Raw genomic sequence first — 288358 nt, 5'->3', positions numbered from 1 at the left:
GGAACTCTGCATTCAGATGTTTATATCTTTCCTTTTCTCCTTTGCTTTTCCCTTCTCTTCTTTTCACAGCTATTTGTAAGGCCTCCCCAGACAGCCATTTTGCTTTTTGCTTTTCTTTTCCATGGGAATGGTCTTGATCCCTGTCTCCTGTATAATGCCACGAGCCTCATTCCATAGTTCATCAGGCACTCTATCTATCAGATCTAGTCCCTTAAATCTATTTCTCACTTCCACTGTATAATCATAAGGGATTTGATTTAGGTAATACCTGAATGATCTAGTGGTTTTCCCTACTTTCTTCAATTTCAGTCTGAATTTGGCAATAAGGAGTTCATGGTCTGAGCCACAGTCAGCTCCTGGTCTTGTTTTTGCTGACTGGATAGAGCTTCTCCATCTTTGGCTGCAAAGAATATAATCAATCTGATTTTGGTGTTGACCATCTGGTGATGTCCATGTATAGAGTCTTCTCTTGTGTTGTTGGAAAAGGGTGTTTGTTATGACCAGTGCATTTTCTTGGCAAAATATTAGTCTTTGCCCTGCTTCATTCCATATTCCAAGGCCAAATTTGCCTGTTACTCCAGGTGTTTCTTGACTTCCTACTTTTGCATTCCAGTCCCCTATAATGAAAAGGACATCTTTTTTGGGTGTTAGTTCTAAAAGGTCTTGTAGGTCTTCATAGAACCATTCAACTTCAGCTTCTTCAGCATTACTGGTTGGGGCATAGACTTGGATTACTGTGATATTGAATGGTGTGCCTTGGAAACGAATAGAGATCATTCTGTCGATTTTGAGATTGCATCCAAGTACTGCATTTCAGACTCTTTTGTTGACCATGATGGCCACTCCATTTCTTCTGAGGGATTCCTGCCTGCAGTAGTAGATATAATGGTCATCTGAGTTAAATTCACCCATTCCGGTCCATTTCAGTTCGCTGATTCCTAGAATGTCGACATTAACTCTTGCCATTGCCTGTTTGACTACTTCCAATTTGCCTTGATTCATGGACCTGACATTCTAGGTTCCTATGCAATATTGCTCTTTATAGCATCGGACCTTGCTTCTATCACCAGTCACATCCACAGCTGGGTATTCTTTTTGCTTTGGCTCCATCCCTTCATTCTTTTTGGAGTTATTTCTCCACTGATCTCCAGTAGCATATTGGGCACCTACTGACCTGGGGAGTTTCTCTTTCAGTATCCTATCATTTTGCCTTTTCATACTGTTCATGGGGTTCTCAAGGCAAGAATACTGAAGTGGTTTGCCATTCCCTTCTCCAGTGGACCACTTTCTGTCAGATCTCTCCACCATGACCCGCCCGTCTTGGGTTGCCCCACGGGCATGGGCTTAGTTTCATTGAGTTAGACAAGGCTGTGGTCCTAGTGTGATTAGATTGACTAGTTTTCTGTGAGTATGGTTTCAGTGTGTCTGCCCTGTGATGCCCTCTTGCAACACCTACCATCTTACTTGGGTTTCTCTTACCTTGGGCATGGGGTATCTCTTCATGGCTGCTCCAGCAAAGCGCAGCCATTGCTCCTTACCTTGGACGAGGGAAGGAACACATTTCAGTCAGTTCTAATGAGGTGAATGAACCTATTATACAGAGTGAAGTAAGTCAGAAAGAGAAAAACAAGTATCAGATATTAACATATATATGCAATCTAGAAAGATGGTACCAATGAACCTTTTGCGGGGCAGTAACAGGGATGCAGACATAGAGAACAGACCTGTAGACACAGCGGGGGAAGTGGAGGTGAGATGACCTGAGAAAGTAACACTGAAACATATCCATTACCATATAAAATAGATAGCCAATGGGAATTTGCTATCTGACACAGGGAGCTCAAACCCAGTAGTCTGTGACAACCTAGAGGGGTGGGATGAGGTGGGAAGTGGGAAGGAGGTTCAAGAGAGAGGGGACATATGTATGAGTGATTCATGTTGATGTATGGCAGAAACCAACACAATATTGTAAAGCAATTGTCAGTTTATAATCAACTCCATTAAACAAAAGTCACACCCACATTTCTTCCTAAGACAAGCCATTTTTATTTATTTCTATGAAAGCATTGTGGGGAAATGCACTTCAATATCCTTAAACATATTGTTGTCTAGTTAAAAAGATATAAGAAGCCACCTACATTCTGATTTAATCCTTGCCTTGAAGGAATTTCTTTGACTTTTGCTTAAAGGAACTGGAATGAAAAACATCCCCTTACTCAGAAAATCCTGCGTTCTTCATATTTTCTCTAAATTTTGCTTAAACTTACATACTTCTATGTAGCTTAGCCCATCTCTCTTTCCTATTTTAGCATAACCAGCTAAAGTACTCAAGTTGGTGTTTTTCAGATTCCACTTAAAAACTTTATCTGATACACCCGTTTATTTGATATCCTTTCTATTTTCCACATGAATGCAGGTAACAGTTTCACTTCCTGCCCCTACATAACAGAATCTTTAGCCTCTAGTAACATTCTTTTTCATGTCTTTCAGTCTGCCCCTTCAACAGTCTCCTAAAGGCCCTTCCAGCTTCAACTAATAGCTTCCTTGAGGCCCATGCAGCTTCTAGAGGCATGTGAGTGAGACAGGTACTACCTCCCCACATCTTGCAGGAAGCCTTAGCAAGGAGAGCTAGAATGCTGAGCTCATCCGGGCGCCTCTTCTTCTTGTATTCCGTGTCTTCCCACCTAGTCTGTCATGAAGTTGAAGCAGACTTCTTGTATGTTGGATGAGGGCTTCACATTCTGTGAAATTTCTGTTGAGAAAACTTGCAGTTTTCAACTTAACTTCAGGAGAGCTGTTATTCCCAAGAACCTGTTCAGTTTCAGTGAAGGAGCCGTTTTCTCTGGGGAAGTGACCGCATTCACAAACAGTTTCTTGATCATGCTAGGAACACCTCTGTGGGCTAGGACTTTACAAGACTACCAAGTGCTCTTTTTCTTGGTATTAATTTCAACTGTTTTTGAGGTGTTGCAAGGAAATCAACAAGGTCTCTACTTTGGCCAAAAAATGGATTTCTGGCTTGTCTCCAGGGAATTCCCAAAGTGAGTTTCCTATTTACAACTGGGGAGTCTAGACTTACAAATCTTTTAGATTTTTTCTGGAAGAGATAGGAACAGGCTCCTCTGGGCTCCATGTGGGCTGGTCAGCTACAAACTTCTTTATACAGGCTACACTTAAATATCCTTATCACTGCGCTCAGCTGGAGCTGCCTGGGTAGTGTTAGGACAGAAGTAGATAATTAAAAGGCTCGGGATTCACACAAAAAGGTGCCAAGGACTAAACCTGTGGAGCCAAGCTAATGCTGTAGCCCAAGGCTGGAGGTAAGAGGCCAGCTGTGACCTATGGGTGCAAAACATCTGCAGAGGAAGGACTCTGTGGTATTCTCTCTGTTCAGTCTTTCAAACCAGCTACTGGCACACAGACTTTCTAAACTACAAAGCATGACCACAGACATTTGTATAAAGCCAGAATCTTCAGAACTGGAGGCCCTCCTTAATACAGTAACCTTTATAAATTGCCTGTGACTAAACCCTTCCTTCCTTAGCAATAGGCTGGAAGGATTTTCTAAGCCTCTTGCCTTTATGTGAGTAAGTTCTTTCAATTCGGGGTTTGCACCTCTCCTGTGTTTAGAATTTCTTCGCTCTATTGTTTCCAGTGTGTCATGAATAAATACCGAGGTCAGTTTCAGGGGCTTGTGTCATGAAGTTAAATGCTGTCAACTTCACAATTTCCACTATACGTTAGTGAACAGTAAGCACTACATACATGTTTCTGAGTTGCTTATCCATCTAGGATTCTAAGCTACTTTGTAGATTGAGTTCTTCTTTTTGAAACTTACTAACTTCACACTGGGGCCCTGGTTAATACATTTCAAACCAGCTCAAACCTATGTAACCTCCCTGTATTCCTGATTTAGGAAAATGAGACACACAGCAATAACCCAAAGTATTATTAATATGTTGTTCATTTGTGTCAGAGCTTTTTTTACATCGAGAAGAATTCGGCTGAATCACTCATGTGGTCTACAAAAACAAACACAGGAAAACTATTGCTGATTTTAAAGTCGTTAGGAAGGGAGAGAAGTTTCTTTTTTCTTTCAACAATGAAAAAACCATTGGTTTCCTTTCATAAATGCTTAATCATGTTCCAAGCAATTCCAAGTATGAGTTTTATCACTGATGAATACAAACTACAATGGCTAATTTTCTTAGATTTGTTTGGGTCTTATAAACTAGTCATAGATTCATTGCATGAAAAGTGGAATGTTAACTTATTTCTACTTTTTTTGGGTAAAAGATCACATGAATTTTTTTAAGCCAAACCCCAATGAGGCATTTTCCAGAAAGTCACAAACTATAATTGCAATTTTATAACACATGGGAATTTTATCTGTGCCAATTGGAACTTGGAAAGAAACAGTATAGAATTACTTGTCTCTTTGTGTAGTTCACACTACAATGCTCCTCAAAGACTAAGCCAATGTGCAGTGTGTGTTGTACAGTAACATCTACAGTGAGAATGGGGGAAGAAAAGCTGAGCTGGTCAAATGCAATGTCCTCTTTCGTGAGGTCAGCCAATAGGAATTGTAACAGCTAATATCCTAGACAGTGGGAATGCAGTAAAGGATTTTTTCCCTTCTTTCCCAAGAGAAAAAGTAAATATCAAGGCAGTCATTTTGAAATCCAGAAAAGTCACAGCTGGAAACCCAAAATAAACCATCTTCAACTCTCAGTTTCTATCATTTGATCTATTATCTTCTTGAGAGTCCAGCTAAAGTAGGGATATTAACTTTAAAGGAGTTTCATCCTAATGTCTATTAGGGGATCTCAATTAGAGGTAACTTGCTATTTAGATTAAGGTTTCTGTACACCTTTAAAGTTTAATACCACTTACCACTATTTAATATAAATGATTCTTATCCTTTTACATTCTCTGTCAGCAACCTGCCTTTTATCATCTTCTTCATCAAGTCACATAAGCCTTTATGAAATCTAACCTGGATACTTTCCTGAATCACAGATAGCACTCCCTTACACATTTTTACATATCTGTCAGTTTCCGTCCTTCCGACTTTAAAAGGTTCCATGCCAACTCTCATCCTCTTGCCTTATGAAGTGGGGATGGGAAGTAGGATTCTTTAAAATCATTGCACAACCTACTTCTCTCCACACTGCATCTACTTCCCTTGATGCCTTATTTCTACTTGGAAGCAAAAGGACAGCAAAACAAAACAAAAATGAGGGACCAAAGGATGGCTATGTCCAGCCTTTTATATTACTACTGGCTTCAGAGTAACTGATTGTGCATTTTATCCATATAGATCTTGGCCATATACTGTATCCAGTCAGCCTGACCTCAATGTGAAATAGACAAACTAAAGAGCAAATGGCAAAACCAAACCTTGTCCACCGTCCATCTCACACCTGTTCCCAGCAACATCTGGAAATCCACTCTAGCATATTCTGTAAATTCTGTTAGGTTAACATTTGTTAAAAATCTTTCTCTTCCAAAGTATGGATGAAAGCTTATAAACTCATTTTAATAGAATATTCTCCCCCTAATAATTTGTACACAATTATATGGCACTTTCCATGTAACATGACACTGTACTAATATCTCAAACACATTTGAGCCTCAGCAGATCCCTGTGTGGCAGGTATGATTATCTCCTCATATTATTGTACAGATGGGGAAATGGAGAGACATACAGGCTAAGTAAATTCCCTGAGGTTACAAAAGCAGTCAACAGCAAGCAGGCCATGGGTCTGAACTCAGAAAGTTGATATCATGGTCTTAACTACTTTGTGCTCCCTATCTGGCCGCCAGAGGTCAGCTTCCTGAAGGAATCAAGATTGACTGAGGCGTGGTGCAGGGCCAAGGGAAGCAGGGAAGACTCCTGGAGATCCCCATCAGGTTTACAGCATGTGGCTTCTACATAAAACAACACTGGCAACAGAGGTGAGATCTCAAATACTCCTTGATTCAGAAATTTCCTGAAGCATAGTTCTTCTGAGGCTTGTTGAAAGAAACATAAAATATTTCTGGGGAAAAAAAAAAAAAGGATTTAAAGGCATTACAGGATACTCAGAGTTTAGAAGACTACAGCTGTACATATACTATTTCTCTGCTGCTCAAGATAATTCCCCAAACATTTATAAAGCATCTATGATTCATAAGACCCTAGACTAACAGAGCAATGCAAAGATGAATTCTGTTTGTTGGCTGGAATGAATGAACCTAACCCTAACTTAGCTTGTAAAGTAATGGTTCTTGAACTTGTCCACATATTAAAATCACTTGGGAAGTTCCAATTAAAAATCCAATAGGAAAAATTCCCAAGACTCCAGACCAGTAAATTCAGAATCTCTAGGGTGGGATAAAAGCATGAAGTTTTTTTAAAGCTCCTCAGTTATTCCAGTGTGAAGCCAAGGTGGACAATACTGAGGAACCACTGCTTTAGGGTATCCTCTTAGCCTACCTGCCCTTAGCCAAAGGATCTCTCTTGTCACTGCATTTCCTTAAAAGAGAGATAAAAGGCTATAGTTTCCTAATTGCATTTTCTTTAACCTATTTAGTGCCTTTATCTGGAGCACTTATTTGCTTCAAATTCAACAGTGGCATCAGGTGGAGTGGTATGCTGTAGCAGTGGCCACTGCTTCTTGCTTTTCCATTTTGGACTATGGAAGATTCTGTGGGCAGTTAGATGGGAGGCAATGCAATGTCATGAAAAAGACCTGAGCTCTAAAGATCCTGGCTTACATCTCAGTTCTTCTATTCTGTGTTATGACCTTCAGTGAGTCGCTTAACTCTTAAGTCTTGGTTTCCCTTGTAAAATAGTGACAGTAACATCTGCTTGTGAAAACTAAACCAAATAACTAATGTAAAGTGCCCGCTATAAAGTGTGTGCTCAATGAACAGCAACTTCTCCTCTGCTACAATTATCTTCCTAATTAAAATAAACTCTGTCCCTTTCTGATGCCTTCTTTGCTAGATTCTTTCAGAGCTTCCACGCTATGTGATGAAGCCAAGGGGCTATCCTCCCCCATCCAGACATTTCCTTTAGCAGCAATTTCCCACACTAGCCTGCTGAAGTCACATCTTGGCTTCATCCTAACAGTTTTCAATTCTTCAGATTCTTTGTCTCTTTCATTTTTTTTTCCCATATCCTCAGACTTCCACTTTAAAAGTGGTCTCTGCTCTCAAGATCTTCCCATATATCCTTCCTGTTAGCTTTCTCCTCCCTGTGATGAATCCCACTTTACCCTCTCCCCATGCTTTTAGATACATAAAATAGACACTAAAACTCTTTTTATTCCAGCTTTTTACCTTGGCTTTTACTTTTAAGATTAAAGCTATAAACCCAATGAATATTTCATGTGGTACATTTCTCAGCCTTCATTTGCTGAGGTAGATGTAATAACCAGCAAAAAAGCTGTAATAAAATAAACTCAATAAAGATCATCAGACAGACTATAGTACAAGACCCAAATTTATGGCTTTTTGATGAGTCAAATGTTCTAGGAGAAAATTTGCAAGTTCTCTTTTTATCTCACCTTCTTTTAATCTCTTTTCTCAGTGCTGTTTAGCATTATCCTTTGCAACTCACCTCTACCAATTTCCTTTTTAAATCCATGATGAGCACTTTTTATTCCCTGTTGTAAGTACCTTGCTTTCACTTTTATCAACTATGAAATGGACGGGAAAGCCATGATCTATTAATACTGTTTGCCTGTTGGATATCTCTGAATATCACAACCCTGGTCCCATTTTATGCTCCAGATCTGCTTTCTTCTCATTTCTCGTCTTTCCCACAAGTCTAGTCTAAAGATAGATGGCTCTGTTCTACGCCTGCTTTCAGTACATAGAGCAGAGTCTTCTGCGGAAGTCTGACTTAATCTGATGCCTTCCTCTTTCCACCAACCCACTCATTGACTAAGGAGATGCCAAACATGGATGTGTGAAGTGCCTTGAGTGACAGACAGCTACGAGCTCATATTGACTATTTTAAAGGAAGCAACATCATCAGCCTTCCTAATTCTAGTTGGTTCATGAATCTTCTCATTTCTAATCTAACCATTTTTTCCTACTTTCCGAACTTTTTCATGTAATTTGCCACCTTCCTCTGACCACATATATATGTCTGTACCTTTTATGTACTGTTGTTTCTGCTAAATTAGCTTTTCATCAAGGCTATGGGGTAACATCTTCAATTCTGTTTGTCATAAATAAAATCTTTAAGGGTTTTATTTGGAAATGATTATCTTTAAAGAATCTTTAAGGTCTTACTTATCCCTACTCTCAATAACTCAATATCTTCCGAATTTTGCTCGCTGCTTTATGGTCTTTTCCTCTTCCTTTGGAGATTATATATGACCTAAATACAGATTCTCTTCAAGGTAATGCCCATGGCCCACTGACAGCTGTGAGTCTTTCAAATAGGTACCATCTGTCAATATTTTTTAAGCTATTACAGACTATAAATCCTTAAGCTTTTAAAGACTGTAAAATCCAGAGATTGACTTACCCAAGGTTACTTGTTGTCTCCAAAAGATTTTTTTAAATGCACAGTTCCTAAAATACCTACGACTAAATATATTCCCTATATCTATATAACAAAATTATGGGTTACAGAGAAGAAAAATAAAAGGCCGCCAAATAAAAAATCTCAAAATAGTCAAGGAAAAAATTCCAGTTGGGAAATTATAGCATCAAGTAATTGAATGTAGAAAAAATGCCACCTTTTTAATTTATCCTAAATACTGTATTATCAGCACAGAGCATATACATAATAGAATCTACAAAAATAAGTAGTAACTTGTTGAATTTAGACAATGATATCTTAGCCTACATGGGTATTAGACAAAAAGGCCATAGTCTAATCAGTTAGTCTATGGTATTAATATAAATATAGAGTCATAGAATTGCTCACAAGTAATATTTTTTTTTAAAATACATTTGAAATCATCAAACTCAGTCACTAAAAAACTTAAATAAACAAGAGATCCCTTTCTCCTAAAGAAATTTTAGGAGATTAAAAAAAAAAAAATAGTTTCTGGCTTGAAAAATGTAGTCCCACTCTATAGTCCCACTCTAGAGCCCACCCCATCCTCCCCATCCCACAAAGCCTTGTTTGAAAATTTCTTATCTAGGTCAATATGGTTATCTATAATTGAGGACACTAAGACCTAGGCAGACTAAATATCTTACCAAAGAACACAGACCTCATTAGCAATACAGCATAAACAAGAACTGAAGGCTCCCAATTTTACATTTCAAGAAAACAAGCAGAGAAGGCCCATCATGTCCACATATGTCCCGTGTTTTCTGTACTCTTGCATTTATATTTTTTAATTCATCATTAACAAATGGGTTATACAACAGCTTATAATGATAACTCTGATTTTCACGTGGTATATGAGAACCTGTGACTACAGCTATGACAACAAGGACAGAATTATATAAATACTTGCTATGGTACCATTCAGCTGTGTTTAAATTTAGGCAAGCTTTAATGAGTTTGAGTAAGAAATATTTTCATATATATTCTATACTGATCACTGACCTACAGTTATGACTCAGCCAGGGACATAAATCAGCCAACAAATAAACGAAGTTCTACAAACTGGATTTTTCTTGGGAGTGAGATGTTAACACAAAACCTCAGGGAAGAATTAATTGACAAATCATGTTTATAAAAGACTATGAAAACTTTTGCATATTATTTATTCCTAATGATTAAAAGTGATCTAACTAATGAGGCCCACTGAATTCAGAACATATAATTCTTAGAATCAATATGCATTTTCTCAGTCAGCCTGAGCCATAATAAAACACCATAACAGGGTGGTTTAAACAACAGAAATGTGTTTTCTTACAGTTCTAGAGGCTTATTGTTGTTGTTCAGTCACTCAGTAATGTCTGACTCTTTGTGACCCCATGCACTGCAGCACACCAGGCTTCCCTGTTCATCACCATCTCCCAGAGCTTGCTCAGACTCATGTCCATTGAGTCAGTGATGCCACCCAACCATCTCGTCCACTGTCATTCCCTTCTCCTCCTGCCTTCTCTCTTTCCCAAAATCAGGGTCATTTTCAATGAGTTGGCTCTTCACATCAGGTGGCCAAAATATTGGAGCTTCAGCATCAGTTCTTCCAATGAATACTCAGGGTTGCTTTTCTTTAGGATTGACTGGTTTGATCTTCTTGCAATCCAAGGGACTCTCAAGAGTCTTCTCCATCAACACAGTTCAAAAGCATCAGTTCTTTGGCACTCAGCCTTCCTTATGGTCCAACTCTCACATCCATGATGACTACTGGAAAAACCATAGCTTTGACTATAAGAACCTTTGTTGGCAAAGTAATGTCTTGGCTTTTTAATATGCTGTCTAGGTTTGCAACAGCTTTTCTTCCAAGGAGCAAACATCTTTTAATTTCATGGCTGCAGTCACCATCAGCAGTGATTTTGAGCCCAGGAATATAAAGTCTCAATGTTTCCATTGTTTCCCCATCTGTTTGCCATGAAGTGACTGTGTGGATCACAATAAACTGTGGAAAATTCTGAAAGAGATGGGAATACCAGACCACCTGACCTGCCTCTTGAGAAACCTATATGCAGGTCAAGAAGCAACAGTTAGAACTGGACATGGAACAACAGACTGGTTCCAAATAGGAAAAGGGGTACATCAAGGCTGTATACTGTCACCCTGCTAATTTAACTTATATGCAGAGTACATCATGAGAAACTCTGGACTGGAAGAAGCACAAGCTGGAATCAAGATTGCCTGGAGAAATCTCAATAACCTCAGATATGCAGATGACACCACCCTTATGGCAGAAAGTGAAGAGGAACTAAAAAGCCTCTTGATGAAAGTGAAAGTGGAGAGTGAAAAAGCTGGCTTAAAGCTCAACATTCAGAAAACAAAGATAATGGCATCTGGTCCCATCACTTCATGGGAAATAGATGGGGAAACAGTGGAAACAGTGTCAGACTTTATTTTTTTGGGCTCCAAGGTCACTACAGATGGTGACTGCAGCCATGAAATTAAAAGACACTTGCTCCTTGGAAGGAAAGTTATGACCAACCTAGATAGCATATTCAAAAGCAGAGACATTACTTGCCAACAAAGGTCCATCTAGTCAAGGCTATGGTTTTTCCAGTAGTCATGTGTGGATGTGAGAGTTGGACTGTGAAGAAAACTGAGCACCAAAGAATTGATGCTTTTGAACTGTGGTGTTGGAGAAGACTCTTGAGAGTCCCTTGGACTGCAAGGAGATCCAACCAGTCCATTCTAAAGGAGATCAGTCCTGGGTGTTCTTTGGAAGGAATGATGCTAAAGCTGAAACTCCAGTACTTTGGCCACCTCATGCGAAGAGTTGACTCATTGGAAAAGACTCTGATGCTGGGAGGGATTGGGGGCAGGAGGAGAAGGGGACGACAGAGGATGAGATGGCTGGATGGCATCACCAACTCGATGGACATGAGTTTGAGTGAACTCCAGGAGTTGGTGATGGACAGGGAGGCCTGGCATGCTGCAATTCATGGGGTCGCAAAGAGTCGGACAGGACTGAGCAACTGAACTGAACTGAACTGAACTAATGGGACTGGATGCCATGATTTTAGTTTTTTGAATGTTGAGTTTTAAGCCAACTTTTTCACTTTCCTCTTTCATTTTCATAAAGAGGTTCTTCAGTTCCTCTTTACTTTCTGCCATAAAGGTGGTGTCATCTGCATATCTGAGGTTACTGATATTTCTCCCAGCAATCTTGATTCCAGTTTGTGCTTCATCCATCCCAGCATTTCTCATGATGTACTCTGCATAAGAGAAATAGACAGGGTGACAATATATAGCCTGCTGCTGCTGCTAAATCGCGTCAGTCGTGTCCAACTTTGTGCGACCCCATAGACGGCAGCCCACCAGGCTCCTCTGTCCCTGGGATTCTCCAGGCAAGAATACTGGAATAGGTTGCCATTTCCTTCTCCAATGCATGAAAGTGAAAAGTGAAAGTGAAGTCACTCAGTCGTGTCTGACTCTTCGCGACCCCATGGACTGTAGCCCACCAGGCTCCTCCATCCATGGGATTCTCCAGGCAAGAGTACTGAAGTGGGTTGCCATTGCCTTCTCCATATAGCCTTGACGTACTCCTTTCCAGTTTGGAACCAGTCTGTTGTTTTACATCCAGTTCTAACTGTTGCCTCTTAACCTGCATACAGGTTTCTTAGGAGGCCGGTAAGGTGATATGTTATTCCTATCTCTTTAAAAATTTTCCACAGTTTGTTGTGATCCACACAGTCAAAGGCTTTAGTGTAATCAATGAAGCAGAAGTAGATGTTTTTCTGGAATTCTTTTGCTTTATCTATGATCCTTCAGATGTTAGCAATTTGATCTCTGGTTCCTCTGCCTTTTGTAAATCCAGCTTGTACATGTGGAAGTTCTTAGTTCATATACTGTTGAAACCTAGCTTGGAGGATTTTGAGCATGACCTTGCTAACACGTGAAATGAGTGCAACTGTGCCGTAGTTTGAACATTCTTTGACATTGCTCTTCTTTGAGACTGAAATTAAAACTGGCCTTTTCCAGTCCTCTGGCCACTCCTAAGTTTTCCAAATTTGCTGGAATATTGAGTGAGGCACTTTAACATCATCATCTTTTAGGATCTGAAGTAACTCATCTGGGATTCCATCACCTCCACTAGCTTTGTTCTAGAGGCTGGAGCCTGGAGATCGAAAATTAGTATGCCAGCATAGTTGGGTTTAGGTGAAAATTTTCTCCCTGACTTTGCAGACACTGCTTTTCCACTGTGTCCTCACATGGCAGAGACAAAACTCTCTGGTGTCTCTTCTTAAAAGGATGCTCCACCCTTATGACCTCATTTATCCTTAATTCCTTTCACAAAGGAATTATCTCCAAATACAATCACATTGTGTATTATGGCCTCAACATATAAAGTTGAGGGAGACAAAATTCAGCTTCTAGTATGTGTAATTCTTATTTAATATAAAATTTAGAACACATATCATAACATGGGCCTTTGATATTTATAGCATATAAAATATTTTCTGTATTGCACAATTATATTGAAATCCATATTGCCTCTAGGTTTAGACTATGTATAATACAGAGGAAAAACCACTTTTCAAACATCATGTAGTAATAAAATATTTAGAACATATAAATTTACCAGATAAGTAAAAATTACCATTATAAGCAATGAATCTTTTATTTTACAATAATTTCATGGAATCATTTGCAGCATGTTCACAAGTCTCCCTCTAATAGACGGCTTATTTTAAAAACAATTCAAAAATATTCTCTTGACCATGCAAGGTCATCATTTAGAGGATCAAGCTTAATATTCTAAAAGTGAAGAATACAAGATGTGAAAAAATGTTTCCCTCTACCATGAGACCCCAGATTTAACATCTCCATACATGAAAATAAAACAAAGCCAGATAATCTCAAATATCTAAGATAACAGACCTTCTTTTAGACTGTTTTACACTTCTACTTATTGGATAAACTGGCATATTAAATTGCAAAGCTTCTTTTTGCGTTTAATTCTGAATTAATACGGGATGAATGGCACCCCACTCCAGTACTCTTGCCTGGAAAATCCCATGGATGGGGGAGCCTGGTAGGCTGCAGTCCATGGGGTTGCTAAGAGTCGGACACAACTAAGCGACTTCACTTTCACTTTCATGCATTGGAGAAGGAAATGGCAACCCACTCCAGTGTTCTTGCCTGGAGAATCCCAGGGACGGGGGAGCCTGGTGGGCTGCTGTCTCTGGGATCGCACAGAGTCGGACACGACTGAAGTGACTTAGCAGCAGCAGCAGCAAGGGCCTAAAATTTTATCCCTGGGTAAATATCAACTCTGTAACTTTTACATTTGTTGTTACAAGTCTCATTTACACATGTGTGCATGTGTGTGTTTGTTTGTCTTAAGGATCAAAGTTATCAAAAATCCAGTGATATGTGAAGACTCATTGTTTGAAAGAAAGTTACATTTAATTTAAGTATCCTATGGTTCAGGCTTTTCACTAAATGTAGTTATAAGCATAAGTTTGGATTAATTTAGTATTAAAGAAATGAATGGGAAATATTATACTGGCATGATGATTGCTCCTGAAATATAATCATGTAAATATTTCTCAGCTCCACTGGGAGTAGCCTAAGTACTATTTTTAATGTATGTACTTCCTTTTCTCATACACTCTCCACATTTAAATAATTTAAACTAAATAAAAACAAATGTTTTTGTATAGTCACAAGAATTTAACACAGATTTTTCATTATAATAATACCATTTTATATATTTTCAATCTTTATTTCATTTCCACTGAGCTGACTCATAATTTTGCTAACAATTTTTATAATTATTTTGATAGATTTTTATTAGTATTAGTGAAACTAAGCCCTAAATTGTATTTTGTACATACAATTTCATTTCTTTAAGCAGCATTCAAATATATGTTAAACATGTAGCATGTCTCTGCACATTTTAGTGTTTTAGAACATATCTGTTCTCTTTCAAAATTCAAAACATACAATTCCAGGGAGACATAAAAGTTATTGGTTATTAATATTAATGAAGAGATCACTTCTAGATGAGAATGCATATTTTTTAAGAGGAGTTTTGCAAGTATTCTACATTGAGATATGACTAAAATTTATGATTTATTTTACTTAAATTACACTAGTGATTCATTAAATATTACTCTTGTTGAATAGAATCTGGCCTTAGTTTTCTCTCTGCCAACCTAAACCTGGTAGATCAGGCATTTGCATTTCAAGAAAATCACAAAGTAAGCCATTACATAAACTTCATAGATAGTAATTTAAATAATAAGATAGTTCTTTTAAGAGCCCTTCATTGTCAAAAACAATGTGGTATAGTAGAAAGTTTAAACTTAGTCTCAGATGTTTTGTTGCAAAGGAATTTGGGAATAGGTATCAAGAAACTATTTGTATCTTTAGTACTAATAGTACTAAAAATACTATTAGTATTTTTCTCTTGGGGACCTATCATTAAACAGGAAAATGTTAATTGATATTGAAACTATGAACAAAGATAGGCATTGGGGCACTATTTGTTACAAACATCTGCAAAAATTCATTTATATGACAGAATATTATGTTGTCCTAAAGACATGGTATGGTGTCTAAAACTAAGACCCCATATTGTATACTGCACTGACAGCTAGTGAAATCTGGAGGGCCTTGAAAAGCCTAGTTCCCCTCCACATTCTGTTCCCATATAAGGTATTCTTAGCCAAGCAACCCTCTCTGTCAAGGGGGACAGGTATAGTTCTTGCTTATCGCTGAGTCATGGGTTTCAGTTCACTGACAGTCCACAGAATTATTCAAATAAGCCAGTCACATCCTCCTGCAGGAACTAGAGGGCACCCCACACTTTTGATACCACAAAGCCTGCCTCCCACAGTTCCTGGTTGCTCTTTCTGTTCTCCAGTGAAACCCTCACCTGGCCCTGCATGTTGCAGTGCCCCCCTCTCTGGGGTTGTGAGGCGTAATGACTAAGAGGAGCTTGTAATGAATAAACTGCTATCATCCTCACTGGTCTAGTGCTGGGTGTCCTGTGTTCAGCCATCCCCTTGGCTTAGGGTAGGAATCCCTTCCTTGCCAATAGCGTAAATAGGAAGTCATTAAAACATTACGTACATAAAGAATTTGTAATTACATGAGAAAAAGAACATATTATAATAATACATGGGAATGCAAACTACATATGCACACAAAAGACATACTTCATTTTAAAAAATATTTTTAAAGGACTGGAAGGAAACAACCAATATATTTATAGTGATTTCCTTTCCTTTCCATAGTGGAATTCTGTATTTTTCCTTCTTTCCTACTTGCTGTATTTATCAATTATTTAAAGTTTAATATACAAGAACATTGTAAAATAAGAAGCCCTATTTTTCCCTAGCTACAAAACTTGAACAAACTCTCTCCATTCCTCATTTATCCCCCCAAAGGGGTATAATAGTCCCTTCAGAGTCATTGCTAGACTTGATCCAGAGTATTTTGAGACTATCTTATAAATTCTAATAGGTTGTACAACGGAAGGCATTTTTGTTGTTAGTTATTACAGTAATAAGCCAAATTCCTTCCATTGACACAGTTAGAGTTAACTAACTGCACAGAGACAATTTCCTGTCTTCAGCCTCTGCTAGCTCCACAAAAATTCTCACAGTTAATCAGTAAGCTGACTTAAGCATTTCACTTTTCTCCCCACTCCTCAGTATTATACTTTGGAGATCCAGGGCTCCCAGATTGCTCTCAGAGGAACCACGAAGAACCTCATTCCATGATGTGGCTTTGCCGTTCTCCATTCCTCTTCCCATCTCTGGTCAAAATAGATTGAATTGTATTCAAAATTCTCTAGTTTCTCCTTTCTGCTTTTCATGATATTCAAAAAACCATCTAAAGCATCTCCATAATGAGTTAAAATCTGTCAATGACTTATCTATCTGGGTAAGGTGTATATATTTCAACAACAGCTTCTTATAGTCTTAACCCAAAGAAAGAAGTAACTCAAATGGAATTCATTTATTTTACTCTAAAATTATCATTATATCCCTGTTTACACAATGAATGATAGAGATTTATGCCACTAAAGTTGATCAAAGGGGCAAGTAATTAAAGTTGGAGGAACCTCCTAACTAGCCTCTGTCCAACATATTGCAAAGTCCCTTGAGAAAAAAATCAGGATGAAAGTGTGAAGAAAATGTTTCCAGAATTGGCTCCATAACCTGCCCGAGACACTATGAAGAAAGGAATTAAAGTGGCCAAACTTCTAAAATTATTACTTTAGTTTCCATTTTTCAAGTAAGTTTAGGAAAACATGCTGGGGAAGCAAGCTTATAAAAAAAGCACTATGTGAATTTAGTCACATACAGAAATGTATCCTTAGAAATGAATGTCATTTATATTCTCATTTCACTTTACTTGTTATTCCTTCATCCTGATGGATGTCAATGAAGCTGCAATTGCTTCAGAACTTGAGCATGCCCTGTGATTACATACTCCAGGCTCGACAGCCTAAGCCCTAAACAGCTCTTTCTCGTTCCATCAGCAACACTATTTCTCCCTTTGTGCCTGGAATCCAGGTGCTTGTATTCTCCTATAATTATTACTTGACATTTGGAATGGGCTGAGAGTTTGAGCTTTTTTTTTTTTTTTTTTTTAACTACTGATCATCAAAAGGCTGCATCAATGATAATTTCAAACATCTTAGGAGGCCGGTTCCCATCTAAACTGTTTGATCATATGTAATTATAGGTTAATACTCTTACGAAAGGCCCAAGCAACTACCATTCGAGGCACTCACAGATGTAGCTGATGCATCATACAGGACCGTCAGCATAGCCCTGGAAAAGCCAGCCTCATGATGATGGATGGTGGTCTGGAACACAGCTTGAGTGATAATAAAGTGCCAAGTGAAAGTAAATGAGCTGAGGAAAAAACAAACAGAAAACTTCTGAGACCTATTTTGAGGTAAGTTTTACCAACTGAGCTATCAGGGAAGCCCTGGTGATGGACTGGGAAGCCTGACATGCTGCAGTCCATGGGGTCGCAAAGCGCTGGATACGACTGAGTGACTGAAAAGAACTGAGTCATTAAATTCACTCTTCGTTCATTTGAAAATACAAAAATAAAAAGGCATATCAGAACTGAGGGAAATACACAAGGCCATCAGATGTGACCTCTTTCTGATTTTCTCTCATGAATGGATGTTTGCTTTCACCACAGGCTGCAAATTACTTTCCTTTCTGTCTGTCTGTCTGTATAGCTGTGCACTGGGGATAATCTCTTTCCCACAAGAATGCTACCAATTATAACTTACATAGGCAAAGAGGTCAGTGGCTATTTTTAAGGGTAATTTGACTGATTTTCTTTCGTAAAAGATTAAGGAATGTATCTTAAAATGCACAGAAGCAATTCTGGAAGACATGCAAATGTTTAACTCTTTGACTTAAGAAGTCTTCTCAGGGCCCACCTCAAGACGTCCTGCACAAACTGGTTAGCACGGGAGCAGGCAGTCCTCCAAACTCGTCACTGTTTGATTCAAAGCAGAAAACGTACCAGTTAACCTTCCATGAAAAAGGCTTTCTAGAGTCAAGCATCCCTAATATTAACAACATAAAGCTTCATTTGCAGATGCTTTGGGCAGAATTATAATAGGCACCCTTGAGTAGGACTTTCAATTAAAGATAGAAGCTTAGGATGAAGGAAAGAGTCCCTTGTAAGGAAAAGGACTGGGGGCCAAGAGGGTGAAAGAGATTTACTATATCATTTACTTTGCAGAAGTATCAATATCTTTTGCAAAATTCAGAAATATACATTAAACCACACATACAAAATATACAAAAACAACACATACAAAAATATTTTTGACATTAATTCAACAGATAGTTCCTCATCATTAAGATCATTCACTTCAACATTTAATTAGAGACACATGTTAGAATTCAGCTCTGGGCACAATTTTATTAAGGCAGAAGAACAATTACACTTTCCAAGTCTCGGGAACTGGGACTAATGTTAAAATTTTAACACAGCTAAAAAATCAGGCTACTGACTCATGCATTAAACAAACCAACCAACACATCTGAGCAATTCTTTCCTTGTAATTTTCTTAGACTTGCCACAGTAATGAGATTTGGTTTTGTTTCCTTAGCTATGTGTAGGTACATCTAGCTAAAGATTAAATATTCTTATAAAAATCATCAGTACTGCCATATATTTTTGAAACAGACAAGCCTCAGAGAAACTTTAGGTCTCCGTGTACATGAATTTACTAGTCTCCAATAAGTTGAAACCAAAGTCTAGAGGAGGAGTAGCTCTCAGTGGAACTACATGAAAATCTGAGTATTTATGTGTCTTTGTGGTGTTGGAGAAGACTCTTGAGAGTCCCTTGGACTGCAAGGAGATCCAACCAGCCAATCCTAAAGGAAATCAGTCCTGAATATTCATTGGAAGGACTGATATTGAAGCTGAAACTCCAATACTTTGGCCATCTGATGGGAAGAACTGACTCATTGGAAAAGACCCTGATGCTGGGAAAGATTGAGGGCGGGAAGAGAAGGGGACGACAGAGGATGAGATGGTTGGATGGCATCACTGACTCGATGGGAATGAGTCTGAACAAGCTCCAGGAGTTGGTGATGGACAGGGAAACCTGGCGTGCTGCAGTCCATGGGGTTGCAAAGAGTTGGACACAACTGAGCAACTGAACTGAACTGACTGAAAGTCTAGAAGAGAAGAAGCTCTCGGTAGAACTACATGAAAATTTGAGTATTAATAGAAAATCCCCAAGTCCACACAGATCTCAAATCATACGGAAATCCTACATTTTTCTCACACCTCTGTACTTCTGTTTGTCTTTCAGACTGAACGTGGAAGTGCTCAAATACCAAAGGCATTACTCTTTTATGCTGTTTATAGCCTGATCGGGGCAGGAAGTATCACAAATCTCATGAGGATTCCCTCCCTTGTGATATTTTCAGCATCATGTTTCATGTTTTTAGAGGTCTGCATAGTTTAGAGGGCTTTCTCAGAAGCAAAGAGCCTGAATCTTTTTCCAATGGAAGTCCGTAGTCATCACAGTTGTATTCTCTAATTTTTGTAAGAGCTAGGAAAAATGTTTCCCAGAAAGATATCTCTTGACCTATAAACTGCATACAAGTGTGCTTATTCACTCAGTTGCATCCGACTCTTTGTGACCCCATGGACTGCAGCCTGCTAGGCTCCTCACCACGGGATTCTCCAGGCAAGAACACTGGAGTGAGTTGCCACGCACTCTTCCAGGGAACCTTCCTGGGATGGAACCTGTATCTCTTTTGTCTCCTGCATTGGCAGGTAGGTTCTTTACCATTAGTGCCACCTAAACTAGAATCCATAAAAAGCAAGAGGTTCCTATATGCACACATATATGTGTGTGTGTGTGTGGTGTGTGTGGTTTAATCTAAATCTTCCTCAAAATAATCACATGAGCCCAAGCACCCAAGTTGGATATAGAACATACAATATACTGATCCCTATTGCTATGTGACTAGTAGCAAGTTTCTTTGATTCCATCAAAAACACCAAATCATAAAGCTCCACTAAAAGGAGCCTATGGAAGAGTCAGTCAGTTCAGTTCAGTCGCTCAGTCATGTCCGACTCTTTGTGACCCCATAGACTGCAGCACACCAGGCATCCCCTGTCCATCACCAACTCCCGGAGTTTACTCAAACTCATGTCCATTGAGTCAGTGATGCCATCCAACCATCTCATCCTCTGTGATGGATAAGGAAAAGTAGAACCATGTTTCACCATCAGAAATCACAATGGCACAACAACCACCCAGCAAAAGGATAATAAGTTACAGTAATTCTAACCAAGACCACTGCTACTGTCTATCCCCCTCTGGAGAGATGTAACTGAAAGGCACCTCTACCAGAGAAGACACATTAGAAAAAGGGTGCCTTTCCTACCAGTAGAGGCAATTGCATCCCTGGGCACATGACATGGGGGCTGCAGCACAGGCTGCAGAATTCTTCCCCCACCTCCCTCTCTGACACAACCTTTGCACCCAAATGCACAAACATGAAGCAGGCTCCATTTTGAATACACAGCCCTGAATACTGTCATGGTTCACAGGCTCAAAGCCTGAAACAAGTCAGCAGGTGCTGGATTTAAACACTGCTCTCATGTACGTCTTCCGTTTTATGTTCACTGGGAGAACAGGAACTCTAAAGGCATCTCCTATTAGTAAGATCTGCATTCTCATTCTTCTGAGGTAGGAAGCAATAGAAAGGAGAAAAGAGTAGGAAAGGAACAGAAGAACACTTGTGTTTGTGCAGGATGAGTTAAGACTACATGAATTCTGGGGAGCAAATGGTACTTCTTCAGGCAGGTTGAATTTCATAAACTATATACAAGGCTTGACAAGTGTTCAACACCAAAATCTCTTTCACAAAGTGGTCTAGTGCTTGTCAAAAAAAAGACAAAAATACGTTTGTTACATATATTATTGATGACGGAATCACACTGAATTATGGAAGAATTTCATATTGCTATAGCCCCGCAAGAGTTATCATGTTTGTTCTGTTCTCTGTTCTAATTCAGGTAGTTGACTGGTAGATAGACAACTACTGAACTGAAAGAAAAGTAAATAATTGTTTCAGTTCAGTTCAGTCAGTTAAGTCGCTCAGTCATGTCTGAATGTTTGCGACCCCACGGACTACGGCACACCAGGCCTCCCTGTCCATCAGCAACTCTGGAGTTTACTCACTCATGTCCATTGAGTGGGTGATGCCATCCAGCCATCTCAGCCTCTGTCATCCCCTTCTCCTCCCACCTTCAATCTTTCCCAGCATTAGGGTCTTTTCAAATGAGTCAGCTCTTCGCATCAGGTGGCCAAAGTATTGGAGTTTCAGCTTCAGCATCAGTTCTTCCAATGAATATTCAGGACTGATTTCCTTTAGGATGGACTGGTTGAATCTCCTTGCAGTCCAAGGGACTCTCCAGAGTCCTCTTCAACACCACAGTTCAAAAGCATCAATTTTTCAGCACTCAGCTTTCTTTATAGAAATAATTGTGCCAAACCTCTCCAAAACAGGTTGAAAGACAACGTGGTGCACTAGGTTGGAGAATACATTATTTTGTTACCAGATGCAAATTTAAAAGATTCAAGGTGACTCCTCTCATATGATGTTCTTAGTCTGCCCACAGGGTGGGCCACTGCCACTCATGTTTAGAGGGGAAGCACTGCCTAGCACACTCAAGCTACGAGGCTCACTTGGTTTCAAGAGCACCTAATTTATGAATTCAGTGAACAGAACTATGTTTGCACTTCTAGTTCCATTCTTTAGTCAATGTATATTTGTATTTGGCCTTGCTATATCCTAGGTACCAGAGTAAATGCTGCTGAGTAAAATGTAGAAGAAGATACATTCCCTATAGAGTTTACTAGTAACTCTGATAATGATGTAATAAATGTTACAGGATGCTTGAGTGGCCCAAGAAATGAATCCCAGTCTTGAGGCATTGGGGGAGGTTGCCCAGAGGATGTGACATCTAAAGAAAATCTGAAGAAAGCATGCAGATTGACCAGATAAGAGATGAGAAGAAGGCAAGGTAGGAGGGTTTCAGGAAACTGTAAATATTTCAAAGTGGTTGAAGTATAAAGAGATGAAGCTGACAGATAAGCACAGCCAGATCAAGACTAATACTACATATTTGATGTTTGGGCTTTATTCTAAGGATAATTGGAACAATTGACAGTATTAATTAAAGACAAAGAGATAATCTCCCTTTGCACTTTGGCAAGATTATTCTTAAAAAGATAGGAAAAAAATAACAGGGATGCTGGCAGATGAAGAGAAACTTTGTATATTCAAACAGGAAGCAGTGGCATGAAAGCTACTGAACAAAGTCTGTGATCTAGAGCGAAGTGGTGAAAGAGGGGGATGGAGATAAATAGGAGATTTGGGAGATAAATAGGAGATCTGGGAGAGTCACAAAGAGTCGGACACGACTAGGCGACAGAACTGAACCGAAGGAGATACTTAGGAGGTTAGGACATGAATTGATCATTGACTTTGATACAGTGTGTGGGGTCAGAATTCAAGATAATGATACTTTTTGGCTTAGGCAAGTGTGTGGAAAGTGGCACAAGGTAATGAGCACAATTTTGGACACATTTTGAAGTCACTGTGAGACAGCAGAGAGGGGCTGTTTGATGGCAGGTTAAATAGGGACTTCCCCTGCTCTTCTTTTCCCCTCAGCCCAAGTCCAAATTGATCACCCTCTGTTAGCGTTTGACTCTAACTATTTGGCATAAATGAAAAGTGAAAGAAGAGAATGAGCTAATATATGTAACTACAATGCAATGTATTCAGTTTTTCTCTCACCATCTTTCATGCCTCATCCAGGAAGAGGGCTTAGCTACACAGAACCAGGAGAAAAGAGAGTTAAACACTGGCTCAGAAAAAGCATCTGCTCTAACAGGAGCCCTTTTATTATGCAAGGTGAAAAACTGTGCAAAGAAACATCTTTATTATTTATATGTGAAAGTGATACTGAAATTGTAGGTGGCATATTATACAGCATTCTAGTGGCTGGTTATGGAGTGCTGTTTCACCGCATGTAATTTTCAAAAGTTCTGAGAATTATGTTTCTGGCCATTTCACCCCAGAAAGAGTTAATTCTGAGCCTTGTGGCTCACTACTTGAGAACTTCTTCTGAATGGGTTGACATTAGCCCACTAATGACTTTTTAAAGGGGAAAGAGGTTAAACAGTTATGAATTCCCTCACAATGAGACCAAGCAGGTCACACTTGTACACAAGGATTGCATGATGCATTTTTAAAATAATTCCTCCAAATCAAGAGAAGTAATGTCTTCCTCATCTTTGCCTGTCAATAGTGCCTTATCAAATAAAGGAAGTGACTTTTAATTTAGCATAACTTAGCTTCTTCTGAAACCATGGGCCTTATCATAATTAACATTTTGTTTTTACAGTGCATGCAAACCACTGGTTTACTAGTTCTGTCTAGAATTTCGTCTTGGACTATCTAGTTATTCCCTGACTTCCAGAAATCTCTGTTTTTCCCAATAGAAGATGCTGGTAATTCGGCATCCTTTTCTCTCTCAGGTACCCTCAACTGAGTCAGAAGGCTGGAAACCCCGGGAACTATTTCCCAGAACCACTACCAGCGGCTTCCACCCTAGACGTGGCAGGTGAAATTTACAAGGGAAAAAGGGCAAAAGCCTTATTTCTGGTCCTCTGGAGGCTAGCGTGGGAGGCCCTGGACTTCAGTAGACACGAAGTTACAGCAGCTGTTGCATATTCCCCTGAAAAGCACCTTTCTCAGTGCCTGAAGAAGCTCTGATTACTGTCAGGCATTCGATTTCCTAACTCCCCAAAAGCAGCAAACCCTAGTTCCCAGAGGTAAGCTTTCCTTCTGCTTTTCCAGGAGTCTTATAAGCACCTAATTTCTGTCTCGGGTTTTTTAATGTCTAAAAAACACAAAGTGGCTTCTGTTTTCCCAACTGATAAATTTCCCTTGAAGAAGAGAAAGTACTGCATGGTACCTAACAGCATTGGTTTCTCTTTTTTTGGGTTTTTTCCATCAGAAACTTTATTTTGCAGTGATTCAAGTAATCTTTATCTCCTGTATTCCTACATTAAGCCTAAGGCTAGAAATACATCTGACATGGAAAAGGCACTTAGTACTGGTCAAGAGTGGATGGGAATAGCTATTTATACAAGAAAGGGGAGGAAATGTCACAAACTAATTTTATTAGCAGTAATGGTGGTGATTCTTAGTCTTTCAAAGGCAAAAAGAAATGCGACATTTCATTTTTCTCAAAGCATGAACATTTTTGATGCAGACATAGATGAACTACTACCAGATTCTTCTTAAAATCCCAAATTCACCCAGAGAATTGTTAGCTGAACATTTCCGTGTCAGTCCAATGGAAGTAACATTCTTCTCTGGAGTGTTAGACTTATGTCTTCATTCAGTACATGAAAAAATAAAAATGAGAAGTTACCGAGGAAACAAGGCAGACAAAATGACGATCCTCTGCTCTTTAATTTTATTTTCCATTCTCATATTCCTATTTTAAAAAGCAAAACCTAAGGGAGATTTTGTGTTAAAGAGAAACTGCAAAATATGAAGACAAATGTCTAACTAAGATAACAGAGCAAAATCACTTATTAAAAAAAAGACCATGGTATGCTCTGTGGTTTGGGTTAACTGCTGTTAATTTCCTCCCTAACCATCATTTTCTACTGATTTTCTTGCACATTCTGTAAAGAAAATTTTTGTTAAGAAGAGAAAATGAATACTAAGAATCACAGACACTAAGAACTAAACTTTAATTCTTTCTTGAATTAAATGAAAAATAATCTAGTGTTTAGATTTGCTTACTTATTTTAAAATAAAAGTTGCAGTTGTTGAATTTTATGTTTGTTGGGCTAAGAAGCTTGATATCTTTGTGAGTCCATTATTCCTAAAATAGGCATGTGGAAGAATCTCATGTATTCAACTTAGAACAGATATTTATTGCCTACCTACAAGATTTAAGTTATGGTGATAGTTTCTGGGTTGGATATAATTATGAATAAGCCATGGTTTTTGCCCTCAAAGAGCTCAGAGTTCATCAATCTACACAATAGATCTTACTATCCCATGGCTCCTATGCCTTTTCTTCAGCAGCAAGGAAGGAAAATAAAGCTTAAGGGTGAGAAATTTTCTGGCCTAAAGTCACATATATGTAAAGAAAGGGAATAAAAAAAGCACTTATCTCTTCAAAGCTTTAGTTTTCTGTGGGAAACCTTCCAGCAGCAAAAATAACTGATGGAGGTAGTTAGCAAAACACTGGACATCCTGTCAGATCTTCCTTGTTGGCAAAGTTCACTACAAACCTCACAAGAATGCATGTTATTTATTCAAGAGATGTCTGGAGTTTCCCCAGGAGTCACTGATGGACTGGTCTGAAATGTCCACTTCCTCCTGCCACACTAGCCAGAAGCAGATGGCCTATTCTTCCCACACTTAGTTCAGCTGCAAGGACACAGAAGCCAAGGACTTTGGCCTTAGGATGGATGAGTAATTCCAGGACGGAACGCTGCATTTATTTCTATTTTCACATTCTAGTCTACTACTGTCATGTCCATTTAAGCTCTGGGAACTGTGGGGTTAACGTAGCAACTTGTACTGCTCTTAGGGGTTTCTCCAAGGTTCCCAAGCACCTCCATGAAAAGCTGATGGAAAATCCAAATTTATCTAGGTCAAAGGAGGACCCCAACTCCACCTTGCAAATATTGCCTTTCAATGGGAGTTCACCTATGTGTCAATTTAAAGCTGCTTGCCCAACATTTCCTACCCCCTTTCCTGCTATGTTTGTAGTATTTACTGTTATGTAACTGACTATAAAATGTCCTTCTTCTTTATTAACTGCTTCTCTCCACTGGCATGTAAGTGGCAATTCTGTGTCTATTTTGCTCATTGCTATATCCCCAACCCTAGACTACTGCCTGGACTATGAGAGTGCTCTATCAATATTTGTTCAATGACTTATAAATAATCTCTACCGCACATCACTGTGGACATATAACGTATGGTCCATGAACCTTGCTTTGTTCTGTCCATACTCAGTCGTGTCTTAATCTTTGCAACACTTTGGACTGTAGCCCACCAGGCTCCTCTGTCCATGGGACTTTTTCGACAAGAACACTGGAGTGGGTTGCTATTTCCTCCTCCAGGGGATCTTCCCAATCTAGGGATCAAACCCACATCTCTGCATCTCCTGCAATGCAATACGCATTGTATGCATATTTTTTACCACTGAGCCATCACAGGAGCCCCATGAACCTGGTAAAGACTAAATAACACTGTGGACCCGTTTCAGGAACAAATCTGTTTGAGGTAGTGGTCTGATATAAATAATCACATGACCTATAGACTCCGACTATTGAGTTCAAGTTCCAGCTCTACTACTACTTCCTATGTTATCTTCTACACCTGTATTTTCTTTCTGTGAATGAGGATGATGATGTCATCAGTGACTCTGCTGTAGGGCTGTCATGAAGATTAAATGAAATATACATTGTGTGGGGGGCAGTATTGCTACGATTTCTGCTTATTTCCACTTAATGCAGTCTGAGTGTCTTGCCAGGCTATATTTAGGATAGCTCCTTTCATTCCGTAGGGCAACTATTTTACTAGGGAATCTGTCAGTTGTCACGGTGAGTGACAACTGCCATACTGACACTCACAGTGACCAAGCAGGAGGTTTCTTTCATGATGTCTTTATAACTCCAGAAAAGACTATACTCTCTTTCTACTAATCACCTCTCCTAAGCCATCTCCCCCAGCCCATATGTCCAGAGTTATAGAATCTCATAGACAAAAGAAATTTATTTTAGATTTCATCAAGGCCTCTGTCTCACCTATCACTGTTCTCACTCCCACCTTCAAACTGGATCCCTTCCAGAATCTTCCTGGCAAAGTGGTCATGCAGTCTCTTCGTCCTCTCTTGCTTTACACTGCTCTACAAAGGAGTGCATCTCATATTTTCACACTCTGTGTTATTAGAAAGCCCTTACTCACTCTGAAATTAAATCTAGCTGCTGGCTTAGTTCCAACTTCCAAAGTTACCCGGAGTAAGATAGTCCAGAAGCGTCTCTTGCCTGACGACACAGCGATGAAATAGTTCTGGTCTTTGTGATCATTCCTCATATGGCAAAGTTTCTAGATCCTTCTTCATCCTGCCCCCTCCCCTTTAATTTTTTTTTTTACATCAACAATGATCCATTAAATTATGATCCCCATGACTTGCCTCTAAATTTTAAATATAACATGTCTTATACTGGGCCCTGGGATTTGATCATTCAAATCAAAAATCAGAATTTGGAAATTCAACTTCTTTAAAGGCTACAGGGGCTTATACAGACAATTTTAGAAATTATGTCATACTGTTGGCTCGAAGTGAGGTTGTGGTCAAGTAAAATCCCTAAGTCTGTTCCATGTGAGTTGCTATCAGGTCAGATTTTCTGGCTTTTTGAAGAAACTTGGGTCAGTGCTCTGTTTTCTACAGATGCTCCAGAGATGTGTAGACTCACAAATGATTTTTTCTCTTAGCAGACTGGGCACTAAGCTCCAGCTGCAAGATCCTTCTTAAGAAGCCCAGCCACAGGTTTGATGTCAGGAAGAGACAAAGAACTCCTTAATAAGTTCTCATGACCAAAAGGTGATTTGAGGAACCCTTGTCACCCTGTTTATTTAACTTCTATGCAGAGTACATCATGAGAAACGCTGGACTGGAAGAAACACAAGCTGGAATCAAGATTGCCGGGAGAAATATCAATAACCTCAGATGTGCAGATGACACCACCCTTAGGGCAGAAAGTGAAGAGGAACTCAAAAGCCTCTTGATGAAAGTGAAAGTGGAGAGTGAAAAAGTTGACTTAAAGCTCAACATTCAGAAAATGAAGATCATGGCATCCGGTCCCATCACTTCATGGGAAATAGATGGGGAAACAGTGGAAACAGTGTCAGACTTTATTTTTATGGGCTCCAAAATCACTGCAGATGGTGACTGCAGCCATGAAATTAAAAGACACTTACTCCTTGGCAGGAAAGTTATGACCAACCTAAACAGCCTATTGAAAAGCAGAGACATTACTTTGCCAACAAAGGTTCGTCTAGTCAAGGCTATGGTTTTTCCTGTGGTCATGTATGGATGTGAGAGTTGGACTGTGAAGAAGGCTGAGCGCTGAAGAATTGATGCTTTTGAACTGTGGTGTTGGAGAAGACTCTTGAGAGTCCCTTGGACTGCAAGGGGATCCAACCAGTCCATTCTGAAGGAGATCAGTCCTGGGATTTCTTTGGAAGGAATGATGCTAAAGCTGAAACTCCAGTATTTTGGCCACCTCATGCGAAGAGTTGATTCATTGGAAAAGACCCTGATGCTGGGAGGGATTGGGGGCTAGAGGAGAAGGGGACGACAGAGGATGAGATGGCTGGATGGCATCACTGACTCGATGGACGTGAGTCTGAGTGAACTCCGGGAGTGATAGACAGGGAGGCCTGGCGTGCTGCAATTCATGGGGTCGCAAAGAGTCGGACATGATTGAGCGACTGACCTGATCTGATCTGATCTGATCATATAGAAATCGGAGAAAGCAATGACACCCCACTCCAGTACTCTTGCCTAGAAAATTCCATGGACTGAGGAGCCTGGTAGGCTGCAGTCCATGGGGTCGCTGAAGGTCGGACACGACTGAGCGACTTCACTTTCACTTTTCACTTTCATGAATTGGAGAGGGGGAGCCTGGTGGGCTGCCGTCTATGGGGTCACATAGAGTCGGACATGACTGAAGCGACTTAGCAGCAGCAGCAGCAGCAGCATATAGAAATATGAAGTTCAAAACTGGTTCTGTCTAGCTATGCTTATCCTCAAATCCATGTATGTACTTTAGGAAATCAAGGACCTTCCTCAAAGGCATACAAAATTTAGTGCTAATATGCATTCATGAATTTTTCTAGGGAGAGTATCTATAGGTTTTATGAGTCATATATAGGAGCTCATAACCAAAAAAGAGATTAAGAACCTCTATTAGCCCCATTATTTTAGAAAGGGCATTTTTGAGCCCTGGAGGTATTTACAAAATTACTCAGGGTCACAGAGCTAATTGTTAGTAGAGACTGAACTATATTCAAGATCCTTCAAATCCCAGCCCAAGCAATTTACTACCTTAACAACTGTTGCTCTACAAGAGGGCAAATTTTGTGTGTCTTAGTTTTATTCTCATCCTGGTTTGAGTTTTTAGGTAATATATTAAGTTCTATTGTAAACCTCATGTTTCTAGTATCCACTACTGATTTCAACAGTCGTCTATCTGCTTAATATGAGAAAAGTACTAAATATAGTTATTCTGATGCCAGCAAAGTCAATATAAGGCTCTTTCATATTATGATTTATCTACATTGAATCTAAAATCTGGAATTTTATGATCACGCATATAATAGGAGGTTCCTCATAGTACAGTTTTCTCAGTGGTCAGATAGATGTATCTTCAACACACTGCTGACCACTCCTAGTTGACAAAATGAGGGCAGTGGAGGAGCCTCTGCATCAGAGATGAGGTGTTATTGGGAGAGAAGCAGCAAGGGCATGAGGACCTGTGGATGAAGCAAATAACCCTCATCAGGCTTAAATCATCCCCCTTTAAATGATGCAAATTTGATTGAAACTGACAAAGTTAAAGGATCTACTCCTAAATAAATCGATCTAAAAATCTTCAGGTAAAGTGCTTAATTTCCTAATGAATATGTTTATTCCAATGTTCAATTAAAATACACATACGCCAAAATGTCTTGAGCATATATTGGTAGTACTACTTTCACTTATTCTGGACAAAAACGTGTCTTAATCTAACAACAAAGGACGAGATGGTTGGATGGCATCACCAACTCAACGGACATGAGTTTGAGCAAGCTCTGTGAGATGGTGAAGGAAAGTGCTGCAGTCTGCTGGGTCCAAACAGTTGGACACGCCTGAGCGACTGAACAAGAACAATCTAACACAGGAATCAAAATATCTGAGATTTTAGAGAGTCATCTTTTTAAAGCATTTCCTCTGATAAAGTTTCTATGGCTAATATGTGAAAGCATGTTACATTTGACGCTTAGCTGAACAGGACTCTTCAAGAGTTTTAATAATAATATGGTGACTACTTTTAATAAATTGTTGACCTTGTTTTACTTCTCTTTGTGAGACTTAAGAACAAGGTGTTTTTTTTTAAATAAAGAATAATAACTTTAGCCTTCCTGGATACTTATCAACAACTCTCCACGCCTCTATATAATATTTTTTTGTTCTCAATGGCAAGGCCCTGGACCCACTAGGCCTTTAATAAATATTTGAAAACATATTTAGAAATGATCAATGTTTCTTCTTTTCCCATATTTTCTCTAGCAAACAGATCCATTAGGTTTTGGCAGATGAACTGGGTGAAATCCAGAGATCAATGTAAAGAACAACTAAGATTATGACTTCTTTTTCACTTAAGATAGAAAAGTAAAACACAGAATTGAAATATTTTCTCTTTCATTCATGGAATGAGTCAGGATTCTGAGGGTCCCAGACACAGCAGTACACTGATGGAGACAAGATGTAGCTGACTGAAAACACCAAAGATTTCAGTCCTACCCAATATCAGTCCATACAGACACATGCATCTTCTGTGTGGGAAAGTCTCTTGTCCCTAAGAAAAATCACTGTAAATCAAAGCCTTAAACTAGGAGGAGAGAGGCTGATACTATAGTATGCAGCAGTGAGAAAGAAAGGAACAGAATAAAGGTGGGGTGTGTATAACAAATAAATACACAGTCTGAAACATTTTTAGACTTTAATGTAAGTCAGTGTAGCCCATCATCAACCTGCATAATATGAATAGCCAAATATTACAAAAGGGTAAGTAGAAAGTTTTAAAAATTAGTGCTTCTTCAGGGTAGAAGCATGAACAAAATGTCTTATGGACATGTATGTTTGGGACAGAGGGGTAGATTATCAGAAGGAAATGGAATGGAAAGGCTAGAGAAAAAAGTATGGGTAGGCAACAGCCATTTTTTAAAAAATATTTCCTTATGCTGTGCTGAGTCTTCACTTCCACAAGGGCTTCTGTCTAGTTGCAGAGAGCAGAGGTCACTCTGTAGCTGTGCTGCGCGGGTTTCTCATTGCAGTGGCTTTTGTTGCAGAGCATGGGCTCTAGGGCTCAGGGGCTTCATCAGATGCAGCACGTGGGCTCAGTAGTTGCAGCTCCCAGGTTCTAAAGAGCAGGCTCAGTAACTGTGGCTCACGGGCTTAGTTAGTTGCTCCACAACATGCGGGATCTTCCCTGATCAAAGACTGAACCCATGTCTCTTTCATTGGCAGGTGGATTCTTTACCATTGAGCCACCAGGGCAGCCCGGCAACTGCCATTTAAAGAACTGGCTTAGTGTGATGGTTAATTTTATTTGTCCACTTGTCCACACCGTGTCCAAATATTTGGTTAAGCATTATTCTAGGTGTGTCTGAAGGTGTTTCTGAATGAGATTAGCATCTGAATTGGTAGACTGAGTAAAGAGGTTGCCCTCTCCAAGGTGGACGGGCCGCATCTTATCCATTTTAGACCTCAATGCAACAAAAAAGGAGTAAGGAAGAATTCACTCTCTCTCTGCTTCACTGTCTTTCAGCTGAGACCTCAGTCTTCTCCTGCCCCTGGACTGGAAATTATACCATCAGCTCTTCTGCTTCTCAGCCCTTTGGACTGGGACTGGAATGGCACCATTGGCTCTCCTGGGTCTGGTCTGCTCTTCTCAGCCTCCATAATGGTGTGAACCACCAACCCCGCAATAAATCTATACATCTGTATCTGTATCCATATATACAAATAGAAATGCTTGTATACATATATATACTTACTATAGTTACATAATATACATAAATACATGTATAATTATAATACACTAAAATTTATTTATTAATATATATTATGTGTTTGGATATGCATGTGTGTGAATATATGTGTGTGTGTGTGTGTATGTGTGTGTGTGTTCAGTTCAGTTCAGTTCAGTCCCTCAGTCGTGTCCAATTCTTTGCGACCCCATGAATCGCAGCATGCCAGGCCTCCCTGTCCATCACCAACTCCCGGAGTTCACTCAAATTCATGTCCATCGAGTCAGTGATGCCATCCAGCCATCTCATCCTCTGTCATCCCCTTCTCCTCCTGCCCCCAATCCCTCCCAGCATCAGGGTCTTTTCCAATGAGTCAACTCTTCACATGAGGTGGCCAAAGTATTGGAGCTTCAGCTTCAACATCAGTCCTTCCAATGAACACCCAGGACTGATCTCCTTTAGAATGCACTGGTTGGATCTCCTTGAAGTCCAAGGGACTCTCAAGAGTCTTCTCCAACACCACAGTTCAAAAGCACCAATTCTTTGGCCCTCAGCTTTCTTCACAGTCCAACTCTCACATCCATACATGACCACTGGAAAACCATAGCCTTGACTAGACAGACTTTTATTTGCAAAGTAACGTCTCTGCTTTTGAATATGCTATCTAGGTTGGTCATAACTTTCCTTCCAAGGAGTAAGCATATTTTAATATATGTGTGTATGTGTATCTATATATGAATATACTACTTTTCTGGAGAATCCTAAAGTGCAAAGGGAGTAAATGGAGAGATAAAGAGATGATCCAGGATAGATAATCTGAAATATATGAGATAGGGAACCTGTTAGCATAGAAGCTAGTACCCAAGAACTGGATCACAGGCACCTCATCAAACCAATGAGCTGGTACACCTGAACTCACAGGAGTGTAACCCTGCTGCTGCTGCTAAGTTGATTCAGTCATGTCCAACTCTGTGCGACCCCATAGACAGCAACCCACCAGGCTCCCCGTCCCTGGGATTCTCCAGGCAAGAACACTGGAGTGGGTTGCCATTGTCTTCTCCAATGCATGAAAGTGAAAAGTGAAGGTGAAGTCGCTCAGTTGTGTCCAACTCTTCCTGACCCCATGGACTGCAGCCTACCAGGCTCCTCTGCCCATGGGACTTTCCAGGCAAGAGTACTGGAGTGGGGTGCCATTGCCTTCTCTGGGAGTGTAACCCTATTCAAACCAAAATCCATGTGTTCCAGGCCAAGAGAAATGTCTTTAAAATAATGAGTAAAATGGGAAGTCCAATCTTTATTTTCAGCTCTCAAAATCATTTAAAGAGATGCTAGTTCACTGCACATTCACAACAGATATTATTAAATGCCTGGTCCTCAACTTTCTTTAGTCCCCAGAGACTCCTAGCTGCTTCACATCCTTTCCAGACAAAATTCAATACATCTTACTATCTGATTACCAATCACCTCTGAACAGCATCTTCACTCGTAAAATAGTCACCCAGTTTGTTCAACACTAGAGGTTATTTTTCTTATAAGAATATACTGATTTTTATTTGTTCTTTCTCTCCTCAAGGCCAGTTGTGTATGGAGGAGGGAGGGTGTTATGAATCTCCTAATCCTTATGAATGGCTCCTAGTAGTAGTTTTGACAAAGGTTGTAGCAGGGGCTTGAAGAAGATAGGACCTATTCCTTCTGAGAAACCCAAGAAACCCTCATCAATAAGGGTCCATTTAGCTCTAATATTTAAAGTGTGCATAGCAGGTGATGAATTAACTCATCTCCAGTGCATCTGGAATGGTACCAACTACACTCATCCTTCAGACAATTGAGAAACTGTCACTCAAATCATTTTCTGTACAGCTTAATTCTCTTATGGAACTGGTAGAGAAAGACCACTTCAGAAAGTAGATTAAGGTTAAAAGCAGGAGCTTTCCTACAATATCCATATCATCAGGAGCTATGATTCTCAGGGTACTGAGTGCCCAGCACAGTGCACAGGACTCAGTAAAGATTTGCTAAACAGGAATGAATGAGTCAGCACCGGTGGATCTATCCAGATAAACCGAAGCCCCGAAAGCCAGGGTTCTGAAATAAAATAGAACAGCAGAGAGCACCTGAAAAGGATTCATTTGTACTTTGAGCCTTGAAGTTTATTAGTGACACTTTGCTTGCATTAAACTGTAGTTATGTTGTACTCCATCATTTCCTCTCCCTGTAGAAAAGTTTAACTGTGCCCCTGGAAAGTCTGAGCTGGAACACCATGTATCATATCAGACAAGGGACACTTCCCAGAGAACAAAAGAAAACCCCCAAGCCAGTGGTTTGCTTTTCACATACACTTGCCTTATTTTTGACCTGGACCCCAACATATTGCAGGGGAGCAAGGCTGAGGCTTGGTCTTACGATACTTCTAAACCACTCACTGCTTGCTATATAAACCCCAGCCACCAACTTCTTCTAGCAAAACTTCCTGTTGATTCATTCATCAGATAAATTTTGGTAAGAGCAAGGTGGGGAGTCAGGGTGGGCCTTGTTCTGCTTATCACATCTAATAGATAGGAGTCATTTTCATACAGCAAACAGCATTGTGTAAAACAAACCACAATAGAACTATCAAAGAAGTGGCTGTATGTAAGAACCTTTGTATGTTACAAAATTCTCTCGCCATATTTTTGAGTCAAGGCAACTAATATATCCTTCCTTCTCCCTTTACTACTCTTTTCCAACTAGACTGTGGATTCCTGAACCTTCAAGACAACACGGATCTGCAAGAGGTGGCACACCTGGGTTCTTGATCAGATTCAGCGTCAGTAATTACGGAAACAGAACATTAAATACAAGGAAGGGCATAAACAATAGGATTCTGGAAGGCAGCCAGCCCCTCAACCTTGAACTGGTACTTATCACAGCATCACTGTAATAGCTGGACACGGAGGGAGGACCAAAGGCCCCAGCGGTCCAGCAGGATCTGCAGGCAGCTGCTATTCTATCCGCTCAAGGAGGGCAATGTGTTCAGACTTTCTGGAAAGTTCCAATTCTGTGTGGGGGAAAAAAATATATATATATATATATATATATATATATATATATATATGCTGCTAAGTCACTTCAGTCGTGTCCAGCTCTGTGCGACCTCACAGACGGCAGCCCACCAGGATCCCCCGTCCCTGGGATTCTCCAGGCAAGAACACTGGGGTGGGTTGCCATTTCCTTCTCCAATGCATGAAAGTGAAAAGTGAAAGTGAAGTCGCTCAGTCGTGTCCAACCCTCAGCGACCCCATGGACTGCAGCCTATTAGGCTCCTCTGCCCATGGGACTTTCCAGGCAAGAGTACTGGAGTGGGGTGCCATTGCCTTCTCTGATACAGATATATAGATATAGATATAGATATATAGGTCTTTTCAAGAAGTAGAATAGACTACAGCAACAAATGAGTCCCAGCTGTTTAAAATTAGACTGCTACAGGGAATTCCATATAAAAATGCTCCATAGGACTGTAGTATTTTCACCAAATTAGGACTTGAACGATTCATTCGCTGAAGCTCCTGGCCTCTGCATATAGACGCCTAAGATAGTTTTAAAAAATGTTCATACATATGTTGGTTGTAACCATGATATTTCCACCATCTAAAATGCTTACATTACTTACTTAAAAAAAAAAAAATGGGGGTATAGTTGCTCTACAGTGTTGTGCTAGTCTCTGTTATGCAATGAAGTGAATCGGCCATATATATATATAAATATATCCCCTCCCTCTTGAACTTCCTTCCCCCCATCCCAGCCCTAGGTCACCACCGAGCACCAAGCTGAGCTCCCTGTGCTCTATAGCAGCTTTCCACTGTTTCACACATGGTAGTGTACAGATGTCAATCCTAATCTCCCAATTCATCCCCCCCATCCTCTTCACTCTGTGTCTACATGCCCATTCTCTACATCTGCGTCTCTGCTCCTGCCCTAGAAATAGTTTCATCTGTACCATTTTCTAGCTCCCACATATATATTTGCTAATATATGATATTTGTTTTTCTCTTTCTGACTTAACTTCACTCTATATACGACAGACTCTAGGTCCATCCACATCTCCACAAATGTTTTTTAAAAACAAAATGCTTCACCACCCACAAGACACGGACCACACACCCTGACTTACAGGAAAGCAGAAGAGTTCAAGCTGAAAGAATTCTGTAGCTGCCACAGGAAACCGGGGTGATGATCTCGGTTTTACCACTTGTCAACCACATGAACCTGGGCCACTCTCTTCATGTCGCTTGTCCAACTGTCAAACTGAGATGATGTGTACATTGATGGAACATCATGGCTGCTAGAAGTCCAGCCTAGCTCTCAAATGGATAATTCCATGACTTTTCTGGTATGGATTATATTTTTAATATACATCTTTAAATCAAACATGGGCCTGTAAATCAGTAGGAGTTTTCTCCAGGATGTGCCTTTTACTTCTTCTCAGACCTTCTCCATGCCTCCTTAACATGATAAAGATCCTAACGTGACCAGATCCTTTCTGGTTTCTCTTTCCCTGATCTTAAGAGTCTCCTCTCATGGCAATACTGGTCCCTTCATTTCATTTCATTATATGAGACAGCAGTTCAGCTTATGATAATTCAAATTAACTCAGAGGATAATTCAAGCAAATTGAGTATTTTTTTCGGTTCTAATTATTTGTCAGATATTATACGAAATTATGCAAATTATTTATTAAATACTTGTACTTAGATACTCAGTTCATAAAATCTCCATAAAAAATTTATAATGCATTTGGTCCCTCCTAAGCAGAGAGCGAAAGTGAAAGTGAAGGTCACTCAGTCGTGTCTGACTCTTTGTGACCCCATGGACTTTATAGTCCGTGGAATTCTCCAGGTCAGAATACTGGAATGGGTAGGTAGCCTTTCCCTTCTCCAGGGGATCTTCCCAACCCAGGGACTGAATCCAGGTCTCCTGCATTGCAGGCGGATTCTTTATCAGCTAAGCAACAAGGGAAGCCCAAGAATAGTGGAATGGGTAGCCTATTCCTTCTCCAGCGGATCTTCCAGACCCAGGAATCGAACCGGGGTCTCCTGAATTGTAAGCGGATTCTTTACCAACTGAGCTATTAGGGAAGCCTGAGGGACTAAAACATATTTCTTCTTCAAAAGATTCCATGTCAAATGACTTGGGACTGCACAACTTTGACACCCAGGATGAATCTAGAAACCACAAATATGTTCTTATAATTCTTTTCACCCTGTTTATCCTTTAAAAAAAAAAAAAAAAAGCCCTCCATCATCTAAGCATCTTTCTCAAGGAGAAACAAACAGAAAGCATATAGGAACACACTGGTCAAAAAGGGTGCTGGGGGTTTCAGGCCAAATGACAAGGCTGATACATCTTCCTAGAACATCGATTTTAAGATTTTTTAAGTATATATGTTATTTAAAAATAAAACAGGAGACATAAAATAATTTTCAAATTTCCTATTTACCACTGGAGAATATGCTCCCCAAATCCAACTTCCCTACAGACTGAAGATATTCATCTTACTCCTCTGCCATTTAGGGATACAGCAATGGACACTTCAGATGAATAGTCTTAAGATGATATGAAAGGGTTTCTTCTTTGAAATACAAAAAGAACCTATGGAATAGAAAATATACATATCTATTTTCCTCAACTATATAAATAACTTACATTCAAGTTTCTGTCTGAGTATATACTTTGAGGTCCTTTGAGATTTCTTTGCCATAAATCTTTTTGCTGCCTACTCACTTGGGCTGTTTCTCAGCATTTGACACCCTCCCCAGTGCGCCATCTCAGCGTTTCATATATAAGGGTATCCTGATCCTGGACAGAGGTTAAAAGTTCCTCATCCACTCTTTTCCATCTTTCCCAAATCAGTCATCTTTATCCTGTGGAAAATGTTACCAAAGTTTTGCTCTGCATGATCAGCAACATCAATTAACCCTATTTATAAAATATACCTTTTACTTTAGGTTTAACTTTGTGAAAATGAAATAGGAGGAAATTTCAAAACTTTTTCTAGTTGTAACAATAGAAAAGACAATATATCTCTCGCTCTCACACACACACACCCACACACTTTCTCATACGAGATAGATAATTCTTAGAACAAACAAAAATAATCCTGAGGTAGATAGTTTCTGAATGTACTGGAGGAAGAAGATAAACATCACACTAGGAATTTGGCCCCTACCTCACTGGCTGAAAGTGAAAAGTGAAAGCATTAGTTGTTCAGTCCTGTCCAACTCTTTGCAACCCCATGGACGGTAGCCCGCCAGGCTCCTCTGTCCATGAGATTCTCCAGGCAAGAACTCTGGACTGGGTTGCCATTTCCTTCTTCAGGGGATCTTCCCAACCCAGGGATTGAACCCAGGTCTCCCACATTGCAGACAGATTCTTTACCATCTGAGCCAGCAGGAAATCCCCACCTCACTGGCTATGTTTCATTATAAAAGAACTAGGTTTCTATAAAAAATGTTTTGATCACAGAATGCAGGAAAAGTTCTGGTTTCCTTTTCACTCATCTGTCTTCCATATCAATAAAGCGTGGGTCATAGACTTTACATGGCCTGTTTTCTGGAAAACAACTCTGGCACACGAAGCTTGGAGAAGAAAAGAGGAGACCAGAGAACAGAGCCAGCTTCACTGAGTCAGAGGCTGAAGAAGGGACTGTGGGAAAAAGAGCTGGCCCCCAGGGCCTTCGAATGCAGCCACTCTTCCAAGCCTCTCATTTATCCTGCAGGAAGGAAGGGGCTGAGCCCTGCTGCCACCAGAGAAGATGAATCAGGATCCCTTTGGGCAGGAACAGCCACATCCCCCGCCTCCGCTTGCCAAAGACAAAGGATGGATTTCAAAGGGTTAGATATGGCAAGTCACCAACCAATCAATCCACACGTTGCTTTTTACAGGGAAAATAATTTAATTTTTTAATAAAAAATAGCACATTTACCATACAAAACTCTGCCACTACATAAAAACACAAGGAAGAAAGAATGAGAAAAATCATCTTGAAATAGGCATAAAATTTCTTAAGAATCTACTGCGTGCCCAGCATTTTGTACAATCCTGCTAAAGGTAGTGAATACACATAAAATGCTTTCAAGGAGTTTATAATCTGGTGGAACCCTGGTGTTTGAGGCAGTCTCAAACTGGATGACAAAGGAGACCACTAGATTTCCATACTTAAGCCCTCAGAGTATTTGTCCAGTCAACAGAGGGTTGGCAGAATGCCGCTGCGGAGAGGGCCCTTGGGGCAGCTCCTCTTACTCCTCTCAAGGAGGACAAAGACTTGTAAAGACCACCTTGGGGATAGAGGGCACACGAGGCCCTCTCCCACCCACCTATTTTAAAGACATTAAGACACACTGAGGAAGTACTGACACTGAGTTCAAATAATGACTCTGCCATGCATGGTGGTGGTGGTTTAATCACTCAGTTGTGTCCAACTCTTACGACCCCATGGACTGTAGCCCGCCCAGGCTCCTCTGTCCATGGGATTTCCCAGGCAAGCATACTGGAGTGGGTTGCCATTTCCTTCTCCAGGATTGCCATGCATAGGAGGTGACTTTAAACGAATCTGTGAAAGTGTCTGATTACTTAAAACAAGCCTAATGATGTCCACTTCACAAGATTGTTATATACTAACTCATCCAATCCTCACAAAAACTCTATGAGGTTTATTATCATCATTCTACGTATGAGGAAACCAAGGCACAGAAAAATCTGTGTAACTGACCCAAGGCTACGTACATAGTAAGTGGTGGACCCAGGATCTGAACCCAGGCAGCCAAGCTACAGAGCGCATGCTCTGTGCTCTGTAGCAGGAGTTAGTCTCTACTGCCTCTGCCTTTTACTGAATTTAGTAAAAAAGTCCAATCACTGCCATTTTAATTAGAGTGTGGTGAAGACAGAAGGAATGAATTTTTACAGCCTAGGGCCATAGCATCAAAGAACAGACTTAAAAAAATTTTAAACAGAGTAATGATAACATTGGGCTTCTCAGGTGGACCTATTGGTAAAGCACCCACCTGCCAATGCAAGAAACGTTAACAGACTCGTGTTCAATCCCTGGGTCAGAAAGATTCCCTGGAGAAGGGCATGGCAACCCACTCCAGTATTCTTTCCTGGAGAATTGCATGGACAGATGAGCCCCATGGGCGAGCTACAGTCCATACGGTCACAAAGAGTCAGACACGACTTAAGTGACTTAACACATACACAATAATAACAATAGCACATGTGCTTATCAAGTAAAAGGCAATATAACCAAGGAATTGGGAGGAAGGCACGTGTGTGTGTGTGTGTATAAATGATCTCATTTAATCCTCACCATTTGTCAGTTATGGCATCACTCTACAAATGTGACAACTGGGGCCATGAGGGTTTCAGCAAGTTTCTGAAGTCACAAAGCTAAAATGCCACAACACTCAAGTTAGCACTGAGGTCTATGTGACCAGGCTCTCAGCTCTTGGCATGAATTTGTTGAGTCAAAATGGTGTCAGGTCCTGTGAAAATGAGAATAAATACAGAGAAGAGATGAAAAATCACAGATCATCTCCCCTACAGTGGGCAATAATGACTGATAGTGACATGGGATGCCTGGGTGCTGATCCTAAGTCAGCCATTAACGAACCATGTGGTGATGAGCGAATCACTCTGCATCTGTCCTTTGGGTTTTACATCTAGCAAATGACTAGGGTGTAATAGGTTTCTGGTCCTTAATCTCTTGGTGATCATAAACCACCCTCATGAATTCAACAAACTCTCCCTCCGGAAAAAATGCATACATGAACTTAATACACCAATCTCTACATTCAATTGAGCAGTGACATCATGTATTACGTACTAGTTGCCAGGCTTTCCCACTGAAATATAATATCCATGAGGGCAAGGGACTTATTAGTCTCTTTCACATATATATCCCGTTATCATAACAGTACTGGGCATATCATAAGCTCCCCAAAACTATCAATTAAATGAATAACTAGATTAGGGCTACTGATCTCCTTAATGTCAATTCACATTAACTCCAGCTTAAGAAAACATGAGTCAAATTATATCCAACGTCCTCTTTCCTTCTGAAAGATCTAAGATTGAATCATATGAAACTGCTTATTCTCTACTACTTCTGATCCAAAAATGGCAATTTCATGTGCTTCAAGCTAATACATTAATTTACAGTTTCCCTGACTTGCCTGATGGTGATGCTGTCCATGTGCCCTTTGATACCTGGTGCTAATCTTCTACTACTAATTATGTTTATCTGTGACAGCTGTTACTTGCACAGCTGTTACTCACCTTGCACTGACCACATGATGAAACCCAGGCAAGGAGATCAACGTATGTTTCCCACTTCTTGTAAATTGCCCATGAACGCAAACAGAGCATATTTCTGCTCAAAGTACAATTCAGTTGTAGTTTCTCCTTAAATTACATAATTTGAAATTTATCAGCACTTACATAATTCCAAATGCATCTTTAGTGAGGTAACAACTAAGTAGGTTAAAACTGGATTTAATATAAATAAGGCAGACTTCTGGAATAATTAAAACAAGAAAATTGTGTTCAACCATAAGCTAAGTTTTTAAAACACATGCCAAGTATAAACTCTGGGTTGGTTAAAATGTAATGTAGCTGTTCCATTGTGTGACTTCTGTATTTGATCATAAAATACTGTGCTTTGCATTTATTCAGCATTCCAGGTATCCTATAACATCCAGTATCCACTACTGAAGATGGGGCACTATGAAATTTTAAAGGTCTCTAGTGACACTTACTTGTAGAAGGCTTTTGATATGAAAAATTTAAAAGAAGATTGCTTAAACAAATAGAATACACTTTTATGAGTTAATGTAGTTTACTCTGACAATGTTTAGGCTGCAGAATATGTTGCCTAATTAAGTCTTACCAACTATTTACACCAATGGCAATCGCATTTTATTTTGATTTGTGAAAAAAACAAAATGACAATATATGGTAGTTCTGTGTGTGTTAAGACCACTCATGCCTCTTCTTGACCATAAAGATTTAATGAGCAGTGTTTCAATGAGACCTCAACCAGCTTCTAGCTAAACTGCCTTTTCTCTTCTTTAAAGAATGTTTCCATTCAAATGGGTTCAGGTCAGGTCAGGTAAAATTCAGATTAAAAGAATAAACCAAAGAAATTTCCTGCCAAAAGGGTGAAAGCTAAGAGAAGCTGAGTGTGTGGCAATGCCTGCCAAGTAACAGAAGAGAAACGTGGTAGGGTTACTATAACGTTTAGCATAAATTCCCCTAAAGAATGCCTACTGTCTGTTATATTCATTAAGAAATCCAAAGTCGGGGGGAGTAAAAGGTGTTTTTGTTTTACTTTATTGGCTACATTTTTAAAATATTTGACTTGCCCATTGCTGATTGGAGGTGTCCCAAAAAAAACGATAGAAATGAATAAAAAAAATAAGTATCTGAATCTTAATGTAATCCAAATTCCAGAATGGGGTGTGTGTGTGTGTGTGTGTGTGTGTGTGTGTGGTGTATGTGTGTGTGTGTGTGTGTGTGTGGAGGGGGTACTAAACTAAAAGCAACAAACACTGTAGGCAGAAAAATAAAAATTAAATATATTTATTCTTCAACTGAAGTAGTAAGTAGCACACTTATCACTATTATGAAGAGGTACTAATAAAAGGCAACAGAAAAACAGAAAGATTAGATTATCTAAGCCAGAATTACCAAACTTTGTATTCTCCCCTATCATTCAGTCATAGGGAAGCAAATAAAGTTATTTTCTAGAAAACACATCTTATCATCATACCACATATCTCTTCAGGTTACTTCTTTCAGAAAGCAAAATTGTCACCCAATAGACTGAAGCACTCATGTTCCAGAACTTTTAGAGGGAATTACATGTTTGTGGGGGAGATGTAAATCAGATCTACTTATAAACTACACTTGTAAAAAAAAAAAAAATAGTAGAGAAAACTATTGGATAGAATGAAGTTTGAGAATTCTCTGTTAATTTTAATTTATTAATTCTATATTTACCCCCTTTTGTCACTAATAAGGTAATTACTAAACCCGATAAGAGGAAATGTAAACATTATGTTCAGAGTTTAAAGCTATATTTCCCCCAAAGAAATGCTTTTCCTAGAAGTAAGTAGAGTTCATATTGTAAAATTATTAACCTACTTTTATGGGTATGTGTTACCAAGTGTTTTGAAAACCAGTGGCCCAGAACTACTTTTTAACCTCTTCTCCTACTTTTCTCTGAACTCCTTAAAGTCATTAAAAAGTCTGGGAAAATACAATGAAATTATTTTCTTTCTGAGCATACTGATATTAAAATCAGTTTAAAAGTAAAAAGAAGAAATAAGACGAAAAAGAGAAAGCTAAGAGAGAAAAATGTTTGTTTTCCCTTCACGGACAGGGCCGCCAGCGCCACGCAAGTTCTGCTTTTGTGAGGTCTTGTGTGAGAAAGGAAAGTGTGAGAGAATCCAGCATTTGCAAAGTCAGAAGCCAGAGCCAGAGCCCATTTGGGACAGTGATGTCCCTTCTCATTATCTTATCTTTCAGTCTGAAAGGAAGCAGAAACAAGGCCAGGGTCCCTGCCGAATCAGTAGCCAGAAAACCAGATGTAAAGGAAAAAGACACAATTACCCTGAAGGAAGATTTTTTTTTTTTAAGATATTACATTGAGAAAAAGGTTATTGATCAGAGCACTTACTTACATGTTTTTTGAAAAAGGTCTCAAAAATATCAAAGAAAACAAGAGAGAGAAAAGAGGATACTAAAACATAAAAAATAATCATCATAAGCAAAAAATTAAAAATTAGGTATGCTTATCTCTCAGTTGAGCAAATGTATAGTGAAATTACAAATAGGTCCTGAATAAAATGGGAAAGAAAACACAGAAATTTTTTTTAAAGTACATTAAGTCTTTTCCTCACAGTCAGATAGGAAAAGCAGGAAACTGTAAAGTCTGAAAACAGCACAATAGCAACGCAATCTCCCACTTGAAATTGCAAAACTCCATCAGAACTTACACTAGAAGGAGGCCCTCGATAGCTGCCTGCAATTGTTCCAGGCTCAGGTTGCCAGGACTCATGGGATAAGGTTGCTTCTTACCCCCAGATCCTGATAGTCAAGGTAAGCAATACCATACTTTTGCATTTGCCCAAAGAGTGAGCAAAAGAACCACTAATGGGAGCTCTCTGATCTAGAATCTCTTATGGAGCTTGTTAGGAATTCTGATTCCCATAATTTCTCACCAGGGTTTGCTTTCTCATTATCTGAGATATTCTGAATGAGGAAAAGGGATCCACACTTTATTAATAACTAGTGTCTACAGTGATTCCAAAGCACATGGCCCTTGAATCTCACCTTAAGAAGCACTACATTAGAAACTGCTATTAAAAATCCCTCTGCTCACTTGCTATGTAAGTAAGTTGTGTTGGTGAACACAAGACATCTTGGTGGCTCCCTCAAAAAACGCCATCGGAACAAATCTAGTTGCTCTCATATTTGGGTATAAGATGAAATCCAAAGTGTTTTCCAGCAACTTGTACAATTATGAGTAGGCCTACTATTAAACCCAGAAATTTTGCTAAATTCGTCAGATTACTGTCTTCTTAGATACAAAGGCAGCTGTGCTTTGTAAGCCATTTCTTAAGATTCTTTAAAAAGAATCTATTTACATATTAAAGTACATTTTAGAGGGGAAATATATGCTGCTTGTCCAGGTCAACAGATAGGGTTTTAAGTACAATTACTGACTTAATTTGAACAGAAATTTTTACAAATAGGACTCTTTGAAGTTATCACCAAATATTTAAGATCACAAAGAAAAAATTGAACACACCTATATTTCATTTCTAGTAATGTTCACCTTTCTAAAATTTCTTACTGCTCTATGACCCCAGACTTGACAAGTAAAACTCCCCTGCAGCACACAATATTGCCAACATGTATTTATATTTACAAAATTATTAGTACATTATCGACTGCAGATCAAATGGAAAATCATCTTGCTTTACTGACTTAAAAGTGGTTTGGAATAGAATATCCCTTTCCAAAAGGGACTTCAGGAGTTACTTTGCTTCTCCAGCAGCATTAGGGTATATTATTTTGCCTCAGACTAATCTACCTTTTGAGGCTTCCCTGGTGGCTCAGACAGTAAAGAATCCACCTGCAATGTGGGAGACCTGGGTTCAAACCCTGGGTTGGGAAGATCCCCTGGAGGAGGGCATGGCAACCCACTCCAGTGTTCTTTCCTGGAGAATCCCTATGGACAGAGGAGCCTGGCAGGTTACAGTCCATGGGGTCACAAAGAGTGGGACACGACTGAGTAACTAAGCACAATCTTCCTTTTTAAGCATCAAAATTACTCTATCATCACGCTTCTATGTTTTCTTCAATTGTGGAATCTTACAGGGTTTTGTTGTTGTTATTGTTGTTGTTGTTATAGTTGAGGAACAGTATTATGTTGTTTTTGGGTGTATAACATCATGCTTTAACATTTAAATGCATTAGGAAATGGTCACCCCAGTAATTCTATTCACCACCTGTCCTCATACAAAGTTATTACAGTATTATTGACCATATTCCTTTTTTCCATTGTTTTTTAGTACTCTATGATTCATTGAGAAATCAATGATATATATTTTCTTTAAAATAAGATAGAAAGCATTAACAGCCTTAAAGTCTTTGCTTTTTATGACCACAATGACCTAGTCAAGCATTTCAGTCTTAGTCTAATAGAAGATGTGCTACATTTTTTTTTTTGTGTTGTTGTTAGAGCCATGAACTGAGTTAATCCCTTTTGTGGGAGACTGAGGCTTATATTTTTAAGTTATTCTTTATGCTCCATAAAATCATTTTTCCTGTCTTCTTTTTCCAGTCCAGAGTAACTACAGCAACTGTTTGGCCTAAATACTTTGAGACAGTCCTAATATTAAATCTTTTTCCTGTTGTCAGACTCTGTACCATAATGTCAAGCCACCCACAATAAATTTTTCTTTGGAAAATATGATTACAAAATCAACACATACCTTAAAATACTTGAGCATCTCAGAAGGACCCTCTGCACCCCTTAGCCCCTCTCCTACTCTTGATATCTATTAGGATGGTGGCTAGCTGAGGACGGCATTGATCTTAACCCTCAAGGCCTTGGGATGCTTTTGGTCTGTAAATTATATCATCTGTTTCCTGCTCCAGCAGGAAATAGACTGTGTTTTAGTTTCAAAGATCTCTTATCTCTTGGATATGTGTCTACTGCCAGTCTCCTGGTAATTTTTCTAACTGCAACCTTATCTTGACCTTTAGTTTTCATTTATTCTCTGGCCCTTCTTACTCAGCAACAATCTCCTGCTTTTGATCATCAGTTTCATCTATCCCTAGTACACTGGCTCTGCTGGTCCAACCTTTTAAGTCTTAAATACCATACAGCATCCTTATCTATGACAGTCCAACTCTACCATCTGCTTTCAAATTCTGCTCCCAAACCTTCTCATGCCTCTCTTCTCAGCTCCACAATATCCATTCCCTTCCTCGTGGCTCTTGTTCTAAACTTTAGTTTTCTTTTCTCAGCAATTTCCTAGAATTTGCCTGATAAATTTCTGACCACTGAAGCTAGTAACAGAAGCAGAGATCCACTGTACCAAGAAAGATACATGTAACCCTGGGAAGAATACTGAGATCAAATTTTGAGAGAAGTTAAGAGTTAAGCTTCCAAAAAAATTAAAGCTATACATATAAACAATTAAATTGAGCTTTTTTGTACACAAACCAGTTTAATTATTCTGATACATTCTTTGGTAAAAGTAAATACCAAGTTAGTAAAAAAAAAAAACTAAAAATACAATTAGTAAATAACTAAAAGTAAAATTAGTTATTCACCAACTTGAGGGATTTTTAAACCCATGTTTTACAGTTTATTTGATCAGAACAGACACACACGTTTGTACATTTGTCCTAGTCTCAAAAGTACGTAGACAGCATAACCACAAGTCTAATACAAGGGTATTTTTAAACTATTAAATGTTAGACAATGAATTACTCAGTCAGTAATAATAAACCAGGTACTTTCCAACTTTTCTAGTTATAAATACATTCCTATATACATATCCTGTTTATTTTACTACTGTTTCATTCCCTAACAATATCTAGCCTGACTTTTAATTCATGCTAAAAACACTAATTTCAACACCCATTACTTTGCATACCAGCGTGGTTTTCTATAAGCTGTCTGCCCAAACACAGAGTGACTGTGGAAGTGAAGATGCCATTTTCAATGAGATAAACACTCATAACAATGAGGAAGCAAATGCACTCAGAAAAAAATGAGGAGATGGAATCAATCACCTTGCCTTACTAGCAGTCTGCTGAATACACTGATCTCATATGAAATACATGTTTCTGGACTTTACCTTTCTCTGGAGAGCTAGAAATATTTTAGGGGGAGTTACCAGGCAATGGCACCCCACTCCAGTACTTTTGCCTGGAAAATCCCATGGATGGAGGAGCCTGGTAGGCTGCAGTCCATGGGGTTTCGAAGAGTCGGACACAACTGAGCGACTTCATTTTCACTTTTTACTTTGATGCATTGGAGAAGGAAATGGCAACCCACTCCAGTGTTCTTGCCTGGAGAATCCCAGGGACAGGGGAGCCTGGTGGGCTGCCGTCTATGGGGTCGCACAGAGTCGAACATGACTGAAGTTACTTAGCAGCACCATATAAATGGTGGTTGAAGGCACGGGGTTTGATAATATTTTAAAAGACACACACATTATGGGGCATTAAAAGACAAATCCATGTTGGATTAGTAGACCATATATATGTGTGGAACAGGCAGGGTCTTTAAAGTTTTTCACAAAATCACAGCTAACTCTTGAAATCGAAAAACCTGTCTCTAGTGCGCACACACACACACAAATTGCACTATCCTCCTAAATTACTTATACACATAAAAAAAAAAGTATGGCAGACTTCCTAAAGACTACAAGACTATTGAAGAAAGGGGCAAAGTGAAGCCATCATAAATATGGGTGGAGTTAGGAGTAAGCACTTAAAACCACTGCGATGAAATTTTTGAACAACATAAGAACCAAAAATAAATATTCTCAAATTTTATGGATTTTTTTTATATGCTGTGTGGGTACCACATATACATACACAAGACTATACAACTGTGTTCTTAGCTCTACCCAGAATTTAATGGCCTTAGCCTAAGGTAAAATTGCAATGTGGTTAAAACATGACCCTGGTACTTTAGAAAAATGGAATTTAAACTATTTGGAAGTCATTTAATGACTCAATGAACATGAATTTGAGCAAACTCCGGGAGATAGTGAAGGGCAGGGAAGCCTGGTGTGCTACAGTCCATGGCATGGGTCACAAAGACTCAGACGTGACTTGGCAACTGAACAACACAATTAATTTTACAGATGAGGATACTAAGAATCAGTAAGAGGAAAAAATAGCACATCAACTATGCCTCAGTTTAAAACAAAAAACCCACACAATACCTCAAGTCTCTCACACAGACAACTGCTTCCTCAATCCCTGTGACACTTTCTTTCTGATGACAGAAAGCAGCAGGTTTTGAGACTCTCACCAGCGTGAAGGCCACATCTGCATGTGATTTGCATATGCTCCTCCAGCCTGGCGTGCTGGCTAATTTTAAAGTCCACACTTGGTTTTCTAACAACAGAATGCCAAAGACTGACATATTTCTCATGAATGTAGCATCATCTGCCATTTATTGAGGGTTCAATGTGCCAGGCATAGTGCTAGGCACGCCATTCGCATCAGCTCATGTCATCCTTACAGCAGTCCTGCATTGGACAGTGTTACCCCATTTTACAAGTGAGGACAATGAAGCTGAGAAAGTAAATATTATGCCACAGATATTGTACTGAGTGATAATAAAATCAAGACTGAAACCCAGGCCCACCTGATTACCACACCTTTTCTGTGCTTCTTCCATCACTGGGTTCTATTAGGGAGCCCAGGTAAAACAGAGGGGAGACAGAAGGCAAAGAAAGTCAGAGTCAGTCACAACCACTGCTCTAAGAGCAAAGCTGTAGGAGTCAGCCTGGCACTGCTACAAGGCTTGTTTTCAGTCAGGAGAATGACAGGCAATGATGTTCCAGCACTAATAAATGCTCACTTGATGGGAAACAGAGGGAGACATTACCACAAGACATTACAATAATCACCTAGTTCCACCTTATCAGAGTAGACTTCAGGGGCCGTATCCTTCAACTTGATGGGTAGAACAAGATAGCCTGCTGAAAATTCTAGTGATCTTGAAAAAGAATAAATATCAACTTGGGATATTGCCTTAGAAAAATGATATATCCTAATTTGAGTATTAAATCCAGTCCAACATGGGTTTTTGTAACAAATTCTCAAACCCCACAAGATTAGGAAATGTTATCCGCAAGCCAATGGGGACAGCTGGAAAGAAATACTTTGGGCCTGAGCAACTTCTTTGATATGCCCAGATTTCCAGGAGCCTTGAGAAATGGATTCTACCTTAATAAATACCAGGTGTCAATTTAACACGCATTCTGGAAAGTAATTAAGGCTAGGCAGAATCAGATCCAAGGAGTTATTTTAGTTTCAGTAGGAGTTATAAATTTTAGTTTGCCAATATTCAAAAATATACCCTGGAATATGGTCAAGGAAAGAGATGATGTTTGCCCTTCAGCCTTTCCACTAGAGTTCAAGCATGCAAATCCTTATGAAAGCGTCGTGCCAGCTGACATGCTAGGTTCTGTCACTCCCTGACTTAAAACCCTTCAATAGTCACCCATGGCATTTAGAGTCAAATCCAAACTCTGAATGCAGATTTTACAACTCTCCCTTAGTGCCTCCTCATTATTTTTAGACATCCACTCATTCTACTGTCCAGTTATAGTCAATTTCTTTTCAAATTCTGTCTCTTCTCCAAGCCTTGGCTCATGCTACCTCTCCTGCTGGAACATTCCTGGCTGCAATAGTCCCCTCTTGCCATTAGCTATTACCCATACAGCCAGTGATGGCTGGCTGAGTCCCACTCGTCCTTCACTCCAACATCGCTTCCTCCAGGAGCTCTTACTGACTCCCTACTTTCCTCTATACTTATCATAGTTCATCATAATTTCTTGTTATATGGTTTCTTTGCCAGCTGGACTGTAAGTTCCATGATGGAAAAGACATGCTGCCAGCTAGCAAATATTTATCAAGTGTCCACTCTCTGCGAGACATTGGAGATAGTGTGGTCCTCTAGACACATAAGATCCTATGTCTGTCTCACCCACTGTTACATCCTAACATGAAGCAGAAGCTTTTCCTCTCAGGTAAGATGTATTTATGATATAGGTTGCTTGTAGGTGTATCATGGATCTTTTCATTGCCTGAATATATATGAGGCAGGGCAATTTCTAGATGATAGAATCTTGCTCTCCTAGAGAATGGAATCAGAGTGATCCAGAGGGGAGCCATTAGAGACAGCTCCTGCCTGGACTAAATAAGACAGTGTCAATGGTTGAATACTTTAGGGGATCTTTGGAACACTATTTGACAAGCCTTATTCCACAATCAAGAAAGACACTGTCTGTACTCCTAGAGCCAACGTGTCTTGAAATACTCTGAGCATGAATACTGGTCATCTTGATAGTATTTATTTTCCATTAATACTGAAATTATTAGCTAGCAGTGTCACAAAGCTACTTTGCTGTTGGAGAGCTAATTTACTTATAGAACTCCTGGTATGTGATATATATGGCAAAAGATCCATAAAATTACAAAAATAAAGCAATCTGGGTATATCATTATTGAAGGCTGCTGCCACTTCTACCCAGAAAGTTTAAATTTTGCTGGAGTCCCAATTTAGATTCCACTTCTCAGTTCTTATAGCACCTGGACTGAGGGCAGCATCTCATTTAATTATTCAAATGTATTGCTATGTAAACTCAGGCCATCAGTGAGAATGAACTCAGATAATAAATTAATCCCTCAGCATTCTGGACTCTGAAAGTTCTTTTTTTTGCTAGTATAATCTGTTCTGCTTTATCAATTCAGAAACTATTTCATTTGTCATAGATGTACTGAGGTGAGGGAAGTTATTAGCATGTAGACTGCTGATTCTCTAATTTCCTGTTACAGTAAATGCAATTCATGCTTGTAAGAATCTTCACTCATTGAACAGATTATACCATTTTACATTTGCCCCTGAATCTTAGAACCACTTGTAAAATGGAAGAGGTTGGAAGAGAGGGAGAGAAGCTGAAGAAAGAAAATTGTAAAGTATTATATCACATGCTTAAAATGAGAATGCATGAGCCTACACTGCAGGGTGGGGTGGAGTTCTTGGAGAGACTGCCTCTTGGTCTTGAGTCCACCAGAGAGAAATGAATGATTTATTATGAGAGGAATTGTGGACTTCTGAATATGCATGTTAAGTTTATCTTCTTTTCCAAATCTTTTTTAAAATTACAGCATAAGAAAAAAGTATTGATGCTTCTAAGTAGATTCAGGCCTGGTTACTGACTGAATAAAGTAGAGGAAAGGACAATTTTAGTATCTGCGTGTGAAAACCCCTCCCCCATCCAAATGAGTCATTTCACTCAGCGGAACCTTGAGAGACTCAAGGTTAGGGCCACTGACATCAGGGCAGGCAAAGCTTTGGGGAGATACCACATTGAAAACAGGGGGATTCTTCAAAGTCTATACACTAAACAGAGGGATCTTTCAAAAAGGCAATTATTAATCATAGGTAAAGACAAAAGTTGTCTGAGAAAGGAACTCAGAATAGCAAAGATTATGATTTACATAAACATAATGTTGACATGCCTAAATAACAAAGATGTACCTTAGAACTCTAAGGGGAGGCTGATGAGATGGCATGCTGGAATGTTGGTGATGACAGGGGGTGTGCTGGGAAGGACAGAATTTTAACTATGATATGACAACAGGAACTCAGTAAATCACATCTAAAATGGATATCAAGAAATATCAGAAATATCATTTGTAAATATGGAGGAAGCAGCAGGAGAAAAATTTCTAAGAGTTGAAAGTTGTTGCCTCTGGGGCGTAGATTAGAGAAGAGACAGTTTTTCAACAAGAAAGCTTCTACGATTTCACTTATTATATGCATGTATTACTTGGATAAATTTTTTTTAACAAGGAAGGGCCTTTGGGTTGCTGGGATAATAGGAATATTAGCCTGAAAGAAACCTTGATTCTATCATTTTACATACACAGGGTATCAGGACCTCCTTGGTATGTGTATAGTAGATATATAATCATGACTGAATTGGTGCATCATTAACCACTATAATCATTTTACAGTAAAAAGGAGATGGCACAAAAATTTAGGCCACAAAATGTTATACTTTGATTCTTTTGTAAACCTCAATATAGTACCGAAGTTTCCTTCCAAGGATCGTTTGTGTCTCGTGGACTTCTATATTTCCAGTACCTAGCTGCAGTCCATGGAATTGCAAAGAGTTGGACACATCTGAGCAACTGAACTGAACTGAGCACAGTGTCTGGTTAACATAGACCCCTTAGAAGTAGCTGTTGAAGAAAATGTACAGAGGTTGCAGGAGAGGTAGTTAATAATAAACCACTGCTGAATTAACTGAAGGGGGTGGGAGAGAAGATAGGAAGGACGTTCTAAGGAAGACAACTTGGAAAAGGCCACATACAACTGGGAGCCATGCCAAATTTTCTCCCATTTAAGGAATCAAAATCAGAGTGAGATCAAGGTCAAACCACTAATAAAGGGAGATAAGTAAAATAAGTTTAAGGTGGTATACTTGTGAATTTCATTTGCTCGGTAAGCACTTTGTGTATGAAGCAGGTGGAGCTTATGAACAAAGAGGGCCATTCCATATCCCATACATGCCATACTGGTTGATATTTTTAAATGTAGAAAAACAGTATTCAACATTCAACTTGGATGGTTAAGAAAATGTTAAAAAGCCTATGTCATTTACATGACACAGTCAATCACATTCAAAATATGATTTTGAAAAAAGAGAGGTTATATAAATAGAAAAACAACTTTTATGTTTTATGTTTAAGATCATGTATTAGTTTGCTGCTGCTGCTGCTACTTCTGCTAAGTCGATTCAGTCATGTCCAATTCTGTGGGGCCCCATAGATAGCAGCCCACCAGGCTCCCCCGTCCCTGGGATTCTCCAGGCAAGAACACTGGAGTGGGTTGTCATTTCCTTCTCTAATGCATGAAAGTGAAGTCACTCAGTCGTGTCTGACTCTTTGCGACCCCATGGACTGCAGCCCACCAGGCTCCTCCATCCATGGGATTTTCCAGGCAAGAGTACTGGAGTGGGGTGCCATTGCCTAGCATTAGTTTGCTAGGGTTGCTATAACAAACTGAAAAACTTGTGGTTTAAAAAACAAAATTTATTGTCCCTGTTTGGAGGCTAGAAGCCTGAGATCAGGGTCTTGGCAGGGCTTGGTTCTTTCTGAGGACAGGAAGGAAGCCTCTTCCAGGCCTCTCCTCTGGCTGTTGGGTGTTCCTTGGTTTGTAGATGCATCATCCTAATCTCTGCATTCACATTTGCATGACATTCTTTCTGTGTGAGTGTGTGTCCAAATTTACCCTTTTTATAAGGATACCAATCATACTCAGTTCCCTGGTGGCTCAGATGGTAAAGAATCTGACGGCAATGCAGGAGAGCCGGGTTCAATCCCTGGGTCAGGAAGATGCCCTGGAGAAGGGAATGGCAACCCACTCCAGTATTATTGCCTGGAGAAGCCCATAGACAGAGGAGCCTGGTGGGCTACAGTCCATGGGGTTGCAAAGAGTTGGACATGACTAAACAACAGACACTTTCACTTTCATACTCCAGGATGACTTCATATTAATTATATCTGCAACAGCCCTATCTCCAAATAAGGTCACTTTCTGAGGTACTGGAGTTAGGACTTCAACATATGATTTGAGGGGACACAATCAATAGGCTTCTCTAGTCTAGGTTTTCTAGAATAATAATCTTTTTTCTCCCAAGTACTTTGATTCTAAGTACAGCTTTTGTACATTTCACTATGCCTCCCAAAATCTACCTAACAAACAAGCAGACTATACAGAAGGGTGGGTGGCTGGATAAATGGATGTACCTGATTGTGACTCTTAGGCCGGGGTGAGCCCAGAAGATGATCTGGGTCCTTGAGGACCAAAACTATTAATAATAGACCAAGTGTCTCTTCTTGATGAAAGCACTAAAAACTAGGGGGGAAAGGAGAAATTTAGAATTGTGGATTGGGAACCAACAGCAGAAGATCCAGCTTACACAATCAAAGATCACAAAGCCAAAAAGGAGGGCCAACAACTGGCAGGTGGGACAAAATTAAAAACCCTAAGCACTTAAGAGCCAAAGAGAAGAGAACAGAGCACGACAGAATGAGCAGTCTCGTTGAAGAAACATCTTAGAGTCAAGCCATTAACTGTGATTGTCCTTTATGTGCCCTTTGTGACATGAGGAATGGGAACTTAGGTAGATTTGCAAGGCCAGGACCAAAGTTCAAAATACTAATAATAATTTTTCTAACAATGAAATTTATTATTTTCATATCAATTTTATATTTATAAAGCTTAATGTAAAACTGTATCTGAACTTCGCCTTCAGTGATTAAAAATAAGGAAGAGAGAACCACAATTTGTATATTCTGTGCCCCAGAAAACTCTTGTATGGCTTCAAGTAGCGGGAATCACTTAAGATCAGAGAAGCCAGAGTTAAAGCAATCATGACCATTACTACCAACATCTCTCAAATCACACCACAATCTAAACTACATGTAATCCTGGCCCACATGAACACCAGGGTATTACAGAATTATGAAGCAGAGATGAAAAGTTATATCCATATGAAGGTTGCACTTCAAAGTCACCCCCTGAAGAAACTGTTTTATTTCACAATAGTTTAATATAATTGCAGAGGTCCTAGTTTGGAACTTACATCAGAACCAGTATTCCAGGGGTGAATCTTATTCTATGAAGTACTCAGGCTATGCCAGAAATGTCACTTACTTTATTTTCTTAAATTTAATTAAAGATCACTCACCTAGAGCCAGACATCCTGGAATGAGAAGTCATGCGGGCCTTAGGAAGCATCACTACGAACAAAGCTAGTGGAGGTGATGGAATTCCAATGGAGCTATTTCAAATCCTGAAAGATGATGCTGTGAAAGTGCTGCACTCAATATGCCAGCAAATTTGGAAAACTCAACAGTAGCCACAGGACTGGAAAAGGTCAGTTTTCATTCCAATCCCAAAAAAAGGCAATGCCAAAGAATGCTCAAACTATGCACAATTGCACTCATCTCACACGCTAGTGAAGTCATGCTCAAAATTCTCCAAGCCAGGCTTCAGCAATACATGAACCGTGAACTTCCAGATGGTCAAGCTGGTTTTAGAAAAGGCAGAGGAACCAGAGATCAAATTGCCAACATCCAATGGATCATGGAAAAAGCAAGAGAGTTCCAGAAAAACATCTATTTCTGCTTTATTGACTATGCGAAAGCCTTTGACTGTGTGGATCACAATAAACTGTGGAAAATTCTGAAAGAGATGGGAATACCAGACCACCTGACCTGCCTCTTGAGAAATCTGTATCCAGGTAAGGAAGCAACAGTTAGAACTGGACATGGAACAACAGACTGGTTCCAGATAGGAAAAGGAGGACATCAAGGCTATATATTGTCACCCTGCTTATTTAACTTATATGCAGAGTACATCATGAGAAATGCTGGGCTGGATGAAGCACAAGCTGGAATCAAGATTGCTGGGAGAAATATCAATAACCTCAGATATTCAGATGACACCACCCTTATGGCAGAAAGTGAAGAAGAACTAAAGAGCCTCTTGATTAAAGTGAATGAGGACAGTGAAAAAGTCGGCTTAAAGTTCAACGTTCAGAAAACTAAGATCATGGCATCAGGTCCCATCACTTCATGGCATACAGATGGGGAAACAGTGGAAACAGTGTCAGACTTTATTTTGGGGGGCTCCAAAATCACTGCAGATGGTGACTGCAGCCATGAAATTAAAAAACGCTTACTCCTTGGAAGGAAAGTTATGACCAACCTAGACAGCCTATTGAAAAGCAGAGACATTACTTTGCCAACAAAGGTCCCTCTAGTCAAGGCTATGGTTTTCCCAGTAGTCATGTATGGATGTGAGAGTTGGCCTATAAAGAAATCTGAGCACAGAAGAATTGATGCTTTTGAACTGTGGTGTTGGAGAAGACTCTTGAGAGTCCCTTGGACTTCAAGGACATCCAACCAGTCCATCCTAAAGGAGATCAGTCCTGGGTGTTCATTGGAAGGACTGATGTTGAAGCCGAAACTCCAGTACTTTGGCCACCTGATGCGGAGAGCTGACTCATTTGAACAGACCCTGATGCTGGGAAAGATTGAGGGCAGGAGGAGAAGGGGACGACAGAGGATGAGATGGTTGGATGGCATCACCAACTCAATGGACATGGGTTTGGGTGGAGTCCGGGAGTTAGTAATGGACAGGGAGGAGTGGTGTGCTGCAGTTCATGGGGTCACAAAAAGTCGGACATGACTGAGCGACTGAACTGAACTGAACTCAGAATACCTCAAAAGAGGTTTATTCCTATACCATTCCCTTCTACCCACCACAGTCATATGCAGAACTTACAAATGCTACGTAGTACAAATATTTGTAGGCTTTCTCAGATTTGGGGGACACACTGGTATTGTCTCTGTCCAAGTCCTCATTCATGGTTAAACCTCTGTGCTTTCACTGGGCATAGGATCTTGACCAAGGCTGGAACTGTCAATACCCAAGACCCAGTCTCCATATGAAACTATGCCTCCTGTTATCAAGAAGGACTTGGCCAACCATCTGCATCACTTTTAGAAGAATAAATCATGGGTCCCAACCTCCAGAAAAATCTGAAGATTTTCATCCATTCTGCAGCCTGGCTTTACTTCTTGCCTTGAGTCTCTCTAGTTCCTCCATGTGCCTTTCCATTACCAGTGAAAGTGAAAGTCGCTCAGTTGTGTCCAGCTCTTTGTGACCCCATGGACTACACAGTCCATGGAATTCTCCATGCCAGAATACTGGAGTGGGCAGCCTTTCCCTTCTCCAGGGGATCTTCCAGGGACTGAACCCAGGTCTCCCGCATTGCAGGCAGATTCTTTACCAGCTGAGCCACAAGAGAAACCCATTACATTCCATTACTGCTGCTAAGTCGCTTCAGTCGTGTCCGACTCTGTGTGACCCCAGAGACGGTAGCCCACCCATCCCTGGGATTCTGCAGGCAAGAACACTGGAGTGGGTTGCCATTTCCTTCTCCAAAGCATGAAAGTGAAAAGTGAAAGTGAAGTCGCTCAGTCGTGTCTGACTCTTAGCGACCCCATGGACTGCAGCCTACCAGGCTCCTCTGTCCATGTGATTTTCCAGGCAGGAGTACTGGAATGGGGTGCCATTGCCTTCTCCAACATTCCATTACTAGTACTCTTCATTAAGTAGCCCATTCTTCAAAAAGACAAATATGACAAAGTTAGAAAGAGAGTTTCTGTACAGGAAACCCTGTTCAGTGAAAAAACAAAAAGCCTCCCTAAGACAAAAGAACAAAAAGAGCCTATCTACTCTCTAGGAACTGGGAAGGAAAAAATATCCCTAGAATTAAGCACAAGTTAATATCTCAATATATTATCACTATAATTTCCAAATTCCATTTAAAAAGTAACATTTTTATATTATAATTACATTCAATTCTTTTAATAAAGTAGTAAGGATCATCAGTATGCCACCATGAGAGCATTCCTTGAGTGCAAATCCAAAACAAGATATTCAATAAGTTATCTGAACAATAGCAATATTTCTCAAGAATGACTTATCATTGAATATTATCACTGAATTTAATTCTTGAGTTATTTATCATGGATTATCACTGAATTTAATTCTCAGGAGTGATATTTTAAGAGATGCCTGCTGGTTCAATAAAAAGTCAGTTTCAAGTAGCTGACATTGTCATTAATTTATTTATTCATTAATTACTTAAGTCATTTCAATCAAAATCACAAGTAGAATTCCTTTCCCTATCTCTTGGTTTTATCTGAAATTTCCTTTTCCTTTCAGCATTTCACTGCTCAGTCCCTCAATGCCTGTACTTCTTCTATCACTACTTCTAGATGCCAAGACTGATTACTACAAGGAATGAATAATTACTACATTCCCAGAACAAGCAATAGCAGATTCCAAAGCTGGTCATATGAGGATATGATAGAGGAATTATAGAAAAAGAAACTATGAAACATTGCTGAAAGTGTTCAATAGCCTATACTGAAGACTTTATATTGTTAAGATGGGAATCCTTCCCAAATTTATCTATAAATTCAATACAATCTGTATCAAAATTCCAACTTTTTTTTTGCATAAGTGAGCAAACTGATCCTACAATTTATATGAAAATACAAGGGATCCTAAATAGCCAAATCAATCTAGAAAAAAACATAGAGGATTTTTGAGAAATTTTCTGATTTCTAAATTATAGTAATCAAGAGGCAGTACAAAGCTACAGTAATCAAGATAGCATGGTACTGGCATAATGGGGGGTGGGTGGCATATAGACCATGGAACAGAATTAAGTGTTCAAAATAAATCCATATATGTATGTTCAATTGACTTTCTATAGGAATGCCAGGGCCATTCAAAGGGAGAAAAATCATCTTTCCAAAAATACAGCTAGGAAATCTGGATATTCACATTCAAACAAATGAAGTTGGAACCCTATTCACATCATATACAAAAATTAATTCAAAATCAATCATAGGCCTAATCATGAGTTAAAACTATAGAACTCTTAGAATAAAACATAGATATAAATCTACATGAACTCAGATTAGCAGTTTCTTAAATATAACACCAAAAATGCAACAACCAAATGAAAATAGAAAAATCAGCCTTCAACAAAATTATAAATTTTTGTGCTTCAAAAAACACTATCAAGAAAGTAAGAAGACAACTCATAGACTGGGGAAAATAATTGAAAATTATATATAAATGATATGGGTCTAGTACCCAGAATATATAAAGAATTCTTAGAATTCAATAGTAAAATAACAGCCTAATATAAAAAAGGGCAAAAGATTTAAATAGACATTTCTCAGAAGAAGATATTCAAGTGACCAATAAGCACAAGTTGTTCACTATCATTAGTCATTCAGAAAATGCAAATTAAAACCACAGTGAGACACTATTTACATCCACTCAGTTCAGTTCAGTCGCTCAGTCATGTCTGACTCTTTGCAACCCCATGGATCAGCATGCCAGGCTTCCCTGTCCATCAGCAACTCCCAGAGCTTGTTCAAATTCATGTCCATCAAGTCAGTGATGCCATCCAACCATCTTATCCTCTGTTGGCCCCTTCTCCTCCTGCCTTCTGCCTCCTCACACCCACTAGGATGGTTATAATCAAAACAGAAAATAAGAGTAATTAACCTCTTCAGAAGTTTATCGAGATCTTAAGGTATCCAAGTTAACACAGAGTCAGAGAATAACAAATGGTTGCAGGATCCCTGGATCACCCTTAGTCATGAAGAAAATGCTGGGACATCTTGAGGTCAGGACTTTATGCCCAGACATGTAAATGCAGATCATGCATTCTGTTAGCCTGTCTGTGGTTGCTACAGGTCCCAGAAGTGGGTTCTAAAAAAACATTCAATACCAGATCACTAGGATGGAAGCATGAGTCAAAACCCAAAGTACAACTTTATTTTTCTTAATTTATTGGAGTATAGCTGCTTTACAACTTTGTTAGTTTCTGCTGTACAGTAAAGTGAATCAGCTACAACTTCTATCTTTAACCGAGTTTAGAAAAGGGGGAGGGGAGTGGATTTGGACTGTATAGAAACAGTCTTGGCTCTGTATGGACCGGGCTCAATGTACTTAATATCTGGACTGTGCTCAATGTACTTAATGTCAGTGTGAAGAAGTGGATTAATATCAATGTAGAATCCATTCTAGAATTAGTTTTATGTGCTACAATATTTTAAAATATATAGGATCAGAAAATCATAGAAGGCTTATTTAACATTTCCTTATCATTCTCATGTTTATCCCAGAAATGTCTGATATAGTTGCTTGGCTATTTTTGCTCTCATTACAATATTTATTTCATCAAATAGATGTTCATTACTTTCCATTCTCTGAAAGGCACTAGTGTAGCATGTGCTCTTATGCTCTGACCTTTGAAATAATTCATAATTAGACTACTGAATGCTGTTCCCTCATTCTCCAACCTCAAAGCTAGCAAGTAGCTGCGAGAATAGTCTGTGACCTATAAGAAAGAATGCTAAAAAGCTTATAATTATTAGAGAACGGTACTGTTTTCTGCAGAGCAACTAAACACTGGATGTCTTGTTCTTGAGAAAGTAAATAATTGGAATAAAAAATGATTTCTCTATAATTTTCACTACAACTCATATTAAAGTTATTCTTTAATTCAATCAGAAAAATAGTTCATCATTTTTCTTATTTAATATATCCCTACTATCTGCCAGACAATCTGACTAAGAGAGATTCAGAAATGAGTAAGCATTTCACATCTTAGGGCTGAAGACAGTTGTTGCTGTTCAGTAGCTCAGTCATGTCCTACTCTTCGCGACCCCATGGACTGCAGCATGCCATGCTTCCCTGTCATTCACTCCCTCCCAGAGTTTGCTCAAACTCATGTCCACTGAGTCAGTGATGTCATGCAACCATCTCATCTTCTGTTGCCCTCTTCTCCTCTTGCCCTCAATCTTCCCCAGCATCTGGGTTTTTTTCCAAAGAAGACAGACATATGAACAAATTGAAATCCACTTTGATGATTGTAACAACAGAACCATGCATACAATACCAGAGAAAGGGGTGTTTAATTCTGTAGAAATGTCAAGAAAATCTCTTCCTCAACATCAATTTTCCTTAATTACAGGCTTGAATAGTACCATGATTTTTGACAGAAATTCTATCACAAAAGCAATTTTCCATTTATCCCATGAGCATCTGATTAATGCCTATCTCCTCCATTAATATTTGGGCATGGAGCATGTCTTTTCTTGCCCACTTTAAAGTCTCAACATACAGAATAACATCTATAAAAAGCTATCAATTAGTATCTCTTAAATACTGTTGAATATACATAGGGAAAATATTCATAAAGAAATACATTAGGATACATTACTTAGCTCTTGAGAGTAGGTTAGGAGTTTGCCAGGGGAACTAGGCAAAAACAGGAGGGTACAGCAGACAAAGGACATAGCCCAGTGTGCAAAGAGATGAAGGCACTTGTGCTTGATACTGGGGTATAAAATCTGAGATGGGGTTTGGAAGAGCATGTGAGAGAGGGCAAAAAAATAAGGAGTGTGCAGAACATGAACATGTCAGGCTAAACAATTTTAGCTTTTATCTCACAGGTATGAGACCTGGTCATCAAAGCATTTAGGCAAGTGAGAAAGTGAGAAACATGACTGGATTTTCCATTACATCTTAAAAGGCCGATTTATACAATTCTATGTTTATTAGGATTTTTAGGTTGCAAAGTTCCCTTGGGTTACACTGAGTTTATTATAAGAATAAGCAGGAAAGCAGAGGAACTTTCTGCCAACAACTAAACAGATAATATGGAAAAATACTGGATGTCTTCTTTGACTTTGGGAAGAGCAATTTCATCCGTGCTGTGTATGCAGATACCTGATTCCAAGTGGAGGACTTAATTGGTGAGGAAGAAATAGAGAAGCTAAAAATGGACTAGTTTTTCAAGAAGTTTGAAAAGAGAAGGAGGCTTCCAGGCTAACATGATGCTGAGAATTTATGCTTCAAAAAAACCTTCTCTCCAACAAATAGCAATGAAGGATAAAACATTAAACACAAAACACAACTGGGCTCCTATGTAAGATAACTATCTATGTGGATGAGAAGTAGAACAGAAACATACAGTGGTGAGTGGAAGCTGAAGTCAATTTTCTGTGTTTTGTAGTTGTGACAAATAATGTAGCAATGCTGGGCCAGAGCTCGTTAAAAGTAGTCCTCTGATCATGGAGGAGGACTTCAGTTTCACTTTCTACTTAGAACCATGGATTTGGTGAACCTCCTCCACTTGCAAAAAGAAGTAAGAGGAAATCTAAGATCTCACTTTGCTGGTGAAAGCTAAGAATATGTAGATATTGTGGGTTCAAGAAGGCATTATGGGGAAAAAAAAAACAGTTTCATTTTCTAGAGGCTGTAACTTCAAAGCGTGTTTGTAAAATCTAGCCCTATATTGAAGATACAAAAGGAACAGAGGGAACTACAAAACCTAGAACAAGAGGGATAACCATGTGTGTGTGCATGGGCCAGGGTGGGAGAGCACATGTATGTGTATGAGAGGGATGAGTGTGTGTGTGTGCATGTGTGTGTGTGTGACAAAGATGGGATGGGAGAGACAAGAGACAGAGAGAGAAATACACTAGTATGCAAAAATTTCAAAATATATAAAGAAAATCTGATACTAAAAATGATCAGTAATTAAAACATGAACTTATACTAAAAAACAAAATCAATAATTCATTTGTAGAGCTCTTCTACATGGTATTTATAAAACAGCCTGATAAAGACACTCTTAAAGTATCAAGGATGTCAAAGAAATAACTGAAGAAATAATTTCAATTTAAATAGAACAGAAAAATAATTGAACAAAAACAAACATAACACAGAAAAATCAGAGGTAGATAGGTAGATAGAAATACCAACTATAAATCTTGGAAATGTAAAATATAGTAATAAATTTGAAAATGCTATAGATGAGATAATTTCTAGACAAACCAACACAAAAATGAACTAATGGACTAAAACATACAATTGATGAATTCTAGCATGAACAAAGATAAGCACAGTTAAAATCTAGAATGAAAGGCTCCAACATTTACAAAACAGAAGTTCTTAAGAATAAAAGTGAGAATTATAGAGATGCAAAATTTAAAGAAATTTTTAATGGGAAGTTTCCAGACTTATAGAAAAGGATCTAAGTTGTCATGTTTAAGGTTTTCCAAGAAGCAAGAGGATTAAATAAAAATAAATCTACACTTGGAAACATTATAATTGAGAGAAGGAGATGACCTTAAAAGCCAGCAGTGGAAAAAGAGGGATTACTTACAGGTAATGACAATAAATCTAAGGGTAGATTATTTATCAGCATAATAGAGGTCAGAAGAAACTAGGGGAAGTAGGCAAGGGAAAATAAGTATCAATCTATAATTTTATACCCAGTCATGCAAGGCTGAGAGCAAAATAAAGATATTTTCACATATACAAAGTCTACCCACACACCCACACATGCACACACTTACACACACATAACCCACTGAGTCACACACATACACACTTGAAAACATACTTGTGCTCACACTTATACATTACACATATAGTTCTTATTCAAGACATATTTTAGCTGGTAGACAAGTGAATCTGGAAGAAGGGCAAAAAATATTTAAAAACTGATATAAAATGTGTTAATCAAATTAATTCACTATTGTCTAAGAAAAAAATGTTTAATATTTTTTAAAAAGCATAAAATTCCAAGCAAAAATAATGAGGTGGAGGAATGTTTAATGAATCATTAAAACTTGTGAGAGAGCTTATCATGATTGAGAGGATGTAAATATCACACAGCAATAAAGTTTATAGGTGTTTTTTTATATTTAAATAAGCATCCTTAAATTGTAAGTGTAAGTATTAAAAGAAAAAAAAATGGATATTCAATCTTGAACCAGAAGAGATTAGCTAAGATGGACCATTACCACCCATCAGCAAGGTTTCTCAAGGTCAAAGTGGTGGTTGGATCATCTTAAACAAAACACTGGGCTTCCCAGGTGGCACTAGTGATAAAGAACCCACCTGCCAATGCAGGAGACGTAAGAGATGCAGGTTCAGCCCCTGGGTCAGGAAGATCCCCTGGAGGAGGGCATGGCAACCCACTCCAGTATTCTTGCCTGCAGAATCCCATGGACAGAGGAGCCTGGCAAGCTACAGTCTTTAGGGTCAAAAAAGTTGGACACGACTGAAGCAACTTAGCACACATGGGTTACCCAAAAGGTGATTTGAGTAAATGCTTTTGTCCAAATATAACCAAGTTTCAAGGCAGTGAATTTCCATCTTCACCAGTGAATATATCCCTGGAACTTGGCCCTGGTGTGCTGTGATTGATAGTGGATTGTTTGCAAAGACTGTTACTGTAAGTGCTAGAGTAGAATCTTTTTACAGAGCTTTTTGAAGGAGATAGGGATTCCCCTCCAGCCCCAAACTTCACAGCTCCTTGGGATGAGCTCTTCGGTTTTCCTTTAAAGCCGTCTATCGGTGTCCATGACAGCCCTTAGAACACTAGATCAGATGGGACATCTGCCACTGCACTAAGAACAACTGTTCCCTCCTATTCACCTGAAAGTCCACTTTCTCAGTGGAGTCAGGTCAAAACGGGTCTTTCCACAACTTTCCTATCCCCAGACCCTCACATACACTTTCGCTTTTTCCCCTTACTGAAGTCAACCCGATGATTCCAGAGTGACTTTCTGTCCCTGCCTGTGCTGTGGAGGAGGGTCATTCTGAGTGCTGCAGAGAAGAGAAGAGCATAGGAGGCCCATAGCCAGGCTCAGGGAACATCTCCCTGATGGCACTGCTGGGCGCCACTGGTCCCAGGCACTGTCAGGAGACTTAGAACATGGTGACAAAGGCATGGGCTCCCTAAGGCACAGGGCCCTGTTTTCCCAGGTCTAAGGCATGCAGTGAAGACCCTGCTACAAGAATCATATTTAGGAATGAATTTGATCCAAGTTCTGGATTCCAGTTGGATTGAGGCCTCAGGTTGCCAGGGCAATAGTAGATCTGTTCTTCCCTGAGCCTCAGAAGATTAGAGATGATAAACAAAGCTGAGGGTTGGTTATCAAAAAAGAAAGAAGACATTTCTCCATCAAATTCATTGTTCTTATTTTGCATCATCAAAGATGCTGAGCATTTCAGTATTCAAGTCCAAGACTCTACTCCACATAAAATAAGTATTACCACCTCAATTGCTGCTATTTGGCTAATTTGCCTTCAAGAATTTACAGGAAGATTTAATTAAGAAGGCTTGACAAGGCAATGTATTTCTGAGAAGTTGTAGCATTCTACAAATGCTGACATGAGGTCAAATGCCAATGGTTTTATCCTCAAATGAACTGTAATAACTTCCCTGAAATGTACTCTTTGGAATTTGCAATTGTTATAAAATGGAATTTATAATTAAAGGAAGAAACTAACACAGTGTACTAGACTAGAATGGAAGTCTGGAAACCCCAACTTATTTTTAAGTATAAATAAACACAAAGAAGGGAATAAAAAAAGAACTAACATTATCCTAAAGTCTGCCGAGAACTTTTATAGATCAGATAGTGTATTAGACAATTATACTTTCAGGATTTAAGTTAGAACTCACAATGGCATAATGAATATTCATTAAGCAGGTAGGAGATTTCAGTATTAAAGGTATAGCAGCACTGTTCACCAGTGAATGGATTTATTAAAAGGGGATATAGGGATAAGTAACAGCTGCCCAGGTGGCTCAGTGGTAAAGAATCCGCCTGCAATGCAGGTGACTTGGGTTCGATCCCTGGGTCAGGAAGATCCCTTGGAGAAGGAAATGGCAACCCATTTCAGTATTCTTGCCTGGGAAATCCCATGGGCAGAGGAATCTAGTGGCCTACAGTCCACTGGGTCACAAAGAGTCAGACACAACTTAGTGACTAAACAACACAACAACAACAGCAACAAGTTCTTTCAACAGCCTATGGCCAGACATTGGAAGACATATCCAGCAATTTATTTATAATCACACCCCAGAGACAACTACAGCAAGTCCTGTATATACAAACCTTCAGGTTGAGAAATTTCAAAACTGGGAACATGCATTCACATATCCAGTCATGTACGTTAGTTCATGTGTTTGGCATACATTGCATATGCATGCACCCTCTTCAAGTGGTTGCGGTTTTGTGTACTCTACTGTATAAGTGCTGTATAGAGTACAGTAATACAGTATCTTTATTTTAAGCCCAGGATGTCTGGAAGCAAGCTTAAAAGCAGTGGTACAGAACTGATTGTGTTAATTGGGAGCGTAGGCTAACTTTGTTGGACTTACAAACAAATCGGACTTACAAACACCCTCTCAGAACAGAACTCATTCATACGTAGGGGACTTGTTGTATAACTCTTCCAGATACCCTGTCAGATTGTCCACTTTTGCAGTAGCTTCTATTTGCTCTTCTACTATGATGATTCAAATACACACTGCCCATTTCTATGCCTCCTTTATTATAATCTAAATAACATTTTTATATGGGTTTTAAATTTAAAATCGAGGGAAAAAATTAGAGAAATTATAGTGTATTAAAAAAGAAATGGCATCAAAATACAGAAAATTCCATGTGATTCTGCTTCTAGGCATTATTTCCGATAAATCAAGCTTCAGTTTGGGCTTCCCCGGAGGTGCAGTGGTAAAGAATCCATCTGCTAATGCAGGAGATGCAAGAGACATGGGTTCAATCCCTGGGTCAGGAAGATCCCCTGAAGTAGGAAATGGCAACCCACTCTAGTATTCCTGCCTGGAATATTCCAAGGACACAGGAGCCTGGTGGGCTACAGTCCATGGGGTGGCAAAGAGTCAGACATGACTGAGCCACTGAGCACGCACACACGCTTCATTTTACAAAACTAAAAAATGAGTATATTACTATTTACCATGAAGAGCTGTTATATATGTTAGGCACAACTTTGTTTAATTTTTGCAGTGTACTTGGTATAAGGCAAGATCACAGTGTACGCTATCACTTATTTTGGGGGGATCTCGTATTCTTGACCAAACATCATCTAATACAAGGGCTGAAAGTACATACTTCTATTACTTGCCAACTTTTGGGCCTATGTCGGCCCATCAATGGTAGCCAGAACAGTACAGTCCTGAGATACACTGCAATAACAATGACTATCTAGCTGCACTACTCAACAAAGTTCCAGAAGGTTTCAGATGTTATCCTAAAGTGAGTTGGCACGAGCTTATAGTCTTGCCAGTTCACTGCAGCATCTTCAAAAGGACAACTGGTGGCAGGCTTGGCAGGCTACAGTCATTCCTTTGTAAAGAGTCTCGAAAGTATATATGGCCCATAGTTAGCATAATATAATTCACAATTAAATGTTTTACTGTAAATCTTCCAACACTGTCCTTTCTCTTTTGAAAAGAATTCATTAGTGGACTAAGTCCCATGAATGAAGAATACCCCTTGCCAAGTTTGACGCCCACTCCAAACTGGCAAATCTGAGCTTTGAAGGCTAACTACATGTGGGATTTTGTTATCATACCCGTGACCAAATCTAACTTCCTATTTTGAAGGGGAAATTAATATTAACCCTCATTTGAAAGTCCCCAAAGGTTTTTCAGACACAAGTCATCCTCAAATCAAAAGTTGGAAGAACAAGTATAAATAAACCAAAACATGTGGGATTAATTTCCTTTAAAGTGTGCATTAATTTTTTTAAGTTCAGGCAAAAGTCATTTGGAAAATTCTAACAGTAGTTGTACCAAGCCAAAGGCTTGTGTCCTCATGGGACTGTGGTGAGAGGGTCTTGATTTCTAGTATGCACAAACGTACACAATATTTTAATTGTACTTATTGCCTTTAAAAGATGCATTAAGGAATGAAGGTAATTGGAAAGCCCTTAGAAATCTAGTGTATACAGTCATCAATACAAGAAAAAATATTTCCAAGTCGGTTAGGAAGGGGGATTCGCCTAGGGTGAAACCTAGGTTATCTGAATGGGACAGTGACTTCCAACTTCTCACTTCCTTTCCTCTGTAATCAGTAATAAGATAAGAGATATTTTCTAGAGCTGTAGCCTGTAATAGAGCCACCTGCAATAATGTACATGTTCCCCATTCTGTGATCTTCAATATAGTAGTCACATGTCAGTCAGTTCAGTCACTCAGTCATGTCCGACGCTTTGCGACCTCAAGGTAGCACGCCAGCCTTCCCTGTCCATCATCAACTTCCAGAGCTTACTCAAACTCATATCCATCAAGTCGGTGATATCATCCAACCATCTCATCCTCTGTCATCCCCTTCTCCTCCTACCTTCAATCTTTCCCAGCATCAGGGTCTTTTCAAATGAGTCAGTTCTTCCCATCAGGTGGCCAAAGTATTGGAGCTTCAGCTTCGGCATCAGTCCTTCCAATGAATAGGCAAGACTGATTTCCTTTAGGATGGACTGGTTGGATCTCCTTGCAGTCCAAGGGACCCTCAAGAGTCTTCTCCAACACCAAAGTTCAAAAGCATCAATTCTTCAGTGCTCAGCTTTCTTTATAGTCCAACTCTCACATCCATATGTCACTACTGGAAAAACCATAGCTTTGACTAGACAGACCTTTGTTGACAAAGTAATGTCTCTGCTTTTTAATATGCTGTCTAGGTTGGTCCTAGCTTTTCTTCCAAGGAGCAAGTGTCTTTTAATTTCATGGCTGCAATCACCATCTGCAGTGATTTTGGAGCCCAAGAAAATAAAGTCTGCCACTGTTTCCATTGTTTCCCCATCTATTTGCCATGAAGGGATGGGACCAGATGCCATGGTCTTCGTTTTCTGAATGTTGAGTTCTAAGCCAACTTTTTCATTCTCCTCTTTCACTTTCATTAAGAGGCTCTTTAGTTCTTCACTTTCTGCCATCCAAGGGTGGTGTCATCTGCATATCTGAGGTTACTGATATTTCTCCCGGCAATCTTGATTCCAGCTTGTGCTTCTTCCAGCCCAGCATTTCTCATGAGGTACTCTGCATATAAGTTAAATAAGCAGGGTGACAATATACAGCCTTGACGTACTCCTTTTCCTATTTGGAACCAGTTTGTTGTTCCATGTCCAGTTCTAACTGTTGCTTCCTGACCTACATATAGGTTTCTGAATAGGCTGGTCAGGTGGTCTGGTGTTCCCATCTTTTTCAGAATTTTCCACAGTTTATTGTGATCCACACAGTCAAAGGCTTTGACATAGTCAATAAAGCAGAAATAGATGTTTTTCTGGAACTCTCTTCCTTTTTCAATGATCCAGCAGATGTTGCTCATTAATGTAACTTTATTATGATGAGAATTTTCTTCTGTTTTGTTCATTTTGTTCATTGTATCCCTGGAACACAGAGATTTCCTAACAGAGTAGCCACTGGAATAAATTAATATAATGAATTAATGAAGTTTTCCAGATGAAGATATGATTAAACAGAGATTTGATAAACCATTAAAGTTTACTGCTGAGGAAAAAACATGTTCATGCATTTAAACTGTTTCACTTGTCCTCAAAAGTCTGTTTTTCCCATTTCAATTAACAGAAAGTGGCCCACAGCTATATTTCATTTTTAAGAGAATTTCTCTCCAACTGAATGTGCATGGATCTTGCTTGGCCACACTTGAAAAGTAGTGATGCATGGAATGTTATAGCTGGAAGAAGCCTTAGGGAACCTATTCCAGTGGTCCTAAACTATGTTCCCATAATGGGTAGGCCAAGCTTTCCCACCATAAAGATGAATAATACAGTATTTTTTTCCAATTTGCAGAAGTATTAGTCACTTAGTTGTTTCCGAGTCTTTGCAACCCCATGGGCTGTAACCCATCAGGCTCTTCCATCTGTGGAATTCTCCAGGCAAGAATACTGGAGTAGGTAGTCATTCCCTTCTCCAGGATATCTTCCCAAGCCAAGGATGGAACCTGGGTCTCCTTCATTGCATGCAGATTCTTTACCATCTGAACCACCAAAGAAGGCCTTGGGGAACCTAAGCTATGTCCTAAACTATGTTCCCATAATGGGTAGGCCAAGCTTTCCCACCATAAAATTGAATAATGAAGTATTTTTTTCCAACTTGCAGAAACAAAAAATTAATAGAAATATTTTCTCAATTAATTTTTATCTCATAAATTTATTTTTAAGATACTGGCACTGCAGTCACTTATCAACTAACAAGTACTAAGAGACATTAAAAATCAATAATCTAGAAGCAGATGAACACAGAAAAACTCAGATATACTTATTGCAACAACTTGATTTATCATGTACACATGGAAATGGCTTTGATTATATTTGGCCTCTATTTAATCATATTTTCTACAATTTTTCCTAGTTTGTCTGAAAATTAAAGATCACATATACATGGTACTCAACTAAAAATGTATATCTGGAAAATGGAATTCCAACTGCAAGTTTTAATGTCAAACAAGTTTGAAAACTTCTGACCTGATCAGCCCCTTAATTCCACAGATTCAGTAACTTACATCCAAGATAAATGACTTGTCCAAAGTCACATAAAAGGACTCCCTTAATTGTGTCTGACTCTTTGCGACCCCATGAACTATACAGTCCATGGAATTCTCCAGGCCAGAATAGTGGAGTACTCTGAGTATACTGGGTAGCCTTTTCCTTCTCCAGGGGATCATCCCAACTCAGGGATCAAACCCAGGTCTCCCACAGTAGGTAGATTTTTTACCAACTGAGCCACAAAGGAAGCCCAAAGTCACATAGTTACTAGCAAAAATAGATACGTGAAAATCTTTTCTATTTTCCTCCTTTTCCCTTATTTCCCTTATTTCAATTCTGAAAGATTCAGTCCATTCCAAAAGTTCTCAACATTTATTTCATTATGTGGGAAACATTTACTCAAAAACCTGTCTGTTGAGTAGGGTGGAACTTCCCTTGCATTCAACTCCCTTTCCAAACAATCCCATTTTTCTAATCATTATATAATAAAAAATTTCTTTAAAAGATAGAAAGCTATAAAACTACTCAAAAAGTATTTTTTGTTTAGTCACTAAGTTGTACCTGACTTTTTTGACCCCATAGACTGTAGCCCCCTAGGCTCCTTTGTCCATGGGATTTTCCAAGTAAGAGTACAGGAGAGGGTCAACATTTCCTTCTCCAGGGGATCTTCTGACCCAGGGATCGAACCTTCATCTTCACTGCAGGCAGAGTCTTTACTGCTGAGCCACCAGGTATTCCTGATGGTTCAAATAGGTATTCCTTGAAGCCCCCCAAAAGCCGCCAAATAGGTATTCCTTGAAGCCCCCAAAAAGCCGCCAAATAAGTATTCCTTGAAGAATTTCCACTGAAGAATTGAAAGAGAGGGGGGAAAATGCCAATGTATAAGAATGAGATTATTTCTAATTTTTAAACTTCCTAAATTTCTGCCCTCATTTGAAGCTCTAGAAGGTATCACTTCATTAAGCCAATATTTTTGAGTGACAATTATCAGGATCTAAGAATTGATGCTTTTGAACTGTGGTGTTGGAGAAGACTCTTGAGAGTCTCTTGGACTACAAGATCCAACCAGTCCATTCTGAAGGAGATCAGCTCTGGGATTTCTTTGGAGGGAATGATGCTGAAGCTGAAACTCCAGTACTTTGGCCACCTCATGTGAAGAGCTGACTCATTGGAAAAGACTCTGATGCTGGGAGGGATTGGGGGCAGGAGGAGAAGGGGACAACAGAGGATGAGATGGCTGGATGGCATCACTGACTCGATGGACGTGAGTCTGAGTGAACTCCGGGAGTTGGTGATGGACAGGGAGGCCTGGCGTGCTGCGATTCATGGGGTCGCAAAGAGTCGGACACAACTGAGCGACTGAACTGAACTGAAGTAGTTACTAATCACTTTATACAAGGCCTAGAGCTCCCTGTTCACCCCAATTCCCTCCTTTTTCACCAAGTGTCAGTTCTGTATTATTCAATTTGATCTGCATTTTTATTATTTCTCTGTCCTCATGTCACCATCAAAATTGAGGGGAAAAAATAAACTGAGATGGTAATGAAACCAAGAAAAAAATAACACTCACGTTTATTTTGTGGAAATGAAGAACACTCCTATCTGTTTCAATATGCATATGATGTGTCTCTCTATGAAAACAACTTAAGATGGATTTTTTTTCATACTCTGTGGCATGGCCTTATTTGAGTTTGTGATTTCTGTCTTACAGTCATGGTTACTAACTCACTTGACAGATAGTAATTAAAAGCCATTAGCTTCCTGTTTGCTTTTTCTTCTGAAGAATATTTATTATTGTGACTGCTACCCCATAGTAGACATGTGTGTCATGCCTAATGTCTCAAAAACTTCCTTGTTCACCATCTACTCACCTCACAAACACACAAACACCCATAAACTACATGCTCTGTGAAATAGCTCCAAGCTGTCCACTGCAGAAGAGTAATCATTCTTCATGACATTCCTGGGTACTTAACCCAAGGCACTGCAGCTTAGAGTAGCCTGTGAGCCATAAAGTGGCCTGGTTTTCACTAAAGCAACCAGACTTTAGTCTGGTTGGAATTTTTGGTTTTATAAGATTTTCATTTATAAAATTTTAATTTTTAGTTTTATGAGATTGGCTGGATAATAAGAACAAAAGAGACAGTCCAGAGAGAAGCCGAGAAGCAGGATGAGACTGTGTCAGCTGTAAAAAAAAAAAAGGGGATTAGTGATCCTTAATGCTGCCTCTGTGGCCAAGTGATTGTTCCCTTTCAGAAGATATTCGATTACATTGCTATAATTTTAAAAAAAGGCTTTTTTTACTTATTTTCCATTTTAGGAATATATAAGGGAACTGTCTTATGCTTAGAAGCTCCTTGGGTCAATGGCCCCTAATTCCATGTTTTTCTATTGTAGGTTTTTGTTGTTGTTTAGTGCTAAGTCGTGTCCAACTCTTTGCAACCACATGGACTATAGCCTGTCAGAGCCCTCTGTCCATGGGATTTCCCAGGGAAGAATGTGCCCAGAAATCCCCAAGTGTGCACTGCATGAATCTTTTATTGATAACATTGGTAAAATATAACCCAATAAATAGGCAAAGATGCCAAACTAATCCAAACATAGTTTAACCAAGAGGAGCCTGGTGGGCTGCAGTCCATGGGGTCACTAAGAGTCGGACACGACTGGGCGACTTCACTTTCACTTTTCACTTTCATGCATTGGAGACGGAAATGGCAACCCACTCCAGTGTTCTTGCCTGGAGAATCCCAGGGACAGGGGAGCCTGGTGGGCTGCCGTCTGTGGAGTCGCACAGAGTCGGACACGACTGAAGCAACTTAGCAGCAGCAGCAGCATATATATTTTTAAAATTGACCAACTTCTACTAACTGATCAATTTTGGTCAAGTAACAAGAATGAAGTGTTGGCATTTAAGAAAAGCCCAAAGAACATTTTTCAGGGTCATCCTAATTCTTAATCTGGGTTAAAAACATCAGTGGTGACTTCCAGATATATTTTGGTAGTTTCTGTTAGATGTTAGACCAGTTTGGTCACAGAGCTGAAGATTTCATTAGTTTTAAGATTTATATACACATCTCCAGAATTCTAGTGTTCATGGGTTAACTTGCTGAGAAAATTTGACTTACAATTTCATTGGTTTATTTGTATACTGAGGAATGCAGGTATATCAGATTTGTGATTATCTAGAAAAATCTTGAGGTTTATCTTCCAAGGATTTCTGCCAAATCTTAAAGTCTGTTTCATATTTCTTGTAACTTGAGAATTTCCTCTGAAGTTGGGCCTTCATTTATACCAACATGTTTGTAAATATGGGCAATCTGACTCTTACAAGCTCAGGGCAGATCAGAAAAAGGAAATGAATCTCCAGTTACTCAATTCACAAGTCTGGTTTGAATCAGAATATTTCACTTCTTTAAAGAAAGAAGAGCTGTCCAAATCTAGTTTGGCTTTTCCTTAAGTCATATTCAGTCTGTGGTATTATCTCCTAACACCAGTAAGGAAACACCATACCATGATCCCTCTGACAAAGTTGATTCTTGTAGATCTCCTTAACTCCAAACATTCCTTGATAGCGACATGCAGTTTTCATTCTCTCCAACATGCTTTCACCTTCCATTCAGCTGACAGCACAAAAATTAGCAAATTTACCATATTTTGCTGGCAATTTCTGCATACATTAGAAAGGTCTGGTCATGAATATAAAAACAGTTTAAAGTGTTGATAACTTTGTCATCTCATGAAATGAACCCAACTTGGAATACTTGCCTGATGAATTTGGATAGTGGGCAGGCACTCTTCACATTCCTTTGGAACATGAATAAACTGTTGAAAGCTTTTCTGGTCCTTTTCATCACAGTGCTCCATCCAAAGGAAGTACAAATAATTTTCCAAAGTTTGATCAAACCTCTCACCCATTTTTTTCTGGCAAAAATTTATTTCATTATCATGTTCTTAAAATATTATGAAAAATTTCAAGGCAGTCTGCACTGGGAGTCGGGTGGTCACAGCTGATCTGCCCAGGACTATTTCTTTCCAGCTTATTATCTCTCCTCAGCTCCTGTGGAATAGCTTCTTGCAGGCTGCCATTCTTATGTACCACAATATAATGTCACCCACCTATCTCACCCAAAATAGAAGCAACAGACAAAAGTGATACCTGATATGCAAATAATTTCCTATAATCTGCACAAAGCCAGTTCCTAAAATTCTAGACAACATAAAATAAACAAATATTTATTAGTACTTGTCCCACAATCTCTATTTGGCTTATGACTGAAGTGAGAGTTGGCAGAAATATTATTTTAAAATCAGCTCAGCTGGTTTGTTGCTTTTTGTATTTTCTCTGGATTGTTGATAGGACATGGGTCCTATCCAAAACTATATTATAATGTGGAAATTTATTTCCTATGTTGGAGCCTAACAATCTCTCTTTTTTCTGTCTCTAGCTTAAGTCATAATATTTAATTCTCATTTTGTGAGTTTCTTTACTATTTTATCTCATGGTCCTCACTGTTCTTGGGTTCTAACAACCAGGCTCAAGTCAAGGTGGTATAGTTTTTAATTCCTAGAACTCATGGTCATTTCTAGAGACTCTATTGAGATGACAGTGCTGGAAATGGATCCTAAGGATGGTTAAGATTCTAATGGCCTAAGATGGAGTGAATGTTGGTTGAATTTTCTGTTTTTTCAAGATCTCCCAAGTCTGAAGTGTTCCTGGGTTGCCAGGAAATGACCTTATCACCTGTAAGGTGTACTTTGTAAACTATAGAACAGACATCTGACCAGTTTCCTGGTAGGGATTTGTAGGCATTAATTCTACATATGAAGTGTAATCTTTATTCATTAATGATAGGCTTATTATACCTGATTAAATGAGACTATGCAGTCATTTCAGTTCAGTTCAGTCCCTCAGTCGTGTCCAATTCTTTGCGACCCCATGAATCACAGCACGCCAGACCTCCCTGTCCATCACCAACTCCCAGAGTTCACGCACACTGATGTGCATTGAGTCGGTGATGCCATCCAGCCATCTCATTCTCTGTCGTCCCCTTCTCCTCCTACCCCCAGTCCCTCCCAGCATCAGGGTCTTTTCCAATGAGTCAGCTCTTCGCATGAGGTGGCCAAAGTACTGGAGTTTCAGCTTCAGTATCAGTCCTTCCAGTGAACACCCAGGACTGGTCTCCTTTATGATGGACTGGTTGGATCTCCTTGCAGTCCAAGGGACTCTCAAGAGTCTTATCCAACACCACAGTTCAAAAGCATCAATTCTTCAGTGCTCAGCTTTCTTCACAGTCCAACTCTCACATCCATACATGACCACTGGAAAAACCATAGCCTTGACTAGACGGACCTTTGTTGGCAAAGTAATGTCTCTTTTGAATATGCTATCTAGGTTGGTCATAACTTTCCTTCCAAGGAGTAAGCATCTTTTAATCTCATGGCTGCAATTACCATCTGCAGTGATTTTGGAGCCCCCCAAAGTAAAGTCTGAAACTGTTTCCACTGTTTCCCCATCTATTTCCCATGAAGTGATGGGACCAGATGCCATGATCTTCGTTTTCTGAATGTTGAGCATTAAGCCAACGTTTTCACTCTCCTCTTTCACTTTCATCAAGAGGCTTTTGAGTTCCTCTTCACTTTCTGCCATAAGGGTGGTGTCATCTGCATATCTGAGGTTATTGATATTTCTCCCGGCAATCTTGATTCCAGCTTGTGCTTCTTCAAGCCCAGCATTTCTCATGATGTACTCTGCATATAAGTTAAATAAACAGGGTGACAGTATACAGCCTTGATGTACTCCTTTTCCTATTTGGAACCAGTTTGTTGTTCCATGTCCAGTTCTAACTGTTGCTTCCTGACCTGCATACAGATTTCTCAAGAGGCAGATCAGGTGGTCTGGTATTCCCATCTCTTGAAGAATTTTCCACAGTTTATTGTGATCCACACAGTCAAAGGCTTTAGCATACAAGCTAATACAAAAATAGCAATACAAACAATTTGGTTGTATAATATTTATTCAATTATATCCTGAAAGAAAGGAGAATTATTATACCTATACATTGTTACTAACGTAACAAACTTCCCTGGTGGCTCAGATGGTAAAGAATTTGCCTGCAATGTGGGAGACCCAAGTGTGATTCCTGAGTCAGGAAGATTCCCTAGAGAAGGAAATGGCAACTCGCTCCAATATTCTTACCTGGGAAATACAATGGAAAGAAGAGCCTGGTGGGCTACAGTCCATAGGTCAAAATGGACATGACTAAGTGACTAACACTTTCACACATTGTTACTAACATGGCAGAAAAAGAGAGAAAAGAGTAGAAGTCTTTATTTCTGATTCTGAAGGTCAGAGAGAAGAAGAAAGCATTGAAAGAATGTTCTACTAAGTTAATGATTAAAGAAAGATTAAGTATAAAGAAAAAGGGTGTTAAACTCTGGTCTTATCTTTCCTCAACGTTTACAGATCGGCTTCTCAGGTCTCAGCTTTTATGTGTCAGCTTAGAGTTATAAGCTTCTGAGAAACTTTCACCCACCTGGACTGGATAAACGTCCACCACATGTGCTTTTATTGCAGTTTACCTCTGATTAGGTCTATTAAAATATTGTTTTTAACAACAAAAATTGGCAGTTATTTAAGTGACCAACAGAAGCCGACATAGTAAATCTATAATGTGTAATAAAATACAATAAAAATGATGATGTCAATGTATAATCAATGGCATAAAATATATTCATAATAAATATATTCACCATATATTTACATGGTGAAATTACATAATGCAAAAATTGATTATAAAAACATAGCATGCATAGAGTAATCACATTTAATAAATATCCTTGTATTCATATATGTTACAAATTAAGTTCTAAAAGCCCTAAATGTTACTAATGAGTTATCACTTGATAGCAAGACTATGTATTTTTTACTTATTATCTAATTTGTATTTGTATAGACTTCTTTTTCATGAGGGGAGTAATGAAGATCATTAAAGTATACATTAAAGTACAATTAGCAAAGAATTGGTAATTTAAAAAACAAAACATTACTTACTCAACAAAAGCACACAAACATGCTTTACTATCCATCACTCTAGATGTAGCACAGAGTTCTAGAATGGAATATTACAAGATTTTTTTTTTCTGCTTAAGATAACAAAAAGTCTTTCCCTTTCCTTTCTTCTGGAGTAAGCTACATTAAAGACAATTCTCATAAACAGACATTTTAAATTGAACCCAGGAGACCTGGTTTTTATTCCTGAATCGGGAAGATCCCATGCAGAAGGGAATGGCTACCCACTCCAGTATTCTTGCCTGGAGAATTCCATGAACAGAGGAACCTGCAGGGTTACAGTCCATGGATTGGCAAAGAATCAGACACGACTGAGCAACTAACACTTTCATAAACTGAACCCACAAGTTTCCAAAATATTAATAACTCTGAACTCCATTTCTAAAGGCCAGACTTATTTTTCTGAATACTTCACATTAGTGTTCTGGATTCTGTCTGGAGGTGCTAAATTCAACTTTACTTGCTTGATTTTTCTGTAACCTCAGTTTATGTATCTCAAACAAGAAATCAGAAACCAGTTGACTCATAGATTTTCTTGTGTATGTGTATGCTCACTACATCACAGACTGTAGCCTGCCAAGCTCTTGCACCATCTTATGCATTGGCAGGCAGATTCTTTACCACTGTGCCACCTGGGAAGCCCCATAGATTTTCTTACTTGAGTCTTATGCATTCCATTCAATGACCAAGTTTGTTTATGTGATTTTATTTTGTCTAATTATAAGGATCCAGTTAGACACAACTCTGAGATGGAAAATATATCCTAATAAACCTTGGGGCTCACACTGAGATTTATCCAAAAGATAAAGAAATCACAAGATGGAAGAGAAACTGGTATTTTTACAACTGTAAGCTAACATTCTTCCAAAATAATCAATTGTGAAAGGAAGGACTCAGAATGTATACAACTAGATTGTCACCCATTCCTGTGGTTTAAATATTTAATTTTTAGACGCACATACCTATTTTGATTTTTTTAAAGTTACTTTCTATAATGTAGAATATAGTGCTAAATTCTGAATAAAATGATGCTACTACACCAACAAATAGCCCACGCTACTTGTCCAAACTGGGATTTCCAGGGGGCTCAATGGTAGAGAATCCACCTGTCAATGCAGGATATCCCTGGGTCAGGAAGATCCCTGGAGGAGGAAGTGGCAACCCATTCCAGCATTCTTGCCTAGGACATCCCAGTGACAGAGGCACCCAGTGGGTTACAGTCCCATGGGGTCAAAAAGAGTCAGATGCAACTGAGCATACACGCACTTGGCCAAAATAACCTTTTGTTAATCATCTGCATCTTCATGCCCAGTGAGTGGAGACATGAGAAATAAGGGGAATTGCTGTTTAATTTCCTATTCTAGTTCTTCTTCTTTCTACAACTTCAATGTATGCATGTCATCGTTCACTCTTACTTTACATTGATCTCGGCAACAGCTCACCTGCAATGCAGCTTACTCCTGAATTTCTTTTTCCAATGTCACTTTCATTCCATATTTACACACATTCATCAGTCTTCTTGGCCAAAGGTGAACATATTGAATTTAAAGTTTACTTTTGTTTCTTCATACAAATCTAGGTTTGCTGCTGCTGCTGCTGCTAAGTCGCTTCAGTCGTGTCCGACTCTGTGGGACCCCACAGATGGCAGCCCACCAGGCCCCGCTGTCCCTGGGATTCTCCAGGCAAGAACACTGGAGTGGGTTGCCATTTCCTCCTCCAATGCATGAAAGTGAAAAGTGAAAGTGAAGTTGCTCAGTCATGTCTGACTCCTAGCGACCCCATGGACTGCAGCCCACCAGGCTCCTCCATCCATAGGATTTTCCAGGCAAGAGTACTGGAGTGGGGTGCCATTGCATCACGTGAATTTCACATAGCTGGCTTCTTGTCATTCAAAAGACAGATCAAATGTCATTGCCTCAGATAGGTCTTTTCTGACTATCCAAATGAAGTAGTCATCAGTCATTCTAATTATCTGTGTAATATTTACTCCTATGTGACACACACTTGTTCATTTATTCACTTACTGTTTATTGTTTATCTCCTCCCAACAAATGATATGCTTCATGAGGGCAGGGGCCATGTCTACCCTATTTTCTACCTAAGAATGGCTTGGGGTTTCGTAGGTGTTCAATGAGTTCTAAAGATAAAATGAATAAGCAAATGAATGAATATGTGTACAAACCCTCTTACCTAAGAGCAACAGTCACTTAACTAAAGAAAAATAGTCCTCAATGAATATAGCACATAAAATTGAATAATCTTAAATTTGTATCCAATCTTGTCCCTCAGTTACTGACTCAGTCAAGGTCAATAAAAAAACAGATATAATTAATCACTCTTATTAACTCACGGTTCAAAAAACAAAACTCCATTGTAACACACATATAATGTATAACACATGTAATACAGAAGATAAAATTATGAATAGCATTTTTATTTATCCAAAAATAAAATTCAATAAATTATTGATAACAATATAAAGTGACTTGAGGAAGCTATTATATTAAAATCTATCATTGCACTCCCACAAAGTCATCAACATTCTAAAGAAGTTCCTCTATTAAATGACAACTCATTCTAGCAAAAATTATGTTAGGAGGCAAGGATTAAGTGAGGCATCATGGATCTTAATTGTGAATTATAGAAAGTGATTAAATATGCACCTAAACTATGAATACAGACTTTTAAGAATAAAGCTATTCTTGGCATGTATGAAATATTAATCTTTATGATTGAATAGTTTCACAACAAAACCTTACATTGCTCTTCTTATTTGACATCAATACATTCTATCTAGTGAAGGTCATTTGATTTCCTGTAAATGGAGCTCTGTAGAGTAATCCAAATAATAAGCTGCGCATTCAGTGACTGCCAGTTAGTCAGTGTCACACTGCATTTCAACAAAAGCCATTACATCCTGTGTGACAGGAAAATGGGTGGAGGACCTTGTATATCCAACTTCCAGAAACCCTTGTTTACAAGGCTGATTTTTTTTCTGTTGGCTGTCCAAAACTTTTTCAGCAGGTCATGGCTTTTTTTCTAGGAAAGTTATCTTTATAAAACACATTGATGATTCTTTCCTTTTGTATATAACAAAATACCTAAAACATACCACACATACAGGCATGAAGACTCATTCAATTAAAAGTTATGAACTAGAGAAAAAACTGATACTAAGTAATACATATAGTGGCTTATAATATTTGGCATATAGTAGACATTACTTTGCCAACAAAGGTCCGTCTAGTCAAGGCTATGGTTTTTCCAGTGGTCATGTATGGATATGAGAGTTGAACCGTGAAGAAGGCTGAGTGCCAAAGAATTGATGCTTTTGAACTGTGGTGTTGAAGACTCTTGAGAGTCCCTTGGACTGCAAGGAGATCCAACCAGTCCATTCTAAAGGAGATCAGTCCTGGGTGTTCTTTGGAAGGAATGATGCTAAAGCTGAAACTACAGTACTTTGTCTACCTCATACGAAGAGTTGACTCACTGGAAAAGACTCTGATGCTGGGAGGGATTGGGAGCAGGAGAAGGGGACGACAGAGGATGAGATGGCTGGATGGCATCACCGACTCGATGGACATTCGTTTAGGTGAACTCCGGGAGTTGGTGATGGACAGGGAGGCCTGGCGTGCTGCAATTCATGGGGTCTCAAAGAGTCGGACACGACTGAGCAACTGAACTGAACTGAACTGAAGGCACTTCGTGGAGTATTATTAAACCACTGAATCAAGAAATAAAAACACAGACTTCCCATATACTCTCTGCTGTTTAAATTCTAAAGACTTCTTGTACGTTCTTGAATAACAAGTATCTTTTTAACAGAAGTGCTTACTGATAGCCATATTTAAAGAATAGATATATGTGTGGGTATGTATGTGTGTGAGTATAAATATATGAGTAAATTATATATATATATATATATATATATAAACAAAGAAGCCCTTCTACCCCCAGCTGTTCTCTGACCCTCTGACCTATTCTGTGTTCCTCCCCTAGTAGTTCAGCTCCTTATCAACTTCATCCAAATGAAATGACAACACTAATTTGTCTTCTCAATGCCCTCTAGATTTTTCAAAATTAAAACAAAAGCTCCAGATTCCTACTCTTGCATGGGAACATTTCATAACCCACCTTGTTCGATTACTTAGAAAACATACTTATTGTTCCTTACTTGTGCTCTCACAGTGAGCTGTGGGACATTTAGGCAGCACTGATCTCCATCGACCTCCTTGGTCTGTCTTCTCACCAACCAGACCTCCCCTTGCTGCTGCTGCTGCTGCATTGCTTCAGTCGTGTCCGACTCTGTGCAACCCCATAGACGGCAGCCCACCAGGCTCCCCCGTCCCTGGGATTCTCCAGGCAAGAACACTGGAGTGGGTTGCCATTTCCTTCTCCAATGCATGAAAGTGAAAAGTGAAAGTGAAGTCACCCAGTCGTGTCCGACTCTTAGCAACCCCATGGACTGCAGCCTACCAGGCTCCTCCATCCATGGGATTTTCCAGGCAAGAGTACTGGAGTGGGGTGCCACCCCTTACTGCAAATGTCCCCATTCCTACCCCTACTCCAGCACTTAAAAGAGGGCCTCATAGTATGTGATGATAAATGAACCAATAACAATTTGGATTTAAACAAGAGGGTTTCAGGTGATATTTTCTGATCCTCTCCTATACAAATCTTGACAGACAAGATAATTAGGGGTACACTGAGCCATCAAGTGTACCAAAATCTCAAGGGAAGATCATTAAACAGCAGAACAATCCACTATCCTTATTTTATTTGTAGGTTTCAATTTTTCTCTTTAAGCATTCTCTTACTGTATTTTTTCAACTTTAACACTATATTTTTTTGACATAAGAGGAAAACCATGGAGGGACACACTATAGTATTAATAATAGCAATCACAGTACCAGTCATAATCTTCTCTATATTTTGAAAGTATTTAAGTCCTAGAAAAACTGAATCTCACTGGACTAATAGTGTCACTCAGTCAGATGTAGCAGTTAATTCCCATGCATTGGCCATAATTTTCTCCCTGACCTCCTAGAGACATGAATTTAAGTAAACTTTAAACATGAGCAAATAAGATTAATTAATAATGTTCAATAATATTTAATTATCTTCATATTGGGCTTCCCTTGTAGCTCAGTTGGTAAGGAATCTGCCTGCAGTGCAGGAGACCCGGGTTCGATTACTGGGTCGGAAAGATCCCCTGGTCTGGAGCGCGGAACCCGCCATGCTTACTTATTATGCCTGGGCTTCTAAGATCCGACCGGGGAGGCCTCAGTGTCTCCTCTCCTTCAGGAGAACGGAAGGACGCCTGCGGCCTACGTAAGTGGTGCAAACTTCTTGTCTTGAAGTTTTATTGGTCTCCCGCGTAAACCAAGCTACTCAGCCTCTTTTCTCCACTGAATTTTCCTACTGAGCTATCCTCATTCTATTACTCTTATATCTTGCCCCGGCTGATCCAGGGTATTCGAAGGGGAGACGGCTTCGGCGACTGTTTAAATATTCATCAAAGATATAAAGAGTAATAGAATGAGGATAGCTCAGTAGGAAAATTCAGTGGAGAAAAGAGGCTGAGTAGCTTGGTTTACTCGGGAGACCAATAAAACTTCAAGACAAGAAGTTTGCATCACTTACGTAGGCCGAAGGCGTCCTTCTGTTCTCCCGAAGGAGAGGAGACACTGAGGCCTCCCGGTCGGATCTTAGAAGCCCAGGCATAATTAGTAAGCAGGGTGGGTTCCGCGCTCCAGATGGAGACTCAGCCAGAGTGAGAGAGAGAGCGACATGGGGAGACCAGTCTTTCGAGGAACTGATCCCAATTCTTTATTTTCCAGAGTCTGTTTTTATACACTGAGATGTTATACAAAAGTCACGTGGGGACAGCAGTCCTGACTTTTATTAAAGTCAGATGCTTCATACAAATGTATACAGAGGTCTTAGGGGTGTTACATCATCTTCTGGCCAGGGGGGCCTGCTGACAATTTATGACCCTCTCCTTGTGACAGTGGTCAGTCAACCAGAACACTTTTTTCTCCAAGGGTGATTATTCTTAAAACAGATGCCACCCAAATAAAGTTACATTCCTATAGGGTGAGGGTGTAGTGGGTTTTAGTTAAGGAAAGAATTTACTTAGCCTAAGGTCTAGTGTGATTTATATCAAAGGTTAATACTTATTTCTTCTATATATTCATTAATGTGTGTAAGGGCAGGGGATGTGGAGTCTTAGCAACAAACATTGGCTCAACAAATGAAAAACCCTTCACCAATACAATTTCTAATCAGCCCACTATACTTATACTAATGGTTTTCTAAGTTTTCTAAGGAACCTGTTTTTAGAAGGTTTAAAGCATCTCGTGCCTCTCACGGTTGGGAGGCTGTGAGCAATCACGTGGCCAGACAAGCCTGTCAGGCAGGCTAGAGAACCTTCAGAGGAGTTTGTAGGTTGAAACACTCCTATCATGCCCAGGAATTATTATTAACTGGAGCTCTAAGTTAACTCCATCTCCGAAAGAGGTGGTGGGGCACAGCCCCCCGTAAAGTCAGAGGTGTAGGGGAGAGCACAAAGTAGTAAAGTAGGCAGGATTTCCAGGGGGACTCCTGAGGCTCGATCCTGCCTTTGCGTATGTCGAGCCTCCTTCCTCATGACCTTTGTCATGGGCGGAGTGCCTCACGCCAGCCCCCAACACCCTGGAGAAGGAAATGGCAACCCACTCCAGTGTTCTTGCCTGGAGAATCCCATGGATAGAGGAACCTGGCAGGCTACGGTCCATGGTGTTGCAAAGAGTCAGACATGACTGAGTAACTAAACCACCACCAGCACCATCTTCATATTAGTCCATGTTTACATGATACCAAACAGATGCATTTTAAGGGCCATTCCAGTGGTTTTTGGCAAGAGTTTTCTTTCCTAAAATGAGAACCAGTTGTTGTCGTTGTTGTTGTTTAGTCACTAAGTCGTGTCCAACTCTTGTGACCGCATGGACTGCAACCAGCCAGGCTCCTCAGGCAGATTCTTTATCACTGAGCTACCAGGGAAGCCCAAAAATGAGAACCAGAGCTATATGCAGAGGTAACACAGGACACTTATTTCAAACATACTTTTTCACCATACAGGAGATTGTATATGCTCTGAACCTCTAGTGTTAATTAAGGTTGAACAAGAAATTTGGTTTCAAAAGATTTACACTTTCTATAAAACATAACATTTCAGAGTTTTAGACAAGGGCCCTCCTGGGCTGGTGAACTTCTATCTGACTGGAATATGCATGCCAGCACTTTGAGCACAGCCAGAGTCCCTGGGGACTGCTATCAGCCTCAAGGTTTGAGCCAATATGATCATCAAAGTCCTGATCTAATTAAGGTCAGCTGACAGAGATGTAGCCAGCCAGAGCACATCAATATCCAGCTCCATACAAGAACCCTCAGGAACTCTCCTCCAAGATTATGACCCAAGTTTGATTCATCCTCATAAATTAACTCAGGACATGGAGAGCCTAAAATCAGAAAGACTTGTTAGAAAACTCTCATCACCCCAATTACCATCACCAATGATATGGAGTCTAGGGGTTGAGAGCAGGGACAGAGGGAGGTCTTGCTTGCTCAAGTCGGGTGGTCCCACTGGGAGAGCAGCATCCTTGCCTTTGGGGAAGCAGTGTTCAGTTATGTGAGTACTCTCAAAGCACTGAGAGTTCAATTCACCCGGCAGTTTGGGCAGTCAGACCAAGAAAATGAAACACTGGAGATGAAGACTGGTTATTTACCATTTGCTCCCATCATTTCCCAGATACATTCTCTGCTGTTTCCTTCTCTGCTCTGTTTTCCAGGGACACTGACCCCTATAGATGGCATCTCCAAGGTCCCCTTGCCCTCTGAGGATTAGACAATAGGAGCCTTTGGCAGGATACTGGAGGGGAGAAAAATGGAGAAGGAAGATGCTTCTTTGTGCCCATCCTGGCTCCTTCTCACCCTGTTTTATCTCCATCTCCACCCCACTCCAGGCTGCCTCCTTCTATTGGACACCAACCCCTTTCCAAGACCCCAATTCTCACTGGTAATGCCATCTCCTTCATTTATACCTAGGAGTGGGAATAATTTGTAATCAGACATGCTTTGCTGGTTTTCCTCAGCCCTAACTACATATTTCTGCAAACGTTATTGAATTCTGCCTATTTATTGAATTCTATTTGAACTCCTAGCCGGTTGTAGCTTCCGTTATCTGATATATACACACATATGTTTATTTCTGTGACCAGAAAGACCTCATTCCCAGTGAAGGATCTTTGATTTCTACAGAAAAGAACCACAAATTGCAGAAAACTTTCCTTTAAGGAAATGAGAAAGGGAAGGAAGGGATAGAAAAGGAAAGAAAGGAAATTTATTCTTTGTCTTAGTAACTTTTTTTTTTACTTCTTAATGTTCGATAAGTAATAAATAGATTTGGTAAGTAACAAATAAGGCAGACATGCTTTCGCATCAAAGGAATTCTAATTATCAAATTCTTCCTTTAGATTTTTTAAGATAAAAAAACTATCTTTCTTAATTTAGCAAATTAATATCAAAGGACAAACTTCAATAGATTTTCTTCCAAATCAAAAGTTAGGAACCTGCCCAAATATAAGGTTATTTAAAAGCTGTGCACCTGTTTAGGTGAAACATGTGTTAAGGTACTTCAACCACCTGGATTACCCAAAAGATGGAGTAATATATTTTGCACACATGCAGGCATCAGTTTTTAACAATATCATAAAATTAAAAAACAACCCAGACAAGTACTTAGGAAATGTTAATATTAAAAAAAAAAATCACCAAGGTCTTTGTTGAAACTCTTCTTTATTGCTATTGGAAACCATACAATGTCAAGATTTATTTCCTAACTGAATATATTCTAAGATTTGCTTTATTTTATAAAAGCTTTTGAAAAAAAATAATCACTTCCCACATTACCAGTGAGAGCTGAAAAACATCATCACTGCTGCTATTGTCATTTCTTGAGGCTTTCAAATGCCACTTTTCATTCCAAAAGCTTATAATCTGATGTGCACAATGAACAGGAAACAGATGTGTCCTAGAGATTTACTCTAAATTTTGTGTGTATTTACTACAGACAAAGATTAAAATACCAATTTAACATAAAATAAATTTTATAAAAAATTCTCTTTAAAATGTTCCCAAATTGTGAGTACACAGAATTAAAAAAAAAAAAAAAAAACACATCAGAGTTAGTGGTGTTAGTTCAGTCTTCGCATGTCCACTTATTTCATGGCTCCAAATTTCTGAAAACTAAATTAGATACCCAGCCAGTCTTCCTAATGGGGACATTGTGAAACTCAAGTATAAGGCTAAAAGGGAAAAAAATATAACAATAAATGGAACAATTCTCACTAATTATAAAACCGTACAAATAATAATAATTAAGATTTCCTTCTGTGAATGTTTATGAAGTGTCATAACTCCTCTTAAATTTCAAAGGAAACTAAATCTTTGCAAACAGTGATGAAAGACAGTATCACTTAGAAGTCTGTGAAGCTGAAATGTAAAGGCAATAAAGAAGCAAAAGCACAAAACATAGTGAAGAGCCGCATATATGTTTAAGTAAGTGAGCATTCTTAACCTTAGCTTGGGTTTCCGCAGTATCATATTTTGGATGATGTACTGGGATGTGTGTTTGTGTCTGTGTGTGTGTTTACACACATGTGCATGGTTATATGTGTGTTTTATATGTCAGGACACAATCATTCTTACTTAATTTACTGATTATTAGTTTTTGACTGGAGAATAGTCAAGCATTCTTTTAAATGGTAAGAAAATCTTGAGATCTTCCCCTAGATACAGTCATTTCAAGTCTATTTCATTTTATCAACTTTGAATTCTATTTAATTGCTTTTAAATAAGGGTTGAAAATTTCTTAAAATAAGCAACTGGAGTCATTTATAGACCACTAGAAGTGAAAGCTGAGTGCCAAAGAATTGATGCTTTTGAACTGTGGTGTTGGAGAAGACTCTTGAGGGTCCCTTGGACTGCAAGGAGATCCAACCAGTCCATCCTAAAGGAAATCAGTCTTGCCTATTCATTGGAAGGACTGATGCCGAAGCTGAAGCTCCAATACTTTGTCCACCTCATGCAAAGAACTGACTCATTTGAAAGGACCCTGATACTGGGAAAGATTGAAGCCAGGATGAGAAGGGGATGACAGAGGATGAGATGGTTGGATAGCATCACCGACTTGATGGACATGAGTTTGAGCAAGGTCTGGGTGTTGGTGATGGACAGGGAAGCCTGGCATGCTGCAGCTCATGGGGTCGCAAAGAGTCGGACACAACTGAGCAACTCAACTGAGAAGTTGCTTATGTGTTGGAATTTTATTTCCAGTATTTCTTCCTATTTTCAAGTTTAGGACAACTTACTTCACTGAGTTAGTTATAACCACAGATTCAGTGGCAGGGCTGAGAGTAAATGGGCAGCATTTGCCTGTTAATGTCCACTTTGCCCATGGTTTCATTTGATATCTAGAGCATTTTTCACTGAATACACTTTATACATTTTGTTTTCTGATTCATGCAAGTACCTTAATATTCTGTGGTCAACAGAGATGTTCTGGATGAGTTTTATATTGCCTCTCACTTTGTTCTAATTATTACTATTGAATCAGTGACTCACCCAAATAAGAAACCAATCACTGTCATTTAAACAAACATCATTTATTTCGAAGAAGTCTGGTGGTTTGCTTTTTCTGTTTTGCAGTCATTGCTAGTATAGTACTTTACATGGTTCTCTAGAATTCTTACATGTATCAGGTTGAGTACTGAAAAAGAACATATTTTTCACTTGTTCTGCATCTATATGTATAGCAGCCACATCACTACGGAATATTTTGGACTACAATTTACAATCAAGTTTTCAGCTCTAAAATCTCTGCTGCTGCTAAGTTGCTTCAGTCGTGTCGGACTCTGTGCGACCCCATAGACGGCAGCCCACCAGACTCCCCCGTCCCTGGGATTCTGCAGAAGAACACTGGAGTGGGTTGCCATTTCCTTCTCCAGTGCGTGAAAGTGAAAAGTGAAAGTGAAGTCGCTCAGTCGTGTCCAACTCTTCTCGACCCCATGGACTGCAGCCTACCAGGCTCCTCCATCCATGGGATTTTCCAGGCAATAACACTGGAGTGGGGTACCATTGCCTTCTCCCTAAAATCTCTACACTTTACCAAAAATCGTAATGGGCAGCAACTGTGAATCACTGATTATCCCTAATATGTCAGTGTAGACATTTGGCCTAATTAGTTTTATCAAACCATGTTTCATTAATCCTACCACTATGAGTGTAGACTAGGCCTCTGGGTATCTACTCACCCACTGTGATAATTAGCAAGGTATTATTTTTTAACAGCTTTTTTGAGATAACGTAAAATGAACCCATCTTAAGTGTTTGATTCCAATGGTTCCTAATATATTCCGAGTTGTGCAACCATCCCTACTACCTAATTTTTTTATCATCTTAAAAAAAGAACTCCCTTAGTTATTAGCAGTCATTCCTGATGCCTTTCATCCTCCAGCTCCTGGAAATCACTTTATTTCTTTATGGATTTGTCTACTCTGGACAATTCATATAAATGGAATCACATAGTACATGGCCTTTCGTGTCTGGCTTCTTTCACTTAGCATGTTTTCAAGGTTCTTTCGTGTTGAAGCATACACTAGTATTTTATTCCTTTTATGACTTAGCAATGTCACAGTATAGGGATATACCACATTTTATTTATCCGTTTATCAGCTGATAGACATTTGGGTTGTTACCACTGTTTGGTTATTCTGAATAATACTATTATGAACATTTGTGTATAAGTTTTTGTGGGGATATGTTTTCAATTATCTTGGATATTTCTTAACTGTACCATTGTGCAATCTATGAGTGCTAATTTTTCCACATTTTTGCCAGCCCCATTACTATCATAGCCATCCTAGTGGGTGTGAAGTACTCTTTCATTGTAGTTTTGATGTGAATTTGCCAATAACAAATGATATTTAGCATCTTTTCATGTACTAATTGGTTATGTTTATCTCTTCTTTATAGAAATTTGTATTTATAGCTTTTGTCCATTTTTAAATTGGGTTATTTGCTGTTGTTTTATTAATTTTTGAGTTGTAAGAGTTTCTTTTTTTTTTTTTTCAGAGGGATGGTACAGGGAGGGAGGTGGGAGGGGGGGTTCAGGATGGGGAACATGTGTACACCCATGGCGGATTCATGTTGATGTATGGCAAAACCAATACAATATTGTAAAGTAATTAGCCTCCAATTAAAATAAATAAATCTAAATTTAAAAAAATAAATAAATAAAAACTGATTAAAAAAAAAAAAAGAGTTTCTTATGTATTCTGGGTGGTGGTGGTGGTGGTGGTTTTAGTTGCTAATTTATGTCCCACTCTTGCGACGCTACGGACTGTGGCCCGCCAGGCTCCTCTGTCCATGTCGTTTCCCAGGCAAGAATACTGGAGTGGGTTGCCATTTCTTCCTCCAGGGCATCTTCCCAACCCAGGGATCAAATTCACATCTCCTGCATTGCAGGCCGACTCTTCACCACTGATGCACCAGAGAAGCATGTGTTCCAGGTATTAGACCCTTATCAGATTTCTGATTTTCAAATATTTTTTCTTTTTACATTCTTGATGGTGTCATTTGAAATACTAAAGTTTTACATTTTAATGAAGTCCAATTTATTTGTTTTTTTCTTTTATTACTTGTACTATTGGTACAATATCCAAGAAACCTTTGCCTAATTCAAGGTCATTAAGATTTGCTACTACATTTCTATGAAGTATTTTACAGTTTTATCTTTTACATTTAGGTTTCTGACCCATTTTGAGTTAATTTTGTGTATGGTATAAAGAAACTTCCTTTATTCCCCTATTACTATCTCCTGTTTTGTTAAATAGCTATTTTTATGGTATACCATAGTAATTCCCCTGTTAATTCTTATATATATTTTTAGTTGTTTTCTTCATGTTATTCTGGGGATTAATTTCAATTGGCATCCTAACTTAAAACAATCTAGTTGGGGTTAATTTCAATAGTATACAAAAACTTTGCTCCAATATAGCTCCATTCCCTCCCCTTTTGTACTACTATTATTATACAAATTACGTCTTATTAATTATAAGCTCATCAACACGGTTTTTATAATTATTACTCTACAGAGTTACTTTTAAATATAATAAAAGATAAGAAACCAAATACATTTGTATTCTCTCTCACAGTTACAAAGATAATCACCTTTACAGGTGTTCTTTATTCCTTCCTGTGAATTTGAATTACTGTCTACTGTCTTCATGTAAAACGAAGGACTCCTTTAGTATTTCTCATCAGGCAGGTCTGCTAGCAATCACATATCTCAGTATTTCTATACTGGGGAATATCTAAATTTCTCTCTTTTCTGGAGAGAAAAGTTTTGCTGGACATGGCTAATAGTCTTTGAGAAATTTGAAAATGTCACCCTACTCTATTCTGGGCTTTATGATTTCTGAAGAGAAGTTAGTAATCTTATTAAGAATCCCTTGTATATTATGAGTGGGGCTTCACTGGTAGTACAGTGGTAAGGAATCCACCTGCCAGAGCTAGAGATGCGGGTTTGATCCCTGGGTCAGGAAGACCCCTAGAAAAGGAAATGGCAACCCACTCCAGTATTCTTATACGATGAGTACTTTTATCTTACTGCTTTCATTATTCTCTTTTTCTTTGGCATTGAACACTTTGACTAATGAATCCAGGTGTAGATCTCCTTAGATGTTTTTTCCCTTCTTTGACTCATTCAACTCTCTGAATGTAAATATTAATATTTTTCACCAAATACAGAAAGTTTTCAGGTATTATTTCTTCAAATATGCTTTCTGGCCTCTTCTTGCTCTTTTCTAAGACTTCTATCATGAGACGCTGGCACACTTGGCAGCGTCTCACAAGTTTCTGAGACACGATTTGTTTTTCTTTATTTTGTATTCGTGGTTGTTCTGTCCCTCCAACTGGATAATCTCTTTAACGTCACTCATTCTTTCTTCTGCCAGTTCAAACCTGCTATTAAGCACTTTCAGTGACTTCTATTTCAGCTATTATACTTATCACCTTCATAATTCTTAATTTTTAATAATATCTATCCTCTATTGATTACCTATATTGAATGAGAAATCATTCTCATACTTTCACTTAATTCTTTAAATATAGTTCATTTGATTCTTTCAGTACATTTTATAGCTGATTTGAAGTATTTTTTTTCTAGTAAGTCCAACATTTAAGATTCTTAAGGGATGGTTTCTATTGCTGGTTTTCTTATTTCCTGTATTTATGTGTCTTTTTTGGTTGAAATCAGACATTTAAAATATTATAATACAGTGATTCTGAAAACTGGGTGACTTTCTAGGGTATGTTGCTGTTGTCTACTGTTACTGTTGCTGCTGCTTCTGTGTATGTTTGTTGAGTTACTTTCCCAGATTAACTCTGTAAAGTTTGTTTTTTATGGCTACTGAAGTCTTTGCTTGGTTAGCTTAAAGTCACTTGCTTTAAATTTAATGATTAAATGGAGATTTCTGTTTAATACCTTGAAACATCAAGTCTCCTACCTTTGCTGAAGGGCTCTCTCTGCATGTTAGGGTGAGTCTTCAGAGCTCTACCATGCAGTTCACGATTCTGCCTTAGCCTTAACTTCCTGACCACACAGATTCAAAGTCAGCCAGAGGTGGAGAGAGGAGTCTTCTCAGGTCTTTCCAGAGCATGTACATTCTCAGAAATATGTAGAACTTTTTCAAACTTCCCTGTGAACATCTTATTCTCTAGTTTTTCCTTTTGCATTTTCATCAGCCTCTTGTTAGCCTAACTGGTGTTGCTGCTTCAGACCTCTTTAGTGTAAAATGATGGCCAATGAAATTTTTTTTTAAAAATGCCCCTGGAATACAGTTACTTTCACAGATCTAGCTCTGAATCAGGCCAAATAAAGACAAATTTTGAAAATGGAACTTCTCAGGAATCTGCCATTCAGGTCAAATAGTAATGATTCTCTTAAGTTAGGAATTCTGGGGAGGTCCAAACCTATTTTGCTACATACAGTGACTCCTAGATTGCCAATTTTCAGTTACTCTAGCTGTGAGGCCATTTGCTTTCAGGGTACCACAGAGATGGGAGGATGGGGATGGAAATAGGGAAAATTAACACACCACAGAGTCTGCTGTTTTTTAAAGGTTCTGTTGTTTTTCTTATTTTTTTTTTAATTTACAACTCTGTTTAACTGCAGAATGCTGAATAAGTTTATTTTCACAATTTTTACCAGTGTTCTCATGACCTTTATGGAGGAGCAGAATTTTGGAGATACTCTATAACTCCAGAAATACTTCTCCCCACTTGTTTGTTTTAATGTTGCACACATACACCTATTACTATAGTTCACATGAAATGAATTTTTCATTAAGACATTTTCATGGAATAAAAATATGACTTTTACTCAGAAGAATTAACTTTGGTCAATACAAAGTAGAAAATTCTGATTCACTTTCCCTAACTTCTAGTAAAATAAAATAATCTCAAAACTAAAGTATTATAGAAATGATAAAGAAAATCTAAATATTGTTATTTTAGGTAGATTGAATTTACATCAAAAGATTTTATTCTTCTGTATTCCTAGCAGAATGGTTATTGTAAAAATAAATTATAAGATCATAAGAGATTAACATTCTTTGTAGTTATTCTAGGCCTAGTTCTCCCACTTCAGGAGTCACCAATTTTGTGCATTCTTATATCCTTTATAACTCTTTTCTCATCCAAGGAGTTGAACAACCTTCTGTAGCTCTTCGGAAAAGGAAAACCCATTCTGTTGGTCATATATTCTCCTATTTCTCTTTTCCTCTCTGCAAGCATTAAATTTTAAAAAATCTTAAAAAGTCATTCCCAGGAAAAAAATAAATGAAGAAAACATTGAATTACTTCTCTGTATTTGAGGGCTTGAGAGACATTTAGTCTCATAAAAATAATCTCCTTTTTTATACACCTTTTTCTGTGACTATGAAATTCTTTCCTGCAATATACAGATATAATTGTTTTAGTAACAGTATCATTTCTTTACTAGCTTTACTAATACACTTAATATTAGCTTCGTGTCCTATTATGTTTTATGGCTCAGATATACTTAGCCATAACTCCACAGTAGGTACTTTAAACTATTTGTCTGTGCCTTTGTAGCACATTTGGGCACACATGAAAGAAAAGCCAGGGCAGATCCTGGTACTTATGGCCTTTGTTTTAACTTTTCTCATCCATCCAGTTCCAAACTTGCTCCACAATGCGGCTGTCTTCATTGCCTACTCACACTTGGCTGTTCCTTCTTGCTTTACACTGGCAACTTCAGTGGCTTTTAACTCCCAATCCCGGGCTCCATCCTCTTGGCTTCACAGTTTCCTTTCCTGGAGAGCAATCAGCTGCTCATGGCTATCTTTCATGAAAAGTCCCACATCTCCTCTTTTAGAGCAGGGCCCTTAAAAGCAGTCCTCACCCCGAGAACAAAATCTTGAATGATTAGGAGTTCATGGCTGCCTTCATTCCATCTGTCCACATTGGGACCAAAATAAAATGGCCAATACTGGTATTATATCTTTCCTAATGCTTAAATTCCTAATATATAGTGCCAATTGGAGTGTTTAAAACTTATTTTAGGCATCATGATAAGTAGCTTCATTTTTCATCAACTTCAAACTTTAAAATAAATACCAAATATTCTTGGCTCTCCATGTTTTGTTCAACCAATGTCCAATCTTCCACCTTTATCCTAGGAGTGCATGTAACTGTATTTACTGATAATATATAATAACAAATTTCTTTAAAGAAGACATTGGATTCATTTCGATATTTGGCAAAACTAATACAATATTTTGAAGTTTAAAAATAAAATAAAATTTAAAAAAAAGAAAACATTGCATAAAAATTCTGGGGAAAAATGTTCCACAGTGTGCTTCATGGCTTTAATATATTTCATCTGCTCTAATATATTTCAAAATTAGATCACATAAGCCACCTTAGAAAACGCATAAGAGAAGAAAACAAAAACAGCAAAAAACATGTTTGAATGGTCATTCAAAACTATGAAAATATTCTCTGCTTACAAGAAATTCAAATTCCTTGGCCTCCTTCCAAGATTCTTTCACATCTGGTCACAACTTCACTTGCCTTTCCTAACTTCTATTTCATTGTATTCATCCATTTCATGCTGCCTGAGTCTAGAATGCCCATCTCCTTTTCTCCATCTATGAAACCTCTGCCCACTTCTGCAAGGCTAAATTCCAGTGCCACCATCTCTTTGAAACTCTTTTTCTTCCCATTGACAATACCTTCCATTCTAGGGTTCATCAGATGCAATAGAAATATCACTCTATGCATATATTTAGACAACTTATGAATTTTCTTGAGGACAGGGCCAGGCACTTCAACATCTCTGAATCTGCAGGACTTAAAAGACTTGCTGCTGCACAGAAGTAATTTCATAAATGTTTGAATGAATGAATTACATGGGGGCAGATGTCTGCAGGTAATAAAAATGACTATCTTGATAATAGATTATGGTCTAGTAAAAAATGAGAAATAGCCACATAATTTGTAAAATAATCTACTTATTATTTTAGAGCAAAATAGTAGACTTTCTTTCTCTTAATGTATTTACATAGATACAGATATATGGGGCTTCCCAGGTGGCACAGTGGTAAAGAATCTGCTTGTCAGTGCAAGAGGTGCAAGAGACACAGGTTTGATCCCTGGGTCAGGAAGATACCCTGGAGAAGGAAATGGCTACCCACTCCAGTATTCTTGCCTGGAAAATTCCATGGACAGAGGAGCCTGGGGGGCTATAGTCCATGGGGTATCCAAGAGTTGGACACAACTGACCACACACACTTCAGCATAGATATAGATATCTACTGACCAGTCCTATTATAAGAAATACCTATGTTCTTAGTTTGATTACTAACTAATCATTTATTTGCTACAATCCTGGGATTTTAGAGCCCATTTTCTTGATTTAACTTTTTAGAAATTGGTTAAAGGAAAATAATTAAATCAAGTTGTTCAAATAATTCTAGAATTGCCTAATACCTTAAAATATAATCAACTCACATTTCAAATTCAGGGATCCAGCAACATAGCTAAAATGTTACTGCTCATGAGTGGTGGTTATACTGAGTCAGAGAGTGCCACAAATTAAATATTCTTGCCAGGGCACCACCCTGGTCCTCACTCCCTCCACTGTAGTCTTACTGTCTCTCTCATGTTGAAGTCTGCCAAGTTTTAGAGAAGTTACTCAGTGTTAAGAACTGTCCCTCACTAGGATTCTAAAGTCAGATCTTTTTTCATAAGTACCCATCGCCCAAATGTCTTTGGACCAGGTTTCTGGCACAGACTTATCCAGGAAATAGAGCGGGAGGAGCACCTTTTTTTATTTTAAGTGAAAAAACATTCACACAAGAACATTACACAATAACAAGACCAAAAAAGGTTGGCTGGTCACATCATTGTCATCATAAACATGACTTTGTTTTGGTCATGGAAGAAGTATCATGGGTTCTTAAGTCAAGGTAGCAACAATGAATATGATAATTTCACAAAACTGCTTAATTTAACAAGCTTAAAATGAAACATACCAATGTTAGAATTGAGGACAAAACTGCTTATTTTCTGTTCCTAGTTACAAGTGAAAGAAGTTAATGGACAGCAGATTTTCAGTAGAAAAACAACTGTTCTACCCATTTTTGCCTCAGCAGAACATAACCCTGGAGTCTGATACATAGCAGGAACTCAAAATTTATTGAACTAGATTAAGCTGCCTATATGGGTTAGCACCGTGAATTAGTATCTCTGTTTTTGGACTGCATTATTCTAAACACATACATAGTAAAATTTTAAAATCTGAATCATCATGAAATCTTTATAAAAACAAACACCTACCCCTAAATCCTCAAAGAGGGAGAATGAAAGCGCACTTGAAGCTACTTTAAAATGTATTTGAAACCTCTAACTTTTCGAAACACATTATTTTGTACTTTTCCTATAAAAATGTTACTATAACACATAATAGTTTAAAAGTTATTTATTATTGAGTAAAATTGACACTACCCTCATACCCAGAGGGGGATAAATTTTTTATGTTGTGGCCTTGAGAATCCATGATCTTACTACCAAAGAACCCTGGCATACACCAGGACCAGAACTCTAGACTCTTTTATTCCTAACCCCTTAGTGAAATTCTTCTTCTCTTGTTAAAAAAATTTTTGACAGCTAGCTAATTTGAAAAGCAAATCCTTGCTAATGCCATAAAGGGCTCTGATGTCTTCATGTATGCCCATTTTACAGGTTTTACAATTTTTATATTTTAAAGATAATTTCCTCATCCAAAAGTAAATATTCTAAAGGTGAAGATTTTAGAAACAGTAATAGGAGTTGATGGTAATGTTTTAGCCAAACACTAAAGTTCCCTTCTGATGCCCATCCAATAACATCACTTCCTATAGGGCCCACCACACAGAGGCCCTGACCTATGTTTCCAATGTCTATCTAATACTAATTCTTCTACCACTGAGAAGAATGATTCATTTCTATTACACATTTACTTTAAAACTAGGCTTGTGCTAAATGCTTTGTAGGCATGTCTCATTTAATCTTCACAACAGACAGTCTTCAAGGATAAGCAATATTTTCATCCCCATTTTCCTTCTGAGAAAACTGAGCCCTAGAGAAATCAAATAATTCTTCCTGTGTCATACAGCTCCCAGATGGTAGTTCCAGGACTTGAATCCATTCAGTCTTAACTCCAGAACCTACAGTAATCTTACTCATATGTTAGATAAGCTCCAAGGAGAATACTTTGGAATGAAGTATCTTTCTTTTTTTGAGATTATTAGTGGGCAACCCCAATTACTTTTGCTTCATTTCACAGACTCTACTTTCCAAATTCTTAATCAGTTCAGCCTCTAACTTCTTAGTGTATTTTTAATTTTCACCAATATTTCCAAACTCTAAGAGATCTGATCAGACTGTCTCACTTAAAATAGAAAAGTCTAGAGTTTAACATTGAGTAAAGTGAAAGTGTTAGTCACTCAGTGTGTCTAATTCTTTGTGACCCCATGAATTTGTAGTCTGCTAGGCTCCTCGTTACATGAAATTCTCCAGGCAAGAATACTAGAGTGGGTAGCCATTCCCTTCTCCAGACAATCTTCCTGACCCAGGGATCAAACCCAGGTCTCCTGCATTGTAGGCAGATTCTTTACCCTCTCAGCCCCCAGGAAAGAGTTTATTTAACATTAGCCATCAAGTAACCTCATATAATTACTAGTTTGTGACCACTACTTTTATCTTCTCTAAGCCTCAATTCACTCAGTGGCATGTCTTTCTTTTAGGATAAAACTGGTTAAGAAAGTAGCTTTTCTGACATTGATTTTTGTTTAGAAGTATTGAAATTTAGAAAATGAACACTTATTCTAAATTAACTTCTCCAGCAATAGCTGTTTTCTCACTCTCTGCATCTGCATTAACCTGACATGAAGACTGATAAACACAGCTACAAGATTCATAACACATATGAAAATTAACTTCAAAAACCACAGCACTGGTAGTGCTGTTTATTGCCATTATTCTGTAAATCCTAGAGGAGATTTTTTAAATATTTACATTCAAAGTATTTATTAACAACCCTCCCCCAAAGAAAGGTAAAGTTCTCAGTAACTATAGGCTCAGTCATAATTTTAGAATTTCTCTTTTCATTTTTTCTAATTGAATATATTGCAATTTTCTACAATTTCATATACATACATGCATGTGTATATATGTGTTTGTATACCTATATGCACACATACACACAAATATTTTGTTGCTGTTCAGTCACTAAATCATGTCTGACTCTTTGAAACCTCTTGGACTGTAGCATGCTAGGCTCCTCTATCCTCCACTATCTCTCATAGTTTGCTCAAATTCACATCCACTGAGTCGGTGATGAAATCTAACCATCCCATCCTCTGCTGCCCCCTCTCCTTTTGTCTTACATCTTTCCCAGCATCAGGGTCTTTTCCAATGAGTCAGCTCTTTGCATCAGGTGGCCAAAGTATTGGAGCTTCAGCTTCAGCAACAGTCCTTCCAATGAATATTCAAAGTTGATTTCCTTTAGGATTGACTGGTTTGATCTTCTTGCAGTCCAGGGGGCTCTCAAGAATTTTCTCCAGCCCCACACTTTGAAAACATCAATTCTATGGAGCTCAGCCTTCTTTATGATCCAACTCTCACATCTGTACACGACTACTGGAAAAACCATAGCTTTGATTATACGGACCACATATACTATTATCTGTTTTTGAAAACTGAGCAATTTGGAAAAATATTTTTGGGAAAATATTTATTATGATTTTTTAACATCTAAGTGAAACTGAAAGTGTCAGTCGCTCAGTCATCTCTGACGGTTTTCGACCTTATGCACTGTAGCCCACCAGGCTCCTCTGTCCATGGAATTCTCCAGGCAAGAATACTGGAATGGGCTGCGATTCCCTTCTCCAGGGATCTTCCAACCCAGGGATCAAACCTGGGTCTCCCACATTGCAGGCAGATTCTTTACCATCTGAGCCACAGGGAAGCCTTAAAGTCTAAGCAGAAATCAATTAACTAGAATTTACCAATTATACTGCAAATCCCTTTGGGTCATGATGAGAAGCATAAGATGCAGGTGAAACTACAGAAAGGTAAGATATACACAGGAAAGGCATTCTGTGGCAGAACTTTTCCAGAAAGAGGAAGGAAGTAGGTTGATAATATCAAGTTAACAAAAATGAGAGGCTGGAAAGTCAAAGTGTGATATTGAGAGCATTGAATGCAGGCAAAGTAGCTTCCCAGGTGGTACTAGTGGTAAGGACCCGCCTGCCAATGCAGGAGACTTAAGAGAGTTGAGTTTGATCCCTGGGTCTGGAAGACTCCCGGGTCTGGAAGATCCCCTGGAGAACACATGACAACCAGCATTCTTGCCTGTAGAATCCCATGGACAGAGGAGTCTGGCAGGCTACAGTCCATAGGGTTGCAAAGAATTGGACATGACTGAAGCGACTTAGCAGGCTTGCATGCAAAGGAGCCCAAGTACTGCCTAGTAGGTTTAACTATGGCCCAATACAATGTAATTTTTTACAGACTTACAGGACTTTTAAATATACTTACTAAGGAGTGAATCACTTCACATTCATAAATTAGAAGAGGAATTCTTTGGCTGATAGGTCCCTTTCTGAGATGTGATGAACATCAACATCTCACCTCTACCCACTTAATATTTTATCTTCATTAAACTTCTTAAATTTCATCTTCTCCAACATTTACCCTTGCGATCTTCTATTTGGCAGTCTATTCAATCATCCCTGTGGCTTTCTCCCTGCTGTTCCTTGGATTCTCTGTACTGTGTCACCTGTACTGTATTCCAGGTAATGAGTCCTCCTTTGGGTGGCACTCTTGTCCTGCCTAACTCTAGTTCCGCTAGACAGAAATATTCAATTAGTAGTTAAATTGAATCCAGTCCAGTAGAGTTGCGTATAATTGAGTCCCTCTACAAAGGTCCATCTAGTCAAGGCTATGGTTTTTCCTGTGGTCATGTATGGATGTGAGAGTTGGACTGTGAAGAAAGCTGAGCGCCGGAGAATTGATGCTTTTGAACTGTGGTGTTGGAGAAGATTCTTGAGTCCCTTGGACTGCAAGGAGATCCAACCAGTCCATTCTGAAGGACATCAGCCCTGGCATTTCTTTGGAAGGACTGATGCTAAAGCTGAAACTCCAGTACTTTGGCCACCTCATTCGAAGAGTTGACTCATTGGAAAAGACTCTGATGCTGGGAGGGACTGGGGGCAAGAGGAGAAGGGGACGACAGAGGATGAGACGTCTGGAAGGCATCACTGACTCGATGGACGTGAGTCTGAGTGAACTCTGGGAGTTGGTGATGGACAGGGAGGCCTGGCGTGCTGCGATTCATGGGGTCGCAGAGTCGGACATGACTGAGCGACTGAACTGAACTGAACTGAACCACCTGTAAGGGGCTTCCCAGGTATGTCAGTGGTAAAGAATCCACCTGCCAATGCAGGAGATGGGAGTTTGATCCCTGGGTCAAGAAGATCCTCTGGAGGAGGAAATGGCAACGTACTTCAGTGTTCTTGCCTGGAAAATTCCATGAACAGAAGAACTTGTTGGGTTACAGTCCTTGGAGTCACAGAGTCAGAAACGACTGAGCCACTGAGAGTGCACACACACACACACACACACACACACTACACCTGTAAATACAAGTCTACTCATCCATTACTTCCCCTTCTTTGAAATTCTCAAAACCATTAAAACATAGCTGATTTAAATACAACAAGTATTTGGTGAAGTTACCATGTAGATGTGGCTCTTGACTTAAAGGATTTACAACTCGACAAGAGAAGCACTGCAAACTCCTAAGTGGAGTAAATAACATGCACCCAAATTAATTCATTCTTATTTATTAAAGTCTGTAGCAACAAGAAATAAAACAGTGCCCTAAATTCTTTCTTAGGTTCAATTTCCAGTGTACAAACATCTTAATTGAGATTAAACAAATAGCCCACACACATTCCATTTCTAACGAGACTGTTTTCCTCCCTTCCTTCCCCTCTAGATTCCCTCTTGCATTTCTCTTTCCCTTTTTCTCTCAGTCTTAGCTCTCCTTTCCTCTAGCTATCACAGTTTGCCCAAAGAAAAGCCTCCCTGTGACCACGAATCAGCAGAAAGGAAGCAAACCCTGATTATGGAAAGCCAAGCCCTCAGAGGGGCGTGTCAGGGTAGACGCCCCCACCCACTTTGAGTGCAAAAGGGCTGGACAGCGAAGTTCAAGTGCCCGCAGGAGAGGCGCGCGGCAACCAAATTCGCTCACTTTCACAGACGGACTGATCTCTTCTGCGCAATCGGACCTCAGGAAAGCCGCCCCCCTCCCCTTACTGGCCGAGGAGCGCCGGCACTTTGAAAGCGCCTGGGTGCCCAGACCCCGGGAGAAGCGAGGGGTGCGAAGGCGGAGCCACTGGGCTAACGACACCCCCTCAAGGTCCAGCCCTCGTCCGCGTTCCTACCACCTTAGGGAGTTGGCGCAGGGAGCGGGATCACCCTCTCAATGAAAGGCAGATGTCCCTTTAAGGTTTGCTTCGCAGCTCGTGGACTTTAGCCTAAACAAGGACCCGCGAAGCTGGCTTTATTTGTCCATGTCTCAGACAGAGCCTGGGAGGCTGCCAGTGGGATTTCAGAGCACGAAGAGGGGGGGCGATGTGGCAATTCTGCGAGGCGAGTAGCGTGAACCGAACTTAGAGGCACCGGTGGAAAACACAGGAAATCGCCCCGCGGCTCCCCGGGCGCCGGGGCCGACCGGCCGGCAACTGAGACCCCCGGCGGCGAGCAACGCGGCTCCTGCGCGCGGTTCCGCCGAGTCCTCGCCTCCGATCCCGCGCGTCCCCCGGGCGCTGCGCCCACTCCAGTCATGGACCCCGGGCGCCGCGCCAGCCCAGGGGTCGCTGTCGCCTACTGCTGGCTCCTCTCCGGTGAGTGACCCTGCTTTTCTCCGAGCATCTCCTGAGCGCGGGACTCCGGGAGGGAGGCGCGCAGAGCTTCGGCCCGGAGTGGAGAAGGGAGCGCGGATCCACTTTCGGGCGCTCCAGATAGTCCGGGCAGGTTGGAGCTCTGAAAGCAGTTTTCTGTGTTGGGTTTTCGGTGTGAATTACTTCTGAAGTTGTTTCAAAACCCTCCGCCTCAATGATGGGGGGAGAGGTGCTGAAAACTTTACAAGGTGGAAGTGACTTTTCAAATTAAAGTTGTTTTTGACAGTATGCATGGTATTTTAGGACTTTGCTGATGGCTTCTACTTTCCTTTTTCGTGTCTGTGTGTAGAGTTTCTACTTTCAGGTTGCTCAAGAGTGGACATTACTCATTTTCTTGCTTTATGTACTCAAGATAGTTTCTGCTACAGAGGAGGAAAGAGAAGAATGCAAGGCAAAGTTGTCTCTTGTGCTGAAATGATGTTTCTGTGTTAGCACCCAGGAAAAGGAACATATTGAAATTGAGGAAGTAGTGAACATTTACTTTGAGAATTAGCAGAATAATTTTTAAAATACAAAGTAAAGTATTGTTACTTGTGCATAAATAGGTATCTTTTGGGAGAGACTTAAGCACAGTGGAGATGCAAGCTTATGCTCAATTTAGGGGGTAAAAAAAAGGTGGAATCAAAGCATTTTCTAAGATTTTCCAAATCGTTAACCAATAGTTAGATCTTTTCTACCAGTTACTGACTGAGCAGGAAAAGTTGCAAGGGGGAAAGAAAGAGAAGGCAGATGGCTGAAGCTTTGTGTGAAAAGGGCCAATAATGCAAATAGTGTCAACTTGTGAACAGCTTTACAGTCAGTGAATAGCTGACTGTGTAAGCCACTGTCACTATCCTTTACACATGTTTGAGCTATGCGTGCATGCATGTTAAGTCATGTCCAATTCTAGCCAATGCTATGGACTGTAGCCTGCCAGGCGCTTCTGTCCATGGGATTTTCCAAGAATACTGGAGTGGGTTACCATACTCTCTTCCAGGGGATCTTCCCAACCCAGGGATCCATCCCAAGTCTCACTGTCTCCTGCATTGGTGGGCTGGTTCTTTACCACTAGCACCACCAGGGAAGCCCTTTGACCTATGATTCCTCTCCAACTCAAGTTTTTTGGAGGCTGTTTGCATCTTCTTGTTGTTGTCGTGCAAAATTTGAATGTTTTACTAAGTATTCAAGTTGTATCTTTCTCATTTTACTCAATAAGCAGTCACTAATTTAGAAATGGATTTCCCTGGTAGCTCATTTGGTAAAGCATCTTCCTGCAACGCAGGAGACCCTTGTTCAATTCCTGGGTCTGAAAGTTCCCCTGGAGAAGGGAAAGGCTACCCACTCCAGTATTCTTGGGTTTCCCTGGTGGCTCAGACAATAAAGAATCCATCTGCAATGGGGGAGACCTGGGTTCGATCTGGAGAATTCCATGGACAGAGGACACTGGCAGGCTACAGTCCATGGGGTCGCAAAGAGATAGACAACTGAGCGACTTTGAATGTAGAAATAATCAAATGAGGTTTGCAAATCCTCTGAAAAGAATGCAATGCAAAAAAATTGAAGTAAACAAATTACAATTTCATATATGTGTGTGTGTATATATATATATTCAACTACTTTATTTCCTTATGCCTAAAACAGCCGTAAGTTGTATACTGTTAGTTTTTTGCAACTGTTGGGAGATAATGCATGCGTATGTGCTACGTCACTTCAGTAGCATCCAACTCTTTGTGACCCTATGGACTGTAAGCCCACCAGGCTCCTCTGCCCATGGAATTTCCCAGACAGGAACACTGGAGTGGGTTGCCATTTCCTTCTCAAGGGGATCTTCTGACCCAGGGACAGAACCTGGGTCTCCTGCATTGGCAGGCAGATTGTTCATCACTGAGCCAACTGGGAAGCCTTCTTATGTGTTACATTTATGCCCATTTCACAGCATAACAGAAGGATCTAAAATTTGATGTCTTCTTTTCCTTTGTTGGTTATCCTGTCAGTCATCATGTTGTCAGCTTCCTTACAAACTTCTCATCAATCCATAGAGTCCATAATCTGGGGTCTTATCACCATACCCACCCATGCACAGTACTGTAGAACTCATCTTCCTGTCTTCAGTCTGAACTTAACCTCTAATTAATCTTCCTAATACATAGTTTTTTATCATACCTTAGTCTTTAGCCAAAAACCTTTGGTGGCTCTATGTTATCCATAAGATAAAATCCACAATTCTCAACCAACCTTTCAGGGTCTGCCCTAATCCAGTACCCTCTGTCTCCCACTATGCCTCTTATCAGTTTCCTATTGCTGTCATAACAAATTGCCCCAGATTTACTGGCTTAAAACAAGGCAAATTTACCACTCATAGTTCTATGGGTCAGAAAAAATCAAGATGTTGGCAGAGCTGCCTTTTTTCTGGAGGTTTTAGGGGAGAATCCATTTCCTTGCCTTTTTCAGACTGTAAAGGCAATCTGCATTCCTTGGCTTGTAGCTCCATCCTCCATCTTCAAAGCCAGTAAAGTAGCATTTTCAGATCTTTCCTGTGACTGCTTCTTCATTACATCTCCATCTCTGATGCTGACCCTATTTCCTTCCTCATATAAAAAATGCTAATTATGCTGGGCTCCCCTGAATAATCCAGGATAATCTCCCCAGCTCAAGATTCTTAATTTAATCATACATACCAAATCCTTTTTGCCATATATAGTGATACATTTGCAAGTTCCAGGGATTAGGAAATGAAGATATATGAAAGACCATTATCTGCCTACCAAAACCTCCAAACATAAACTGCCAGTCATGACATCGAGTCACATTTCCTTATTTCCCCCATTAGTCCTCATGCTTATTTTGCTACCGTGCATATGATACTATTTTATGCATCTAGAAAAGCATTCCACCCTTCTTTCTTACTACCCCCTACCCTCTAAACAAACTCTCCAGTCTTCAAAGCTGGGTTTACATCACAACAACCATCTCTCTAATAAACCATCTCAGTAAACTTCCCATTATATTTAGGACTATCTTGTATTAACTTTTCTCAACATTTAAACATGATTCATCAGGAAAGATGCCCTTCTCTATGTCTAAAGTCTTTATCGTTACTTTAAATATGTCCAAGTCCCAGCAAAAGAACTAGTAGCACATATAAAGGATTTAGCTGAAGAAAACTGACTTAAGTCAAGGGACTGTTTGCACAAACATAGAAAGGAATTGACAAAAGTTGATGGAGCACCGTAGAACAAGCAGGAACAAGTAGGAAGAAAGCACCTGAAGCAACATGAGATGAAAAGCCACTGCTGTTCCTAGGCCTGACGGGGTAGCAACGTCAGCTTGACCATGAACTCTGGCTATGGGAGGGGGACCACTGGACAGGAGCTGTGGCCGTAAGAAGCAGAATGCAGCTAGTGCCAAAGCTGAAGCCTAGCAGGGAGAAAACAGGGGAAACGAACACCCTGCCTTTTCTTCCTACCCCCTAATGCCTTGCCCAGCTCTCCCACTGGTCATGTCCAAATGGCAAAATTCAAACTCCCAGGGGACAAAGATCAAGACAATAACAGAGAAGAACTAGCACAACTTATTGCTGAAAGGCACATATTTTTTGAGAATGTATTAGATATGAGGCCCTGTGCCAAGAATTTTGCACATATTACATTTTAGTCTCAAAAAGGGGAAATTCTGGAACTATTATTCATATTTTACAGATGAAGAAACTGAGAGACTAATTTGACTACAGTCACACAATTAATAAATGGCAAACCCTATACTCTATTCAGATCTCTCAGGTTCTCGAAATAATGTACCGTTTTGGAAATAGACCATGATGTTGGGAAATACTGAAGGCAAAAGGAGAAGGGGGCGACAGAGGATGAGATGGTTAGATAGCATCACCAACTCAGTGCCCATGAATCTGAGCAAACTCGAGGAGGTAGTGAAGGACAGGGGAGCCTGGCGTGCTGCAGTCCATGGAGTCACAGAGTCGGACATGACTTTGGGACTGAATAACAACAACAATTGTCTGTCTAAATATAAATCCATTTCCCTCTTGCTCAACCCTCTAAATGTTAAATCCAAGTCTAATTGTCTAAAAGACTTTGATAAGGATCTGATTAACGATGAAATGGGTCTGTTTTCCATGACTTTTAGGTATATAGTGAAATTAGATGATGTCCCTTCTTACATTAATTATAACTCAAATAAGACTCATTATAACTCAAAATAACTCAAATTATAACTCAAAAAATTATAATCTCCGGTTATTAAAAATACAAATACAGAATTATCCCTAATTGAGTGTGTATCTCTCCTCCCTAGAAACATTTCAGCTAGACTACAAGCAGGAGTCTTCTTTTATGACTTTTTTCACAGGCAAGATTTCCTATTCTAAAAGAAGTCCAGTGAGCTCATGGCTGGATATGGAAGGAAGTCAGCCACTTACTTATAACAAAGAAATGACCTCCAATGACATACAGTGGATTGTCAGGAGCTGCTGAAAACAGCGAAAATATTTAAGTCATTATGAAGCCTGTAAAGTCAGCAATAAATTCAGAGGACTTTTGTTCATTTGTTTAATAAATGGGCAGTAATGGTAGCAATAAAACATACATGCCAAACTAGTTTGCCTACTTTTCTTCCCTGCTCTCATGCTGTTATTTTGATGCATGAGCTCGAGGGCCACAACGTATAACTGTTGATCTTACTTCCTTAGATGGAGGCTCCTCTGCCTGGGTTCCAACACCTCAACCCAACAAACATCCCATTAGATGTAGAACTTGCTGAATTTTAATATGCCCCTTAACTAATTTATAAAATAAAGGAGCTCATGTTTTAAATATATTCAGAAAACTAGGCATCAAAATGCTATTCTTTACCTACACTGCTCTTCTGTTATATGAAATACAATATAGTGTATTTGAATTTTTGTTAAGAAATTGAGATGAAAGATATTTGGAATCGTTGTCACAATGCTAAAGTCAGAATACACTGCCAATTCCGAGTGGCCCCTGACTGGAGAACTGTATTCGCTCTCAAAGCAAGTACAGTAATGTATCAACAGATGTAAATGAGCTGAATATATTCCTGTCTTTATGATTATTGAGCTTCTTTCAGCTCCTCCATTGTGCCAGTTCCTCTGAAATCTCCAGGTCTTTGCATAAGCTGTTACAGTGCTGCTGCTGCTAAGTCACTTCAGTCGTGTCCGACTCTGTGCGACCCCATAGACGGCAACCCACCAGGCTCTGCTGTCCCTGGGATTCTCCAGGCAAGAGCACTGGAGTTGGGTGCCATTGCCTTCTCCGTTACAGTGCTACAGATCCTCAAGTCCCCATGTGAATGTCATTTCCATGAAGCCACTGGAGTAGACTGAACCCCCCTCCCCCAGATACTTGAATGACTCTAGCACCTTTGCTTCTATAATACACAGCATATTAAAATTAAACATCAAGTTGTCTGTTTTCCCAGATTAGTGTATGTTCTGTTGAGAATAGGGTCTTTGTTTATTATCCCTACCATCTATGAATAATAGGTACTTGAAAATTTGCTATTGAATGAGTCACAAAAGAACAGACTACAAACAAACTCATAAAATAATAAAGGAGTCAAGTTGTCTCTTTTAGTTATATCAGGAATAGTCTATCTATTTCTATCTATCCATATTTATATCTAGTTGAATGGAAATCACCATTAAGTGACTGATGCACCAGTATTTTAGGTACTATTAAGAAAGAAAAGTACTGCCAATCCAATTATAATTGCTGAACCTACAGATGCCTCCTAGTTTCAGTTCAGTTCAGTTCAGTTCAGTCGCTCAGTCGTGTCCGACTCTTCGCAACCCCATGAATCGCAGCTCGCCAGGCCTCCCTATCCATCACCAACTCCTGGAGTTCACCCGGACTCATGTCCATCGAGTCAGTGATGCCATCCAGCCATCTCATCCTCTGTCATCCCCTTCTCTTCCTGCCCCCAATCCCTCCCAGCATCAGAGTCTTTTCCAATGAGTCAACTCTTTGCATGAGGTGGCCAAAGTACTGGAGTTTCAGCTTTAGCATCATTCCTTCCAAAGAAATCCCAGGGCTGATCTCCTTCAGAATGGACTGGTTGGATCTCCCTGCAGTCCAAGGGACTCTCAAGAGTCTTCTCCAACACCACAGTTCAAAAGCATCAATTCTCCTAGTTTCAAGTGATGTTAAAATGCTGAAATATATACATCTGAAAATTATAATAACATGCAGTATATCTACATGAAATTTTCTATCACATTTTTAAAAACTGCATCATAAGATTCCAAACACACTCCTAGATACAAAGATATGAACATTGTCCTCCTTTTAGTTCTCTTCCAGGGCCAAGTTTGATTCAAAGAATAATCGCTCCTCTGACACCAGCAACCTCACCAGATCCCAATAACAGAGCTTCCTCTGAATACTCTACCTTTAAGAGGAAGCTTAGGGAGAAAAGTGACAATGAAATAATTCAAAAATGTTCCAGGTCACAGGATCGATAACTCTAGTTTTGGCAGGCTTTAATATCTCTAATATTCTTTCATATCAGTGGTTAGTACCAGGACCAAGTATATTTGACGGGACCTAATTTTTTATCAAATGTCTTTTCTAACTTAAAAGAAATATTAAAAAGTCAACTAAATCTTAAAATGCAATTAAAATATATGCACTGGTTGGAATTAAGAATTCACTCTATGTACAAAAACATTAATATTGCTTTATAAAAACAGTAGAGCTCTATAAACAAAATAAGTGAGAAATCTTTGAAAAATCATTATAATTCAGATAGTAAAAGCAGTGAAGACATATTTTTTTGGTATGAACTACCTGAGATCTGCTGAAATAAATGAAAATTCTTAAATTTGAATAGGATACCTAAATCAATCACACTAGAATCTCAAATGATTAAGATGAATGGTCTGCATATTTTATTATAAATCCTATACTCTTAATACAACTTACAAATATGCTTTTCAAAATTTTCTTTTTAACTATATACTTTTAGTTTGCCAAGTACTACAGTTTGAAAATTCAAAGGTATTGACCAGTTCCTAAAATTACATATTTTATTGTAATATTTTAATAAAATAATCCTATATTATATAGAGATTCATACAAATAGGAATATACCCTCCCACACACTTTTGTTGATAAGATTATTTATTTAGTAGGAGGCTTTATATTGTTTTGTGACAATTGCAAGTAAGTATTTTTAATCACAGGAAATTTAGATAGTGAGTACAGCAAGTTCCTTAAAGCAAAACAAAACACTTTCCCCTTTTCTCTTTTACCATTTTACTTGAATTAGCTGAATAATCCTCCCAGTCAACCACTAACTTTGCTTATGGACGTCACATAGACATCTTTGTACAATTTAAGGTTAGTACATTCTCTTTTAAATAACTATTGCAATCATCACTAGAAATTTATAATAAGAGTGCTGGTTGTTCATTCTGTAAAGATCATTTTCCAAACCAAGTGTAATAATACCAATTGTCATCATACAATATTCTAAAACATTTTAAGACCTTTATCTCACTAAGATATATTTAAAATTAATCATTTTCTTATCCATGCATAGATAGCTCAAAAAAATGAAATAGGTTTACAAAAATTTATCTTAAGAGAAATCTTCCTTTCAAATTATCAGTAACATTATAAAACAGAATGTGATTTCATAATTTTAAGATGTCAATGATAGACAAGTTAAAAACTCTGAATTAAAGTAGCACTAATAACCACTCATTCTTTCATATAATTATGATAATGTACCAGTTGTGCTGGGTTCCAGGGACACATGAAAAGTGATACAAAAGAACACAATAAAAAAGTAGTGTTTGCGCTTAAGAAGCTCAGAGTCTGAAAGAAGTAATAGATAAGCAAAAAAGTAATAATGGGAAAAGCCCCCAAAGCAGAAAAAGGAAAATATTAGTTTTGTGTTGTTTGAAAGTAACCTTTGCAAAAAATCTAAGATGGATACAAGAAAATGTATACAGCCTCTACTATTTAAGGGTCACTGTGTTAGGTACACCCACTCCAGTGTTCTTGCCTGGAGAATCCCAGGGACGGCGGAGCCTGGTAGGCTGCCATCTATGGGGTCACACAGAGTCGGACACGGCTTAAGCAACTTAGCAGCAGCAGCAGCAGCAGTGCTAAGTACAGGATCTTCAAACAAGGCAGCCCATTAGCCCTGCTGCTATCACACAAATCATTTCTAATGTTATTATTATAATAGGAAGGATTGTAATCAGTTCATCATGAGGTACATGAGCCAGCTCATGCAGTAGGAGTAACCTAAGGTTTCCCTGGAAAGGAGATAGTAAGTAGTATACATAAATGCACCCAACAGATCATCTATCATTCAACTCTACTGAACCCGTTATTTTTCAAGGCTGAATAATTGTGATCATGTTAAAGTGAGCTCTTGCTCCTTGCTTTTGTCTGATCCAAATCTCTAATTTCAAGCCAGGTATTCTTAGAGATTTACAACAATACATTACATGTCTATGAAAGTGAAAGTGAAGTCGCTCAGTCATGTCCAACTCTTTGCCACCCCGTGGACTGTAGCCCACCAGGCTCCTCCGTCCATGGGATTCTCCAGGCAAGAATACTGGAGTGGGTTGCCATCTCCTTCTCCAGGGGATCTTCCTGACCCAGGGATCGAACCCAGGTCTCTTGCATTGCAGGCAGACGCTTTACCCTCTGAGCCACCAGGGAAGCCAGTTTCACAATTTTCAATGTATCATAATCTCATTAAAACCTTCTAAGGGATAGTGAATGAGAGAGGCAGACAATCTTATTTATAATTTACAGTGAAAAATTTTAGCTTTATAGAGGTTGGGAACTTAACTAAAGTTGCTAAAATTGAGCTAGAAAAGACCATAACTCAGGTCTGCTAACTCTTGACATGCAAACATTAAAATTAGTATTGGTCTTTTACCACTAAAATCGGCCTTAGAAGAATCAGATTCAAAACTGAAAATAAATGTGTCAGGGTGAGATTATGGGTAGTGTTTTAATTTTTTAAAAATACCATTGCAGAATAGGTTTTACAACTAGAACAATTTTAATTACTGAATTCAATTTCCTCAATTCCTAAGTAAAAGAAGTTCAGTTTCAAAGAGATTAAGTGGTGCCAGAAATTATAGTAAAAACAATTGACAGTGTAAGAATTACAATCCAGGATATTTGACTTCTAGCCCAACTGAGACACTGGAAGTATATCAAAAACAACAAATTGAAAGCTTTTGGAAGCAACAACACTGACTTCTCTTTTTTCTGGAGAGATTAATATAAATAAAAGTTTACAGGAAAATAGATATAATTAAAGTTACTGATACAAAGATTTCTATCTTCAAAGAGCCAATAAATAAGTATAAAATTAGGATTTAAAGCAACAGTTAAATTTCGGTTTTTTCCCTCATGATTTTGCTTATTTAAAGACTGAAAATACTCTATACTGCTATATGTTATGTAACTACTGTAACCGTAGAAGTCTGAAAATAAAGGGAATTACTTTGTAAACCAGGTGAGCTATAGTTAGTAATATCAGTGTCTTAAGAAGTATCTGTAATAATGTTAAATATAGTTGCTACATTTTTTATCTGATCCACTCAGCTCGTCATCCATATATGAATGTCTACTAGGTGCAAGGGGACTTTTCATGGGACAGTCGAGGGATGCAAGGATGAACCCATCCAGATTTCAGTAAGAAAGAAATGTACCCAACTAATAGCATGCATGGTTTCAACTTGAAGGTAACATTTAAGCTCAATGATAAGTAAGCTTAAATGGATTTATGGAAGTAGGGGTGAGAGAAAGTGACATTTTAAAAAGATAAGAGCTAAGGCAGCAAAGTAGAAAGTTGCCAGGATGTACAGGGAACAAAGACTGCTCCCACTGAGGAATTTAGGGGGCTGAAGGGGATACAGGGAAATAAAATGTGTGAAGTCATGTCTTGGAAGCCTTGAATTTCATGGAATTTGGATTTTAACAGAGAATGAGAACCCCCAAATAACTCAGAACTGTGATGACTGACCTAGAAAGACTAAGTTAAAACACAAAATCTGGGAGAAAAACATCTGACCATTCAACAAGCTCAAATTACTAAAAAAAAAATTCTGTTATGGACATTTCAGATCAAAAAACATTTCTGTGAAAGTTTTGTAGTATGTTCAATCACTGAAGCACATTTATATTTTAAAAGACAACCCAAAGCAGTGTGTCTCATAATTAAAAAAAAAAAAAAAGAAGAATCACAGAATCAACAGTCAACAGAGGTTTACCATTGATTTGCAATGTAGAAATATATATTTATTTTTCTAAGGTAGGATATTTGATCTTTCTCAAGAATTACAATGGTGACCAAGGCCGAGCAGAAGGAAAATTTTTGAAAAGATAAAAATATTGAAAATATTGAAAAATATTGAAAAGAATATAAGGACTTTTTTGTTTTAGTAATAAAAGAGCAAGGAAGGAACCTTCCTTTCAATGCCCCAGGTTGACTTCTAAGCTGTGAGTCTTAGTTTAACTGATAAAGGTGAGAGTTAAGGGGAAATGACAGGAGAGGATGAGATGGTTAGATAGCATCAGTGACTTAATGAACATAAATTTGAGCAAACTCCAGGAGATAGTGGATGAGAGGGAAGCCTGGTGTGCTGCAGTCCATGGGGTCCCAAAGAGTCAGACATGACTGAGTGACTCAACAACTACACATAACCTTCGGAGTTTAGGGGATGATTTCAAGTGTCCATAAATTTAGATTTGTGTTGGTGGAATGAGTGTGGAATTAAGCAGGCTTGGATTTGAATACTGGTTATGTGACCTTGAATACATCCCTTAACCTCTCTAATTCATTTTCTTCATTTATGTATGAGAATAACAAATATTTACCTTATAGGTAAGAACTGGAAAAAGCATAGGAAGTACCTGGTGAATATTCAAGAAGTGATAGCTCTTCACTAAAAACCTAACATGTATTAAGGGCCCTGTGTACCTATCACTGTGGTTTTTGATCCTTGGCAGATTTTCAAGAGGGGGAATGATTATACTTAAAAAGGTGACCAAGGAGCACCTGAAAGCATCTCTTCCTCCTTCTTTACCCACCACCTCTCTCTCTCTCTCTCTCTCTCTCTCTCTCTCTCTCTCACACACACACACACACACTACTAGTTAAGAATAAAAAGATCCATGTCTGTTGGGAGACAAAAGCCATACTCACACTTTAGTGTAATCAGTTCTTTGTTCAATGTAAAGTTCTTGAGTTCTGGAAGAAGAAGACAGTCTCAGGAACTTCGGGAGGGCACTCAGTATGATAGAAGGTGGCGAAAGAAGGAGGTACAGAAAGGGCAAGGGAGAGGAGATGCCACACACACAAAAAAAAAAAACTGTTCTAATTTGCACTAGAGTTTTGGAAGGGACCTTTATGTTCCCCCCAGACAACCTTTGAGGAAGTTAATTGAGATTTGGGTATCAAGATCTGTGCCAAAGTCATATTACACCCCTTCATCCCAGTCTTACATTTTAGGGTGGTTAAGTTTCCCTTCCAATGCCTTACCCAATAACATAGGAAGGCCAATGGGGAAGATTTGTGCCCTCTGCCCTCCAAGCCATCTTAACTCTCAAAACTTTGGTGGGTTTTCTTCGATTCACTGGTCCTTTTAAGAGGCAGTTCCCACCTTTCAAATTACCCCCGCTTCTCCTTCATCCCAAAATGTTAAGTGACTTATGGATTTTTTTTTTCAAATGAATTCTGCAGCTGTTCAGTCAGGGTAAATCAGTCCTTCCTCCACTTCCCCAGTCCTGGGGTCTCAGCTCAGCTCTGACAATGAAGATCCGGTCCTAAACTGTTGAGACCCAACCCCTACCGTAAACATTTCACAGGCTGCTGAGCAGCGGAAAGCTGAGACTGCCAACCTTGGCTTCTGGGGTTCTCAGGACATCAGATCAAAGCAACTGAGAGGTCCATCCAGGGGTAAATTCCACAGATGGTTTCTTCTCTCTCTGGGATCAGTGTTTTAACATCTGGGTTAATCAGATCGTGCACACTTGGTCAACTGAGAGCACAAAGCAGCTGGGCACGTTACTCAGTGCAGATGCCCCGTGACCAGACGTTCTTAAGAAACAGCTTCTGGACTGAGCAGCTCCAAAAAGCGTGCACCGTCTGACTGGGGATGAGGCAGGAACAAGGCGGGGCGTAGTTTGGCCCTTGGTGCCAAGTCTGCACTTTTCAGAGCCCTTTTACTTTTCCATAAGTTATTACTTTTCCGTAACTAGAATTATCCATAGGGAGAAGGTGTAGCACACAGCTTAAAATATATATATATATATTTGCACTCACAACTCCCCAGATTCTTCACAAACAGGGGTGGAAGAAAAAACTTAGGAAGTCCAGTTTCAGCACTAATACCAAAGACTCGCCACCAAAGACTCCGTGTGCTTTCCTTAGGTGGTTTATTCTTCGGGAAACACCTCCGGGCTTAGCACGCCTGCGCACGCGCAAGCTGCGGCCCCGCCTCCTCCTTGGGGACGTAAGCCGTGCGCTGGGAGGCAGGAGGAGGGCTGCGCATGCGCCCTCGTTGCATCAGCCTTGGTCTGTACAGCAGCAGGAACCGCGGAGAGAAAGGTGTTCGCAGCGGTGTCTCTCGACCCGATTTTGCGCGGCGCGCCTCGAGACTACGAAAAGGAAGGGCTAGAGTAAGTGCCCCACCCCACGGCCGCTAGAGTCGGATATAACGTGTTTCCTTCTCGCGAGGCAGGTGCCGGGAGGAACCGGGCCCCGCCCCCTTCCCGGCCTAGAATTTCTTTCCCTTCCCGACTCCTTTTTCCGCGGGGACCCCCTCGGTTCCTCTTGTTTTGGCAGTGAGCCCCCGCCAGGGTCATGAAGCTCGTGAGGAAGGACATTGAGAAAGACAATGCGGGCCAGGTGACCCTGGTTCCCGAGGAACCCGAGGACATGTGGCACACCTACAATCTAGTGCAGGTGGGCGACAGCCTGCGCGCTTCCACCATCCGCAAGGTGCAGACCGAGTCCTCCACCGGCAGCGTGGGAAGCAACCGGGTCCGCACGACCCTCACTCTCTGCGTGGAGGCCATCGACTTCGACTCCCAAGCCTGCCAGCTGCGGGTCAAGGGGACCAACATCCAGGAGAATGAGTATGTCAAGATGGGGGCTTACCACACCATCGAGCTGGAGCCCAACCGCCAGTTCACCCTGGCCAAAAAACAGTGGGACAGTGTGGTTCTGGAGCGCATCGAGCAAGCCTGTGACCCAGCCTGGAGCGCCGATGTGGCGGCTGTGGTTATGCAGGAAGGCCTCGCCCACATCTGCTTAGTCACTCCCAGCATGACCCTCACTCGGGCCAAGGTGGAAGTGAACATCCCTCGGAAACGGAAAGGCAACTGCTCGCAGCACGACCGGGCCTTGGAGCGATTCTATGAACAGGTGGTCCAGGCCATCCAGCGCCACATACACTTCGATGTTGTAAAGTGCGTCCTAGTGGCCAGCCCAGGATTTGTGAGGGAGCAGTTCTGCGACTACATGTTTCAACAGGCAGTGAAGACCGACAACAAAGTGCTCCTGGAAAACCGGTCCAAATTCCTTCAGGTAAAACAGTCTTACCCAGGGATAATTAAACATGGGCAGAGGGGTTTGCTTAAACTACTCCTAGTTTTAGAACTCAGAATAGTACCAGAGGAAAAAAGGTTTAACTTGGCTGGGATTGTGAATTGGATAATGCGGTGAAAAGAAACCTGTTAAGCAGCTAGAGATTTTATGTAATAAACTTGGTTTAAATTCTTAAACGTATAAAACCTTAGTAGTGTTTTTGGCTTGAGGTCATTGTGGGCAGTTTAACGGATACCCTAAGAGATTCTTTTATCTAACTTTTATAATTGTGATTCTAGGTACATGCCTCCTCTGGACACAAGTACTCCCTGAAAGAGGCTCTTTGTGACCCTACAGTAGCTAGCCGCCTTTCAGACACGAAAGCCGCTGGGGAAGTAAAGGCCTTGGATGATTTCTATAAAATGTTGCAACACGAACCGGACCGAGCATTTTATGGACTCAAGCAGGTGGAAAAGGCCAATGAGGCCATGGCAATTGACACATTGCTCATCAGCGATGAGCTCTTCAGGCACCAGGATGTAGCCACACGCAGCCGATATGTGCGGCTGGTCGACAGCGTGAAAGAGAACGCAGGCACCGTTAGGATATTCTCTAGTCTTCACGTGTCTGGGGAACAGCTCAGCCAGTTGACTGGAATAGCTGCCATCCTCCGCTTTCCTGTCCCTGAACTCTCTGACCAAGAGAATGATTCCAGTTCTGAAGAAGATGAATGATTGCAACTAACAATTGAGATAACCTGTTTCTCACTCCTTCACTGTTACATTTTCTCAGCATCCTGTGAAGAAAGCTGCAAAAATGGCACTTTGTGGTTCTCACAGGGTTTTTCATGTATTTTGGTCACTCTAGGTGATTTGTGGTTGGCAGGACATGTTTTCAAACTGAACAATAAAAGGAAATAATCTCCATATATTATTAATTGGGATAATTTTATTTTGGAATTATGAGTTATTCGCAGCTCTTAGAAACATTTTGTATATTTAAAAAGAATGCCTATATATTCTTTGGGATGGAACATAAAAATCCCATACAGCATGCTTTGAAGTAGTTTTCCTTAGGAAAAGCTTTTTAATGTCTCATTATCTTCAGTTTACATTGTTTAATTTGGCACGATGTATTCTTACACTTTGTTATATGATCCTTTTTCTTGCCGTTTCCCCCACATTCCAATTTTTCTTAATTTTTAAGTTTATTTGCTATTTTAAATGATTGCTTAGTAATTAGAAGACTTCCCTGAGGCTAAAGTTAAAATCTGTTTTTCTTAAGAAACTTGTTAAACCAACCTTGTTAAAAGTAATAAGCTGGGTTTTTCTTGCTAGTTTAGAACAAATCGTATTTACTTTAGAGGAGCACCTAATTAGTTACTTTTAGGTTGTAGAGCTTTGATCTACTAAAGATTCCCAGGATAGTCTACTCAAGGTGCTTTTATTTTTAAAATGAGGCTAAGTATGGGATTTGCTTTATTAAGAGGTAATTAGTGGCAAACCTAGATACAGTGCACAGTCTGTACTTAAGTTCTTTGCTCTCCCACACTATTTATGTATTTGGGAGGTTGTCATAGTTACAGTTAATGCTACCATGAATTTGTATGTGCATTTGCATTCTTAATGGAGGGGCGAGAAAGCCTGTTCAGAAAGTTTGTCACATCATTGTGCTTAGCTGCTCAGTCGTGTCCAACTCTGCAACCTCGTGGACTATAGCCCACCACGCTCCTCTCTCCATGGGGTTCTCCAGGCTAGAATACTGGTGTGAGTTGCCATGCCCCCCTCCAGGGATCCTCCCAACCCAGGGATCAAACCCAGGTCTCCCACATTGCAGGCGGATTCTTTACTGTCTGAGCCACCAGGGAAGCCCATCACATCATTAGTAAATGGCAGTTGATTTGTACTCCAGCTGTTTACTATAATTAGGGACTTTATGCAAATACCTGAGAGTTTAAAATATTTTCCATTATTTTTTGTGTGCAATTTAAGAATTGAGGGGGCCTTGCAATATAATCACATCTTAACATTTTTCACATCTCAACTTAGTAAAATAATAGGAAAGGCCTATGAACAAAGAGTGGTAAGTCAGTCAGTCTGTAACTCTGGGGTCAGTGGTGCCTGCTTCAAACAAGGACACTAAGTTAAATTTGCTTGTCCTTTCTGCCTTCTGAGCCTTTCTGCTGGTGCGCCAAGTTCGTATATTGTTTATAAAAAACTTCCTAACTAATCTGGACCTTTTTACCTGTAGTTAGCTGTGGTTGTTGTTCAGTTGCTAAGTAGTGTCCAACTCTTGTGACCCCATAGACTGTAGCCCACCAGGCTCCTCTGTCCATGGGATTTCCAAGGGAAAAATGCTAGAGTGGGTTGCGTTTTCCTTTTCCAGGAGATCCTCTCAACCCAGGGATCAAACTCAGGTCTCCTGCGTTGGCAGGTGGATTCTTTACCACTGAGCCACGAGAGAAGCCTGTAGTTAGGGATAGACACCTCCATATACTTTAAAAGCACATTTTAAAATATCTACTTCCTAATCAAAGCGATTTAAATTGTCATTTCATTATATAATTTTATGGATATTTATGTTATTAATAATTTGGTAGGAGTGTAAATATTGAAGTCACTAAGATTCTTAATATTAGAACTTTATTGATAATGCATTGTTTTTTCAGTCAGAAATTGGAGATCTGGGGCCTCTTGCTCAGTGGCACCCCACTCCAGTACTCTTGCCTGGAAAATCCCATGGGCGGAGGAGCCTGGTAGGCTTCAGTCCATGGGGTTGCTAAGAGTCGGACATGACTGAGCGACTTCACTTTCACTTTTCACTTTCATGCATTGGAGAAGGAAATGGCAACCCACTCCAGTGTTCTTGCCTGGAGAATCCCAGGGATGGGGAACCTGGTGGGCTGCCGTCTTTGGGGTCGCACAGAGTTGGACACGACTGAAGCGACTTAGCAGCAGCAGCTCATTATCTATCTAGTACAGGTTAGTCCTAGCTGTTAACCATGGCTATAGAAACCAGGGGAAAGAAAACCTAATAGTAAATCTAACCAATACGTTTTAGAATGTTAAATTCTCAAATTTAGCTTCATCTTAGCTTAAGTAAGTGAGTGAAGTCATTCAGTTGTTTCCTACTTTTTATGACCCCATGGGTGTAGTCTGCCAGGCTCCTCCATCTGTGGGATTCTCCAGGCAAGAATACTAAAGTGGGTTGCCATTTCCTTTTCCAGAGGATCTTCCTGACCAGGGATCTTTGCAGGCAGACTCTTTACAATGTGAGCCACCAGGGAAGCCCAGGTGGGCTTGGGAACTCATCTTAGCTTGGAAACTGTAAAAACTCAACACCCAGACTGGACCCCAGACTAAATAACTTTGCAGTCTTAGAAATGATAGACTATTTTTTTAATCACTATTAAAGCTCCCAGGTGATTTCCAATAGATAACAAGGCTGAGACCCTGGATTCAGGCTTTGCTGTTCAAAAGTGTGGTTTCCATGAACCAGCAGCATCTTCTGAGAGCTTGTTAGAAACTAGAATCCAGGAGTCTACCCTAGACCTGTTGAATTGCAGCCTGTATATTAGCATCTCCAGTTGATTGCCATGTGTAATAAAAACTGATAAAACATTTAGGCAGTAGCTTATTGTCCTTGTGCCAGTTAATCTCTGCCTAGGGTTGCCAGCCATAGAGAAAAAGATTTGAGTTTTAAGATCTTAAAGGAAAACTAACTACCAATATTCAATTAAATTATAAAACTAAATGAAAGCCTGTTTCTATGTCTAATTAAAGTATCTTTAAGAATTTGTATTTTTTAAAGTTAAATGTTTTACCAGTACCATTATCAAGTATATATCTTCCTAGATACATAGGTGTAAATATCAAAATAGTGATAAGAACATAATAAAATAAATTGGTTCAAATAATTATTTTTTACTGTTCTCTAAAAAACAAAATGAACCATAGGTTTTTGGAAAGCATATATAGCAGTTTAATTCCAATTGCTATTCGTTAATAAGGAATGACTGGTAACAAATGAAAACACTGTCAATAACATACCTCAGATTAATGCAGCGTTGTACTATAAGCTTCCGTTCATCCCCAGGTGCTTGTTGGAAACAGATTGCTACCCTTGCTAGGCTCAATAAATGAGAAGTTTGCAGTTTGTTTTCTTTTGTTGCAGGTATGATGCATATCAAATTATATTTTGCTATTCCTGGTCTCCTGTTTATGTTAAATATTTTGTTAATTTTCTGTCTGTATTTCACTTTCGTTACTCCCTTATATTCAAGTTGAATTATTTTTCTCCCAGGTACCACTAGAATAGCTTTGTGAGGCTAATTTTCTGTTACATCTGCTTATTTTCAGTCACTAATTGATGACATTTTTTAATCCCTTTAAACCAGATCTCTCACCCTCACATATTCTATAAGAAAAGTGATTCATAATTTCTGCAATTCCTATATACTTGAACTGAAATTCTCTGTGTTGCTAAAAAAAAAGTACACAGATGAAATGGTGTATATGATAATTCCCCTGGAGTAAAAGCTCTTCTTTGGGAAAGTATTATTTCACTTTCAAATCGGATGGTTTTCCAAGCAAATAATACTGGCTACTTGTGTTCAGTATCAAAATATGTTGAATTACATGTTGAAAACAGGTTTCTAGGTGTTTCTTAGGATTCGAGGAGAGAGAAATCCTTTTGCCTGTGCCTAGAGCTGAGATATGGGGCAACCATACTTATATTACACCACTTCTTAAAGGCAGTACATTTAATTTTATCCATTTTTTTAGTGCCTGTGTGGATCAAGTACTGAGCTGGATTTAGGAAAGAAACAAATCACTGTTATACAAGTAACTCGTAGAATGTTTAAGAGGACACACTGTTGTGAGAGGTGGCTTCTAGGAGGAACTTTACAGAGCCAGCATATTTGCTTAAAATAATAAACCTGGAAAGATCAGGAAGAGGAGGCAGGCAGGGCAAATGTGCTAGTCATCTTTGACACCCCTCTCCCCATACCATGATAAAGGGTAGGTTTGATGGTTAGAAACCACTGAAAAGTTTAAACAGGATGGCGTGACAAAACTTTGCATTTCACAAATATCACTGACAACATCAAGAAGGGGTTGGAGGTGGCAAGATTGGAGGCAAGGGGACAGGTTAAGAGAACACTTACTAGAAAAATTTAACAGGAAAATGATGGCTAAACAAGGCAGTACAATGACTAGAAGTCACGAGGAAATACTAAGCGGATCAATGGGACGGGAAGATTGTTCAGTTATGGAAGGAGTCGAGTCTAGGGGTAAATCTCAGGCGTTTGTTTTTTTTTTTTCTTTCTTGAATGGTGGGAGAAATGATGGCATAATTCAAACACAGGAAAACTAGGAAGAGAAGCAGTAAGTTCAGTTTGGAATCTGGTTTGAAGTGCCTATGGGCCTCTTGGAATGCTTTTCTACCACATCGCTATATGCTTGCTTACTCACTCCCTTCAGGTTTTTGTGCAAATGTCACCTTAGTGACAAAAAAGAAAAAGCAGCCTTTTTTGAAAAACTACCTTCTCAAAGTTTCCCTTATCCTTCCTTGCCTTAAGTTTTCTCTGTAATGCTTAAATTCACTTAGTTGCTTTGCTTATCATCTATCTAGGATATAAGTTCTAGGAGGACAGAGATTATTGTCTGTTAGGTTCATTGCTATATCCCCAATACTGAGAACAAACCCTGACATAAAGTAGATGCTCCAAAAAAAAAAAAAAAAAAGTTGAATGACTGAGTGAGTCAATCTCCAGAAGAAGGTTTCTTAGGCGATTGTGCATACAACTCTGAAGTTCAGGATAGAGTATTTGACTATGGATAATAATACAAAAGATGTCAGCGTATAAGCAGACCTGAAATCATGGACCAAAAAAAGAAAACTAACCTAGGAAGTTTTAGTGAAACTAGAAATAAAAAAGGACCAAGCATCCAAGCATAGGGAAAGAGCAATATTTAATTTCTTTAAATGCTACCTGACTCTGTTATCTGTATTATAATAAAGCACAGGTATTTATAGATTTCAACAATTAATATGCCAGGTCATTATTTTTTCTTTTACACATCTCTCTAGTGTACTAGAGATATACATGTAGAATAGCTAAAGTGTTGATTTCATAGAAAGCTGAATTTTTCTAAGTTTTTAAGAAAAATTTCTAAGTTGGAGAGCAAAAGCCAAATTAATTTTATATATGTATTTCTTATTGGAGTATAATTGCTTAAAAATGTTGTGTTAGTTTCTGCTGTACAACAAACTGAATCAACTATGTGTATACATATATTCCCTCCTTCTTAGACCTCCCTCCCACCCCACCCCACCCCACCCCACCCCACCCCCCACCCCACCCATCTGTGTGTGTGTTAGTCACTTAGTCGTGCCAAACTCTTTGTGACCCCATGGACTGCAGCCTACCAGGCTCCTCTGTCCATGGGATTTTCCAGGCAAATATACTGGAGTGGTTTGCCATGTCCTTCTCCAGGGGATCTTCCTAACCCAGGGATCGAACCTGGGTCTCCTGCACTGCAGGCAGATTCTTCACCAACTGAGCTACCAGGGCAGCCCCACCCATCTAGCTCATCAAATTAGTGTATGAAGTTTGTTTTTAAAAAAGAAATGTTAGAAGGTGATGATTGAATTTATTAAGGGATTTTTTTTTTTTTTCTGAATTCCCAGAGTACAGGAATTATGAGAAAGCTCTGTTTCCTTCAGGCCGAAAGGTTGCTGCTTTAGGGCCCTAGTTGTTTAGTCACAAAGTGGTGTCTGACTCTTTGCAACCCTTTGGACTGCAGCACATCAGGCTTCCCTGTCCTTCACCATCCTCTGGCGTTTGCGTATCTTTGATTTCCCTCACCACTTCCTCTTTTATTCCCTGAAGAACCACAAGTGTCAGAATTGTGGCATAAATTTTGCAAAGTTTTTTTTTATATCTGTTTTAAAAGTTGATTTTGATCCGCCCATAATTTTGTTGATACACATTTTTCAGTAAATGAGCTCCAAATTAGTGAAAAGAATTTAAAATGGGATGTAAAAAGCAATTAAAAAAATAAATTTCAGATAAAGTTTTTAAAGCCCTAGTTTTCTTTAAATTAATGTCAGCATATTTAAACTTTGTGCTGTAATTCAGTTTATATAATTTAAGAGATTTAGTTGTTTAGAAAAGTGCTATTCAAGATTTTCTTAATGTGTTATGTGTTTTACTGATGAATACTCAATGTAGAAGTTCAGTATAACAGTGTTATGGAAAAGTCAAAATGATTTCTGATGGAGTTGAGATGCAAATATAATATTTTTGTGTATCAAGGATGCCTTACTTGGAAAAAATTCAAAGCCAGCAATGCATCTCATTAAGACATTGGAGAACAAAATCTCTAGTAATGGTCTAGAACAACTTGAGTTACTTAACATTATCAAGTAGCAGGTAAACTTAACTAGAAATAAAAAAAATTGGCTAAGTTCAGGAAGGAGATAGTTAAATTAGAAAGACTATGAAAAAGTATTGGCAAAAGATATTTGTTAAGCTGAAGTGGAAAAGATAAAATCTCATTCATCGTATTTCTTTATATGGCAAGAATTCTTCCTTTTTAGGGAATATGTGTTCTTTGTAGATTTCCCAAGTATACTAATTGAAAGATAGCCCATTTATTTTGCAGTATTTAATTTCTCTATCCTAAGAAACATGTTCGTATATTCTGTTGTAGTAAATAACACTGACAATGAAACTGGAATATGGTGAATTCATTTAAATTTAGGAGAAGAGAATGTGTTTCCTCAAGGAAAATCCACTTTTGTTTGCAACTCTTCAGTTGCATACAAATTTGACACTAACACTTTTACTTCTGACAGGGCTATTTTAATTCTATCACAATTGACGTCAATGTAGGAATTTTCTAGATGCCAGTTGCTTAAGATCATAACATTTATGATAAATTGTAGGGATTTGGATTCCCCGTCTTCTTTCAAGTTTCCTTTCCTTCACCCCTTAACATTTCCCACATTTTTTAGAATGCCTATTTTTCCTATAACGTAGGAGCTATAGAGGACTAAGAGCTCATTTCAATTTGGGCTGCCACATTTGGTTTGAAAACCCCCAGTACTGAGGCAAGGCAGTGTCTACCAGACAGCAAATACAGGAGAACAATGTCTTTGCGGCCACATTGCCTGACCATGCACGGGGTTGGTGCCACTGATGCAACTCCAAGAATGGACAACCTGTTAAAAGTCACCATGTGCTTATTAAAGCCCAGACCTATGGGGAGTGCTTTAAAAGGAATTATTTAGATCTTTGAAGATAACTGGGAGAAAGGCTTTGTCATTACTATTTTCAGATAAGAAAACAGAAGTTGTTGTTGTTCAGTCACTAAGTTGTGTCCGACTCTGCAACCCCATGGACTGCAGCACGCCAGGCCTCCCTCTTCTTCATTATCTCCCAGAGTTTACTCAAATTTATTTCCCTTGAGTCGGTGATGCCATCCAACCATCTCATCCTCTGTTGCCCTGAAGTTAAAAGAGGTTAAATAATTTGTCCAAAATCACATAGCCAGCAGCTGTGGTAAGGTGCCCAGTAAAGCAACTCCCTAAAAAAATATAAGAATGGTAGTCCATTCCTCAGTTTTCTGTTTGAAGTAGGTCAAATGTACCTAGAAATACAAAGAAAGAAAAAAATAATAGCACTAAATTTTATAATTGGTCAGAGTTTGTACAATCATTTTGTATGTTTTTTACTTACCACTTATTTTTCATCTCGTGAAAAGTCAGAACTCAATCATATGGCATTCTAATCTGGAATATAGTTGAGGATTAGAAAGTATACAGAAACTGTTGTGAGTTTACATGTTAAACCAAGCCTCACAAACTCAGCATCTGTGTATTATTTCACATTTAGTTGTAGCAAGCTTGTTTTTTAAAAAGTGTTAAGCATACTATGTTAATATGTACGCATTATTCTAACATAGTAGCACCTTATGTAGCCGAAATTATGCTACTCTTGCTTATATAAAGATGAATTAAGAAATGTGTCCATGCCTTTAATCAGCAAATTAGATATCAAGGAGACATGACCACAAGTGGCCAAACTGACAGGGAGGTGACTGCGGTGAGAAATGACAGTTCAGGTGGATTCCGGATTGCCATCAAAAGAAAAAATCCAGGGCTTAGAGGTTTTCACAGGGGCCTGAGGACATTACTGTGTTATAATAACTATTGTACATATTGAGGAAAGGATTAAATTCTATTCAGTGCGTTACATTCAGAAGTCAAGGAAATATAATGTCTTTCAAAATTGTTGTCCTCCAAAATCATTAAAAGATAGACGACCCAGAGGGATGGTACGGGGAGGGAGGAGGGAGGAGGGTCTAGGATGGGGAACACATGTATACCTGTGGCGGATTCATTTTGATATTTGGCAAAACTAATACAATTATATAAAGTTTAAAAATAAAATTAAATTAAAAATAAAAAAATAAAAAAAAAACAAACAAACAAACAAAAAGATAGTCCAAAAAATCTTCATCCATCTGCCATACTTAGATCACATTTCCAGATAGGCAGAGTTTTACCATAATAGTCTTAATGAGAAAACTTAAATAATTGTTGAAAGATGAATACTTGTTAAGGAAAAAAATTCCAATAGGTTTTAGTTGTAAAACTTATTCAGAGGTAGGAAGTTCTCTGAGTTCAAGTCTAAGTTCCAGAAGTTTTATGTCTGGAATTTTTCACCAAGTCCTAGTGTAAACATCAAGTAGAACTTTTTGTTTGAAACCAGTGTGAAAAATTGCTCTGTGGATATAAAACATTTTAATCTGGTGCTTCAACTGATTGATCCCATGACCATAATTAAGATTTTTTTTCTTCTTCTCCAAGTGTATTGTTGACAACTGTAGAAGCACTTTGGTTTTTTTTTGGCGGGGGGGTGTTGGTGGGGATGAAATACAGAAGAGGAAGATTGAAAATACATTGCGGTACATGACTCTGAATCGTTTTGAATCATAAAAGGTTAATCAATGCTGTATGGAAACTTTTATATCATCTGATCTACCTCATTTCATGATAGGGATGTAAACTGAGACAGCTGAGGCCTAAAGAGGGTTAGTAACTTGCTCAAATTCCCACAAACAGGAGTTTTTCATAGAGTCTACATTCCTGTTTGATCCATCCTGTTCCAATCTCTTATTCATTTTCTTGTCATCAGTGTATATTGGGAGGAAGTTGGGCTAAGTGAACAAAGAACAATATGGGATTCTAAAATGCCTTAAACCCTCCTTTATCAGAATTCTTCATCTTGGGGCAAGACAGTTTCTCAGCAGCATCACTGAGACTCAAACCCAGCTTTGAAGTCAGTTAGTCAGTTCTTTGAATGTTCATCTTCTGCTAGAGAAAGACTCAGCCTCCTGCCTTGATTCTTCTGAGAACCAGTTCATGCAGAAGAATGGGTTCTTCCGATTGGTTGTCAGTTCATTCTTCTGACAGCCACTTGCTAAGTTTTAACACCTACTGTGTGCCAGCCCCTAAGGTCATGAGGTGAATAGAGAGGATCATAGTTCCTTCCTTTCTGGGGACAACCCAGTCCAGGATTGGGACAGACTGAAAGAAACTAGAACCTTTTGTTTGAAACCAATGAGAAAAATTGCTCTGTGGATATAAAACATTTTAATCTTGTGTTTCAACTCATTGATCCTATGAGCATAATTTAGAGGAGTTTTTTTTGTTTTTGTTTTTTTCCTAGCACTGCAGTAGGTACAGGAATCAGAACTGTGTGGGAATCTGGGAACTCAGTGCTGTTAATTCAGTCTGTCTTCACTGAGGAGGTGCTCTCGGAGCTTAAATTGCTAGATTCCAGAAGCTCACAGTGATCTTGCATTAGTCTCTAGAGAAATGAGGCAAAGAGAACTGAACGCATTCCTCTCAGATTTACTTGGTAAAATGTTTTTCTTCTAAATAGTGGTCCTCTGTAATCTCTAAGCTCTCTAGATGTTAAATATTTACAGTAAAGAGTCAACAAACCTGACAAGAGACATCATGGAGCAAAAAGGTTATGTTGCCTCCTGCTCTTGAAGCAAAAAAGGCATCAGTTGAATCAGAAACATACAGGACCATGACTGAAAAGAACAGAAAGATTCCAGAACGTTTGTATTGTCCATATTTTTGTTATCTCCTCTTTCTCTCTCATCACTTAATAGTTAAACCAAAAAAGAGAGCTCGCTGCCTTTTGCAGGACAGCAAGGAAGTGGACAGTGAGCGGAGGGAGCAGGACATGATGTCCTACTCCACAGCCATTCCTGGAAAAGAGGATGTCCACGGTAGAGTGGGTGGTGGTGACCACCTCAGGGAAAGGGAAACAGGCTTCTGGGCCTGCGGTCAAGTGGGAAGCAATAGAGAGCTGACTTGGGCCTGAAGAAAGCCCTGAGGCTGGACAGCAGGAAGACCTGGGGTCTTTCCTATCTCTGTATTCACCATTTTATCCTTGATAAAAAATTCAGGAAAATAACCTTCATAAATGGTAACAACTTCTCTCTGAAGGAGTACATTTTACTAAATGGTCATCGTGGATCGGGTTGTGATGGAAGGAAATTGTGTACAGAAAGGAGAAAGGAACAAAATATATTTTATGAGGAGGAATGAACTCCAGGAATAGTCCTCTGACCCTTTGTGTCTCAGCGATATTCTCAGCCTGGGTGAGAGGAAATGGAACAGAGTGCGGAATGTGGGGAAGTGGGAAGAGCTGAGACACAATTCATTCTCTGCCTCATTAAACTGAGTCATGTATCTTTAAGAAATGAGTCTGTTATCACTATAGGAAATGTCTTACTCTGGGCCTAACTCCTTGCCTAGAACTTAAAAAGTGTTAGAATTTTTCCTGCCTTTCTGGGAATCATTTTCACCCTTATCTCAGACTCTCTCTGGGTCACAGTAAAATATAGTGGGGAATGGTATGAGTTCACAGGAAATGTGGAGAAAGATCTGGCCTTTTTATAATAATTTGTTGTAGATGTTAAAGCTCTTGGATTTGCATTTGATGCATGGGTTCACATATATCCTTCTAAGTGAATTAGAAACTTTAATTGTCAGAATCAAGAAAGTCAGACAACCAGATTTTATACTTGAGAGTATAAAAAGGATTTTGCTCACCAAAAATGGCAACATAATTTACACACTATTTGCTATAGTTGTATATCAGCATTTGCAAAAACACTGCCTTTCTGAATAACTGTGAATCACAGAAGAAGGCATCTATGCTGTTCTCAGAGGACTCTGGCTGTGGTGGGGCAGACGTGAGAACTGGCCTGTGAATCAGATCGGAATGTACCCAGGCCCAACCAGTTGGTTGTGTGACTTGAAATCATTTCATCCTTTTGAACCTCCATATCTTCATCAGTAGATTGAACAAAGATGTGTGGCACTTGATTTCCTAGCCCCCTTTGTAGATCCCTGACTTGACTTGGTGCAGTAGCAGTAATTGTTATTTTTAAAAGTCGTATCTTTCCAGCAAAATAAATCTTCAGTGACTCTCAGGTTTAAAAAGAATCTATTTTGCACCATATTCCACAAGCTGCCAAATTTGGGGTTTGGCCGACTGCTGAAGAGAGCAGCCTGCTAGAAGGAGCAAATTCCAGAGCAGAGGGTCATTTTTTAGAATGCTTTGCCAAATACTCCCATATTTTCAAAGTTGTTGGGGGCCTTAAAACTCGAGCATTAGGAGAGAAACAATTGTTTAAAACACTCGGTGGATAGGTACACAAAAATGTTGAACTTTACAAATATTTTTGAATAGTTCACTACATTCCAATGACATGCCAAGTTGCACAGGCCTGCCACTTCCCTCCTTGTTATTTTTCCTCCCCTATCTATTTTGCTTGCTGTCCCAAAGAACTAGGTAATGAGAAAACACAGGCAGGTCTTTATTTTTACTGGAATGCTTTTTCAGTTTGGCAAGTAGTTTTCAAACCAAGCAGCACAATAAAATCAACTAGGGAGTTTTCAAATCACATGATGACTGGGCCCCACCCCCAGGTAATTAAGTTAGAATATTTGAGGAAAGGAATCCAAGCATCTGTATGTTTCAAAAAAAGCTCCCCAGGTCTTTCTTACCTGCAACCAGGTCGTCTTGGCCCTATACTAGGCCAGCTGGCCTTAACATGTTCTATGGCCACAGTACCAGTCAGCATCTGGCTAGAAAAAGAGATGGAACTTAGAAGAAATTGTGAAATTGTAGATCACCACTACTGAAAAGACAACTTTAAAAAGTTGATGAGGGGAGTATATTTCTTTAATGCCTCATTGTGGGGTTTGACTATTCCTTTAGGTATAATATTTTGACTTGCTATAATAAATTCACCATTAGGACTGATGGCGAATAATTTGTGAATATTAATTAATGTACACATATTGCTCGATATAGTGAAGGGGGTTAAAAAAAAAAAAAAAAGCTCCTTAGAGGATGGAGCTTATAAATCTTGGGATTCAAGAATTATGTACGACAGAACAAGACAGCAAAATCATATATTATACAGAGAGTGAAAACTAAAATCATTGGCAACAGGAAGATAGCACAACTGTTTATCACCTGAAAAAATGGTATGTGAGTCTGGGTCATCTTCTGAATGTCTTTCATTCAGTCAACAGGCAGCAGTGAACATTAGCTCTTAGCTAGAAAATCTTAGCTCTACCATAGATGGACTCTGCGACCTTGGGCAAATCATGTTACCTTTATAATCCTCAAATTCAGATTTATGAGCTTTAATCTGTTAAAGTGGAAAAAATGCTAAAATGTTCCTCATAGAGTTGCAAAGAATAAATAACATGATTTAAGCAAAATGCCTGGAAATTAATAAGAACTCTATTTAACTGAATTCTATTCCTCCTCCTTATTGCATCTTCTGGCCATATATACCACTAGGGCACTAGATCAGCCATGGGAATATGAGGCAAAAGAAATGCCTGAAGCTTCTTCGTACCATAAATCTCTACCATCTGTCAAAGATGGTGCTATCACCAGAAAAAGTAGACCCACTCTGTTCAGTTACCCTCAGCAAGAGACAGGCTAGCCAGATCATTCTCAGTCTTTATAATATTTTTATTTATTTTATATTAGGATACATAATGCATGTCTCACATCACTGCACAGAGGATGGAGATGAGAACTGTACTTTTGTAACTGATACAATAAGAGGAACATAGAAAAGCGCTTATCATCGTGTGCCAGGAAGAGCAACCCCTTCAAGGACACCACTGCGTGCACGCACAGAACCATAACCACCCAGCAAGGGGGTCCTCACTCTGTGTACTGAGCCACAAAAACTCGTGCAGCCCCGCAGTGCTGAGATTGGATTTATATCAGCCATGACCCACCATTAAACTTCCAATCAAGTAAGTGAAATGAAAGTCACTCAGTTGTGTCTGACTCTTTGTAACCCCATCGACTATATAGTCCATGGAATTCTCCAGGCCAGAATACTGGAGTGGGTAGCCTTTCTCTTCTCCAGGCGATCTTCCCAACCCAGGGATTGAACCCAGGTCTCCTGCATTGCAGGTGGATTCTTTACCAACTGAGCTATCAGGGAAGCCTAGCCAATCAAGTAAAATTAATGTTAATTCTTAGGTTGAACGGTAGGTGTTGTCTTTCCTTCCATTTAGTCACCTTAATTCCTGTGGTACATGTTAATGATTATTTGAATATCATTATTCCACTGCTCAGCTTTCTTTGGCTGGCTGTTTCAGCTGAATGTAAGTCATAAACAAACTGCAATTCTCTTGCTATTTCTATGTCATTTGCAAACAACAGAAAGCAACTCTGGTAATATAAGCAACAAAGAAATATTTTAAAAGATGAGGTCTCAGATAGGAAGAAAAAGAGGAAGACATAGTCAAATCACTATAGTCAAATACAGAAATATCTGTGTAGGGCAAAGCAGTTGATGGAATTGCCACCCCCAGACAGCCACCACCAATCCACTGAATGTAAAACTCAATCAGATATACATATGGCTGATTCATGTTGCTGTACAGCAGAAACTAATATAACATTGTAAATTAATTATACTCCAATTTTTAGAAAACAACTCAAACAGAGCTTCTGAGAATACTCTTTATGTGCAGGAACATCAGATTAGCCATCCAGAGCTCATAGGTTCACCTTCTGTGGACGAGGAGGCAGGATGAAGTACTAGTCCATACTCCTATCCTCGTCTCCTCTGTATCCTGAAATTCCCCACCTTCCCCAACGAGGAAAAGTGTATGGATGCTGGAGAGTACAAACAAAAGAAAATAGCCACTAAACATTCTAGAACAGTAGGAATATGAGAATTAACATTTACTAAGTCCCAGGCAAGGCAGCCTCTATACCGTGTTAGGGGCGCGGGCCTGCAGCCAGACTGTCATTGTTTAAACCCCAACTCAGCCACCTGCTAGAAGGAGCTGGAGTGGTGCTGAGCCTGGAACCTATGTCAGCCTGACTGTAGGGCCTGTTGTCCCAACACTGGTTCATCCAATCCAGTATGTTTTGACTCTTACATTCTTCATCACAGCAGAGATGCTAATTAGTTAGGGAAACCTTTAGGAAGCCTGCATCCCTTTCAGGCTTCGTATCTTCTTAGGGAAAAATAAATTACCTAACCATAGTCCATTCTGAAGGAGATCAGCCCTGGGATTTCTTTGGAAGGAATGATGCTAAAGCTGAAACTCCAGTACTTTGGCCACCTCATGCGAAGAGTTGACTCATTGGAAAAGACTCTGATGCTGGGAGGGATTGGGGGCAGGAGGAGAAGGGGACGACAGAGGATGAGACGTCTGGATGGCATCACTGACTCGATGGATGTGAGTCTGAGTGAACTCCGGGAGTTGGTGATGGACAGGGAGGCCTGGCGTGCTGGGATTCATGGGGTCGCAAAGAGTCGGACACGACTGAGCGACTGATCTGATCTGATCTGATCTGAACCATAGTTATGGTACATATATATAATGGACTATTCAGTTCAGTTCAGTTTAGTCGCTCAGTCGTGTCCGACTCTTTGCGACCCCATGAATCACAGCACGCCAGGCCTCCTGTCCATCACCAACTCCGGAGTTCACTCAGACTCACGTCCATCGAGTCAGTGATGCCATCCAGCCGTCTCATCCTCTGTCGTCCCCTTCTCCTCCTGCCCCAATCCCTCCCAGCATCAGAGTCTTTTCCAATGTATACACAGCCATAAAAAGGAGTGAATTTGAGTCAGTTCTAGTGAGGTAGATGAACCTAGAGCCTGTTATACAAAGTAAAGTAAGTCAGAAAAAGAAAAATAAATATTGTGTATTAACACATATATATGAAATCTAGAAAAATGGTGCTGATGAACCTATTTGCAGGGCAGGAATAGAGACACAGTCATAGAGAGCAGAGTTATAGACACAGCGGGGAAGGAGAGGGTGAGACAAATTGAGAGAGTAGCTTTGAAACATGCATTACCATATGTGAAATAGATAGCTAGTGAGAAGTTGCTAAATAGCAGAGGAAGCTCAGTTTGGTGCTCTGTGACAACCTAGAGGGGTGGGGGTGGGGGTGGCGGTGGTAGGAGGGAGGTTCAAGGGTGAGGAGATATAAGTATACTTACGGCTGATGTATGTTGTTGTATGGCAGAAACCAACACAACACTATAAAGCAATTATCCTCCTATTAAAAATAAATTTAAAATTCTTTTTTTTAAACTAGTTGAATTCTTGGCACATTTTTTTTCTTTTATGTAACTACTTCCATTAAATCTTGACTTCAGTTTGCTCTTGGGCTCCTGATTTTGGGATGGATGTCTCATTCACCGGTAAGAACTTAAGAACCAGTTCTATTGTTAGATTTTAAATGGTGGCTTGTTGAAGTAGTCCAGGGATCACTAAATTTTTAGACTGGGAAATTCTGAGCAGGAGATTCAGCATTGGTCCTGAAAAACAATAGGGAGTTCAGGAGACTCAGGGAGCACCTGGCTTCTACAGTCACAATCTTCTTGAGGTCACCCTGGGCCTCTCGAGTCTCTTATCGCTGCTTCTCTCCAGCTGACATTTGGCCGTGGAAGGAAATGGAAGTCAGGAGAGAGGAAGATGATGCTGTACCTCCTTACTCCAAACACACACTTGTCCGTATTTCAACACTGTTTTCCGATCCAGCTGTCAAACTTCAAGCATGAAAAAGGAGGAACTAGCAAACATAACCGGATTTCCTCTTGGACACCAAATGCTAGGGGCTCACCACGTTGGGCAGTGGTAGAGAATCTGCCTGCCAATGCAGGAGATGCAGGTTAAATCCCTGGGTCAGGAAGATCCCCTGGAAGAGGATATGGTAACCCACTGTAGTATTCTTGCCTGGGACATATCATCGATAGAGGAGCCTAGAGGGCTACAGTCCATGGGGTCACAAAGAATTGGCCATGACTGAGCAATTGAGCATGCGCCAAATGCAAAGCAGAGGAGGTTACAAAAATTCTAAAGAACAAAACTCACCAGGATTTTTACTCTCCTGTGGTTAAACCTCAATTTAGAGGTGTGCATGCATGCATGCTCAGTTGATAAGTCAAGTCCAATTCTTTTTAACCCCATGGACTGTAGCCTAATAGGCTCCCCTGTCCATGGGATTTTTCAGGCAAGAATAATGGAATGGGTTGCCATTTCCTCCACCAGGGCATCTTCCTGACCCAGGGATTGAACCTGCATCTCCTGCATTGGCAGGAGGATTCTTTACCACTGAGCTACCTGGTGAGCCAATGTTAAAATATAAAACATATAGCAAGTGCTTTTCTTCCTAACATTGTCAGATTTAGGGGCTGGGAGGAATAGTGAACATGACAGACTTATTCTAAATGACTATTCATGGCTTACCTGAAGTTCAAATTTAACTGCCTGTCTAGCAACCCTTTTCTCCTTCTTCCCTCAATCTTTCCCAGCATCAGAGTTTTTTTCCGATGAGTTGGCTGTTTACATCAGGTGACCAAAATGCTATAAGAGGTGTCCAAAGATTCAGACAACTAGCAACCCCACACCCCCATGTTCATCTCTTCAGTACCACTGGCCGTGATTGGCTTCAGTCAGAGAGATCTTTGCTGAGTGGAGATTGGGAGGAGCATGGGTGGGTGCATTCCTGTCCAGGACTGGGTTTGGCTCTAGTTTTAGAGCCTTTGTTGGAAGAATGGAGAAGGGCTGATCTCGTCTGAGTTTGAAAAACGTTGACCTAAACCTTTCAATAATAGCACTGAATGTAAATAAATGTCTACTTAACTATCATCTCTTCCAGATGATTCTAATATCCTAAAATAATAAGGGCATCACCTTTCTCAATTCTCAAGTCACCTGAGACTGTTACTCCAGGGAGGTACCTAATTACAAGATGTCTTTACAGTAGTGGTAGTTATGTTTATGATGCAATTTGATACTGTGAGGTTTTCTTACAAAATTCAATTGATCATTACAAGTAGGCTTATAATCCTGATAAATTAAGATTAATTTAAAATGTATCACCAAAATTAAGTCACGAAAACTCCATAAAGGCAGGAACAACATACAACAGGAAGACAGTGTTAGGTGATAGTTAAGGATAAAAGCAATGGAATTATACCTCCTGGGTTTAGTGTCTCCAAAAGGACATTTCAGTGATGACTTCCATTTCCTCACCGATAAACTAAATACCAACCCAATAGGATTTTTTTTTAATTGAGATTTTGACACTTTTTATAATTCTTGATGCAGAATAAGTGCTCAAGACATTTTACCTGCTTTAGATTATATTGAAAATGTTTATCCTTGAGACTCCAAAAATATCCATGAACAATGAGCACATTTTCAGTTCTGAAAAGAAACCCATGTGCCCGCAAAAGCAAAAACAAGTCCTTATTTTCAAATGAAGACGATTTCTTTATAGCAAAGATGATTATTAAGGATGGCTTATCAACTGAGCGACTTCACTTTCACTTTTCACTTTCATACATTGGAGAAGGAAATGGCACCCTACTCCAGTACTCTTGCCTGGAAAATCCCACGGACAGAGGAGCCTGGTGGGCTGCAGTTCATGGGGTAGCTAAGAGTCGGGCACGACTGAGCGACTTCACTTTCACTTTTCACTTTCATACATTGGAGAAGGAAATGGCAACCCACTCAGTATTCTTGCCTGAGAATCCCAGGGACAGGGGAGGCTGGTGGGCTGCCGTCTATGGGGTCGCACAGAGTCGGACATGACTGAAGCAACTTAGCAGCAGCAGCAGCAGCATAGACAGTTGAACATATCTGCTATTCATAGCAGTATCTTAAACCATGAAGTTAGTGTTTATTTCTATTAATATAAAAGAATCATTCCTAAGTCATGGCGTGAAGTTTTCGTCTCCAGCCCACCCCATAAACACACTGGAAACTGCCATTCCTTTGGAGGGATAGAGAAACTGGGGGCTGTTGAAGGCACTGTTTTGTGAATTAGATAGGAAGGGCTCACTTGTAGGCTGAAATAAGAGTTGACCTTTCCCTGGTGGCTCAGATGGTAAAGAATCCACCTGCAATGCAGGAGTTGTTGTTCAGTCACTCAGTCATGTCCAACTCTTTGCGACCCCATGGACTACAACATTTCCAGGCTTTCCTGTCCTTCACCATCTCCTGGAGCTTGCTCAAATTCTTGTCCATTATGCAATGCAAGAGACCTTGGTTCTATCCCTGTGTCAGGAAGATCCCCTGGAGAAGGGAATGGCAACTCACTCCAGTATTCTTGCCTGGGAAATCCTATGGACAGAGGAGCCTGGCAGGCTATAGTCTATGGGATTGCAAAGAGTTGGACACGACTGAGTGACTAAGCACATTGCACACCATCACCTGCCTGGCCATCTCTCTGAGACCAGGGTCCTGCTTGCAGAGGAAGGACTCTGAAGCCACTCCCAGAGAACTGGCAAAGCTTTTTCCAGTCTCCTCATTTCTGGAAAGTGGTGTGTTTATTCCCTCCCAGGCCTTTTCACTTTTATTCTGAATTACAGGAAAAATAATAATAGTAAAAATCTGTCTGTATTATGACTGGCTAAACAGATGGGGATTTTCTTCGAAGTAATATTTTCAAGGAGTGTCACCTAGCAGCTGGATTCCTTTGCCTGGACAGAACTTGCTCCCTAAAAGCAAAAAGAAATGGAAGCACTTGGGGTGGTAAACTTGTGTCAGTTTGGAATCGGTTTGGAACAGTTTCAGTTCAGTTCAGTTTAAAACCTCTCAAATCCAGCACATTCTAAAGCTTTAAATGCTATCCACTAAGAAATTATATCTGAGGAATTTTTCCATTAAACATTTAGTCTGGTTCAAACCTAATAAGATGCTAATCTTTTCAAAACTTGTTTTCCCTTATTTGGCTTTCTTACTTTTTGTAAAAAGTCAGTAAGAGTTTAATATACCAGAACTGTTGAATACACAGGGTGGAGTAGAACGTACTCTAGGCTTGGTTTCCGGAGAACTAGATCCAAACCTGGATTCCATAACTAAGTAATTTTACAAACTTGGGCATCACTAAGCCATTGTGAACCTCTCTATAAAGTGAAGATAATGCCACCTGGAAATGTGCTGTGTGCTTAGTTGCTCAGTCATGTCCAACTCTTTGTGGCCCCATGGACAGAGGAGCCTGACAGGCTACAGTCCATGGGGATTGTACACTAAATTATGGAGCCTTTATGTAAGTACTCAGCTCATGTAGTAGGTGTTCAATAAATGTTAACATCTGTGGCCTCAGAGGGGATCTGGTCACAAGCTTCATTAGAGCTTCTTCTTTCATTAAATGTGAAATGAATTTTACTCATAGAAACTAAAATAGCTTGAGAAGACAGACATCATTCTAGGGTAAGCAGCAGAAATGCAGAACTGTAGAATTGTGCTTTAATTCACTGAAGATTAAAAACAATGCAAAATCAGAATAGCATTTATTTCATCTGCCAGAATCTTACCCTATTTCTTTCCTTTTATTTGTTTAAGCATAGGAGATTAGAATGGTACGGACATTTGAAGATCTAAAGTATTTGTAAATATGTGTCTTTGCATATGCACATTATAACATACATATTTTTAAAAGTTGTTCCAACTGTATTTGTGGCAGAGGTCAGCAACTTTTTTTTTCTGTAAGGAGACAGAGATAGTACAGTTTTATTCTTTGCAGTCCTCACAGTCTCCTGAGTGAGAGACTAATTCTTTTTTTTAATTTAATTTATTTTTTAATTGAAGGATAATTTACAGAATTTGTTGTTTTCTGTCAGAGTAAGGGACTGATTCTTAATCAGAATTACTTAATTCTGCCACTTTAGTGCAAAATTAGCCATAGAAAATAGTAAACTAAAGAACATGACTGAGTTCCAATAAAACTTTATTTACAAAAACTGACGGTGGGGAAAATTTGGCCCGTAGGACAATTTGCTGATATTTGGCCTGGAGCATATAAAGTCCATTTACAAATTAGGCGTAATTAAGATAACTTATCCAAGGAGAAAAAATGTGTATGACTATATATATATATTCATATTCATATGTTATTAATTCAGCAGTTATATAACATTAACCTTAGTATATTTATTTTGCTAAATTTATTTCTTTAAAAGAGCATCATGGCTGGCTGAGTTTTAAGAAATAGTGTGGTTCTTAAAGTAGATTCAGTTGGAGAAGCTGGTATGTTATCACATTGGAATCAGTTTGCATTTCACCATTGCTTTCTGAAGTGCTAACTGGAGCCATGTTGCACAATAGGCTTTACTATTTTCCTGGGGTAGACACATTTCAAAGTTGGACTCAAACCCATTACACAAATGTCCAGGACAGGATTTCCTTCTCCTGCACAAGAATATCTTGTGAATTTCCTGAGTAGTACATTCAAGCATAGCTTACCTGACAGCATCAGAGCCATTGTGTTCTAAGGAATTTCCTGCAGAGATTAAACTGGTTAGGCTGAGATCTGTGTTTTATAACTATATCCCATATTAACCTTTAACAATACCTTTCAAGAATGTTTATGCGTGATTCCTTTATCCAGGAAGAGATTGAAAGTAAGGAAATACCTAGACCATCAGAGAACTTTGAGAATTAGAGAAGGCTATCACATTATCCCCTTCGGGCCATAATAATGAGAGGCCAATTCAATCTTCAGGGCCTTAACGATCATCCAGGACTAACATGCACATCGGAAAGGCAGCCAATCTCTCACCATTTAGAGATTCTAATTTTATAAATTCTAATTCTTTTGTATTTTGAGACTATGAATCCGAAGCTTTATGTAAAAGTAACAAGGTAAATACAGTTAGCTGTCAAAAGACGCCAAAATATCAGTGTCTTAACACTGATTTTCTTTCACATTTCTCAGTCCAGTGTGGGTGCAGTGACCCCACTGCACCTTGTACTGTGCCCTGGAGAGTACATCCCTCTAAGATCACAGCAGAAAGAAAGACAAAGGTGTTGCTAGGAAACAGCACACCTGCTCTTCACTGCCTTGGCCGGAGGTGACACATTATCACGTCTTATTATCATTGACCAGAACCAGCCCACGTGACTTCCACCTCACTGCAAGGAGCACTAGGAAACAGGGAGATGCACATGGATATTTGGTGATAAATAGTGAGGCTTGACACAGAATAACATTTTTAAAATTTGGTTCTTGTGCTGAGTTGAAAAATCAGTCAGATAAGGACTAATAAGAAACTTTATTATCTCACATTTATTTAGTTGGTTTTGACAAGGCATAAGCTGATAGAATGTTTGCTACATTCTCTGTTTGCTTTTCCACTTTTAAATAGTCTGTGGTGTTTGCAATTCTCTACCCCTTAACTTAGGGAACAAATAAAACCCTTGTCTAATTATGTAATCCTTAATATCTGTGTTATTAAATTGATACTTATCTATTTCTTTGTAGTGATAGCCTACCTTCTAAGTGTGTGTGTGTGTGTGTGTGTGTGTGTGTGTGTATCTTACTTCTCCAGTTATAATCAGTACAGGAACACAGTATCAATATGTACTCAATAAATGTTGGTTTATTAATACATTAAGGTAATTTTGCATACACCAGTGAATATGGAGACATATTCAGTAAACTTTGGTATCATCAAAAGCATGAAGATTAAGAGTGACTGTCTGTAGTTTTCATTTCTAGACAGCTTAGGGAGTTTTGTTTCTCAAAGTATATCCACTGAACAGGAAAGTCTATTGTGGAGTCCAAGAATCTATAGTAGTTAAAAAATGCTTTTAGGCTGCTTTTCCCCCCATTCTCAGTGAAAATGGTCCTTTTGAAATCCATTAGAAAGATTATTCTATTTGGGTGCTTGTTGCTGTAAGCAAATTAGCTTATACATAATTGATAAATGAAGCAATGATGTCATTCAAACATGTCACTCTAATGCAGTTTTCCCCAGCACCTTAATGGTTATGTCACCAAGTACCAGCACCTGAATGCCAGTTACACTAAGAGCTGGACGCATGGACTAACACAATATGGACACAGTGCTCGTTCTCCTCACATGCTTCCTCTTGGCTTAGTTTTACCATATGTATGATTTCTTGGAAAAATTTATTACCTGGCTCGCCCCACACTAAGTTCATTTTCCCTTTGTTGCCGTAATTCTGCAGCTTCAACATTTTCTTACTCCCCTCCATGAAAGACCTATATGTAGTGTAGTATTTATTTGTTAGGAATTTAGCATGTCTTTAGAATTTTGTGCTATAATTTTTATTTGAGTTGCTATTGGTTTTGTTTGTGCTTTAGCCAAAAAATCATGTAGGTTTTGAGTAAGCTATCCAAAACCTATTTTTACTGCAAGCTCTTTTATTTTTACATTTGACTTTGTAGAACACATGACGTTGCTATAGGAATGACTATGTTACATTATAGTAGAACACAGGCCTGTGTTCTTACAACTTCAACTGCGTATATTTTGTAGAATAAAGGATGTCAATAACAAAATTGGCACTGAACCTATTTGAGAATTTTCCGTGTGGAGGCAGTTTTCTGACCTTTTATCCTTTATGTATGAAACTGCTCTAGCATTCCCAAATGGAGTTCATGCAGAGAATCTCACTTCAATCTCAGAGCAATACCACTGGATCACTGTGAATGTTTCTACCTGAAGTCTTGGAAATTGAGGCTGAGAGATGTTCTGCCTAAGGGAGATTAGTGATATAGTTCTCATTATAATTGGATGTTCTACTCAAGTAACTATATTTTGAGCATCTATTTTATGCAAGGCCCTGGAGATACAGAGATAAATAAGATGAAACCCAGCCCTCCTCTAGCCCACTTCCTCCCATTGATGTGGGCACCCTTTTCAGCTTGGGCTGGGTGGGGCCCAGAGAACTGCCTCTACCCAAGAGAGGCAACGGCATTGCTACTTTCTTAGCAGAGCTGACAACTGAGTACCCTGGCGGCTCTGTGCAAGGCGTAGGACACTTGGGTGGCTCCCGGCTAAGGGGCCTTCGCCTGTTGCCAACTGGAAGCCTGTCGCTTGACTCTGTTTCCTCACCAGTCCCTGTTCTAGCTTCTACCCTTGACTTTAACCTATCCAGTGGAAACAACTCCAAGACTGCAGAAGTCCTGTTCCCTCTTATCTTTCTGCCTTGTATGACCAAGAACTTCATCCACAGGTGCATAGTGAAGATGGATAATCATTGCTTCATGTCCCTCATCTGAGGCAGTTGGCAGGGAATTCAATTAAGAGCAGGAAATTGTTTACTCCTCTGGGTCCCATCAGTAAACTAGCCATGGTATCCTAATCAAGGGATTTAAACTGCTTGGGCCTCAGTATCTTCATCATTTAAGGATACTTTCTAATGACATAGCCTACATGAGGCCTTTTCCAACTGTAGCCTTCTGAGACTCCTCAAGGATACATCTGGGTATTTTCAGTGTGTGCTCAGAGGAGGGCTCCAAGGAACCAGGTACACAGAGCTTTATGGAGAGAGAGGACTTGCTGGTGCCCTGACTTTCCTGAGATGGTTCTGTGTCTTAGACAAGCCTCAGAGCTATTTATAGCGTGAATGATCACCATGGTGGCACCTGTTATGTATGGAATATTTAAACATTTTAAGTGATTTTCCTGCTGACTTAGACAGCAAAGAATCTGCCTGCAATCCAGAAGACCAGGGTCTGTTCCCTGGGTTGGGAAGATTCCCTGGAGAAGGAAATGGTTACCCACTCCATTATTCTTGCCTGGAGAATTCCATGGGCAGAGGAGCCTGGCAGGCTACAGTCCATGGGATCACAAAGAATTGGACACAACTGAGCAACTAATACTCTCAAATAATCATGGATTTTTAAAAACCCATTATAGAAAGAATGGAGCTGTTTAAGATACAGAGACAGTAATAAAGAAGATAACTATGTTTGAAGGCAATTCAAATTATTTTTAATGAATAAAATATTGGAGAAGATAATCATTTTTAAAATTAATGAAAAAGGCTCTACAATATTCATATTACTATCAATTTCATTACTTGATTTGTTGTGTTGTTTAGTCACTAAGTTTTGTCTGAATTTTCTGTGATCCCATGGACTGTAGCCTGCCAGGCTCTTCTGTCCATGGAGTTCTCCAGGCAAGAATACTGGAGTGAGTTGCCATGACCTTCTCCAAGGGATCTTCCCAACCCAGGGATCGAACTCAGGTCTCCTGCATTGGCAGGCAGATTCTTTACCACTGAGCCACCAGGGAAACTCCTCATTACCTGATTACAGATATATAAATCCTAAATGTATGTGTTTAGAGTGAGTGACATTTAAGGTTATCTTATTCTCTCTGACACCCCAGTCTTTTTCTGCTTTAGGGAAATGGAGGTCACCTACGTTCTGAGATCTCTTCTAGTTGTAGTTTTGATTCCATCATCCTACTTAGGCAAAAGCCACAACACATTTAATGTTTATTTACTTGGTCAATGTTTAGCCTGTGGTTGGGCATTTAAATATCCCAATGAAGACTGAAAAAGCAGGGCAGAGAACGGTGAAACACAGACAAAGGAAGAGAAATCATTGGAAACCGGGGGGAAACAAGGGGAAAGACTGAACAGTGCCTTTACCATTTCTTTGTAATTTCTCCCACATGCTTAGAAAATAGAATAGGTTTTTGTATGCTAGTAGTAGTCTTATAAATGAATTAAACATATCATCAGCGCTTGCCAATTTATTTCACAAGTATACAAAGTCAGGTAAATGTATTCTACACTCCCCACATAGATGGTATGTCATATGTTTGAGAAGTTGTAGCTTGAAGTAAATGTACCCTATCTTAAGAGTGCTGTATTTGTTTTATATTCTCATACTTAATGATCTGTGACATAATTTCTTTCAGCCCTAACCATGCTTATTCTATGGGTTTAAAAGAAGAAAGAAAAACTCTATATATACACAATTATATATCACTCGTCAGAGAAATTAAATATGGAAATACATTTAAATATGTACGTGGTTCATCCAAATTTTAGTATCTATCCTTCATCATGTTTCCTTTTGTCTCCCATTAAAGACAAAATAGCTGGGTATGTTGTTTCTCTTAATGGGCTGATAAGTAACCAAGTAAAACATATTGTACTTTTACCCAGTGCTAGTGGCAGGAAGCCCAATTTGCAGAATTCCCAATTACACAATCCTATATTAGCCACCAAAGAGAAAGTTTTTTTTAAATGTTTAAATAGGAAAAACAAGGACCTAATATTCTTTAAAAAGCAAATCTGACAAAGGGTACAGGGGCTCAGAGGGTAAAGAATCTGTCTGCAATGCAGGAGACAGGAGATAAAGGTCCAATCCCTGGAAGGAAATGACAACCCACTCCAGTATCCTAGCCTGAAAAATCCCATGGGCAGAGGAGCCTGTCAGGCTACACAGTCCAAAGGGTCACAAAGAGTTGACCCTGACTGAGCGCCTAAGCGCATGTGTGCGCGCACACACGCATACACACAGGAACTCTATTATTTGTTCTAAATGCATAAGAATATACCATTACCTCAAAACAGAAAATTGAATTTGAAAAAGACATTGTTTATGGTTCTGGTGGTGTGGACTAAAAAAAGTCAGCTGCTCTATCAGTAAACAAAGGATGTTGAGGCCATCAAGCCATCAGCCACTGCCACTGCCCCCAGCAGCATACCTTGAGGGGATCCAGGACGGGGGAAAAACAGGATACTGGCCCTAGACGGTGCCTATCAAAGGAGAGATTTCAGTGAGCTCAGACTCTTGTATCTTTCCATACCTAAAAAAGTACTAAATTCATTACCTTGAGATGTCTGGTTTGCTTTAATTAACAGTAATCTTTTGATGTTTGGATTACCTTGTTTTGTTGCAAAAACTCCTGTGTATCCTAGCCCCTCCCTTACCTCTTCAGAGCAGTTCCTTGGAGTTCAGAGGCTGTCTCCTGTGCTTAAGTCCTCAGAAAGCATAATTCTCAACTATTAGGTTGTGTATTTTGTTTCATTTGACAGTGGCTAATTGAGCCGCTTTGATTTTTTAATTTATGGTTCGTGCTTAGTCACACAGTCTTATCTGACTCTTTGTGACCCTTTGGACTGCAGCACCAGGCTCCTCTCTCCACTGGATTTTTCAGGCAAGAATGATGGAATGGGTTGCCATTTCCTTCTCCAGGGGATCTTCCCGACCCAGAGATCAAACCTGAATCTCATGTGTCTCCTGTATTGCAGGCAGATTCTTAACCTACTGAGCCATCAGGGAAGCCCTTATTTATGGTAAAATATATATATAATAAAATTTACCATTTAACCATTTTAAAGTTACAATTCAGTGACATCAGGTACATTTATAATGTTGTGAAACAATAACAATAAAGTTCCAGCACTTTCCACCACCTCAGAGAGAAATTCCATATCTCTGGAGCAATCACTCCCCTCCCTCCCTCCCCTTAGGCTCTGGAAACCACAAATCTGCTGTTTCTATGAATAGGCCAATTCTTTGTATTCCATATAGATGGAATCACACAATATGTGAGCTTTGGTGTCTAATTTCTTTCACTGAGAATGTTTCCAAGGTTTATTCATGATACAGCATGTATCAGTACTTTCAGAGTACTTTCCCTCTTTTTATAACTGAATAATATTCCACTATATGGATAAATCATATTTTATTAGTTTATTAGTTGATGTAATATTAAGGTTGTTTCCATCCTTTGGCTCTCGTGAATAGTGTTTCTCTGAACAACTGCGTACAAGCATTTGTGGGAACATGTTTTCACAGTTTTGAGTATTATACCTGGGATTGGAATTACTGGGTCATATGGTAGCTCTGTTTAACTTTTTTAAGGAACCACCAAACTTTTCCTTATCAACTATACCATTTTACATTCCCATCAGCAATATATGAGTGTTCCAATTACTCCAAATGCTTTCCAAAACTCATTTTCCTGGTTTGCGTTTTTTCAATGACCATCCTATTGGATAAGAAGTGGTATCTCATTGTGGTTTTGATTTACTTTTCCTTACTAATTAATGACATTGAGCATCTTTTCACATGCTTATTGGCAGTTTATGTAGCTTATTTGGAGAAATGTCCTTTAAAATCCCTTGTCAATTTTCTGATGAGGTTGTCTTCCTCCTTGCTATTGAATTGCTTCTTATTTTAAAAAGGAAATGAAGATTTCAGTTGTGCAGGAAATGTTTTTCTCCAGACTTAAGTGGTAGTTACATGGATGAATTCACTTTGTGATCATTTATGCCCTTATGTACATTTGTCAAAAATGAGGATATGTGCCATTTTCTGAATATATCAGTTTCCTAGGGCTGCCGTAACAAATTCCCCCAAACAACAGAAAAGATTCTCTCACAGTTCTGGAGGATCAAAGTCCAAAATCAAGATGGTGGCAGAGCGAGTTTCTCTCTGAAGACTAGAGGAGAATCCTTCCTAACCTTTTATAATTTCTGGTGGCTCCTGGAACTCCTTGGAATACCATGGCTTGTAGACACGTATCTGTAGTCTCTACCTCTGTCTTCACATGGTCTTCTCCTTGTTTCTGGTTCTAAGTGTCTCAAATCTCCCTCTCCCTTCTCTTATAAGGATCAGATCAGATCAGATCAGATCAGTCGCTCAGTCGTGTCCAACTCTTTGCAACCCCATGAATCACAGCACGCCAGGCCTCCCTGTCCATCACCAACTCCCGGAGTTCACCCAGACTCACGTCCATCGAGTCAGTGATGCCATCCAGCCATCTTATCCTCTGTCGTCCCCTTCTCCTCCTGCCCCCAATCCCTCCCAGCATCAGAGTCTTTTCCAATGAGTCAACTCTTCGCATGAGGTGGCCAAAGGACTGGAGTTTCAGCTTTAGTATCATTCCTTCCAAAGAAATCCCATGGCTGATCTCCTTCAGAATGGACTGGTTGGATCTCCTTGCAGTCCAAGGGACTCTCAAGAGTCTTCTCCAACACCACAGTTCAAAAGCATCAATTTTTCGGTGCTAGCCTTCTTCACAGTCTAACTCTCACATCCATACATGACCACAGGAAAAACTATAGCCCTGACTAGACGAACCTTTGTTGGCAAAGGAATGTCTCTGCTTTTGAATATGCTATCTAGGTTGGTCATAACTTTCCTTCCAAGGAGTAAGCATCTTTTAATTTCATGGCTGCAGTCACCATCTGCAGTGATTTTGGAGCCCAGAAAAATAAAGTCTGACACTGTTTCCACGTTTCCCCATCTATTTCCCATGAAGTGGTGGGACAGGATGCCATGATCTTCGTTTTCTGAATGTTGAGCTTTAAACCAACTTTTTCACTCTCCACTTTCACTTTCATCAAGAGGCTTTTGAGTTCCTCTTCACTTTCTGCCATAAGGGTGGTATCATCTGCATATCTGAGGTTATTGATGTTTTTCCCGGCAATCTTGATTCCAGCTTGTGTTTCTTCCAGCCCAGCGTTTCTCATGATGTACTCTGCATGGAAGTTAAATAAGCAGGGTGACAATATACAGCCTTGACCTACTCCTTTTCCTATTTGGAACCAGTCTGTTGTTCCATGTCCAGTTCTAACTGTTGCTTCCTGACCTGCATACAAATTTCTCAAGAGGCAGATCAGGTGTTCTGGTATTCCTTATAAGGATACCAGTCATTAAATTTTCAAGAAAGAAAGTTGTGCGGGCTCTGGAAACCACAAATCTGTTTCTATAATAAGCCAGTTCTTTGTATTTTGTATAAATGGAATCACACAATATGTGGCCTTTGATGTCTAATTTCTTTCATTTAGAATATTTCCAACTTTTTTCATGATCAGCATGTATCAGTACTTTTATAGTACTTTTCCCCTTTTTATAGCTGAAAAATATTCCACTGTATGGATAAATCATATTTTATCAGTTCATTAATTGATATAATAATAAGATTGTTTCCATCCTTTGGCTCTCATGAATAGTGTTGCTCTGAGCAATTACATACAAGCATTTGTGTGAACATGTTTTCAGCTCTTTGAGTCACTCAGTCATGTCCTACTCTTTGAGACCCCAAGGACTGTAGCCCATCAGGCTCCTCTGTCCATGGGATTCTCCAGGCAAGATTACTGGAGTGGGTAGCTATTTCCTTCTCCAGGGGATCTTCCCAGCCCAGGGATTAAACCTGGGTCTCCTGCATTGTAGGCTTTACCATCTGAGCCACTAGGGAAGTCCCATTAAATTTTGTATCCACTCTAAATACAGGATGTTCTCATCTGGAGACCCTGAATTACATTTGCAAAAGTCCCATTTCCAAATAAATTTTGCATTCACAGATACCAGCGGTTCAGGCTTGGGCTTATTTTGGGGGAGATACTTCAACCCATTACACTGAATATATGTCATGCTTCAATTTTTTAAAAACAGAATTTAAAGAAAAGATATGGTAAATAATTGTAGGAAAGTGTGGCAATCTGAGTTCCTGTGTCAACAGATCTGTAGGTTTAGTGAAACAGGAGAATTCATGCAAACTTGCCACCCTATAAAGGAAAACTTCGTAATCAGTTTTTGAAAATGTTTTTGCTAAATACAATTCTGAAAATAACATCTTCAAATAGTTTTCAAAGGACATTGACATATTTTTTTTCCTTTATTTAAGAGGAAGCTCATGAAAACAGTGACATCTTCACATATAGAGAGAACATATTTCTTTAAATATATTTTTAAGATACTAAAGAGTTTGGGGGGTTTTGTGTTGTCAAATCCAGTCGTCCATTAAAATGTCCAGAAAGAATATTTATGTGTTCACACTGTTACCCAGTATGTACTCATTTTTTCCTTTTGTCCTTTAACCATCAATAATGTTCAGATGTGGGCCTTTTGACCATTGCGATACTCAACTTTGGTCTGGTTTGACAGTTTGGCTGAGATTCATGTCATAAAAGGAATATGATACCTGCCACTTAACCCCAGGATATTTATATTTTAGTCTAACATGTAGTTGGACATAACCAGCTTTTGTCAAGGCCTCAGTTCCTGTCCAGTTAAATAAATATGTAAATGAAGCAGTCCTTTCTTCTCAAAAATGACATTTTATGCAATATATTAAAAGTTATTTGAGTTCCTAAATATGAAAAGCCAATAGAGTATAGTAGTTCTGTGAAAAGCTGCTTTACTATGAGAACATACAAATGTAAGAGTTCAGACAATGGCCTTATTCAGAAGACTAAAAGCTAAGAAGCCCATTTTCTGGACCCCAGTGCATTTTTGCAATCTTTTTTTTTTTTTCCTTCTTTTTGGGTAGTGCTGTCTGGTAAGAAATAAATGACAAGGCTTTGATCCACCACATTTGCAAATTGTCCTCTCTGTAAAATATGTCTTCAAAGAGAAATTTTGGAAGCTTTCATATGTAAGATTGCATGAAGTTTTTGAATAAGTCCTAATTACTTCACCAGGGAGTGAAAAGTTGTCTTTACTTTACTTGACTGGTGTTTTTTTAACTAACCTAACAGTCATTTTAAGTTGATTGGAGTTCATCCAGAAAATCACTACGTGTTGGTAAAAGGTTAAAACTTAAATTTTAAAAATTGGATTTCTTTTTCACAAAGCTCTTTTTATACTTTTAGAGGTTTAAAAGGCAAGTACTTTATAGAAAGTGTCAACACAAATTATATTACTGATCTTTCATCATAATATGAAATAATAGTTGCACTCAAGACATGAAGGAAAAATATGCTTCAGGATTTGGTTGTGAAATAACTGACATACAGCAGAATCACTCACTCTAGTTTTTCACTCTAGATGCCAGGCAGGGGTGTCAGTTCGTGGATCATTCAGCTCTGCCTTCCTAATAAGACCAGCCTGACACAAAGCGGCAATTATTCCGTGGTGACATCATCACCGTTCTGCCCTTTCACTTGTATTTAAATGAATTGTTCTTGGGTTGCCTAATGGAAGATTTCAACTTTAAATCTGACCTAGCAATGGAAGTCGGCATGAGCTCTGTGTCATGTCTTCATTCTGTTTTATTTCTACCTTCTGGCAGTGCTTCTAACACAGACATAACATTCTGAAAGCAGTTTCCAACTTGAAATGTAGAGTCCTCTCAGGAGATTTTTGTATATTTAATCACCCGTCTAAATGAGGTGTCATCCTTTTTCATAATACATAGAGATTACCCCTAATTATGTCCCAATGTATGTTTATTACCAAATCTCTTTTAGATAGCATATAACTTCCAAATGATTAGCTAGGAAAGAAAAAAGCTAAGATTGTTAGGCTTTATAAAACTGGCATTAAAATTACAATAATCACAGTTACAGCAATCACTTAAGGCCCTGGAAGTTTTTTTTTTCCCCATTTTTAACCTCCTAATTGTCTTATTTGATTATGCCTTATATCTCACAAGTGACTAAACGTCTTTGGAGGCAGGGCTAATGTTTATTTTGCCTTTTAATCACTGATAGCTCTTTCACATTACCTTGCACAGGGTAGATCTTTATTAATGTTTGCTGAATGAATACCACATATTCATAATGTAGTCATATATACAGATTTATTTACATTCTTGTGACAGAGCAGGCCTAGTACTTTTTCTCTCTTACTCTCAGTCTTTTTTTTTTTTTTTTAATAGCTCTAGGAGAGGCTGGAGAAACAAGAGGGAAACATCAGTTCAACTAAGCCATTATATCTTTTCTTTAGCTACCCTGCCCTCTGCTTTTTTAAAATTTTTTGGTTTTTGCTTTTGTTTTGTTTTGGGGGGCCACACCATGTGGCATGCGGAATCTCTGTTCCCCAACCAAGGATCTAACCTGCACCCCCATCATTGAAAGCACAGTCTTAACCACTGGACTTCCAGGGAAGTCCCCTACCTCCTTCTTCTTCCCCATCCCTCCCCTAATCACAGGGCAGCAATAAAGCTGACAGAGAAACCAATTATTGGACTAAAGTGTTAGTCGCTCAGTCGTGTCCAACTCTTGTGACTCCATGGACTGTAGCCCACAAGGCTCCTCTGTCCATGGAATTCTCCAGGCAAGAATACTAGAGTGGGTAGCCATTCCTTTATCCAGAGGATCTTCCTGATCCAGGGATCAAACCCAGGTCTCCTGCATTGCAGGCAGATTATTTACCATATGAGCCACCGGGGAAGCCCTTATTGGACTAGACAATCTCTCAACTCCCTTCTGTATTTTAGAACTTCCTCCTCCATCTCGATTTCACTGCTTCACACTATGAAACTGCTTTCTGGCAGAAATCAACCTCATGTCTATTCCTGAGCCTCCTGTTCCATGACCTTCTGCATCAGATCAGAGAGTTGAGTACTCTGATTGAGTTGAGTACTCCCCCACCCCTGGAATTGATCCACTTGATGGCTCATTTTAGATTTGATGTTCATTCTTGGACCAGCCAACTGTGGCCTGGGAGGCAGGATCACTTAATAACATGGCAGCACCTTCTGGAACACCTGATGGGAGTAAGTTAGGTGCCAAAAGTAGATAGTAGCTGGCCTCTGGTAAAATGGGAAGGCCAAATTAAACAATACCTAAGCATCTCATTCCTTCCAATTACAAAGTTCTATGGTTTATCACTTTAGCAGTCAAATATTAGGAAGGTATAATTCTTAATATTTTATGTTCTCCATGTACCTTCTCCTAAATTCAGTAGATTGACCTGAAGAAGTAAAGTGAAAGTAACTCAGTTGTATCCAACTCTTTGCAACCCCATGGATTATACAGTCCATGGAATTCTCCAGGCCAGAATACTGGAGTTGTTAGCTATTCCCTTCTCCAGGGCGTCTTCCCAACCCAGGAATTAAACCCAGGTCTCCTGGATTGTAGGCAGATTCTTTACCAGCTGAGCTACAAGGGAAGCCCAAGAATACTAGAGTGGGTAGCCCATCCCTTCTCCAGTAGATCTTCCTGACCCAGGAATCAAACTGGGATCTCTTGCATTGCAGGTGGATTCTTTACCAGCTGAGCTACCTGACCTAGGATCAGTCACATGAATTTCTCTTGGAGGAATTACAGTGTATAACAACATATTACCAACACTATGTTAGAATAGAGAATAAAATTATGATTAGAAGGAAATGGCAACCCACTCCAGTATTCTTGCCTGGAGAATCCCAGGGACAGAGAAGCCTGGTGAGCTGCCGTCTATGGGGTCACACAGAGTCGGACATGACCGAAGCAACTTAGCAGCAGCAGCAGCAGAAATCTAGAAGCATATTAAATCCTGACAAATATTCTAGGTATTGAGAAAACTCTTTTTATTCTAACAGAATATGTATGTGTGTTATTGTTGTTCAGTCGCTAACTTGTGTCCAACTCTTTGGACTTGAGTGTAGCCTGCCAGCCTCCTCTGTCCATAGGATTTCCCAGGCAAGAAAACTGGAGTGGATCTCCATTTCCTTCTCCAGGGGATCTAGCTGACTCAGGGATCGAACTTCTGGCTCCTGAATTAGCAGATGGATTCTTTACTGCTGAGCCACTAGGGAAACCCAATATGTATGTATACATACACATATATTTTTTCCCAATGCCATTGCTCAAAAGAGTTTAATTTGGTTGTTTTCTCTTAAAAATTTTTGTTTGGCCTTGGTAAGCTGTCAAAAGCTTTAAAATTGGAGTGTTTGTGTTGTAGCACCAGACAGAAAAGGAAGCCTTTGAAGAGACAGTAAAATGGCCCTTCACTCAGAGAAGCTACTTTATAGAACCTTCAGGATCCTGACTACTGCCTCATAAAAGGATGCATCCAGTCTAATACCACTTGATTATTCATACATTTTTATAAGATTCGCTCTACAAGTCTCTACAAGATGCACTCTACAGACTCTGCAAGTCTTTAAATAAGCCCTTTATAACATTATATATTATGGGCTCCATAATATGGCAATATTTCTGGGAAAATGTTTCCTAGTAAGGGTGTATATCCCAGACATTTTACCTTTCTCTTAAGTTATTCTATCTAACTTTACTACCATGATCTTGGCTGGAGTTAAGAGTTTTCTGAAAACTTATTCAGTATAAACTAATACTTCTTTTTGGGGGCTATTGTAGGTACTGAAGTTTCTTTTTTATGTGATCATGAAGTTATAGTTTAGAGCAAGGTATTTTGTTGCAAAAATTTAGTTAAGAGTAGTATCTTTAAAGTAAGTTGAGGTTGTTAAGATAAATATATGATAAGATATAACTTTAATCTGTGCTCTGATCATTGACAGTTTAGTTGAATTGTACCAATGAAGACCAAAAGATAAATAAATAAAAAGAAAGAAAAACAATGGTCGGGTAAAATGGCATAAAATTTCAGATTTACACGAGATGATAATTAGACTTCATAAAAAAGTTTTTTAAAAGAACATTATTTATATCATATAGTCATTCAGTCAACAGGTTTTACGGAACAATTATTATGTACCAATGAATTCGTTATTAGGTTGCCCTGTAACTAACAGAACTGTGACTTTAAGTGATTTAAGTAATATAGAACACTGCAGAATAACATATAACATAAAGAAGTCCATATGAGGGCAGTTCAATGCCAGTGTGGGTTCCACATTAGTTCATCACGTCATTTCCGTTCAAATTTAAGTCATAGTCTCACATGGCAGTTGGAGCTTATGTCAGTCTGCTCAGGTTACCATGACAGAAAACCACAGACTGGATGGCTTAAACAACAGAAATTTGTTTTCTCATAGTTCTGGAGGCTAGAATCCCAAGATCAAGGTGCCTTCAGGGTTGGTTTCTGATGATGCCTCTCTTCTTGGCTTGTAGATAGTTGCCTTCTGGTTCTGTCCTCACGTGAGCTTTCCTAAATGCGTATATATAGAGAGAATCTCTGGTGTCTCTTTCTCTTCTTATCAGGACACCAGTCCTATTGGATCAGGGCCTCACCCTTATGACTTCATTTAACCTTGCTGCTGCTACTAAGTCGCTTCAGTCATGTCCGACTCTGTGCGACCCCATAGACGGCTACCCACCAGACTTACCCGTCCCTGGGGTTCTCCAGCAAGAATACTGGAGTGGGTTGCCACATTTAACCTTAGTCACCTCCTTAAAGTCCCTATCTCTGGGCTTCCCTGGTAGCTCAGTTAGGTAAAGAATCCGCCTGCCAATGCAGGGGAAATGGGTTCTATCCATAATCCTGAAAGATGCTACATGCCACAGAGCAACCTAGCCCAGGTGCCACAACTATTGAGCCTGTGCTCTAGAGCCTGGGAGCCACAACTCCTGAGCCCACATGCCTCAAGCCCATGCTCCACAAGAGAAGTCGCTGCAATGAGCAGCCCTTTCACAGCAACTAAAGAGTAGCCCCCGCTCGCCACAACTAGAGAAGAGCCCATAAACAAACGAAGACCCAACACAGCCAAAAATAAATAAGTAATTAAAAAAAATTTTTAAGTCCCTACCTCCAAATAGAGGCACACTAGTGTTAGGGCTACAACATACAAATTGGGAAGGGGACAATTCAGTCCGTAACAGAGCTCTACCTGTTATGCAGGAATTTATAATTGAGGAAAGGAGACAGGAGAGAGACAAAAAGTGGAGAAAATAGAAGGGTAAAAAAGGGTAAATCTTTTAGGTAAGTTAGTTCTGCTCGAGGAGCTCCTTAGATGTCTCCTGCAACACTTCCACTTTCTGTTCATTGGCCAGCAGTTGGTCACAGAACCGTACACAGTTACAAATTGTATTTTAGCCATGTGGACTGCTATGCTAAGTAAAGATCTGATTACCAAGAAAAAGGAAGAAATGGATATTAAGATTCAACAAGCCATCCTTGTCATCTCTAGAAATTGTGCTCAGTGTTGAGGATGAGAATATGAATTCCTAACTTCAAGTAGTTTATAGTTCACCAGGGAAATTGAGCATATAAACTGGTATCAGTTCAGTTCAGTCACTCAGTCGTGTCCGACTCTTCGAGACCCCATGAATCGCATCTCGCCAGGCCTCCCTGTCCATCACCAACTCCCAGAGTTCACTGAGACTCACATCCATCGAGTCAGTGATGCCATCCAGCCATCTCATCCTCTGTCATCCCCTTCTCCTCCTGCCCCCAGTCCCTCCCAGCATCAGAGTCTTTTCCAATGAGTCAACTCTTCGCATGAGGTGGCCAAAGTACTGGAGTTTCAGCTTTAGCATCATTCCTTCCAAAGAAATCCCAGGGCTGATCTCCTTCAGAATGGACTGGTTGGATCTCCTTGCAGTCCAAGGGACTCTCAAAAGTCTTCTCAAAAGTCTTCCTTGAACACCACAGTTCAAAAGCATCCATTCTTTGGTGGTCAGCTTTACTGTAATATAAATTAATATGTCCTATGGGATAAGTTTGTAAAGGTTCTATGATAACATAGGGAAAGAATGAGTATCAGTGGGGGCAGTGACCTTGAGATAGACTTTGAAAGATGGATAGAAGTGCCCAGGCTAAGAAGTGATTCAAAAGAGAATACAAGATGTTTCGGGGAACTGCAGATATTAAGAAGTAACCATAACTTGAAGTTCTTAGCTGAAAGTGGCAATAAGACCAGAAAGGTAGAATGAGGCCTATTTTCAATGGCTCTGTAATGCTATGTAGGGAGTGGGACAACATTTACCAGGCTCTGAGAACCAACCAAGGCTTGCTGCTGCTGCTGCTAAGTCACTTCAGTCATGTCCGACTCTGTTCGACCCCATAGATGGCAGCCCACCAGGCTCCCCGTCCCTGGGATTCTCCAGGAAAGAACACTGGAGTGGGTTGCCATTTCCTTCTCCAATGCATGAAAGTGAAAAGTGAAAGTGAAGTGGTTCAGTCGTGTCTGACTCTTCATGACCCCATGGACTGAGGCCCATCAGGCTCCTCCGTCCACAGGATTTTCTAGGCAAGAGTACTGGAGTGGGTGCCATTGCCTTCAGGTTTAGACAATATTATAACCAAATATGTGTTTTTTAAAAATACACTTCCAGCAACAGAAAGAATGATAAACTGATAAATTTTGAGACAAGCATGTGTGTATATATGTCTTATTATAAGAAACTCTTCTGAGGAAATAGATTCCATTGATATCATAGGTCAAGGCACAGTCTTTGTTAATGTTATTGATTCAGTTGAACTAATTTCTGCCTCTTTCAAGATTCAAATAATAATTTAAGACCAGAAAGTGGAAAGAATACATGTAATGGTGAGAAATGATGAGGTCAGCAAGCTTTCTAATGTTGCAGTACTTGAGGAAAACTATCAAATAAGCATTCACATTCATCTGCCACTAATATTTCTATATTCTGTTTAACTTTACTGATAATTGGAAAACTCCTTGGCACTTTTTCCTTTCATCTTTATATGCTTATGTTTTCATAAGTGGCTATTCAATCCATCTCTAGCATGCTGAAGAGTTCTCAACTGAGTGATGACCTCTTTCTTTTACATCTTCCCTGATAGACTAGTGTTTGTGAAGTAGATGGGCAGTGGAAAGTCAGGATGTGTTTCTTGACTTACTTCCATACTTCTTAGTTAAAATTCTCCCAGACAGAGTAAGGAATTATGAGTTCTTGGAGCAGCACATGTGTCTCTTTCTTAATGTAACTCACAGTTCCGTGGTGAGAATTATCTGCAGTTCTCCAAAGAGGCACTAATCCATCCATATAAATAGCACAGCCCTAGGATAAGAAATAAGAAACTAGACTGTGAACAATTATTGAGAAAATTCTGGAAAGAAACTAGTGAAAATTCTAGCAGTCAATACCTTTCCAGGCCAGTATAATTGTTTAAGCAAACAGTGAATGTTGGTTAAGCCTAGTGTTAATTTCATTTCCCAAATCTGGCTTCTTCACCCTTCCAAGTTGACCCCAATGATGTTCACCAGACTGTGAGTATGATATGGCACTTCTCACAGCAAACGTTTGACCAATCTTCACCACACTTTGAACTTGTCTGCCTCTGAAGTTATCTTATTTCCCCCTTATCCTAAGCATGCCTCCTGTATCTTCTTCTACTGCCCCTTACCTCTTACTCTGAATATAAGTCATAAGAATGTATGAAGCAGGAAATGAGTAAATATAATTAAGCCCATGCATTCAAGTTCTTTTGTTTTTGCCTTCTTGTAGCTCCAAGAAATGAGAATGGCTTTGTGTTTGTTCTAATTTCTTTGTTAAGAACTATGAAACTAGAAAAAGAAAATTAATGAAATTACAAAGAATTAGAGTTGTTGTATCTGTTAGAACATCTTCAAACATATAATTATACAGAGAAAATCCATAAGCTCTTTTAAATCATGAAATATTGCAAGCCAAAAAGGAAATTAGAGGAATAACATAGCAAATACAAATGTACCCAATACCCAGCATTGTGAAATACAAACATTTTCCCAGTATGTTTATTTTTCTTAAGAAATAAGCACCAGTGGGATTTATGAGAAATCTCAATGATGGGCAAATCTTTTTATCACTTGAGGTCAGAACCTACTGGGAAATGACAGAGAGTCAGAATGAAGCAGAGCTGGTAAAGGGAAATTCCCACCGTTGATCCCTGGATGAAGCCAACTTATACTTCAGAAACCAGCTCAGAGCCTGAGACTGGAGGAGTAGATCAGAGTATTTTGGAGGTTGTTTTACTTGTTTTTATGTGGGCAGGCTCACTTCTAAGAGATACCCAGATAGTTTCTCCTTCCAAACTTACCAATCGGTTAAGTGTGAAAGGTGGAGCAGGTACAGAAATAGAAAATATTGCAGCTTGTGAAGTTCCCGCCACGTGAAAAGAAACATCAGGAATGAGAAGTAAGCATTTCCCTCTAAAACACAGCTAAAGCCGCATTTTTAAATCTTTTTTTGGATCCTTTTCTCCTCCTTACCTTTCCTCCAGTCCAGAAGTAACCTCTACTTAAATTCTAAGATCCTTGTGTGTAACAAGTACTTAGTACAAGTACTAGAGTTTTGATTCTAAGTAATAGAATGCTTCCATGTAAGGAAAATATTGGCTGACAGTTCTTCAGAATATTGACTATAACATCTGTATATACTTTCATTTCAAGATACCCTAATAGTCAAATGGAAAGGATATACAAGATAATGATACTAGATAGGAATAGAGTTTGAATCCAAGGATATTAGTGCTCAACTATTATGTTCTAAGTGCTGAAAGTTAGAACAACATAGCTAAGAAAACAAAGTTTAGTGCTATCTCAGTACAAAAAAGAAAGCATGAAAAAATTATCTCTTTTCACTGAAAAGAAAATGCGCATTCTGCTGAAACTTGCCTTCTGAAATATTTCAACATTCCAGGCTACTGAGATTTTTTTCAACTCTTATAAACAAACCCCAATGTCCATTAAAATATTTTCTGATTAATTTTCCAAATTTTTTCAGGTGAATAGCAAGTTGTATTTGTTTAGCTTCCATTATTTCCTCTTGATAAACTAGACACATTTTAAATTGAACAGAGGTACCAAGAGGCTACTGAATGAAGAGAATGTTTGGTAGTGAATGATATAATGGAAAATTGCTATAATAAGTAGCTAGGAAGGGACATAGTTATACAGAAACATTTTAGTTTAAGTGGTAGCATATTATTAGGGGCAGAGCTGAGCTGTCCAGAAAAATTGGCCTGTTAAATGGAATAGGAGAATCAGTAACGTCTTCTCTTAGTATCTGGAATTTAAAATTGCCAGTTAAAGCTACTAGGTAATGGAGAACAGTGTGGAGATTCCTTAAAAAATTGGAAATAGAACTGCCTTATGATCCAGCAATCCCACTGCTGGGCATACACACTGAGGAAACCAGAATTGAAAGAGACACGTGTACCCCAATGGTCATTGCAGAACTGTTTATAATAGCCAGGACATAGAAGCAACCTAGATGTCCATCAGCAGATGAATGGCTAAGAAAGCAGTGGTACATATACACAATGAAGTATTACTCAGCCATTAAAAAGAATACATTTGAATCAGTTCTAATGAGGTGGATGAAACTGGAGCCTATTATACAGAGTGAAGTAAGCCAGAAAGAAAAACACCAATACAGTATACTAATGTATTGTATTAGTAAATTCTAATTGAATTTAAAAATTCTAAATTCTAATGGAATTTAGAAAGATGGTAACAATAACCCTGTATACGAGACAGCAAAAGAGACACTGATGTATAGAACAGTCTTCTGGACTCTGTGGGAGAGGGAAAGGGTGGGATGATTTGGGAGAATGGCATTTAAACATGTATAATATCATATATGAAACGAGTCGCCAGTCCAGGTTCGTTGCATGATACTGGATGCTTGGGGCTGGTGCACTGGGACAGCTCAGAGGGATGGTACGGGGAGGAAGGAGGGAGGAGGGTTCAGGATGGGGAAGACGTGTATACCTGTGGCGGATTCATGTTGATATATGGCAAAACCAATACAATATTGTAAAGTTAAAAAAAAAAAAAAGCTACTAGGTAACTCCGGTTTCTTCTCAGTGAAATATATGAGCCAGTAACACTGCTAGTTCCTAAGGTTATTTTTGCTAGTATTCACAGCAGATAATTTGATGGGTCAGGAAAGCATAGAAGTAGTATATACATAAAGTAATATATGAATGATTTTCAAGTGTAGTATAATTGTTTTCTTAATGATTTGGGGTTTGGTTGCAATATACTGTTGAAGTTTGCATAGTGTTTTATTATATATATTATATACCATACTTTGTGGGTTAGCTTCTTGAAGCCCTTAATTTATTAATGTTAATAATTGACCACTTGTGTGTCAAACCCAGAAAGCATTTAGATAATTGTATTCCAAAAAGAATATTATAAATATTCTTAAATTCTTAATTTTTTACTGTATTTTTTCTTAATTTTTTATAAACAAGTATATATGTATACACACACACACACACACACACACATACACACACTTTGCCTGCTGCTTCTGAGCAATATGACAAGGTTTTTTTTTTTTTAATGAGAGGTTAAGACAAGCTACATTTAATAGCCATTCATGATCCACAGCAAACTAAAATGTAGTTAGACTTCATTTCATGTGTTGATTGTGTTCTTAAGAACTTGCATAAAGAACCACAACATTTTTAAAAGCCTAGGCATTCTTCCTCTTTGAAAAAATATTATAGCTGACTCATAATGCCAGTGATTACTTTCCAATCTAAATAATGACAGCCTAATTTAATTGACTTTTTTCACGTTGGAATTTCACTAAGTGAAGGATGTCTGTTAGATTATAAACAATCATATTTTTAAAAAGCATTAAACTTTCGATCTTTACATTTTAATAATCTAAATAAATGATTTCAAGATATATTTGAAATTTTTATGATTATTCTTTTACATTTATTCCTGTTATTTTTTGTTACACAGAGGTGTGTTTTAATAATTTTAGTTCTAAACTCCAAATTGTACAATTAAGAAAAGAGGATGCCTTTTCACTCTTTTTATATTATCTGATTCAGTTTCAGTCTTACCCAGCTACCATATGCATTCTGTCCATTCGATGCCTTAGAAGAAGGAACCTGAATAATAGGTTGTACTTTTCTTAACGGATCCTTTTCAATGAATTTTGTTAACTCACGTATAATTTCTTCTTAGTGAAATATATGAGCCAGTAAAGCACTGCTAGTCCTAAGTTATTTTTGCTAGTATACAGAACAGATAGTTTAATGAGTCAGGAAAGCAAAGAAGTAGTATATGCATGAAGTAGTATAGGAATGATTTTCAAGTGCCTAATTTTCATTGGAGTAATTAAGCATGCGTGTGTGAGTGCTATCGCTTCAGTCATGTTCACCTCTTTGTGATCCTATATTTTCACTTTCACTTTTCATGTCCATGCATTGGAGAAGGAAATGGCAACCCACTCCAGTGTTTTTGCCTGGAGAGTCCCAGGGACGGGGGAGCCTGGTGGGCTGCCATCTATGGGGTCGAAGAGTTGGACACGACTGAAGTGACTTAGCAGCAGCATACCATAACCCGCTAGGCTTCTCTGTCCATGGGATTCTCCAGGCAAGAATACTGGAGCAGGTATTCTTGCCCTCCTCCAGGGGATCTTTCCAACCCAGGGGTCAAACCCAAGTCTCTTATGTCTCCTGAATTGGCAGGCCGGTTCTTTACCACTAGTGCCACTTGAGAAGCCCATTATTAAACACATCAACAACCAAATAAGCATAAAAAAAGTGGGATAAATTCACTGTCCCCAGAGAAACAATGGAAGTATCTGAAATAGTAACCATGCTTCACACACTTGGACATGTGTATGGCTTTCAAAAGCCAACAACAAAGCCATCCAGAAAAATTGTCCCATTAAATGATACAAAAGAATCAATATGGAATCTCTTAGAGCCTGGAATTGAAAATTGCCAGTTAAAGCTACTAGGTAAACTGAAAACCATTTATTTTATAGTGTGTACTACCTCTTTATTTTTCTGGCCCTGAAAAGTACTTGCTGTACATACTAACAAAAATAACTTGAAAATTGGCAATGACTTACTGTTTCACTGAGAAGAAATTATTTATAAGTTAATAAAATTCACTGAAAGGATTTCATTAACAAAAACACAACATTCCCTCTGATTCTCACATGTCCAAAGACTTCATATGTCGTATATCTGGGTGAACACTTAAATAGGGTCCAATCCCACTCTGTTTGCAACTGCAATATGCCTTTCCATATGCAGCTCTCCCGTGCTGTGTAGCCACAAAAAGTAATGAGTTCAGCTCTCAGGATGCCAACAGCTGGAAAGCAGAGTTCTGTGCTCATGTTGCTTGCACAAACATACAAGTTGTGTTTCCCACAGTGAGATCCAGGGACCCCTAAGGTTCTACAGCTTTTTTATCCCGTAAAACACAGAGCCAAAAGATGATGCTGATAGGACGGCAGCATTGAGTTCTGAGACTGTTTAAGATTTTCAGGAGAAGGCGGAGTCTGAGAGGAGCTGGCAAAGCAGGCAATTTTTTGTGGTGGGAGGATATGGGGGGAAAAAAGCAGATGTCTGTAGATACTACAAAGGAAAATAAACACTGCGGAAGAACAAACTTATGTAGACAAATTTATAAGAGGGATTTTTAACAAAGGATGTTTGGGAAACACTCCACTGGAGTTTAATATTCTGGGTAGCACTTCTGAAAGGGGACAAGTTCTTACAGCCAGAGTGACCTTTATACTAAAAATCTTCATTTCTCTGTTTATTCTATCCTGTCCCATTTAACAAACTTGTATTAAACACCTACTGTGTGCCAAGAATTAGACCTCCTTGCCTCTTTCCTACCAGTCATATACAGACTATACACATAACTCACTTTGAAGTTCAAATACCACTTGTAGTCACTGGAGGCCCACAGGACATTAGTACTGGAAGTCAAAACAGTTTGCTCACTATAGCAAGCCGAAGTTAAAAAGCAGCTTCCCAGGATGAAACTTGGAAAATGCCTGAACGTCGAGGTGTTTATTTGGATTGGCTTTTTCTGGACTTGCTGATGGAGGTTGATATCTTGCTGACATATTACATCATTTCTGTTGAAAGGACTTTGAATGGTGAGATTGACTGAGCCAGGTTTTCTTTTTACATAATGTATAAGCAAGTTCCACTTGTTTGAAGGAGACTCTGAGTTGGGTAGAGTGTTTTTTCCCAGAAAAATGTAGATTTTCCGTATTTGAAAATATGATGACATTTCCAAACACATGTTGATCCTATACTTTCTGCTCAAGGTTTTAATATTGTCTTATTTTCATTCTGTTTTTACTTCCCAACTCTTCACCACTGGAGTTCTTTGGCTTCTCTTTCTCAAGATTGCACTGCTATAAAAATAATTATCTCAGATTTCAACTAGAATTATATAGTGCTATCACTTTTGTGGACAGATTCACTTAAACTCTTGATCAAATTTTACCTTTTAAAGGAACTTGTATGCAAAACCCACTCCAGTATTCTTGCCTGGAGAAATCCATGGACAGAGGAGCCTGGCTGGCTACAGTCCATAGGGTCGCACAGAGTCAGACACGACTGAAGTGACTTAGCAATGCAAATATCATGTTTGAAGTCGATTAGAGGGAAGTAGATTGCCACACGTGAGAGAAGCCTCAAGTTGCTGTTGACTCGGAGCCTGGGTGACATCAGCAATATGCATCACCTTCTGGGAGACTGAGCTGAGAATCCAAGAGATCTAACTGAGAGGCAGGATCACCTGTGCTCCTCCTCGGCTGGCCCTTCCATTTGGAAGGCCTGACACCCTCATCTTAGATTTTCTTTACAGATGTCATTGCAGCTGGGTTTAAAAAACAGGAAATTTGCTATTGAAATGAGTCAATGAACCCACTGTCCTGCCCCCATTGATATAACACATCTGTATCACTTTTCAAGATACAAATGGTCATCAGAATGGAGGGAAATCCACTTCTAAAAGAAAACTCAAATGCCAGATGGTAAAGTGACTCTTTGAATTCTACCTCTGAAAGCAGTAGAGGATTGAGCATTCTCTATTGCTACGTGAATACTTTGTATATCTCACAGCAGCCAATACATGGAAGGTATTTATAACTTTCTTTGAAATATGATAAACTGGGGCTCACTTGCCATTTTTTTTCCCAGGTAGGCTCTAAGATCTGTGAAAACAGGAGCACTGTCTTTTTATAACTATCTCCAGGGCTTAGCATATATCCAACCCAAAATAAAGACTTGATTAATATTTTGGAGTAGTTTAATAAATATGAATAACTGAATAAATAATATAAGATAAAGGGCTAGGTGTAAGCTCAGGCTCATATATCTCTAAAGATCACCGTCTTTCTATAGTATCAAGGAATTTGCTCTAAAAGTCATTAATTAACTATAATATAATAACACTAGTATTATTTTCTATCTCAATACTGTATCATTTCACTCTTTAAAAATAATAAAGTAATGTTAATTGCATGATTTCTGTTATTTCTAGATTGGATAAACGTGTAGGAAGTTGCTGAAAGAAAGCAAGATCATTTGGATACACAGTCCTAGTCAGCATTTCTTTGATACCCTCCTGCCTTGGGCTTAGAGTTTAAAATATTCAGAATCCCTCTGGCTATTAAATACTCTAATCTAGATATTACTACATCAAAATTTCTGGATCACCCTGTGAAAGACAAAATTTTTTTCATTAGAAGAAAACAATAAAACAGGCTGCAGTGACTTTTTTGAGAACTCAGAGGATGTGTGCAGGAGGGGGACCTTCCTTCCACGGGGGAGTCAATGCCTGCTAGAGATGCCCAGAATTTGCCCCCTTTATTTCCTGCCTGTTATCCTCAAATGCTTCAAAGTTACAAGGTGATTAAGAGCTCTCATGGGCCCATATGAGGGTTTTGTTGAGATAGGTTGTTATTTTTTATTTTTATTAACCTAACTCAATCACACTGTAGTCACAGAAAGTCTATGATTTGACCTCAGAAGACCAATGTTGATGTCTTATCTCTGCCACTAATACAGCCTGACCATGGACAAATCACTTAACCCCTGTGAGCTCGTTTCCAACACACAAAAAGAGAGTATTGACTGCTCTCCTCCTAATCTTAGTTTACTGACTAGCTCAATACCTTTATTTATATGGAAATGTTTGTAAGCGTAAGACATTATACAACTGAAGGTTTCTTGTCCCTCTCTTTCTCTCATTTGTTGTCTTTCTCTCATTTGTTGTCATCATACTCCATCCTGGAGTAAAGAAATTGCACAAACTGATCTTTTATAAGAGCTATCTTTCAGTACCAACTATCTCAGCATCCTCTTCAGTTATTGGCTCTTAAATGTATAAGTCACATCACCATATTTGAAGAGGAGCAAGTCTTTCCACTTCTTTTCTGCTGCTGCTGCAACCTAAACCTATATGTTTCAGCTTAAGTCCCTTTTGCAGCTTTATCTAGCTCTGTAGCCATGACTTCTCTCTATTACAATCTTTCCCTCCCTCCCTCTGAACGTGCTGCCAGCCCTGGCCACTGTGAAAGAGCCTCCCCCTCAAATTGCTCCTCAGAAGATGGAATTACATGGACTCATAGTAGCCTCTCTTCTAAACCCATCTCTGTGTTACCTTCTATTAACTCATCCCAGTTTTAGTGCTAAGTGATTAGTGAAGTGAAGTGAAGTGAAGTGAAGTCGCTCAGTTATGTCCGACTCTTTGCTGTCCCGTGGACTGTAGCCCACCAGGCTCCTCCATCCATGGGATTATCCAGGCAAGAATACTGGAGTGGGTTGCCATTTCCTTCTCCAGGGGATCTTCCCAACCCAGGGATCGAACCCAGGTCTCCCACATTGCAATAAATGATTAATGTAAATGATTTGGGAGTCCTGAAGAAATGTAGGCAAATTTCTCTATCATCCTAAGCCTCCTTCTCCTCTTCTGTCCAATGGTAATAATAGTGGTATTTGATTGTAGGCTTGTTAGCAAATTAAATGAGATGGAGCTTGTGAGGTGTAACACACAATAAGTATACTATGTAGCTGTTAATAATATTAAAGGAAAAATTCTCTGTTGTTGGTACATGAGAAACCAGAATTTACTTTTGACCTCTGATTATTGTCTGTGTATTTTTCCCATCATTTTCTCCCCATGTTGCTCCTGAAGCCACCCCAGTCTGTTTGCTGTTTTCTTTTAAACTTTGGTTAAAAATAAGTGTGATTTTGCTTTACTTCTAGTACATGAAGTTCCAAGATAACTGAATATAGTAATGTGAACATTGTACTAAAATTTATGAGAAGCTACTTTTATTGTTTATGCGCTCCTTTAAATCGAAAGAACAAGATGTAAACTATTTTTTTTTAATGTCATCTCCTGTGCTTCAGGCTCCTTGGTGTCTTAGAAAACATGAAAGAAACTGATTTACAATCGTTTTGGGCAAATTGCCTGTGGAATTCTGAGGACAGGAAATGAAAAAAAAAAGTTCAGCACACACCCCCGGACATTCCACACAACATGTAGAATAAACAAACAGGTCCCCAGAAGGAAACCAAAACTTTTGTTCTTATATCGAGAAGCACTATGAATAGCCTTTGGGAAGCATACTGAAGATGGGGCTTCCCAGGTGACCCTAGTGGTAAAGAACCCGCCTACCAGTGCAGGAGACATGAGACACAAATTCGATTCCTGGGTCAGGAAGATCCCCTGGAGGACAGTGTGGCAACCCACTCTGGTATTCTTGCCTGGAGATCACGTGGACAGAGGAGCCTACAGTCCATGGGGTCGCAAAGAACCAGACCCCACTGAAGTGACCTAGCACTCATGCACACATATACTGAAGATGATGAACTTCAGGGAAAATCTTTCAAAAGGGGTTGACCTCTTAAATTAATTTCTTTAATTAGGTTGACCTTAATTAAAGGAAATCCTTTTCCCTTTGTATTCCTAAAGGATGATGAGTAGTTTTAATTTAGGTAAATTCTGTTACCTGCATCAACATTATGAAAGAGGGGTACCGTGCTACAGACCCATACTTCTCAGACCTTAACAGAAGTCTGTTTTTCTGGGGAATTTGTTGGGATGTAGATTCTGATTCAGGAAATCTGGAGAGGGCCTGAGATTCTAGATCCCTCACAAGCTCCCACATGATGCAGTAGCCGCTGGTCGGCAGACTACAATTGGTTTTCAGGCACCTTCTTTGATAAAATCATTGGTAGTGGTTTTCTACTCCTTATCTATAGTACAGTGATTTTGCACATGTGTCTGGAGACATTTTTGATCTTCACGACTCAGGGCGAACTACTAACATCGTACGGCCAGGGACCAGGGATGCTGTCAAATACCCTACCCTGCACAGGCAGGCCCTCATAACAAAGTATTTTCTGAGCCAGAATGTCAATAGTGTCAAAGCTGAGAAATCCTGCTGTTTAGAGAACTATTTTTTGTGTCTCTCATATCAAAAATAATCTGTTGAAAGTGTTCAAAAAAACTGTGAGAAAAGAGTTGGAACACGTACTATTTAGTTTGGAGCAGAGTGAACAGTGTTTGAAACTGTCTTCAAATACATGAAAAGCCATTATGCAGAAGATGGTAACCAGCTGTTCGCCATCATCCTTGAAGAATGAACAGGAAATGTACATAAGTGGACCTGTGCTACCCATCCATTCTTTTCCTGCATCTTCCACACCAGCCAGGCAAATCTCCCTCTGTGATCTTGTAACCATATTTGTCCCGTCCTGTATCTTATTTCTTGCAGAGACTCTCTCAAATCCTTGGGACACATTTTCATCTCACTGCCAAGCTATATCTGTCCCTATCCTTAAAAATCTAACTTGAAAATTTCCATCTCCATAAAGTCTTCCTTAACTAAGATGAAATAGTTCCAGTCCATATCTATTGACAACTGGCACATTTTCTCCTTCAATATGTTATCTTTCATTCTATGAATATGTTATTGCCCATTTGTGTACAAGGAGCCTTGTGTACAAGGTTAAGAAAGATGAAAAAGAGTCCCTACCTTTAAGTACTTTTAAAAAAAATCTCACTACATTGTACTTACAATGTAGGTAGTATTTAATAATTATTTCTATGAGGGATTTTTTTTTTAAATAAGAGGGCTTAATAGTTAAGCCCTTAATATATTGAAGTGAGGAGATCTTCTAGGTCAGGAGATCAAAAGAAGACTTTATAAATAAAAGTATACAGAATATCTTTTTATGAAGAATAATTTTCTCTAAGTTATCTACAATTTTCTGCATCAAATAAGCATTTAATATTGTTACCAAAATTTGAAAGTTATAAATTAGAGCCTGGAATGAATTAGAGTCTGAATTTATGTTATATTTATGGAAGAGTATACGGTGAATAAGAAATAAAATTTTTTCTGTTTACATGTAGCTGTAAAACACAAAAGAGTGAGTTTAATCATCTCAATACACCTTATGATGCTGTGTGATTTTATAACAGCATATTCTTCGGGAAGAATTTTTAGTTACATCTAGGAGGGGAATTCTTTGGAACTTTACAAGTATGCTTTAAAAACCAGTACCAAAGATGGAATTTGACACCATTCATTTGAGAGAATTTGGCACCACCCAGAAACCTGGCCTGCTGCAGTCCATGGGGTCGCAAAGAGTCAGGCGGGACTCAGCAACAGAACTGAAGAACCCTTTTAGGGCTACCCACGTGGTGCTAGTGGCAAAGAAATTGCCTACCAATGCAGGAGACATAGAGATGTGTGTTTGATCCCTGGGTCAAGAAGATCCCCTGGAGGAGGGCACTCCAGTATTCTTGCCTGGAAAATCCCATGGACAGAGGCGCCTGATGGGCTCCATTCCATGGAGTCACACAGAGTCGGACACGTCTGTAGCGACTTTGCAGTAGCAGCAGTAGAACCCTTTTAGAAAAGAACCTCACCAATAAAAGATTACCTGAACTTCAAACAAACAAACGCAAAAAAAAAATTGAAGAGGTTTAACCTTCATTGACCCCACTCCAGTACTCTTGCCTGGAAAATTCCATGGACAGAGGAGTCTGGTAGGCTGCAGTCCATGGGGTCGCTAAGAGTCGGACACGACTGAGTGACTTCCCTTTCACTTTTCACTTTCATGCATTGGAGAAGGAAATGGCAACCCACTCCAGTGTTCTTGCCTGGAGAATCCCAGGGACAGGGGAGCCTGGTGGGCTGCCGTCTATGGGGTCACACAGAGTTGGACACGACTGAAGTGACTTAGCAGCAGCAGCAGCAACCTTCATTGAATATGTAGTATGTACCAGGCATTGAGTAAACTCTTTAGATGAATCATCTAATTTAATCTCAACATATTTAGCCTCTCCATCTGTGAGGCTATCACTACCAACATAATAAGGAGACCTCAGTGTATAAGCTTCCCCATCCTGCTTGATTCAGAGATGGAAGCAGAGCAAACCTCAAGCCTGCATAGGAGGCCATCTCTGGGTGGAAACAGTTGGCTTGCCTTCCTTTTTGAAGCAGCAATGAGAAAGCTCCCTCTTTCGAGGCTTTAAATGGTGATGCTTGTATCCTCTGTAGTCAAAACGTGAAAATGAAGCTGTTTACATTTCCTTAGTGGCCACGGTTTGATCTAGGGATAACTACTGGAAAACTATCTGTGACTGCGTTAGTCATATGAGTTTCTGCCAGCTCCTTCCCACGCATTTTGAAATCTTTGGTTCTGGGAATGGTACAGATACTAAATTACTATGGAATGTGTTTGAATGTTAATACTTTAGGTTGATTTCCAGTCAGTAATACAGACCTTTGCAGACCTTTCTGGTTGTTCCCATTCTTTGAGTGTCATTGCTCTTTGTAATAAGCACCAGCTTTGAATGGTAACCTCAAGAATGCCTTAATAATTCAAAACATAATGGAATTGTAGTTAACTCTATGTAACTGGATGTTTGTTTCCTCTCTTAAAGTTGTTCTGCGCTTCTGTGTGTCATTCAATATTGATGTGAAAAACTCAATGACTTTCAGCGGCCCAGTGGAGGACATGTTTGGATATACTGTCCAACAATATGAAAACGAAGAAGGGAAATGGTAAGTCAATGGGTTTTCTTGTTGTTTAGTTTTCTTACAAGGTAATGGAAAATATGATTTGGTTACAGTTCGTTTTATGAATGAAACTTAGAATGAATCATTGAGGGTAGGAAATGTAGTCTAATCATTTGATAATAGAAATTGAAAAAGGAAAAAATCCTTGGCAATATTAAGAGCTGTGGTTAGTGATTCTGTTGAAACCTGGGTTGACTTCAAAGAAGGGCCTTATTCAAAATAGTCATTGTTTTGTTATGTTATTCTGGCAAGAGTTCTTTGTCCGCATTTTAGTCTAGCTGAAATTCAACAGGAGGTATATGGAAGCATGTGAGATGCTGTCTTGAGAGGATTAGTATCACTTCTATAATATAACATGAGGCTTATATTTTTAGTACTTTACTTACCTATTGAATTTAGTCTATTATTTATAATGAACCTCACTGAATTTTATATAATTTTAAGCCCCTTAATGTTGGTTAAGTTCACTTTAGTATGATTTTTTAAAGCATATTTATCTTTTGAAAACTATACAAAATTAATATTAGAGGTCTTTTGCTTTGTAGTTAATATAATTTTTAGTGAGTTTTTTTAAGTGGAGCTTGTATAAAAGGGCTTCCCTGCTGGTACAGTTGGTAAAGAATTTGCGTGCAATGCAGGAGACCTAGATTAGATCCCTAGGTTAGGAAGATCCCCTGGAGAAGGGAATGGCAACCCACTCCAGTACTCTTGCCTGGAAAACTCCATGGACAGAGGAGCCTTGTAGGCTACAGTCCATGGGGTCACAAAGAGTCGGACAAGACTGAGTGACTTCACTTCTTCACCCAGTTCTGGGTAAATATTCAAAGGAATGAAAATCAAGATCTTGAAGAGATATCTGCATTCACATATTCATTGCAGCATTATTCACAAAAAGCACAACTTGAAAGGAATTTAAATGTCCATTGACAGATGAATAGATTTTTTTTTAATGTTTTGCATATATAGTAGAGTATTATTCTGCCTTAAATAAGAAGAAAATCTTTCTATTTAAGAAAATATGGATGAACCTGAAGGATGTTTTACTAAGTGAAATAAGCCAGATGAAGCACAAATATGGCATGATCCCACTTATATGAGGAACCTAAAATAATCGAGCTCATAAAAGCAGAGGACGGAATGGTGGTTACCAGGGGTTCAAACAAGGGCAAAACAGGAAAGCATTAATCAAAGGGTACAAGCTTCAGTGAAGCAAAATGAATAAGTCCTGGAGATTCACTATACAGCACAGCACCTATCGTTAACAGTCTGTGTTAGTTCCTCAGTCGTGTCTGATTCTTTGCAACCTCATGGACTGTAGCCCACCAGGCACCTCACCTCTGCTCATGGGATTTTACAGGCAAGAATACTGGAATAGGTTGCCATTTCCTTCTCCAGATAGTTAACAATACTGTATTTTATACTTAAAATTTTGCTTAGAATGTAGATTTTTTTGTTAGGTGTTCTTATCACAAAATAATAGTAATAATAACTATTACTACTAAAGAGGGCATGAGTAAACTTTTGGAAGTAATGGATATGTTTATGGTATAGATTGTGGTGATAGATTTACTGGTATATCAGATAAGATCAGATCAGTCGATCAGTCATGTCCGACTCTTTGCGACCCCATGAATCGCAGCACGCCAGGCCTCCCTGTCCATCACCAACTCCCGGAGTTCACCCAGACTCGAGTCCATCGAGTCAGTGATGCCATCCAGCCATCTCATTCTCTGTCGGCCCCTTCTCCTCCTGCCCCAATCCCTCCCAGCATCAGAGTCTTTTCCAATGAGTCAACCCTTCGCATGAGGTGGCCAAAGGACTGGAGTTTCAGCTTTAGCATCATTCCTTCCAAAGAAATCCCAGGGCTGATCTCCTTCAGAATGGACTGGTTGGATCTCCTTGCAGTCCAAGGGACTCTCAAGAGTCTTCTCCAACACCACAGTTCAAAAGCATCAATTCTTCAGCACTCAGCCTTCTTCACAGTCCAACTCTCACATCCATACATGACCACAGGAAAAACCATAGCCTTGACTAGATGAACCTTTGTTGGCAAAGTAATGTCTCTGCTTTTGAATATGCAATCTAGGTTGGTCATAACTTTCCTTCCAAGGAGTAAACGTCTTTTAATTTCATGGCTGTAGTCACCATCTGCAGTGATTTTGGAGCCCAAAAAAATAAAGTCTGCCACTGTTTCCATTGTTTCCCCATCTATTTCCCATGAAGTGATGGGACCGGATGCCATGATCTTCGTTTTCTGAATGTTGAGCTTTAAGCCAACTTTTTCACTCTCCACTTTCACTTTCATCAAGAGGCTTCTGAGTTCCTCTTCACTTTCTGCCATAAGGGTGGTGTCATCTACATACCTCAGGTTACTGATATTTCTCCCGGCAATCTTGATTCCAGCTTGTGCTTCTTCCAGCCCAGCATTTCTCATGATGTACTCTGCATGGAAGTTAAATAAGCAGGGTGACAATATACAGCCTTGACGTACTCCTTTTCCTATTTGGAACCAGTCTGTTGTTCCATGTCCAGTTCTAACTGTTGCTTCCTGACCTGCATACAAGTTTCTCAAGAGGCAGATCAGGTGGTCTGGTATTCCCATCTCTTTCAGAATTTCCCACAGTTAGTTGTGATCCACACAGTCAAAGGCTTTGGCATAGTCAATAAAGCAGAAATAGATGTTTTTCTGGAACTCTCTTGCTTTTTCCATGATCCAGTGGATGTTGGCAATTTGATCTCTGGTTCTTCTGCCTTTTCTAAAACCAGCTTGAACATCAGGAAGTTCACGGTTCACATATTGCTGAAGGCTGGCTTGGAGAATTTGAGCATTACTTTACTAGCGTGTGAGATGAGTGCAATTGTGTGGTAGTTTGAGCATTCTTTGGCATTGCCTTTCTTTGGGATTGGAATGAAAACTGACCTTTCCCAGTCCTGTGGCCACTGCTGAGTTTTCCAAATGTGCTGGCATATTGAGTGCAGCACTTTCACAGCATCATCTTTCAGGATTTGGAATAGCTCCACTGGAATTCCATCACCTCCACTAGCTTTGTTTGTAGTGATGCTTTCTTTCTAAGGCCCACTTGACTTCACATTCCAGGATGTCTGGCTCTAGGTCAGTGATCACACCATCGTGATTATCTGGGTCGTGAAGATCTTTTTGTACAGTTCTTCTGTGTATTCTTGCCATCTCTTATTAATATCTTCTGCTTCTGTTATGTCCATACCATTTCTGTCCTTTATCGAGCTCATCTTTGCATGAAATGTTCCTTTGGTATCTCTGATTTTCTTGAAGAGATCCCTAGTCTTTCCCATTCTGTTGTTTTCGTCTATTTGTTTACATTGATTGCTGAAGAAGGCTTTCTTATCTCTTCTTGCTATTCTTTGGAACTCTGCATTCAGATGTTTATATCTTTCCTTTTCTCCTTTGCTTTTCGCTTCTCTTCTTTTCACAGCTATTTGTAAGGCCTCCCCAGACAGCCATTTTGCTTTTTTGCATTTCTTTTCTATGGGAATGGTCTTGATCCCTGTCTCGTTTACAATGTCATGAACCTCATTCCATAGTTCATCAGGCACTCTATCTATCATATCTAGGCCCTTAAATCTATTTCTCACTTCCACTGTATAATCATAAGGGATTTGATTTAGGTCATACCTGAATGGTCTAGTGGTTTTCCCTACTTTTTTCAATTTAAGTCTGAATTTGGCAATAAGGAGTTCATGGTCTGAGCCACAGTCAGCTCCTGGTCTTGTTTTGGCTGATTGTATAGAGCTTCTCCATCTTTGGCTGCAAAGAATATAATCAATCTGATTTTGGTAAGTTGACCATCTGGTGATGTCCATGTGTAGAGTCTTCTCTTGTGTTTTTGGAAGAGGGTGTTTGTTATGACCAGTGCATTTTCTTGGCAAAACTCTATTAGTCTTTGCCCTGCTTCATTCCGTATTCCAAGGCCAAATTTGCCTGTTACTCCAGGTGTTTCTTGACTTCCTACTTTTGCATTCCAGTCCCCTATAATGAAAAGGACATCTTTTTTGGGTGTTAGTTCTAAAAGGTCTTGTAGGTCTTCATAGAACCGGTCAACTTCAGCTTCTTCAGCATTACTGGTTGGGGCATAGACTTGGATTACTGTGATATTGAATGGTTTGCCTTGGAAATGAACAGAGATCATTCTGTCGTTTTTGAGATTGCATCCAAGTACTGCATTTCGGACTCTTTTGTTGATCATGATGACCACTCCATTTCTTCTGAGGGATTCCTGCCCGCAGTAGTAGATATAATGGTCATCTGAGTTACATTCACCCATTCCAGTCCATTTCAGTTCGCTGATTCCTAGAATGTCGACATTCACTCTTGCCATCTCTTGTTTGACCACTTCCAATTTGCCTTGATTCATGGACCTGATATTCCAGGTTCCTATGCAATATTGCTCTTTACAGCATCAGACCTTGCTTCTATCACCAGTCACATCCACAGCTGGGTATTCTTTTTGCTTTGGCTCCATCCCTTCATTCTTTCTGGAGTTATTTCTCCCCTGGTCTCCAGTAGCATATTGGGCACCTACTGACCTGGGGAGTTTCTCTTTCAGTATCCTATCATTTTGCCTTTTCATACTGTTCATGGGGTTCTCAAGGCAAGAATACTGAAGTGGTTTGCCATTTCCTTCTCCAGTGGACCACTTTCTGTCAGATCTCTCCACCATGACCCGCCCATCTTGGGTTGCCCCACGGGCATGGCTTAGTTTCATTGAGTTAGACAAGGCTGTGATCCTAGTGTGATTAGATTGACTAGTTTTCTGTGAGTATGGTTTCAGTGTGTTTGCCCTCTGATGCCCTCTTGGAACACCTACCATCTTACTTGCGTTTCTCTTACCTTGGGCGTGAGATATCTCTTCACTGCTGCTCCAGCAAAGCGCAGCCATTGCTCCTTCTTATCCCCAAACCCATCGATTCGTATACATTAAAGTGGTAATTCATACTTCAATAAAGTTTGTTTTTAAAGTAACTCCCCTAGGGAAATATAGCTATTTAGGGAAAAATAGAACTCAAGTCTCCGCTCACTATCTAGGGCTGTTACTCTTATTAGAGCTCTATTATAAAAGTAAAAGTTGATAATAACTGTCTCCATAGTTTTAGACTTTACATTTTAACGTGAATGAAAGCTCATGAGCATTTGAACATATATATGGATATCAGATATTTTAATTCTATTCTGACATTCCATGCTTACAATGATTTTATGGAAAAAGTGTGAAAATCAGGGAAACAAACAGTGTGGCCAATTGAATTTAAAATTAAATGAACTACAAATATCTAAGCTTACTCCTTGGAAGAACAGTTATGACCAACCTACACAGCATATTAAAAAGCAGAGACATTACTTTGCCAACAAAGGTCCATCTAGTCAAGGCTATGGTTTTTCCAGTAGTCATATATGGATGTGAGACTTGGACTATAAAGAAAACTGAGCACCGAACAATTGATGCTTTTAAACTGTGGTATTGGAGAAGACTCTTGAGAGTCCCTTGGACTGCAAGGAGATCCAACCAGTCCATCCTAAAGGAAATCAGTCCTGAATATTCATTGGAAGGACTGATGCTGAAGCTGAAACTCCAGTCCTTTGGCCACCTGATGCGAAGAACTGACTCACTGGAAAAGACCCTGATGCTGGGAAAGATCGAAGGCGGGAGGAGAAAGGGACGACAGAGGATGAGATGGTTGGATGGCATCACCAACTCAATGGACATGAGTTTGAGTAAACTCTGGGAGTTGGTGATGGACAGGGAGGCCTGGCGTGCTGCAGTCCATGGGGTCACAAAGAGTTGGACATGACTGAGCAACTGAACTAAATTCAACCGAAAAAATATCTAAATATTCAAATCTTTAAGGATGACATGATAGCAACATACCATTCTAAAAATATCCAGGCACTGGTCATGCAAAATAAATTTTAGTAGTATGTTTGGATATTCTTAAGTGTTTATAAAATCAGATAGGATGCAGACATTTTAAGAAATGAACTATAAAATAACTGACATATTTGGGAGAACACGGATTTTGTTATTTTCTCCAGAGATGGGCACCAGCATAAATCATATCTACTGGTCATGTTTGGCAACTTTGCAACCTCAGATTTTTTTAAAAAATCATCCTGATCCATCTTACATCAAGTGTGCCTAAGTTGGTTGTTGGTCCATAACACGTGCAGTCTGTATATTTGAAAAGCATTACTTTATATCTTTGGAAAGCATGAAAAACTAACAGAAAAGGCAGCCTATCTCCCTTCACCTTTCAGAAGTTTCCTGTGGAGTGTAACCTTTATATCTTTGGCTCAGAAATCACATGTTTTCTCAGTAGCAGAACACATTATACCTCTGATTAAATCCAGCCATTGTTTATTATGATTAGCCTGAGCTGGAGCATCCAAATAGTTGCACTGTGGTTTAGAAAATGTCACAAAAAGTACAATTGGTTTAATAGTTTTGCTTTGAAGAGAAGAAAAGCCAATGTGCTTAGCATTGCAGAAGCCTTCCAGAGTTAGTGGTGATCACTAGTATGGCAAGGTCTCAGACAGATGAGAAAAAATGAGATGTTGATATGGGTTTTCCATTCTCAGTTGCTCTTTGCTTCCTTCCTTCCAGCATGTGCTCCCACTCCTTTGAGTGCTATCTAAACCAGGGGTCCCCAACCTTCTGGTATGAACTGGGTCGCACAGCAGGAGATGATCAGTGGGTGAGCGGTGAGCCAGCAAAACTTCATCTGCATTTGTAGTCCCCCACGTTCCAGTTACTACCTGAACTCCACCTCCTGTCAGATCAGCGTCATTAGATTCTCATAGGAGTGTGAACGCTGCTGTGAACTGTGTATCCAAGGGTTCTAGGTGACGGCTCCTTATGAGAATCATACTGAAACCATCCCCTTACCACCACCCTGGTCTTTGGAAAAATTGTCTCCCTTAAAACTGGTCCCTGGTGCCAAAAAGGTTGAAGACTGCTAAACTTCAGTTGGCCTGTCTTTTCAAAGTAGATTCTCATGATGAAAATACTTCCCTAGCCAATCCCCAACCCAATATATATCAAAATGTATTGGCTGCCTGCCTTTTTCCTAAAGGACCCTACTTCGTGCCAGGTAAGGTTTACTAGTGGGCTCAGATGACTGATTCTTTGTTTCCAAGCCTATTCAAGCTTGGGGTAAAAAGACAAACAGTTCTATAAAATTTTCTCTTATAGATTTTAATATAATATTTATTTTTAAGTCTTAATAATATCTTTTGAAGTTAAAATTTCCTCTTTGCCAAACTTGTCATTTCTTTGGTTCACCTCATTTCTACCCACTACCTTTCATGTCCGAAAACACAGCAGCTCATGGGGCCACTGTATAACTTCATTCTCTAAGATGACCAAACACTTACTCTGTTGTTGATTTTTTTTTTTTTTAATGGCTGGCAGGAGGTACTTGGTACTCCGATAAAGACTTTGGCTTGGAGATCAAGAAAGAGTTAGATGAAAAGAAATAATGTAAACATGAAACAATCTCCAGGAAACTATCTTTTAAAGAAGAAAAATATATAAATATGAAACAGCAGTCCGAGGACAGCTACCTTTCAAATAAATATGAGAACAGTCATATGACAAGAATGACTATTTTGAATAGCAAACATTTCTCAGTTTATTAAATTTTATTATATTGGGAGCTTCTTCGTGGAGAAGAGGTGTTTCTCTCAATTTGATGATCTTTGAGTTTATCAGGTGTTTCTCTGACATGAGATCCAGAACATTCTTTAATCCTCTTAATCTTCAGACAAATCATTGCCATAATGTCATATAAAAAGCAGAAATTTAATATAAATTAAATTTAATGAGTTAAAGCAAACTTGCATTAAAATTTAAAGTTACCATGTCCATAGTTCATGAAACTGTGCTTTGGGTCTTCATACTGACCCTGTGTGTTTGAGTGAATATGACTGTTAACATCTTCATTTTCTAGACAGGAAACTGGGACTCAGAGAATGAATTGCCAAAGGTTTAACACAAGTGTGACAGGGCCAGGATGTGGAACCCAGCATTCTTCCTTAAGCCAGTTCTCTTTTATAACAACACAGATTTTCTGGAATCTTGACCCATGGAAGTGCTTCCTGTGACACCTAAAGGCCCAGGTGGCATTCTGCTTAAGCAAAATATCCAGCCTCTAAAAAAATTTTTTTAAATCTTCACAATTAGGACCTTTTAGTTGGCCATATGAGTGACCAGGTCTTCCTTATTCACATTCTTACAGCATTTGATACAGTCATAATGTATTCATTTAATACATATTTATTGAATGTCTATTTTCTACCTGGCACTGTTTCAGTCACTCAAGATATATGAGTGAATGAATAGATGAAAATTCCTGGTATTGTGGAGCTTACATTCTGCTGGGGAGGGACAAACAAAACATAAATAATAAACTAATAAGCAGGTAGATTGAATGTCAGAATGTGCTAAGTGCTATGAGAAAAAAATAGAGGAAGATAATGCGGCTTGAGAATGCTGAAGATTCCTGAAATTCCGTAAACTCTAGGCTGGTATTTTTCTAGGCTCTTGTCATTTATATGCAGCCTGGGAAAAGTGAGGCTTTCTTAGGATTAAGTGGTGAGATCTATGTTCTTTCCAGAGTTGCATGCTTGGTGTCAGAACAAATAGCTCCTAGAAAAATACACAAAATTGTTTTATGTCCTGTGTCCTGCTTACCCGTTCGGTATCACTGATCCTGACTCTCAAATTCCCTGTCTCAGTCCTGACCTATTGCTACACTCTACCACTTGCTGAGTTCTCACACTCTAGTCTTGCCTTATCCAGAATACACAATAGGCCGTGGCTCCAGTTGTTATATCAGATTATTTCCAATTATCATCAGACTCTAGGGGCTTTCTACTGCCCTAGAGTTCAAATATAAACTCCAGAACCTTCCCTTCAAAGTCCAGTTGCCTGCTGCAGGTTATAAGGAAGCTTTGTGCTGTTTTCCAATCACCCCTACTTCCTCATCACCTTCCGTGTTCAGGCCTCATGCTCCTGTTTCCACACGTTTGCCTGAGCTATCCGTGACCACTCTTCCCTCCTGCCTCTGTTATTAACATGCTGGTGGTTTAATTCCCCGATTGGAGTTTCTGCTGTCTGCTCTAGCATCACTTCTCCTCCGCGTGGCCTCTCATCCTCCCTTAGGCTAGACGAGGCTTCTTCATGGCAAGGTGGTCTCAGATTTCCAAAAAATGGTGAGATAGAGTCTGCAATATCTCCTAAGGCCTATCCTCAGAAGTCACAGTGTCATATCTGCTGCATTCTTTTTAATCAAGCAAATCTCAATTTCAACAGGAGGAAAAATAGATTCTGCCTTAATGAAGGACAAGGAGGGACAAAATCGCGTCCCAAGGAACACAAAATTCCAAACCATATACCAGACTTACAAACCCTTGGATACTGTTATTGTACCATATCCAGGTTTCCTCCAGAATGAATTTAAACTCCCCTCAAACCCTGAATGGTTTGCTTGAGAAAAGAAGCCCAAGTTTATTAATATGGCCCTTCTCCTTCATTTTTAGCCAAGTTACTTAAAATGAAGTCTGCTCGACACTTACGGCTCCCGTTCTTGATAGTCTTGCCTTCTTTGGTTTTTGTGATGTCACTGTTTTCGGGTTCTCTCTTTCCCTCTCTGATCTCTCCTACCGATTTTCTTCCTCTGTTTCTTAAAATCCTGTGTTACTTCCCCCTATATGTTAGCCTTCAGCGTCTTTTTGCTCTGTCCTCTAGTGAGTTGGTAGCATTTACTCTCAGGACCTCAGCCATGCTCCTGGCATGCTCATATATTTTCCATGTGGTTTCTGAGATGTTCCTCACAAGACTGGGCCCAGATGCCACAGAAGTAACCCTTATCAGTACACAGTATTCTATGGAATGACCCTACATCTGTAGATTTGCTCCTCTGCTAAGTTTTAAGCCACCTAAAAAATGGTGTTTTATCTATTTTGTATTCTGAGGGCCTGGCATTAATGTTAATGCTGAGCATGTAGGATGTTCTTTGTAAACATTAATTAATCTATCTAGTTTCAACTTAAATACTTTCATAACACATTACTACTTTTCTCCAAACTATTTTTAACTATAAAACTAGTTTAATAAATCACATTACAAAAGTTTTTGCAAATATTGGGGGGGGAGGGGGTAATTCCCTAAAATTTAATCATAACTTCCTTAATATAATTTGTTTTTTGGTGTACTTCCTTTGAATCTGTGTTCTACATAGATAATGTTGTTCCATCATCTGAAAATATATATAGTGATAATAAAAAACCCAACACTTAGCACATGCTATGAGCCACATACTGTTTTAAACATTTTATATATAGTAAATCATTTCATGCTTTTGATGATTGTGTTAGGTAGCTACTCTTACTATTTCCATTTTACAGATGAAGGAACTAAGGCATAGAGAATAAAACTGGCTTGTCCTAAACCATACAGCTAAGTAAAGGGTAAAACCATGATTTGAACTCAGGAAGTCTAGTACCAAAGTTCATGCTATATTTTCTGGAGATTAAACTACTTAAGACATAGAGAGCACTTAGTTCAGTTAGTCAGTTCAGTCGTTCAGTCGTGTCCAACTCTTTGCAACCCCATGAATCGCAGCACGCCAGGCCTCCCTGTCCATCACCATCTCCCGGAGTTCACCCAGACTCACGTCCATCGAGTCAGTGATGCCATCCAGCCATCTCATCCTCTGTCGTCCCCTTCTCCTCCTGCCCCCAATCCCTCCCAGCGTCAGAGTCTTTTCCAATGAGTCAAAGTAAGGTGGCCAAAGTACTGGAGTTTCAGCTTCAGCATCATTCCCTCCAGAGAAATCCCAGGGCTGATCTCCTTCAGAATGGACTGGTTGGATCTCCTTGCAGTCCAAGGGACTCTCAAGAGTCTTCTCCAACACCACAGTTCAAAAGCATCAATTCTTTGGCACTCAGCCTTCTTCACAGTCCAACTCTCACATCCATACATGACCACTGGAAAAACCACAGCCTTGACTAGATGGACCTTTGTTGGCAAAGGAATGTCTCTGCTTTTGAATATGCTATCTAGGTTGGTCATAACTTTCCTTCCAAGGAGTAAGCATCTTTTAATTTCATGGCTGCAGTCACCATCTGCAGTGATTTTGGAGCCCAAAAAAATAAAGTCTGCCACTGTTTCCACTGTTTCCCCATCTATTTCCCATGAAGTGATGGGACCGGATGCCGCGATCTTCGTTTTCTGAATGCTGAGCTTTAAGCCAACTTTTTCACTTTCCACTTTCACTTTCATCAAGAGGCTTTTGAGTTCCTCTTCACTTTCTGCCATAAGGGTGGTGTCATCTGCATATCTGAGGTTACTGATATTTCTCCCGGCAATCTTGATTCCAGCTTATGCTTCTTCCAGTCCAGCGTTTCTCATGATGTACTCTGCAGATAAGTTAAATAAGCAGGGTGACAATATACAGCCTTGACGTACTCCTTTTCCCATTTGGAACCAGTCTGCACTTAGAATGGTATAAATTCAATAAATCCAGACTATTATTACCATTGCTTTTATAAGTACATTGAATATAATTTGGTATCTTTTGCTTCAAGTTGTCATAAGTTTTCAATAAATTAGGTAGGTTTTTATTTTAAATTAGATTATAATTTTTATCCTACCATGCAGTCTTATTAACTATTGTTCTTTTCATGACTGCACAATATTCTATGGAATGGCCTTACAGTAATTAATTAATCTTGCTGTTGATCACATTTCTTTTAATCTTTCATGGTTATATATACCCTATAAGCATTATAATTTATGTATCAAGCTTGTTTCCCCTAATTTAGTTCATTTTTTAGGATAGATTCCCAGAAGTAAAAATTATGTGTTAAAGGGTTTGAACATTTTTATGGTTATTTATGTATATCAGAAATGGCTTTGCAAAGGCATTATATCACAGCCATGTTTTAGGGATTCTGTTCAACAATTCAATATTTACAATTGTTGTAAAACTCATTTCTATTAAAAATCCCTTCCCTTTTATATATGGCAAACTTTCAAATTTTGAAAAATTTAAAAAGGCATGCCCAATCCACCTACAGCCCTTTACAACCTTTCAGTTCTCCTTCAGATATTTTTTCTCCACACTAAACCTCCCCAACTTTCCCTTGAGCATCTCTGGTCTGACAAAATTACCAAGCTCTGAACTATCTAAATCATAGCCTCCTAAATACATTCCATTGTGCCTATGTCTCTCTTAATTTGGAGATTCCAGACATGTCCCGACAGTGCAGAGCACAGAGGGGCTATCACTTTCCTCGACCAGGGCATCTATTTCTAGCACTGCAGCCTAAGGTCACGTTAGCCTTGTTGGCTCTAAAATACACTATTGGCTCCTGTTTTCTCGCTGTCAACTAAATCTTCCATGACTTTTTCACATGAACTTTTATTAAATCAGGTTTCTCACATTCTGTTCTGATGTAGATAATAGTACACAAGATAAGTGAAGTTATTTACATAGGTTCTTATTAAATTTTACTAGTTTAAATTTCTTGTTCCAGAATGTTAGGACACTTCTGAATGCCCACATAGGTATACTGATTTACTTGAAGAATACTTTTATGCTTTCTGTGTCTTCACTTAAGTCATTAACAAAGATATAGTCTAAGTCAACCCCAAGCAATGAATGAGCGGCTGTGGATCCCAACAAGTATTTTAACATTCAACTACATTCATCCATTGTATTCCTGAAGATATTATAGGGGACCTTGTTAAATGGCTTTCACTAGCACTAAAATAAATCATGATTATACTTTTCCATTAATTATTGTTAGAATGTTTTCATATTTCTGTCTAAAAAAATAAGTGGTTTTAACCTGTCTCATAACTATCTTTATTTTCTAAGTACTTACAAACTAAGCATATACTAACATTAAATCTGATGATCTAATGTTTCTTTTTCCTGACTTCTCTGTGAAATTATCAGTTTCCCTTGGGAAAAAGTCATTTATACTTCCATGTGTGTTTTGTAAACTAACACAGCAGCAGGCTTAACCAATAATTATGCTTTCATCCCCCAAATAAAAAATATATTAAAGTAACATGATACAAGAAAATAAAATATTCTCAAGTCTCTCTCCTATGTATTTTTTTTTTTATTAAATCAATCTGCAATTTGGAGAAGACACTCTGCTTATTTTAAATAACATTAAATTACTGAGGATGACTATTCTAATTATGTCTATGGAGCTACTGTCAGTCATCTTAGAACTAGTCATACAGTAACAAAAATAAAATGTTTCTCATTATTCAAAAATGTTAATTGATTCTTTTAACTTCCAGGGTGCTTATTGGGTCTCCTTTAGTTGGCCAACCCAAGAACAGAACTGGAGATGTCTATAAATGTCCAGTTGGGCGAAGTGAATCATTACCTTGCATAAAGTTGGATCTCCCAGGTAAGTAAAGTCAAAATGTTAAAGTCTGACCCTAAACTATGCCCAGCATTCACACTGAAAGTAAATTTCAACCAACTCAAGAAAATACCAGAAGTCATCTATAAAAATTCTTCAGTTTTTATCATTCACGTATTTCTATTCCTTCTGCCTTTCATTTGCTTTAGAAATTCATCATAGAATAGCCATAGACTGAGAAGGTCTTACTAGTTCTGTAACTTTTAACTGCCTCCATTGTCCAGAATCCTTTGTAAACTCAGCAGTAACACAAAAGAAATTTTCTAAATAAACCTATTCATCACATTTACTCCACAAAATTTAACTTAGTATTTTTTAAAGAAAATAGCACACAAGGAAATTGTAATAGAGAAATTTAATTTTTTAAAAAAGAGAATAGCACAAGGTAAATTTATATTGAAATATACATATTTGATAGAAATATCATAGATAGAACATGACTAGAAAATTCCTGCTACAGCTGTGTAGGAATTAGAACCCTGTCAGTGTTCTGTACAGTATTAAGTGCCTTGGAAATGACTCAACCTCTGCAGGTTTTCTTAAGATACTGTATTTTTCAGTTTTTTTCAAATTCCTGCTTGTTCATTATGAACTTTTTTTTTTTAATATTCAAGACCATAGCTTTAATAGCTGCTTTAATAGCCTCACTTGATAATTCCAACATCTGGAATATCTCAACGTCACTTTCCATTTATTACCTTTCTCTTGGAGTTAGGTTACGTTTTCCTGTTTCTTCTTCTGTTTAGTGACTTTGGATTGTATCCTGGATTAAACTTTTGAATTATAAGTGTGGAGATTCTAGATCTTGTTATGTGTCTTTGGAAAGTCTTAACTTTTTGTTTTAGCAGGCAGTTACTTGGCTGAAGTCAATTTCCAAACAGCAGTGGGAAGCCCTTAAAATCTCTACTCAATTCTTCTAATTTTTTAGCTGGGCTGTGTGACGTTTACTCTGCACATGTACAATTCAGGTCATTTAGGTATTTGGAAAGAATATATCTGTGTATATTGAAACTCTGCTTTTGTGGCTTCCTTTCCAAAATACTCCCCCTTCACTTGACATTACTGTCACTGCCCCATTCTCCGTCCTCTGTTCCTTTTAGACAGGAAGACTGTGCATCCTATTTGAGGTTTAGCCACTGGCTCAGGCCTTCCCTTGGGGAAAACAAACAAACACAAAAACAGGAAACTCATCTAGTGCTAATCTCCTCTTACGAGTGTAGACTCTTCCAGTTTCTGCCTGGTTTGCTTTGTTTTCCAATGCCTTGGGATGATTGTTCCATTTTTTTTTCCTTTTCCTAAAATTTATAGTTGTTGTTTACAAAGGGTTGTTCTGATAGAAGCTACTCCTCCGTTATTGGAAACTGGAATAGAGTTTCAACAGTAACATGGGGACTGGCTACATTAAGAACAATAGAAAAGTTTCTGCTATAGTTCCTAACATCCCAGGAATGCTCAACCCTAGTATTAAAACCTCTAATCCAGGTTATTCAAGACCAGTCCCAGATGCTTTCAAAGCAAACCAGACTGGATTCCAAGACAAAGGCTGTGTTCAGACTAAGAGGTCACTGTGACCATTCAGGAATCAATCTCTGCCTCCATTTCCCATGTAAACTTACAGTAAGAAAAAATTATAGGCATGAACAGTGAGACGAGTCTTTCTCGAACTTGAGTTTTGCCACTTTTAAATATTCTAACACTCTGCTAAGCAGGGTTTTAGAAGTTTTTGCCTTTCCTGTCTAATCTTTTTTTTTTTTTCCTATTTTAATGTGAGTGGAACTTCTTTTTGCCCAGGTTTGCATGCTTTAGGGCCCAATGTTCTTATTTGTAATGTCAAATGTAGTCCCTTCATTATGTCTTTATCCAAACATCCTGACCACTGCTCTAATCTTGCTTTGGTTTTCTTTGTAACCCTGTTAATGTCCCTGTGATGATGAATATAATGGTTAAAATCTTGTGTTTGAGTTTTCTTTTCTGTTCTTCTACCCATTTTCCTTCTTCTTGCCAGAAATCGTTTTGTCATTGGTCATTTTTAACATGTAGATATAACATATAAGATGAGTGTGTAAATTTACTTCGTATCTACATTATGAGACTAAATATTATAATTTAATTAGCAAAAAATGTGTGAAAGGCTGTCCCGTGTTCTGATTGCCCTGATAGTCGTGCATTCTTTTACAGTTCAGCAAAAGTATTTGAGACAGTGACCCAGACAAAGCTTCGGAGACAAAAGCCAGTTTTCTGCCTTCGCTTGTTTATTATACTCCTTAATAATACTTCGAAGATTATTTAGTTGAACCAAAAGAAGAATGTCCTATGATATGAACAAAGCAAACAGAAGGTTTTTATGCGAAGTCACTTAATTTTACTTTGTTTTCCACTCTCATAAAAGTTTCTTCTATTTTTAGTTAATACATCAATTCCCAATGTCACGGAAGTAAAGGAGAACATGACATTTGGATCAACTTTAGTCACCAACCCAAAAGGAGGGTTTCTGGTAAGAAAAGGAAGAGTAATGATGGTTAATGAACTAGGAATTCTGTGATCATAAATCTTCATAAAAATCTGTTATGTAATTTTTAATCTAATGGTTTTAATTTTTTAAATTTTTTAAAAGGCATGTGGGCCCTTGTATGCCTATCGATGTGGACATTTGCATTACACAACTGGAATCTGTTCTGATGTCAGCCCCACATTTCAAGTCGTGAACTCCATTGCCCCTGTACAAGGTACAGATTTTATGCAGTGTTTTTGCAATGTTTAAAAAGCGTAAGCAATGGATGAGATATATGTATACACAGGAGCATACCAAAAAGCTTGAAGTATTTTCTTGGCTACCAGCATTACCAATTTAGGTAAATGTTTGCTTTGCCAATATATAACCAAACCTCACTGCTATTTTTGGAACTGATATTAGTGTAAGTAACCTTTACAGAGTCATATTTAATCATCAGAGCTAAAGCTGTCACATTGTTTTTATTTAAAGGGTGAATTTCTTTGAGGAAGATAAACTCATTTGAAATACACATGGAATGAGAACTGTATACAGAATTAATATTGAAAAAAATTTCCAAAGATAACTCATACAGTGTTAATTAAAATTAAGTAGAGATGTAGTTTACTTGATGTGAATCCCAAACCAATTGTTACTGAATGCAGTGAATATTTATCACCTTTACTTTTTATCTAAAAAACTCTTTTTTTCTGGTTTTAAAAGAAATGTGTCCATTTTGTAGAATATCATCTTTTTAAAAAAAGATTTATGTGTTTTTTATTTATTCATTTTTGACTGTGCTGGGTCTTGGTTGCTGCATGTGGGCTCTCTCCAGCTGTGGCACGTGGGAGTACTCCCTAGTTGTGGTGGGTGGGCTCTAGGCGGGCAAGCTTCAGTAGTTGCAGCATGTAGGCTCAGTAGTTTTGGCTCATTGGCTTAGCTGCTCTGTGGCATGTGGGATCTTCCCGACCAGGGATCGAACCTGGCCCCTGCATTGCAAGGCAGATTCTTAACCACTGGACCACCAGGGAAGCCCTGAAGAACATCATCTTTTTAAATGAGCTTCTTTCAACCATGAAACCATTTCATATTCCTCTAAAGATAGATGCCAAATTTGCATGATTGACTCTTTTTCTTGCAGAATGTAGCACTCAGCTAGACATAGTCATCGTGCTGGATGGTTCTAACAGCATTTATCCCTGGGAAAGTGTTACAGCTTTTTTAAATGACCTTCTTAAAAGAATGGATATTGGTCCTAAACAGACACAGGTATGTGACTTCATGTTTTGATTTCTGTTGTCCTCAAGATACATATGCAGAGATTTTTAATAAGATTATATTCAGAATACAAATTCATCAATAAAGCTAAAATTCAGGATGAATTTTTTATTCCATATAAAATTGCCTGCTCTGACATACCTGAATTTAAACTGCTGATCACAGCTCTCCCCTCTCTTACCACGTTCCCAACAATGAGCTTTCTCCCTTCCACTTGTTTTATCCATCCTGTTTTATCTTCTTATCCATCCTTTCTTTCCAAAAATTAATGACAGTCTTGGAGTATTTTTGTGTTAGTCGCTAAGTTGTGTCTGACTCTTTTGTGACCCTATGGACTGTAACCTGCCAGGCTCCTCTGTCCATGGAGTTCTCCTGGCAAGAATATTGGAATGGGTAGCCATTTCCTTCTCCAGGGGATTTTCCTGACCCAATCGAACCTGGGTCTTTTGCATTGCAGGCAGATTCTTTACCGTCTGAGCCACCAGGGGCCCTTGGGGAAAAAATGGAGTATTTTTAAAATCTGTAGTATTTTGGGGTCATCTGAATATTTGATTTTACTTTTACATTTATCTATTACACTGTAAAAATTTTATTTCTTTGTAGCTATTTGTGGAAATTAGTGCAGCTGTGACATGTTTGAAGTTGCTCCACAACTTTAGGAAGAAAACCTACAAGGCTATTTTAGAGGAATAATCACTGCTTCAGTGAGGATTGGTGTCTGCAACTCAGTTTTGTAAACAGCTAACAATCAATTGCTTATATGCTCAAGGAACTCTGCTGCAGTTCTGAAGTTTCCATCTATGAGAGCTATAATTAATTTTACATTTCCGTAGTAAGATCCCAATAGAAGAGCTGTTCTGTCAAGCACCATTTGAATTCCAGCCTGCCAGTGTGGGCTTCGAGGAGTTATATGTCTCTCTGGGAGGGAACAGTGGCTCCATTCAGAGGAATGGGGGTGAACCCTGGGGTCCAGATGCTACCAGTGAATGGAAGGGACAGAAACTTGCTGAGAAGAATCAGGTCACATTTCCTCGGTTCCAGGACCCCAGTCCACAAAGAGAAAGGTTTCAGAATGCAGCCCTGTGCACCGAGTCATTTGTAGCACCTTCAGATTTCACTCAAGGGAACCTGCTTCCTACTGAGGGAGGAGCTACTTAAGTTGCTGAGTTTTTATGTCATATTTTGCTTGCATCGTTCATGGTGGAGTTTAGCCAGACTCATTCATTCCTTTGTTTGGAGGTTTCTCCTGAGGGTTTACTATGTACCAGGCTCTGTGTGAGGGCTTGGATAATCATGAAAAAATAGACAGACCTGGCCACTGCCTTCGTGGAGCTTCTGTATAACAATGTTTCTCCGAGTGTGGCTCGTGGAATTCCCACTTCTGAATACCAGAGGTACTTGGATTGTACCCCAGACTTTAAAAAATCAGAATGTCTGAGAGTGAGGCTACAGAGCCTACAGTTTAAGTAAGCAATCCACATAATTTTTAACAGGTTAAAGTTGAGAAACCATGGACTAATGAATTATTGTGTTGATATGTGAGATGTGTGTGTCTGTGCTTACTGCATGCTCCAGATTACAGGGACCTCAAGACTGAAGCCTTTATATCTCTTTTTATCCTTGTCAGTGGTCAGCCCAGTGCTTTGCTGGGCTTTTTTAGTGGCCCTTTACTGAGCACCTGTTGACTAAGTGTGTGTATCATACTGAATGCATTTTTGCATTTTTCTCTGATAGGTGAACATTTTAATGAGACTTTTTCATTAGCTGGCATTTTAATAGTCTTCTAAGTATATTATTTATATGTTGGGTTTTCGTGTTTATACTTCAGTGATTTCTAACCTTTTTCTATGTTGGCTTAAGCTGTATTAATGACTAGTTTCATAAGTAATTCTCTAAACAAAAGAGTTTGAGAAGGACATTCACTAAGCCATCACTTTTGCCAAAATCTATTTAATAGGGCTTTAAGTACAACATATTTAAATGTTCTTCAAAGTTTGATCTTCCTTTAGTGCAGTCAGATAAGAAATTCATTCATAATGATTTAAAAAGATACTTTCATTTCAAAGAAATGTATACTAAAAAGTATGTTTTCTTTCATGTGGTCTTACAGTAATTCTCTCTAAAAACATTAACAATTTGCTTTAACAATCATTTTTTCTCTTGGTTGGTTGCTAACATAATTTAAATAGGTTTTTTTTTTTTTACTTTAGTTTTTTTTCCCTTTTCATTTGAAGCACCCAATCCTGCCCTAAGATTCGCAGAATTTGCTTCTGAAATTTTCCCTCCCCCTTACTTAGCTTCCCTATCTCTCCATTCCTGAAAGGGGCAGCTACAAAAATGAATTTTGAGAGGTATTACCCAGAAGAAGTTGCAAAACTGAAAATTTAAGAGCTAGATATGGGACTCAGACTCCTCATCCATATCAAGGATATAAACGCACTAAAAATAGAGTTGGCCAAATTTGTGAAGAGGGTTTCTCTATAGAAAGAGCCTGGTGAGAAAGGCTTTGGTAGGATCATACAGTGAGCTTGGGAAGGCTGGGACACACAATTGCTGAGTGCCTGACTCCTACACTAAAGGGCAAGATAGCTGTCTGGCTGCTGACAAGCAAGTCACGATGCTAGGATTGGCCTCACACCTAAAGTTATCAGTACAAAGAACGTATGTTTCTCATAACTTGTCATGGAGTCCTGTTTGCTCCTGTCCATAGAACCGTCTGGAAGTGAGTGGAAGCCTCTGCACAGAACAGCTGACACTATCCCCAATTCCTAGGATCACGGTAGTGAGATGTGTTCACTCAGGCGAGGATGCAGGTGAAGGGAGATCTCCAAAGAGCCCACTAAAAAGGTAATACCTGTTATTAGAACCTGATCCATCTTGGATCGGCACCAGTAGAATTTCGGTGCCCTTTATTTATTTATCTTCCCTCCCTGTGTCCATGAAATTACAATTGGCAATCTAAGGGGCAGGAGCAGAGAAACAAAGAAACAGCCAATCATGCCCCTTCCTCAACTACATGCTTCTCTCCTCCCTTAAAAGGAGGAGGAGAGAAGATTTAATTGAGTACAGCTGATTAACAATGTTGTGACAGTTTCAGGAACACGGCAAAAGGACCCAGTCATACATATACACGTATCCATTCTCCTCAAGCCATTTGATCATTTTTTACTTACAAATACAGCAATTTCATGTTGTACAGCCTAAATTAAAATATAGAGCTTTTTAAAAAAATAGATATTTTAAAACTAAAAATAAGAAAAGCCATAAGACATTTATCTGTCCATCCAGTGGGAGTAGAAGAATTTAACCCTAAATAAGTTTTACAGGGATCATGGGCCCCCCAAAATTTACATTCTAATTATACCTTGTGAGTTCCTGTTTGTTATATTAATTACAGTTATTCACTTGATCAAGGTCGAGTATTATGGCCTACTTTCTGCAGTCATAGATTTTTCATGTAGCAATTGCAGTTATTGGAAGGTAGTCTCAAAGATATGAACCATTTCTGGAAGTAATTTTCTCCTCCCCCAAAAAAAAAGGAAGGAAGGAAGGAAGGGAAGGAGGAAAATAAATTTTAAAACTTGTGTTAAAGTTTCCATACGACAATTAGTATACATTAGGAAAATGCAATGCAAATGACGAAAACATCAACCCTAAATAGTTACTCACAATTTCTCCCGTTTCTCTGTGTGGTCCCATTAAGACTTTTGCAAACATAGTCAAGGAACTTTTGCAAACCAAATTTTTATCCAAGACAGAGTAAAGGCTATAAAATCACCTTTTAAAAAACCACCTATAAAAACAAACCTGAAGCACTCACTCTGAGCTTGCCATAAAAGATATGATGGTATAAACATTATGGAGGTCTTATTGATCCTCAATACCTAAACATAACATTGCTTTTAATAATAAATGAGAATGATATAAATATGCCATATACAAGTGCATTACCCTAAATAAAACCAGTAAATTGTGAGGCTTGATATAAAAGTGAAATATACTAATGGAACAATGTCTAGATTGTTCCCATCAAGAGTGTAGCATGACATTAAACCAGGCAAAATGAAAGGGGGAAATTAATTAAATTTTAGGAATATTATTTATCTTTCTTTTTACTACACATTTTATGGCCGTTTCCTAGGAGCCTTAAATCTGAGGGCTGAAGCATTGTTTTGAGGCCTGAGAAGGCTGTCTGAGGCGTGCAGCCAAACCCTGGTCTATCAGGTTGTGTGGTGAATGAGGCGAATCTCCTTCTCTAGCCTCCTTGTCTCTGTTGTCCCCTATCTCCATCCATCACTCATCTGAATTACTTTTCCCATGTAAAGTTCAGATCATGACATTTCCCTGGATAAAAATCTCCTATCTCTGTCTGCTGAATAATACTCAAGCTCTCCAGTGAATTATAAATCACTTGTCACCTACTGCTGGGCACTGCCTCCTTCTCTTCTTGGCCTGCAGTCACTCCTGCCTTGACCTTCCCTAAACACATCGCTCTGTGTTCACAGGATTCTCTCTGCCTGGAAAGCCCTTCTCCACCCCAGTCCCCACGTGCTAGGCGAACTTTTGAGACTCAATTCAAATATGACTTTCCCTATGGCTATTCCCCCCAAAAGTCCCTTCCCCTCCACATCCCCACAGCATTTGCACACCGTTAATCAACTGCTCTCATCACTCAGAAGCATCGCTTTTTGTTTCATGATTCCATCTCTCCTGGTGGAATGTGAATTCCACAATAACAGTGTTGTGCATTAATCCTTCTATTTATAGAATACAGTTCAGAGTTTGTGTGTTGCCTAGCAAATAGGAGGCAAGTCATTTATGTTGGAAAAATGTAATTTCTCGAATTTTTAAATTTCTCTTTGTGTTAAAAATCATTATTGTAGTGACCATCATCTCTCACTCTCCCATTCAGCTTCATGAAGTCATCGAGCTAGAAGAGACTTGATTGTAGGGACTCTCCCCTGCCAAGACACTGCTCTACATTATGTTTTTGTTGTTGTTTAGATGTTCAGTCATGTCCAACTTTTGTGACCCCATGGACTGCAGCACGCCAGGCTACCCTGTCTTCACCATCTCCCAGAGCTTGCTCAAACTCATGTCCATTGAGTCGGTGATGCCATCCAACCATCTCATCCTCTGTCATCCCCTACTCCTCCTGCCTTCAACCTTTCCCAGCATCAGGGTCTTTTCTATGAGTCAGCTCTTTGCATTAGGTGGCCACAGTATTGGAACTTCAGCTTCAGCATCAGTCCTTCCAATGAATATTCAGGACTGATTTCCTTTAGGATTGACTGGTATGATCTCCTTGCTGTCCAAGGAACTCTCAAGAATCTTCTCCAATACCACAGTTCAAAAGCATCAATTCTTCGGCACTCAACTTTCTTTATGGTCCAACTCTCACATTCATACATGACTACTGGAAAAACCATAGCTTTGACTAGATAGATCTTTGTTGGCAAAGTAATATCTCTCTTTTTTAATATGCTGTCTAGGTTGGTCATAGCTTTTCTTCCAAGGAGCAACCATCTTTTAATTTCATGGCTGCAGTTGCCATCTGCAGTGATTTTGGAGCCCAAGAAAATAAAGTCTGTCAGTGTTTCCATTGTTTTCCCATCTATTTGCCATGAAGTGATGGGACCAGATGCCATGATCTTCATTTTTTGAATATTCAGTTTTAAGCCAGCTTTTTATCTCTCCTTTTTCACTTTCATCAAGAGGCTCTTTAGTTCTTCTTCATTTTCTCCTATAAGGATGGTGTTATCATGTTATCTGCATATCTGAGGTTATTGATATTTCTCCCTGCAGTCTTGATTCCAGCTTTGCTTCATCCAGCCCAGCATTTTGCATGATGTACTCTGCATATAAGTTAAATAAACAGAGTGACAATATACAGCCTTGACATATTCCTTTCCCAATTTGGAACCAGTATGTTGGTGTTCCATGTCTGGTTCTAACTGTTGCTTCTTGACCTGCATACAGGTTTCTCAGGAAGTAGGTAAGGTAGTCTGGTATTCCCATCTCTTTAAGAATTTTCCGAAGTTTGTTGTGATCCACACAGTAAAAGGCTTTTGCGTAGTCAATGAAGCAGATGTTTTTCTGGAATTCTCTTGCTTTTTCAATGATCCAGTGAATGTTGGCAATTTGATCTCTGGTTCCTCTGCCTTTTATAAATCCAGCTTGAATATCTAGGAGTTCTTGGTTCACATACTGTTGAAGCCTGGCTTGGAGAATTTTGAGCATTACTTTGCTATCATGTGAAATGAGTGCAATTGTGTGATAGTTTGAATATTCTTTGAACATTGTGTTTTAGGCTTTTCTTTTCAGGTGTTCAACACATGTAGCCCCATTCACTTCTGGTCTCAATTTCTCCCATAGTCTTCCCCCTCTTAACACCTTCCAGCATCGTATTTTTGAGTATGAGTCAATTTCATTGCATCACCTTCCATCAAGCAAGAGACCAACTAAAGACCTATCATATACCAACTTTATTGTGTTTCTGAGAATACATTTCGTTTACCTGTGAGCCAGTCCTGTTCATATGCCTCTCCGTAGGGACAAAGGTTAAGCCCAGTTTCAGTTAACATGGTCTCAGAATGGTTTATGTTGACAGTTAACTTGAATTCATACTCTAATTAATTACAGTAGAAGCATGTTGTAAGGAGAAGGCAATGGCACCCCACTCCAGTACTCTTGCCTGGAAAATCCCATGGACAGAGGAGCCTGGTGGGCTGCAGTTCATGGGGTCACTAAGAGTCGGACACAACTGAGCAACTTCACTTTCACTTTTCACTTTCGTGCATTGGAGAAGGCAATGGCAACCCACTCCAGTGTTCTTGCCTGGAGAATCCCAGGGATGGGGGAGCCTGGTGGGCTGCCTTCTATGGGGTCACACAGAGTCGGACACGACTGAAGCGACTTAGCAGCAGCAGCAGTGTGTTGTAAGGCAGGGCTTTTGCACTGTAGTTCGGTAAAGGAAAACATTAAATGACCAGACCCAAAGACCGAGGACTTATTATGTAAAGCAGTTGTACATCCTACAAACACAAAGAAAACTTTATGGTGCTTCCCTGTCATTATTCCCCTAAAGAGGCCATTGATTGGATAGTGTTAACTGTTGAATGAAAGCCCAGAAACTAAACTCATGCTGGGCATTACAATTTAGGCACTGGTGTTATAACTCTAACTTAACAATACAAAGTAATGGTAGAATTCTAAAGAAGGAGATAATTCCATTCCTTCACAACTCCTTGATGTAGTATATATAATAACTACTTTAAACATTTCTCTTTCTTAAACTCTCTTGTCATTCTTTTGTGACCTTTTATGAGAAAAAAAAATAGTTATTTTTGTGATTTCTAACAGCATCATTCCTTCCATATTCCTCACATTCACTTCCCTCCTTGCTCTACTCTTAAAAGAAAGGAAGCCACTTGGATAATTCATTTTAATTCAGCAGATATTTACAAAGTATCTTATTGATCAAGTATTATGCTAGGTGTATAGCAATATAAATAACAAACTCTAAAACTCTGTCCCTAATCCTGAAAAACTTCCAACTTAAAGTCAAGGCCTATATTTGGAAAACTGCAATGCATGACTGTTTGCCAAGTCACTTCAGTCGTGTCCAACTCTTTGTGACCCCATGGACTGTAGCCCACCAGGCTCCTCTGTCCATGGAATTTCCCAGGCTAGAATACTGGAGTGGGTTGCCATCTTCTTCCCCAGGGGATCTTCCCGACCCAGGGATTGAACCTGCATCTCTTATGTCTACCTGCATTGGCAGGTGAGTTCCTTACTGCTAGCACCACCAGGGAAGCAATCCATGACAGTGTGACATACATATAACAGGCATGAATGAAGCAGAACAATGAATTGATCTTTATAAGCAGGTAATTCACAATTTGAATAAAATAATATTTTCCAAGCTATGCTGTTTGAGGTGTGGAACATGTTCCACATAAAAAATAAATTCCCTTAATTAAGAACAAAATATATCAGGTCTTCCAATTTGTGATTCACAATGCATGTTTTCATATTAAAGACTCTTAGAGCACTTTCAGAGTAATCCACTTTTGAGTCAGTGCAGAGCAATTCAGGAGTAAGGGAAAGCCTTGCTCTTTTGTATTATTTGAAATGTGTGGCCTTTTTTACTTACAACAGAGGGAGGCAGACAGACAGAAAAACTGTTAAACTTTGTTTTAATGATTGCTTTCTGAAAGTGTGTGATTATGGACTTTTAAAAAAATTATACCTAGCAACTTAGAAAGTTAGTATTCCCTGGAAAAGGAGGGTAAGGAGACATCAGTTTGGGGTTTATCTGAAACATGAATGTAAATTTTATGCTGAAGTGGGAGGTCCTAAGTATTCCTCTTACTCATGTAGCAGGATTCTCAGCCAGTTCTGTGCCTCATTTATGCTATAGTGAATCAGCTTGCAATTATAACTACTTAATCAAGAAGTTCGAACTATATCTCCCCAGGAGTTAAATGTGTCCCTGACAGTTGTCTCTGAACAGTAACTGTTCCTCTATTGTTACTCATGCCTCACTTTGTAAGAGTTTATTGTTGGGGCTTCCCTGGCAGTCCAGTGGTTAAAACTTCACCTTCCAATGCAGGGGGTGTGGGTTTGATCCCTTGGTGGGGACCTAAGATCCCCCATACCTAGCAGCCAAAAAAGAACCTCACAGAAAACAGGGCAATGTTGTAACAGACTCAATAAAGACTTTAAAAATGGTCTATATAAAAAATCTTTTTAAAAAAAGAGTCTAATTTTACTATCTTCACCCACTTATCTTATACTGATGCCATAAGCTACCCTTCCCATTCTCCCTAAAGAAGGCCCAGAGCTAACCCAGTTGTGCCTACATTTTTTCATTTAGTAAGAAGACCTAGAATCGTTCTCTCTTTACTACTCCTCTCCAGTTCTCTGCTTAGCTCCACCCTCTGGGTCTTTGGACCATTCCAATACAATTGGCTGCTTCAAGTCAAATATGATGACTATTGGGTTTTTTATCTTTTTCTCAATTTCTGAAATGATTTAAATGTCTTTAATGATCATCCTTGACAGATTTTCCAGGCTCAAGACTGCTTTGCTTTCTCCCATTCTGCTTTTATAACTAGCTGTCTGTTCTTGACCTGGGCAACTTGTTTAGGAAGCTGGATCCTCCTTCCTCCCTGAGGGCTGACCTGTGAGACAATAAATGTGCTTGTGAATCTCTCTTCTATTCATTCCCTCACCATGCGTGTTCATCACTTTTTCTCTCATTATTTAATTCTCGTATTTATTTGACTTGGTTATATATGCACCTACACCCATTATGCTAGTATAGATCTGTTTCACCTGCATTAAATTTATAAACTAAGCTGGGACTTAAATGGCTCCTATTAAAGTGAGTCTCACACAAAGCATTACGTACGTTTAGTGATGTGACTATTTTCCTGTGATGAAAGTTAATAAATGGCACCCTTTTCTGAGGAAAACACAGCAGAAACCTTTTTCCGTCTGATTCCTAATAAAATAAGAACCCCTGTGTCAGCCAGGGACCTACACTGAATGTCATTCTCCTGAGATGTGAGTTCCCACTGCCCACTCTTCTAATTTCCCACGCTTCTTCATATCTCTCTTTTTCTGCTTATCATTATTTCCCTCCTATCTCAGTTTTCTACTTGCCTGTGTGAAGTGGTACACTCATCTAGTAAGAATGCATGAGGGTCAACTGTGAGCAAAGCAAAATAGTGGTCCAGGATAAGAGGATACCAACAGCTATGACGCAGTCCTGCTCTTTACCCCTGCCTGCCCCTTCTGAACTTATAATGTCGTTGAGAGATAAAGCATGTGTACAAAAGCTGAGAAGAATGCAGTGCTCACAGGAGCAGCACAGACAAGTTTGCTTCAGAGTTTGGAGAAAGAGAAGATCACTATGGACTCTATTGGCAACTTGGTGGACAAAGTTGCATAGAAAGTGAAACTTGAATCTTACCAAATGGGTAGGACTTAGCTTAGTTGCAGGGATAAGAAAGGGCATTTGGTCTGGGTAGAATCCTGAAGATGAGGATGATGAGAGAAGGTAAGGCCAGATGGTTGGGTGGCTGAAACTCAGGGGGTGGAAAACTGAATTTTAACCTATAGGCCTAGTATTTCAAGAAGCAGCTTGAAGTTGTATCTATTTTCTATTTTAATTAGAATTACAGTTCTCTTTTAAAGTATATTTCAAAGTCATTGATGTAGGCAATGAAGAGTTATTGGAGTTTTTGAATAAGGAAGGCATGTGATAGAAGCAGACTCTTAACACAGTTTATCTACCACCACTATGTAGAAGGATTTGAAGACAGTGGGAATGGAGGGAAGGAGATCAGCAGTGCAGAGACCATGATTGCCATGGTCCAGGTTCAAGGCAGTCAGTGATGTCTGGCCTGGGCTGAAGAAAGAATGCAGAAGTGTAGATAATAACTGCCTTAGATCCAATCGCCCAGACGCAAACTCTGAGAGCAGGAGCCAAGTGATAGCAGTTTACAAAGGGAGTGCTTCCAAAAGAAAATAGGAGGTGATTTGGGGGAGCAAAACAGAGCAGCCATGGAGTGCAAGCAAGCATGTGGCTTCAGGTGAAGCTGGGTCTGGAAGGGGCTCCAGGTTAAGTCAAGGGCCCGATCCTGCATTGCCTGCACTCAGGCCTTGCCTGTGGAGCAGGGCAAGGGATGAGGAGGGAGAAAAGTCCAGACACTGCTGACTCTTGGAACCTTTGGGGCAAAGCAGCTCTAGCAGTCCAAGGACAATCATCTGATGAAAGTCTCGGGAACAGCGGTGAGAAGCAAAGTATACACAAAGGGTGAGGGAATGAGCCTTTACGAGTTCTCTTATATCCCAGTATTTACAAAAGAATGAGCTTATAAAAGTGAAATATATGTTAAGTAGAGAGATCGATAGATAGATATGATAGAAATAAGACATAAAACATTGATATCTGATTTACTGAGATGTTATATTTTCCCAATTTTCCCCAGTAATCCAATGGTTCATAGTATGTTCTCTAAGATATGAAAAGTGTGTTGTAAATGTAAAGTGTTACATCATAAAGCAGCCTTATTTAGTTGGTATGATTTCCTTCTCTTCTCACGTGAACTCCTCCCCATGTGTAAAGGAGATGCCGTCTTTTTCCTGAGGAGTTAGCACCTTATCACCAGAATTTGAAGGGAGCACACTCACTCTTAAAAAGTACTAGGATGGTTGGGCAGTGCTGTGTGCAACCTTATTTGGGATTCATGAGCAAAACTTTAAAGTGAAACCAGTCTACGAAGTATGTGGTTTTTGTCTAACAGCATTCAGTGTCAGAGGATCACTCACAGAGGAGATATTTGGACTTAACCACAGTTGGAACTTAGCCAAATTAGTTAATGCAGGGGAAAAAAGGTTAAAGGAGATAAATGTTTGCACGTAAATGATTATGGTGATGGATCATGGAATCTAGGTTGGATAAAAAAAAAGTAACATATATGAATTAATGGGAAGTCTTAATGTGGTCAAGGAATTGATGAATTAGATATACTAGGTAAATGAGCCAAAGTTAATGGTCAGAGAAAAGAACATTTGACATTGAGATTGAGGTGCTGCAATTTTTCCAGATGACAAGGTCAAGGCGAAGACCTTGGAAGCAGATGACATAGGTGAGCTAGAGGAAAAGATTACTAACGCCAAGGAAGTCAAATAAATAAGAGACTAGGGTGTTTGATAGAGTCATCCAAGTAGTAAAATATCTAAGAATAATAACAGGAGTGACAGTTTTCAAAGTTCTTTAGTCTCCTGCTTAATCAAATCTAAACAAAGAGAAATAAAAACAAAACCAACTCTGTAAGACGCCCTGAATGGATGAGCAGTTAACTTCTATAGCAACACAGCACTGCCCAACTAAATCCTAGTACTTTTCAATAACTTCTGTTCAGCATGGGACCATAAATTAGGCACAATGATTATATCTAAATAACAAAATAATTTTACTTTTATTTACACTGAGCATTTATACACACAAAGACGATGGCAAACCTACATGGTTTTCCTTAGTAATTATTCAGTATTTCCCTGAATTCCTGGTTAAAAGCTGTTAGGGTCATTGGGAAAGTAATTTAAAATCTCTTCAAAGGCTGGTGGCTCAGTGGTAAAGAACCCACCTGCCAATATAGGAGACATGGGTTCCATCCTGATCCAGGATGACTCCACATACAGCAGAGCAACGAGACTCATGTTCCACATCTGTTGAGCCTGTGCTCTGGAGCCTGGGAGCTGCAGCTACTGAAGCCCACGCAACCTAGAGCCTGTGCTCCTCACCAGGAGAAGCCACCACTATAAGCCCGCACACCGCAATGAAGAGTAACCCGCGCCTATCACTAGAGAAAAGCCCTTGCAGCAATGAAGACCCAGCACAGTCAAAAATTTAAAAAAAAAAAAATTTCTTTTCAGAAAAAGACAGTCCTTTGGGTAAAGAATTCTCTGAGTCCCTAATTTGGGGGTAGGAAGGTTAAACAAAGAGTAACTTCAGGCACAGTTCTTGATATAGGTTAGTTTATTGGTTCACACCAACCTTCAAAGGAGGGTTCAGAAAAAGGATTAAGAAAATGGGCAAGGGGAAGTGAATCAGTTGCGCTTAACCTTCAGTCTTTTTACTTCATGGTGGCTTTGCAGTTAGCTGCTTGCACTACCCACCTGTGGGAAAGAAGGAATGAACGAGTATGGCAGTAAGAGAGAGAGAAGACAGGGAACAAGAAAGGGAAGGGCTAGTTTAGGAACCATGAAGCTATAGCTGAGCTACTTGAAACAGGAAGCACACACACGTGTCCTTGCCAAAAACATCCCTGATCATTCGTCCACCTTCATCTTGCTCCCCTCTTTCTTCCCAGCTTGGTCCAGACTCATTGTTCTGGACCAAGAGCAAGAGGTCCAGAGGCAGCTGTTCCTCAAGAGGTAGATGTTCTCAGAGCACCTACCTCTTTGCCATCTCAGTTTCTTCACAGGCGCAGCTCCTTTAGTGTGGACCCCACCCACCCTCACACTTGCCATCCAGGACGGGCCTCCACCCTCCTAGCACATATCTTTTAAGTCTCAAAAATCACTTCTGAAAGGGCTTCCCTGAGCCCCCATTTTAAATTACGCTTCTAGGTTATACTTGCCAGTAATAGCTTTTCGGTTAGTACAGCCTTTTTCACACTTTGCAGTTGAAGCTGTGTTTGAATAATTCTTGTGGTTAATCTCTCTGTCTCCCTATAGTTTAGAAGCTCCATGAAGGCAGAGACCATGTCAGTTTCATGTTCAATCCCAAAGCCTGCCAGAGTCACTCAGTAAACACTGTTGAAGAGAGAAACCAATCATTTGAGAGGTTTATTAAAGCACTCTCATTTGTGTCCTTTGGGATATGAATATTCACAAATGGCAATGATTATTGCTGTCAAAGTAGAAGGATTTGTGTATTGGTAGAGTTTTAAACCCTTTGGAAAGACTAACTTGTATTATTACATTTGATCCATGTGTTTAAACTGAAGACAGTTAAAATGAAAGTCTGCTAGATGGATAACACAGTGACTTGGTATTTCAGGTTGGAATTGTACAGTATGGAGAAAATGTAACTCATGAGTTCAACCTCAATAAGTACTCATCAACAGAAGAGGTGCTTGTTGCAGCAAAAAAAATAGTCCAGAGAGGTGGCCGGCAGACCATGACAGCCCTTGGAATAGACACAGCAAGGTATGTGTGTTCAGACACTCAGTTGTGTCCAACTATTTGCTGACTGTAGCCTGCCAGGCTCCTCTGTCTGTGGGATTCTCCAGGCAAGAATACTGGATTGGGGTGCCATTTCCTTCTCCAGGGGATCTTCCCAACCAGATCTCAGGGATTGAACCCTAGTCTCAGGTCTCCTGCATTGCAGGCAGATTCTTTACCACTAGCACCACCTGGAAAGCCCACAGCAAGGTATATAGATTAAAAAATAATAATAATAAGCCAAAGTAAAAGACTGTGCAAAAATACCTGCTTACAGTCTAGTGCTTTGGAGTATTAATGGAACAGTTATTAATACCTTAGTAATATTTAAAGCCACCTTGTTGAAATCAGATTCAACTGATTAGCTAATAATTATAGGATCAAATTTTCTATTTTACAATCTCACCATTCTTCTTATCTTTCCTTTTATTCCAAGATTTTGATTGATGCAGAACCAGTCAAAAAAACCACTTGGTCTACAGCATGACGTTCTTGGGTACCAAGATGTAATATTATATAATATCTTTTCCCTTTATTCTCTGTTTTCAGCTTCTAGTAGTCTCGGTATAAAAAATGGATTAAATTAGTCCACTTCTAATTCAGTATATGTGTATACCATAATATATCTATAATTTTACAGCATTTCACAGATTTAAATTTACAGATGTAGAGTTGTTCAAGTTCTCAAATAAGTGTTTTTAAGAAGGCAAATTAACGTCTTATTTGAAACATTTTCAGTGAAAAGGTTGAAAAGGGGAAAGGATTTCATCATTGGTACCCTCTCTTTTTCTTCCTCACTTTCCCGAAATTCCCTCTAATTGACATTCCTCCTTTCCTCCCTTCTGCAGTCTCCTCCATGGAGTGCACATAATCCATTCTGGCTGAGTTGCATTCTACAAGCATCTACAGAACTGTCCTTTCCTTACAGAGTAGAGCATCCTCTTTTCTGTATTTTTCCTGATCCCACTCAGCTCTTTTGCTTATTTCTCCCCCTTAATCACCATGAAATCTTCTGAACAAAAACTAAACAGTACCAAAATCACAGGAAATCTAATGAGCGCTATGACTAACGTTAAGGATCCTTCTCTTAAGAGCCTTCAGCTTCTGGACTCTCACCTGCCTCTGAAAAGCCCGTCCTCTCATTCCACCTGCCAGTTAAGATCCATGTTCTAAGAGGGCTAAAACGGTTAATATGGATACTCCAAAGACTGGATTGGATCTTCAAAAATTTTAACTTTCATGTTCCGCTTCAGACTTATAAATGTTAGAAAAGCATGTGGTTATAGTTAATATGGGACCTGTGAGAAAAATAACCACAAACAGATGGGGTAATTTTACATTTACCTGCCCATAGGATCACCAGTTTGCATGCACAGAAGTGCACATGTTTAGGTGTGCTGAGTGCACATTCTTAAATAATTCTTAAATAATTGACTAAATGTGGGTGTACATTCAAAGTAAATCAAAGTGTTCTTTGAAACTCTGAGCCTGTAGGGAGCTGTGTCTTCCAAAGGCAACCACTTAAGAATGAATATTCATCTTTGAAAACTCACTGATGAAATATTCTGACTGCATTTGCTCCTGCATAAATACCACTGTGAATACCATGTCCCTATATGGCTTTTGCCTCTGTGTTTTCACAGAGGGTCTAGCTGTGGGACATAGAGTTTATTGAGTTTTGTATATAAATAAAACTCCATGATGATATTGCTAAGTACTCTTCTTATAAATTAGTTTTGCATGTTTAATTGTTCTTTATTCTTTTCAGGCAGGATCAGTTCAAACAGTATTTCTAAATATTTAGAATCCTTACTTTCATTTTCAGTGTTTCCTAGTTAAACATATTTTTGTGTCCCCTTATCCCTACCCCAAATTGTCTTTCTTTTGGTTGCTTCACATTATTTACTCATAAAGCCTGGATTCTCCTGTCCCAAAGAAAGAGATTGTCCTGGGGTATATTAATGTATGAAACCATGCAGACTGGTCAATGCTCATTTTAAAGAGAGAATAATGGATGGTGGTAAATGGGGATCAAACACAATTTGCAGGAGATATTTGAAACATAAAGGCTACACACATGAGCTCTGCCAATGCTACCCATAGAAAGCCAGTCCTGGTTTCACAGCTACCAGATTTTCTTTAAGGAACGTCTTTTAATCATCGCCTTCAGCTGATGTTCATTCAGTTATGGCCTTGATCTTCAAGAGAGTCAGGAGATTTTGGCAATCTTCTAAGATAATGGTCCCCAACCTTTTCAGCACCAGGGACTGGTTTTGTGGAAAACAATTTTTCCACAGACTGGGCAGGAGGAGGATGGTTTCAGGATCACTCAAGTGCATTACATTTATCGTACACCTGATTTCTGTTATTATATTAGCTCTACCTCGTATCATCAGGCATTTGATCCTCGAGGCTGGGGACACCTGCTGAAAGGAATCAGAATTGTAAAAAGGATTGATATCTCATCATATCCATGTCCAGATTTCATTTAAAGACTAGACTCTAACATCTATTTTTCACCTTTGTACATAGAAAGAAGTAAAAAATCTGTTTGTCTGGTATAGAGGGCAGAGATACACAATTCCCCAGTGGTCAGTACTAAAAAAAAAAAAAAAAAAGCTTCTTTTTCTCTTTTGAAAATTGTAGGAAAAATTGAAAATTAAAAAACATAGTACAACAAAATCCTATGTACACATCAAACAAAATCACCAGTTCTTAACATCTTGTCATATTTGCTGTAAGTCCTTTTAAAGGGAAAACAAGCACAGATGAATTGTTTTGCTCACATCACCAGAATCCTCTCTCCCTCCTCACAAGATACCCGCTACCGTGCATTTACTGTGTATCTACATTAGAACTAATATTTACCGTGGCAAACCGTTGGGAGGTTAAAACAAGAGGTGTTTCTTTGGTGTATTCCAAACTGCAGCTGTTTGTCCTCATGACCAAAGTAAAATATTTATCTTTCTGTTGTTTTCTTATTTTCTTTTGACCAAAGTAAAATATTTAAATAGACTATTCAGTACAATGATTGGTACATTTTATACCAAAATCTAAAAAAAATATTATATGAAATCCATTCATTGTTTTAAGCCTAAGTAAAGTGTACTCTTCTTGTGCAAGACTCTGGAGGGGAACGTGAAGTGAGTAAAAGAAAGTAATAAAGGGAAAATGTGCCTCTGTGTGCGCGCGTGTGTGCACGCAAGAGATGCAAAACAAACAAAAATTGTCAGTTTCCCCTATCTTCCATCACTTTCCATAAATATTTGTTGAATTAAATCAAAATTCCTTTTTTGAAGTTAGCGCAAAGTGTCCTTTCTCTCTATACCACCTCCTCCTACCTCATCCCCAGCAGCCTTTGTCCTCAAACTTAATTCAGACCAAACCTTTCATAGCTAGCCAAACCCTCCTTGCCCCATGAACCCGACTCTGTCACTGACTCAGACCACGGCCATCTGCAGTCTAATTCCTATGTCTAAATTTTACCCTATATCCAAGCGCACTCTCAAGCACTCACAGCCATGTAGATACTCCGTTTTCTCCCACACCCACTCAGTAGCTCAGAAGATGGCCACACTCTTCCGTGAATGTCAGACTAGGTGTGGGAAGTGAGAGTTAAGCAAAAGCTTCTGCCAAAAGCAGACAGAAAGAGGACTGTCAAGTGAGACAGGAATGTTTACAGAGAAAGGTGGGTCTGGGAGAGTATTTAAAATCTGACCTTCTCTAAACTTCTGTATGCTCCAGTCAACACCTTCCCTTTGAAATTTCTAAAGAATGAAAGACTGCTGCCTTTTGGGTAAACAAAATATCCCACAAGGGATAAATGGTGATTAGCAAAATGGTAACCTCTCCATCATCTGGAATAAATCTTAACCTATTACAAACAATGAGCATCATGGCTCCTGGCTTGAACAATGGGAGTCAATGTTAATGGGCTCCCTGGAGCTGGCAGTGTTTTCATTTTGTTGATCACTTTGCCTAAACTTGGGCTGATGTTTGAATTGCTCCTCTTTTGTCTGTGATTATTTCAGGAAAGAGGCTTTCACTGAAGCCCGGGGTGCCCGAAGAGGGGTTAAAAAAGTCATGGTAATTGTGACAGATGGAGAGTCCCATGACAACCACCGGCTGAATAAGGTCATCCAGGACTGTGAGGATGAAAGCATTCAGCGGTTTTCCATAGCTGTAAGTATGGGGCTGGAGATGGCTTTCGGGCTCTGGTGTGTGCATATCATGATTATTTTATGAGCTATGCAAGCAAGGTTGGAAAACAGAAGTGTCTCCGTTTGGAAGTAAACTCTGTGGAGGCAGGATTAGGTCTTGCCCCTTTTGTGTCTTCAACATAGTGTCAGGCAACTGGAGACTCAGCCAACAATCACTACAAGAAAGGAAGGGAGAAAATGAGGAAAGGCTGAGGAGGGAGAAGGGAGAAAATGCATAAGAAGAAGCAAGCGAGGGAGGGAGAGAGAAAGAAAGGGACAGAAATAGGGAGGGGAAAAGTGGAAGAGAAAGGGAAAAGATGGAGGGATGGAGGGAGAAGAACATATGCCTTCAGCCTTGGGGGAAGGGGGTTTCTTAAATTGATTTTTTATTTAATAGAGAATGAAAGATTTCAGAACTCTAAAAGTTCAACCAAAATTGCTTTTCAACAAAATCCTTTTTATTTATAGTTCAGTTCATTCAGTTCAGTGTCTCAGTCGTGTCCAACTCTTTGTGACCGCATGGACAGCAGCATTCCAGGCTTTCCTGCCCATCACCAAGCCCCAGTAACAACAGCTATTACCCACAATTTGTTTTTCAGCATTTAGTCAGTGATATTTCCCTTTTTCCTTTCAAAAGTGTGAACAGTTGAAAGACACCCCATCCAATTGTAGGTAGGGAAGAAAAAGAGATTCATCCTTGATGAAGTCCCAGAACACACAATTGAGTCACTGCTTCCCTGAGGCAAGGTGCCTATTTCTTATTTTATAACCAAGGTGATAGGTTATAAATAGTTGCAACATTTTCTTTTTCATTTGGGGTATAAGATTTTTAAAAAATTAAAACAGTCCATTATTTCTCATTCCCCTTGTTGTTACTTCTTTAAGTTGTCATTTGCCAATTATTATTCAATCCATCATTACCTTTCCTGCTACTACTGTTGTAGCCACGTGTTCCGGGAAACAAACTCACTCAGAAGGACAATGCAGATAGTGGAGTGCAGTTTATTACACCGGCGGGCCCAACGCAGTGTCTCCTCTTAGCCAAAGACCCCAACCAGTTTTTGTGAAAACCTTATATACCCTAAGTGTACGTGCCCAAACCCACCTCCCCAAGTTCCCTGAAACTAGTCTGAACAAAGGAAGAGAAAGATACAATCAAAGTTAACCCGTGATCATATGCCTTAAGCCTAGGTAGTTAACAGTGGACAATTATCAATAGGCTTGTGGTCATACCCCAATAAGCATAATAGAATTTATGATTCTATTTGGTTACACAGATAATTAGGGTATTCTTTTAGGCAATGGAAAGTCTAGGTATGAGCCCTGGGGTTCTTGCATCCGGGAGGTCTGGTTTTCCAGTTGGTATGTCGTTTCCATAGATCCTGGGCATAGAGCTCAAAGTCCACAGTCCGGCCCAAAATGGAGTCCTGCTTTCAAGATGGAGCCCGTTCTGTCTGTTTCCTCCTACATTCCCCCTTCTTGATGCTCTTAACTCATAGTATGAGCATCACTCATAGGGACATATTGCACCCTGGCTCTCTGACTGCCAATTTGGGAGAATGACACCAAGCTCTGGGTTACAAAGTTCATAATACTTTGTAAAATGCAGGATCCACAAAGCAGAACTATCAAGGCAACTATAACAATGGTAAATATAGTTTTCCACCAATCACCCTTCACTCAAGATAGGACTGAAGTCCAAAAAGAAAGATCATCATCAGACATAGCTTTTACCTGACCGTTCATGTCATCTAGGGTGGCTGATATATTGCCAGATAAAGCAGGAATATATACACAACATTCAACATTAATTATAGCACAGGTCCCTCCTTGTGCTGAAACTATGGTTAGTTCCAAGATGATACCAGCAAGTCCTTGTAGCAGCAGTTAATTGTAGAGCTTCACCTATTTTTCTTCTTTAAGATGATCTTGGTTTCACAGAGATCAGTGGGGTCCTTTTGTATAGTCCACTCAGCGTCCTCCGGGTCTGTGTGGTATGTTCTCTTCACCCTCATGTGGAGGATCCAGGGAGTGACACCTGCAACTTTAACTGCCGTAGGAGTGGTTAGAACAACAGTATATGGACCCTTCCAATGTGGGGCCAAGGAGTCGTGTTTCCAGTCCTTAACCCACACCTGATCCCCAGGCACAAATTCATGAATCTGTTCCCCATGGGAGAGCGGCACCCTTTCTTGTATAAACTTAGTTACCTGACTTATTACCTTACCCAGTTCCATCTGCTGTGAAATCCCATCTCCCCTTACCTGAGGCACATTTGTTGACATCTGCTTTATTATGGGAAGGGGGCCTCCCATACACAATTTTGTATGGAGAATAGCCTTAGGACCGTGGGGTCATCCTGAGTCTGAGCAGAGCCATCAGAAGCAAGTCCACCCAGGAGCAGTCAATCTCTATGATCCACTTGGAGAGTCTCTTTAAGTGTCCAGTTGGTTCATTCCTCTATCTCAGAACTCTGAGCCTATATGCAGTGTGCAGTTTCTATTTGATGTTTAAAGTTTTGCTTACTTGTTGTACTAAATCAGCTATGAAAGCCAGGCCATTGTCTGGTCCAATACTGGTAGGAAATCCAAATCTGGGAACTATTTCCCTAAGCAGGCACTGGGCTACTTCTGATGCTGTTTCAGTCCAGGTAGGAAAAGCTTCTACCCACCCCGAGAACGTACATACCATGACCAGCAGGTAACGGTGTTGGTGAGGTTTCATTTCAGTGAAGTCCACTCCCAGGTGTTCAAAGGGCAGCGTGCCTTTCAGCTGAACCTCTGGAGGTTTTTGTCTGTGCCGAGAGGCAGCATTAACCTGTGAGCAGGCAGCATGGCCTAGGTGGGTCGCTTGGTGTGTTTGGTTTACCAGAGTGTGTGCCAGCTCCTCCGGTACCAATAATTCCGCTTTGGCTAACCTGACAGCCGTTGTCCTTGTTTGATCAGGCTAGTGCCATCAGTATATAGGACCCAATTAGGGTCTGGAACCTTGTGTCCTTCTTTAAAACAAACCCCAGATACCTTACCTCCTCCTTGCAGATCTGTGCCTTCTTCTTCAACACCCAGTAACCTGCTTTCATCAGCAGCTAGAGCACTGTTTTTGTCCCTTCCCAGCATTTTTTCTTTGTCTCGGCAGCCAGCAGCAGGTCACCCATGTATTGTAGGAGCCAACATCTGTACTTTTCCGGGTGGAATGAGTCCAGGTCAGAAGCCAAGGCTTCCCCAAAGATGGATGGGAAATGCTTAAACCTTTGTAGGGGAGTCCAGGTGAGTGGTTGTTTGGTGCCCCCGACTGGATCTTCCCATTCAAAGGCAAAGATGGGCTGTGACGCTGGGGCGAGGCATATGCAGAAGAAGGCATCCTTGAGATCTAGGCAAGTATAAACTTTAGTCCTCGGTGGGAGGAGGCTAAGTAAGGTATAGGGGTTTGGAACAGTGGGGTGTAAAGTCACAGTAGCCTGGTTGACTAGCCTGAGATCCTATATAGGCCTATAGTCCTGTCCTCCTTCCTTTTTGACTGGCAGTACTGGCGTATTCCAAGCCGACTGGCACTCTACCAGAATGCCCGCTTGTTTCAATCTATTGATGTGGGGTAGTATGCCAGCCTGGGCCTCTATTTAGCCAGTCTGGTTGGAGGGGGTGGGGAGTATCTTCCGCCCAGACCTCAGGGAATAATTGAGTTAGCTCTCTCTCATGCTCTTCCGGCCCACCTGGCTCTTCCTTCAGAGGCTCATGCAACCTCCACTCATATTGGGGGGGTATTGAGAGACAGAGCAAATAAGTCATAATGTCCATCTGGAAGGTGGGCCTCTCCTCTGGGGAGAAAGTCACTTGTGCTCCTAATATGGAGAGAAAGTCTCTTCCCAACAGGGGTACTGGGCACTCAAGAATGTTTGGTCCCCCACTTTTAAGGTTACCATGGGTTCTCGGGGACCTAATATCTCTGAGCCCTGGCAGCCCTATTTAATTTCCAAGCCAGCAACCCTCACAACTGCAGGAGCTTCCTTCTCCTTCCTTGCCTTAGAGCATTCATTCTTCCAGTGGCCAAAACCTCAGCACCAGGCACACTGGTTTGGCTGTAACGGGGCCAGGGGCCTCCATTGGGACCGGTTGAAGGACTGTCCTGTCCCTGGGGCAGAGGAGGTTTTCTGGAGGGCCAAGATAGACTTTTCCAGAGCAGTAGCTAGCATTGTAAATCTCTTGTCTGTTCGCTTTCGTTCCCTCTGGCTCTCTGGCAGAGCGCAGTCTCTGCTTAATTCCAACATCTCCCTCCCCTTCTGATCAGTAACTCACCGGGAGAGGCAGGTATAGCTTGGGCGGTTTGGCTGGAGCTGGATCCTGGAAGTGTTGGCCAGAGGGTTCTGTCACCGGGATCGGAGCCCGCCAAGGTGGCAGCTCTACGACCTCCGGGAGAGCTGGCAGAGGAGCAGCAGCTGCTGCAGGACTTCATCTGGCCCTGGATCAGGCATTAAGGCGGCCTCCGGTCCTCCTGGAGCACTGGGCGGTGGGCGCGTCATTATCCAGTATGGGGGAGGGGGAAGGTCATCCCTGTCCAAATCCTGTAGAATTTCCTTTTTTATCATCAGTCAATTTTTGTGCCATTAATATTTTTCCCTTTCCCTTCTGGATACAGAACCTTATCCAAGTAGGAGCGTCTTGAGCTAACCATAGCCATGAATCAGTATATGGATATTGATCCGGGTGTCCTGGCTCTCCTATGACTACTGTATAGACTGCTTCCACTGTTTTTAAGTTCATGGTGTCCTCTGGTGGCCATCCTACTCCCATAGGGGGCTTCGACCTCACAGAGTCTGTGGAGGCGATTAGGCTTCATCTTCACCCCATAGTCTCCTCCAAATCCCTTCTTTAAGTTTTTAATCATGCACTCCAATACAGTTGCTGTAGATTCACTTCCCCCCATCTTGCTTACCTTCTACTTTTCCTTTTCGTTCTGACTACAAAGTTCTCAGTACCCTATGTACTTCTGATATTGCCACTCAATGAAACATTTATATTGCCATTCCACCTCCTTCCTAATTGGGGTGAGAAGAGCCTTACCTGCCAGATCCCAGAGGGAGAAGGCGGATTGGCGTGTCTTCACCTGCCAGTTGGCACGGCCGAACCAGAACACCACGTGGTCCAAGACTGTTTCTCCCTTAACTTTTAAAGTCCGTTCTGCCTTGGTGGATTTGATCAGGTGCAGATGAAAACACAGATGGGTTAAATATCCCACATCCCAAGCCATCTTCAGAAAAGCCAGTTCGTATTCACTTATGTATCCCCCGCCTTCTAGCCTGACAATTCAGAGGGGGTCAAGAGTTTCACAGCAGATGGGACACCTCCTTGGGGAGGGCAGAATACGAGCACACAACGACCAAGTTTCTTCTCCTAACAATCCCCTGGCGATTGCTTGGTAATAATTTTCCCTAAGACAGCATGGACACTACCTCCTAAATGACATTCATAGATTTCCTTCCTAAGCCCTAACACGCTCATCAACCTGTGTACCAAGCAATTGCCGCCTGTCTATTCCATGCTCCTGTGGGTCCCCACTCCTTCTAGTCCCTCCCAGGGGGGTGATCAGGCCCCCACTTCCACCCTGATGTGTGGGTTCCTCTTCACCTGAGCACTCAGTTCCCTTGCTGCCGTTCTGCTGCTGCTACTGCTGCTAAGTCGCTTCAGTCATGTCTGACTCTGTGCGACCCCAGAGACTACAGCCCATCAGGCTCCCCCATTCCTGGGATTCTCCAGCCAACAACACTGGAGTGGGTTGCCATTTCCTTCTCCAATGCATGAAAGTGAGAAGTGAAAGTGAAGTTGCTCAGTCGTGTCCGACTTTTCATGACCCCATGGACTGCAGCCCACCAGGCTCCTCCGTCCATGGGATTTTCCAGGCAAGAGTACTGGAGTGGGGTGCCATTGCCTTCTCCTTGCTGCCGTTCACTACCTGCCAAAGCAAAGAAACCGGGCGTTGAAAGGCTGAATTCTTCCAGAGGGGCGAGGCGCCTTCCCCCCTTTAGGAGATTCAAGCCACAAAGCCTCGGGGTGGCCTCAAATGAGACCTGTCTCCTCAAAGTGAGGAGTTGCCCGGGCCGTGCACCAAATGTTGTAGCCACGTGTTCTGGGAAACAAACTCACTCAGAAGGACGATGCAGCTAATGAAGGGCAGTTTAGTACAACAGCAGGCTCAAGGCAGTCTCCTCTTAGCCAAGGACCCCAACCAGTTTTTGTGAAAACCTTATATACCCTAAGTGAAGTGAAGTCGCTCAGTCATGTCCGACTCTTTGTGACCCCATGAACTGTAGCCTACCAGGCTTCTCAGTCCATGGGATTTTCCAGGCATGAGTACTGGAGTGGGTTGCCATTTCCTTCTCCAGGGGATCTTCCCAACCCAGGGATTGAACCCAGGTCTCCCACATTGTAGGCAGACGCTTTACCCTTTGAGCCACCAGGGAAGCCCATATACCCTAAGTGTACATGCCCAAACCTACCTCCCCAAATTCCCTGAAACTAGTATGAACAAAGGAAGAGAAAGATACAATCAAAGTTAACCCGTGATCATATGCCTTAAGCCTAGGTACTTAACAGTGGACAATTATCAATAGGCTTGTGGTCATACCCCAATAAGCATAATAGAATTTATGATTCTATTTGGTTACACAGATAATTAGGGTATTCTTTTAGGCAATGGAAAGTCTAGGTATGAGCCCTGGGGTTCTTCCATCCGGGATGTCTGGTTTTCCAGTTGGTATGTCGTTTCCATAGATCCTGAGCATATAGCTCAAAGTCCACAGTCCGGCCCAAGATGGAGTCCTGCTTTCAAGATGGAGCTTGTTCTGTCTGTTTCCTCCTACACTACAGCTATTTTGATCTTTTCCAGGGTTGAGGATAATTCCTCATGGTCCAGTCTTCACTCAGAGATACTGTCCACAAGCAGAGACTATGCCTTGTCTCTTTAGGATGCAAGGCCCGCGCATGCCCAGTTTGTCCCACACAACCGGGTACCAGAAATGCCATCACTTGTTCAGTTTCCTCCCAGAGGATATAGTCTGGCATTGCAGGTACCATAGATGCAGGCTATGAGCTGAATTAATCAGCAGCGGCATTAACATTAGGAAAACTTCAGTGGAATTAAAGTATCTATCATTTCTTTGTTTCTTAACTTTAAGTGAATTTTATATCACTCTTGCATTATACCTGACTGCATATTCATATTTCTTGCCCTTAAATCTGTTTCCCTTTGTTGGATCCTTGGTTGATAATTCACATTTTGCCTCTTATCTGGTCAAAAAGAGGTCTCATGGTTGCATTAACCTTCCTGGAGAACCATAAAATCATGAGTCTCTTCCCCATGTTAATCAATGAATTAGTATCAAATTGCTCTTTGAAATGGTATAAACAAAAAGTATAGGAAAATTTCAGTTTAGCAACAATTATTTGTTATTTTCCCAATTCATATATTTTCCAAGTGAACCTAATATGTGTGTTTTAACTTATACCAAACTAGGAAATAAGACAGTTATTTTACTTCTTCTCCTTGTGTATTCACATGGAAAGGTTTCAGGAATTTCTCCACACCTCTTCACGATAAGATCAAATATTCTTGGGGGTCTAGCCCTGTTATGGCCTGGACTCGTCCTCCTTCTCCATCTTTTTTCCCTCACCATTTGATCCTGAACACCTCAGAGATGTGTTCTAGGGGCAGACAACCACTCCGAAAAGATTGACTACTGAAAAGATAAGCACTCTGATAAAACTGCAAACACTTCCTGGGAAACACTCAGATTTGGTGAGGGCGCTGAGCTGGTTTGAGGACCCTTCTGCATGGTCTCTATTCTGTCCCTTGAGACTATATTAGACATTGCTAGCAGGAGCCTGCTTTGTATTCAGATTCTAACCTTAAATGGTGATGGCGGGGATTGTAATGGCTGTAAAATTGGATCACCTGCAGCATTCAAATGAAAATAAGGAAGTTAGAGAATATCTTAGAATTTCTTTCATTGGCACACAAAAGGCACCGTGCTACATGTAAATGAGCTTTATACTTTACATTTGACACATCTGCCTCAAGGGAGCTTCAATTCTGACTGTCTATTCCAGGTAAATAGTAGCAGAATACCAAATGCCTGGGCTTGACATATTAAGTGAACGGGAGTAATTTATAAGTATTATTTTGTATCTCTTCTGATTCATAGAAAAGAATGTTTTTACCAGCTACCAGATCCTTGGGTAAAGGACCAAGAAACATCTCTGTCTGTTTTCATTTTTATTCTGTGATGCAAAATAGTTCAAACTAGCTGCAAGTCACAGTAATTCCTGTGAATTCTGTGAGAGTTCTTTTATCTTATAATTTCTGTGGGAATTCTCTTCTTATATTTTCTTCTAAATATATACTGCCATTTTGCATTTATACATTTTATTTTTATTCCTATTACCTGGGCATCTTCCCCATTGAACTTTACCCACTTGTGTCTGTCCTGTGACATAAAGCACTAAATGTCTGATAACATTTACATTGCAACTAAGAGCCTCAACTATGTATAGTTCAAGACAATGTTTTATGTGTATCTTTAACTACATCGGTTTATAAGTGAAATGGAAGCTAACATGTCAATTCAATAGTAAATCTAAAATATGTTAAATAGGAACCAAGGAGGTAAGATAATGACTTACAGAAAAAATTAGGTAAATCAGTGGGGACTTGGAGGGCTTCACATGATACAGAGTTTTTATAAATCTAAAAGAAATTCATGCATAGCAAAACTGCCAAGAAAAGAGAGGTCTACCAGAGTGCCCAGAGAAGACCAAGTGGGGAATGAGGTGTTGAGCAAGGGCCAGAGATCCTGAAAGCCACACCTTGGATGTAATAAATACTCTGGACCTCAGAGACTCTGCCTTTGCCATCTTACCTGGGGCATGTACGCCCAGCTGTGGTGAGACACCCACCTGCAGGAAGAGCATTTGACCAACTCTCTACTACCGTTCCCATTTCATTCTCTTACCCGTCAAGCACCCCAAAATGGGAAAAGCACTAGTGTCTCTGTTAAAACGTAGACCACTTCTGATGTTTGGCATGTGCTCTTCAGCCAAATTAACAGGAGCTAAGTTTTTGTGTTCTGGTGCGATTTGAAAGCTCCTCTGTAAATCTGGGCATACTAGTCAAGAATAATTTCAAAAGTCAAAAAAGCTGCACACGTAATGTGCCCATTTACCTTAGAGCTAGCTCTGGTTTTCCTAAATAGTGTGCTTTACTCAAAGCAGCTCAGAGTTAGTCACAGACAGTAAGGCATTTTGCCTCCAAGGACATTTTACAGGTGTAGGAGGTGGGTAACTGACAAGGGAACTGGAGAAATGCTCTGGTGGTCCTGGAGCGCAGGAAGCCCTCCAGGTACAGATGTGTAGTACTCCCTCTGGGGCCCTCCAGCATGGGCCCCTGCCCCGACCAGAAGCAGCAATAAAGCCCCTACCCCCTTCTCACTAGGAAGGAAAATTTGAGATGATGCACTGCCTGCCTGCCTACTTGGTACCCAACTCCTTTTCTCACATTAACATTTAGGGTGCAGTGGCACCCCACTCCAGTGCTCTTGCCTGGAAAATCCCATGGACGGAGGAGCCTGGTAGGCTGCAGTCCATGGGGTTGTGAAGAGTCGGACGCGACTGAGCGACTTCACTTTCACTTTTCATTTTCATGCATTGGAGAAGGAAATGACAACTCACTCCAGTGTTCTTGCCTGGAGAATCCCAGGGACAACAGAGCCTGGTGGGCTGCCATCTATGGGGCCGCACAGAGTCGGACACGACTGAAGCGACTTAGCAGCAGCAGAGCGATTCAGTTGTTGATCTAAACGGTTATTTATGATACAAATAACAAGTATGTCGAAGATCATAAACAACAACACTTAAAACAATCATTGTAGTTATTTTCCTTCTACGAGTGAAAAGCTATACCTATCTTAATCAAAGTCAGTTTTCAAATCTAACATTCTAAACCTAACAGTAAGGAAATGTATATGGAAGCTGAGAGCAGGTGGCTGAGGAGAGGTGGGGGAGCCATGTGTTCAGAGGAGGGGAGGCAGGGGCCGGGTAGCCAGCACGGATGCTTCCACCTGTGCCCACCTGCCTACATGTCCAAGATCAACCCAGTCTTCGATGCCGAATTGTAGTTGGAGACTCAACTCTTCTCTGCAACAGGACTTTGGAAGCACCATGGAGGTCTCTGTTGTTAATGATGCCAGACAAATCCATGTCTACTGTTTAAAGATAAAGTGAAGCTAGAAACCTTTGGTAACTTCCTGGTCATTAAGGTCATAATTCTTCTTCTCCCCAAGGAGTCAGATATTCTAAAAATAATAATAATAATCAAGCAATAGCACAGAGCTCATGAGTGTTACCTTTGCGTTTTGGATTTCAGGAGCAAAGAACTGAATGAATCATGAACTTTGGTTCAGGAGACATTCTCATCATTGTCAAAGCATGGCCCACTTTCTTTGTTTCTGTGTCTATAATTGTATCTGCATACTTATTTTAATAACATTGTAATAACCATGAATTACTACCCAAACCAAGAGCTAGTTTGGTCTTCTGACAACTTACCACCTGCCTTATCACATTCATCACCTGCCTTCCTCCACCTGGTAACCATCAGCCCAAATCCTATACTGACTATCTCTTGATCTTTTTTTTCTAAATGGTCTTTGGTAACTGTGCATATCTGGAAAAAATTAATTTGAAAAAGGCTTTCTTGTTTTTAACTTTATAAAAGCTAAAACATACAATATTTCAAAACTTTTAAACCTGAATATTAAATTGTAAAGATTCATCCATATTATTGCATGACATTATAGATCATTACATTTTTCAAAACTGATGAAGCACATACAATGCAAAACTTCAGTGTGAATTCTGTGCACAAAGTAAACAATCTGATGAGTTCTGACAGTTGTGTTCATCCACATATTGTTGTTGTTGAGTTGTTAAGTCCTGTCTGATGCTCTTGGTGACTCCATGGACAGTAGCACTCCAGGCTCCTCTTCCATGGGATTTGCCAGTCAAGAATACTGGAGTGGGTTGCCATTTCCTTCTCCAGGGGATCTTCCCAACCAAGGGATCAAGCCAGCTTTGCCTGCAGTAGGAGGCAGATTCTTTACTACTGAGCCATCAAGGAAGCCCCTACACACCAATAGAATTGCTAAAACTGGAAGAAAGGAAACAACTTGGTAATACCAAGAATTGTCATGGATGCAAAGCAACTGAGTCTCTCACATGTTATTGGTGGGAAAGGTGAAATGGAAAAATGGAACAGTTGTTCTGGTAAATATTTTGGCAGTTTCTTATAAAGTTAAATATACTTTTATCATAGAACACAGCACCTTCATCCCTAGGTCTTTACTCAAGAAAAAAGAAAACAGATAGTATTTCTAAGCACAAATACTTAGAGCAGCTTTATTCATAATTACTTGAAACTGAAAACAACCCAGATGTCCTCAACAAATGACTTGTATATCTAGACAGTAGAGTCCTACTCAACAATCAGAAGGACTGAATACATGTGATTACATGGATGACTCTCGAAAGCTTTATGCAAAATGAAAGAAACCAGACACAAAAGGCAACATACTATTTGATTCCTTACCATTAACATTCTAGAAAAACCAAAGCTGTAAGGACAGAAAATTGATCAGTGTTTGCACAGAGTTAGAAAGAAGAGGAGACTGACTACACAGGGGCAAGAGGCAACTGGAGTGATGGAAATAGTCCAATCTCAGTGTGGTAGGAACACAACTGTTTAGGTTTGTCAAAATTCATAGAACTGTACATCAAAAGAGGGTGATTTTTATTGTATATAAACTATATCTCAATAAACCTTACTTTAAAAAATTTAAAACTAAATGTTTGAGAAAACCTGATAGAAAATCTAAATAATTACAGTTAACTAGAGGAACTAGAGATCAAATTGCCAACATCCGCTGGATCATGGAAAAAGCAAGAGAGTTCCAGAAAAACATCTATTTCTGCTTTATTGACTATGCCAAAGCCTTTCACTGTGTGGATCACAAGAAACTGTGGAAAATTCTGAAAGAGATGGGAATACAAGACCACCTGACCTGCCTCTTGAGAAACCTATATGCAGGTCGGGAAGCAACAGTTAGAACTGGACATGGAACAACAGACTGGTTCCAAATAGGAAAAGGAGTACGTCAAGGCTGTATATTGTCACCCTGTTTATTTAACTTCTATGCAGAGTACATCATGAGAAACACTGGGCTAGAAGAAGCACAAGCTGGAATCAAGATTACCGGGAGAAATATCAATAACCTCAGATATGCAGACGACACCACCCTGATGGCAGAAAGTGAAGAGGAACTAAAAAGCCTCTTGATGAAAGTGAAAGAGGAGAGTGAAATATTTGGCTTAAAGCACAGCATGCAGAAAACTAAGATCATGGCATCCGGTCCCATCACTTCATGGGAAATAGATGGGGAACCAGTGGAAACAGTGTCAGACTTTATTTTGGGGAACTCCAAAATCACTGCAGATGGTGACTGCAGCTGTGAAATTAAAAGACACTCCTTGGAAGGAAAGTTATGACCAACCTAAATAGCATATTCAAAAGCAGAGACATTACTTTGCCAACAAAGGTTCGTCTAGTCAAGGCTATGGTTTTTCCAGTAGTCGTGTATGGATGTGAGAGTTATACTATGAAGAAAGCTGAGTGCCGAAGAATTGATGCTTTTGAACTGTGGTGTTGGAGAAGACTCTTGAGAGTCCCTTGGACTGCAAGGAGATCCAACCAGTCCATTCTAAAGGAGATCAGTCCTGGGTGTTCTTTGGAAGGAATGATGCTAAAGCTGAAACTCCAGTCCTTTGGCCACCTCATGCGAAGAGTTGACTCATTGGAAAAGACTCTGATGCTGGGGGGATTGGGGGCAGGAGGAGAAGGGGACGACAGAGAATGAGATGGCTGGATGGCATCACCGACTCGATGGACTTGAGTTTGAGTGAACTCCGGGAGTTGGTGATGGACAGGGAGGCCTGGCGTACTGCGATTCATGGGGTTGCAAAGAGTCAGACACAACTGAGCAACTGAACTGAACTGATAGCAGATAATTCCTGCCTCTGTCTCTTCTCTGTTAAAAAGAATGTTTCTGTCTTAAGCATTTTGTTTCAAACAGGAATGTCCCAATTGTTTATTTTCTAGATTGCCAAGTTAGATTACTACTTAGTCCAACATCTGTTTAAAAAATATACATGTCTGACTTCCCCTTGGTAAGAGTTTCAGGAAGTACTGCCTGTTTGAGATCAAGCAATTCACTGGCTGTTAGCTTTTGCCAGCAAATGGTGATGTCACTGACTGGAATAATATCAGACATACTCAGAAACTGTAACATTACTTTTAAAGATATAGCTGTTAATAAAGAGGGACACAGGAATGGCAGAGAAGAAACTTTGGAAGGGTACAGGATTACCCTTTATATTTTTCTACAGCAATTACAGTATATATTAGAGAATTAATATAAAACAGTTAATATTAAAGAATCTACAGATTCTGAAAATTACCCTTATAGGAATGTGGAAGTACATAAAAATTGCATTATGCCACAGTACTATATGAGCTTCCCTGGTGGATCAACAGTAAAGAGTCCCTGGATCAGGAAGATCCCCTGAAGAAGGGAATGGCAACCCACTCCAGTTTTCTTGCCTGGAAAACCCCAAGGACAGAGGAACCTGGAGTGCTACCATCCATGGGGTCACAAAAGATTTAGACACAACTTAGCTACTAAACAACAAGGAACTATATGCTAACATATACTGCCTTGCTTATTGACAAAATGCTTGAGATTCTTGTTTAACATCTAGAATTTAAAAGATATTCTTGCTGTTTTTGATGACTTAGATTCTTGGCAGCTATAACCGAGGAAATTTGAGCACTGAAAAATTTGTGGAGGAAATAAAATCAATAGCAAGTGAACCCACTGAAAAGCATTTCTTCAATGTCTCTGATGAATTGGCATTAGTCACTATTGTTGAAGCTCTGGGAGAAAGAATCTTCGCCCTGGAAGGTATGACTTTTCCTCATAAGCCTGAATGTTCTGTCTGCAATTCAAACTCAATGGGTTTTTGTGTTTGTTTTTACCACATGGCTGATGTGTTTTTACTGTGTACAGCAGCCACCATGGAACAATGCCCTTTTTCTATAAATCTGTCCTGTAGCACTCTGTCTGCTGGCAGCTCTCTTTGTAAGGACATGGCAGTACTGATGTGAGGGCCCGATGAAGGCAATAGTCCAACAGATACGCAAAAACAAAAATGTGCCCGTGTGTTTTATTCCTTTCCTGTGACACAAGTTTAGAAAATGGAGACACTAGCTCACGTTTTTATTTCTCATTTTGGGCTTCTGTGGGACAGTTCTTATACAACATCTCCTTCATTCATTTATTTTCTGTTTTGCTCCTTGCCCTTTTGAAAGGTCTTCATGGAGCTCTGCCTCAAGACCCATGGCAGCAAAATATTGGTTCACTATATTTGTCTGAGTCATGCTACTTCTTTGTAAATTTTTTCTTTGATTTTTCAATAGCAACTGGCTATTGGGAATAACAACTCATGGCATTCCCTCCTCTGCCTGAGGTAGAGACATCAAGGAACAAATGATTTTGGAACTAGATCTTCCCTGAGGGGGAAAAAAAAAAAGTCTTCAGAATTGTTATGCCAGGCACACTGAAAAAGTCTCTTGTTCACATTCTCTGATGATCTGGAGAGTCAGAGAACATGTCTTTGTTTCTCAACCTAGGATGAGAAACCTCCAAACCGTTCTGCTGTTCTGCTCTGTCTGAATCCTATTGACTCTGTCCTTGTGAGGACAGGCCATGCTGAGGACTGTTGTTTCTTACCTTAAACACAGAAACTTACAAGCACCTTCTCCATCTCCCTGATATAACCTGATAATGGGAAATAGAAAGACAAAATGAGAAAGAGACATCACTGAAAAATTGTAGACCGTTTTAACTGAGCATTAAGTGGCTGGGAAAAGTGACAGACAGAGAATATTTAAAAGTAGTGAAAGGAAAGAAAATGGTTTAGAGTAATGGCTTTCAAAGTTTTTTTGATAGTGACTCATGAAAATCAATACATTTTGCTTAGTGACCCAGTGCACACATATGTATACATATAAAAAAAATTTCCCCCAAAACCCTTATTATATGTGTTGCACTCTGATAGTTTCATCACTTCCATTCTACTCTGTTATCTTTCAATTAAAAAAAAATGTGATTATGACTCACCCTGTCGATTTCATGACTGGACTGCAACCAATAAGGAAGAAGTTTGTTTCAGAGATGATGGGGATCTACAGCCCACCCAGACTGAATTTTTCTGGTTTCCTTCTGCCCTGGCTTCTTTACCCTGTGCCTTTAGAAACAGAACACTCACCTTATTAGTCTAAAGTCACAGCTGCTTCTAATGAACTTGGCTCTCCTGTGTTTTGTGTACAAGTCACTTTTAAGTGGCCTTGGTGTCACAACAGCTAGCCAAGTATCATTTACTAATATGCTGGATTATGACTTTGGCTGGCCTTAAGGAACTATATTGGGTTTTCCAAGTCCTTGTGCATGTTCAGTTTTTAATAACATGGACCAGGTATAATAAAAACAATCTGAAAGAATCATTTAAAAGAAAAATTACTTAGTTGAGCATAATACAGTCTAAATACATAATACAGTTATAATACATTTCTAAATCTCATCTTAAGTAAGTAAATATAACCTAAGATGTGTAGGAATGAAGCCTATATGAGGTATTGGATGGAGGAGCGATTCATCTGCTTTAAATGACATTTTCAGGTACTTTCTAACCTAACCACACCATGAGATAAAGATTATACATTGGAGCAGCTATGTACTCCAAGAAGTACCTCCATATTTAAAAAAGAAATCATCTTATAAGGAACTCCTCAGGTTTAAAAATGTCTCCCATATCTTTATCATTATACTTTCAGGGCTAACCAAAAGCAGTGTTTTTACTAGTTTATTTCTGATTTTTTTCATAATGAGATCCGAAAGGGCTACCTTTCCTTGTTACTTGGGAAATCTCCATTTCCTATCAACATTTATCTTTAGATGGCAAATAGCAGCAAGTGTGAAAATCATGCTTGCCCAAAGGACAGTGCCTCCTAGTGAGGTGAACACACCAGCTTTTGCCCAATAAAATGGGTAAACTAATGTCCCCTTTTCCCATCAAGCCCTTGGAAAAAGCCCATGAGCAAGTCCAGGGAGAAGTTGACAACAAGAAGTTCAAGGATGCATGATGTGCTTCACCAGGATGAAGCCTGAGCAGGCAGAATTCCACAGAACTTCCTTCTGTCTGTTCTCAGTTGTAAACAGAGCAGCAGCAGGGGAAGGTGCTGGAAATATGTAGGTCCCCACTACTTCATTCTTTGATCTTGCAGAGATAAATTGTAAAGCATCTTACCCCATTGTGAAACCAAAATAAAGTTTCAAATTAAAGTTAAAATGCATTTTAGTCATTTAAATTAGAGGACAATTTGTATGTGAGAGTAAAATGACATAGTTGAATTCTTGATTGATTTCTCCGTTTAATCTAGTCCTTTAAAAGGCAATTACTGATGTATCTGTTAACAACTTTATACAGGTAAAATAACTAGTAAGTAAGTTTGAGTTCACAAATTGGATTGCTCTCATACCTCAGTGAAAGAGTAGATCGACTTTTAAAGAATTATGTGCTATTTTTAACTTATCAGCAAGGCCAAATAAACCCGTAATTCCCTCCTGAAAGCAAATAAATCAGCATTCCCTTAATCCCCTTAGGAGGGTGTGGCTTTGGCTTGGTGAATACTTTGAGAGCAGCACACTCCCAAAGAATGCTCTGGATTGTTTCTGTGTTTCGGTAATGAGCTTCAAAATGGGTACAGGATCTTTAAAAAAATGTGTGGTTGAATGGCATGTGGCCTGGAGTCCTGTCAGAAAGACTCCTCCTGATTTGTGAGTGACACCCACAGTCAGACATCAGGACAAATACAAACCAGAGTCCCTAAACCCCTTATCAAACAGTGGAATTCTGAGAGGATATACCACAGGAAATACAATGAGGCTGGTAGAATCAAGAAACCTCTTTAAATATGTGAATCAAATGTTATTGGCCCTCTGACATTTTAATAAGTTTAGCCTCATCGCAGGAGGATACCCAGGGCATGAGGGCATGATACAGAGCTTTCAACCATGTTGATCCCAAGCTCCATAGGCTCCAACATAGACAGAGTACAAGAACAGAAGCATGACTGGAGACCTCTTAGCCCCTCCAACAAGGGTGGGGAAACTGTCAGGAATGTGAGACACAGCCCTTATGCTAACCCTCTCGGTCCTCTACCCAGCCCTGCCTAGGAATTTTGGGGTTGAGAAATCTTTGCACTGGAAATGCTCTAAAGATGCTAGAAGTTCTGGTTGATCAAAACCACAGATGGTACTAGGTCTCTGTCTTCTGCAAATGAGTAGTGTGCTAAAGGCGACTCTCTTCCTCTGTTACAGCGACAGTGGACCAATCGGCAGCATCTTTTGAGATGGAAATGTCTCAGACTGGCTTCAGTGCTCATTATTCACAGGTACATTGACCACTTGGTAGAAAACGTCTTTTTTTTTTAGGTTTCCTTTCTCAAAGTCAACACTGAGACATTAGCATTACAGATGCAAGTTGCAGTTCATGACATGAGCAGTTATTCAGACCATGTAGTTTATAATCCAAATGGGAAAGAGGGGACTTCCCTGGCGGGCCAATGGTTAAGACTTTGCCTTCCAGTGCAGGGAGTATGGATTTGATCCTTGGTCAAGAAGATCTCACATGCCTCACACCCAAAAAACCAAAACATAAAACAGAAGCGACCTCATAACAAATTCAATAAAGACTTTAAAAATGGACATGGAAAAGAAAACTCTTAATAGGAAAAAAATAATGTTATTAGTTGTCATAATCTTTTTAAAAAAAGGAAACAGCATTTCACAGGCTTATTAGGAAAACATGTTATCACACCCACAGCTCACTACACTGTACTGATAATCATGAATCAGCTTGAGGTCTTCCTTCTGTAATTATACATCTAACTAAATAAAATATTTAATTTAACGTATTTGCTAAATATATGTATCTTTTCTCAGTGTCAAAGTATTCAAGGGTCTTACTAGAAGTCCATGTTCAAGACCCAGAATTCTTAACAGCCATAAAGCAAAAAGACAAGATTAGAAAATACATTCTTTATAGTAGATGGAAGAAAAGGTGCTAATTCCATGGTCCCTGCACAGGAATATTGACATTTCAGGGTGCAATTGTAGTGTATAACCTAGGGAAATTTCCTTATTCTGCCTCAGTTTCCTCTTCTGTAGAATGGGGGTGGTAATAATGGAATCTAGCCCAGTGGGCTTTGGGGACGATTTTATGGTTTAATATATGTAAAGCTCTTTGAACAGTACTTATCATACTATTAATGCTATGTACGTGTTTACACTACTATTTTTGTTAAATATCATTGTTTTCTCTATTTGGATATCAGGACTGGATCATGCTTGGAGCAGTAGGAGCCTATGATTGGAATGGAACAGTTGTCATGCAGAAGGCTGATCAAAGCGTAATTCCCCAGAACACAACCTTTAATGTTGAGTCCACAAAGAAGAATGAACCTCTTGCTTCTTATTTAGGTAAAGTTTGGATGTAATTGATAGAAAGTTGGTTTCTAAGAAAAGTTTTGTGTTTTTTTTAATTTTTAGCATTATTTACTTAGATAGGCAGACTTTGTAAAAGAGATCACTTCTACAAGTTAGATATTTTATAGGACCCATGAGAGTTTCCAGGCCTCTGAGTAACCTTAGTAAAAATAATAGAATATGAGGGGCCTTTCTCAGAAGGACTGTCTACACAGGGAGGGATTTGGGCTGAAATTCACTCTTTTTGAGATCTCTCTGTGTCTGGTATTCTCGTTAATGTCACCAAATGCTTCAGACCCAGTGAACAGGAAGCAAAGGTAGAAAAAGAAAACTTGACTCAGGCTACCCTGAAGCCCAGACTCCCATATTCTCTTAAATATTTTTTATCATTAGTTTCTCTCTATGGGTCCTAATTTTGGAAGGTAAACATTTCACTTGTTATGTCATATGACTTCTTCTTTAATACCTTTGCTGACAATCAGATACATATGGAACTGAAGCCCAGTAATGTAATGATTTCCCAAAGACTTGCCTAGAATGAGGAGGTACATGTCTGGTGTCACTTTATTCTGAATTTGTGCCAGGCTGGGAGCTGTCTGGGGGACACCAGGGGACCCTTCCATCACTGGTCCATCTCAGTAAGCCTAGGGAGGGCCTAGGATGGAAGGGCTTCCCTGGTGGCTCAGATGGTACAGAATCTGCCTGCAGTGCAGGCAATCTCCTGACCCAGATTTGATCCCTGGGTTGGGAAGATCCCCTGGAGAAGGCAATGGCTACCCACTCCAATATACTTGCCTGGAGAATTCATGGACAAAGGAGCTTGGTGGGCTGCAGTCCATGGGGGTCCCAAAGAGTCGGACATGACTGAGTGACTAACACACACGCACAGGATGGATAGGACCCTCAGGATATGGTTTCCCAGCTCTCTCTATTCACTTAACAAATATCGGGGGAGCATTTCTCTTCTCTCTTTACTGGCACATCTGTACATCTTTTTATTTGAGGGCATGTATTAAAGCTATAGAGGCAACAGAATTTAAGAAGAATAAAGAGTCTGAGGAGTTTTGGTAATTAAAAATATATAACAGTTAGCAGCAGGTATAATGTGAGCGCTAAATCCCCTTAAGACACGTTGTTGAACTGCACTAACAGAAGTCTAGTCTATTTCTCATAAATGTCCTATTTCATTCTGCCTTAGTCAGAGAGCAGCTAGAATACTCTAAGCTTTGTCCTAAGCATCACACATTATAAAAGAAAATGCTGAACTAGAATCACCAGTAAAAAATTATCTAAAGACTATAAATCTGAAAACAATCCCCATCTACCCATCCCTCTCCCCACCAAACCTGAAAAAAAATGGTGGTTAGAAAACAGCGTACCCTGCATGTCTTTTAAATACTTGAAGGATTGTGATGTAAAATAAAGGGGTTGGTATTAAAATTCATATTCAGTTTTAGCATTAAAAGAGATTTTAGAAAGCAATTGGTACACATCTAATTTGCCAAGTTAAGAAACTGAATACTAGAAATATTATATCACAGTTAACTATGGCAAATCTGAAACTGGAATCTAGGTTTTTAAATTTTTATTCCAGTGTTCATTTCACCACACCAAAATGCTGATTCTGGGCTGATCAAGAAAACACTTACAAATAATAAGTGCCTGCAGTGTGTCAAATACTCAGCTGTAAATTAAGGGTAACAGGTAAATAAGGGAAATTTATTCCTGCATTGATCAAGCTTATCGTTTTGGATAAGAGACAATACAGAACCACCCAGTCACTAGTGGTATAATAGGAGCTATGGGACAGAATACCTAAAAAGAGGACAGGAGGTTAGGTTAGATGGTTTCTAAAGGCTCTTCGTGTCCTATGAATCTTTGAGACTGTTCTGTTACTATGTAAAATACCTTGAAATCTAGAACCAGTTTAACATGAGGTTTCTTTCCATCCTAGATAGAAGAATTGGAGAACATTTGTTCTCATAAAAATGTTTACACCATAATGACTTAGAAATTTCACTTTTGAGGATCTAGCCTAAAGGGAAAATCAGTTATTTAAGAATGCCAAGGGAATGGTTGTTTTCACTGTATTGTTACTTATAATATTGAGGAAAATGACATATCCTAAATGTTCAAAAATATGAGAATAGTGAAGTAAACGGTAAATCCACTTGACGGAACATCATGCACATGAAAATAAAAATTATAAAGCTGCTGATCCCATCATACTTGAAGTGACTTGAAGTGATTGTGGCCCTAGGTATGCAGTCAGACAGTACAGAGGTACTCTGAGGTCATAGGCGTCTTGACTTTGTTTTCTAACTCTGCCCCTGGTTATCACTTTAGGCAAATTAATTTATTCCTCAAAGCCTTGATTTTCTTATTTATAAAAAATAGTTTACATACACAGGTATATAACATTTGCATTGTTATGAATATGAGCATAAATAATCCCTGTAAGGTACTTAGTGTTGTGACAGAGAGTTGACCCCCAATAGGTGTTGTCTATTGTTGTATTATTATTCCTCTTATTAGTATTATGATAGGCAGAATATAGACCCCAAAGATGTCCATGTCCTAATCTCCAGACTTAGATCTTGTGTGACAAAAGGGACTTTGCAGATGTGATTAAGCTAAGGATCTTGACATGAGAGATTAGCCTGGGATACCTGGTTGGCCCCAATCTCATCACATGAGATTTTAAAATCAGAGAAGCTTTCCTGGATGTGGACAGGAAGAGACAGAACCATAGAAAAATGGTCAGAGAGATTAATGTTATTGGCTTTAAAAATGGAAAATGGGTGCCAAAAGCCAAGGAATGTGAGTGGTCTCTAGGAGCCACAGTGGGCAAGAAAATGGATTCTTCTCTGTAGCATCTGAAGGAACCCTGCCCTACTAACACCATGATTTTAGCGCAGGGAGACCTAGGGCTGATTTCTGACCTATAAGATAATAAAATTGTGATGTGTTAAGCCATCAAGTTTGTGGTAATTTGTTACAGCAGCAATAGAAAACTAATACAAGTATATTATATAGCTACTAAGAGTAGCTGATACAAATACTACTACTAATTAGTAGTGAACAGTTACAACATTAAAGATATTGTGCACAAAGATATTGACATCCTCAAAGATGTGAATGACATTGTCACTACTCTAAGGAAGTTCACACATTAACACCACATTTAATAATATATTAAATAATAACTTTATTTGATAAATAAAACTATAGTATTTTTAGTATTCTGAGTGATTATATGATTAAATTTTTTAAAAATAAAAAACCTTAAAGAACTCTAAATCTATTATTCTCAAAAACCTTGGGTTAATGGTTTGCTTAAAGCAGACTTAGAGAATTCAAGACTGAAAGATACTGCTGCAAGCAAAAAAAATTGAGAACCTTCACTCCTGACCACATATTTATAATATATGACTCCTCTCTGCCCAAAAAAGGAAATTTGGGGGTATATTGTTGACAGTGTAATAAAATGATTTTTTGTTTGTTTTGAAGATTTTTTTAAATCTTTTTATTAGCTTAGTCACGGGTTAGTGCTTTAGATATTTTGCTGATATAAAGTCTAATATATGTAAGATTTCTTTCAAAATGGAAAAGCACTCAGAAAGAGATCAAGGGAGAAAAATGGCTTTTCCCCCAAATATTATTCCAAATCTAAAATTAAGGTTTCAAAATGTTCCCTTGTGTGGCTTACACATTAAGAAGAGTTTGAATGTGTTCTTCCAATCTGTGTGGATTGAAAGTTGTTAGACTATGAAAATTCTGAAGGAAGGTAAGTAAGAGGTAGACAGTCTATTAAAAAATCTTATAGTAACCAATAATGATCAGAAAGCAGCGGGAACCAGCCATGGACCCTCCCTCAGGACAGTTATGCACCCATCTTTCTGTAACCCAGCAACTGGCTTTTGCCAATATGCACTGAGCAAGTGGCCCTGCTGGTGAAAATACAGGCAAGATCCTGTTCCCTGCTTCCCCAACCCACAGTTTGCTGATTTCTAATCACACCAGACTGATTCAAGAGGAAAGGTAAAGAGGTGAGGCAAACACATGAAATCAAGACAGATCCTGTGTTTCCCGTTACCTCACCTGATTCTAGCACTTTTCCCAAGAAGTGAATCATGAGAGCTGACAGGATGTACTCTTCATAAATCCACACACAGAGCTATGTCATCAATTTTCCTTTCTCTTCAGTTCTGTGCCTTTCTTTTTCAGAAAGTGGTATAAACTTTTAAATCTTTATAATGATTTTCCTTGCATTAAAATTAGACTTCACTGAGTCCTCCTTCTTGCTTTCTTGTTATTGTTTTTAGACGCCCAAGCTTCAGCCAGGAATACCTGCCTGGGTTGTTACTGGCCCTGTGAAGGTTTCAGCTAGTAGTTTAGTTATCAAGTGTGCATCATCAAAGTCAACTAGATAATAAAAAACTCCAGCCTCAAACATAATTTTCAACTTATTTTTTAAAGGTTGTTTTACCAGTTTGCATTCATAGCTCTGAAATTGCAAAAAAAAAAAAACAAAAACCATGTGTACTAACACTCTCGCCCCACTCCCTTCTTAATATTTCTAAGAGACCTACATGAAATAAAATAACCTTTGTTTTGTACATTTTTCTTTTCCATTTTATTTTTATATAAACATTACCCTAAAGTTTTTATTTTCTAAGCAATATTGTGGTTAGTAACAAAAATATAACACATTACATGTCTGGAAAAGAATACAGTCTATTATGTATAGTAATTTTTAAAAAAAAAAAGCTCTAAGATGAAGCAATGAAATTGTAAGAAAAGTATTTACAAAAGAAAATGTGGCTGAGGAATTGTGTTCCCCTAGCATTTGTAAAAATAAATATATTTGAGTACAAAACCTCTGTTTCTCTCTTAACGTTTTGGAAGAAAATGAAACTATTATCTTATGGTAAAATACTTGGTAAGTAAATTATCAATATAATCTTTTTCTCAGTAAGGAATGCTATTCTGTGGCATTTGGAAAAATACTCTGCCTTCTACTCCAGTGGTGGCCAGCACTGGTTATTAGAACATTTCTTCCTTTGGTAGAGTTGAAATCTGCACATGGTAATTTTTATCTATTTGTTTAGCTCTGTTCTCTAGACATACAAACAATAAATCTAATTCTTCATTCAAAATTAATAATAATCAGTCTTAAAGACTTTAAAATTTTAAAGGGCATGAAAGCTCAATTAAAAAGAGGAATGATTAAACATGAGAGATAGTTATTCAAGCTCACTTTTAATCAAACAAATGAAAATTAAAATCATGGCAAGGTATATTGTTTAACATTTATTAGAGCACCCACAATTTTAAATAATTATATACCTAATGTTTGTGAAATTTTGGTGAAACTACCCTCTCCAATGGCTGTTCATGGAATGAATTAGTACAAATATTCTGAAAACAATTTGTCAGATGTTATAAGAACCATTAAAAATTTGATCTGGTAATCTATTCCTTGAAATTTGTCATCAAAAAAGTCCAAAAGAAAGAAAAAAAGTAAGTGCTCAAAGATGTCTTTGCAGACTTAAGTGTTATGCCAAAAAAGTAAAAACCATGTAAATTCCACCATTTCATCAGGAAATGGTCCTGAGGTTTAAACACAAGGCATTTCTACTTTAATTCAGATAAATAAGCTTCAGCCACTTGAAATTACAGTTAAAAACCTAGACAATGATACAGAAAAGGTTTACATTAACTATGATTTCAACTGTATAAAATTATCAATTTCTATAGCATAAGCACATGCATCCAAATGAAATACAGCTGGTTTATTACCGAAGAGTAGGTTGAGATTACTAGAGTTGTGTACGTGTATGTATGTATGTGTGTTTTTCTGTCATTGTTATATCATTTTTGCCTTTTAACAGTGAAAATCTAAGGTTTGGAGGAAAATACATTTCAGAATGAAGCAACTGTGGTAGATAATCAGGGAACAAACTAACAGCTCTAACCAGCACAAATTTACCTGCATTAAAGAAAACATTTATTTTCAAAAAAAGAGATGTCCATATAAACATATAAAAATGATTCTCCCAGCCATTTAAAATAGATCTTGATTTATTCCATGCAGACTCTTAAGGGGCCAGCAAGTATATCTGGCATCTCTCTTTTGTTAGGTTACACAGTAAGCTCTGCCACTACTCCTGGAGATGTGCTCTACATTGCTGGACAGCCGAGGTACAATCACACAGGCCAGGTTGTCATCTACAGAATGGAGGGCAGAGACATCAGGATTCTCCAGACACTCAATGGAGAACAGGTAAGCTTCAAACTTGTTGTTTTAAATTAATCCATTCATATTCTTCCTGTGTAAATTGAATTATATATTGTATGGAATGAGTTTCATGACATTGTACAGGAGATAGGGATCAAGACCATCCCCATGGAAAAGAAATGCAAAAAAGCAAAATGGCTGTCTGGAGGCCTTACAAATAGCTGTGAAAAGAAGAGAAGCGAAAAGCAAAGGAGCAAAGGAAAGATATAAACATCTGAATGCAGAGTTCCAAAGAATAGCAAGAAGAGATAAGAAAGCCTTCTTCAGCAATCAATGCAAGAAATAGAGGAAAACAACAGAATGGAAAGACTAGAGATCTCTTCAAGAAAATTAGAGATACCAAAGGAACATTTCTGTCGAAAAAGGACAGAAATGGTATGGACCTAACAGAAGCAGAAGATATTAAGAAGAGATGGCAAGAATACACAGAAGAACTGTACAAAAAAGATCTTCATGACCCAGATAATCACGATGGTGTGATCACTGACCTAGAGACAGACATCCTGGAATGTGAAGTCAAGTGGGCCTTAGAAAGCATCACTACGAACAAAGCTAGTGGAAGTGACAGAATTCCAGTTGAGCTATTCCAAATCCTGAAAGATGATGCTGTGAAAGTGCTGCACTCAATATGCCAGCAAATTTGGAAAACTCAGCAGTGGCCACAAGACTGGAAAAGGTCAGTTTTCATTCCAATCCCAAAGAAAGGCAATGCCTAAGAATGCTCAAACTACCGCACAATTGCATTCATCTCACACTCTAGTAAAGTAATGCTCAAAATTCTCTAAGCCAGGCTTCAAAAGTATGTGAACCGTGAACTTCCAGATGTTGAAGCTGGTTTTAGAAAAGGCAGAGGAACCAGAGATCAAATTGCCAACATCCTCTGGATCATGGAAAAAGCAAGAGAGTTCCAGAAAAACATCTATTTCTGCTTTATTGACTATGCCAAAGCCTTTGACTGTGTGGATCACAATACAACTGTGGAAAATTCTTCAAGAGATGGGAATACCAGACCACCTGATCTGCCTCCTGAGAAATTTGTATGCAGGTCAGGAAGCAACAGTTAGAACTGGCCATGGAACAACAGACTGGTTCCAAATAGGAAAAGGAGTACGTCAAGGCTGTATATTGTCACTGTGTTTATTTAACTTATATGCAGAGTACATCATGAGAAACACTGGACTGGAAGAAACACAAGCTGGAATCAAGATTGCCGGGAGAAATATCAATAACCTGAGATATGCAGATGACACCACCCTTATGGCAGAAAGTGAAGAGGAACTAAAAGCCTCTTGATGAAAGTGGAGAGTGAAAAAGTTGGCTTAAAGCTCAACATTCAGAAAATGAAGATCATGGCATCCAGTCCCATCACTTCATGGGAAATAGATGAAACAGTGGAAACAGTGTCAGACTTTATTTTTCTGGGCTCCAAAATCACTGCAGATGGTGACTGCAGCCATGAAATTAAAAGATGCTTACTCCTTGGAAGGAAAGTTATGACCAACCTAGATAGCACATTCATAAGCAGAGACATTACTTTGCCAACAAAGGTTCATCTAGTCAAGGCTATGGTTTTTCCTGTGGTCATGTATGGATGTGAGAGTTGGACTGTGAAGAAGGCTGAGCACCGAAGAATTGATGCTTTTGTACTGTGGTGTTGGAGAAGACTCTTGAGAGTCCCTTGGACTGCAAGGAGATCCAACCAGTCCATTCTAAAGGAGATCAGCCCTGGGATTTCTTTGGAAGGAATGATGCTAAAGCTGAAACTCCAGTACTTTGGGCACCTCATGTGAAGAGTTGACTCATTGGAAAAGACTCTGATGGTGTGAGGGATTGGGGGCAAGAGGAGAAGGGGACGACAGAGGATGAGATGGCTGGATGGCATCACTGACTCGATGGACCTGAGTCTGAGTGAACTCCGGGAGTTGGTGATGGACAGGGAGGCCTGGCGTGCTGCGATTCATGGGGTCCCGAAGAGTCTGACACGACTGAGCGACTGATCTGATCTGATCTGATCTGATCTGATTGTCCTAAATTTTTTTAAAAACAGCACACCCATATTCAACATCCATGGTATATAAGGTCTTGTGTTAGGTTTCTTGGAGGTATATAAACTTATCTGCATCTTTGGCATCAGGATATTTCAGCTGGATGGAGATAGAGGTAAGAAAAATAGATACTGATGTAGATACAGACATATAAATAAATGCAAAAGGAATCTCAGACAGTAAGAAGTATGGAAGTGCCAGTGCCACAGATAGTAAATTCGGAAGATGGAAAGAGCCATAAGCTAAGATTGGTACAGAAAGTCTTCCTAGGAGATAAAATGTGGGCTAGTCTAGAGGAAAGACAATGTAGATAGGCAGAAAGAGCCAGTTAAAAAAAGTAGGTCCCAATTGTGTGAGGTTTTGAGTGGTAGGTAGAGTTCAGAATTCAGATTTTCTCCTGGAGGTGATGGGAAATAATTTGTAACATGTAAAATCAGAGAATTCTCTTTTGATAATATTGAATATTAAAAGTAATGTAAGAAAAACTATATATGCAATATGCAAACATAACTATATATAAATATTTTTAATTGAAATAAACATCTATGCTATTGTTGGTTATTAAATTGTGATAATTTAAGTAATTTTTATTCCTTTTTCCATAATTTTCTGCATTTTCCAAATATTCTAGAATGAGATTGTATTAGTTTTATTCTACATTCCTCATGGGATGGAGGCATTCTTGGGCTTCACTAAATATTCCAACTCTCTAGTTTACCTGCCCCCGCCCCCGCCCCCCCACACACACATGAAATACTCAGAAGGGCAGGGCAGTGCCAACCTCCCTCTCCTGCAGGAACCCTGACAGGCACCCAGCTGAGCTGCCAAGAGACAGATGCTTTAAGCAGGCACAGTTGCTGCCCTGGCTTTAAAGCCCTACAGGAGGCAAGATCTTTTCTAGTAGCACCATAGACATAGCTTCCCTGGGTCTTGTTAAAGGCATGAAGTTTCAAGAGTCACTGCTTTCTAGGAAACCCAAAATATATTATTTCCATCAAGTATTTATCATTCCCCCCAGCCTAAATGCAACATCCCAATCAGAGGTTTTGTAACCACACTCAATGTTGCTAAGTGTTGTAGTTGAAATCCTTCTCTCATCGTATTACACAGTTAGAGTAAGCCAAAGGTCAGATTCTCATTTAGCAGGTGAGAGGGTGTTGTTAGCCCTTTGCCCATAATCAGAAAATGCATCAACAATAAAAACAAGGCTCTTGTTGGAGGTCAAGGATGAGGTGAAAAGAACCTGAAATGATAGATCAACAATAAAAGTGGAAAAGGAAGGGATGTGGCAGACATAAATAAGGAAGAATTGACAAGATGGTAAAATAAATCATTTGGATGACATCTTAGGTCTGTTGTATACTTGCATGCTCAGTTGCTCAGTCGTGTGCAACTCTTTGTGATCCCGTGGACTATAGGCAGTCACTCTCCTCTGTCCATGGGATTTCCCAGGCAAAAATACTGGAGTGCATTATTTCCTTCTCCAGGGAATATTCCTGACCCAGTGATCAAACCCACATCTCCTGCATCTCCGGCATTGCAGGCAGATTCTTTACCACTAAGCCACCAGGGAAGCCCCTTAGATCTGTTATCACTCTATTAGTTGTCTAAAAACCAGGAAATGTAAAATATGTAAAAAAAAAAAAAAACTTATGAGCATTTGAGGAGAGTATCACAAATGATATAAATCATGAAAATTTGAGTTTCAAGTCTGGGAGAAAGAAGGCACCATGATTAAAATGTCAGCAACTCAAGCCATTTAAAAAAAAATTTTTTTTTAGCGGTATTTGGTTTTAGACGTGTTTTCTATAACAGTGAGTGCAAATTCAAATGGTTGCAAGGGGCAGGGAGGTAGAGCCAATTAAAAAGCTGCTGGGCAGAAGACAACAGGAAGCGGGAGCCAAGGCCTGGGCAGCTTGTGGCTTAGCCCCAGCTCAACTCTGTATGGCTATTGCCATGTAAGAATGAAGGGCCAATATTGTCAGATCTTAAAAAATTTTAGTTATATTTGTAATTAATTCAATCTAAAAAGCGAAGACTTTTTAAACCCTTCATAAACCTGTGAGAAAAGGACATTCAAAAAACCAGTGTCTAGCAATTGTCTAAATGTCTAGCAATGTGTAAAATTGTAGAACTGGGGGGGTCTTGCAGAGGATGGAGTGAAATTTGCCAGTTAAGATAGTGGGGATTGTTAGGGAAGGATTAATTATCTAAGGGAATAGAATAGTTGCAGGTCTGAACTTAGGGGAGGTCACAATCTAGGGGATGCAAGGAGAGAAAGGAGTCGTAAATATGAAAGGCTGATCTATAATATAGTGGTAGAACCAGGAGAGCAAAAGTAACATCATAGAGGCCAAGACAGGAAGTTTCAAAGAGAAAATTATAAAAGCATCAAATTTCAAACACAAGTCAATATTTGGAAAAGTTATTGCACTTAGTGAAGCACAAGTACCCTGGATTTCCCTAAAACTCATTCCTGTCATTAAAGAGAACATATAATCCTGCTAGACCGTGGTCCCCCAGCAATCCTTTTATATTCCTCTACCTCCCGTGGCTGCTGGGACAAGACTTAGCCATTCTGTCAAGCAGACAGTCTTCCAAGATTCTTAGGTAAAATATGCTGCCCCGATGTTCCAAGGCAATTCAATTCCTTATGGTGTATTTCAGTTTATATTTTCACTTTACTGTATTCAAGCATATACTGAAGCCACTGGGAAATGCCCTGTATTGTTCATTTCATTTAAAAAATTGTTGTATTCTTACTGGTCTTTTCTAATTCACGCAGAAGAGAAGTTAGGGTAAAAATCCAAAGAAAATCCTTACTCTTATTCTCAATTAGAGTCTCATATTAGACTCTAATATGACAGCTGCTCATCCTCCTGGATGGAACTGACTCATATTCATTAACTTCATGTAGAACCAATAGCTCTCAGGTAGCATCAATTTCTGTATTTCATTTTCTTTGGCATCTGAATCCCAGATACTCTTCTCGATTGGTATAAGAGAAATGCAGGTTTTTAGTTTCCTTGAGAGGTTCTGATGTTTATCAGACTGTTTTGTTCTGTTTTGTCTTGTGTCCTAGATCGGTTCCTACTTTGGAAGTGTTTTAACGACAATTGACATTGATAAAGATTCTAATACTGACATTCTTCTAGTCGGGGCTCCCATGTTCATGGGAAGAGAGAAGGAAGAACAAGGAAAAGTGTATGTCTACGCTCTGAATCAGGTAACGGTTACTTTGGTAGAAATTCAGGAAAGTCTCTTTCTTTGTTTCTTAAAATTTCAGTTAATAATGTTCTAATTTTTCACTCACTCTGGCAAAAGGAACAAAAAAGCTTTCGGGCCCAATCTACCTTACTAACCCCTCAGCCTCTAAATTAACATTTAGAATTGTAGCAAAATAACTCAAACAGTTAGATATTTTCTGCTTATAAATGTGAACTTTATTAAGAGTATATAGAATAAAGATAAATACATTTCACTAAATTGTTAAATTCACAGGGCAACCATTTGTGAGCTCTGGTCTAGGAGTGGGTCACATTAACAGTTCAAGCTCTGTGTGAGCGTGTGAGTGTGCATGGGCACACACATGTGTGTGTAAAGGGAGGAGTGAGGAAAGACCGCAGAGAAGTAGTGAATGTTATGGCGGTCACACCAAACACTGAGCAAACTGCTGTGGGCTTTGGAATACTTCACTCAGCTGCAGTGAGATGTTTGTTTTTCTGATCATAGCCTCAGACATCATTTGCTAAGTGAAATAATTCTTGACTTCTTCATTAGAAGAATTTTTGCTGTTTACAGCAGAGTTGGGATGTATCTATTTAGCTTGTTAAATTTTTAGTCTTTTCCATTTAATTATTTTAAATCATAAATTATATGTCTTTCTCCCTATCATCTTTTTGATTCCTCCTGTCAACATTTTTTGGTCCTGTTCTGTTTTTCCCTTTTTCCCAAGAAACTGTGTTCCTGTTCATCATTTCTGTCCTTTATAGGGAAGCATATGGAGAGACTTTTCCAAAAACACAATAATAGGTAAAGAAAGGATAGTGACACAAAATGAGAATTTAAAAATTCAGCTCTTCAGCTTTAAAAAGTTGCTGTTGAATTATATACTCATTTGATTACATTAAAAAGAGACTCCATTAAAAGCCTCAGTACATCCTTGTCTACACTCCTATAATCTGTGGAAATTTCTCACTTTGCTCTCATATAGACACAAGTCTTAAGAAATTTTGCAAACTTTACCCTTCAGGTACAAATGATCTTTAATAGCACTGATTTAGTACATACTTTAAAACTTTGCTCTGCTGTAGTTATGACAGAAATCCATAAGGATTCTGTTTATCTTTCTTCCAGACAAGGTTTGAATATCAAATGAGCCTGGAACCCATTAAGCAGACTTGTTGTTCATCTCTGAAGCACAACTCATGCACAAAGGAAAACAGAAACGAGCCATGTGGGGCTCGTTTTGGAACAGCTATTGCTGCTGTGAAAGATCTCAACCTTGATGGGTTTAATGACATCGTGATCGGAGCGCCCCTGGAAGATGATCATGGAGGAGCTGTGTACATTTATCACGGAAGTGGCAAGACTATAAGAGAGGAGTACGCACAAGTAAGAAGTGAAGCCTACAGATTCCTTCATTTATTTATTATCTTAGTGTAACAGGCGTGGATGTTACCAAAATACAGTAATGGTATATAGTCATACAGTCAGTAGCAATGTATGGGGTTTTTAAAATTTTATCAGTCATTGAGAAAGCATTGGTTTATTATATTATTTGTGTGTTTCTAATCCTGTGATTCTTGCCCTTAATTGATAAGTGGGTTCAATACCAGGCATTACCTGTCTTGCTTCACGAACTATTTAATTTTTTCTTCTGACTCTTGGGAAACTAGATTTCTAAGTTTTCTTCATAGTAGAATTACTTGTATTGAATATTTTATTTTGTCTAGTTTTTCTTTTCTGTTGTCATATGCCTTGTCTTCATGACTTAATCTTTTTTTTTAATTGAAGGATAATTGCTTTACAATTGACTTGATCTTTTGAAATGGCAAAAACGTAGAACGAAAGAGCACTTTTTAACGATGCTGTTTACCAACTACAGTGTGTCTGATCCTAAACACAGGGTACCACTTTCTGAGTAAGAGAATAGTAATTATATGATTTAGCCAATAAAGGAGAAGAAATGGTTTTTATATTCAGTACCCATGTTTTTATAATAAAATCACATTAATTTTATATTTATGAATTAAATTGCTGTATTTTCATAAAAATAAATTTGGACTTCTGAAGGTTTATAATTTTCTACCAAGTAATCCCTCTTGTAAAAACTCTGAATAATTAAGTTTAACCTGCAGGGGATTTCTATTGTTCTTGATTTAAATTTATTGTCAGCTAATGACTCTATAAATTAGAGCCTAATATATAAATTAGAACTTTTTCCTACATGAGACAAATGTCCATTTACAGAAGTGTTTTATGTATGACAAAAGTAAAAGAATTTAAAGGGATTCTTCTAATGCAATTGTCTGTTTTTAAGTAACCATAGTTAATTGGACACTGAACAACTACTTATGAATAAAATAGAATTCACTACTTTTCTAACTTATGTATGAAAAGAAAAACAGAACAACAGTTATTTCTTTTTATTTGTAAATGTTCTTTGGCTCCGTAGTCAACAGAATTCTCAAAATCTATTCATGCCTTGTGAAGTTGTCCTTAATTTTTCATTGTCATAATGACATTAATAGTGAAAAACAAAATAAAGGGCATATTTCAGTAATATATTTTAACTAACAAGACTCCGATCTGTTTAATAAGTGATTTGCTTCTTTTAAAAATCTTCATGGTACTTCATAACTGGAAACAGGCAATATTAACTATTGGAGTGTGATGGAATCAGGTACTGGAAGCAGGAGTTTCTTGTGTTCTTCACATTATTCATTCTGGTTCAATACCTCAAACTTAATGGAGTGGCATTTGCAATATAAAAATAAGGATTTTAAAGTCATTAATAAGTAGACTAGATTCTTATCAGCAATTGTTTTGTAAAATGATGATAAATCAAGATGCAGCTTTAAGCAACAAAAACAATAAAGAATATTAGAGTTGAGTTTGTTTAATTATTGGCAGAATGCTTTCCCAAGAATAGGTGAGAAATGTGCTCATTCATTGCTATGGTAACTAGAGGTGCTGCCTGTGTATGGAATGATCCAGAATCAAACTGAATCAAGCCCTCCAGAAGCAGTGGGGTCAATAACTCCTGATTTCTCTGCTGAAAAATATAAGGAAACAATTTCCAGTGAACCACAAACCTTTAGGCTTGAAAGATGTTTTCATTTGCTTTGCCTTATTTGGCTTCTTAAATTTTATGACATTCAAGTGGAAGATAGGATAAGGAGACTCCAGGTTTAGGGAGAGTTTGTCAGGACTCCCTGCCATCGGGTTCTGTTAAAATGCTATCAGCTTGAACCTGAGCTAAGTTAGGAAGTACAGATGCCAAACACATTATGTATGGTAATGTGCATGAGAACTCCCTATTCATTTGTGCTTCCCAACACTGTGGATACATGTGAATGAAATAGAATCTATTATGCTCTTGACTTTTAGTACCATTTTTGACAGACAGTAAAGATGACATATTGAAAAATGTATTTGATGGAATGTATTCTTCATACCCAGGCTCAAAGTTCAGTGAACCCCAAATTGACCCTAGGATAATTTTCCACTCCCCCTCTTGCTTGTATGATGTGTTTCCAGTACCCTTATATATCTCTGTGTAATGGAATTGAACAGAAACTAGAAAGCAGAGCCAATTACTCATAATGTTTTCCTTGAGGATTAGACAAGATGACGTTATATAATATTTTTCCCTCTCTCTGGTGTCAATAACCCTGAGATGACTTTGTCTGCACTATAAAAAGAATATCCTTTGGGAACATCTGAGTAATTCTTCTTGTCCCCACATGAGGGGCCTCTTGGGCAGGTTTCCAAAAGATCTCTCATTTAAATTTTTTGTCAACCAATCCAAGTTCTCAGATTTATTTGAAACGGTTTTTCAAGAGACTCTTCTGACATTAAAAACTCTCTGTTGGTATTTTCACAGCGTATTCCATCAGGGGGAGATGGCGAGACACTGAAATTTTTTGGCCAGTCTATTCACGGAGAAATGGATTTAAATGGTGATGGTCTGACTGATGTCACTATTGGGGGCCTTGGTGGTGCTGCCCTCTTCTGGTATGTATTTTAATAACATCCAATTAATCTGATCCACAACATCCGCAAATCAACATGACACATTACTGAGTCCTCGCTTGAGTGCGTGTGTGCTAAGTCGCTCCAGTCGTGTCTTTGCAACTTCAGACTGCAACACTATGGACTGTAGCCCGCCAGGCTCCTCTGTCCATGGGATTCCCCAGGCAAGAATACTGGAGAGGATTGCCATGCCCTCTTCCAAGGGATATTCCTAACCCAGGGATGGAACCCCAGTCTCTTATGTCTCCTACATTGGCAGGCATGTATTTTAATAAAATCCAGTTATTAATGATAATATTTTACAGATAGGTCAGGAAGATGCCCTGGAGAAGGAAATAGCAACTCCAGTAATCTTGCCTGGAAAATCCCATGGACAGAGGAGCCTGGCAGCCTACAGTCCATAGAGTCACAAGAGTGGGACACGACTTAGTGACTAAATAACCAGACCTCAGAGAATGATCAGAGTTTGTATACAAAATGTCCATTTCTTTTTTTTGCTCCCATATTCATAAAAAAATTATGCAGTTTGGGAATCTGAGAAACTGATCAATCTTAAAAATAAAGCACCTGTATTAAAAGAACAAGTAGAATCAACTCTTAATGTGGGTTATCTATTATGTGATTGTCATTCTGCTTAGAGGAGGGGATAGGGGAAAAGAAGGCCTCATACAGGTTGTATATAAACAAGAAAGTTTCCCTAAATTTACTTACAAGCTTTTATGGATAACTGACTCTTCATTCATTTATATAGTGCATAGAACTAGACATTTGCGCATCACTGACTGATTATATTGTTGGTCAAGTGTAAAAGCATCTACAATAGTGTCTTCTCTCAGTCTTTAAAATGCCTGCATCCCCAAATTAATTTCAGTTAATTGTAACACCCTCATCAATAGTCAGATATGTTCACTAATGCCAATTAATTAATTAGCTTATTAATAAAATAATAAGTTATTAATTAATGGCATTAATAACTAGCTTTAACTAGTTAAAAGACAATTTCAAAAGTTTTCTATTTTTTAAAATGTGATTATTTCAAAAAAATGTAAACAAAATCAATAAAATATCAATAACCTCATGATAGTAAAGAAAATTATGAAAGAGGTGAAGATAGAGACTTGAAAAATATGACTTTGTCATAATTTAAGATAATCCTTAAGAACTAAAGGTCAAATAAAAGTTGTACACTAAACTACACAGAGAGGAACTATTATGCTTTTTTAAAACTTTTAACCATGCAGCAGAAGGAAAGGAGAATGCCTAGAAAAGGAGAATGCTAGGCAGCATGATCTGTGACTTTTGAGGAAGACCACTGAAAACCAAGGCTCCAAACCAGAAGTCACCAGTTTCAGGAACAACAAATACATTTAGTTTTTGTTTGAACTGCTAATTCTGGGTTAATTCATTAGGATAATCTTTACCCACAAATATTTATTGTGAGGGCTACTTTCAAAGCCCTGAAAACTTGTTTCTAGCCTCTCCTGCCCCCAGTCAAGGCTTTATCATTGATGAGCCAGAATAACAGAGTTGGGTTCCTGACATCACATAGCAAAATGGACCAAACCAGCACAATAAAACACAAAGACCAAGATTGGCAGTGCTGAAGAGGGAACTCAGAGTGGATACAGCTGGCAGGCAAAAAACAGAGGCCCACTCAGCAGTCAGGGATGTCCAGGAGAGCCCAATCCTGTGGGCTAGACTGAGCTGTATATTCTATAAAGATCTGTGTGGAGCAGAGAGGAGGTGTGGGGTAGGGAGAGGTCAAGGCAAACTTATGCCTGAAGAATCCAAACTATACACTCTCATTCACTCATTAATTGCTGGTGAAAGGGTAAATGGTTAAAACCCATTAGCAGGCCTTTGTCACTAAAGTGTTAAAAAGCCTTAAAGTGTTCTTTTTTAAAAATTTTACCCCATTATTGCAAAATTCAGACTTAAATTGAAGAAAGTAGGGAAAACCACGAGACCATTCAGGTATGACCTAAATCAAATCCCTTACAATTATAGAGTGGAAGTGACAGGGATTAGATCTGATAGGCAGAGTGCCTAAAGAACTATGGACAGAGGTTCCTGACATTGTACAGGAGGCAGTGATCAAGACCATCCCCAAGAAAAAGAAATGCAAAAAGGCAAAATGGTTGTCTGAGGAGGCCTTATAAGTAGCTGAGTAAAAGAAGAGAAGCTTAAGGTAAAGGAGAAAAAAGATATACCCATTTGAATGCAGAGTTCCAAAGAATAGCAAGGAGAGATAAGAAAACCTTCTTCAGTGATCAGTGCAAAGATATAGAAGACAATAATAGAATAAGAAAGACTAGAGATCTCTTCAAGAAAACTAGAGATACCAAGGGAACGTTTCATGCAAAGATGGGCACTATAAAAGATAGAAATGCTATGGACCTAACAGAAGCAGAAGATATTAAGAAAAGGTGGCAAGAATACACAGAAGAACCGTACAAAAATGATCTTCATGACCCAGATAACCACGATGGTGTGATCGCTGACCTAGAGTCAGACATCCTGGAATGCGAAGTCAAGTGGGCCTTAGGAAGCATCACTACAAACAAAGCTAGTGGAGGTGATGAAATTCCAGCTGAGCCATTTAAAATCCTAAAAGATGATGCTGTGAAAGTGCTGCACTCAAAATGCCAGCAAATTTGGAAAACTCAGCAGTGGCCACAGGACTGGAAAAGGTCAGTTTTCATTCCAATCCCAAAGAAAGGCAATGCCAAAGAATATTCAAACTACCGCACAATTGCACTTATCTCACAGGCTAGCAAAGTAATGCTCAAAATTCTCTAAGCCAGGCTTCAAAAGTATGTGAATCATGAACTTCCAGATGTTCAAGCTGGATTTAGAAAAGGCAGAGGAACCAGAGATCAAATTGCCAACATCCTTTGGATCATGAAAAAGCAAGAGAGTTCCAGAAAAACATCTACTGCTTTATTGACTATGCCAAAGCCTTTGACTGTGTGGATCACAACAAACAGTTGTGTTTCCACAACTGTGTGGAAAATTCTGAAAGAGATGGGAATACGAGACCACCTGACCTGCCTCCTGAGAAATCTGTATACAGGTCAAGAAGCAACAGTTAGAACTGGACGTGGAAAAACAGACTGGTTCCAAGCAGGAAAAGGAGTACGTCAAGGCTGTATACTGTCACCCTGCTTATTTAACTTATATGCAGAGTAGTACATCATGAGAAACACTGGGCTGGAAGAAGCACAAGCTAGAATCAAGATTGCAGGGAGAAATATCAATAACCTCAGATATGCAGATGACACCACCCTTATGGCAGAAAGTGAAGAAGAACTAAAGAGCCTCTTGATGAAAGTGAAAGAAGAGAGGAAAAAGTTGGCTTAAAACTCAACATTAGAAACTAAGATCATGGCATCTGGTCCCATCACTTCATGGCAAAATAGATGGGGAAACAATGAAAACAGTGAGAGACTTTATTTTGGAGGGTTCCAAAATCACTGCAAATGGTGAGTGCAACCATGAAATTAAAAGATGCTTGCTCCTTGGAAGAAAAGCTATGACCAACCTAGACAGCATATTAAAAAAGTAGAGACATTACTTTGCCAACAAAGGTCCATCTAGTCAAAGCTATGGTTTTTCCAATAGTCATGTATGGTTGTGAGAGTTGGACTATAAAGAAAGCTGAGCGCCGAAGAATTGATGCTTTTGTACTGTGGTGTTGGAGAAGACTCTTGAGAGTCCCTTAGATTGCAAGGAGATCAAAGCAGTCTATCCTAAAGGAAATCAGTCCTGAATATTCATTGGAAGGACTGATGCCGAAGCTGAAACTCCGATACTTTGGCCACCTGATGGGAAGAAGTGACTCATTGGAAAAGACCCTGATGCTGGGAAAGATTGAAGGCGGGAGGAGAAGGGGACGACAGAGGATGAGGTAGGTGGTTGGATGGCATCACCAACTCGATGGACATGAGTTTGAGCAAGCTCCAGGAGTTGGTAATGGATAGGGAGGCCTAGCATGCTGCAGTCCATGGGGTTGCAGAGAATCAGACATGGCTGAGCAACTGAACTGAATTGAAATTTTTTTAAAGATAAAATCTATGGTTTGAGATGTATGATCTTTAGAATAATCATAATGCTGTAGGTTTTAGATTTTTTTTAAGGAGTTAAGATACATATCCAATAAGAGAAGTTTGAATAAATAGATGTAATAAATAGATGTTCATGTATTTGTTGGAACAGTATGCTGCTGCTGCTGCTAAGTCACATCAGTCATGTCTGACTCTGTGTGATCCCATGGACGGCAGCCCACCAGGCTCCTCTGTACCTGGGACTGTCATAATATTCTAATAAAAACAAAAATATTGGAAAGTTGCTTGTAATTTTTTTAAGTAGGTATGCTTATATATGTATTTGGGCCAGTGTTTATATATGCATATATGTGTGTGTATGTGTGTGTGTGTGTCTCTCTCTCTTCTCTCTCTATTTCTCTCTCTATATATATATGTATTTATATGAATAGTGATTAGTGCTGGGTGATAGAATTACAACTGTTTTGTATTTTTTTGTTTCTTTTATTATATTTTCATATTTTCTATAGGTAAATTGTTTTAAGGGAAAAAATATATAATTTTTTAAATGCAAAAACATAAACAGAGTCCTATGTATTCACAAGATCGTTGTTGCTGTTCAGTCGCTAAGTCATGTCTGACTTTTTTGCAACCCATGGACTGTAGCTCACCAGGTTGTTCTGTCCAAGGGGATTCTCCTGGCAAGAATACTGGAGTGGGTTGCCATTCCCTTCTCCAGGGCACCTTACCGACCAGGGATTGAACCCACATCTCCTGCATTGGCAGGCGGATTCTAAGAGCCAGTCTGATTGCAAAGCAAAAGCCAGATAAAGGTATTTAACAATTATACTGGCTTCATTCTAAGCCTCTAAGCCTGAGGTCATTGACTTCAGGCTCCATATACTCTCTTTGCCTAATTTTGAATTACTGTGCTCTCACTTTGGATTAGTGGAAATCACCGGACATTGGAATTAGAAAGACTGGGTTTAAATCCTAGTTTAAATCCCTGGACAGCTTCTGACAAAATAATCTCTCAAAGTCTTGGTTATATGTAAAACAGAGAAAATAATATGTCTTGTTATGAAAGTTAATTTAAAATGTAAGTGAATAATAAACAGCATGTGTATAACAATAAATAGCACAGCGCTTCTCGCGCTATTCTGCTTCTCTTTCCTGGAAACAGGAGCAGGGCTGACCCTACAAGAAGAACAGACAAGTATTAGAGTTTACCAAAGTTGTCCAGGGGTCCTCTGGACTCTTCCCAGGTTGGGAACAAACTCAAAGGTGCTGAAAATATGGTTTTGGTTCTGAGGTTGCACCTGGCTACTTGATTTCATCTCTTTTCTATTATAGGCAATTACAGTTCCTTGGCCTATCAATTGTAGGGAATGAAGATTAATTTTCCTTGTACCTTTCTGATTTCCTAGCTGAGACTTCTGTAATGAACGACAGATTAACAGAACGAACTAAAACAAACAAAACCCAGAAAATACCCAGAAGTTTATTAGAACACATATACCTCATGTATACATGGGAGATAATGAATAACTCTCTGAGGTAGCTTAGAATTCACACTTAAAAATTATCTTAATAAGGAAAGGAAAGGGAGATGTAGGCCTCCTAGGGAAAATGGATGATTTTTAGGAAAGATGAATAGGCCCTTAAAAGAATAGATGGGAGGTAAAACAGTTTGTAACAAAGTTTTTCTGGGTGTGGTGTCCACTCCAGCCTCCTCTCCTGTGACAAGTCAATCTTCTCTGGTTGATGACACTCCTGGGAAAGGATTTATGACAACTGAGTTCTCTTTAGAGGATGCATCTTTAGGCAGTTAATTGGAGTTCTTAGAAAGCCTTTCAGCATTTGTTGTATTTTAAGTGCCCGCAGTTCAAATGATCAGTATACCAAAGTGGCATGCTTTGCAGAGGCGTGTCCTGAACTCCTATAGTCGTATTTTAGGGTGACATATTCTGCCACCCTTCAGAACCCAATGCCTAACATGGTTCCAGAATAACCAGGGTGTCTTCAGAACGTCAGGTACAATCTCTTCTGTATCAAAGCGTCACGAGTGAAAGACATCCTGAGAATCCACGCTGCACACAAAGAAGAATCATCTCAGATCACTCACTCGGCACTCCCGAAAGGATGGCATGCATTAAATGTAAAAATAAATAGTGATCCCCTGTGGCTTATGCGTTTGCAGGTCTCGAGATGTGGCTGTCGTTAAAGTGACCATGAATTTTGAACCCAATAAAGTGAATATTCAGAAGAAGAACTGCCGTGTGGAGGGAAAGGAAACGGTGTGTATAAATGCCACGGTGTGTTTCAATGTGAAACTGAAGTCCAAAGAAAACGTGGTTTATGAAGCTGGTAAGTGTCACACATACAGAAGTACTTTGGAGCAGGAGGACAGTGTATTCTATTTGCTCCCACAGGATGAATCCCGTAAGATAGTGTATTTCCCTCGATGATAGGAATCTTACATCACATTGCCTCTGTGAACATACTGAACCTTGAAAAAAATTCTAACGTAGAAGGAATGGGTTATGGAACCTGTAAATTCTGGAGCAGAAACTACATAGTTATATTTGGTTGCCTTCCATAGTTGGATTCCATATTTCTCCTCTGGCTCTCCTATTTACTCTGAACAATCAAGTGCCAGAGAAAGAGAGAGAAAGAGACACCAATCCTAAGGCAGAGTTGAAGACTGGGCTCTCTCCAGTAAGACTGGTATTACAAAGGACCTGAATGCCCCCACCTTCCTGAGATCTCTGCTCCAATCAGAAGGTGACCCTTGTTTTTTAGGGTCACACAGATCCCGTGTGTGTGTTCTCAGGCCATTACATCAGCCTGGGTATCCCCTTTTTGCCTATATTCTACAATTCCTAAAGCAGTTTTTAATGATACTGAAATAAGCTGGAGCCAAAACTGTGAAGATCATTGGCTGCCCAATAGTAGTTTAGACTGCAAACCAAATATAAGTAGAATGAGAAAAATGATTAATCCTTAAAATCTATTTTTCTTAGCTTGCACTACATGTGCCTATTTATGATCTGCAATAGACCTCTGACTGGAAGATAAATGAGCTATAGGAATGTAAAATAATGACTTACATTATCATATACATTATTTGTCTTATTTTTATATAGTAATTAAGCAAGGAAATAAGATTGCTGCCTTCATATAAAGTATAAGGCCTAACTTGTTTTCCTTATCGTGGTATGCTTATTTTTTTTTAACTTTCATTTATTTAGCTTATTTTATTATATCCTTTAAATAGTCAAAAATGACATCTTTTATAATGTAAGTTTAAAATATCATTAATGTATATTTTTGCCTCTGTTGAAATACAACATAGTCAATATTCTAAACAGGGTCTAACATTTCTAAATTAAAAAAAAAAAACTAAGTGAAAACCCAGTAAACATACCCACATGGTCAAGAAATTAGGTAGTATGTAGGTAGGTGTGTGTAAACATACATCTACATTTTAAAATAAGTATAATTAAACATTAAAAGCCTTGCAAACTTGGAGAGTTCTTTAGAGTTCCTCAAGATTATCTTCATGACTTCACATACCATTGTACTACAGTAGTGTGAAGATGCTGAATAACGTGTTAACTGGTTGCTCTAGAGATTTTTCTATAATATTAATGAGCTGGATCATATGATAATAACCCCAAATAAGCATGTCTGCCGATTATTCTTTTTTTATTTTTATAGATATGCAGTACCGTGTCACATTAGATTCTCTAAGACAGATATCACGGAGTTTTTTCTCTGGAACTCAAGAGAGGAAGATTCAAAGAAACATCACAGTTCGAGAGTCAGAATGCACTAAGCATTCCTTCTACATGTTGGCAAGTAAATCATATATAATAGCTGACTTATTCCAGATCAAAATAAAATAGAGATGCCTTATTTCAAGTCAGTCAATCTTACGTTTACTTCAAAGTACAAATCATGAACTAAACTTTATTCACTTTTCTTAGAAAATCACAGATCTGATTTTCTATTTTCCAAATATGTATCATAAAGCTATCTTTCATATTCCTTCTGTATGTTATCAGACATCCATATATTATGGAACAGTAAAAGGCACGGTGTACCAGCTGATAGAGATCTTGTATTTCATTCATTTATTCATTTCATTCATTCATTCTTTCAACTTGAAAGCATCACTGAACTTTTGCAGGCCTTGTCTGTCAATTGCAGCTCAGTGGTTACATGCCCTGAGGGGGAACTGTTGGGCCTTATGCTTTCTGGGGTCTGTTTTTGTCCATGGAACTACGTGTTTCACTCTTTGACTTTAGGCTGAAGGGAAAATATCTGGCATTTTCCATCATCTGTAAGCTTTATGCTACCTGTTTCTATTTTAGTGGGTGAGGGAGCCTTGGAAAGCAAAATTTTAACCTCTAGAGATGGCTGCTAAGCCAGTTTGAACCATTTGAAATGCATTTTATTGGATCACTGTGCACGTGGAGCAAGAGTCTCTTAAAATGTATGTGACACTAAAGAAAAAGAAAAGCAGAACAGATGTACTGAGAAAACACTGATTTTAGTAATGGAGATTGAAACTTAGAGACTTGAACATGATCTTGGAATTTTACATGAAATAGCCTATTTGCCCCCACTTCTGACCTATTTCATTATTCCTTATGAATATTTCATATTTTGAAAATATTGTAGCCAGGGGCAGGAAAGTCACAGAAGATATGCAAGCTGGTGTGCCATGCTTATTCTTCCTCAGTGATTTTCAAGTCAGTATTCCTCATGACATATATCAAGATAAGCTTTTTTGGTCAACATTGAATTCAGTCTACAGTGAGAAAAATAAAAATGGAGTTAATTTCCTCTTTGCTTCATCAGAATTGAAACTTTAAGAGTTAGGACTTAGATAAAATTTGAAAAGGTGTGAAACCAGATTTGGCAGTGCCTCCAACCTACTCACTGTTGTATATATTTCTCCAAAAATTTAGCATCTAGCTATACCTGGGCACTGGTATTGAAAGGAATGAACTAGTTTCAAAATTTCCAGAATACTTCTGGATTTTGATGGATATGTTAACGTTTGTCATGGAGTCAGCCAGGAGAGAATTTGTAGCCCAGCTTACCTACATTCTGAGTAATTTTGACAAAGTGGTTTAGTCTCTTAGTTTTATTTATCTGTAAAATAAAGTTTTATTTTATTTATTTATCTGTAAAATAAAGATTATAATTATTATGTGTCTTGGAAGATTGTTGAAATAATTCTCAATAATGTGTATAAAGCTCATAATTCTGGCCATGCCATAAATGATGGCTGGCACTGATGGTAATAAAAAAAATTGATCACATCCATATTATTTTCATATCCTTTCACATTATAAAATTCTTACAACTCAAGGTATATATCATATTAAAGAAATGCAACTCAGTTTAAAGAAGGGTTTCTCTTGAAGTTGAGAGATGTTCCTAGAAGTATTACATAGTGTTTTTTAGCTCAAAGTCTCAAGAGAAACGATATTGTTATGCAAGTAGCTTGGAGCTGTACATCCTGACATGGCCAAGTACAACCTATCCATCATTCCAACAGGCCCGTCTGAGAAGCTGGACGTGAGTCATAGGGTTACAGTTGGAAGCCTCTGTGTTCCGGAAGTGTCTCTTGTCAAGGCAGAAGGGCAGTCTCTCTCTAGTGAAGCAAAAGCCTGATCAGGTCATATGTCAGATCAGGAGCACAATAAGCCTGACAATAAGCCTGACCCATGAGGCAGGAGAAGAAAGCCATCACAGGGCCCAAGAAATACGATGCCAGTGACATGTTCTGTGTTTTGACCTCTAGGACAAGCATGACTTTCGGGACTCTGTGAGAATAACTTTGGATTTTAATCTTACCGATCCAGAAAATGGGCCTGTTCTTGATGATTCTCTACCAAATTCAGTACATGAATATGTAAGTCAGATTTTTAAAATTTAGAATGCCTATTTGTGAATATATTGGGGAAAAAACCTGAAACATATAAACAGATGCACACACACAAGCCTAAAGCAATTATTTTAATTTTTTAAAAAAAGGAATTAGATTTTTCTAGACTTTTCTCAATTCTACTAACTTCCTTTTGCTGGAGTTTAAGGGAACTTACAAATGACACCTATTTTTATCTTTTCTGAATTCAGGAGCAATTGAAAGAAAGACATGAGTTGGCCAACTGGAACTCCCCTTTATTACTAATGAACACTGGGTTCCAGGGCATGGTTTGAGTATAATGGGGGTCCTCCTACACAGCCAGGCTTAGGCCACAGGTAACTAAATAGGTCATTAGCAGTGCTCACTAACCTCTGGCCTTCTGGGGGACCCACTTTGTAAAACTTGCAGAATGGAAATGTGATGTATGCTTCCCCATGGGCTCACCACTTCCCCAGCAGCAGAAGACACAGGAAGGGACTAACCTGCACTCACCTAGCTTATGCTTCCAAGTTCAGTCTACTGTCTGATCTCTGCGAAAGAGTGAGATTGTGAGTGTGGCACTGATGGGATTTGTTACTCATTCAGTCGTGTCTGATTCTTTGTGACCACATGGACTGTAGCCCACCAGGCTCTTCTGCCCATGGGGTTTTCCAGACAAGAATACTGGACTGAGTTGCCATTCCCTTCTCCAACTAATGGAGTTGGGAAGGGAAATTCATTTTCCCCTGCACATATCTTCTGCTTTCCCTTCCTTCCTTACAAGTATATTTACTGTGTGTCTTTCATGTTCCAGGCATCAGAACTTGCAGTTCTAACCTAGGAAACAAGTATTAGGTAGTCATTACAGGACATGCCCTGGAGGAGAACTTCAGAGCTCAAAGGGAACTTCTGCTACACTGAGGTATCAAGGATTAGAAAGTGAAAAGTGAAAGTTAGTCGTGTCCAACTCTTTGTGACCCCATGGACTATATAGTCCATGGAATTCTCCAGTCAGAATACTGGAGTGGGTAGCCGTTCCCTTCTCCAGGGGATCTTCCCAAGCCTCCCTGGAACTTAGGCCACTGCAGTTGAGATCTGAAGCACAGGAAGGTTTTTCCATCCTATTAGAGGAGTGGAGAGGGCAGTGTTCCAGGAAGAGGTTCCATGCTAAGGTTCAGACACATAAAAGAAACTCACTAAGCTCACCAGTGCTGCTGAAGCTGAAGAGCAAGGGCAGAAGGTGATGTGAGATGAGACAGGAGGCACAGGCAGGAGCCAGATCACCAGGACTTTGTGCCACTGCACAGACTTTAATCGTTCCTGAAGAGCCGAGGAATGCTCTTGATGGCTTTAGTTGGTTTGGTGATAGCACTGGATTTTGGGGGGTTCTTTTAAGAATTACTTCAGCTGCAAGGTGGAAACTGTTTGGAGGGAATCAAGAGTGGGTATGGAAGACCAGTCAGGGAGTTGTTGCTTTAGTTCAGGGAGCAAGTAAGAAGAGCTGGCTAGAGATAGAGGTGGAAATGCAGAGGCAAGGAGGTGTGGAAGGTATTTAGAACAGAGGTAGAGTGGATGGTTCTTGGTGATGGGTTGGATAAGGGGGAGGGGCTGAATGAAGAAGAGGAGTCAAGGAAAGTGCCCAGTTAGGTGGTTTGATCTTTTTCTACCCGCTTGACCGAAGCTATTATGATCTTGAGTACTTGATTCTTTTAAACAGAAAATCTCATGATCAGAGTTGAGTGTTACAGTGTTCTCTCATAACTTTGGATCATGGAGTACTTGACTTATTTCTTTGAAACCGTTGCTGTTCTGGCAGATGAAAACCAGTGAAAAACATCTGTGAAAACTGTGCATTCCTTAAAAGACTGGAAAAATTTATAGCCAAAAGTAAAAATTACAATTTTCCCCTATAAATTATAGGAACAACTATAAAAATTCCTTATGATTTCTGCAGTGAAATCTGCTCTCTTTATGATCTGCTTATTTTGGAAATATGTCATTTCTTTTATGCAAGTTCGTAGGTAATTTTCAATAATGCCTAGCTAAATTTTGAAAAAAATGCTTTTCTGTGACCATTTCAGATTCCCTTTGCCAAAGATTGTGGAAACAAGGAAAAATGTGTCTCGGACCTTGCCTTGGATGTATCCACCACAGAAAAGGGCCTGCTTATTGTCAAGTCCCACAATGATAAGTTCAATGTTAGCCTCACAGTCAAAAATAAAAAGGACAGTGCCTATAACACCAGAACCATAGTGAATTATTCTCCAAATCTAATTTTTTCAGGAATTGAGGTAAACCTTCAGTTTTATATTTATTTTATTCTTGTAATAATCATGCATTGAACCTACTTTTCAAACTACTGTGGTAACTTTTATTACATTGATTTTAGAAGAGTAGAAAGCATTTTGTACAAAACTAGCACTTACTAATGATGAAAGGACCATATTTGTTTTTTAAGTTTTTGTTTTGATGTATTTCTTTAGAGGTGTATGACTTTTCTTGGATTCAGTTTCCAGAAAGGATCGCTGATGTACCAAAACTGTAGGCTTCACAGAAGACTTACATCACTGAAATTGAGACTAAGTCAAGAAAAAATAAAGTCAAAAGAGTTTAACAGAAGGGCAGAGAAGGAGCAGTACATTTGCTGAACAATAACAAAACATTTATGTGCATAAAAATCAAGATACCAATCCCCACTTTCTATGCATGATCCTTACATTGGTAAGGGAGTTGTATTAAATAACTCTGTCTCATTGTCATGACAGAAGGGTTTTTTTTATTATTATTTTGGCAGTAACATATAGCTGCATAAGATGCTCTATCAGGATTAATTAATACTTCCAAATTTGAACTTTGCAATTAAATATGATCTGTGAATCAACTCCCCTGGATTAAAATTCTGTGTATATTTATATGTATATTTATATTTATATGAATTAGTACTATATATGATTGATATTAAAACCAAGTATGCTTAATATATATAATATTAAAACTTTAATTGTCCAAGTTCTGTAAATTCAGATTTTCACTGATGTGTGTGTGTTTGTGTGTTAGTCACTCAGTCACGTCCGACTCTGCGACCCCTATGGACTGTAGCCCACCAGGCTCCTCTGTCCAAGGGATTCTCCAGCCGAGTACTGGAGTGGGTTGCCATTTCCTTCTCCAATTTATTAGGACATCACTCAGGAACATGATACTAAGATCAGCTTAAAAAATGTCCTATATTACTGCCACATAGTTTAGACTCAGTAAAGAATGTTAAGTAAAAATCTCAAAGAGCAAAGCAATGCCAGGAAAATAGTACCCCTGAATTTTTCTGAGAAAAGAGATCTGTATTGAAAGTCACCCTCTGTGTCTTCTTCAGCTGACTTCATGGCATTGGCAGAGAAATCAACGAGGCCTCTCTCTAAATACTTCTATTTACCATAACAATCCTAATAATAATAGTTTTTTCTTGAGTTGTATTATGTGTCAGATACTGTTCTGTAAGCTTTATTTAATTCTCATTAATTCCTTTGCAAGTAAGGTGTTACAGTACTGCAGAGATTCTAAGATAAACCCTCTTTTTACACTTTAATGCTTCTGTAATTGCATTTTACAATTGATATGCTTATTTTATGGGTGGCATTATTGTTTACTTTTTGTTGTATGTAAAATACTGGTGAGTCTCACATTCAAAGGCAGTTTCAATTTGATGAGATAGAGTTTGACTAACCCCCAGTAGGTGGAAAATCAGACCCAGAGAAGAGAGGAGTCCTGATGAGAATAAAGCTAACAGTGCAGGGCTCAGAGTTTAAATCCTGGTGGTCCCAAGTCCAAGCTCAAGCTCTTACCCACTTCTCCAGTGACGACCATTCACTGTGGACTTCCACGTGGTCATCCTGCCGGTGTGGATAATTTCCTACAAACACCTGCTGACTCTGAGGCAGATGGTGTTAGTCCTCCCAGTTTTCAGTAGAAGATCCAAACGGGCTGGTGTGACATGCTTCGTTCCTACCCCTGTCCTTACTGAGGTGCTGTAAGCACCTCACATTTTCTTGAGCTGTGGGACAAGTGATCTTAGAATGCTGTTCAGTTCAGTTCAGTTCAGTTGCTCAGTCATGTCTGACTCTTTGCGACCCCATGAATTGCAGCACGCCAGGCCTCCCTGTCCATCACCAACTCCCGGAGTTTACTCAAACACATCCATTGAGTCAGTGATGCCATCCAGCCATCTCATCCTCTGTCGTCCCCTTCTCCTACTGCCCCCAGTCCCTCTGAGGATCAGGGTCTTTTCCAATGAGTCAACTCTTCACATGAGGTGGACGAAGTATTGGAGTTTCAGCTTCAGCATCAGTCCTTCCAATGAACACCCAGGACCGATCTCCTTTAGGATGGACTGGTTGGATCTCCTTGCAGTTCAAGGGACTCTCAAGAGTCTTCTCCAACACCACAGTTCAAAAGCATCAATTCTTCGGCGCTCAGCCTTCTTCACAGTCCAACTCTCACATCCATACATGACTACTAGAAAAACCGTAGCCTTGACTAGGCGGACTTTTGTTGGCAAAGTAATGTATCTGCTTTTTAATATGCTATCTAGGTTAGTCTTAACTTTCCTTCCAAGGAGTAAGTGTCTTTTAATTTCATGGCAGCAGTCACCATCTGCAGTGATTTTGGAACCCAAAAAAATAAAGTCTGACACTGTTTCCACTGTTTCCCCATCTATTTCCCATGAAGTGGTGGGACCGGATGCCATGATCTTTGTTTTCTGAATGTTGAGCTTTAAGCCAACTTTTTTACTCTCCTCTTTCACTTTCATCAAGAGGCTTTTGAGTTCCTCTTCACTTTCTGCCATAAGGGTGGTGTCATCTGCATATCTCAGGTTATTGATATTTCTCCTGGCAATCTTGATTCCAGCTTGTGTTTCTTCCAGCCCAGTGTTTCTCATGATGTACTCTGCATAGAAGTTAAATGAGCAGGGTGACAATATACAGCCTTGATGTACTCCTTTTCCTATTTGGAACCAGTCTGTTGGTCCATGTCCAGTTCTAACTGTTGCTTCCTGACCTGCATATAGGTTTCTCAAGAGGCAGGTCAGGTGGTCTGGTATTCCCATCTCTTGAAGAATTTCCCACAGTTTATTGTGATCCACACAGTCAAAGGCTTTGGCATAGTCAATAAAGCAGAAATAGATGTTTTTCTGGAACTCTTGCTTTTTTGATGATCCAGCGGATGTTGGCAATTTGATCTCTGAGACTTTCCCAAAAACTATACTGTGAAATCTAAGCAAGGCAGCTTCTAAGGCACAGCTGGGGAAATCTGAGCTCAAGTATTTCAATATACTCAAGTATTTCAGTCAAGTTCAAGTATTTCACCTTCATATCTGATCTAATTCTGTTTACTTTCTCTTCCTAGGCTATCCAAAAAGACAGTTGTGAATCCAATCATAATATCACATGTAAAGTTGGCTATCCTTTCCTAAGAAAAGGAGAAATGGTAAGCAGATTATAGAAAATACATGTGGCAATTGGATACAAAAAATAATATACTCAAAGCCAAAAATATAAATGTTTCTAATGGATGTGTTTAGATGGTTGCTGGTACTTGAAGTTTCTGTTTTAAAGAGACTTTAGTAATGACCATTTCATAATTACAATGTTTATGATTGTGATCTGGTAGACAGTGGTAATACGAAAAAATAACAATGGGTAGGATATAATAATGTGATAGTGTTGGATATGTATGTAACATCTCTGGTGTGTTAAGATGTTTTCACATATATCTTCTCCTTTACTCATGAAATTTGCATTATTAATTAATAAATGAGCAATTTTATTTTAAAAAGAAAAATATTTATATGATTTAATACTTTAATTAATGCAAAAATTTTACTTTAGTTTCTTATCTGTTACTAAAGATATTTTTATTTTACAGGTAACATTCAAAATATTATTTCAGTTTAACACATCTTATCTCATGGAAAATGTGATCATTCATTTAAGTGCAACAAGGTTGGTTCCTGTGTGTACATGAGTGTATGTGGATGCCTGCAAATAATTTCTTTCATATATTTAAAATGTTCTATAGACTGACTTGAACTTCTTACAGCTTTTATGTGATCAGTAGAAGTAGAAGGCAGTGAACCCCTTTACTTCACAAAATCATCCTTATGAATAATTAGCAAAATAGAGAAATTTTCATTTAATAGAAATAATAAACCTAATTGGCTTAAACCACTGGTTCTATGAGCCATAAAACATGTTGTAATCACACATCACTTATATCTGCCAAGTTGAATTTAAATCCATTAAAAATTTTATAGGCTTTGCTAATTTAAAAACTTTTATGGACTGCCCATCAAAATCAACTGAATCATTAAAGAGACTTAAAATTTTATGATACCCTTTTGTAGCTTAATAAATTTTATTCAAATCAGTCAAAGCTTCTGAAAGATGGTATACACAATACACAAACAAAAAATAGCAAAAGTCTAATAAGGAAATTGAAATAGTACTTACCTTTTTTCTAAGAGTAACTGTACGCTGGACCATAAGCAACTTGAGGTAAACTTTTATCATTTGTTGTTTTATTCCCAGTTTAAAAAAAAATCTAATAATTGAATAATTACAAATAAATGTAAAGTGAGTGAGTGAGAAAATGAATTAAATGGATGAGTTAATTCTGTATACTCAATTCAGTTCAATTTAGCAAATACTAATTTGAACTCTACTATGGACAAAATAGGCCTTCCCTGGTAGTTCAGCTGGTAAAGAATTCACCTGAAATGCAGCAGACCCCGGTTCGATTCCTGGGTCAGGAAGATCCCCTGAAAGAGGGAGAGACTATTTATTCCAGTATTCTTGGGCTTCCCTGGCGGCCCAGATGGTGAAGAATCTGCCTGCAATGTTGGAGACCTGGATTTGATCCCTTGGTTGGGAAGATTCCCTGGAGGAGGGCATGACAACCCACTCCAGTATTCTTGCCTGGAGAGTCCCATGGACACAGGAGCCTGGTGGGCTACAGTCCATGGGGTCACAAAAAGTCAGATGGGAAAGAGTTGGACAGGACTGAACGACGAAGCACAGCATACACAGCACGTGGACAAGATACTGACTTTGTCCCTTAAATAAGGGCATGAAGCTCCTCATGAAGGGAATATTACAGTAGGGGACTGAGACTAGTATTTAAATTATTATCAGACAGGATAGAACAGGGAAAATTTATTAAAGAACTAGAAGCCATGTGTGGAGACTTAATGGAGGGTGAAATTATATCTACTTGGCAATGAAAACCCAAGAAAGATTTATTAAGGAGGTTATAAGTAAGAAGGACCTTAAAGAATGGGTAGCAATTCAGAGAGGTTGGTGGGTAGTTAGATAGAATGTTTCAAGTAAAAAATGTGCAGCTTGAGCAAGAACACAAAGGGAGACCACTAGATCTATTTGGGGGAATGTTGGGTGATCAATTTTAGTGCAAATATAGGAGAATACATAAAGAATAATGGAAGATAAACAGGGAATGTACATCTTACCATGGATGGTGAGTACTGAATTTCGAAATGTGGCATCTTTTCTTAGTTGAACAGGCCATGAAATGTTTTTGAGGGGTGAAGTCATATGTACAGAGCTGTTTCTTTCAAAGGTTAACTGGGCTGCAGTGTGGGATGGGTTAGAGGCAGGGGCCATTTACAGCAAAAGCCCAGTCACACATATATCTATAACCCAAGACAGGGAGCTGCCTTCACTGCCCCATCACTCATATCATGCTGCTAATATACTTGGGAATAAGCAGAGCCATTAAAGGGTACCCGTTGACCATTTTGTGAGACAAAATGCTAGGTGCTTGGTCACTTGGTAGAGGGGCATATGTGATAACAATAATAAAAATTAATACTTACTGAGTATTCCCTATGTCCTTGGCACAATGGTAAGCATTTTACACTTGTTGCTCACTTATTATTTATTAAGAATTTAATCATAAAATTCCCATTTTATAGATGAAGAAACTGAGGCCTGAGGCACAGAGAGACTAAACAACTGTCCCAAAGTAGGTCAATGTCCAGGAACAATCTCAGGCCCTCTGGCCCCAGAGCCAGTGTTGGTACCTGTTATAGCACTTGTCCATGCTTTTTTACTTAATACAGGAGAGTATGAGATATGTGTATGTACATATAAATGTATAAATATCTAGGCATGCATTTAAATAACATATAACTGAAATTATTACTAAAATCAGGGAGGAAAGTAGGTTCTCAACAAATAAGCACCAAGTACAAGGCATGTGCTGTGCTGTGCTTAGTCACTCAGTCATGTCTGACTCTTTGCAACCCCATGGACTGTGGCCCACCAGGCTCCTCTGTCCAAGGGGATTCTCCAGGCTAGAATACTGGAGCGGGTTGCCATGCTCTTCTCCAGGGGATCTTCCCAACCCAGGGATTGAACCCAGGTCTCCCTCATTGCAAGAGGATTCTTTACTGTCTGAGCCACTAGGGAAGCCCAAGTACAAGGCATGGAAAGACTATTAGGTGAGAAGACAAAGGTTTTAGATTTATTCTCGGCTATGTACTCCGGAGCACGTCTTTTCACAAGGGCCTCATCTGTGATGAATAAGGATCACCTGTGTGATTTATATAAAAAAACACAATTTCATGAATCCTACTTTGGGCCTACTAAATCCATATTGTTCTAGGAGAAAAGCCCAGTAATCTGTGTATTTAACCATTGACCCAAGAATACTTATTATTCACACAGAAGTTTGCAAAACCTTGTAGTAAATCAGTGTTATTTTCAACCCTCGCTGCACTTGAGAATCACCTTAGGGTCTTTTAACAATATCCATCTCTGATCTCCCTCTCCACACTGAATTTTTAAATCAATAATTCTATTTTGTGTGTGTGTGTTTATTTAGTTACCAAAATAAACTTCTCATTCAAATGCTTAGAAAAGTCTCTAAATAGCCAACGGTTTAATGATTTGTCTGACTGCTGTGTTTTCCAGTGACAGTGAAGAGCCGCCTGAAACCCTTTTTGATAATGAAGTGAACATTTCTGTCCCTGTAAAGTATGAAGTTGGACTACAGTTTTTCAGGTAGGAGAACCCCACACTTCAAGTTGATGCCTTCTGGTAACCCAGTGGATCTCAGCTTGTGGTCCCTGAACATGGGTATCAGAATCACCTGGGAGCTTCTTAAAAAGAGGCAGATTCTCTGACCTTACCCCAGATGTACTGAATAAGAAATTCTGGGGAGGGGGCCCAGAAATCTGTGTTAAACCCTCTGGGTGATTCTCGTGCACTCTAAAAATTGAGAACCAGCATCCTAAATAATCTGAAATGTGAGGTGCTACTAATACCAAATTGCATTAGCAGTTCAGTCTTAAGTCCTAAATGCAAGCTGAAGACCCAGAAACCCTTCATGAAGGGCAGCGTCTGTAGAGGTCCAACATATTTCTTGGCTGACTTATTCTCATTGTGTGGGATCTGATTATTCTGCCCATCCTGGACATTCAAGATTAAATCATTGTTTACTGACAAGAGGTATTTATTTCCTTCAGGGGCTTCCCTGGTGGCTCAGTAATAAGGAATCCATCTGTGATGCAGGAGATGCTGGTTAAATCCCTGGGTCATAAAGATTCCCTGGAGGAGGAAATGGCAACCCATTCCAGTACTCTTGCCTGGGAAATCCCATGGACAGAAGAACTTGGTGGGCTGTCGTCCACGGGGTTGCAGAAGAGTCAGACACAACTTATCAACTTGTTGTTGTTGTTGTTCTTCTTCAGTCGCTCAGTCGTATCCGACTCTTTGCGACACCGTGGACTGCAGCACGGCAGGCTTCCCTGTCCTTCACCATCTCCCAGGGTTTACTCAGACTCACGTCCACTGAGTCGGTGATGCCATCCCACCATCTCATCCTCTGTCATCCCCTTCTCCTCCTGCCTTCAATCTTTCCCACCATCATGGTCTTCCAATGAGTCAGCTCTTCACATCAGGTGGCCAAACGTAAAGACTAAACAGCAACAAAATTTATTTCCTCCATTATTCGTAAACCATCCTTTTTCGTAAGAATTTCTAAGCTATCCAAACACCAGTTATGTTAGTAAACTTGCATGAGCAGGACTCCAGGCTTTTGCTAAATAAATATGAACCGTGTACAAAAAGTACAAAAATCTGTGTCATTTATTCTGACTCTTGTCGTGTTATTAATTTATTTTCTATGGCACTTTCGTTTTACTAATAAAAGACCACAAAAATGAAAGGATTGTAGGATATACATGTAGATTTTGCATATATATCTTAACCTTTAATTCTATTCCCTGTTTTCTATATTTTTACTTTCATTTCTCTTGGTACACTGACTTATCCCAAGAATTTTTCTCTTATTTAAAATCAAATTTTGGCAAACATGTATTTTTTGTCTTCTCTAAACTGAAGTATTGCTTTTAAATATGTTTATGTTACATTTCCATCTACCAAGTTCATCCAAAGAACATGGAGTTTTATGAAAAAGATTGAAAGTTTTATGAAACTTTTATGAAAAATATTTTAACAGTAAATACATGACTTTAAATTGTGAAAAGGTAACAAATTGTTAAAATCTACTTAAAATTCAGCACTATTAAAAATACTAGGTTTTAGCCTGATTATTCACTAAATGTAGATGATATTAATAAATTCATGAAAATGTTTCATGTATCAATCAAACTTTTACTTTCAAAATTATACATATTTTAGTATTTTAAGCATTGGTAACTATTGAATTAAACTGTAATCTTTCTCACCCTCCTCAAAGATTTAACTTTAGATTTCAGGGTAAAAGAATTTGCGTTTGATTTGAAATCTCTTGAAGTATTTATTGTGGGGTTCCTAGTATATAGAAAGAAAAAATGAGGTCAAGTAAAAGTTACACTTTGTTTTATTTTACTTTTTGTCTTCCAATTAATTCTCTTAAGCTCTGCAAGTGAATACCATATTTCAATTGCGGCCAATGAGACGGTCCCTGAAATCATTAATTCTACTGAGGACCTTGGAAACGAAATTGATATCTTCTACTTGGTAAGAAATTACTTCTAAATTAGTGTTGTGAAAGAGGTATTTGTAAGTTTAGAAGTTAAAGTATTAACAGACACATACAAATATGTTGGTTCAACAGTTAATCTCTATATTCCAGCATATTTTCCTTTATAATTTCTTTAAATTAAATTTATATAATTTATTTAAATTAAAATAAATCTATAATTTAAGATAGTTTTATTTAATTTTTTATTTGGGGCCTCCCTGGTAGCTCAGATGGTAAAGAGTCTGCCTGCAATGCAGGGGGCCTGGGTTCGATCCATGGGTAGGGAAGATCCCCTGGAGAAGGGAATGGCACCCCACTCCAGTATTCTTGCCTGGAGAATCCCATGACGGAGGAGCCTGGTGGGCTACAGTCCGTGGGATCTTAATTTTGTCTGGGCTGGGTCTTCGTGGCTGCACCGGCTTTCCTCTAGTTGTGGAGAGGGGGGCTGCTCTCCAGTCGCAGTGCGGGGCCTTCGAATTGCCCTGGGTTCTCTCTTGCTGTGGAGCACGTGGGCCCAGCAGTTGCGATTCTCGGGCTCTAGAGCAGGGCCTCTGTATGGCACACAGGCTTAGTTCCTCCACCGCATGTGGGATTTTCCCAGACCAGGGATCAAACCTGTATCTCCTGCATTGGCAGGCAGATTCTTTACCAGTGAGTCACCAGGGAAGCCGTAACATAATTTCATTTAAATTGATGATAATTATACTTTCAAGCAACTTAAAAGACCCAGAGCTCTAATTCCCTCAGAAGACACAAATTAGTTAGAATGACTTCCTAGGAGAAAATAAGGAACCAAGTAGACTCTACCTATAACCACATAGACTTTATTTGCATTTTTTAGTATAACTCAAAAAACACTTTTAAAAAAATAACATGACTATTTCAAAAATTGTCTTGATAATTTCCTTTACTGAACAAATAAATTGGTAACTCATCCTGCTTATTGCTACATTTTATGTGTTATACCATAACTTACGGTGTTCCTACTAATGTCTCCATAAATAATGTTTTATGTTACAACCTTTATTTTTATTTTTGAACCCTTCATAACAAGCTTTTCCTAACCATTATAGTAAATAATTATGGAGTTGAGCCAGGCTGTCATTTTAGATCATGCCTACTTACAGATACAGACTCAAGTTATTGTTACTCAAGTAAAAAGCATCCAACTCAAGTGACGGGTTTAAGTCTGTATTCAAAAGAATGAAATAACACAGCATTGTTAGAAGATGGTCTCAGGGTCTTTGGGAATTGGCTATGATGAAAAAGGAAATTCTCTTACAAAGTGGAAATAAATGTATACTATCAAGAATATTTTATTGTTTTTATTTGTGCCCTTTGCTGAAATGCCTCAGAAAGTTAGTATAACTGCCTGTCACTCTACTACTGGAATAAGGTTTTGAAATGTAGGCTACCAGTTTTTTCTAGGCCCATTTACTTTTCCTAGATTAGAGAATTCAGCAAACAAGGAAGAAAGGAAAGAAGAAAGGAAGGAAGGAAGGCCAATTCTCTGTCCAGTGCCATAAAATCCTCTACATTCATTTTGGGATTCAAAATATTATACAACTTAATTAATCAATTAAGAAGCAAAATCTTATGTAAGACAGAAAACTTGCTGTTGAAAGAAGAAAAGGTTACGTTTCTTTTTCTCTTTTTCCCTGTAGATTAGAAAAAGTGGGCATTTTCCAATGCCAGAACTTAAACTGACAATTTCATTTCCCAATGTGACGTCGGATGGTTTTCCTGTACTGTACCCAAGTGGATGGTCATCTTCCGAGGTAATCGTGTGTGCCTCAGAGTTATGCTTCTTTTCTACTGCACACTTACCAAGAGGGATCATTCATGTTTGGCAATGTCTATCATTCACAGATCCTTCACATTATTTTTCAAGTCATTTTTCCCTCTGATATCTCATCTGATAAAAGACATGTTTTTATTTCATAGAACGTCAACTGCATACCCAGTAACCTTCAGGATCCTTTTGGTATCAACACTGGGAAGAAAATGATGATATCCAAATCTGAAGATATCAAACGAGGCACCATTCTGGTAAATTCACATTAGCAAGACAAGCGCTCATTTTACCTCATGCTTTCTAAGTGAATAAATTCAATATCAACCTAAAAATAACTATGATGTAGACTATTTGTAATATACTATCTTTCATCGAATGGCATGAATACTAATTTATACCTCTGGGCATTTAAACAGGACTGCAGTGCGTGTAAATTTGCCACCATCACGTGTAACCTGATTCCGTCTGACATGAGCCAAGTGAATGTTTCACTTATCTTATGGAAACCAACTTTTATAAAAGTAAGTGATTGTATAGTTCTCTGCAATAATTGAATAATATGAACAAATATTCATCACTTAATAAAACAAAGCAGAGTGCTTCTTTAGAAAGAACATAAGACTGGAAGCCTAAACAAATGTGATCCAAGCCTTAGCTCTACTAAATCAACTCTTTGGATGTCATTTTCCTTGTCTGTTGGGCTTCCCTTGTGGCTCAGCTGGTAAAGAATCTGCCTGCAATGCAGGAGACCTGGGTTCAATCCCTGGATTGGGAAGATTCCCTGGAGAAGGGAAAGGCTACCCACTCCAGTATTCTAGCCTGGAGAAGTCCATGGACGGTATAGTCCATGGGGTCGCAAATAAGTCAGACACAACTGAGCAACTTTCACTCACTCACTTCCTTGTCTGTTAGTAACTAAGTTACTTCCAAGGTCCCCTTTCATATATATGCCTTTTTTTTTTTTTTGCTATTTTTTTTTTTTAATTTTGTTTTATTTTTAAACTTTACAATATTGTATCGGTTTTGCCAAATATCAAAATCAAATATCTGCCACAGGTATACATGTGTTCCCCATCCTGAACCCTCCTCCCTCGTCCCTCCCCATACCATCCCTCTGGGTCATCCCAGTGCACCAGCCCCAAGCATCCAGTATTGTGCATCAAACCTGGACTGTCGACTCGTTTCATATATGATATTATATGTATTTCAATGCCATTCTCCCATATCATCCCACCCTCTCCCTCTCCCACAGAATCCAAAAGACTGTTCTATACATCAGTGTCTCTTTTGCTGTCTCGTATACAAGATTATTGTTACCATCTTTCTAAATTCCATATATATGTGTTAGTATACTGTATTGGTCTTCTTTCTGGCTTATTTCACTCTGTATAATAGGCTCCAGTTTCATCTACCTCATTAGTACTGGTTCAAATGTATTCTTTTTAATGGCTGAGTAATACTCCATTGTGTATATGTACCACAGCTTTCTTATCCATTTATCTGCTGATGGACATCTAGGTTGCTTCCATGTCCTGGCTATTATAAACAGTGCTGCGATGAACATTGGGGTACACGTGTCTCTTTCAATTCTGTTTTCCTCAGTGTGTATGCCCAGCAGTGGGATTGCTGGATCATAAGGCAGTTCTATTTCCAGTTTTTTAAGGAATCTCCACACTGTTCTCCATAGTGGCTGTACTAGTTTGCATTCCCACCAACAGTGTAAGAGGGTTCCCTTTTCTCCACACCCTGTCCAGCATTTATTGCTTATAGACTTTTGGATCGCAGCCATTCTGACTGGTGTGAAATGGTACCTCACAGTGGTTTTGATTTGCATTTCTCTGATAATGAGTGATGTTGAGCATCTTTTCATGTGTTTGTTAGCCATCTGTATGTCTTCTTTGGAGAAATGTCTGTTTAGTTCTTTGGCCCATTTTTTGATTGGGTCATTTATTTTTCTCAAATTGAACTGTAGGAGTTGCTTGTACATTTTTGAGATTAGTTGTTTGTTGGTTGCTTCATTTGCTATTATTTTCTCTCATTCTGAAGGCTGTCTTTTCACCTTGCTTATAGTCTCCTTTGTTGTGCAGAAGCTTTTAAGTTTAATTAGGTCCCATTTGTTTATTTTTGCTTTTATTTCCAATATTCTGGGAGGTGGGTCATAGAGGATCCTGCTGTGATGTATGTCGGAGAGTGTTTTGCCTATGTTCTCCTCTAGGAGTTTTATAGTTTCTGGCCTTACGTTTAGATCTTTAATCCATTTTGAGTTTATTTTTGTGTATGGTATTAGAAAGTGCTCTAGTCCCAGCACCACTTGTTAAAGAGATTTTTTTTAATCCATTGTATATTCTTGCCTCCTTTGTCAAAGATAAGGTGTCCATATGTGCGTGGATTTATCTCTGGGCTTTCTATTTTGTTCCATTGATCTATATTTCTGTCTTTGTGCCAATACCATACTGTCTTGATGACTGTGGCTTTGTAGTAGAGCCTGAAGTCAGGTAGGTTGATTCCTCCAGTTCCATTCTTCTTTCTCAAGATAGCTTTGGCTATTTGAGGTTTTTTGGATTTCCATACAAATTGTTAAATTATTTGTTCTAGCTCTGTGAAGAATACCGTTGGTAGCTTGATAGGGATTGCACTGAATCTATAGATTGCTTTGGGTAGTATACTCATTTTCACTATATTGATTCTTCCAATCCATGAACATGGTATATTTCTCCATCTATTAGTGTCCTCTTTGATTTCTTTCACCAGTGTTTTATAGTTTTCTATATATAGATCTTTAGTTTCTTTAGGTAGATATATTCCTAAGTATTTTATTCTTTCCGTTGCAATGGTGAATGGAATTGTTTCCTTAATTTCTCTTTCTGTTTTCTCATTATTAGTGTATAGGAATGCAAGGGATTTCTGTGTGTTGATTTTATATCCTGAAACTTTACTATAATCATTGATTAGTTCTAGTAATTTTCTGGTAGAGTCTTCAGGGTTTTCTATGTAGAGGATCATGTCATCTGCAAATAGTGAGAGTTTTACTTCTTCTTTTCCAATTTGGATTCCTTTTATTTCTTTTTCTGCTCTGATTGCTGTGGCCAAAACTTCCAAAACTATGTTGAATAGTAATGGTGAAAGTGGGCACCCTTGTCTTGTCCCTGACTTTAGAGGAAATGCTTTCAATTTTTCACCATTGAGGATAATGTTTGCTGTGGGTTTGTCATATATAGCTTTTATTATGTTGAGGTATGTTCCTTCTATTCCTGCTTTCTGGAGAGTTTTTATCATAAATGGATGTTGAATTTTGTCAAAGGCTTTCTCTACATCTATTGAGATAATCATATGGTTTTTATTTTTCATTTTATTAATGTGGTGTATTACATTGATTGATTTGCGGATATTGAAGAATCCTTGCATCCCTGGGATAAAACCCACTTGGTCATGGTGTATGATCTTTTTAATGTGTTGTTGGATTCTGATTGCTAGAATTTTGTTAAGGATTTTTGCATCCATGTTCATGAGTGATATTGGCCTGTAGTTTTTTTGTTTTTTTTTTGTGTGTGTGTGGGATCTTTGTCAGGTTTTGGTATTAGGGTCATGGTGGCCTCATAGAATGAGTTTGGAAGTTTACCTTCCTCTGCAATTTTCTGGAAGAGTTTGAGTAGGATAGGTGTTAGCTCTTCTCTAAATTTTTGGTAGAATTCAGCTGTGAAGCCATCTGGACCTGGGCTTTTGTTTGCTGGAAGATTTTTGATTACAGTTTCAATTTCCGTGCTTGTGATGGGTCTGTTAAGATTTTCTATTTCTTCCTGGTCCAGTTTTGGGAAGTTGTACTTTTCTAAGAATTTGTCCATTTCTTCCAAGTTGTCCATTTTATTGGCATATAATTGTTGATAGTAGTCTCTTATGATCCTTTGTATTTCTGTGTTGTCTGTTGTGATCTCTCCATTTTCATTTCTAATTTTATTGATTTGATTTTTCTCCCTTTGTTTCTTGATGAATCTGGCTAATGGTTTGTCAATTTTATTTATCCTTTCAAAGAACCAGCTTTTGGTTTTGTTGATTTTTGCTATGGTCTCTTTTGTCTCTTTTGCATTTATTTCTGCCCTAATTTTTAAGATTTCTTTCCTTCTACTAACGCTGGGGTTCTTCATCTCTTCCTTTTCTAGTTGCTTTAGGTGTAGAGTTAGGTTATTTATTTGACTTTTTTCTTGTTTCTTGAGGTGTGCCTGTATTGCTATGAACTTTCCCCTTAGGACTACTTTTACAGTGTCCCACAGGTTTTGGGTTGTTGTGTTTTCATTTTCATTCATTTCTATGCAAATTTTGATTTCTTTTTTGATTTCTTCTGTGATTTGTTGGTTATTCAGCAGCGTGTTGTTCAGCCTCCATATGTTGGAAATTTTAATAGTTTTTCTCCTGTAATTGAGATCTAATCTTACTGCATTGTGGTCAGAAAAGATGCTTGGAATGATTTCAATTTTTTTGAATTTACCAAGGCTAGATTTATGGCCCAGGATGTGATCTATCCTGGAGAAGGTTCCATGTGCACTTGAGAAAAAGGTGAAATTCATTGTTTGGGGATGAAATGTCCTATAGATATCAATTAGGTCTAACTGGTCTATTGTATCATTTAAAGTTTGTGTTTCCTTGTTAATTTTCTGTTTAGTTGATCTATCCATAGGTGTGAGTAGGGTATTAAAGTCTCCCACTATTATTGTGTTATTGTTAATGTCTCCTTTCATACTTGTTAGCATTTGTCTTACATACTGCGGTGCTCCCGTGTTGGGTGCGTATATATTTATAATTGTTATATCTTCTTCTTGGATTGATCCTTTGATCATTATGTAGTGACCGTCTGTCTCTTTTCACAGCCTTTGTTTTAAAGTCTATTTTATCTGATATGAGTATTGCGACTCCTGCTTTCTTTTGGTCCCTATTTGCATGGAAAATCTTTTTCCAGCCCTTTACTTTCAGTCTGTATGTGTCCCCTGTTTTGAGGTGGGTCTCTTGTAAGACAGCATATATAGGGGTCTTGTTTTTGTATCCATTCAGCCAGTCTTTGTCTTTTGGTTGGGGCATTCAACCCATTTACGTTTAAGGTAATTATTGAGAAGTATGATCCCATTGCCATTTACTTTATTGTTTTGGGTTCGAATTTATACACCATTTTTGTGTTTCCTGTCTAGAGAATATCCTTTAGTATTTGTTGGAGAGCTGGTTTGGTGGTGCTGAATTCTCTCAGCTTTTGCTTGTCTGTAAAGCTTTTGATTTGTTTTAATGAATTTGTGGGGGAGAAAGTGTTCTCCCCATCCTACTCCTCCACCATCTTAACTCCTCCCCTATATATGCTTTTTTTAAGTTTCTCTTATTCTTTCCTTTGCACTTTCCTTAACACCTTAGAATTCAGTTAAGAAAGAATTGGGGAAGGTGAAGGTGGGATGATTTGAGAGAATAGCATTGAAACATGTATATTACCATATGTGAAATAGATCACCAGTCTAAGTTTGATGCGTGAAACAGGGCACTCAAAGCCAGTGCACTGGGGCAGCCCTGAAGGATGGGATGGGGAGGGAGGAGGGAGGGGGGTTCAGGATGGGAGACACATGTATACCCATGGCTGATTCATGTCAATGTATGGCAAAAACCACTACAATATTGTAAAGTAATTAGCCTCCAAATAAAATAAATAATTTTTTTAAAAAAAGAAACAAAGAGTCATAGAGAGACAATCCTTGACAGCATTAACAAAGATTAGAGCTAATGTATATTATAAATTTACTGCATTATGCTATCTATCTATTTTGGAGGACATTTTGACACTTAATAAAGTCAAATCCATCTGACAATTGGCTACTGTAAAACTTAATCCATTGTATTTTACATTATTTGTTTCTCTGTTAAAAGTATTTTGTTAATTATATGAAATTTCTATTTTTTAGATTTGATTATATTAAGTTGCTATTTTTAATAAATCATTATTGAATATTGGTAATTTCAATTTAATTCTAAACACATTTCTACATAAACCTCATTACCAGAGAGTAGCTATGCCATACCTAACTACATGAAAAGAGGGCAGGGTTTGGAGTTCATTTTGCAAAGGAAAAATTTTAATAGAAACTGTGTTATTCAGAAAAATTCTTCATTCTGTAATAAGGATCTAAGTGAGAATCTGAGTGCAGAGAGGAAGGGTGGATACACAGCCATCACTTCCTACCACAAATGCCATCTGGATGTTATATGCTTCAATCTCAGAAAAATTGTAGTTTGAAAAACTGCTCTAAAACACGGCTAGCTCTCATTGTGACTAGCTCCTTATATTGAAAACAAATTGTTTGCTTTGCAGGCACATTTTTCCAGCTTAAATCTTACTGTAAGGGCAGAACTTCAGAGTGAAAATGCAACACTAGTTCTAAGTGCTGGCAATCAAAAAAGAGAGGTAAGTGTGACTCCACGTTTTGAAAACATTATACATTTCACTCCATTTGTGACGTAACATTCTATATTTGCTGATAGTCCCTAAAGCACTGACTAGAAGCGACTCAGCAGCAGCACCAGCACTGTTGTCAATGAGTGGCAGACACTTTCTGCTTCAAATTACACTTGATTAGCTTCAAGTGTGATTTCAGTCTCCTTTTTTGTGAGAAACTTGGAAAAACCATGATATTTACTATTAACATGCCATGTTTGACTTTATTACTTATAACCATCACAGGAAATTGATGTTTTTATTCTTACGTTGATAACATATGATGCATCTGTCATTTTCATCCTTAAAAACTAACATTACAAAATGCAGTTGACATCTGAAGAGCAGACTTGAAAAACAATTTCTTTCCAGAAAATGCCTTTACACTGAATAGGAATACTTGTAAATTTATTTTTAAATTTTCTTCATTTAGCCATTGGGAAATAACAAACAAAAAATGAAGTAATATTCCCTGACACAAATTCATGCTGGAGTTCTTCTTAAAAATAAAATGGTTTGTTTTTTTCTCTTTTGTCCTATTGTAAAATAAGGTCAAAACACCTGTTAAACATGTGGGCAGTTGAGCATAATTTCCCTATTTATCATGAGAGTTTAAATTTTTCATATGGACATCATGAGTCATAAAATTATATTTGAAACTACCAAAAATTGAGAAGTTTTCATTTTTTATTTCAAATTAGTGTGTGTTAGTCACTCAGTCATGTTTGACTCTTTCTGACACCTTGGAATGTAGCCCACCAGGCTCCTCTGTCCATGGAATTCTCCAGGCAAGAATACTGGAGTGGGTTGCCATTTCCTTCTTCATCAAATTAGTATCTATTTAAAATAATTACAATGTCAGTGACTTCTGATAAGTATTTACCTTTAAAGAATATATGCATCATTTATCTAGATATAATGTTTACTTTATAAACAGCACTTTGCTTGATATATTAAAAGTTGTTCCACATGTAGAGAAACTAAAATTTTACCAGTAAGCACCAAAGAAAAACTATATATTATATTGGAAAGGATTTGGAAAGAGTATGTTTGATTACTAAATACATTTTGTTTAAATTTTATAATTAGCTTTATTTTCCCTAAATGTTACTTAAATCTTCCCACAGAGCCATTTTTGCTATATTTTATTCTAAAGAAAAATTACACTTAAACTGTTAAAATTACTAAAAATTATCATTTCATAGTTGTATGATCTTGGAGAAGTCACTGATTGCATCCAGACTTCCATTTCTGTGCCTCTGAGTTCAGGGAATTATTTTAGATGTGCTTAAAGTCTGTCTTCAAAGGTCTGATTCCATGTATGTCTATATTCTTGCCAGCTCTGTCTTCTAGATGCATGAGCAGTGACCTACTCAGAGTCAAGTGAGGGATCTGGATCAGGTTCCACTCTATGCAAATATCTTCCCTGTTAGTTTTCTTTTTTACCTCTAATCTTCCCCTCAAGGTTAAGGAATGGAGATGTTCCCCATTAAAGGGAGATACAGAACCTTGAGGTATTATTGGTCATTGATAGCTACCCTAAGGAGAAGGCAATGGCAACCCACTCCAGTACTATTGCCTGGAAAATCCCATGGACGGAGGAGCCTGCTAGGCTGCAGTCCATGAGGTTGCTAAGAGTCGGACACAACTGAGCGACTTCACTTTCACTTTTCACTTTCATGCATTGGAGAAGGAAATGGCAACTCACTCCAGTGTTCTTGCCTGGAGAATCCCAGGGACAGGGGAGCCTGGTGGGCTGCCGTCTATGGGGTCACACAGAGTCGGACACGACTGAAGTGACTTAGCAGCAGCAGCAGCTACCCTAAATTAGTTGTTTTTTTTTTTTTTTTCCCCTCAGAAACATAAGGGATAGGACACAGAACAGACAAGCTTTATTGAGGGTTAGGTGCCACACTCAGAGAGCTTGATTAGCTGGAACACTAAAAACTGTCTCCTTGAAGTTTACTTCAGTTAAGATATACAGATGACACCACCTTTATGGCAGAAAGTGAAGAAGATTTAAAGAGCCTCTTGATGAAAGTGAAAGAGGAGAGTGAAAAAGTTGGCTTAAAGCTCAATATTCAGAAAATGAAGATCATGGCATCCAGTCCCATCACTTCTTGGCAAATAGATGGGGAAACAGTGGAAACGGTGGCTGACTTTATTTTGGGGGGCTCCAAAATCACTGCAGATGGTGATTGCAGCCATGAAATTAAAAGACGCTTACTCCTTGGAAGGAAAGTTATGATCAACCTAGACAGCATATTAAAAAGCAGAGACATTACTTTGTCAACAAAGGTCTGTCTAGTCAAGGCTATGGTTTTTCCAGTGGTCATGTATGGATGTGAGATTTGGACTATAAAGAAAGCTGAGTGCTGAAGAATTGATGCTTTTGAATTGTGGTGTTGGAGAAGACTCTTGAGAGTCCCTTGGACTGCAAGGAGATCCAATCAGTCCATCCTAAAGGAGACCAGTCCTGAGTGTTCATTGGAAGGACTGATGTTGAAGCTGAAACTCCAATACTTTGGCCACCTCATGCGAAGAGCTGACTCATTTGAAAAGACCCTGATGCTGGGAGGGATTGAGGGCAGGAGGAGAAGGGGATGACAGAGGATAAGATGGTTGGATGGCATCACTGACTCAATGGACATGGGCTTGGGTGGACTCCAGGAGTTGGTGATGGACAGGGAGGCCTGTCGTGCTGTGGTTCATGGGGTCACAAAGAGTCAGACACAACTGAGCGGCTGAACTGAACTGAAGATCTAATTTATAGACGCTAAGAGAATGTCAACTGGAATAGACAGTGTGGTATAATAAAAAATGCATTGAGGAAATGCATGCACAAATTTGTTCATCTGTACCCTTGAGATTTGTGCATCTTACTGTATGAAAATTATATCTCAATTTGTTAGCAAAAAATAAAGCATATTAGAATTAGAATTAAAGTTAGAATTAGAAGACTCCTTCAGGTTTATATGTCAACAACCTGTGACAACCTTCCAGTCTAAACTTAGGCTACTATGATAATGCACTGAAGGCTATGAATAAACCTTTAAAACATACAATACTACTCATTCTCCCTGAGTGAAATTCACCTCTACCCTTGAGAATTTTGATCATATGTAGTTTACTCGTTATGTATGAATTTCTGGAGGATAATATTGCAAAATTGTTTTGGTAATAATGAATATGACATGATTAGAGATTTAGAATAGATGAAGGGCCTTTTAAAATGTGAACTCATTTTCTCTGTATGTAGTAATGAGATTGAGTACACTCTTTGGTAGAAAATTATAGCCTGCAAGAACTCAGTGTACTGGAAGTTCTAAGGGGTGTTTATCAATGTTAACCATCTTGTTTAATCATTTTCAGCTTGCTATCCAAATATCCAAAGATGGGCTACCAGGCAGAGTGCCACTGTGGGTTATCCTGCTGAGTGCTTTTGCTGGATTATTGCTATTAATGTTGCTCATATTAGCACTGTGGAAGGTAAGAATCAGAGTTCCTTAGACTTTTCTACTTCAGTTGTCAACAGCATATTGGTGAAACAAATTATGACTTATCCATGCTTTGGGATATAGTATTGTGTAGCCATTAAAAACACTGAAATGATAACCAAGACAAAATTAAAAAGAAAAACATATATCTCAAATGCTGTACACAACTTGAAACCACTTTTGTACAAGAAAGAAATAGACATATCCCCAAATTATGGAAGATCTCTCTAGAGATTGGGATTATAGGGGACTTTCATTTGTCTATAACACTGGAAATTATAAATTAAGTGTGCATTATTTTTATAAGCAGAGAAGAATGAAAACTCCCTTTTATAGAAAAAAGAAAAGAATGCATTCCTATGTCAGTTTAAGAACATAGAAGCAACAGAATTATGGTTAAGATAAAGCCCTATCCTAATCACATATCTTTATGTATCTTAAAAATTAAATGCTCTTTAATATATAAAAATACCACATTTTATGCAATAGTTGCATGCCTGAGTGAGAAATGAGGTATTTGTTCAATTAGTTGATGACACAGAAATCTTATACTTTTACACACTCCTGTTTCAAATCCTCCTGTAAAACTAACTTATTTTTTGTCTAGTCAATCTATATTTACATATCAACAGATGTTTATTTCCATATCAGTAGATGTTTTGCTTAAATTAAGATATGCAAAATCTTTCAATCTTTGTATCTTTTTCAAATTAAGCAGAAATGAAATGATAGCTTTTAGGATAAATTTAATAGAGAATAAAATCTCATAGAAAAGTTGAATTTAATGTTTTTCTAATGAAATATCAAACTGGCATTTATTCTAGCATTTATCACCCTATATTTTATTGTTTTGTTCAAAAGTAAAATTATCAATATGTTAAAAATAGAGATTGTGGCTACATATTCATTTTTGTGATAGCTGAGCAACAGAATTATCTTTTAATCAAATAGTTTAAATAGCAAATTTCTCTCCCATCAAATTACCACCTGCTACTACCCATTCTGACTTACCATAACTATCTTCCTCTTTTCAGGAGGTTATTCTCAGAGAAGATGAACACAGCTGTGTTAAAGATGTATGTCAGGAGCATTTAGTTTAGTAAATAGAATCCATAGCTTTTCTCCAGCAAAGTCTCCAGGACAGAATTCTCCACCATCTCAGACCTGCAGCTCTTCCTCCTGCTTTGCAGGGTATCCACGCTCTGTCTGTAATACCTGGCTTTGCCACACTGTGGTACCCAAGGCCTGGCTTAGCAGTGTCAAGGGTGTGCTTGGAACGTAGAAAATGGTTTCTTTGTTTGTAAGCACCTGTAATAGGACATTTTACTGGTGATTTCTTTCAGTATGGTCTTCTAAGCACAGCACTTGCTCATACAGTTTTAGGACACTGCTGCCAAGGGAAGAGGGAAGCCAGAGCTGATATCTGAGTAGTCTCTCTAGCTGCATACCTCTCCTTAAAGCTAACAAATAATTTTCAGCCCTGTTTCTTGGTCATCAGTCTGAAAAAAGCTGGAGAAGGAAATGGCAACCCACTCTAGTATTCTTGCCTGGAGAACTCCATGGACAGAGGAGCCTGGTGGGCTATAGTCCAGGGAGTCACAAAGGGTTGGACACAACTGAGCGACTAACACTGAAAAAAGCATAAGTGTAAAAGCAAACACCTTCTTCCATCCAGGATATGACTTGATGATATGTTCTGATGGCTTCTTAGATCTTCTTTTTAAGCCCAAAGGTTTTGCAGCCTTTGGACACTCCTGACCTGTAGGTTCAGTTAACTCAGTCACATCAGTGGGAATGCCAGTAATCAGAATGGTATTTCCACAGTAGAGGGGAGGCAAACTAGCACTTATTGAGTGTTTACTGTGTACCAGGAACTGTTTTCAGCTTTTCCACTTTAGATATTAACATCAACCCTATGAGAAAGACACTATTATGGACCTCATTTTGTAAGCAAAGAAGCTGAGGCATAGAAAAAAATATGTTTCCCAAAGTCACATGGGTTGTCAGTTTCAGAGTAGAGAATCATCTGGGCCATTTCACTTTTGTGTCAGCGCTACTAACCCCCTCACTCTATGGTCTCCCTTGCTTCTAGTTACTCTGTTTTCTTTACAGTCTTTTCAACTAAGTCTTTTAACTATATTTTATACCTGGGGACACTGAAGCAAATGGAAGTTAACCCCTCTAAGAGTTCTCATCTAGTAAGGGACTGGGTTGAAGCAATGCCTTTATCTAGTATAGTCCTCTGCTGCACTCTATGGGGCAAGCTCTTTGCTCTGGAGCTCCAGGCATTGATTTTGCTCAAGAAGGTCATGAACTCCCTGAAATATATAAAAATATTTGGTATTGGAGTGATTGTCCCTGGTTGGGTTCAACCTTTCAGCAGCTCTGTTATACTGGAAAGATTACTTGCCCTCCTCTTGCCTGAACCTCCCTGAAGCATTTGGTCTGCAGCAAGCTCAGAAAAGCTACCCTCATCCCCACACACCTTTTTAGACTAATTTTAGACTAGTGGAGCAGAAACCTCAGGACTAGTCTTTCTTCATTCTTCTTCCAAACCCCAACTGTGTGGGAGTTCATCAAAACTCTCAGTTTGAGATTTTGTGCAGGAAGCAGGTGAAAGATTCCTCCTGGAACTAGAATTCGATTTCAAAAGGCACAGTCTCTGTAACTTTATCTTCATAGCATGCATCGAAGAGATTAAGACTTGACAAAATCTTAGTAGGTGCTTACTATACTTAACCTTGATGGGCGAAGGCTTTAGAGGACACAGGTTTAAATAGATTGGAAAGTATGTCCTGAAATCTGGTAACACCTGCTAAGGGAGAAGCTCAGTCATCATAACCAAAAGGATAGAATGATATGGTCCACAAAGGAACCCTGAGAAATCAGATTGCTCCTGTCTTAACTTGATCTTACACTGATGTCTAAAGAGCCACCCTTAATGATTTATTTACTAATCCTATAGCTTTGTTCCCTCATCCAATATGCACATTGTGAGGGGAGTGTGAGTGGGGGATAGTACTGCTATCTAGTAGCCTTTCATATGTTAATATAAATGTTTTGATGATGGACAGGGAAGCCTGGTGTGCTGCAGTCCATTGGGTTGCGAAGAGTTGGACAGGACTGAGCGATTGAACTGATAAATGTTTTCATTCAACACTTATTCCATATTACAACCGTTGAGCACGTATTTCTGCCAGGGACTGTTTAATCAGACTTTTGCCACAGGGTTTTTAATTAGGGGGGAATACAAATAAGATCATTAAGTAAAAACAAACAGAAAAAGAAAGTGAAAACTATAAAGCAAGTTTGGGTACTAGAAACAAACTTAACTTGTTACAAATGTTAACTAGAATTGGCCCTGTCCAATTTGAAGCTATGAACATGTATCTTCCTAGTTTTCACTCTAATTACCCAACTTGCACTGAAAACCCAATGTTAATAGAATCAGTTGGGTGGAAAACTTTTGTTAACAGGAGTTAAGTTTTAAAACTAAGCTTTTAATGTATGAAAGCAAAGGAAGGTTGAAAAGAAGCAAAAAAAAAAAAAACAACTTGAGAGGGAAGAAGAAAAGATCAGGAACTGGGCAGGGCAGGAAAGAGAAAAGTCATGATTCACCACCTGCTTTTGTGAGAGCTTTGTCTGATTTATTTTCGACTCAGGACATGCAGGTACAAGTTCCAAGCCTTAATGGTTTGTGAATCCAGAATGCGTAGATTTGGCTCAGAGAAAAAGGCCTGATACATGTAGGAGAATTTGTATTCTAGGGAAGACACATATATTGTTTCTTCATGTTCATTTGTTCTATCGTCACCTCTTTTGTGATGTCCAGTTCAGTTCAGTTCAGTTGCTCAGTCGTGTCCAACTCTTTGCGACCCCATGAATCGCAGCATGCCAGGCCTCCCTGTCCATCACCAACTCCCGGAGTTCATTCAGACTCACGTCCATCGAGTCAGTGATGCCATCCAGCCGTCTCATCCTCTGTCGTCCCCTTCTCCTCCTGCCCCCAATCCCTCCCAGCATCAGAGTCTTTTCCAATGAGTCAACTCCTCGCATGAAGTGGCCAAAGTACTGGAGTTTCAGCTTTAGCATCATTCCCTCCAAAGAAATCCCAGGGCTGATCTCCTTTAGAATGGACTGGTTGGATCTCCTTGCAGTCCAAGGGACTCGTGATGTCTACCACCAACTAAATTCTGGAGTGGAGGAAGACATAAAGCCCTGAGTAAAACTTCTCTAATTTAAAATTGCATACTTTTCACCATTTATGCCCTTAGAAGTCTCAATTGTTTTATAATAATTAAGAAAAAATAGGATTCCCTTGCATAATTTACCACAACTTTATGATTAAAAGAGACCTTCCCTGGTAGCTCAGTCGATAAAGAATCTGCCTGCTGTACAGGAGACCCAGGTTTGATCCCTGGGTCAGGAAGATCCCCTGGAGAAGAAAATGGCAACTCATTCCAGTATCCTTGCCTGGAAAATCCCCTGGACAGAGGAGCCTGGCAGGCTGCAGTCCATGGAGTCGCAGAGAGTCCGGCACGATTGAGCAACTAACACTTTCACTTTCTTTCATGATTAAAATGACATGAAGGTGCCACATAAAGAATTAACTCATGGTCTTTGCTTGAACTATTATAATCCACTCTCAAATTTTTTAAAAGAATACAGATTTAAAAGAATATTTCTCTAGGACCTTTTAAAAAAATTTTTTTAATACCCATGTTAGATTAGAATATTGCAAAGGTTCCTTCCAGCTCCTATCCTTTTTTTTTAACGTAACAATATAATGGGCACAGTCATGTCTGACGCTTTGCAACCCCATGGACTGTAGCCTGCCAGGCTCCTCTGTCCATGGATTTTCCAGGCAAGAATATTGGAGTGGGTTGCCATTTCCTTCTCCAGGAAATCTACCCAATCTAAGGATCCAACCCTCATCTCTAACATCTTCTGCATTGGCAGGCAGATTCTTTATCCTTTTTTTAAAATTATTATTCTATATAATTGGAAATAATAAAGCACTTGTAATTTTTATCACAATGCATCATGAAAAGTGATCCACGTTCATCACTACGTGGAATTTTTCATATGTTCAATTACTTCATTTTCATATCCAAATGATACAGGGTGTTTTCAAGAGTCTTTTTATGTCAAGCCTACATAGATGGATGTGCTAATACATTTAAAGTTAATCCAGGGCTTCCTTTGTGGCTCAGTGGTAAAAAGTCTGCCTGCCAGTGCAGGAGACATGGGTTCAATCCCTGGTCCAGGAAGAACTCACATGCTGTGGAGCAACTAAGTCCATGTGCCACAAATTCTAAGCTGGTGCTACGCAGGAACCACAGCTGCTGCGCCCATGCACAGCAACTCCCGGAGCCCACTCCACAACAGGACAAGGCACCACAAGGAGAAGCGGAAGCACCACAACGAAGAGTAGCCCCCGCTCACCGCAACTAGAGCAAAGCCCGCGCAGCAACGAAGACCCAGCACAGCAGAGCCAAAAATAAAAATATATCTTTTTAAAGTTAACCCAGACAACTCAGAAATCTCCCCAACCTCCTAGCCATAGTGTACCTACCAGATTCACCATCATCTCTAATGACCTCAATTTATGACCATTGATTATTCGATGGAAATTTCTCTGACATGTGCTTAAAAAAGAAAGATGATGGCAAAGTAGAGACAGGGCTGGATAACTACAGTTTACGTGTTTCCCAAAATATTTTTCCAGAGCCCTTTAAGTTAGTTTGCTACATAGATTAGTTTTTTGGTTTTTTTTTTAATCTGTTCTTCTGTATCATCTAATCTACTAGGGGGGGTTGTTTGTGGGTTTTTTATTTTTTTTTCAATTTTATTTATTTATTTTGGCTGCACTGGGTCTTGGTTGCAACGCACAGGCTTCTCGCTCTGGTGGCTCCCCTGTTGCAGAGCACAGGCTCTAGGCCTGCAGGCTTCATTAGCTGCATCAGTCAAGCCCAGTAGTTGTGGCACAGGGGCTTAGTCTCACTGAGGCATGTGGAATCCTCCCAGACCAGGGATCGAACTCAACTCTCCTGCATTGGCAGGCGGATTCTCAACCACTGGACCACCAGGGAAGTCCAATAACTGTCATTTCTTGACGTTCAATATTATCTAATAGGTCAGTTGAAAAGAATACCTCTTGATTATTTTATTTGTATGCCCACAATTGCTAACATTTTACTAAGCTAAATTTTATCTGAGATTAATATTTATTACCTAAATTCAAATAACTAATTGTGTTATGTTTCATATTTTCTCTAAGATTGGATTCTTCAAAAGACCACTAAAGAAGAAAATGGAGAAATGAAATATTTGGAAGAGAAGAAATAATTATTCAATAATCCTCAGGTTTGCCTCAAATATGTGACAAGAAATTAATAAACGCAATCAAAGACATAGTCACATAACGTTATGTAATCCATCAGGGATTAGTCACTTAGAAAATAACAGATCAAGCAAGATCCAAAAACAGTACCGTAAAGATATATTTTATAAAATGTTGAAAAATATTTTTAAATAATTACTCATTTTTGTTGAGTAAGCAAAATTACAAAGTGTTTTGAAGATGAAAAATAACCTGTACAAATATGTTTATATATTAAATTACCAAAGTATTTAAGGAATACAGAAAAAGATTTTTATGATCATTGAAATATTTACTTTCAAAATAGTATAAATTAAGCTTTTTCCATTGATTCCTGATGGATATCCACATTCAGCATGATAGTCAACATTTGTAAATGCAAAGAAAGGAATTTTACCTGAAAAAGATCACTTCCCCCCATTTAAATGAAAAAAATTTTCCTATATACAGTATAGACTGAAAATAGAATCAAATCACAGAGAATACAGTCAGCATCTTTGTGTTGGGTTCTGTACTTGGAAAATTTTCTTTTCCAAAGTGTTTGTAAAATAGTACAATTGAGCTGAAATTTTATCTAGGAGAGAAAATCAAGAAAGACTTTTGAAAAGCAAGTGCACTGAATGGATTAATTTAAGCTTTTATATAACACAGTTTTGATATTGAACTCTGAAACTCAAAACTCTTTTATACTAAAAATAACAGCAGTTTTATGTGACATAGCACTGATTTGTCGTGAAAAATCATGTGTGCGGTATATGCAAAAATGATTTCTGATAATGTTGATGGATGCTGCAGAAATGCTGGTCATCTTTTCTGGGCAACTTTTGAACATGAAGGGTCCCAGGATGTAACCCAAAGTAAGAGTTGATTCAACTCTTTGGTACATGGTTCATTCAAACCCTCAAGCTGTGAGAGTATGTTTATTTTTAATCTTTGTAAAGGTATTTAATTTTCCAAACACAATTCTTTTTATGAAAAGGCAGTATTTCATTTCAGTATTGCATTTTACCAACAAGCCACTGCTTTTGTGAGTGTGGCATATCAATATTTAAATATATCTCCAGAAATGCATTTTAAAGAATTTCAAGTTTGAAACCTCACACCAACAGAAAGACATCACACTTTTGTATGAGCTTCTTTGTTCTTGAAGTAATCATTATGGTGCATCGGACTCTACTGTAGCATAAGTTCCTAGGTTGCTCCATTTCTTGGAAAAAACAACAACAAATGAATGAATGTATGTGTGAACTACTGCTGTAAAATTGGCTGCTACTTCTGCAGCAACTCCATCTCTCTACCTGATTGACTGTCACAAGATCAGAATCCATACTCATCTAGAAAATCCTGGGCTCTACTTTTCTCATAAAGCAGCAAATCAATGGAAAATAATCAAATGCCACGGATTTCTTTTTTAAAAACTAATTTCCAGGGAATTATCTGTGGACTCAGAGGCAGCCTACCCCATGGCTCTCTACGTCTGCATCTAAAATCCTGATGGTCAAAGACAGGCACCTGGGGAGTGCTGAGGACATCAGTGGCTAAAAGAAAGTCTGTCTCTCCAGAGATTTCGTATCCTCTTGCTGGCCTGTCATTTGTTCAGAAATGTCCCGTATTAGAATTTTCTTCATTCCCACCACCTGTGTCCAGGTTCCAAAATCATTCTTTCCACCTGTCATTTGCCTGCTCAACGAAGCATCTCTCGTATTCGGGGTCATCACGGTGCACACCCCCAGTGCACAGCCTGCTTAGCAGCTCTGCTCCAAGCTCAGCACATTCTTTGAAATAAATCTGATAGATAAAATTTTTTTTAATTCACACTTGTTCTCTGACTCCTAGATAAGGCATTCACTGAACCAGGAGTATGCAGATTTCAACTAAATATATTGTTAACCCAAAGGGGAAAAATAGAAAAGATGACATTTTTAACATATTAGAAAAGAGGGGAAGAGGTATTTGGCCAGATCAAAGAGCTACTTACAAGCTCTACACAGTTTTCAACATAAGTCATTCATGGTTTTTAAGTAAACGGTTAAATGAGCCAGATATCCTGTTTCCCTAATATTGTAATCTTTTGAGGCTTATGTGTGTATGTGTCTATGCATCTGTGCACGTAGGTGTATAAACACACACGCACGCACACACACACACACGCATGCATGCATGCCCAGACACAGGTTGAAGAAAAAATACCTCAACACCAAGTGACAGTTTACAAGAAATAAACACACAAAAGCTACACCACAAGAAAAGTTTGATTCACCCTCTTTGCATATTCTTTTCACTTTCTTTAATATTTAACTTTAGCATATAGTTATGTAATATCTAGATATCATGAATGTAGAAGCTTGGGCTAAAATAATGTCAGCAGTTATCCCAAATTAGCTTTGTACAGATGTCCTAAAACATAATCAATGATTAGGAAATATATAAAACTCTATTATTTTAAAACATTTAATAAGAAAAGTGATACAATTATGAACTTTTATTGGTTAAATTAAATTGCAAAAAATATTTCTTTTTTTAACTTTGATATGTTTAAAAATTAATTGTTGCTTTTGCTATAGACTGAACTATGTAAGAAGTCCCTTTCCATACCAAACCTATAATGGTATACTGGTAAATTATTTAACAGCTGACTTTCCTGGAGGGAAAAAAAAAATCCCTGATTTGTGTTATTAGCCAGTTTTCATGATCTAAATTGTTTTGTCATGGCCATTTTCAAGCTACTAACATAACCCTAACCAGCTTGTAGAACTCCTGAAAATATATTTGTCAGTTCTCCTGTATCAGTATGAGCTGGCTTCAGCACACCATTGAGATAGACTGCGTGTGTGCTAAGTCTCTTAGTCATGTCTGACTCTTTGCAACCCTCTGGATTGTAGCCTGCCAGGCTCCTCTGTCCATGGGCTTCTCCAGGCAAGAATACTGGAGTGGGTTGCCATTTCCTTCTCCAGGGGATCTTCCCAACCCAGATTAGATGATAATGATATAAATAGATGATAGATGGATATGATAGATAAATAAAAATATAGCATGTATATATATACATACACAAACATGCACAATACAATCAGATTTCAGATTATTCTTAAAATGCTACCCTCAAGCCCAGTAGACAAAGTGCTCACAGTTTCCCATTTTTCCATCTTAATTTCTAACATTGTAATCTTCCTTTAATATTAATAAAATGATACAAACTTGCTGGAAAAGGAAGGAGTTGAAAGTAAAAATGTATATAATTTTGAAGAAATGAAATGAAAATCAGACCTACACAGCCGCAAAGAAGCTGTTTCACTTTCTCTAGGAATCCAGAGCCCTGGAGCCATACCATGAAAGGTCATTCTCTGTAAATATTTGTAATTTCTATGATTCAGTTTGAACTTCAGTGATCCAATTTATTCCGTTATTTTCTCCAAGCCCTAGATTCTCGGGCAATTTAATCTTTGAATATTTTCTGTGTCATAACTGTGTTTGAAATGAGGCTTGTGGGAGGACATACTTTTATTAAATTTGATGTTTATTCAACCATAGTAATTTATAATTTTACCTTTTATAAAACCAATACCTAAGCTTAATTGGGGGAGAAGGCAATGGCAACCCACTCCAGTACTCTTGCCTGGGAAATCCCTTAGACAGAGGAGCCTGGTAGGCTGCAGTCCATGGGGTCGCGAAGGTCGGACACGACTGAGTGACTTCCCTTTCACTTTTCACTTTCATGCATTGGAGAAGGAAAGGGCAACCTACTCCAGTGTTCTTGCCTGGAGAATCCCAGGGATGGCGGAGCCTGGTGGGCTGCCATCTATGGGGTCGCACGGAGTTGGACACGACTGAAGCGACTTAGCAGCGGCAGCAGCAAGCTTAATTGGGAAACAAATATTTGCACCAAAGCAAGAGGTGGTTGCAGAATGCTTGAGTAAAGTTGGGTGGGAGGAGAGGCTGAGAGAAGAGCTGGTGTGTTCTCTGCAGGTGGCCCCAGAAGGATCACAGTTTGCAGTGTGTGCCCGCTGGCATCTGTTCACTGCGCTTTCCTACCGGATATCCTCTCGGTCAAACATGTTGTAATCTGCTCCTTGTGAATGAACTGTCTTTTCTTTGCACAACACTGAGAAAACTAGGGAAGACTCAGGCTCAGAGCATGGTTCCTGTGTCCAGGATAGTCACAGTATTGTTCAAATAAAGAAGCTTCCTGGCAAGTCAGTCTTTTAGAACTAGTATCCTATGTATCCTTCGTTGATTTTCAACACTTCTGAAGTCTCCCTCTATTAGTCTTCTCCCCAAGGGACACGTATGAGAAGACTCCTGGAGAAAAATCTGTTTAAAATATGTGCTCTGTTTGCTGTGAATTCCAGCTGCTGTGACTTGATCACTTACACAGGATGTCAGTTCTCCCTTCTTCTGTAGCAATCTAAAGGGTTGGTACAGTAAATGGAATAAGGGCAAGATGAAAGGCACTTCAGAGATGGAGCATCTTTAAGGAATTTACAAACCATTATTGGGACACTATCAGCAGTGTGGGGCTGACAGGATTTAGCCCTTCCATGGGTCTCCATCAGCACCCCCTAGTCCCCATCCTCATCCATGGAAATTACAATATAAACTAAAATCAAAAAGAGGAGCTTTAAAATCCTCAAAATGATGCTACTACTTTTTAATTAAAATATACAAGTTAACTGTAAACAGCAGGCATTTTCATGCAAACACAACTTTAAGGTGAATCCACTGGGCAACAGGATTCTAATCAGTTTGCTGTCCCTGATCACTTCCTACCCAGAAATTCTGAAACCACCACTGGAAATGAACTCTGCATTCCAGAAGGCTGAAGGCTGCCATTTCTGAATGGGAGCACTGTTGTGCAACATCTTAAGAACAACAGTAAAAAAAAAGTTAAAATCTAACATTGTAATCTGGTGAAAGAGTCAGTATTTTTGATCCTCAATTTAAAATTTAACCTTGAATTTAGCAATTCCAAGCAACAGCCTTTGACCATCAACCTTGAGGAAAAGTACAGGTGTGTGTGGAGGCTCTTCAGTCCCCAGCCCATTGTCCCCACAACATGTGGTCCCCAGGACATCCAGTTCTTAAACCTGAGCTCCCAAACCCACTACATCCCAGGATCAACCCTCCCACAACAAATACACTCTTAAGCACATGCTGAAGTTTTACCATTCCAAAAATATATTAATACAAGAATGAGTTATCACTTCTAATGTTGGGCTCTTTGCTTTGAGATCAGCTTTTTCTTTCCTTTCAAAATACATTAAAGCCTTTCTCCCATATCTGTTAAGTTCAGAACATTATACAGGACTTCCTTGCATTTCCTCTCATTGCAGGGTAGAGAATTTCAATGTCATGCCGACTGGGCAGTAGGACCCAGGGGCCATTTTCAGGATCTCTCTGCTTTCTGCCCTCCAATAGGCTTCTTCTCTTCTCATCTGTACAGTGGGGATGTTTGGTTTTAATCTGGGTCTTCTTGGCAAGGCCATCTGAAGCCTGGTGCCCCTTGCAAGGCCTTGAGGGTTGGATGTTCCTTCTTGGTGAATTGAGTCTTGGAAATCCTTTAATTATCTGACACCATGGAAATCATGGCAATACTGGGCGGATACCAGGGACACTCATAACTATGATTGTGTTTGATGTTACCATATTTCAAATTACATCTTGATGAAAAAAGAGTAAGTCTGGAATTTCAGGAGCTTTTGTGCAAGAGACTGAGACTCCACATTTAATCTTTTATTTCAGTTTGATCTATGCAGAGACTGGGAACCAAACTTTTTAAAGAAATATTCCAAATGAAGAATGAAAGCCAGAATTCAACAGTCCCCTACTGACAGTCCCTGTCCCCAACTCTGTATTTCAGGAGATGGAAAGAGGATTGGATGGGGAACAAGGAGTGGTATAATTGTTTCTTTCTGCTACAGAGTAGCCAAGCAGTAGGGAGTCACCACACAGACACTGATGGTGACTTTCTGAGAGGTCTTAGCATCACTGGCGCAACGACAGGTGACAATCTTCCTGCCGTGTCCCTGAGACATCTTGCATTTTGAGAGACAGAAAAAAAATGTGGGGGAGGGGCTGAAGCTATTTATCTTTTATATACACACCATTACTCCTCAAAATACTGTAAGCATTTTTAGCCCACATTATACCTGGCCACAATACTAACAAATGTACTTCACACAAGTAAATTGTTGATTAAATAAGAGTAAAAGTATATTCTTACCTGTCTGTTAAGTAGGGTTAATTTCCTGAAGTTTAACATGCTTTGGCTCAAATAAAAACAATCATTTGAAGCAGCAACAGCTCAGATCTTCTTCATTCTAGAACCATTTCACACAGTACATCCCGATACTTGGTGTTTAATTGAGAGACACCCCTGCCTTTATTCAAGACGTAACAGCCACCCTCTGTGTTCCTTAGGAGGAACACTGGCCTGAAGGGAGAACGGTGTACTGCATGTTACTAGTGTCCGGTTGTAAAATTGTTAACAGATAGTGTAAAAAAAAGTGTCCATTTTATTAAAAAGAAAAACATTGTATATAATAACTATTGCCCTGAAACATGTATCATACTCACTCTAATAAACTTTTCTGCATGGTCTAACATAAAGTATATTCACTGCTTGTCTATTTACCTCAGAATAAACTCATTAAAATGAACAGCTCAAGGGTGCGTGCATTTCTACATGGCTTTTATTGGACCGACTTGTTAGAAGAAAATATTTTGATTGCATTCAAGAACAAAGAAGCACTAAATCTCTTGATTCTAGTCATTTATTAAGTGCCTGATTTCAACACATGTTAAAAAAGAAATTGGTTATCAGGTAACAATGATTTAAGATGACATAATTAGAAATAGCTGAGGAAGCAAAAAACTATTTTGAATATCCTATATATGGTGCATCCTGTACACTGATTTGAGGTCAGAAGTTTGGTATTTTTGTATAATTCTATCTTATCTTGTACATCAGCTGTGTATTTTACGTCAAGGTAAATGAGCATCCTGTCTTATATGTTAATAAAAAAAATGACTCTTTCAAAGAAAAATGTGACTGCTGTGATTTTAAGTACACGAATTTTGTCCAAGATTAGTATTTCTTCCAGAGCACCAACCTTTTTTTTTTAGCTCCTTGGTAGGTTTCCACTTTAATGCTTCTAAACGGAAAAAACAAAAAGCAAATGCAGTCTGTCTGTGGTGTTTCCTGTACACAATATAGCAATGAGATTAGTGTTTTGCAAACTTGAGACAAAAACCTCAGAATCCATTATTACTACATATCTTCTCCTAATGAGATGTTTTAATAATAAATTATCTGCTGCATAATAATAGATTGGACCACATAGTATAAAACCAAAAAAAACTAAGTGAAAAAGTTATTTTCTCTATTCAGCCTATAGGTTAAAGAAATAATTTCATATATAAGGGCTAGAAGTAAATGCTGGAAGAAGTTTAATAACATGTGTTTATCTTACAAAAGATTATATCCTCAAACTACGCAGTAGAGTGAGTGAAGGAGAGATTTTTATGGAAGAAAAAGACTGACTTATGAAGAGGTTATCTGTAAGGTCCTGGACCAAATTTGTGTCAGTACATGATCCCAATGCACTATCTTTTCTCTCTGACTGTGAGCTCAATAATTCTTTTCCCATTTCACCCTTCACCCAGGAGGAAAGTGCAGTGGAAGTAGTAGAGAGAATCGGGAAATATTCTCTGTAAAAATAAGTGGCAGACATAGAAACGTTATTTTTAAGTCTGGAGCATAGACACAACATTCGCTTTTCTTATCCTTTGTGGTGTCCGATAATAAAGTTAATGTGATAATCATAAGCAGATTTTAGTAACAATGTTCACCAAATAGAAGTGATCGTTAAAGGGACTGCAGATAATTTCTGTTTTCTTCTTTAGAGTAGCTATTTGAATTGTTTTTTAAAAATGAGTGACAATTTTTAGATTAGGAAAAAATCTTTTAGGGTAAGGAAACATTCACATTGTAACGCAATTTGAAATTCAGAAAAAAATAATTTTAAAACAATCATTTCACCAGCACCAGAAATTACTAACATTACGTTATCTTGTTTCTGAGCATACATATTTATTTTTTCCATATTTATATTTTGACATACTTCAAATCACAAAGAAATGGTATGCTGTAGGTTTTTTAATTTTTTAAATTTTTCTTTCATAGTAAAAGGATGATAGCCATCAAATTCTTTCCCTCATCCTAGAATTGGCAACAGGAAGGAAAATTACTCCCATATTCTCTCGTTAATAACCATTATACACATATACACATGCCATACTAGTCCAAGTGTCAAATAATTATTTCTTTAACTACTTCTTGAAGCAGCAGTGGGGCAGGGCAAAGAGCAAGGAGTAAACAGGGAAAGATGGGAAAGGTACTCTCACTAAAAATAATAGCAACTGTGGCCTCATTTATCATACAAAACAAATTTGTTTAGTCGCTCAGTCATGTCTGACTCGTGACCCCATGGACTGCAGCGTGCTAGGCTTCCCTGTCCTTCACTGTCTCACAGAGTTTGCTCAAACTCATGTCCATTGAGTCAATGATGCCATCTAACTACCTCTGTTAGATGCCATCTAATCTCATCCTCTGTCGTCCCCTTCTCCGGCCTCTTCAATCTTTCCCAGCATGAGAGTATTTTCCAATGAGTCAGCTCTTCGCATCAGGTGGCCAAAGTATTGAAGTTTCAATTTCAGAAAATGAATGGTAATATGACAAATGTAATTCTGACCATATCAGTAATAACGTTAAAGGTAAATGGTCTGAACAGTCAAATCAAAAGTCAGAGATTGCCAAACTGATAAAAGAATAAGGTCCATCTATATGTCCTCTAAAAGAGATTCCAAGGCACAAATAAACGGAACAGAAAATTATGGGGGAAAGATACCATGCAAACAGTAACCATAAAAGAGTTGGAGGCAGCTATATTAATATCAAACAAAATGAACTTAAAGATGAGTGCAATTCCATCAGTCAGTTCAGTTCAGTTCAGTCACTCAGTCGTGGCCGACTCTTTGCAACCCCATGAATCGCAGCACACCAGGCCTCCCTGTCCATCACCAACTCCCAGAATTCACCCAGACTCACGTTCATCGAGTCAGTGATGCCATCCAGCCATCTCATTCTCTGTCGTCCCCTTCTCCTCCTGCCCCCAATCCCTCCCAGCATCAGAGGCTTTTCCAATGAGTCAACTCTTCACATGAGGTGGCCAAAGTACTGGAGTTTCAGCTTTAGCATCAGTCCTTCCAAAGAAATCCCAGGGCTGATCTCCTTTAGAATGGACTGGTTGGATCTCCTTGCAGTCCAAGGGACTCTCAAGAGTCTTCTCTAACACCACAGTTCAAAAGCATCAATTCTTCGGCGCTCAGCTTTCTTTAAAGTCCAACTCTCACATCCATACATGACCACAGGAAAAACCATAGCCTTGACTAGACGAACCTTTGTTGGCAAAGTAATGTCTCTGCTTATGAATGTGCTATCTAGGTTGGTCATAACTTTCCTTCCAAGGAGTAAGTGTCTTTTAATTTCATGGCTGCAGTCACCATCTGCAGTGATTTTGGAGCCCAGAAAAATAAAGTCTGACACTGTTTCCACTGTTTCCCCATCTATTTCCCATGAAGTGATGGGACCGGATGCCATGATCTTTGTTTTCTGAATGTTGAGCTTTAAGCCAACTTTTTCACTCTCCACTTTCACTTTCATCAAGAGGCTTTTCAATCCCATACTACTCAGCAATAAACAGGAATGAAATTGGGTCATTTGCAGAGATGTGGATGGACCTAGAGTGTCATACAGAATGAAGTCAGTCAGAAAGAGGAGATATCATATATTAACACATATATGCGAAATGTAGAAAAACAGTATAGATGATTTCATTTGCAACACAGAGATAGTGACACAGACATAGAGATCAAACAAATGGATACCGAGGGGGAGAAGTGGGGGGTGAATTGGGAGATTGGGGTTGAAATATATGTACTAGTAATAATCTGTATAAAATATATAGCTAATGAGAACCTATTGCATAGCACAGGAAACTCTACTGAATGCTCTGTGATTACCTAAATGGGAAGGAAATCCAAGAAGAGGAGATATATGTATACATATAGCTGATTCATTTTACTGTACAGTGGAAACTAACATAACATTGTAAAGCAACTATATTCCAATAAAAATTAATTTTTAAAAAATGAGTGTAATTCCAGACTTGAGAATTCTTGTGAAGGAAACCTGGAATTCCTCTAACTATATAGAAATCCTAGACTTATACTTGTGGAGAAGGAAATGGCAACCCACTCCAGTGTTCTTGCCTGGAGAATCCCAGGGACAGCGGAGCCAGGTGGGCTGCCATCTATGGGGTCGCACAGAGTCGGACACGACTGAAGCGACTTAGCAGACTAATACTTGAGTTGACTTTGATGTCTTGTAGGTTTTCAAGGATTCATAGGTGCCTGAAATTAAATTTCTGTGTGGAGTAGAGCCAAATCAAGGAGTTATCTCACTCTGAGACTTGACTCTTAAATCAGGGTGTAGCATCCCTGACTTGCACAGAGTTTAGTTACAATGGTTCAGTTCCTCCCCAATTTCAGGAATAACAAGGCAAGCACCATTGTCCGTAGATACCCAGGCTGCCAGCCCCTTCACAGATGAATGCTCTTTGGCCATGTGCCAGAGTTCTAGTTAGTATTTGACTGGCAAGTACTAGCTTAATTCAGTACTTGCATTAATTCAATAAAAGCAGCATTGAAACATCCACAGGTTTGGTCTTTAGCTGCCATTTCACTCAGTTATCTTTTGTTGTTGTTGTTTTTATAGTATCTTTCAACCAGCCATGTGGGGCATGAATTCATTTAGAAACCCCAATCCTGAATGGCACTCCAAAGGCGAGAGTGGACATGCCCAAGCCTGGAAAATAAAGAACAGCAGCCAGAATTGGCCATCAGACTGTGATTAGTGGGGCTGGAAGTAGGCCACGCCGAGGACTCTAAGCACCCCCTTAATGAAATGTCCAGGGCTCTTTCGTTTTATGTGCTGAGTCTCTCTCTTTTTTTTTATTTTCTTCCTTTCTTAACAGTCAGACTTTTCTATTCTATTAGCACCCAAGTGCCATCTGTTATTCCTTTTCACACACTTTTCAAAGCTTTCTCTCACTCCTGCCCATTCTGCATACCTCACCATTATAATGTGGATAATTCTTCAGAGATTCCAATTAGTGTGTTGTTGGACAGCTCAAGAATACAGCCTCTTTGTTACTGAGAGGCATCTGCATTCTCTTCCTCTAGTTCTTGCTCCTGGCATGTCCTGCTGCTGGATCCTCAATACAAAGACCTGTGCTGTCTTTACTTCTGAAATGAGGCTGAGCATCCCTTCCTCTCATGTCTATACTACTCTCGGTTACTCTCGAGCTACAACTCCTTAAAAAAGAGCATATCAAAACAAAACAAAACACTTTCTCCTTTAACCCACCAACAGAAGCCACTTATCTGTAATCCAAGTCGTACTCCTTTCAGACGCTGGGTCAATGCTTTATCTAGTTCCTCCACCAAGGTAACCTCATTTACGAAACTCCTCAATCCTAAGTGCAAGTTGACTCCCGCTGGTCCTCCAGCCTGAGCAGACAACATCCGAAGGAGTGGCCTTGGTTGCACAAGGGCATCCTCCTCCACAAGTGGACTGTGGGGGAAGGGCAGAGTGTATTGAACTTCTGTTTTACCCTCTCTCTGCTTTCTGTTGGTCAGAGAAGTTGGCCACAACAAACTTGTGTTGAACTGAATATGACAGAACCTATTTAACATGAAGAGAGAGGACCTTTCCTCACTACACAGAATTCAGAAATTGGCTGACAGCAAAAATGAGAATAAAAATCAGAGATGTTGATTGAATTGCATTTGATGACATTATTAGGGATGGGACCATCAATTGATGGAAATAATAGAGGAAGAAGGACTGCTCAGACATCCCAGGAGCTACCTAGCTCTCCAATAAGGCATTTGCTTTATGTTTAAGTATCATTTCCACAGACTATAAAAGGGAACATCATTCTCTTTAATCAATTTCTAGTCAAGACAGCCATGTGGGCTTAGCTTGACCATACCTTTCAAAGATGTGATTAAATATGAATAATTAGTCTCTCTTCTTTCCTTTCCTAGACATCATGGCATTAATATTGGCATTTAGTTTCCTTAAATTGCATTCTAAAGTCCACACCCGCCACAGCTCCCTCTCCAGATATCATTTCTGGAGCCTAGAATTTACAAGCCCCGCCCCATCTCCTTTTCTATACACATATTTTCTTTTTAACTTAGATTTTTAACAAGTTTAAAGTCATGATTATTTTCTTAGTGTTTTTTTTTTCATGTTTTCTGGC

The 288358-nt window shown here is 39.1% G+C and overlaps 2 protein-coding genes across 3 annotated transcripts; both read left to right on the top strand.

The window, feature by feature from the left end:
- Nucleotides 1-101188: 101188 nt before the first annotated feature.
- ITGA1 (integrin subunit alpha 1) lies at nucleotides 101189-282628 on the top strand. Of its 2 annotated transcripts, none has more exons than XM_061393555.1 (30): nucleotides 101189-101911; nucleotides 167206-167326; nucleotides 180694-180806; nucleotides 183227-183315; nucleotides 183436-183547; nucleotides 184454-184581; nucleotides 198170-198318; nucleotides 202365-202515; nucleotides 216426-216591; nucleotides 220069-220142; nucleotides 221085-221229; nucleotides 227379-227521; nucleotides 232664-232807; nucleotides 233938-234195; nucleotides 236690-236820; nucleotides 243082-243248; nucleotides 244602-244738; nucleotides 246700-246810; nucleotides 248886-249095; nucleotides 252202-252282; nucleotides 252721-252797; nucleotides 255783-255872; nucleotides 257732-257834; nucleotides 259503-259616; nucleotides 259783-259887; nucleotides 260050-260154; nucleotides 265971-266063; nucleotides 269466-269582; nucleotides 275871-275956; nucleotides 281712-282628. In XM_061393555.1, exons 1-29 carry the CDS (start codon nucleotides 101851-101853, stop codon nucleotides 275913-275915), a joined length of 3540 nt encoding a protein of 1179 aa, XP_061249539.1. In that variant the 5' UTR covers nucleotides 101189-101850; the 3' UTR covers nucleotides 275916-275956; nucleotides 281712-282628. The 2 variants fall into 2 exon arrangements, with proteins under 2 accessions (XP_061249539.1, XP_061249540.1); XM_061393556.1 differs by lacking the exon at nucleotides 101189-101911 and adding an exon at nucleotides 129676-129928.
- On the top strand, nucleotides 109567-119698 carry PELO (pelota mRNA surveillance and ribosome rescue factor). Its single transcript, XM_061393557.1, has 2 exons — nucleotides 109567-115546; nucleotides 115846-119698. The coding sequence occupies exons 1-2, from the start codon at nucleotides 114821-114823 to the stop codon at nucleotides 116278-116280; spliced, it is 1161 nt and encodes a 386-aa protein (XP_061249541.1). The 5' UTR covers nucleotides 109567-114820; the 3' UTR covers nucleotides 116281-119698.
- Nucleotides 282629-288358: the final 5730 nt, after the last annotated feature.

The sequence above is a fragment of the Bos javanicus genome, chromosome 20 (assembly GCF_032452875.1).
Source record: "Bos javanicus breed banteng chromosome 20, ARS-OSU_banteng_1.0, whole genome shotgun sequence".
Lineage (NCBI taxonomy): Eukaryota > Metazoa > Chordata > Mammalia > Artiodactyla > Bovidae > Bos > Bos javanicus.
Note: the sequence above shows the minus strand (reverse complement) of the source record. Positions and strands in the feature narration are given on the sequence as shown.

What these genes read in the sequence shown, in the direction of transcription:
- ITGA1 (XM_061393555.1), top strand. Translation starts at nt 101,851, where the DNA reads ATGGACCCCGGGCGCCGCGCCAGCCCAGGGGTCGCTGTCGCCTACTGC. An exon ending in GGTGGTGCTGCCCTCTTCTG is followed by an intron (nt 236,821 to 243,081) that starts GTATGTATTTTA and finishes ATGCGTTTGCAG; the next exon opens with GTCTCGAGATGTGGCTGTCG. An exon ending in ATTCATTTAAGTGCAACAAG is followed by an intron (nt 252,798 to 255,782) that starts GTTGGTTCCTGT and finishes TGTGTTTTCCAG; the next exon opens with TGACAGTGAAGAGCCGCCTG.
- PELO (XM_061393557.1), top strand. Translation starts at nt 114,821, where the DNA reads ATGAAGCTCGTGAGGAAGGACATTGAGAAAGACAATGCGGGCCAGGTG. An exon ending in ACCGGTCCAAATTCCTTCAG is followed by an intron (nt 115,547 to 115,845) that starts GTAAAACAGTCT and finishes TTGTGATTCTAG; the next exon opens with GTACATGCCTCCTCTGGACA.